Raw genomic sequence first — 251,731 nt, 5'->3', positions numbered from 1 at the left:
GCTAACTGATCAATTGAGGTTAAAACTGTTAATTAATTTTATCAATGTGACGAAGGTCTACGCACACCTACACTTTTCAATTCTCATTTTAATTTCTTAATACTACATCGACTTACCTGTATAAATCCTGTTGTAAGACAATAAATACAGTATAAGTAATCTTTTTAACACTGGATTGCAAATATTTCGGGACTCGAGCGGATCATCATTCTCAAATTAAGATTTTGATCTCTTGCTTGAAACGAGAGTCTTTAGTCTAATGCGGGAACTTGACATGTAAGAATGACAGTCCGTTGACAGATCTCTGTTTAGTATTCCTGGCTATATTCTTATACAATGTTATTATATTATATTGCTTTCTTATTTTTCCCTTTAATTTTGGTTCATATGAATAAATAAAAGAAGATGAACTTAATAAGAATCCTGAAAGTAGGAGTATGCAAAGCCTACAGATTACTTCAGAGTACATGTATCACTTAATTGTTTTACATATTTTTATCACGTTTAACACAGAATATGCCTACATAATATCTTACGTTTACACATGACTACACAATTTATTAAGTCAGAGACAAAAAGTGTGTTTTCTAAGACAATAGAGAGATGATAGCAGAAACCTGGTGATTTACAATGCGATGAAATAGAAACACAATTACATTTGTCATCAAACAAATTGATACTTACAACATTGCAGTCGAAGTTCCCCAGAAAGCAAATGACATAATGTATTTTAGAAGAAGAAGAGTGTAAAATGAATGGAAATGCCCCGAATAGCTTTTCAGTCCTTCCAAGGCTCGCCAAATGTTCAATATACTAGTAGTGGTGATTAGAAGCAAGACATCAATAACTGGATACAATCAATTCAATAATTTCGGAAAAAGCAACGATCATGTTAATGTTAATATTTCATGACATTAATAAATTTCAAAGTTTCATTTTTCTTAATTTATCTTTTTATATGTAATTAATGTACGAGTAGTTACTATTGCCAAAGTCAACGCAAGTCGTTCATTAAATTAGTCGCCAAAATGCTGAAAGGACGCCAGCTGATTATCCCCAAAACGCCATTGATTGAGACTAATTTTTCTCATTACGAGCAATAGTCGCATATCAAATATCTACATTATAAACTGTGTTGTGATGATAATACTTCTACTCAGACATTACACATCGGGGAGACGGATGAGTGTAATTCATTTACGATATTTTGAAAACCAGAATATTGTTCAGTCTTATTCAGAAGCTATAAAACACCAGTGCTGTGATAGTAATATTTCTGCTTCTCAGATATCATACAACGGGGTGACGGATAACAGTAAATCATTTCCGATACTTTCAGAACAGCCTATATTCCATTCTTGTTCAGAAGTCTAACTCGTATAAGGATAAGTGTGTCTTATATAAAGACAGCGTGCCTAATCAAATTTGCTTTCCACAACAAAATACAGAATAGTAAAGGACAGACCAGACTTAGATCGACGGTCATACATACTGTTCAGCCCGATGGTACATGTATATCGTATTGTCCATTACTGTTCAAACGACCATAGCAGTTAAAGGGACTCTCTGTAATGCAGTTATGTATGGTGTATCTTAGCTCTATACATGCATCATATTTTGCTGCTCTTATAATAGTGCTTAGTGCAATTAGTATAAATATGTTTGCTTCGTAAAATGTACAATTTTTCTCATTGATTTTTTTTCAGCAGCACAAGACCTGCTTATTGTTACAATCCTTTGTTTACGTATTTAAACTACACACTATATTAGTTCATTATTTACTACTTTATTGATTTACATGGAGAAGACTTTCAATCTATTAATTCTGACACGAGATGTGATGCTCTAAATCGTTTACAGCTCATCAGAAATGTGCGCTATACATGTTGGTATGACTACCTAAAGAGAAAAGTATGGTTTCATACATCAATGTTTGAGGACGTACTTTGTTTGAAAGTAATACCCAGACAACAAACCAAATTGTTCGTTCTTTTGGGAATATAAGAGTTCTTATTTTTTTCTATGATATGGTACCGAGCCATATTGGAAGCACCAGAAGAAAAATACTTCAACGCGCAATATTTATGGAACTAATCGTATAATGATTTAAAAGGGAGCAATATTATATACACATAGAAGGGAATTGTCTTCTGTTTTCTATCACTCGCAACAAAAATGATATGCGTTGTTTGGCAAAATCAATGTAGTGATTTCACCATGCAGCAAAATTGGTTTAGTGTTATTCGAGACGATCCCAGTCTGCTTATTAAAGGGTCAATTTAGTTCAAAAGTACAAATTAAGGTAGCTATTTATTTACCATTATTTACTTCCTTCCCAGTGAATCTGGCATGTACATTTACCTACCTTATACCTCAGCGCCCGAGTAAAATTTTGCGGTACACCAATATCATGATCGTCGGTTACGCACGTAATCCACCTACACTGTGTTGCGGTCGGAGCGTAGTGGAGCTTAGACACTATGGATATGAAAAAAATATGAATAAATTAATTAATTAATGAAAAAACAACGAATGAGTAATAAATGACTAAATGAATGAATGAGATATAATGTTATATATGTCAAATAGATTTAATAAAGTATTTGAGGTCTATTAGAATAAATTAATGTATTTCATAAAATGGTTCGCAGACATAGAATCCTCGTCCAAAGGTCTGTTTTATTCAAAATTTAAAAAAGAATTTATTTTGCGAAAGTTATTCAACAAAGTTATCGGAACAAATCAGAATTACTATTACAAAATTTCGTACCTCAAATATAAAGTTCCCTATTGAAACTGGACGATGGCTCGGTATCCCAAAAGAAAATAGAATATGTAATTTATGTCAAGTTGATATCGGAGATGAATTTCACTGTCTTTTCAAATGTCAAAAAGGGAAATTAAAGCTATTAGAGAAACATATTTTGCTAAGTACTACACCAAATATCCTACTTTTTTAAAATTAGAGCGTCAATTGAATATCTGCAGCATCCAACAAGTTTTAAACAAATTCGCAATTTTTCCAAGAAAAAAAATGAAATTACTTTAAACACTATACGATTATAACTCTATGTATTTTTATATCTTGTACATGTATATTTTGTGTCCATCTTGTCATGTAGATGTCTATGTATATCATTATGTCCTCATGTAACACATTTTCATGTGTCTGAGAGTAACAAACAAAATCTTGAAAAAAATCATAACACAAAGTGAGAGTAATTGATGGATGTTTAAATATTACATTAGACTTAAATTTGCCCTTCTTACCGTGAGAGGGCATTTTTTGTTGAAAACAATTGTGGATTTCGAGGGTGCAACATACTAACCTCAGATAAACGTTTTCACCAATCGCATACTTTCGAGAAAGCTGAACATTTGGTAATATGTTCCAACGGAAACGTGTGTAAAATCAATAGATGTCATTGTAAATGATATGTAAACAATAAAAGGTTTGTATACAAAGTATATTGTTAAACAATATCGGAAATACAATGTAAATAGCTTTGAAGCTTATATAGCCCAATCAATGAAACCAAATCAATAGTGTAAGGGGAAGTTATCCACTATAACCTGGAGCTAATTCTAAGTTTGTTCATGTTATCGAGTATTGAATGTGAATATTTAATTCAGCATTTGGTACAAGTCCTATATAAAGAGTAGGTCTTCGATTATAAGAGTTGCTTGCGACCTTGTTCTAACGCACGTCCAAAAGTTCTTTCGACCGCATGATAGCTAGTAGGGCATTTGAATTGAACAAAATTTTGAATCACAATATTGAGTAGATATAATTTTTAAGGTACTAAATATTATACGTAGGAGCAACAGTTAATAGGGCCTTGTATAATAAATGTATTAAAACCCCCTATTCCGTACTTAAAATTAATTGGACGATGCCACCCATATGATCATACAAATATACTCGTACAAAGTTTTCTACAAAAGGTACATATGTAGGTCAAGTGTGAATGGTTTCTTTCTGAAACAGTAGTGTGGCTGTGTGATTACAAATCAATTTAGCCATATCAAACCCATCTGACAATATCATATATGGCTCCAAGGTACATGTACTCAGATGCAATGATATCTATACAACCACTACCATGACCCCATTCACATATTAAACAACAATAGTTCAAACGGAAATTATATAATTTAGAAAGGAAGATTAAAACGAGTGACCACTATGCACCCGAGGGGGAAACTGAGAAACAATTCTTTAGTGTGTAACTTGTTTAGCAGACATAATGTGCATGATATGGCTTACATTGCAATATTATGTACTTGAAGTCTTGAATAACCCGTCCATTTATTGCTAGTTTGTCTTTATTTGCAACAGTGTCTGATTTGTTATATTCTATTAATAATTTAATGAAAACATATAATTTTTGCAATATCTTTGATATGAATTTGAAAACAAATAAACTATAGTCGTTCATTGTCTGTGTTGAAATCCGCGTTGAGAATAGACCAGAGGTAGTTATGTGTTCTAGACTAACATATACAGACTAATGAAGAGAATGCATTTAAAACCTTTGATGTTTGAAGCTAGCATACAATCACTGAGGTGAAACACATATAACACCGAAAACACATGTTAAGACGTTTTATTTTCTAGATTAAAAAATTTACCATGCTAATTTTAAAAGGTACAAGTAGTTCAAAGTATTATACAACGTTGGAAGTGGCGGATAACCATGCAAAGCATTGATCACCACATGTTTTAAAGTTGCAAAAAGAAGAGCGGCAAATCGAGGTCAAAGACATGTTTTAACTATATCTTATACTTGATCCAATACGGAACTGGAAATAATCTCTCCCAGGGTGCATTGCGGTCCCCACAATTTCAGTGAATGTGGGGACACAATTTCAGTGAATGTGGGGACCGCAATGAACCCTGGGAGAGATTGAACGGCAAAATATCACGAAGAAGCCACAATAATAGGTAAAAAACAGTAATAGAAACATTTTATTAGATGAATGGAAATATGCAAGACATTCACTTCAAAACCATTCTACCTCGTAGTTGCTCGTGTTGTTGTTCGAAAAGGATTTGTACATGTTGACACAATTGAATGTTTACTCTTAATCATATTCAAAGGGTAGTAATCCCCGGGAGTATTCGTTTGGTTTGGAATGTATGTACCAATAACAAATGGATTTGCTGTATCTATTCTTTGCTTCCTGGACACCTGGCTTATACGTGTTATTGGACATATGACATTGCGAACGAGTGTGAGTGTCATTTGAACCGACCATCTGTTTTTATTTTCATTATATGTACATATCAATTAGACTAAGTGTAATAATGGGGCCCACTATGGAACGCCATAGCTGTCTCGTATGGTTCAAATATACTTATATGAATTGGTATTTTCATTATATGATATGGTTGTATCATTATATGATTTGGTTGTATCATTATATGATTTGATCTTATCAATATTTGGTATCATTTTATCTATATTTGATTTGATTTGACCAATGTATCATATTACATCATGCACAAGGGGCTGTGTTCATTTTCATTTGTCATGGTATTATTTTCTGTTACCATTATATCAATCGATTTCACCATTATTTGATTTGGTGACATGTATATTTGATTTGCATCTATCATTGTTTTATTTGGTGTTATCATTGTATTATTTTCATTTATCGTTATATTATTTGATTTCATCTTTATTTTATTTGGTTTTACCATTGTATGATTCTACTTTACATTATTTACAAACATCATTATTTTATTGCATATATACTTTATATGATAATACTTTTCCATTGTATGGTTATACTTTCTCATTGTATGATTGTACTGTTTCATTGTATGTATGAGTGATGTAAGCGTCTTTGCGACTCCGATTCGGAACTTTTTACCGGGGTTATTTTCTGTCATGTGTCTGCCGCCAAATGACACGAGGCGTAGAAGCTTGATCTTTTGATGCAGATGCTGCAGGTTTGTAAATTTTCTTATGGGGGCTACCTACATTTGTGTCAATCATATAGAGACCTAGGTCAGATTTCATGTCGATCCTAACTGAACTTAATGTATACACTGTCTTCATTCCGATCACGGCAGGGTATTTTTGGATAATAAGCAATTATTGAAGTTAGTGTTATTCTAACTTAGGACAGACTTGTGGCGAATATTTTCAGCAAAATTAAAATTAAGTTCACGTGTTGGTTTGTTTACGGCAACGAGTCAAAGACCATGGATGCACTGTCAAAATGGCGGAAATTGCGTAAGAAGGGACCAGTCCTGTAACACCCCGATAAAAAATTAACCTTTGTATTTATGAAACATTTTCTACCTATTCTGATTTATTTATACAAGGATTTCTCATACACGTCCTTGATTTATACCTATATTTTTCAAAACAGGAACTTTTTTTAAAAATCCATAACCTGTCTATATTCGACAAAAAACAAAGCCAACTAGATCTATAGACTATTTTGTGGGTAATACATCGGAAATCATGGATTAACACGTGTTTTAACCATTTTTTCGCTTTATATGCCAAGAACATGTTGCAAGAGCTATTTTTCTTGAAGAAGAGTAGTTTTGCTAGCATTTTAACACTATATTAATTTATTAAAGGCCCACTACCTTTGCGAAACAAAAATTAAAAGTTTCTTAAAAAAAATAAAATATACAACTAGAAATTGTCACCAGGACAATTTCACGGGCTTTTCACCTAAAAGGTAAATTAACTCTGGTCAAGGTCATTTATATTAACAAACTTGGTAGCGCTTCATCTCAACGTCCTACTCGTCTAATTCCAGGTCTTTGCCATTTCAGAACTTCACAAGAAGTAATTTGAAGATTTTCAGATTGTTAGCCGCTGTGACCTTGAATGAAGGTCAAGGTCTTTCATATTTACTAACTTGGTAGCCATTTATTTCATGTCTATATTAGGTATCTAGGCCTTGCAGAACAGCAGGAGTCATTTGAGGATTTTTTTTCTTCCTACTGATACCGGTACATCTTTGAGACAAACCAGGCTTTTATTTGGTAGATCAAGGAGACGGACAGAGACTAAGGCACGAGATAAGAAAAAGAGTTCAGCTCGATCCTGGACAGCAAGTTTTGTTTGCTTGTCAGACAAAGATGCAAGTACTGTTCCTAATGGACGCGAGAGAGTAGTTTTGCAGAGCAGTGGGCTAGGCTTCAAAAGGATTGTATTTTCAACAGATGACGATGAAAATGAGGTGAAACAGAAGCTGTCTGAATCATTCCCTAAGTTAATTGGGATTGGTGGTTTTGAACTTTTGAAGTGCTTAGCAAACAAAAGAAAATTGGAAGTGTTAGGCTGCACCTGGAACGTTCAAAATCTGAAGGCTGTGATGAGCCCACAGTCCAGGATTTTTATCAGACCAATACAAAAAAACCTAGAAACTGTGGATGTTTTGTCTGACAATGAAGGTACTCTATCATTCAACAGCAAGATAAAAGAAGAATGTCTCAAATGTGGCCAATTAATATGTGTAACAATGCTGAGGGCCCATATAGTAACCTGCTGTGATGAGGATTCTGATATGGAATTGCCAGACATTGAAATGCATTCAGTATACCAAGACATTTGGTCATCGAACAATGATTTGGATGTAGAGCTTATAGAGTCAAATACAAAGGGACAGGGATCCGGAGCTTCCAATGGTTCGAATGTAGCAGAACTTCACACAGAGACACCAAACTTGAATGATCAGTTATCAAACAGAAATGGACGGGAAGCTTCCAATAGTTCAAATGTAGCAGAACCTCACACAGAGAGACCAAACTTGAATGATCAGTTATCAAACAGAAATGGACGGGAAGCTTCCAATGGTTCGAATGTAGCAGAACTTCACACAGAGACACCAAACTTGAATGATCAGTTATCAAACAGAAATGGACGGGAAGCTTCTAATGGTTCGAATGTAGCAGAACCTCACGAAGAGAGACCAAACTTGAATGATCAGTTATCAAACAGAAATGAAGCTTCAAAAGATCTTGATTTTCCTATACATGTATCTCCAAAATTATCAAAAGACATAGAAGATATAGTGGAAAATGTAGTGAAAGTTTGTTCACATTGGAGTAATCCCGTAGAAATACTGAAGTTTTTGCAAGCTAATACCATTGTTGGCCGAAAGCTGGAGGTTGAAGATGTTACGGAGACAATAGCTTCTGAAGGAGAAACCAACCATATTTGTGTTGATCGTGAAAACATCTTGGAAACAGCCTTTGATGAAATTCAGCAAATCAAAAATTTCAGAATAACTTTAGAGGTTGATTTTTATGGTGAGGTAAGTAAATAGTGATCAAATGCCATCTCTTTGCAATATCTTGAAGGCTAATTCTTTAAATCATAATGATATCCTTATTAAATGTGGTCAATAGGGATATGCTAGTTTTTAACCCACCATCTGATGATGGTGGGCTATTCAAATCGCTTCTTGTCCGTGGTCCGTCTGTCTGTCCTTCCGTTAACAATTCTTGTTAGAGCAGCAGCTATTTCTCGGAAAGTGCTGAAGGGATCTTTCGCAAATTACATATGTAGGTTCCCCTTGGGCCCTAGTTGTATGTGGGCATATTGCCTTTTGTGACTGATCGGGCAACTAGATGGATGACCGTTCGCCATCTTGAATTTTGATAGTTGAAGTTTGTTACAGCTATTTCTCAGACAGTACTGCAGGGATCTGTTTCAAATTCCATATGACATATGTGGGTTTCCATTGGGCCCTAGTTGTGCATGAGTATTTTGGGACCGATCGGTCAACCGTCTTGGATTTTTATAGTCGAAGTTTGAAAAGCAGAGAAAAGATCCATCTGACAATTGTCAGACATGCATAGATCAATCTGGGATCTCTTGTTAGTCCCCTGTCGGTGAAACAGAAGGGGACTTTAGTGTTTGTCTCCATCTAAGGTCTGTTTGTTTTTTTGGATGTTGGTTTCCATCAAACAATAACTTGAGAACAGATTGATGGATAATATTTTTTGAAACTTCAAACATTGGTACCTTTAATACAAGGTAATACAATCTTACCTGTTTCACTGGCAGGGGACAAAAACATCCCTATAAAATTATAACAAAATATATTGCTGAACCCAATTTTGATCCAGCAAGCTATTATGATTACCTTATCTTCCAAAATTTAATTTGAGTCCTTATTTGCATCAATTAAAATTTCATGTTATTTTCCAGAGTGTATCCGACTTGGGTGGACCAAGAAAAGAATTTTTCCGTTTGGTATTGATGGCCATCAAAGAAAAATACTTTGACCATGATCTTAGGAGTGTGCTGAGTGAGGACTACCTTACAGTCGGAAAGATTCTTGGTAAGATCTTAAAAAAGTTCCATTGTAATCTACTGGGTATCTCTACAAAGTCACTCATCTAAAATCTAGTACAAAGTAGACCTTACTAATAATGCTGAACGTATTAACTTGTTCCTTGCAGTTTCTACTTTAAAACATATAACATTGTACATATGTAATTATCAACACCAATGTGGCTCACCTAGCTCATTAAGGCCTTATTTCATAGCTTAAAGCTTAAGATGCTCCACAGCCGACAGCATAAACAATTAACACTCATCATTTGAACAATAATTGGTGTTTTATCGTGTATACATATGCTTAATTAACACAAAAAATGATATGAAATAATTTAGTTTCCTTTCGGTGCATGCACAATCTACTCCATTCCATATAGGACATGGTGCCACAATTTTTTGGGATGCAATTAATTATTTTTTTTTTAAATATTTTTATCTTGAAGTAAAATTAGAAGCTCAAACTTTTCAATAGTGTTAATCATGTTTTTAGTTAGTAACTTTTGTTACTTGTAACTGATCTTGATAGAGGAAAAATACCATTTGTTATGGGTGGAGCATCTTTAATTGCCATATTTTGTGTACTGACTCCTAAGTACAATTCAATACATATACCCCAATAAAGATGATAGAAAGACAGAATTTTTTTCTCTTAAGTCTGACTGCTAAGGTATATCAGCATTCTAGGAGCTTCAATCAGATCGATATTAAGTGCTCCAGACAATTTTTGGAGCCTAATTGCATACGCACTTTTGAAGAAATGTGTACAACTCTGTGCGACCTAAAACTTAACACAGGTATTTAGATAATAGTTATGTGGTTATTAGCGTAGCTCACCATTAGATGGTGGGATGGTGGGCTATTCAAATCGCCTTTCGTCTGTGGTCCTACGTCCTTCTGTCTTTTCGTTAACAATTCTCTTGTTACCGCTATTTCTCAGAAAGTACTTAAGAGATCTTTCTCAAATTTCATATGTAGGTTAGGACCCTAGTTCATAGTTGTGCATATTGCATTTTGAGACAGATCGGTCAACAAGATGGCAGACAGGTACACACGTAGCCATCTTGGATTTTGATTATTGAAGTTTGTTATTGCTTTATCTTGGAAAGTACTGAAGGGATCGTTTTCAATTTTCATATAGAGTATACATCTAGCTGTGTATGTAGTCAAAGATCTAAAAGCAGAGATCTAGAAAAGATCCCTTTTTTCCATTGTCGGACGTAAATCATTCTTTGGTAGGCACCAAGATCCATCTGGGATCTCCTGTTCCAAGTTATCTCTGATATTAGTACTTGAAATGTGTAATATATTGATTAAAAAAAAAGATATGGTAAAATTTTACATATTTCACTTTTTATGTATATCGTTTCACTTTGTCATCCTCTATTAATTTGCTTATATTTTTTTTAGCAAAAAACATTGTTCCTCTCGTAAATATATGTGTTTGAATATTTTAGGCCTCAGCATACTACAAAATGGTCCTCTTCCGACCTTCATTCGCCATGATGTTTTAAATGAACTTTTCTCCAATGACGAATCACAGTCCAGTTGCATCCAGAATTTGAGAATTGGGTTAGATGAGGTTGGAATTTATCAGGTAAAAAGAAAATGTGAAAATTTTAGAAGTCTTCAGCTCACCCAGTTTGGACCAGAGGAAACTTTAAGGTCACCTGAAATGAATTCTCAAGTAACATGTTCTAATCATTATCGCGTTTGTCAGTATTGTTGGTAAAGGCAGGTAGGACAATAATTGCTACCTATAGATATTTCCTGAAATATCCATGTGACATTAGGTGATATGTACAGGACTTCTGGGCCTGATGTTTGAAGCACTGAACTATACATTTTTGTTTTTGCAGATTGGTTCCCGTGTCCCATCTTTTGTCTTCCTGTTGAGGCCTTCCAATAAGAAACTAACAGTCAGAGCTCTGACTCACTATTTGAAACCTAACTTTTCAGAGACAGGTTCTAATGGTAGAGTCCAGGAGGGAGCAGTGTATGCGGCCTTCATGAGGTACATTCGTGAAGTTGCCAGTAAGTATATAATAAAATTGTTAGATTTAGAAATCAGATCATAGACATAGTGTTGATCGAGTTGAAATTCAAAAGTGTAATCTTCATAGCTATGTAAATATTGACTATGGTTGACCCTTATAGGAGATTTAAGAAAAAATGACGACGAAGTTGCACAAAGGTACATCTGGGCAGTCAATGGTACAATTTTTTATTTTTATACACATAAACATGGTGGGAACACAGCCCCTTGTGCATGATATTTCTTCAACATTAAATCTGCATAAATATACTGTATTTTATCCCTATTAAGAGTGCTTAATATAATAAGGGTGCCCTCACATTTTTTGCTGAAAAAAATAAACTATTTGTCTTTGCTGGTGCTAATAAAATACTGTTTCAAATCAGTTAGATGCTTAACATATCTATATCATCTTGTATAAGAACTAAATGTATTGCATTGGACATTTTTTCCGAGCGTTTACGCATAGAAACAGCAAGATCGCCATGTTGAAAACAAAACATGTCACTTTAATGTTCCACAAGCGTGTGTGGATGAACTCTAACTGGCAACAACACGTTAACAATGTCTATACAGGTTTTATGAATACTTACTGTATATCTACGATAAAGGTTCCTAAATAACAGGAATGTTATCATTTCTAAGCATTTTATTGTCTGCTCTTGTCAGTATTTCCCATCTGCCACAAAAAGAAAGTAGCGATCGAAAGCACCATCTGCCATTTTGTGTATATGCAGGGTAACAAACAGGCTAGCATGAAATTCCAAAATTCCATGAAATAGACACATTTTATCAGTGTTAAATACTTCTGGTGCTTACATTTCTTCATAATTATGTAATTTCAATACTTACTTGACTTAAAAACGTAAGTTGGTTAAAATAAGTTTAAGAAAAATACGAAAAAAAGCAAGATGACTATAGTCTGTTTCAGAAAAAAAAAATATCTAAAAATGGTCTCAAATAACAGCTCCCCCCTCAGCCAATTACCCATGTATTTGATACAAACTGGTTATGTTATTTGCTAGCCAACTGATGTCTTTTGTTCACGAAATAGGAACAGTAATTAAATTTAAGTCGAATCAAGCTGATTTTAGAACTCATCCCAAGATCTTTCCAATGTAAGTCTACATACAAAGTTTCATGAAGCTGAGTGCATACATATTTTACTCAATTTATCGTGTTCAGAAGGGCAATAACTCCGTTAATAACTGTCAAAACAAGCTGATTTTCGAGCTCGTCCGAGATCTTTCCAATGTTAGTCTACATACCCAGATTCATTAAGCTCGGTTCATATTTACCCTAGTTATCGTGCTAACAAGGTTCAATAATTATTATTGCAAAGGTCAATAAATCAGTAAGTTACAGTCAAATCAGGCCAGTTTTTTAACTCGTCCAATTTTAGTCTAAATACATAGTTTCATGAAGCTGAGTGCATATTTACTCAAGTTATAATGTTCACAATGTCCAATAATAATTATTTGTGCAAAGGACAATAACTCTATGTTACAGTCGAATCAAGTTGATTTTCGAACTCGTCTGAGATTTTTCAATGTTAGTCTACATACAAAGCTTCATTAATATAAGCTTCGTGCATATTTACTCAAGTTATTGTGTTCACAAGGTCCAATAGTAATTATTAGTGCAAAGGGCAATAACTCCGTAAATTACTGGTGAATTAACCTAATTTTCAAACTTGTCCCAGATCTTTTCAATGGTAGTCTACATACAAAGTTTCATTAAGCTCGGTTTATATTTACTCAAATGATTGCGTTCACAAGGAAACGTTGATGGACGTCGCTCAGGTGACCTAATAAAAATGTAAATGTCAGTAACCTGTGAAACAATAATAATCCATTTTAAAATCTGAATTTACAAGTGTAGAAGTTTATACTTTAATTGTTAAACTTGGAATTATTGATTGTGTAGAGGGCATGTACGTAACTATTATTGATTTTTTCCGTCGCCATACTGTGTTTGTACCTTTGAGATTCCGGATGTAAACTTTCTATGAGGTCACGCCATCTTTTCTGAAATCTCCTATAGGGGCTGATGGGTGGGAGCAAAAAGGTCAATGAATTGGTCAAAATTTCAATCTAAGAGCATAATATTTCCTATTTTCAATAAGAGAGTTCAAGGATTTTAATGTTTTAAACACCGTAGATCCTGTATCAAAGTGCTGAATATCAAAAGGGACAATTAAAGGCAAATGCAGAAAAATATGTAGTGTTACATCATGTGGTCATTGATCATTGTTGGATACAAAAGTATATAGATACTGTAAACCATGTACATGTAATAATCATTTTATTTCACACCAAAAACTATTGAAAAGTGTTTTGATAATTTATAGGTGGTAGAAGAGGCACATTGACATTATCAAACATCTTGGAGTTTGTCACAGCATCCAGTGAAGAGCCAGCTGTTGGCTTTACTTTAAGCCCATCAATTGAATTTGTTGTTATAAAGCACCAGTTTTATCCCAACTGCAAATACATGCAGTTGCTGTATGTACCTTCCACGACCAACATCAACATTGAAATTACCAGCAGATGACCAGCTTTTTGGTTTATATGACTTGGCTTTCCAAAAACAAATATTTTGGAATACTGTAAAGTGTGTTTTCCTTTATATGTGACATGTGACTCACTTCGATCTGTTAAAGGAAGTTGTTGTGTAGAGACTACAACACATTTTGAATTTCTATACACAGTTCATGTTATCTATGTTCACTGAAATTTTGAAGTTTTTAGGTCATCTGACCCGAAGGGTCAGGATGAACTATAGTCGTCATGTTTCGTCCGTCTTCGTGCGCCGTGATTTAACATTCACATTTTGAACTTCTCAAGTTCTACCAGTGCAATTTGGCTGAAACTTGCATGAAATGATCCTGACATGGTCCCAACAAAGTGTTGGTATTTTTCGAGTCAATCCGAAATCCAAGATCGTCGCCACAGCTGCCATCTTGAAAACACATTTTGAACTTCTTTCATTCTTTCTGGTTCGATTTGCTAAAATGCATGAAAATCGACTATGGTCCTGAACTGCATAATGTGTGTCTGACAAATGTTGTTTTTTCGGGTCGATCTGAAATCCAAGATGGCCACCACAGCCGCCATCTTGAAAACACATTTTGAACTTCTTCTCAAGTTCTACCGGTGCGATTTGGCTGAAATTTGCATGAAATAGTCCTGACAAAGTGTTGTTATTTTTCGGGTCAATCCGAAATCCAAGATGCCCAACACAGTCGCCATCTTGAAAACAGATTTTGAACTTCTTCTAAAGTTCTTCTGGTGTTATGTGACTGAAATGATCCTGATATGATATTGACGAAGTGTTGTTACATCTCTGGTTGTGCCAAATCGAAGATGGCTACCGTGACACCATATCCTATTAATTTCATATATGAATATTGTCTAGTTAGTCCGATGACCGTTAAGGCCCTTGGGCCTTTTGATATAGTAATTATAGGGCCCTGCAAGATTTGGGTACACTATTGTAATTATACATGTAATCTTTTTGACAAGTCACTTGGCATCTCCTTATGTAAATACAATTGATACAATACAATACAATGTTATTTTATTTAAGTGTCACACATCTTAAAAATAATTACAGTACCATATAAAAATATCCATCGCACACAATTATTCAAAGCCGTATTTGGCTTATGAGACACTAAAATTAATAAAATTTATATACATGTACGATTGGTGGTATCATAATTTGCATACAGATAGTACCGTCCGCCTATGATTCATCATCACATATATTACTGCAAAATGAAATTTCTAACTTGTACTATGGTTCATCTGTATGTACTAGAACAATAATTAGCAATACTAAACCATGCAGCTTGTGTATTAAATCTGAACAGATATCATTAGGAAATTAAACCACAAGGAAATGAATTTCTCCCATACTTGACAGGGTTATCCCACGGTTGCTAGGGAAAAGACAGCTCACATGCACTAGATAGTGACGTCATCAATACATATGGCAACAATTATCACTCACAGCGAAGTTCATATCAACTGAAGTTTCACCATTTTTAGGTCATCTGACCGAAGGTCAGGATGACCTATTGTCATCGTGTTTCGTCCGTCGTGCACCGTCCGCCGTGCATAAAACTATTTATACAAAAGCCTACTCCTCCTAAACCCTTGAGTGAATTACATCCATATTTGGTGTGAAACATCCTTGGGGAAGGACAATCATATTTTATATAAATGAGATAGGTCCGACCCCTAGGGGCAGAGGGGCGGGGCCCCAAAATGGGAAATTTTCTTAATTTAAGCTTTTAAATCCTACTCCTCCTTTATCCTTGAATGGATTTCATTCATATTTGGTGTGAGACATCATTGGGGAAGGACAATAATATTTTATATAAATGAGCCTGGTCCGACCCCTAGGGGCTGAGGCCCCAAATGGGGAAATTTTCTTAATTTTAGCTGTAAAATCCTACTCCTCCTTCATTCTTGGATGAATTTCATCCATATTTGGTATGAAACATCATTAGGGACGGACAATCATATATATATAAATGAGTCGTCCGACCCCTAGGGGCTGAGGGGCGGGGCCCCAAAAGGGGAAATTTTCTTAATTTAAGCTTTTAAATCCTACTCTCCTTTATCCTTGAATGGATTTCATCCATATTTGGTGTGAAACATCATTGGGGAAGGACAATATATTTTATATAAATGAGCCTGGTCCGACCCCCAGGGGCAGAGGGGCGGGGCCCAAAAAGCGGAAATTTTCTTAATTTAAGCTTTTAAATCCTTCTCCTCCTTTATCCTTGAATGGATTTCATCCATATTTGGTGTGAAACAACATTGGGGAAGGACAATCATATTTTATATAAATGATTCAACTAAGGAGTTCCTTGTATTGTTTATATTAACCGTTAACCAATACTTTATACTGTGACTGTTGTTTTGTGCCATGAGTCAGATGACCGTTAAGGCCCATGGGCCTCTTGTTCGTTAAAGTATGAGAGAAAAAGAATCAAACATGGGTTTGTCAGGTGGACAGGGATATCTCAACCTGAGTGAAAGATTTTGACCATCAACTCTCGGCAAGCCTCTGGTTGATTAGCCAAAATCTTTCGCTCAGGTTGAGATATCCCTGTCCACATGATGACAGGCCCATGTAAGATTCTATAAATCCCTTTCTATAGTTAACCTGTTATAAACTTAAAATATGTCTATCTATAATCTAACCACCTACGCTTCATCGTATTGTATAATGATTTAGCTAAATTATACTGGAGCTCATCTGTCTGTAGAATATAATAGTATTTATCTCTGGCACTAAGAGAAGAGAACTCATCCGATATTGAACTCGCTTGTGTAAATAAATTTGAACAAATGTCACTATAAGAAGCACATTCACAAAGAAAATGAATTTTCTAAACAGAACAGGGCAGAGTCTCTGTTCCTTTAGTAGGTTAGAATAACTGTAAAATAAATAATTACTTGTATGAACAATTAAACATTTTGTTATGAAGTGGAAAGAAGATTTGAAATCAAACAAGCTCATATACCAGTACCTTAATTACATTCAAGGTCATGACCTTCAAATGTGAAGGTTAACAGAGGGTCAGGACTGGGGGAACTCTGATTCCTTTCAATTACATGTAATTGGTTTATAGACAAAATTGGTAGTACTCGGTTTTAGTTTCAACTTACAAGTAAAAGGGCAAGTGAACTCTTGCACCAAGGCACATCATCTGTCATAGACCTTTAAGGCCCAGTATTATGTTAGCACCATATAAATTAGTAATTTATGATTGTGCAAGATTAAGACATTAACAAAAAGTAATTTGTTGACAACATCAGTATTAATAGTTGGATACAAAGGTGAACATTTCCTGGTTTTACATATGCACACATTGTAACTAAGAGGATAAGTAAATGTTCTACAATACAGGTAGTAAAATTTCTAACTATCAACCCCCCACTTTTTTTTAATATCATTGATTATCAATCAAATTGTTTCCTATTACCAGTATTATAATTAATATAATTATGAACATGAGCACAAAACCATGTGGATATCACTAATTTTAGTTATTGCAAATGTAATTGCCATAGGTCAATAAATGTTGATGAGTTATTTCTTGTTTGGTTTTCATTTACTGTAGAACCAGTGATAATCGTGAATGTATTATATTGTGACCAAACACACTAGAGCTACTTGCAATTTTACTGTATGAATTTGAAATTGAATGAAAAATAACAAATGACAACCAACATAATAGGGATAATGTGTCAGCTCACTTAGATTAAATAGGGGAAATAGACAGTCAGACAATTGTTTTAAATTTCTACTTCTCATTATAAGTACCAAATGGATATTCACTAAATAATAGTTAGAAATGTCCTAAGGAGATGTACAAACAGATTTTTCATTAATGATGACTCTGACCCCTGGAGCCAAAGTGGCTGTGTCAATAAGGGAAATACTGAAGAAAATTTTACATTTGTACATACATTTAGAAGACTTGAGACTTTGTCTCAGGTGATCTAAAAAAGCCCATGGCCATATAGGTTTTTATTGGATTGGGAAACATTAAAAAAAAAAAAAAAAAAACATTTTTATTTAAACGATATTTGTATACCACTTAGTTTATATTCATGAAGACCTGGGCCGTGCACCATAAAACTTTCTCAGACAGATCTTTTACTGATCAAGTCTATGTAAAATCATATACTAGAGTAAAAAATCTGTCTGAGAATAGTTTTATGGTGCCGGGCCAAGGTATTGGGTCTGTGACAAGCTGGGATGAAGGGCTACCAAGTTTGTTAAAATTAATGTGACCTTAACTTTCATTCAAGGTCACAGGGGTCAAATACACTTATATCTTTAAACGATTGTGAATAACTGAGAGGCCTAGATACCTGATATTAACCCTGGGATGAAGGGCTACCATATATGTGTGTTCAAATGAATGACCTTGAACCATGACATGGATCAAATAGGCTAAAATCTTTAAACAACTTCTTACAAATAAATCAGAGGACTAGAGATCTGATATTGGGTCTGTGACGAGCTGGGATGAAGGGCTACCAAGTTTGTTAAAATGAAAGACCTTGACTGTCATTCAAGGTCACAGGGCTAAAATCTTTAAACGACTTCTTGTGAATAACTAATTATAAGAGACCTGATATTGGGTCTGTGACATGCTGGGGCAAAGGGCTACCATGTTTATTAAAATGAATGACCTTGACCTTTATTCAGTGTCTATTAATTTATCAAAAAATAGTTCTTTGTATTGCCTTAATTGTTTGCCACTACTTTATTCTTTGAGGTGTTGCATTGTGACAATAGTCAGATGACTATTACAGTAAGACTCATTAGCCTCTTGTTGGTTATAAAGTTAATCCCACACACCAAACCGTAATTTATTTCTATAGGTATTAATTAACTGTCATTGTTTAAACGTATTACTCTCAAAGATGTTACATAATCATTGATTCCAAAATTCACATCAAAACAAGGAGAACTAACTTCAAGTGCTAACATCTGCATACACTGTTCATCAAGTTCAGCTGGAGAACCAAATATAGGCCTTTCATTATGCTCTCCTCTTAGGGCTTCTGAATTGAAACTTTCTTCGCCAATGTTATTTAAAGCTTCTTCGTCTAGATCCGCACCAGTTGTATTTTGAAACTGACCGGCAATCCAGAGAGCTTGAGGGGATGATTTCACTGTTCTGATTCTGTGAGCATCCCATGCCTGAGACCATACATGAAGTCTTCTGTTAATTTCGTTCATGTATATATAGTGAAGAGCTTGCAAATGAGTGATGTCCAAGCAGTCCAAGATTCCCTGGTCTTCCATATAATAGAACAAATTGTAAAAAAAGCTTAAAACCCTTCATAAACATCTCGCCAGAGACGTTCAATCCGTTGATTGTGCGTACTCTTCCCCGTTATAAACCCAGTTAATCCTCTCTTAGATAGCATGAAGTTTGCTACATCAATATTTTCCAGACCTTTATCAGAACGAACTTTATTTGGTGTGCCATATTCAGAAACACCCGACGAAAAACATTGAAATACTGTTTCAGATCTGTTGTTGTCACAACACTTCAAAAACATGATCTTTCTGCTAAAACCATCGATGCCACCTGCTATTACAAACCGCCACCTAACAAGTTTATGATTTGTGTCTATGTGCCACAAATGATTAGGTGCCAAGACATTATACACACGTCTGTGGAGCCGTCCCTTGCATCTCTGAGATACTCCTTTAGAGTCTATACGGTGTATAGAATCCCGGATACGCCATCTTTGAACTTTGATATGTAGTTGCTTGGATAAAATTTGCTTTATCATATTTTCACCACAAAGTGGGAAATCTCCACACATATTTTTTTTTATGTTTAGATCAAGCATATCATTGGAAATGTCACAAAATGACATTTTACTTAAATTGTAGGCACGCATTCTACGATAAACTGTGCTTTCAGAAACCTGCAGTATCTTGCATATATCAGATATTTGAAATCCATTGTCTAATAAATACTCTAGTGTACATTTTGGGAGGTCAAATACAGGTGCCCTGCCATCCAATGACACTTTGGCAGGAGGAGTGTGACCATACTTTACACATTCAGTTCTAAGTTTCATCATGTCAGAAGAGTTGACTATACCCAATGTTCCAAGTTCAACAGCAGATAGTTTTCCAACAATATCTGGCGTTATTTTCTCTCTTTCAAAATTGTTGTATGCATGGTCGAAGTCAAGCTTCTTGAGAATAACTGACATCTGATTGTCCTCCATTTTTCGCTAAAAAGCAAAAACATAAAAACAGATTAAATCTTTATCTATATATACAATCAAAAGAAGTTATGAGGCTTTTCTGTAATTCATGAATATATACAAAAAAAAAATTACATTGCTTATTCAATATTGATAAAAGCACATTTTACATTGCCTGCTAATGAACATGTTTTTCTTTCTTTCTTTTTTTTTTTTTTTTTGTTTGTTTTAAATCGAAGGTTCCAAGTCTGCTAAGACTACATTTTGGATGCCATTGGCCCATTGGTGACAATGTGACATATCACTTCATTCAGAAAATGCTCACTAATTTGTTGAACAACAACAGGCCCATGGGCCTTAATAGTCATCAGACATTAAAAGCTTTATGAATGGGTATATACGATGCCTTTTACAGGTTGGGCACAAACCTGCATATGGGTAACAGTTACCTGTCTGAGTAATCATAAATTACCCAAATGAGGAATTATGTGAAAGAAAAATCCATGAAGTTTTAAATTTTTTTTATCAAAAAAGGGCGTAATAATTTTGATATGGCACCATTACAAACATAACTTAGTACATTTTTAAATGGGACAAACTTCATTGATTTAATTTTGGTAAAAGTCACAAACTAAAACAGGTTACTATGGTGCTAACAAAAGAACACAGGTAAAACTCATTCAACCATGACATTTACATTGAACTTCCCTGATGGGCTGTGCACTGTAGTCAATGGAGAACACAGGTTTCTGAAAATTAGTTATAGATTATATAATCATGGACCAACAAGAAGAGTGCCCCAAGATCATTTTTAGACATTTTAGAGGTCTAGATAAAAAAAAAAACGATAAAAAGTCTCTCTTCTACATATACAGTGTGTATGTGTTTGAATACTAATGGTGAAATCTATATATAGATATAAAAATTTCCCCTTTATCGATGCGTCTCTAGTGCGTAGTTGACGCCAAAGATAAACTAGTGATTACTATACGATGCCTCCCAAGAAGACAGATTTTTAATCCGGCCAATGAGATTGCAGTGGAGGCCTCGCTCACGCATATTACATGTATATATCCTACAGACAGTATGAATCTTAATTAAATAATTGTCAAAAATCTACAAATGCAGAGTAATGTTTGTCATAATGGGGCTTAAATCGTCTTTGTGACGGCACTTTGTATAGATGTGTAGGATGATTTTGAAAGGAAAATTATCGCTCTTTCCAACGGTAGTAACCGTTTTTATGAAGATGTGCTAGAAATGTGTTTTTATCGCCGCTTAAGGTAGGCAGGTTAGAAACTTTGAGTCTGTGAGCTTTGGCCACCCTTCTCGTATATCGTACCATGTACTGTAATGTAAAGTATGATTTTTATCGTTTTTTTTTTATCTAAGCTTAGACCTCTAAAACGTCTAAAGATGGTCTTGGTGCACTCTGGTGGGTCCATGGTTATATAATCTGTAACTAATACTCAGATCCCTGTGTTAGGACACTCTGGTGGGTCCATGATTATATAATCTATAACTAATTCTCAGATCCCTGTGATGGAGAAAACCTAAATTGTCATCTTACAAGTTACAACAAAATGAGACAACAGAATTTGACATTTCATGCATAGAAACATAGAGTCTTACTCTTTGTTTAGTTGTAAGGCATTCTAAAAATTATGACGCCGTTTTTAATATTTTTTTTTAAAACAACATAAGGCCTACTAACCAGTATGTGTTTTATTTTCACAGAATTCCTCAATTGGGTAACTTATTGATTACTACAAACAGGTAACTACTCAAATAGGTAACTGTTACCCATATCATATGCAGGGTTGTACCCAATCTGTTTTTAGGTCATGCCATGGTCACTTATATATATGGTATTTGGTTAAATCAGTCCCGACTCAAATCGGCCCTATACATACCGGTAAGTTACAATTCAACGTAGATCTAGACTAATTCATCAACTGCTTAAAAATATACAAACTAACGTTAACGTCATTGTACCCAAATTGTTACTGTACTGGGACCCAACCAGTAATCGTGATTGTGTGCATATCCAACTGTGCGTATAGATTTTCGAATGTCTGGAGCTGCTGATAAATACTTCATGGTAGAAAATTTACAAACCTGCAGCATCTGCATCAAAAGATCAAGCTTCTACACCTCGTGTCATGGCGGTAGTGTCATGGTGGCAGACACATGACAGAAAATAACCCCGGTAAAAAGTTCCGAATCGGAGTCACAGAGACGCTTACATCACTCATACATACAATGAAACAGTACAATCATACAAAGAAAAAGTATAACCATACAATGAGAAAGTGTAACCATATAATGGAAAAGTATAATCATATAAAGTATATATGCAATAAAATAATGATGTTTGTAAATAATGTAAAGTAGAATCATACAATGGTAAAACCAAATAAAATAAAGATGAAATCAAATAATATAACGATAAATGAAAATAATACAATGATAACACCAAATAAAACAATGATAGATGCAAATCAAATATACATGTCACCAAATCAAATAATGGTGAAATCGATTGATATAATGGTAACAGAAAATAATACCATGACAAATGAAAATGAAACAATGGTTGAAGTAAATGATACATTGGTCAAATCAAATCAAATATAGATAAAATGATACCAAATATTGATAAGATCAAATCATATAATGATACAACCAAATCATATAATGATACAACCATATCATATAATGAAAATACCAATTCATATAAGTATATTTGAACCATACGAGACAGCTATGGCGTTCCATAGGGGCCCACTATAGCGAAAATAGAGGTGGCGGTAAAATAAGAGTTTTAAATTATAACAAAATTTCAGGGTCAAACAAAACCCTTGCTTAATAAGACTGCTTTTCAGAGTCCCAAATGATCAACAAATGTCATTTTTTGTCCGTTATGTGGTCTTAAAAATAGATTTGCATGTGTAATATATTGGTATTGGTCTTTTTCAGTGTAGGAATTTCCAATTGACCCCAGCTGCTATAAATTGTCATCAAGTCTGTATCTTGATTCAAATAACTTTACCATTAGCATACCATTAACTAATTCGTACACCTGCTAGACAAATATCCATATCGTTTGAGTGACCACATGAAAGTGACCACCATGTGTATATGTCTGTATGGCCTTTGTACTTACTTATATACATCTCGTTAACATATATAAGCTACATGTATCTGTGTTATGTGACAAGCCCATCTTTATACCATGATGTTTATTGCTAAATTTCACACGGTGCGACATGTGAGAAATTACTCCATTAATTAAATTATAAAGTGTGCAATGTGCCCGGGGGTATAGAAAGTTGTAGCCGAGGATTAAAGACTAGTGTTGTCGTGTAAGGACACTCTAGGGTTGGTCCCTGACTATTTTTGTCATTCCCTCGGGTCACGGATCTTCTGGACAAAACTTCACAAATCTCGGTGAAGATTGTAGACTTGAGAAGTATGCCTCATCAACATTGCTTACGGTATGTATAACATGCTTGAGGACAACTGTCTATTACGTAATGTTGATTTTAAAGGTGACACATATGTTGATGGACAGGTGTGGCCATTTCCACTACATTGTTTTCCTACATATAGATCTGAGGAGTATATACACTTTTTAGTGTTTCATTTTACTATTTTCAAATGGGATATTCAATCAGATTAAATCTGTATAGGCATGCATATAAACACATTTTATGTGCATACATATCAAATATCTAATTCCATTTGTTGTTATGCAAATGAAATATGTTTTAACTCCAAACAACTGAGGAAAATAATTGAAATTCGAAATAATTCCAATCATATATTCGAACTTTTTTTATCTCATTTCTGTTCTTTCCTTCTTTCAAAATGTCTTAAATATGCTGCTTTAACAACTCAACTTAAAAAAAAAGCTTATTTCATTATTACAGACTATTCCCGCTGAATCGCAATGTACATTAGCAATTACGTATACGGCGTCCCTTTATGCGCGATACAGTATAGTACCTGGTTAATTACTTAGATGGACTCATGATCATGACCCCTTGGACAACTGACCCATGTCCGGCTAGCTCTTCTGTGTATTGGGCTATAACTAGTAAATACTTAACTTTATTTCGACTTGACCGACACATGTATATAACTACACAGTGCTTATGCGTGAATACAACACTACTGCACACATAACCGATTTTAAGGTGAGTTCAGATCATGGTAATTGTAGATGGGTAACACACACGTGGTGTAATCATACATGTACTAATGCATGTATACACACACTTGTGTGTGTTGTTTAGTATTAAAATCAAGCTCTCTACCACTTGGTAGAGCTGTTTTTATGCCGAGAGTGACGACTGATATTATAGGCGCCACAAGATATTTAAGTTATACTGTAAATTCTAATGGACATTCGCCGCAGGTAATTATTTAATGTATACGGAAATACTTATGATAGACTCGGTGTATTGTCACCATTAAGTGAATTCCAGGCATCATTGTGATGCGTGCATTAATGACGCATGCATTAAGATGCTTGTATTTAAAGCATGAACAACAATTGTTGTTTAACATTGCGGCTGAAAACATTTAAGAGAATTGAAACTAACCATTTCAAGTCATTCATTTTTTAATCTTGAAAGAAGGTGGGGACTGGGCGTAGTCCATTAGTTAGGACCGAGAGATTCTGAAAAGAAGGGATCGAAAGGGAACTTGAATATTCTTATTAGACTTGGCAATAAGAAGGGTGGGATTTTAACATTGATAATGGGGTCAAATGTAATTTATTAAAAAGTAAATATTATATAACTTCCGTGTTTATACAAACACGACGACATATGTTACACAATAATAAAAATGTATATTGATAGTATACCTGTATATAAACGCTTTATTACACCACGTCATGCTATTCAAAGATCCATGCATACAACATTTTCTTTATAGATTTGTAAAAGGTTATGCTACCTCTGTAATACGTTCTTTATGACAATTTCCTATAGAACATTATGTCTGTGACCGTGTGCATATCCTACACGTATACACGTATAATCTCGGTAAGAGTTTATTGGGTGTACAACTACAACTGCTTAAGGCTATCTACAGTCTTTATTTTTAACAAAAACAAATGACATCACTGATAAACCCACAACTATATTAGTCCAATATTGCCGTATAATATTCCCCTGACCTTCACATTGGTATTATCCTGAAAGTATGAGTTAAGACGCCATACCCATTCTATATATATTGGTCATACATAAGAACTGTCTAGGCCTGTATACATAGGCCAATATGTGTGTACAAGCGGGGTAAAAGTGCAAAGTTGTAAATATTTTTCGGAAGGATTGATTGGTATATGTTAATAGACATCAACAATCCCTATACTTAAAATTACAACAATTATCTTTAGTTTGATAGGCCTGGACAGTGATTGCGTCAACCCCTCTGAAATCCAATAACTTTATTTTACATCACTTAACGTTTTTGACATAAAATTGAATAGGAAGTCCAAAACTTTATAATATTTCATAGGCTATTATCCTTTATCAGAGCATAGCATGCAAACATGCAATAAAAACCTCATATGACGTTTAGTTATCGATTGGTAGAAAACCGAATATTGCAGTTTCAATCTTTTGTCTGAAAGCTCAGTAATTTCTCCAACCCACTAGTCATGATGGGGATCATTTGTTTTTAAACAATACCGATTAATTTGAAGAAAAAAATCAGACAAAAAAAAACCCAGTTTCCTTCGGTCCTGACCAACAGTTTTAGACATTCAGACAAAATACATAAAATGTAAGTTACAGATTTTATCTGTCCCAATGTTCAAGTCAGAAAATACCAAGACAAGCTACAAACCCGTATAAATTCACCAGACATCAGCAAACAAGTCTATGTGTCATGTATATTGGTGTTGTATAGATTTTGTGGACATTTGATTACATAGGTCATAGGGCCAGTGAGGTCCTGCTAATTTATCAGGTCGATAATCGAGGAAGGACAGATATTGATAAGGTATAGAGTGACATTTGCTAGATGTTTATCTTGTACGTCAAGATATACTGTATCCCCCTACAGATGGTATTGATCAATCTAATTGATAACAATTTCTATTACAGAGCAAGATTTCCAGCCCTAGCATTTCCTCGCCTGGTATTACACACTACGTCGCCCAATACACACGTGTGACCTTGTCGTGTTGCTATTTTGAGATTCGGAAGTATCGATGAAAATGCTTTGACACACAGAGAGCTGTACTACACATCTGGACGTTCACCAACGCACGCACTTGTTTGTAAACAATAATATGGATTGAGGTTAACATGAACTAGCTCATCATGCCAACTTGTGAATCCGATTGTTTTATTTATTTACCAATTCCACTAGTACTAACTCCATAAAATAGGAAATGCTATTGCTAACAAATTTGGAGCGTCAAACAACAAGGTGTGTTTACCAGAGAGCTTGTGGTGTTATTGAAACCATTCTATAACAATTGCAGATAATTAATATATTATTTTAGAAAAGACACGGTGTCAATATACACATAAAGCATGTATATCGAGACCATAATTTCCAGTTTGGAACGTTCCCTTTCGGAATCCGTTTGCCAGAGGGAACATTTACAGGATATTACAGACGAATGTGTTTCGGATATACAAAGTCGAACTAGATTTCTCCACGCAATGGTCGACGAGATAGAAAAGGATTTTACAAAACGTGTGCTCGATCTACAGAACAACGAGTTGGATAGACTGGCGAATCACGAACAACAAATACAACGACTTCTGTTGGACATGAGGACGTCGCGAACAAAATGTGGGAAGCTTACTTTTACCGGTTCTGTTGATAATTCGGAACACAAGGTCGAGTTGTTGGATGACGAACTTAAAACGGTACAGAAACTTACTGATCTAGAACGGATCTGTCTAAATTTTAAACCGGCAAGTGTCTCCAAAAGTGATCTAAATCCTTTGTTTGGTTCTATAGATAACTTCCATATAACACTTCCGTCTCCCTTAACCGCAGAATCTCGGGCACCGATGCAGTCGCCGAAGTTCTCCATCAAAAGAGTGGCTAATTTCACCTGCAAAGAACTCATTCCAAATATCCACGCACTAGTACCAATTTCTGCATCCGAGGCCTGGATTTGTTGTGGTTGGGGCAGCAAAGACATCCACCTCTATAGCATCGACGGTTCTAAGAAAGCGTCCTTGACCCTAGGCATGGCAGTGGATCACATGGTCATGACGTCATGTGGGGACCTCTTGGTATCTAGCTACAACGGGACTATTATAACACGAGTTGATGAAAATCTTCATATGTCTACCTTTGCGACATTAAATTTCACCTCCCGGGGCATGACCTTGTCTGACTCTAAAGAACTATACATTTGTGGAGTTGAAAGGATCCCAGGAGAAAGTGAAAGGAACCGTTATTTGATCGTGAAGATGTCAGAGACAGGTGACGTGATCTCCGAAGTCGACGTAGCGCCATATGACCCTCACAGAATCGCGGTGGACTCAAACGGAAACATGTTCTTCTCGGACTACAACAGCAGCAGACGAGATTTCGTTGTCATGGATTCTGTTGGCAATGTCAAGGTCATTTACAACACGCCCCCTGACGATCCCCTTGACAACCCGTTTTATCCCCTTGGTGTAACACGTGACAGATACGGTCACGTGCTTGTTTCGGATTGGAATAATGACTGCATTCATTTACTGGACAAGGGAGGACGTTTTGTGCGGTACCTGCTCACTGCTGATAATGACGTGGAATGCCCGTCTGCGCTCGGAATCGATCGAGATCACAGACTCTGGATCGGAAATGGAATAGGAAGTGTTAGTGTGTACCAATATGTCATTTAGATTTTACCAGACATGGCCAGGTGTATATCATCGTGATGTATATGGTTATTATCCAAAGGTTAGACGAGGTTTCTGCTCTTTTATTGAGATTAAGTTTTAATGCACATTACTTCTCAGAGTATGATCGTATTATGTACAGAAATTATATTTATTTCATTTTCACTATGATGTTTTATTATTCCTTTTCTAATCCCGAATCACTATTTGTTAATGCTTATGGTACCCAAAGAAAATGTGTTTGTAGCAATTCATTCTAGTATTTGATTTCTGAGTCGTACCGTGTTATTAAGAAACCCATTCTAAGATTACAAAAAATACATTTTAATCTAACAATGGTCCAGTTTGTGCCAAGGCCATGTCGTGTATGAGTGTAACACCTTTCGGCTGTGTATATGGAATATAAAGGGAACACGTCGGTAGGACTGTCATACCGATAAGTCTCTTCTACCTCATCTTTTGTAAAACTTATTCTGCAGCTATTGGAAACATCTGTCGGTTCATCCGACTGAAATGTCTTTTCCTGTTCATTAGAATAAATGATCAATCTGAACTTTGATATCTTGCAATGATTGACACGATAACCTCACATTGCAAGTAAAAGAGTTTGTTCCTATGTATCAAAATGGACAACAAGTTGATTGGGCCTATAACGTCCACTTGTATGTTCATGTATGTTTACGAATAAAACATTCGCAATTGCCTACAGGATTCACGATTCGATCCGGTGCATCATTTAATAAATACAGATGAGACCATATTCGTTGTGGTAAAAGTCTATTGTTTTGAAAAGATGCTGTCAAGAGGTTTGTAAAACATTAAATTCTGTTCTTCATGATTATAGTGAATGATAAGTCACTCCAGACTGGTTGATTCTGTATGACTTCGCATGTTTGTATGACTTTTTATGTTTGTCTAATTTTGTATGACGTACAAATGAATATGACTGTGTATGCTTGACTGACGTTACAAAAGTATTTGACTTAAATTATATGCCTGACTGACTTAATCAACAATCACGTGTTGCTATGCTGAATCTCCCGTTTGCTTTGCTTACACTATCGTTTGCTTTGCTGGCGTTGTCATTTTCTTTGCTGACGTTGTCATTTTCTTTGCTGACGTTGTCATTTGCTTTGCTGACGTTGTTGTTCACTTTGCTGGCGTTGTCATTTTCTTTGCTGGCGTTGTCATTTACTTTGCTGACGTTGTCATTTGCATTGCTGGCGTTGTCATTTTCTTTGCTGACGTTGTCATTTTCTTTGCTGACGTTGTCATTTGCTTTGCTGGCGTTGTCATTTTCTTTGCTGACGTTGTCATTTGCTTTGCTGACGTTCTCATTTACTTTGCTGACGTTGTTGTTCACTTTGCTGACGTTGTCATTTGCTTTGCTGGCGTTATCGTTTGCTTTGCTGACGCTGTCGTTTGCTTTGCTGACGTTGTCGTTCACTTTGCTGGCGTTGTCATTTTCTTTGCTGACGTTGTCATTTTCTTTGCTGGCGTTGTCATTTTCTTTGCTGACGTTGTCATTTGCTTTGCTGACGTTGTCATTTACTTTGCTGACGTTGTCATTTTCTTTGCTGACGTTGTCATTTGCTTTGCTGGCGTTGTCATTTTCTTTGCTGACGTTGTCATTTGCTTTGCTGACGTTAATGTTTTCCTTGCTGACGTTAATGTTTGCTTTGCTGACGTTGTCGTTCACTTTGCTGACGTTGTCGTTCACTTTGCTGACGTTGTCGTTCACTTTGCTGACGTTGTCGTTCACTTTGCTGACGTTGTCGTTCACTTTGCTGACGTTAATGTTTGCTTTGCTGACGCTGTCGTTTGCTTTGCTGACGTTGTCGTTTGCTTTGCTGACGTTGTCGTTCACTTTGCTGACGTTGTCGTTTGCTTTGCTGACGTTGTCGTTTGCTTTGCTGACGTTGTCGTTTGCTTTGCTGACGTTGTCGTTCACTTTGCTGACGTTGTCGATCACTTTGCTGACGCTATCGTTCACTTTACTGACGTTGTCATTTTCTTTTCTGACGTTGTCATTTTCTTTGCTGACGTTGTCATTTTCTTTGCTGACGTTGTCGTTTGCTTTGCTGACGCTGTCGTTTGCTTTGCTGATGTTGTCGTTCACTTTGCTGACGTTGTTGTTCACTTTGCTGACGTTGTCGTTCACTTTGCTGACGTTGTCGTTCACTTTGCTGACGTTGTCGTTTGCTTTGCTGACGTTGTCGTTCACTTTGCTGACGTTGTCGTTCACTTTGCTGACGCTGTCGTTCACTTTGATGACGTTGTCGTTCACTTTGCTGACGTTGTCGTTCACTTTGCTGACGTTGTCGTTCACTTTGCTGACGTTGTCGTTCACTTTGCTGGCGTTGTCATTTGCTTTGCTTACACTCCATGCTTTGCTAGCTTTTAAATCTTGCTGCTGAATCTCAGGGACATTACAATGGTAAACAGATTAAGTATTGATACAAATTCTCAGTTTCACTTTAAATACAGTGCGGGATGCAGTGTAACATCGGAATTGATAGTTGAAGTCCGAAATAAACGTCACGTTGAATTTGTTGTAATACGAGTTTTATTGCCACCCCCCCCCCCCAAAAAAAAAAAAAAAAAAAAAAAAAAAAAACGTTATCCTTACAGTCTTTAGTGACTATAAGTGAACTCTTTTTCTTATATCATCTGAAAGTACTCGAAACGAAAATTGAAACGAAATGTGTCAAATAAGAGCAAATTAATTATCACTTTTATGAATCTGATAGTCACTAATTGCAAAAGGAAAACTCAATTGGGAAAAAATAGTCGGTCTTTTTATCATCTTGCAAGTGGTAGTAACTATTTGTTGATACACTCTAGAAATATCATTTTTAGCCGACAAAGTGGGATTTTTTTTCTTGGAGAGCTTACCGCCATTGTGTCCTATCATACAACATGTAGAGGATGTTTTATACCGATTTTTTAAGACCCCTGCTGATGTCTACAATGGTATATGAAGATTCAGTTGGGTGTCCAAATATGAATCAAATGTAATTATTTCTCATTTCCACGTCATGTTATCTATAACGCCGCCACGCATTTTTTATCCATCCGAAACGCACTTAGTTCATCCGCATTCACTTTACGTATACACACGTATGTTCGAATGTGAAATTGTCTCCGCGAGAGAGACGATGTCACGTCGGCGCACATTAGGGAATAGCTTTTAAGTAGAATGTAGGCCTTCTCTTGACAGATTAAAAGGACATTGGACGTATATGAACCATCCCTGACCAAGGGTTTGGTGACAAATGGGATCAAGCTCTCGCCATGATTGCTCATTATTTCCGTCGGTTCGCGTGCGATAAAGACCGGAGTGAAATGCATAGGACGAACGTGATTGTATATATATATGTCATGAGGGATTCTCCGAACAAAAGCAGTAAACGATAGGAAATGGCATACATTAATCACAAGTAGCTAGACCTAAATCCAAGTGTTGAGGTAACCAAGGACAATAAAAAGGAAAAAGCTCGGGATGTGATAGACATGTAGTAGCAAGCTTATGGATTGTGTTTGGGACCGGACGTGATTTTAATTTAAGTTCATTATGATCGTTATAAATCGCAAGTGTGGGGTTATTAGTATTGAATTGTCGACATGTGATTATTCTCCACCTCTCTTTCCCGTTCTCTTAGTTATTAATCAATTGTTAATATGCTGTACCAAATCGAACCAATCTGATTAAAATACAGATCCTCATTATTACAACGTTAGATAAGAGGATCTGAGAAAATCCCATTAGAGGTCATGTCCAGGTGACCTTTGTAAATGGTCAATCAAATTGCTGCTGGCAAAATTTTGACAGTGAATTCCAGGGGACGAAATAGTTTAAAAAGCTGTTCGAATTATTTTCGTGTACGTAGTCATCTCGTCCAAAGAGCACAATAAAGCTAATCGTATTTATATGTTGGGGCGAAATGGCGTTGTCAATTGACACAGCAACGTGCAGAAAATGCAATTGATCTGAATTACACGTGGTATAAGGTCATCCGAACATGACCCATAATTGGATTTTTTCCCTCTATTGAACGGAGTGGTTATAAGGGTCTGTATTTCAATCAGATTGCAAATCAAACATAGCTGAAATATCATTGAGCATCTTTAAAAGAATGCACTGCAAGTTATCAAATTTAAATAACGTATTGTGACGGAAAATAAAATATAAGTTCCTCATGTCATATTCGTTTATACTAATTCTAGCTTGAGTTCAAGGTCGCAATTATCAATTGAAATAGCAATGCTCCTGCAGCCGTAGAATGCAACATTGATTCACATGCACGTTACCAATGAGTTTGGTGTTTCTACGGGATTAACAAATCAGTTTGTCAATACGTTTTGATGAAATGTAATCAATTATATCCATTGGAATTCCATCCTAATGTTGAAATCAAACACTAACAAAGCCTCAAGTCTATATCAGAAAATATTTTTGAAAAATGAATAGAAAAAAATAGTGTACATTGGTAAATAGTAAATAAGAATATTTCAAGTTAATAATATAGTCTCCTGGAAGTTCATTTAGCAGTTTCTAAAATATGCACTGATGATAAACTGTTTCAAACAACTTTTATTCTATAAACATTCTGAGTACTACTTTGCATCGATGCTTCTACAACTTCATTTCATGACCTCTCTTTATTTTTGTTTCATAAGCAAATCTTGTTCTTGCCATTTTGTCATTTTTGGAAGTGGATTTCAATATGGCAATAACCTTCATGCACCTTAACGCAAACGGACAAAAGTTGTTACTCTGAAAACAATAAACTAACCAATTATTATTTAGCTGTGCTTGTGGCTAGTTGTGCGATTGTTGGTGACCTCTCATCGGAGAAACGAGAACATTATGGCTTTTTGTTTGATTGCTATAAAAACACGATCGATTGCACCTATGTTGTACAGCCTATATGTCATCACTGATTGTAAAATATGTTCTATTAGAAAGACCTGTCCATCAGTAGAAATCGGTTTGATGAATTTGTTTTGTATGGTGTATGCAGATGATACCGTTCTACAGTCTAAGTTGTCACAGTTTATGCATCAAATGATTGATATGTTTTATACATTTATGTAAATATAACAATGGTTGTAAATTGACTATAAATGTTGATAAAAATGATTTTCAGAAACGGGAAAGACTGCGGAAAATGAACACCGGATTTATAGTAATGTTAATGTTGAAGTAGTCGATGAATTCAATTATCTTCATCTTGTCAGTATTATTCAATTACAATAGTATTAAAATAAAATAAAAAAAAGTTTATTGCAAACACAAAAACTTATTTTGATTTAAGTACATCTGTATGTATCAATTGCAAAACAACTCTTTTTTATATATCTTAATATCTTATGTGTTAATACTATGTTGAGACATGTTCTCTCTTTATACAATATGTATTAATACTATGTTGAGACATGCTCTATCTTTATACAATATGTATTAATACTATGTTGAGACATGCTCTATCTTTATACAATATGTATTAATACTATGTTGAGACATGCTCTATCTTTATACAATATGTATTAATACTATGTTGAGACATGCTCTATCTTTATACAACATATATTATTACTATGTTGAGACATGCACTATCTTTATACAATATGTATTAATACTATGTTGAGACATACTCTATCTATATGCAACATGTATTAATACTATGTTGAGACATACTCTATCTTGAAACAGTGTACAACATGTATTAATACTATGTTGAGACATGCTCTATCTTTATACAATATGTATTAATACTATGTTGAGACATGCTCTATCTATATACAATATGTATTAATACTATGTTGAGACATGCTCTATCTTTATACAATATGTATTAATACTATGTTGAGACATGCTCTATCTTTATACAATATGTATTAATACTATGTTGAGACATGCTCTATATCTTTATACAACATGTATTAATACTATGTTGAGACATGCACTATCTTTATACAATATGTATTAATACTATGTTGAGACATGCTCTATCTTTATACAACATGTATTAATACTATGTTGAGACATACTCTATCTATATACAATATGTATTAATACTATGTTGAGACATGATCTATCTATATACAATATGTATTAATACCATGTTGAGACATGCTCTATCTTTATACAATATGTGTTAATACTATGTTGAGACATCATCTATCTATATACAATATGTATTAATACTATGTTGAGACATGATCTATCTATATACAATATGTATTAATACTATGTTGAGACATGCTCTATCTATATACAACATGTATTAATACTATGTTGAGACATACTCTATCTATATACAATATGTATTAATACTATGTTGAGACATGCGCTATCTATATACAACATGTATTAATACTATGTTGAGACATACTCTATCTATATGCAACATGTATTAATACTATGTTGAGACATACTCTATCTTGAAACAGTGTACAACATGTATTAATACTATGTTGAGACATACTCTATCTATATACAATATGTATTAATACTATGTTGTGACATACTCTATCTTTATACAACGTATTAATACTATGTTGAGACATGCTCTATCTATATACAATATGTATTAATACTATGTTGAGACATTCTCTATCTATATACAACATGTATTAATACTATGTTCAGACATGTTCTATCTATATACAACATGTATCAATACTATGTTGAGACATTCTCTATATATATACAACATGTATTAATACTATGTTGAGACATCATCTATCTTTATACAATATGTATTAATACTATGTTGAGACATGCTCTATCTTTATACAACATTGTATTAATACTATGTTGAGACATGCTCTATCTTTATACAATATGTATTAATACTATGTTGAGACATGCTCTATCTTTATACAATATGTATTAATACTATGTTGAGACATGTTCTATCTTTATACAATATGTATTAATACTATGTTGAGACATGCTCTATCTATATACAATATGTATTAATATTATGTTGAGACATGCTCTATCTATATACAATATGTATTAATACTATGTTGAGACATGCTCTATCTTTATACAATATGTATTAATACTATGTTGAGACATGTTCTATCTTTATACAATATGTATTAATACTATGTTGAGACATGCTCTATCTATATACAATATGTATTAATACTATGTTGAGACATGCTCTATCTTTATACAATATGTATTAATACTATGTTGAGACATGCGCTATCTATATACAATATGTATTAATACTATGTTGAGACAAGCTCTATCTATATACAACATGTATCAATACTATGTTGAGACATACTCTATCTATATACAACATGTATTAATGCTATGTTGAGACATGCTCTATCTATATACAACATGTAATAATACTATGTTGAGACATGTTCTATCTATATACAACATGTATTAATACCATGTTGAGACATGTTCTATCTATATACAACATGTATTAATACCATGTTGAGACATGATCTATCTATATACAATATGTATTAATACTATGTTGAGACATGCACTATCTTTATACAATAAATGTTAATACTATGTTGAGACATGTTCTATCTATATACAACATGTATTAATACCATGTTGAGACATGTTCTATCTATATACAATATGTATTAATACTATGTTGAGACATGCTCTATCTATATACAATATGTATTAATACTATGTTGAGACATGCTCTATCTATATACAATATGTATTAATACTATGTTGAGACATGCTCTATCTATATACAATATGTATTAATACTATGTTGAGACATGTTCTATCTTTATACAATATGTATCAATACTATGTTGAGACATGCTCTATCTATATACAATATGTATTAATACTATGTTGAGACATGCTCTATCTATATACAACATGTATTAATACTATGTTGAGACATCATCTATCTATATACAATATGTATTAATACTATGTTGAGACATGCGCTATCTATATACAACATGTATTAATACTATGTTGAGACATACTCTATCTATATACAACATGTATTAATACTATGTTGAGACATACTCTATCTTGAAACAGTGTACAACATGTAATAATACTATGTTGAGACATACTCTATCTATATACAACATCTATTAATGCTATGTTCAGACATGTTCTATCTATATACAATATGTATTAATACTATGTTGAGTCATGCTCTATCTATATACAACATGTATTAATACTATGTTGAGACATCATCTATCTATATACAACATGTATTAATACTATGTTGAGACATGCTCCATCTGTATACAATATGTATTAATACTATGTTGAGACATGCTCTATCTATATACAACATGTATTAATACTATGTTGAGACATGCTCTATCTTTATACAATATGTATTAATACTATGTTGAGACATGCTCTATCTATATACAACATGTATTAATACTATGTTGAGACATCATCTATCTATATACAATATGCATCAATACTATGTTGAGACATGCTCTATCTATATACAACATGTATTAATACTATGTTGAGACATGCTCTATCTATATAAAATATGTGTTAATAGTATGTTGAGACATGCTCTATCTTTATACAATATGTATTAATACTATGTTGAGACATACTCTATCTATATACAATATGTATAAATTCTATGTTGAGACATGCTCTATCTATATACAACATGTATTAATACTATGTTGAGACATGCTCTATCTATATACAACATGTATTAATACTATGCTGAGACATCATCTATCTATATACAATATGCATCAATACTATGTTGAGACATGCTCTATCTATATACAACATGTATTAATACTATGTTGAGACATGCTCTATCTTTATACAATATGTGTTAATAGTATGTTGAGACATGCTCTATCTTTATACAATATGTATTAATACTATGTTGAGACATACTCTATCTATATACAATATGTATAAATTCTATGTTGAGACATGCTCTATCTATATACAACATGTATTAATACTATGTTGAGACATGCTCTATCTTTATATAATATGTATTAATACTATGTTGAGACATGCACTATCTTTATATAATATGTATCAATACTATGTTTAGACATGCACTATCTTTATATAATATGTATTAATACTATGTTGAGACATGCTCTATCTTTATATATTATGTATTAATACTATGTTGAGACATGCACTATCTTTATATAATATGTATTAATACTATGTTGAGACATGCACTATCTTTATATAATATGTATTAATACTATGTTGAGACATGCTCTATCTTTATATATTATGTATTAATACTATGTTGAGACATGCTCTATCTTTATATAATATGTATTAATACTATGTTGAGACATACTCTATCTATATGCAACATGTATTAATACTATGTTGAGACATACTCTATCTTGAAACAGTGTACAACATGTAATAATACTATGTTGAGACATACTCTATCTATATACAATATGTATAAATATTATGTTGAGACATGCTCTATCTATATACAATATGTATTAATACTATGTTGAGACATGCTCTATCTATATACAATATGTTAATACTATGTTGTGACATGCTCTATCTATATACAATATGTATTAAAACTATGTTAAGACATGCTCTATATTTATACCATAAATGTTAATACTATGTTGTGACATGCTCTATCTATATACAATATGTATTAATACTATGTTAAGACATGCTCTATCTTTATACAATAAATGTTAATGCTATGTTGTGACATGCTCTATCTATATACAATATGTATTAATACTATGTTAAGACATGCTCTATCTTTATACAATATGTATTAATACTAAGTTGAGACATGCTCTATCTTTATACAACATGTATTAATACTATGTTGAGACATGCTCTATCTATATACAATATGTATTAATACTATGTTGAGACATGCTCTATCTATATACAACATGTATTAATACTATGTTGAGACATCATCTATCTATATACAATATGTATCAATACTATGTTGAGACATGCTCTATCTATATACAATATGTATTAATACTATGTTGAGACATGCTCTATCTATATACAATATGTATTAATACTATGTTGAGACATGCTCTATCTATATACAATATGTATTAATACTATGTTGAGACATGCTCTATCTATATACAATATGTATAAATTCTATGTTGAGACATGCTCTATCTATATACAACATGTATTAATACTATGTTGAGACATGCACTATCTTTATATAATATTATTAATACTATGTTGAGACATGCACTATCTTTATATAATATGTATTAATACTATGTTGAGACATGCTCTATCTTTATATAATATGTATTAATACTATGTTGAGACATGCTCTATATTTATATAATATGTATTAATACTATGTTGAGACATGCTCTATCTATATACAATATGTGTTAATAGTATGTTGAGACATGCTCTATATTTATACAATATGTATTAATACTATGTTGAGACATACTCTATCTATATACAATATGTATAAATTCTATGTTGCGACATGCTCTATCTATATACAACATGTATTAATACTATGTTGAGACATGCACTATCTTTATATAATAATACTATGTTGATTAATATATATGTTGAGACATGCTCTATCTTTATATAATATGTATTAATAATATGTTGAGACATGCTCTATCTTTATATAATATGTATTAATAATATGTTGAGACATGCTCTATCTTTATACAATATGTATTAATACTATGTTGAGACATGCTCTATCTATATACAATATGTATTAATACTATGTTGAGACATGCTCTATCTATATACAACATATGTATCAATAATACTATGTTGAGACATACTCTATCTATATACAACATGTATTAATACTATGTTGAGACATGCTCTATCTATATACAATATGTATTAATACTATGTTGAGACATGCTCTATCTATATACAATATGTATTAATACTATGTTGAGACATGTTCTATCTATATACAACATGTATTAATACCATGTTGAGACATGATCTATCTTTATACAACATGTATTATTACTATGTTGAGACATGACTCTATCTATATGCAACATGTATTAATACTATGTTGAGACATACTCTATCTTGAAACATGTACAACATGTATTAATACTATGTTGAGACATACTCTATCTATATACAACATGTATTAATACTATGTTCAGACATGCTCTATCTATATACAACATGTGATTAATACTATGTTGAGACATGTTCTATCATATACAACATGTATAATACTATGTTGAGACATGATCTATCTTTATACAACATGTATTAATACTATGTTGAGACATGCTCTATCTATATACAATATGTATTAATACTATGTTGAGACATGCTCTATCTATATACAATATGTATTAATACTATGTTGAGACATGCTCTATCTTTATACAATATGTATTAATACTATGTTGAGACATGCTCTATCTTTATACAATATGTATTAATACTATGTTGAGACATACTTTATCTATATACAATATGTATTAATACTATGTTGAGACATGATCTATCTATATACAATATGTGTTTATATTATGTTGAGACATGCTCTATCTATATACAATATGTATTAATACTATGTTGAGACATACTCTATCTATATACAATATGTATCAATACTATGTTGAGACATGCTCTATCTATATACAATATGTATCAATACTATGTTGAGACATGCTCTATCTATATACAATATGTATGTGTTAATAGTATGTTGAGACATGCTCTATCTATATACAATATGTATTAATACTATGTTGAGACATACTCTATCTATATACAATATGTATAAATTTTATGTTGAGACATGCTCTATCTATATACAACATGTATTAATACTATGTTGAGACATGCTCTATCTATATTCAATATGTGTTAATAGTATGTTGAGACATGCTCTATCTATATACAATATGTATTAATACTATGTTGAGACATACTCTATCTATATACAATATGTATAAATTCTATGTTGAGACATGCACTATCTTTATACAATAAATGTTAATACTATGTTGTGACATGCTCTATCTATATACAAATATGTATTAATACTATGTTGAGACATGCTCTATCTTTATACAATATGTATTAATACTATGTTGAGACATGCTCTATCTTTATACAATAAATGTTAATACTATGTTGTGACATACTCTATCTATAAATATATACATGTATGTATTAATACTATGTTGTGACATGCTCTATCTATATACAATATGTATTAATACTATGTTGTGACATGCTCTATCTATATACAACATGTATTAATACTATGTTGAGACATGCTCTCTTTAGACAGTACCATTTGTATTAATACTATGTTGAGACATGCTCTATCTATATACAATATGTATTAATACTATGTTGAGATATGCTCTATCTATATACAATATGTATTAATACTATGTTGAGACATACTCTATCTATATGCAACATGTATTAATACTATGTTGAGACATACTCTATCTATATGCAACATGTATTAATACTATGTTGAGACATACTCTATCTTGAAACAGTGTACAACATGTATTAATACTATGTTGAGACATACTCTATCTATATACAATATGTATTAATACTATGTTGAGACATGTTCTATCTTTATACAATATGTATTAATACTATGTTGAGACATGTTCTATCTTTATACAATATGTATTAATACTATGTTGTGACATGCTCTATCTATATACAATATGTATTAATACTATGTTGAGACATGTTCTATCTTTATACAATATGTATTAATACTATGTTGTGACATGCTCTATCTATATACAATATGTATTAATACTATGTTGAGACATGTTCTATCTTTATACAATATGTATTAATACTATGTTGTGACATGCTCTATCTATATACAATATGTATTAATACTATGTTGAGACATGCTCTATCTTTATACAATATGTATTAATACTATGTTGAGACATGCTCTATCTTTATACAACATGTATTAATACTATGTTGAGACATGCTCTATCTATATACAATATGTATTAATACTATGTTGAGACATGCTCTATCTATATACAATATGTATTAATACTATGTTGAGACATGTTCTATCTATATACAATATGTATCAATACTATGTTGAGACATGCTCTATCTATATACAATATGTATCAATACTATGTTGAGACATGCTCTATCTATATACAACATGTATTAATACTATGTTGAGACATACTCTATCTATATACAATATGTATAAATTCTATGTTGAGACATGCACTATCTTTATACAATAAATGTTAACACTATGTTGTGACATGCTCTATCTATATACAATATGTATTAATACTATGTTGAGACATGCTCTATCTTTATACAATATGTATTAATACTATGTTGAGACATGCTCTATCTTTATACAATAAATGTTAATACTATGTTGTGACATACTCTATCTATAAATATATACATGTATGTATTAATACTATGTTGTGACATGCTCTATCTATATACAATATGTATTAATACTATGTTGTGACATGCTCTATCTATATACAATATGTATTAATACTATGTTGAGACATGCTCTCTTTAGACAGTACCATTTGTATTAATACTATGTTGAGACATGCTCTATCTATATACAATATGTATTAATACTATGTTGAGACATGCTCTATCTTTATACAATATGTATTAATACTATGTTGAGACATGCTCTATCTTTATACAACATGTATTAATACTATGTTGAGACATACTCTATCTATATGCAACATGTATTAATACTATGTTGAGACATACTCTATCTTGAAACAGTGTACAACATGTATTAATACTATGTTGAGACATACTCTATCTATATACAATATGTATTAATGCTATGTTCAGACATGTTCTATCTATATACAACATGTATCAATACTATGTTGAGACATGCTCTATCTTTATACAATAAATGTTAATACTATGTTGTGACATGCTCTATCTTTATACAATATGTATTAATACTATGTTGAGACATGCTCTATCTTTATACAATATGTATTAATACTATGTTGAGACATGCTCTATCTTTATACAATAAATGTTAATACTATGTTGTGACATACTCTATCTATAAATATATACATGTATGTATTAATTCTATGTTGTGACATGCTCTATCTATATACAATATGTATTAATACTATGTTGTGACATGCTCTATCTATATACAATATGTATTAATACTATGTTGAGACATGCTCTCTTTAGACAGTACCATTTGTATTAATACTATGTTGAGACATGCTCTATCTATATACAATATGTATTAATACTATGTTGAGACATGCGCTATCTATATACAACATGTATTAATACTATGTTGAGACATACTCTATCTATATGCATCATGTATTAATACTATGTTGAGACATACTCTATCTATATGCAACATGTATTAATACTATGTTGAGACATACTCTATCTTGAAACAGTGTACAACATGTATTAATACTATGTTGAGACATACTCTATCTATATACAATATGTATTAATGCTATGTTCAGACATGTTCTATCTATATACAACATGTATCAATACTATGTTGAGACATGCTGTATCTTTATACAATAAATGTTAATACTATGTTGTGACATGCTCTATCTATATACAATATGTATTAATACTATGTTAAGACATGCTCTATCTTTATACAATAAATGTTAATACTATGTTGTGACATGCTCTATCTATATACAATATGTATTAATACTATGTTAAGACATGCTCTATCTTTATACAATAAATGTTAATACTATGTTGTGACATGCTCTATCTATATACAATATGTATTAATACTATGTTAAGACATGCTCTATCTTTATACAATATGTATTAATACTAAGTTGAGACATACTCTATCTTTATACAACATGTATTAATACTATGTTGAGACATACTCTATCTATATACAACATGTATTAATACTATGTTGAGACATACTCTATCTATATACAATATGTATAAATTCTATGTTGAGACATGCTCTATCTATATACAACATGTATTAATACTATGTTAAGACATGCTCTATCTTTATACAATATGTATTAATACTAAGTTGAGACATACTCTATCTTTATACAACATGTATTAATACTATGTTGAGACATACTCTATCTATATACAACATGTATTAATACTATGTTGAGACATGCTCTATCTATATACAACATGTATTAATACTATGTTGAGACATCATCTATCTATATACAATATGTATCAATACTATGTTGAGACATGCTCTATCTATATACAACATGTATTAATACTATGTTGAGACATGCTCTATCTATATACAACATGTATTAATACTATGTTGAGACATGCTCTATCTATATACAATATGTGTTAATAGTATGTTGAGACATGCTCTATCTTTATACAATATGTATTAATACTATGTTGAGACATACTCTATCTATATACAATATGTAATAAATTCTATGTTGAGACATGCTCTATCTATATACAACATGTATTAATACTATGTTGAGACATGCACTCTCTTTATATAATATTATTAATACTATGTTGAGACATGCACTATCTTTATATAATATGTATTAATACTATGTTGAGACATGCTCTATCTTTATATAATATGTATTAATACTATGTTGAGACATGCTCTATCTTTATATAATATGTATTAATACTATGTTGAGACATGCTCTATCTTTATATAATATGTATTTAATACTATGTTGAGACATGCGCTATCTATATACAATATGTAATAATACTATGTTGAGACAAGCTCTATCTATATACAACATGTATCAATACTATGTTGAGACATACTCTATCTATATACAACATGTATTAATGCTATGTTCAGACATGCTCTATCTATATACAACATGTGATAATACTATGTTGAGACATGTTCTATCTATATACAACATGTATTAATACCATGTTGAGACATGATCTATCTTTATACAATATGTATCAATACTATGTTGAAACATGATCTATCTATATACAATATGTATTAATACCATTTTGAGACATGCTCTATGTTTTATACAATATGTATTAATACTATGTTGAGACATGCTCTATCTTTATACAATATGTATTAATACTATGTTGAGACATACTTTATCTTTATACAATATGTATTAATACTATGTTGAGACATGATCTATCTATATACAATATGTGTTTATATTATGTTGAGACATGCTCTATCTATATACAATATGTATTAATACTATGTTGAGACATACTCTATCTATATACAATATATGTATCAATTCTATGTTGAGACATGCTCTATCTATATACAACATGTATTAATACTATGTTGAGACATGCTCTATCTATATACAATATGTGTTAATAGTATGTTGAGACATGCTCTATCTATATACAATATGTATTAATACTATGTTGAGACATACTCTATCTATATACAATATGTATAAATTCTATGTTGAGACATGCTCTATCTATATACAACATGTATTAATACTATGTTGAGACATGCTCTATCTATATTCAATATGTGTTAATAGTATGTTGAGACATGCTCTATCTATATACAATATGTATTAATACTATGTTGAGACATACTCTATCTATATACAATATGTATAAATTCTATGTTGAGACATGCACTATCTTTATACAATAAATGTTAATACTATGTTGTGACATGCTCTATCTATATACAATATGTATTAATACTATGTTGAGACATGCTCTATCTTTATACAATATGTATTAATACTATGTTGAGACATGCTCTATCTTTATACAATAAATGTTAATACTATGTTGTGACATACTCTATCTATAAATATATACATGTATGTATTAATACTATGTTGTGACATGCTCTATCTATATACAATATGTATTAATACTATGTTGTGACATGCTCTATCTATATACAATATGTATTAATACTATGTTGAGACATGCTCTCTTTAGACAGTACCATTTGTATTAATACTATGTTGAGACATCATCTATCTATATACAATATGTATTAATACTATGTTGAGACATGCTCTATCTATATACAACATGTATTAATACTATGTTGAGACATACTCTATCTATATGCAACATGTATTAATACTATGTTGAGACATACTCTATCTATATGCAACATGTATTAATACTATGTTGAGACATACTCTATCTTGAAACAGTGTACAACATGTATTAATACTATGTTGAGACATACTCTATCTATATACAATATGTATTAATGCTATGTTCAGACATGTTCTATCTATATACAACATGTATCAATACTATGTTGAGACATGCTCTATCTTTATACAATAAATGTTAATACTATGTTGTGACATGCTCTATCTATATACAATATGTATTAATACTATGTTAAGACATGCTCTATCTTTATACAATAAATGTTAATACTATGTTGTGACATGCTCTATCTATATACAATATGTATTAATACTATGTTAAGACATGCTCTATCTTTATACAATAATGTTTATACTACTATGTTTGTGACATGCTCTATATACAATATGTATTAATACAATTGTATTAAACATATATACTATGTTAAGACATACTCTATCTTTATACAATATGTATTAATACTATGTTGAGACATGCTCTATCTATATACAACATGTATTAATACTATGTTGAGACATACTCTATCTATATACAATATGTATTAATACTATGTTGAGACATGCTCTATCTATATACAACATGTATTAATACTATGTTGAGACATGCTCTTATCTATATACAATATGTATTAATACTATGTTGAGACATGCTCTATCTATATACAACATGTATTAATTCTATGTTGAGACATGCACTATCTTTATACAATATGTATTGAACACTATGTTGAGACATGCTCTCTATCTATATACAAATATGTATTAATACTATGTTGAGACATGCTCTATCTTTATACTTATGTAATTAATCATTTGAACATGCTCTATCTTTATACTAATGTTGTTGTGAGACATACTCTATCTATATACAATAATGTATGTATTAATACTATGTTGAGACATGCTCTATCATATATACAATATGTATTAATACTATGTTGTGACATGCTCTATCTATATACAATAATGTATTAATACTATGTTGTGACATGCTCTATCTATAAAGTACCATTATGTATTAATACTATGTTGTGACATGCTCTATCTATATACAATATGTATTAATACTATGTTGAGACATGCTCTATCTATATACAATATGTATTAATACTATGTTGAGACATACTCTATCTTATACAACATTGTATTAATACTATGTTGAGACATCATCTATCTATATGCAATATGTATTAATACTATGTTGAGACATGCTCTATCTTGATACAGTGTACAACATGTATTAATACTATGTTGAGACATACTCTATCTATATACAATATGTATTAATACTATGTTGAGACATGTTCTATCTATATACAACATGTATTAATACTATGTTGAGACATACTCTATCTTTATACAGTGTACAACATGTATTAATACTATGTTGTGACATGCTCTATCTATATACAATATGTATTAATACTATGTTGAGACATGCTCTATCTATTATACAATATGTATTAATACTATGTTGAGACATGCTCTATCTTTATACAATAAATGTTAAATACTATGTTGTGACATGCTCTATCTATATAAATATACATGTATGTATTAATACTATGTTGAGACATGCTCTATCTATATACAATATGTATTAATACTATGTTGAGACATGCTCTATCTTTATACAATATGTATTAATACTATGTTGAGACATGCTCTATCTATAAATACATACATGTATGTATTAATACTATGTTGAGACATGCTCTATCTATATACAATATGTATTAATACTATGTTGAGACATGCTCTATCTATATACAACATAATGTATTAATACTATGTTGAGACATCTCTATCTATATACAACCATGTATTAATACTATGTTGAGACATACATCTATCTATATACAACATGTATTAATACTATGTTGAGACATGCTCTATCTATATACAACATGTATTAATACTATGTTTGAGACATACTCTATCTATATGCAATATGTATTAATACTATGTTGAGACATGTTCTATCTATATACAATGTACATGTATTAATACTATGTTGAGACATACTCTATATAATATGTATTATGCTATGTTCAACATGTTCTATCTATATACAACATGTATTAATACTATGTTGTGACATGCTCTATCTATATACAATAATGTATTAATACATGCTCTATCTATATACAATATGTTATTAATACTATGTTAAGACTGCTCTATCTTTATACAATAAATGTTTAATACTATGTTGTGACATGCTCTATCTATATACAATATGTATTAATACTATGTTAAGACATGCTCTATTCTTTATACAATAAATGTTAATACTATGTTGTGACATGCTCTATCTATATACAATATGTATTAATACTATGTTAAGACATGCTCTATCTTTATACAATATGTATTAATACTAAGTTGAGACATACTCTATCTTTATACAACATGTATTAATTACTATGTTGAGACATACTCTATCTATATACAACATGTATTAATACTATGTTGAGACATACTCTATCTATATACAATATGTATAAATTCTATGTTGAGACATGCTCTATCTATATACAACATGTATTAATACTATGTTAAGACATGCTCTATCTTTATACAATATGTAATTAATACTATGTTGAGACATACTCTATCTTTATACAACATGTATTAATACTATGTTGAGACATACTCTATCTTTATACAACATGTATTAATACTATGTTGAGACATGCTCTATCTATATACAACATGTATTAATACTATGTTGAGACATGCATCTATCTATATACAATATGTATTAATACTATGTTGAGACATGCTCTATCTATATACAACATGTATTAATACTATGTTGAGACATGCTCTATCTATATACAACATGTATTAATACTATGTTGAGACATGCTCTATCTATATACAATATGTGTTAATACTATGTTGAGACATGCTCTATCTATATACAATATGTATTAATACTAATGTTGAGACATTGCTCTATCTATATACAATATGTATAAATACTATGTTGAGACATGCTCTATCTATATACAATATGTATTAATACTATGTTGAGACATGCACTATCTTTATATAATATGTATTAATACTATGTTGAGACATGCACTATCTTTATATAAATATGTATTAATACTATGTTGAGACATGCTCTATCTTTATATAATATGTATTAATACTATGTTGAGACATGCTCTATCTTTATATAATATGTATTATTAATACTATGTTGAGACATGCTCTATCTTTATATAATATGTATTAATACTATGTTGAGACATGCTCTATCTATATACAATATGTAATACTAATACTATGTTGAGACAAGCGCTATCTATATACAACATGTATCAATACTATGTTGAGACATACTCTATCTATATATACAACATGTATTAATACTATGTTGAGACATACTCTATCTATATACAACAAAAATATTAGATGTCTATGTTGACACTGTATTAATACATGCTTAACATATCTATATACAACATGTAAAAATACTATGTTGAGACATACTTCTATCTATATGCAAACATGTATTAATACTATGTTGAGACATGATCTATCTTTATACAGTTACAACATGTATTAATACTATGTTGAGACATACTCTATCTATATGCAACATGTATTAATACTATGTTGAGACATGCACTATCTATATATAATATAACTATGTTGAGACATGCTATCTTATATACAACATGTATTAATACTATGTTGAGACGACATATCTCTATCTATATACAACATGTATTAATTACTATGTTGAGACATGCTCTATCTTTATGTATTAATACTATGTAATTAATATGTATAATACTATGTTGAGACATGCTCTATCTATATACAATATGTATTAATACTATGTTGAGACATGCTCTATCTATATACAATATGTAATTAATACTATGTTGAAGACATGCTCTATCTTTATAACATGTATTAATACTATGTTGAGACATACTCTATCTTTATACAATATGTATTAATGTATGTTGAGACATGCTCTATCTATATACAATATGTATTAATAATACTATGTTGAGACATAACTCTATCTTTATACAATATGTATTAATACTATGTTGAGACATGCTCTATCTATATACAACATGTATTAATACTATGTTGAGACATGCTCTATCTATATACAACATGTATTAATACTATGTTGAGACATACTCTATCTTTATATACAACATGTATTAATTACTATGTTGAGACATGCTCTATCTATATACAACATGTATTAATACTATGTTGAGACATGTTCTATCTTTAATACAACAACATGTATTAATACTATGTTGAGACATGTTCTATCTATATACAACATGTATTAATACCATGTTGAGACATGATCTATCTATATACAACATGTAATTAATACTATGTTGAGACATGATCTATCTATATACAACATGTATTAATACTATGTTGAGACATGCTCTATCTTTATACAATATGTATATAATACTATGTTGAGACATGCTCTATCTATATACAACATGTATTAATACTATGTTGAGACATGCTCTATCTTTATACAATATGTATTAATACTATGTTGAGACATGATCTATCTATATACAATATGTATTAATACTCATGTTGAGACATGCTCTATCTATAAACAATATGTATACAATACTATGTTGAGACATGCTCTATCTATATACAATATGTATATAATACTATGTTGAGACATGCTCTATCTATATACAATATGTATTAATACTATGTTGAGACATGCTCTATCTATATACAATATGTATTAATATACTATGTTGAGACATGCTCTATCTATATACAATATGTATTAATACTATGTTGAGACATACTCTATCTATATACAATATGTATTGAATACTATGTTGAGACATGCTCTATCTATATACAATATTGTATTAATACTATGTTGAGACATGCACTCTATCTATATACAATACATGTATTAATACTATGTGAGACATGACTATAAATATACAATATGTATTAATACTATGTTGAGACATACTCTATCTATATACAATATGTATAATACTATGTTTGAGACATGCTCTATCTATATACAACATTATTAATACTATGTTGAGACATGCTCTATCTATATACAAATGTAATTAATACTATGTTGAGACATGCACTATCTATATACAATATGTATTAATACCTATGTTTGAGACATGCTATCTTTATACAATATGTATTAATCTATATGTTGAGACATATTATATATGTATTAATACTATGTTGATACATCTCTATCTTTATACAATAGACTATGTTGATGCTCTATCTTTATACAATATGTATTAATACTATGTTGAGACATGCTCTATCTATATACAATATGTATTAATACTATGTTGAGACATGCTCTATCTATATACAAATATGTATTAATACTATGTTGAGACATTCTCTATCTATATACAATATGTATTAATACTATGTTGAGACATGCTCTATCTATTATACAATATGTATTAATACTATGTTGAGACACATGCTCTATCTATTATACAATATGTATTAATACTATGTTGAGACATGCTCTATCTATATACAATATGTATTAATACTATGTTGTTGACATTGTTCTATCTATATACAACATGTATTAATACTATGTTGAGACATACTCTATCTATATACAACATGTATTAATACTATGTTGAGACATGCTCTATCTATATACAACATTGTATTAATACTATGTTGAGACATGCTCTATCTATATACAACATGTATTAATACTATGTTGAGACATGCTACTATCTTTATACAATATGTATCAATACTATGTTGAGACATGCTCTATCTATATACAATATGTATTAATACTATGTTGAGACATGCTCTATCTTTATACAATATGTATTAATACTATGTTGAGACATGCTCTATCTTTATACAACATGTATTAATACTATGTTGAGACATGCTCTATCTTTATACAATATGTATTAATACTATGTTGAAGTTGACATGCTCTATCTTTATATACAATATGTATTAATACTATGTTGAGACATGCTCTATCTTTATACAACATGTATTAATACTATGTTGAGACATGCTCTATCTATATACAATATGTATTAATACTATGTTGAGACATGCTCTATCTTTATATACAATATGTATTAATACTATGTTGAGACATGCTCTATCTTTATACAATAAATGTATTAATACTATGTTGAGACATGATCTATCTTATATACATGTATGTATTAATACTATGTTGAGACATGCTCTATCTTTATACAATATGTATTAATATACTATGTTGAGACATGCTCTATCTATATACAATATGTATTAATACTATGTTGAGACATGCTCTATCTTTATACAATAATGTATTAATACTATGTTGAGACATGCTCTATCTATATACAACATGTATTAATACTATGTTGAGACATGCTCTATCTATATACAACATGTATTAATACTATGTTGAGACATGCTCTATCTTTATACAACATGTATTAATACTATGTTGAGACATGCATCTATCTTTATACAAAAATGTATTAATACTATGTTGAGACATGACTCTATCTTATACACTTATGTATTAATACTATGTTGAGACATGCTCTATCTATATACAATATGTATTAATACTATGTTGAGACATGCTCTATCTATATACAACATGTATTAATACTATGTTGAGACATGCTCTATCTATATACAATATGTATTAATACTATGTTGAGACATGCTCTATCTATATACAATATGTATTAATACTATGTTGAGACATGCTCTATCTATATACAATATGTATTAATACCTATGTTGAGACATGCACTCTATCTATATACAATAATGTATTAATACTATGTTGAGACATGCTCTATCTATATACAACATGTATTAATACTATGTTGAGACATGCTCTATCTTTATACAACATGTATTAATACTATGTTGAGACATGCTTCTATCTATATACAATATGTATTAATACTATGTTGAGACATGCTCTATCTATATACAATATGTATAAATACTATGTTGAGACATGCTCTATCTTTATACAATATGTATTAATACTATGTTGAGACATGCTCTATCTTTATATAAATATGTATTAATACTATGTTGAGACATGCTCTATCTATATACAATATGTATAATACTATGTTGAGACATGCTCTATCTATATACAATATGATATTAATACTATGTTGAGACATGCTCTATCTATTATACAATATGTATTAATACTATGTTGAGACATGGCTCTATCTTTATACAACATGTATTAATACTATGTTGAGACATACTCTATCTTTATACAATATGTATTAATACTATGTTGAGACATGCTCTATCTATATACAATATGTATTAATACTATGTTGAGACATGCTCTATCTATATACAATATGTATTATACTATGTTGAGACATGCTCTATCTTTATACAACATGTATTAATAATACTATGTTGAGACATGCTCTATCTATATACAATATGTATTAATACTATGTTGAGACATGCTATAATCTATATACAATATGTATTAATACTATGTTGAGACATGCTCTATCTTTATACAATATGTATTAATACTATGTTGAGACATGCTCTATCTTTATACAATATGTATTAATACTATGTTGAGACATGCTCTATCTTTATACAACATGTATTAATACTATGTTGAGACATGCTCTATCTTTATACAACATGTATTAATACCATGTTGAGACATGCTCTATCTTTATACAATATGTATTAATACTATGTTGAGACATGCTCTATCTTATACAACATGTATTAATACCACATGCTCTATCTTATACAAATGTATTAATACTATGTTGAGACATTCAAGTGACATTTGGGAACACCATTAAGCCCCTGACGTAGGAAAGATAATATGAGTCAATACAACGACATGTAATTAATTTGTTTATTTAGAATTAACTTGCTTTAAACATGAAAACCCCAGAAGATACTTAACTAACAGATTATACCATTCATGACCTAATTCATCCCGTCACACAGTTCATGTGATCACAAGATGCAATCATCTTATGCTGATCATGACAAAATTCAAATGAAGTGTTAAACATCACTCTAAAACTTCGAAATTGTAACAAATTTAATAATTTTGATCGAGGAAGTCAGGAAATTAATATTCGAAATTTAGTGGCCTTTTACTTTCATGAAGTGGTGCAGCAGGCACAGTTTTAACATCCTACCTTCAGTGAAGGTGTTCCTTGAAATAAGCTCATAAATCAAGTTTAAATAATTTCAAAACCTGTTTTAAACATGGGAAAGCAGAGGATACTTCGTGGACAGCATTGGATATGACCTGATTTATGCACTTGACCCAGTCACTGTGGACCTAGGATGTAATAATTTTAAGCAGGTAATGTCAAGATCATTATGCAGTACAAAACAGTAAGCTAAAGCTATCACACAGTTGAAAAATCTTAGTTTTCAGCTTAATCGTTAGATTTTGATGCTAAAATAGAACAAATGATTAACGAGGTAAATGTGACCTACTTATTCATTTTTTCTTCTGAAGATTTGAAGGCAAAAACTGCAAAAAATATTACATCTATTATGATATTTACTTAATTAGGACTTGAAAATGAAAATATGAATTTTTACCGTTTGACATCTGAAATTATCATGAACCTAGTAAAAAATGGATGTTCTGAATTGAATACAAGATTTAGCTGACTGTGAGAAATCTTTATGCAAACTATTTCGCTTATCACTGGGTGGCAGTAAAACGGCCCAAAGTGATACATGTATCCCTTCTTTGCAATATCTATGGTGTTGGAAATACAATAACAAATAGGATGAATTACTGCCTGTCTCTTATGTAATGTACGTGTATATTACTTGTATGCCAACAACTTTTCGCGACACTATATATATATATCAATTCGTTTTGATAACTGCTTTACTGAAAAAAAACCCTTCCCAAATGTAATGAAGCTCTGTCATTTGTTGAATAAGATTTAAGATTTTTATCTATTACACATAATACATATGTATGATGCAGAGAGGTGTTTACCATATACAATTGAAAATGTATGTTAATTTATGTATAATGGTAGCTATATAATTTTTGTCGTGCTTATGTATTTTGATAGATGCCAGTATGTTATGAAATGGTGATGTCAATAAAATTTATTAAGATTTTTTATTTGATTATATATTGTGTATTTATCACGTATGGACCTCAACGTCTCCGGAATGGAATCAGTTATCATCATCCTTCATACTTACTTCAGCAAAATCTTTAAAGTGTTAATGCTAAAATAGTACAGATGCTTTACAAGGTCACTGTGACCTTCTTCTTCACCTGTTCTCAGAATTAAAATTCACTAACTAAAGATTTATATGCAATAGCAGTAAAATTATCATATCCTGTTTTGTATCTAATTAATTAAGACTTAAACAATAAATCCATTAATTTGTATTATTATGCCTTTAACCTCTAAAATTACCATGAGCTAATAAATATAAGGATGATCTGAATAGCGTTCAATATGTAGCTGACCCTAAGGTATTTTCAATGACATTCAAATTATTTTACTTATCACTGAGAGGCTTTAAGCGTCCCAAAGTGATAAATTGTACCACTTCTTTATTCCTAAGTCTGCATTGCATGCCTGTTTGTTCAGTTTACATTTATATTGAAGTTAGTTTATGTTTATTTTATCAATATTTTTATCAAAAATGAAGATGATAGAATTAACTTTTTTGTCACAATTTGAGATAGAAATTAAAAAAGGTAATACAATCTCAAATTACGCGTTGTTTTCAGCTTAAGAATAGGAATAATACCTATTCACAGGGAGAAATGGCAACCGAGATTCCAGGTGTCCTTAGATAAAACAGTCTTACAATATACAGATATATTCATCCTGCAACTGCCGACACACTGACGGATAGCTACTGCCAGATAAACTTACAAGTGCTTTATTCTTCAATGCGATCACGTAAATTTGTTCCACACCTGACAGAACATCTTCTAACTTGACTCCTAACATTCAGTCCCGCTATAACCTGGAGTCAAATTATTCGGAATGACGTCATTTTTACGATATCAAAAATCGTATGGTGGTGTCGTCTTTTTCTTGACTCATGGCAAAGGCATGTATTGTAAAGTGATTTTTTGATGGATAATTATTGCTTTCTGAAAATTTTCATATTGTTTCAGTGATATTATACACTGAATATAATTAATGGTATTGTTTGCGAATGAGGAAACTTATTGACAAGAAATAAATGTTATTCACATAAGTAGGTACATGTACAATGACTGCTCCCTTTGAGTGTACTAGTTATGTTAACTGGCAGGTAGTTTTTCTTCATCTAATTTACTTTCATGGTTGATGAATTTGACGTTTATCGTCAATTAGCGTGTATCATGGACGCTGGGTTAATTAAAGGTGAATCCCAGCGCTAGAACTGCTTATATTACAATGTTTAACTATAATATATATCAGACTACATAACTCATGACTACTTGGTAATATATTCGATGTAATGAACCAGTATAGAGATTGTTATCCCCTTTTCTATTACACTGACGAATATAAATTAAGATGTTTTTATAATAAAAATTAAAATGCTGACGTTTAATTAGTTTTGTTAACATTAAAATATATTGTCTAGTGGATAATTATATTGTTTTATCATATAAAAAATGAATATTTACAGAAGAGTATGACAGTGTAACATAACTTCAATAACTTAAATAAATGAGGTCATTAATTAGTTTTCTTTACATTAACCTAGATATTGATAAAGAGGACTATGGGGAAACAAATTCATTATATCTTTAATTATTTATGCATTAAAATGCTCCATTATCAGACCGAAGGAGCAGGTGATTTGTGGGTACTGCTTAGTCTCCTATGCATGTAGTCTTTAAAAGTTTACTACTTTTCCGAAACAAATGAAAGATGTAGTATACTAATTACAATTATAAAGATAGTATACAAATATTCAATGGGGTACTGTGCTCTAGTTCATAATATTTAACCCGAGGTGATGGTAATCAACAAATGTTATATTGCACGAGGCCAAAGGCCGAGTGCAATATAACATTTGTTGATTACCCTCACCGAGGGGTAAATATTATGAACAGGAGCACAGTAACCATGGAATATTTGTTTTATTGCATAATCACCAGTTTTTCAGTTGAATATGTTTTTAATAAAACGAATACGACGATCAGTTGTCTTAACACAATCATCAACACTGTACTGTACGGAAAAACCTTAATATCCTATTGAAGATTGACGTATAGCCCACGTACGTCACGTTGTAACACCGGTTTGGATGTCTTATTGTCTGTTTTCACATTATTAGACCTGCTTGCAGCCTTTTGATTTAATACGTTCATCGTGTCCGTCCTTTACTCGGTACAGTAAACGTCTACATGACGTGCTTGATTCGAGATCTATAAATCCAGCGCGAAATAGAGCGTGAACCTTTGTGACGTCATAATAACGTAACTCACTGTTACTTGCAATTCCTCGGAAGTTTTCTACAAAACTAGACAACAACAGCGAGGTGTTCCTAAAACCGTGCAATATAACATCTCGAACCGTGCAATATAACGTTTCCATGGAAGCGTGCAATATAACTTCGAACCGTGCAATATAACAAGGTTTTATTGAACGGTCGGTGTAATTGTTGAAAATATTATATTTCTTCATATATAGAATGGTGTAAACAAATTATGTAATAAAATGTTTTATTTCATTGTCTATGATGGAGTAAGAATACCAAACAATTGTAAGTGTCATTGTGTAAACAGATATTAACAATGAAGGTTCGTTTCGCTGTTTTGTGGTGCGGCGTTGTGATAGTCATGATGTTACATATACTTAAAAGTAATGTTAGCAAGACGCTAGAAAGCATAACTCGACCCGCGTTATAGGAATATAATGTAATTTATATATATATAATATTGACGATAAGCGAATTGTCAATATATGCGTTTTAATCACATCGAATTCCACGCTGAACTTGGCTTTTAAATACTATTTACTAGCTGTTAACTCTGGCCTTTGTTTAAACACATAATATTTCATTAATCGATAGGTACATGTAGTTAATAGTCCATTTGCGTAGGACTTAAATAGTTATATTGGGCACTGTTGAATCGATATGATTCGTTGCAAATTCGATTTTCTTTTGTTGAAAATACTCGAAAAGCATTCTCGTTTTCTAATACCAACCCACCGATCAACAATAGACTTTGCTAAGAGCTACGTACTCAAATCAATGAAATTGTAATGGGATTTTCTAAACGAGTGTTATGAAGTTTATATTGATATAAATTACTAATTTTTAGATTACCTCTACTCCATATACATTAAAACGTTAAGATGGGTTATTGTGTTTATATATATACATGTAAATTTACTACTGAAAACATTTTATCTGACAAACCTATTAACAAAATTCAACGAGCTAAAATCAGAAAAAAAACCTGTGAAACTTTACAAGTAAGAGCATTTTAAGCACAAATTCAAATCATTGCTGCACCCAAGAGATATCATCAATGGGTCGATGCCTTCTTGGATTCCAACATAACCACCATAGAAAATGCTTGATTATGTTCATGCTTGGTTATAAATGGCCCGTAGCACTGATATCTGATACATGTATGTAAAAAAATATTGTTTCTAGTTATTGCGGTTAAAACTGTACCGACGTTCAGTGATATAATTTATTGAATTTAATGATGAGCGAGGCGTTTATCTCGTAAAAATAACATGATTGCACACAACTCACAAACAGACTACCAGATAAAACATGAAAGGTAATTGTGACATTGATGGATTGAGTGATGTCGTATTCAAAGTCTAGATACGGCTTAAAATGCAAACACAATTTTGGTTATTTACATACACTATTTAAGAAGAAGTAAAAAAAATATATTATATATACATGTATATACTTTTAGCTATTGAAAGTTAGTTCGACAATAAATGGAATGACATTGAAAAATGAATTTTGAAGTCAAGTTCAGGCATTTAAGACTCTTAAATATTCACGTATGATAATGTTCTAAAAACTTTTTTTAAATGATTAATTTATTCATTCGCATGTATCATTTAATCTATATAATTCATGAAAAATATATGGCCTCATTAATAACACAGTGCACTTCATAGCTTTGCTATTTTGGGAAAAGACACTCTAAAAACATCAGTATTAATTAATATTTATAAGTGTTTTAGAAGAAGGTAGGAATATTTTCCCTGTGTCCATATCAACCAAATACGAAATGCAGTGAAACCTGAAAGTGTCGGAGAAGATAGGTGTCGGTTAAAGATGCTCCACCGCTGACAAATGGTATTTTTTCACTATTAAAAACAGGAGCAGACGATTTAGTATTTTTCTTCAGTTACAAAAGTTACTTACTTTACACCATTACCACCATTGAAAAGTTTGAGCTTCTAATTTTACTTCAAGTTAAAAATATGAAAAAAATAATTAATTGCATCCCGAAAAAAATCCGTACCACTATATCTTATATGAAATGAACTACTTAATGCGCATGTACCAAAGGCAACATATATTATTTTATATTATTTTTTTGTGTTATTTAGACTATTATATACACAATTAAACACCAATTATTGTTCAAATGATGAATATCATTTTTGGTCTGTCGGCGGTGGAGCATCTTTAAAGTGAACAGTCGGGCAAGGATAGCTAAAGTCGGTAAAAATGGTGTGAATGTATCCAGTATAATTTCTTATGAAATGGAAAAATAAAATCTCTCGTCAAAATCTGTCTGCGTACGAAGAAATTAATTTAAAGTATGGAAATTCTAAAACGTCCTCCCAGCTCACAATATCCGTGGTTACATTTCCACGCAGCCTCGCTTTCAATGCTTTCAACTTTTCTTTACTTTAATGGTCAGAACTGGGAAACTAAGCAGAACTTGACTGTCGTATTAATATGTGAGAACTTTTGGAAGGCCAATGAACGCATTTAGACTGGTTTTCTTTGACCGACTATTCACTTAAAGTCAGTGTCTGAAATGACAGACGAAAATAAAACAACTATGAATCTTGTATACAAGTACACATTATTTTTAATACTTATCCATTCACAAACAGTCGATTCAATAAGACAATGAACTTGTCCTTCTTTGTACACAACTGCTCAGTGTAATTAATTTGATTATTTCACGCAATGATAGAGATTAAAAATTTCTTAATTCAGTCATATGCATATTTTTTAAAACTCGAAATAGTAGCCGCGAACTTTCTCATTTTGCTCAACTTTTTGCACTGGATTATTGGAAGAATTGGTGAGAATTAAGGGGAAGACAATAACGTTACTTGATGGGTGGTCCTATGATGACAGTTTGATTTTAGATACTTCAAAACTTCAAAACTCCTGGTTTTGTGGCAAATGGGCAGACTCTTCTATTCCACACCACATATCAGTAAAAGAACTTTTCCCTTTGGTAATAGCACAGGGGCCAACTCAATGAAAATGGATGTTTTCATTATCCAAATCTTGTATTTTCTGAAAAAAATCACATGACTGTCATATATACTCATCAGTCCATCCATCAAATACAAAAAAAAATGTATGACAATATCTTTTTTTCATTGAGTTGGCCCCCTGTGAGTAATAGCTATAGAAACAAGGGGCGATAGAGTGAAAAATAAATGTATTTCATTCTTAGAATTCAGCTGTGGTAAAAGTGGTAAACCAGCAAAAAACTAAAGATAAACCTAACGTTCCTTATTCGCAGATTGTTCTTGACATGCTTAAAAACATTATTTTTAAAGCACTCCATATTCCTTGAGTCCAAAATACTGTTGCGGATATGTTATAACGTTTTCAGATCAGTGATTTCCTAAGAGAATACACGGAGGCCAACAGGGAGCCAGAATATCTTATAAACCAACTTTGTGGACACTCTCATGAGACATAAAATGTTATTGTCAAGTGCACTCGCTTAAAAGTCAAGGAAAGTGTATGATAAAGCATATCATGAGTTAGAGAATTTTGCTGTAGAAATGACTTCCAATCCGAGTGATTTCCTACTAGTGTACAGTTTTTATCATTTTTTATTTTTTACAGTTCTTACACAAGGCCTGGCATCATCAACAATTATGACGTATGTTTCAGCTATCGGTTATTTCATCAAACTGGTGGGTCACACTGACCCAGAAAATAATTTTGTAATACAAAAGATGTTAAAGGGTTATTCCATACTTAATCAAGTCTCGGACGTTCGCTTGCCTATCACTTATCCCATCTTGCCTAAGCTTATAGCTGGCTTAAAATATACCACAGGTAGCTTGTATGAACGAGCTACACTGCAAGCTATCTTCCTCTTAGCCTCCCACAGTTCATTTTGCGTATAGGGGAGATAACTCAGAAATCGAAAACTGATTTACCATCTTACATTCACTAAATCGCAAGGGATTATTTCCAATTTAAGTTTTACTTTGCAACATTTCAAAGGTCACCACTGTAACCCGGTAACGATGACAATCATTCTAAAAATTGTCAAGTTAAAGTTGTGCTAAATTACTCAAATCTTCGCGGGTATATGCCATGTGCCCTTTTTGTCCTTCTAGGACATATTCCAGTTTCAAGGGCATATTTCTCTCAATATCTCCGAACTACCCTGTTGTGAGGCTAAGCTAGACCCCTAAAAATTCAAAAGGCACTGTTTCCGCATTGGTGCGACTACACCAGCCCACATGTTAGGGATATGTGATTATCAGATATAAGTGACGGGTAGGTGGAGGTCATCTGCTTACAGAAAATACATTCGTCTTCCAACACTGCTAGGTCTCGTACAATGAAATGCATGTATAGGTTTTTTGGTTCTTTGGATGATGGGTCCAAGAACAGGTATATACTGTTCATGTCAATAGTAACAATGTACTTTCATTTTAAGGTTTTTGACAGACAGTCTCTACTACACTGCAAGCTGGATGGGTGTACATCCGGTTGAATTTACGGTGGAGGGTTGTACCCCACCTAGTGGCAAATGTACAAAAATGTATTTGTCAGTTTTTGTATAGTCAATGTTCTATAAAGTTTATCAGTAATGTAGGTTTTGTCTCACCTTCAGATTATTGGTCTAAAGGTGAACCAAAGAGAAATCCTAAACAGTAAGTTTATATGGTCAATTTTGTGTAATTGACATTATGATCATTGCATGGTTTTGTTAGATCCCAGCGCCCATGGGATCATTGGTCTTGGGACGTTCGGGAAATACTTTAGTATAAAAATTATAACATGCTAAAATAGCTAGATATTTTATATTTTCAAATTACCTACATTTAAATTTTATTGTGAATTATTTTTGGTTCACCCATGGGATTATTGGTCCTTGGTCGATGTTGACGTCAGTTATAGTGTAATAAACGACCATTTTCATTCAGTTAGTGTTTGTCATTTTGTTAAGATCCCACGAACAAGCTGCTTACGGTGATTTAACATAACTTTGTTGCTGTTGCTATCTTCAGCGGTACAGAATAGCATAATTCATTATATGTAGTAATCTCGCTAGGACATCAAAATCATACTTCTAATTTTCAGCTGTTCTGGAATACAGTCAAATGGCGGAATCAAGAAAAAAAAACATTTTAAAAAGTTTAAAATATATATTTAGTTTATCAACTGCTTTTAATGAGGTGAAAACATGATCTACAATTGGATGGAATAACAAAATATTTAAACTTTACATCTAAACAAGTTATTGCCTGCAAGGGTTAGACCTTCTTCCATTGCTCCTTATACAAACAGCAGCTTTGCTATCAAATTTACTTTAGGGTGTCTGGACTGATATTACCTGACAAAAACAACCAGAAAAAAGTATATTAGTAAGTACATGTACTACCAGTATCTTATAATACATATAAACATGAATTCATTTTGTTATGATCTGAATTCCCTATTGTTTTTGAAAGCCCCCATTCAAACATGTTTAATGCAATTAATTAATAAGAAAACACACAAATAAATAGACATGTTTCAGCCTAAAATTATTCATCATAACACAAACATATACATGCATTAGTAGGTTTGTAAAGCATTCATAGTTCTGTCACATTTACTGGGTAGCTGACACGAAACCCTCAACTTGTCTATAAAGGCAACCTGTCTATAGTGACCGTTTTTTCTGTCTCCTCTTCAATGGTCGTTATAGACAGGTTTGACTGTAAATCCCTTCATTTTTACAGATTGATGTTAAAAATTGCTTACATTTTCCCTTTCGACCCCACACAAGCCCCTGAGAAGCCAGACCAACCATTTGTACAAGATTAATTCTCATTTATCCAATAAAGATTCAAACCAAGTGAAAGAAGGAATTTAAAGAATTTGCTACATTTCCCTATTGGGCCCCACCCCTCTGGTTTCTGAGGAAAAAATATCAACCCTTGACAAAAAAGTTATTCCCTTCACCAAAGGAAGCTTCATATCAAAAGAACAAGAGGCCGAGAAGGCCTGTATCGCTCACTTGGTTTGTTATCCAAAGTAATTTTCTGAGCACAGCATCATTGTTTTTATTCTCAAGGATTTTAAAAATTCACCTCTACCGGTAATTACCCTATTGAGCCTCACTCAAACACCAGGTGGTTAGAACCAGGATTTGTACAAACTCTATTCCCTTTCCCTAGGGGGTGTTTCTGGTCACATTTGGTCACAATTAATGTAGAACTATGATTAGTAGCAATTTAAAGAGTTTAGCCCTATTTCATCCCAACCTTCCTGCCCCAGGTGGTCTATAGCCAAAATTTATACAACTCTGTTTCTCATCCTAAAAGGATGTTTCAGACCAAATTTGGTTAAAATCCATATAGAACTCAATACTAGTAGTAATTCAAAGGATTTAATTCTATTTTCTTTATTGGGACCTGTCCCTCTTGTCCAAGAGGTTAGAGGCAACATTTATACAAAGTTTGTTTCCCTTCCTTAGAGGATGTCCCAGGCCACATTTGATTGCAATCCCTGCAGAAAGCTGGACTAGTAGCCATTTATAGGATTTTCCTCAATTTTCCCTACTGGGCCCTGCCCCTCATGCCCCAGGGGGTCAGAGTCAAAATTTTTACAAACTTCGTTCCTTCCCATAAGGATCTTTCTGGCTCAATTTGATTGCACTCCATTCAGTCAATGCATAACGCTATGACTACATGAAGTAGCAAATTAAAGGCCCCAGGGGGTCTGAGCCAAAATTTATATACATTTGTATTCAAACTTTGTTGCCCTTTCTCAAAGGAGGTCTCTGGCCAAATTTGGTTACTGTCCGATTAGAACCCTAGCTAACACTAGTAGCGATTTAAAGAATTTACCTCTATTTCCCCTATTGGGCCCCACCCCTCCTGTTCCAAAGGTTTCAGAGCAAAAAGGACTTTGTATTTTAAGCCCCTTTTGGGGCCCCAAAATTCGTGAAATTTTCAAAACTGTTATTTAGTGATTATCTTGTTGTATTTTAAATATTTAGTATATCTCTGATTCAACTATGTTGATCAACTTTTTTCTAATTTTGCAGCTGTAGTTGCCATGGTAACCATCCAAAATATAAATATATTATGACAACCGGGAAAATTTGACAAGTTTTTGTCTATGAAACTATAGAGTGCATCCTTGAACAAACTTAATATTTACTGAGAATATGTATATACTTCCAGTTCATCTCTAGGAGAAACGTTTTTTGAAGGATGCGCTCTATGGTTACGAAAACAAAAACTTTGCAAAAAATGTACAAAATTGTCAAAATTTCCACAATTTCATAATTCATGCATATTTCGAGTAAACCAAACAATTGACTGGTCCCGTCAACATACAGTTCAGACAAATTACACTGTAGTTCAAAATGAGTTTTCAAGCTATGGCAGCAATCTTAGATTTCTGATCAATTAAAAAAATAACAATAATTGGTCAGGATGATGGCAGGATCATTTCAGGAAAGTATCAGCAAAATAACACTGGCAGAACCTTAGAGGAAGTTTATGATGTGGCCAACTTGGATTGAGGATCAACCCGAAAAATAACACTTGATCAGGACCAAGTCATGTTCATTTCAGATGAGTTTCATCTGAATCACACTAGTAGAACTAGAGAAGATGTTCACAATGTGAAAAGTTTAAGAATGGCACAAGATGACGGACCATGGGTGATGACTATTGGCCTTCTTGGCCTAAAAACAGTTTAATCTATTCTTCTTGGGGAGATACAACTTCACAGTAATTATTGTTATACTGGTATTCTTAATTTCTAAGATATTGGTTGCAATGAAATACTGAAAACACATACTTCAAATATTGGTAGGCACGAGACTGTACAAAACCGAGCAAGGCAAAAAGCTCCAAAATTTTGTCCCGATCGTCAGATTTAAGAAAGTCATATGGCCTAGAAATGTAAATTATTCCTCGATTAGTGTCCAGGTTTCCAGATGATTTTATCTGCTCAATGTGATCCTTTTTCATATCCAAAAGAGTAAAAATGATCTGAAACAGAACAGAAAACAGTTAATTACTTCCTACAGATCTATTATCATTTTTTATCATTTTTAATGCTTTTCTCATAACAATGAAAATTTCGGCTTATTATAGACCTAAAGGATCAGGTTGACCTGGAGTCATTATGCTTTTTCCCTCTTGTGTTGTACACTGTCCTTTGTGTGTAATATCATCTTCCTCTATTTGCTGTATCACTCACCTAGTTTGTAATGCCAAGTGATGTTCTGAATACAGGTTCATCAGGTTTTTTTCTGAATGAATCTAAATATTTACCTCTAATTTCCCTATTGGGCCCCACTCATTCTGCTTCATGGGGTCAGAGCCAAATTTATATTTGCTTCTGGCTAAATTTGTTACAATCCACGCAGAACTTTATGACTAGTAGCGGTTTAAAGAATTTACCTTTAATTCCCTTATTGGGCCCCGCCCTTCCTGCCCCCAGTGTTGTCAGAGCCAAAAGTCATACAAGCTCTATTCCCCTACCCTCAAGAATGTCTTTGGCCAAATTTGGTTGCAATAGAACTCTTTGACTAGTAGCAATTTATAGAAAATGTTGACGGACGGACGCTATTCTTAATTTCTATTGACATGGGTTGCTGAAACTGAAATTAACGAACTGATTCCAATGAAAATTTGGCATAAAATAAATCTGGTCGTGAAGGCACAAATTGTAAAAAGGAAGAATTGAAAATATTGTGATACCAAAAACCGACAACTACAAAAATGGCTGATGTAATTTTAATTTCAATTACTTTTTGTTAATTTTGTATCGCAAGATTTAAAAATGTCATTTTTAATTGGCCAGCATTTTCTCCCAAATTTGATTAAATGAATTCATTACGAATTTGTGTGCCCATGGCCTAAGCACAAGTTTCATTTGGACTCATTTATGAGCTGCTTAAAAACAGATTTAATTGGTTTTTCTGGGGGGGGGTAAAAATGGATTCTTAACAGAACAAAAAACAGTTACGATACTAAATCTATTATCATTTTTTTACATTTTATCAGGTTGACCTGGAGTCATTATGCTTTGTCCCTCTTGTGTTGTACACTGTCCTTTGTGTGTAATATCATCTTCCTCTACTTGCTGATTCAACAAGATGCCCAGAGGGCCTGTATCACTCACCTAGTTTGTAATGCCAAGTGATGTTCTGAATACAGGTTCATCAGGTTTTTTTCTGAATGAATCTAAATATTTACCCCTAATTTCCCTATTGGGCCCCACTCATTCTGCTTGATGGGGTCAGAGCCAAATTTATATTTGCTTCTGGCTAAATTTAGTTACAATCCACGCAGAACTTTATGACTAGTAGCGGTTTAAAGAATTTACCTTTAATTCCCCTATTGTGCCCCCGCCCTTCCTGCCCCCAGTGTTGTCAGAGCCAAAAGTCATACAAGCTCTATTCCCCTACACTCAAGAATGTCTTTGGCCAAATTTGGTTGCAATACAACTCTTTGACTAGTAGCAATTTATAGAAAATGTTGACAGACGGATGCTGCGCCATGACTAAGCTCACTGGCCCTTCAGGCCACTACAAGTGAGCTAAAAAGGATAAGAACTGACAGGTTAATACATATAGATATCCACAATTTCTAACAGCATACAGATATTATTTTATGTCTTTGTTATCATACAAATTTGATCACATTTACCTTTGTTTTCATGCAAATGCTTCCAAGTACTTTATTCCCAAATACTGATTGTGAGATTTCTGCTAGTAGTTGACCACCATGCTGACCTAACACTTTCGAATCCTCCACACTTGTTGGGAATGTTTTTTCACCACTACATGAAAGACCTATTTCTTTGACCTGAAAGCAGATAAAGTCAAACTAAACTGATACTATCTATTCGTACAATTAACATTTAACGATACCTTTTGTGGATGACAGATAACTGAATTCATTTAATACAAGTGGCCCAAGGGCCTTAAAGTTCATATGACAACCTTGGCAACAGTCAAATAGGAAATTCATTAGAGTATATATGGTGTCATGGTGGCCATTTTAGGTTTTGGATTGACCCAGAAAATAACAACACTTGTTCAGGACAATATCAGGATCATTTCAGGCAAATTTTAGCTAAATCACACTGGTAGAACTTGAGAAGAAGTTCAAAATGTGATGGCGATCTTGGATTTGGATTGACCTGAAAAATGACAACACATAGTCGGGACCATGTAAGCATCATTTCAGGCAAGTTTCAGCAACAAGTGCCCAATGGGCATGAATTGCTCGTCTGCTATCTGGTAATCATGGTTCCTACTTAACAAACAACTGAGGCCTAATGTATAGTTCTCTAAGCCTAATGGTTAATTAAGAAAAAGGCTTCAAAAGATTTTAGCTTATTTGATCCCTGTGACCTTGAATGATGGTCAAGGTCATTCATTTGAACAAATTTTGTAGCCCTTCATCCCAGCATGTCACAGGCCCAATATCAGGTCTCTAGGCCTTTAATTAATCACAAGAAGTTGTTCAAAGAATTAGATTTTAGCCTTCAAGTTCCTGTGACCTTGAAAGAAGGTCAAGGTCAGTCATTTGAATAAACTTGGCAGTCCGTCATCCCAACAAGGCACAGGCCCAATATCAGGTCTTTAGGCTTTTAAGCTATTTTCAAGAAGTTGTTTAAAAAATTAGCCTTTTTGACCCATGTGACCTTGAATGAAGGTCAAGGACAGTCATTTGAACAAACTTGGTACCCCTTCATCCCAGCATGGCACAATCCCAATATCAGGTCTCTTGACTTTTAAGCTATTATCAAGAAGTTGTTTCAAAATTTAGCCTATTTGACCTCTGTGACCTTGAATGAAGGTCAAAGTCATTCATTAGAACAAATTCTGTAGCCCTTTATCCAAGCAGGTCACATGCCCAATATCAGGTCTCTAAGACTTTTAGTTAAGCATAAGAAGTTGTTAAAAGATTTTAGCCTACTTGTCCCCTGTGACCTTGAATGAAGGTCATGGACAGTCATTTGAACAAACTTGTTGGCCCTCAATCCACCATCTTACATGCCTTATATCAAGTCTCTAGGTCTTTCAGTTATTTACAAGGAGACATTTAAAGGGTTTGTCTATTTGACCCATGTGAACTTGAATGAAGTTCAAGGTCATTCATTTGAGCAAACTTGGTAGCCCTTCATCCTTGCATTTTACAGGCCATATCAGGTTTCTGGGCTTCTTGGAGTGATTGACAAGTAGTGGTTTGAAGATTTTTGCCTCTTTGACCCTATGACCTTGAATGAAGGTCAAGGTCATTGATTCTAACAAACTATATAGCCCTTCATCCCAGCAATCCACAGGACAAATATTAGTACACTGGGCATTTCAGTTATTGAGAAGAAGACGTTTGAATGAAAAAATTTTGCATGGCACTCGATGACAAACAAAGCATGATCACTATAGGTCATCCTGACCCTTCGGGTCAGATGACTTAAAATTATAAGCACTCCATGTGATATGGGCTAAAATTGAGTTCTGCAGATACATGTAAAAGATGGTTTTACATTTATTTCAGCTATCATTCTATGTACACCCCAGTGTACCAAACCAAACTGTGGACCAAATTTAAGAGGTTTTAGCTAAATAAATAGATTTTACAAAATGATTAATGCATATGTTGATAATGTCAACAGCAATGTGATTGAGGTCAGTTTGTATATTGTAAGTAGTTATAGTGATTGCAATACGTCTTTGAACATTATTGATGATCTAAATATAGATTCCTATTCTCCTAGGATGGTTCTGGTCAAATTTTGTTCAAATCCATAATTTGTCCTCACAAAAGAAATGATTTCTTTATTTCCATTCACTTGCTATTAATCTCCTATTCATTTCATCATTTCTTTGATGTAATGGAATACAACATCATACCATATATAACATACTGATAACTTATAATGCATTTAATATGTTAATTGTAAGAATTTCATAATCATATATATATATATATATATATACATACACATTATATTGTTTACCTCTGATGACATCACCATCGTTGTCACTCTTGCATGAACTCCAGAAAGGAAGAAGAGAACATCTGGAATACTGGAAACATCTGTATCAAGAACCTGGACTTTTCTTTCAGCAGATAAGTCGCCTGGTCTGCATATATAAGGAAAGAAATATTCAAAGCTTTCACACCACACTCTTGGACATACATATGCATGGTTTTCATCAAATTAGAAAAAAAATCAAATAAAAAAAAAACACAAAAAAAAACAAGAGGCTCAGAGGGCCTGTATTGTATCGCCCACCTGGATTTATTTTCATCAGTTATATTACCATCAAAAACTTCTACTTAGTTTCAGAGAAGGCATTTATATATTCATACTGACACCTTTAGTGCCACCTCTCAGGCCCTCCTGGGGGTCAGCCCCACCATTTGCACAATTTCGAACGTCCACTCAATAAGGATGCTACCACTGCGATATGAGCCCTACATACATATCTAATACTTAGTTTCATAGAAGAAATTATTTAATATGGATATAGATTTTCATTGTTTAAAGATTTTAGGCTATTTTAATTTCAGATCAACCTGAAAATAATAACACTTGGTCATGAATATTTCAGGGCGGTGAGTTTTAACTAAATCGCACTGCTAGTACAAGAGAAGACTTCAAAATATGTTTATGTTACCTCTAATTTTTATCATTTTTCTTAAAAATAAAATCATACTTACTCAGGATCCATAAGAAACATTTTGGTAAACTTCATAAAAAGCTGTGTATATAGACCTTCTCTTATATCATTTAAAAGACAGTCATTTAGAAACCGTAGGAAGAACTTGTAGAAATCACGTATTTCAACACAGCAGGATTCAAACAACCTGGAAAAGAAATCAAACAACATGTGAAATCATGATCAATCAAGAAGCCCTGGGCATTAACGGTCATCTCATTATTGGCACATACAACACAGTCAAATGACACAGTATTAGCTAGAGGTGGTCCAATTAATCGAGTTCATTGAACATCGTTGGTTTGGGGTGTTTGACCAATTAATGGATTAAGAAATCTGTAATCGAGTTTTGTCGGAATTGCCCGATATCATGATAAACGAGAGTGTATAATTAGCCAGTCAGTAAAACAAGCAAGAAATGTCAGAGAAAACTTGTCGCAATCAATCACTTGTTTGTGTTGTTGCTTATCATTTTAAATACCAAGCATCTAAACGAATTGAAGAGCACATAAGCACTTTGTAGTAATGTAAACGTTAAGAGGAGAATGATTTTATTTGTGAAAGCATAAGTGACCTGGGAACATGGCAACATGTGGGCCTATAGAAGAAAGTTTGTACAATTTTCCTGGAAAACGTACGCGGTCAAATATCATCGATTTTAATCGATCATTGATTGGGTACACAAACCTGATGATCAATCATAAAACTTCTACCAATTCCCAACACTAGTATTAGCTAACAATTGAGGCAATACATGGAGCTCTTTAGTAGAAACTGTAAGTTTCCTATATATTTGACGACTTTGATCTTAAAAGTAGGTCAAGAACATTGATTTGATTAAAGTTGGAAAACCTTGATCCCAACATGCTACAGACACAATATAAGGGCACTCTTATATTTAGTTATTGTCAAGAAATCTTTGAAAGATTAATAATTCATATATAACAGGATAATGTAGTTATATAGCTATATCCTTAAGGCAGCTCTAACATTCCATACTACAGATCTGATTTTAGGTCTCTAGGCTTCTTATAATTTAGTTAGTGGCAAAAAGTTGTTAAAACATTTTCGCCAATTTTCACCCCTATGAAGGTCAAGGTCATTCATTTCAACAAACTTGCAAATGGTAGTCCTAATTCATTCCAGCATGCTACAGACCCAATATCAGCTCTTTAGGTATAGGTTTTTTATTTATTTAAAAGAATTAAGTCATTTAAATACATTAGCATATTAGACCCCTGTCACCTCCAATGAAGGTCAATGTCATTTATTTAAACAAACTTGCAATTTGGTAGCCCACAATTCCAACATGCTATAGGCCTAATGTAATGAACAGGTCTCTTGGTCTTTTAGTTATTCACAAGAAGTCATATCATTCTTATATATTACAATACAAATACACATACCAAGTACGACGTACAAGAATCCACTAGTAGCCCACATCTGTTACTTTTCATTCTTAAACTATTAGGAACTATTAGACTTATTCAAAAGGGTTATTTATTAGTTTTCCATATTTTAAGTTATCTTTTACTAAAAGCACATCATTATTTTCTAGCACCCATTATTTTTCTGTTGCTGCATTATTCTGATGTTTGAATACATGTGTTAGTCTTTTTAAATTTTGTTGCAGTAAGTGCCCGGCTTAACGTTTTTTGTGCGATGTTATTACAAATAAGTTCCTCAAAATGTGCTTTCAAGATAGTGACTGTGGTGGCCATCTTGGATTTCGGATCGACTTGAAGAAATAACAACACTTGACTGAAGGGACCATTTGATGATCATTCCAGGCAAGTTTCAGCTTAATCGTAGTTAGAACTAGAAAAGAAGTTCAAATTGTTTTTTGAAAAGATGGCGGCTGTGGCTGCCATCTTGGCTTTTAGATCGACTCGAAAAATAACAACACTTGGTCAGGATCATCAAAGGATGGTTCCAGGTAAGTTTGAATTATTTTCAGCTTAATCCCACTGGTGGAACTTGAGAAGTCCAAAATGTGCATTACTGCAGCAGACAAAGACAGACGAAACATCCTTTGGGTCAGATGACCTGATAAATATTGGTGCATGTAATGGTTAATTATATATAATCAAGTATCTGCGGCTATTACTAGGCCTCCCATGACGTAACAACATTTACCAAACCAATCGCTAGTGGAATTGGTAAACAGAGTGTTGCAAGCTTTTCTCAACACATCCACATTTCAATTAATAAGCATGTCTGATATATTATGCTTTGTAAGACTCAAAATGTGCACATATATATAGTGGTAAAACAACTATAAAACTTATTCAGAAATTCATATGTCACTGTTTAGTCAGCTTACAATGCACTTATATTATGTATGTTCCGATTAACGATTAACAGAATCTTTAATCGATTATTACATATATAGCAATTCTTATCGGCTACGAGAATTTGACTAATTGTTTCAACCTTAACCATAACGGCTAATCCTAAGTATAATTACAAGAAAAAGACAGAACAATAACAGTAGATTTTCCATCCGTAAAGGAAATCCCTACAAATCTTTTTGAATAACTCTAACAATGATCCTCTCCACCCTATCAAAATACATGCATATACTTACTCCACCAAAGATGTGTTTGCCTTATGTTCTTCACGCATTGATTCTCTCATCTCTTTAACAGACTTGTTAAATTTCTCAATATCCGAAATTACTCGCTCGTAATCTTCAATAATGTCCAATTTTACCGCAAAATCGTCCTCCGTATCGACGGAAAGTGTGAACAATTTTTTAACTAAAGATTTTATGTAATCAATTAAGTTAGTGGATAATTTAACATCACGCTGTACAATATTCAAAGTTTTTAACTGATCCTCGAAGAACGAAATGTCTGTTGTCTTGTCATCATAAAATATTGCGAGCGATTCAAGTGTCTCCCTTGTCCAAGAAGAAACAGACTTCGGAAGAGTTTTCTGTCTCTTGCTACAAGGCACATATTCCGTTGAATACGACGCCATCTTATATTAGTTGTGTGTACATGTGCACGCTTTCAGCATCTTTATAGGACAAAATTATAAAAACAAACAAACCGGAAGTTTTTAGTGAAGCTATAATTTTGTGTAAAACCGGACAAGAATATCCGGAATTGTGTCGTTATAGTCGGTTTCAGTAAACACCTGAGTTAATAATTCAATCTGAATATATCTCATTAAATAATTTGAATAAAGGCAAAGCCTTCTAAGAGCGCGGCTCATATGATTAGTGAAGAAATATTGCATATTTCATTGTACAGTACTCAAATTATCACCGTATGTAAGTATTTACATGCATTGTACATGTATATATTTGTCATGGGTTTTACACTGTTATATAATTAGTGTCTTTGATTTTCTCCGTGCTGCAGATAGCTGTTTGATCATATCTCTATCAGTATCTTTTGTGCTCAATACAGGTGCCTCTTTATTGTTTAATTTTTATTTAATTTGTATATTGTAAACAGAAAGGCTCTGGGGCCATGCATGTTTCTGGTAAAGTTTGGTGTATAAGGATTTCTTCAAACTCCATTAAATGATTTTTATGAGGAAGTATTGATCAAGTAGAAAGGTCTTTGTTCTAAAAAACCGCAATGTTTTGACAAATGTTTCCAGACTATAAGAAAAGGGTTGATGTATGTAAGCAGAAACTTGAAAGATGAAAGCTTTCTTTTTAGCTATAAATGGCATTTGTTTTCGACTTGGTGAGGGAGGAGGTTGCTCTTGAAGCGGATATTGCCAATGGATTACTTGTGTTATTGAACAAAAGTCGATAATGGGTTATCCACATTGTCAAAAAGTAAGAGATTCCTTTTTAAACATTTTTGTAATTTAATTTACGAAATGAAATGAAAATTGGGTATACATTCATTTTGAACTATTGACATTTTACAGTTGAAATTGTATATAGTGAAAATGCTATATTGTTATCGATGCTGTTTTGGCTTGGTCACAGATACCAGAGAAAGACCTAATTTAAAAGTGAAATATTACACGGTGGGGAATCAAATGGTCCTGTAGTTGGTGTGTTTCACGAATCAAATGGCGGCCGCCAGCAGTTTTGCCAGAAAAGGAGGTAAAGTCACTGAAAATACCCTTTGTATTGGCATTTTATAGTGACGAGCATATGCTATACATAATTCTAGACAAACCGATACCTTTTTGTGTGTGCACTCTCTGTTACTTTTCTCTAACTTTCTGACCAAAGTTTTGAATCGGAGCGATTTTGCTCGTATAACAGAAAAATAAATTCCCTGCGTATAAGACATGTACGATCTGTTAAACTTCATTATACTGTTATCCTTGTGATTAAATCCATTAATGTTCAGAAGCTTCTACTATCCTGTGGAATATAGGTAATTTTGTTTAAATGTTATAAATTCGTATTCATCATCTTTGTTATCTACAGAAATAAATACAGACTTTATGCTACTTATATTTTTAATCGAAATTGATTAATGAGCCACTGATATTTTCAGTTAGTACTATCGAATTCAAATATACACTATCCTGTTATGTACAATATGACAATCCATTGCTTTTATATTCAGATGGTCCCAATCGCTAGTCTTAGTAGAATAAGAGTTTTCTCTCTTTGATCAGAAATGCTATACATAGACATATACACTATCAAGCTTATACGTTCCTACGGAGCAAGTCTCCCTTTACGTATTGGTATAAATGGACAACCAATTAAGCTATACATTATGTATTTACACATGAAAATGTTTGACACTTGCTACAAAAAATAAACATTTAACTTTGCTGCTTTCGTCAGTTTAAAAAAAAAAAAACCGAAATTATCATATTTATATATTATTCTTTCCTCTCTTTTGTTACCAGACGTTACAGAGGCTATGTTTCTGTCACTCTGTTATCGTTCTAGCTTCACAGGTAAGTACGACGCTATTCGAACTTAATATTTCAATATCAAATTTTCATTTTATTAAAAGTCTGAATAAGAAAATCAATTTCTATTATTTATTAACCTGTTTTTATTATCGTGAACTAGTAGTTAGAATAAAAAAGTTTAATAATTATCCTCTTCGCCTGAGCTGGTAGGTTTTAGGTACCATTGTCCCTGTTGCATAAACTAGTACATACAGTGACATAGAGTGTGTAATAAGTGTAAGCCAGTATGTCATAGATCAGACAACTGTCTGACAGAATGACTTTGTCTCAGAACCTCGGAACGACAGAAGCTTTAAACGGCTTATCAGAAGACCACTTACACAGAAAAAGTCAAAACTACGAAGGAAACGATCGGAATAAAGACTGAACCCTTTTGATTAAGCGTTACGTACCGACTCTGGTGTTCTATAAAACCATATGGAATGAGTTAAAAGCTTTGATAATTGACCGCACACGAGTCATTTCCAGTATTGACATTGCGTATAAAACAAACAATAAGTGTTGAGTACGTGATATTCCACGTAATAGCGACTGTTAGCTATATAATGACCTTTGCTTCGTCTGTTTGCAGTCCCATTTGTTTCCGGAAAAGGATGGTTATGTATCTGTACAAGATATTCAGGCTAACAAATTGTACACACGAGCGTTATCTTTTATGCTTTGCAAAAACATTGATTCGTCTATTGATAATAAGATCCCATTTGACGTCACGTTGAAGGGCAATGACATTTCGGTACTGGTAAAAAATAGAGAAAATAGTAAAGGTATATAAATTTCACATTATAATTATCACAAGGTTAAATTAAAAAAATGATAATATATTCACATGAAAAATATTTAATTTGTATCATATATGCGCATATATATACGGATTATATTACATGTGTTCCATTGGCTAGTATAGAATGATAGTGGAAAAATCTATTATAACCATTTGATCACCTATTATTCAGGATCCGTTACCTCCTAATGTGACATTTGTTACAGCGTATACAACTTTCTGTCATTTGCTTTATTCTGTATTTGCATCTTACAGAGTTATCTGCCATTGCGGATAGGTATTGATTGTGACTTCATGTGTTTTCGAGCATAACGTCATACTTTTCGGAGAAAACGACGTGAATTGCACTCACAAAATAATGACGTAACAATCGATACCTACCCACAAGGAAGCTAAATCTTTAACATGCAAGGACAAAATAGAATTATTCACGAAACGTTTGAACTCGCGTTTCATCTTTCTAGCGAAATAACGCGACAAATTTTATCTCGAGAAAAGGAAGTAGTTTAAGACAGTAAAGGTTAAAGTCTAGTGAAAGACTCTTTTGAACCCCTGATCTAAGTGTCATTGCAATTTTCATAAAGAAGTTGTTAATTTTTGTGGCAATCGTAAGTTATAAGATAGACGTCTATTGGTTGCACTTGTTTTCCTACAAGAATTTGAATAAAAATGTCCCTTAGCGTTGAAAATGAAATGTGTACTTTTTACGTATTGCGGTAAGCCAAAATGTTACATGTCTTTATATCATTTTTAGTACGTTGACGTTTTCGTTAAATCTTATACAAAGTTCACTTAAAGATGCTCCACCGCCGGCAAGAGCATAAATGATATTCATCATTTGAATAATAAATTGTGTTTAATCGTGTGTATATATGTCTAGTTAACACACAATAAAGTATAATTTATTTTGCCTTTGGTGCATGCGCAATCAGTACTTCATTCCATATAGGATATAGTGCAACGGATTTTTTTCGGGATGCAATTAACTATTTTAGATATTTTAAACTTGAAGTAAAATTAGAAGCTCAAACTTTTCAGTGGTGGTAATGGTGTAAAGTAAGTAACTTTTGTAACTGAAGAAAAATATTAAATCGTCTGCTGCTGTTTTTGATAGTGAAAAAATACCATTTGTCAGCGGTGGAGCATCTTTAAGTGTACATCTGCTGAATTTGTTTCACTTTGAAAATGCTAAGTAATAAAAAGTGAAGTAATGCAATTTGGGCATTTTATTTTATCACGATGCATATTATATTCTCATAGACGTAATACTTAAAAGTTTAAAGTAACCAATATGATATGTTGGGCAAACATAAGTAAACAAAACCTAACCAAAAACTAATTATTTAGATGATTTTTTTTGTAATAGAGACATTTTCCAGTTATTAAGTTATCGATGGATTTTAACCACAGTTTGTCAGCTGTACACTTGATAGAAGGGTAACAGATTTTGAAATTTTGTATCAATAGCCCGTAGCAAGAGGGGCGGGACCAAATACAATATATAGAGGAACACTGCCGGGGTACTCCATTTAAATCTTTCATAGAAATTTAACCATGACTTTGTCCTAAACACATATATTTGAGTATGGAAAAAAAGTTTTTAGTGACCCTCCTTGTCCCCACTCCTTCGTGGCAAAAGAGATGTGCTCTCCTTCATTTAAGATCTCGATAGATGTGAATCAGGTCTGAAACATCATTGAGAGAACAGAGTTTCGTTTTATGAATACATGTAATGCCCCAATTCCTTGCGACAGGAGAGATCGGTCCAATCCTAAATGAATAAATAAATATGGGTAATTCATCTACTAAAACTATCTACTGGTCAACAATTTTTGCTCAAAAATATACATCGGAGCAGAAGACAAAAACGAAACGGTGTCAAGGGAGTCATTGGAAAGAAGATAGTAAGTTAAGAAGAAGTGAAAAGATTATATAAAATATCATGCAATGAGGGCAGCAGGTACTATATTAATGTTCAGTAATGATATTACTGTGCGGAATACCTTATGTAAACCCCGGTATTCACCTAAAATGAGATCTTACCCTTTCGTACATAAACCAGAGAGTGTAAATCTTTGGTCACCTAATGACGGATAATGTTCTAAGTTGTAATGACCTTCCATCCTTTGGGAATTTTGACATTTACAACAAAGATAACGTAATAATGTCACATGCCATTGATTGAAACAAATGACAGACGAATGCTATAAAGACATAATATCAAGAAAAAAAGGATAGGACAACCTTCTGATCTGACCTTTCAGTACGCTAACGTCTACATTGAAATGGTTTGATACTTTGGAAATGGTACACCACGCATTTTTCCCTATAAGGTTGACGAGCAAAGTACTGATCCTATACACATAACAAATTTTAGAACTACATTCATTCTGACCTTTCCGTCCGAAGGTAATCCCCATGTTAAATCTAATAGCTATTAATTTTGACCAAGTAGCTGGATATAGTGTTAATCACCCATCTCTGACATTCCGGAGAGGTGACATTTTCAAACGGTGACTCGATCATGTGTCAGTTTGACAGCCTAACTAATTGCAGCTAGTGTGGGGATGAAAGTTTGCAATAGTCTCTAGCCTTAATATGGCTGAAATTTTATCTTAAGAAATAAAACAAAAACATTTTTTGTAAGTGAGCGGTTTTTTATATGCGGTTGAACACGAGATTTTCTTACTTTGGCAGCAGGCCACTTTGTTAATTACACCGTAGTCAATCTGATTTCTTGAAATATTGGATCTGGAATCAATAAACTCAGAACTATTTATTATAAACTATATACGTGTATATATTTATTATTAACATGGTGGTATGTTAATGGAGGAATGTTTCACTAATTCTTGCTGATTCTAACAATTCTTATCAAGAAAATGTCCAAATTGACTGTTTTAACAATTTTGATACAAAAATTCACAAAAGTACTATCGAGTTGAATATTAGTATTAAGGTCAAATAATAGTCCAGTGCCGAAAAAAATCGTCTTTACATATATAATATTATTTATTATTATTATTTCTATTGACGATAACGGTTGACACCTGACTCTTTTAAGATATTCCAGTGACAATAGAATATAAATATTTTTTTTATTATTTTAATTCGTCTAAGCATTCAGTGCCTTTCAAAAAATCGTGTAATAAAATTATCACAGATTCTATTTCTGAGATTTTAATTGACCATTTTAATCATCTGACATTTATGCATTTCAATGTCAAAGTAATGTTTTAAATTCGGTCAGTTAAATGGTCGGGAAAGATACTATTAAACATGTGGTTATATAATGGCAACATTTTATCTTAATCTAATAGTTTTATTTCTGAGACGTACACTTTATTGCATATTTTTATCATAATCTATAAGCTTTTTAACATTACGCGGCAACAGTAACCTATGACTACATGTAACCATGATGCATACGAACTCAAGTTAGTTCTCTTCAAGTGATTTATAGGCGTTCAATATATCACTAGATTTAATGGGGACATAGCCTTTGATTTAATAGTACATGTATACCCGAACGCTGGAATGCGTAGACATGACACGTTTTAAAAATCATTCTCTCAAAAACAAAATCCCTAAAAGACTTGAATGATACTAAATGCATCAGGCTTAGAAACAAAAAAAGGAGAAGAAGCGATGCATTGTTTGTTGAAATGTTCCTTTTCTCTGATTAAACAATAATGCTGAAGTGACTTCAACGACTTCAACACGTTTTCATTAATCGTCCGAAATAGCGTGTTGACTTGAGGTAAAATCGATCGATAGCGAAGGATATGAGATACTGGAGACAATCACGTTCATAGAGGGCATCTTAACTCGATTGATCTTGATGAAATTCACCCTTGGTTCATTAAGGGCCTTTGCATTTGTTTACCAAGTGGCATGAAGTAAATAGGTTTAGCCATTAACTTTTTATCGTGTACGGGACCCTTAATGGGTTATTAGTGCATTACAGTAATTACTATTGAAATGAGAATATTTAAAGTAAGTGCTCGAAATCTTCAGAAATAGGTGTTAAGTTGAAAAAGAGATATACTGTACTTAAATGATCTTTCTACTAGTGAAAATGTATGATATCACACTATACCGAGTTCATTAAGATATCGAAGGTTTCTTCAATAGCTATCTTACATCTATATTCCATGAGTTATGAAGAATAAATATTTAGCTTGTATTTTATTGAATGAATGCATTCTTTTGTCGTTGAATTTGATATCTATATTTTATTGAGAAAAATAATATATACTTATCAATAATTCGTTTTAGTGTATTGAAGTCTAAGACTAAAGATTATCTTTTACAGAAGATACTCATCACGTGCGCAGGTACTGATGTATCACCTGTTTATCGTAAAATGTTAATAACAAGATATTAATAATACGTTGCTCAAAATCATATCAAAGAGGATAACACAAAAGCAAATTCGAGTGGATATTTATTTAGTAATTGCATGAGTTTCACTTATTGGCTGAATAAGCTAGCGTATGTCATGACTAAACTGACTAATATAATCTTACATGGGTCTGTCAAGTGGACAGGGATATCTCAACCCGAGTGGAAGATTTTGGCTTATCAACCCGAGGCTTGCCGAAGGTTGACAGCCAATATCTTTCACGAGGGTTGAGATATCCCTGTCCACTTGACAGACCCATGTTTGATTCTTTTTCTCCCATATTTGGTAGAAAAAAACGAAATTCCTGTTTGTTTCCAGCTGTTTCCTTGCACCACTATGCAGAAACGTCGTTATGCGTCAAAATTGATGACGTCATCTACAATGCATGCTGTGGTTACGCCGCATTTATTGATGACGTAACGTAACTGTCTAGCGTGTGTGATCTGTCTTACACCCCCCTGTGTAAGACAGAGATATCTTTTCCCTCGCAACCAAGGGATATCCCTGTGAAGTATGGGAGAAAAAAATCATCTCTATTGATGCAAAGAAATAAAATCACATATTATTAATTGTGCTTTAGATTTATCATTCTTGTACTTTGATAACATTACTCTCAGTATTTCAACAAGAATGCGTTTTGATTACGTCGTTTACTATGAGTAGTCTTCAAGTAATTCCAAACAGGTAATGGTTATAAAGAACGAAAGCAAATCATGATAAACATTTTTGTGTCATTTATACATATTATCTTTCTACATTTCTAAACTCTATACATTTTAAACCTAATATGTTACGCAATTTTGGTGGAGACACACCGAAGTACCATCACTGCTGTTTCATTATACAAGCGTCGGAGATGGAGATTCGGTAGAAAGGGTCGACATTGGATGATCGATTGAATGAGAAAGTAAAAACTGGCAGTGCTAAGACCTTCCGCAGTTCGCATTGATGAAATGTTTGAATTTTCATTAACCTTATGTACATAACATGTATTCAATCAGAGGAAATCCCATCAAATGATAGGGAAACAAAATAGCATTTGTGTACAAGTTGTCTACAATAAAAATGTAACTAATAATTTACCCTAATATTTCTGTCTAATCCCGACTTTGGCGAGATTAATTCTGTGATTGTATCTCCGTCTACCAACTCAATGAGTTATAGTTTGGCTAGGCGGTGAGCCACTATTCTGCCAAAGACGTTCTGACATTCTCACCACAAACACATTACAAAAAGCATGGTCAGCTTAACGTAATTTTTTCTATAATTCTTTATTATCATGATTGATTTGAAATACACATTTTCGTTCTATGCAAAGATTTTTTTCCTTTCTATTATGAAATTCTTCGATAAGAAACGCGTTTACAAATTAAGTACACAAACTAAACTAAACTTTGGCCTTTTGTTTAAGAATGGAAAGTTCTTAAGATAACAATGCTGAGAAATACAGTCTCCAGCTGTAGAGATGATGGATCATATCCAATATTTCCGGTTGGAGCTTTCCTTTCTTTATCGTTCATCGGATCGCTTGTAGCTAATGAAATGTGTTTACGGTATGACAAGTAAATTCTTAAGCTAATATAACATCTCAAAGAAATTTCTTTAAGGAATTAAAGATTGGCCGATCACTCGAGCCCCAAGAATCAAGCGACATTTGAATTGTGAGAATCTGATACATTGGTCAAACCCCGGTGACCAAGGAGTCGTGTTGTCCATCGCCATTTGAGTTGATAAATTAAACATCGTACTTCTATTGACCTCTACAGATATAATGGTTTTTGTATATTGTTTCCCTAACGCTTGTTTATCACTGCAATCAGACAAATTCTTCTCTCGGTAATGTAATTAAATCTGATGTTTGTACAAAATACATTAATAGCTACCAATCTACGGAGATAAGCCGAACATGGACGAATTGGTATCCTGCGTGTACTTAATCATTTTTAGGAATTGAGGCTGACGAAAGAGTCGAATTGGACGGAACAAAGGAACAATATTTACATTAAATGATGAAAACGTAGAGTCTGAAAGAAATATTTTATAAAAGTGAATTTTCGTGTGTGCTTTTGTTTATGTTTTCAATGTTTTACATTACTCCGTTTATAAAGTCGCGAACCTGATGAATTTTTGATATATTTGCTTAGTTCAAAGATTTATATTACCAGCATAAAATGCATTTATATCAACGTGACATATAGTTAGAACAGAAAAATAAAATAGCGAAATATTGCAATTGAAAATCGGGGTTGAACAGAAAGGCAATATCTATTTATTGTTTTTATTATTTTATGCAAACACAACATTGCTTTTGCCATTTTGTCATGATAGTTTTTTCCTGTTTGACTTCATACTACTTTCAGCATTAATGATGCGAGCTTTTATTCGTGCCACTATTTCAATTAAATAAGTTTTACATTGGCGTATGCTGATAAAATCCTTAAGTCAGCAACTTTAAGGTTCAACAAGAGAATCTTGAAATCAGCTTATTTATGTATTCATGTATGGCAGTGCGCATTATCCTCTTGTGTTAGATATTTCTTTTTCGATTCAAATTGGCGTAACTGCCCCTATGCCATTGGCGTCAACACAGCAAAAATTTAAAAGTTCTTCACGTGCAGATGCCAAAAACAGAAATCGAATCTCAGCGAGAGTTATTAACTCTGTGTAAATTATTTCTTGGAACACGTAAAATATGAGTTCGTGAAGTGTTTTAACGTTAATTTAACGATAAATACCGTAACAAAATCAATAAAATTCCGATGTTGTTTTCTTAAAGATGCTAACGTTAATTTTTTTCTGTAAATAATAATTTGAATTATATTTGCATTTTCATAACTAGAAACGGAAATCATGAGCTGAATTGCTGAATTGAATCATATTGGTATTAATTTAACTTTGCAAAATAAACGATGCTATTAAAGGCTTTAATGTTTGTCAAATATTTGACAAAATTGATTGATCGTCTTAAGTATTTGATAAAAAGACTGTTTACATTAATTTTGTCGAAATTTAAAAGGTAAAATCTATAGCACCATGAATCGGCAATGAAACTAAGTAAAGACCATTTTGACTTCCAGCCTTTCAGCAAATCGCTAATTTGCAGTATTTTAACAAATGGATGGTACAATCCCCAAATGAAATATATAAAATGTAGGTTGCATTCTAAATCGGTAATAAATCAATAGTTGATTTTGAATACCTTACTCCATAATGTTACACATAGTAAAACACAATACGGCTCAATGGTCCTGAAAAACGTTATGTTGACGGATTATGGAATTCAATTTTAGATAAATGTTGGTATAAGGCAAACGAAGACATTGTTCACGATACTAAGACATTTTATCAGCATTTAAAATTTTGCATGTTCGAACAATCTTTAAAAATCATTATTTGAAAAAAATATATATTTGAATTCATTTTTACCAAAATTGTTGATATTTGTCGCATATTTCTCAACGTATCTTAAGATATGTTTAGTATGTTATGCTCAAAGTTGTTTATTTGATAACCTCCTACCCGGTGGCCTGTGGCATTACTGAGGAGTCTTCCAAGAACAGTTGTAGTGTGAACTACAAAAGTTGAAAGAGATTCCGCCTTTCCTCTTCAGTTATTTCAAGAATTTCTCGTCAACCATTTCAGAGATATGATATCCCGCACAACCCGAGCGCGTTCTACCAAACAGTACAAAAACACCTTCTGGTCAAACATATGACGTCAGCGTGGTATTTGCAAGACAGCAGTTCAAAGAAAAAATGGTCAACCTGACTTGTAGCTTTGTAAGTGAGCCCGGCACAGTAACAATTCCTTAATTGAAGGCGTGGAAGAGATACCACAACTCTCTTGGGTGTAATAATATTTCTAAAGCCCAGCTTATCTTTAAGTCACCACACTTCAGGCCCCAGGATCACGAAACCATAGACTTAAGTTTTTGCTTAGCTAATAAAAATGTCTTTTTGTTACGTCATCTGTGATTGGCTAAATCTAAACTGCTTTAGACTTAAGACCGTTTCATAATCTTGGGACTAGGTTTGCGATAATTGATTTGCCGGCTAAAAGTCAGAGTCATGGCATTACAACAAATAGCAAATTTTAGTCCAAGTAAACATTTTACTTACTTCTCAAACTGAAAAAGATGACAAAAATATTATCTTCATATCAACAGGAAAATGATAATAAAGACTTCGGTATGAAGAAACAGTGATATAATGTGATAGAGGATGATGCTTTCTCGTGCTGTACATGTACATTAATAATGTTTTGATTCTATATATATCAAAGTGAGTGATAATGTCACTGGTTTATCATTCTTCAATCGGAGATTTTAGCCCTCTCTTGACTTCGGTGGATCATGTGTTTTGAAAACTCATTTTAAAACATTTACTGGCAATTGACCATTCTGACGTTTAGCTTTATTTGACCACATCGACTACTGTGAACACATTTTTTAAAGATACTTCACTGCTGACAAATGTCAATTTTTCGCTATCAAAAACAGGAGCAGACGATTTAGTATTTGTCTTCAGTTATAAAAGTTCTAACTTACTTTTCACCATTTCCACCATTGAAAAGTTTGAGCTTTTAATTTTATTTCAAGATAAAAATATTGAAAATAATTAATTGCATCCCGAAAAAAATTCCATGGCATTATGCCCGATATTGAATGAAGTATTGATTGCGCGTGCACCAAAAGCAAAATGAATTATGCCATATTAGTTTATGTTAATTAGACACATATAAACATGATTAAACATCAATTATTGATGAATATCGTTTAGGCTCTGTCGGCGGTGGAGCAATTTAAAGGATTAGCTTAAACAAATTTTATATGTCATGGAGATATAACAAAAAGATCTGATTGTACTCTAAATACAACTGTAAACTGCGAAGCGATTTATGATGAAAGTACACTAAGATTTTTGTGTTATATCTCCATAACATAAAAAATCTAATCAAAATAATCTTTATAATTCAATTTACTTAAGATCATCTCTTCAATATTCAAAATTCATTTTGGGACTCTTTTGTAAATGAAGTCATTACGCCGTCATCTCAGCCAATCAGAGGCGACGTTTTATGAGCTGATAAAGTAAATTTTAAGCCAATGGAAATGCTCGTACATAAACAAGGGGTCTTACTGACCATTTTGTACTGCTCATCTTGTTCGCCAATCGGTTCAAAAATGCGAAATGTGTAACTAAGGCCCTAAGGGAACCTACATATGAAATTTTAGAAAGATCCCTTTTAATTAGCACTTTTTGATAAATAGCGGTAAAAAGAATTGTTACCGGACGGACGGAAGGACGGGCGGATATAAATACATGCATGTTTTTTTACAATTATTCGCGTAACATTTGAAATCACGTTTGATCTCTTTCGGACAATTATGCGAAAATTTTGTACCACATGAAAGTAAAGTGTTTAACTTTAGATCAACCTTATCGGCATATCCCTACTGACTATACTGAAGGTCGACTTCGGCAGCTCATTTATTGTGATCCTTACGGGACCAATAACCTTGGTACTGCTCACATTGATACAACTATCGCTACTTTAGCATATCCATTTTTGACCACAACAATAACATCGACATTACGCGTGATGACTATACACAAAGTCGTGTCCGACATCGATAGATATGGTCCTATTGAATCACAGACAGACACTGTCGTTTATGTGAGGTTTCACTGTAATGATATCTTTTCATTGTTTGCATTATAAATATACAGTATATTTTTTTATCTTCGTTCCCCTGGATATCGAATTTGAATAACATATACCATATCTTTTGGTTTTATAAGTGTATCGTTTTGATCATCAAGATGATTAAACGATTGTATCATCCTTTAAGATAACTATGTAGCTAGAATGAAATCTGGCTTAATTGAATTATAGCGTTTGCTTTTTATCTGCATCATTTACTATTCATATATGTATTCAGTCAGTCTCTTCTATAAAATATTTATTCCATCATATTTATGTAATGTGAGGTTTGTCACAAAATTGATCTAATGACTGCATAATACTTCTTTTTTTAGCTCGTGGCTCCAGTAATTTATTCATTTTGTTTAAATCGAATCTGCTTTAAACACGATATTCGTATGCCCAGAAATCATTTCATAATAGCATTTTTTCGTATAAAATATGCATGTATTGAAAAATAGTTTTTAATTACATTATGTCATCAATGCTTAAATAATGAAAATAAGTGGAGATAACACGCTACCCTTCCGGGATGTCTGGTCTGTTACATCTACTTATACACTATATTTTCCACCAGGAACGTCGTTGGTAAGCCCAATGTTATTTTTTCCCCTGTAGACTGTAAACAAAATATATCTTTGTTATTATCGAGTAATAATATATGCATGTAAAATCTTATATCATTAAACCCCAATAATTCGCTGAATCGACAAAATTGATTGGTTCATCAGATAACGTGATCGATATTAACAAACGCCGTGTCTCTCGTTCTCTGAAAACGTCATACTCTCCCCCTTCCGAAACCTCTCGCGTATTACCGTGATACTTTTTGTTCTGATATAAGATAGCTAGGTACCGTCCAAAATAGCGGAATCCGGTCACTTACACATATCTATAGATGTCGAAATACTTCAAATATTGACAGGGAAATATTCCAAAGACACGAAAAAATTACAAAGTAATTTTTAGACTTTCAACAATTATAAAATTAATTTTATGTAATGTTGGGGTCTATATTGTCCACGTTTTAAGAAAGGACTTGACGATCTGTTATGCTGGTATGAATATGATAAACAGAAGATATATAAATCTCAATGTTTTGGTGTTTATGCGGTATAATAGACAGTTTACTATAGTGAGTGTAATACTTATGGCGGTCTGTTCGACATCGGGAAATATTATTTTCTTGGGCGAACAAATCGTCATATACCACTCACCAAAATGCAATAAATGTATACAGATTTATTTGTGCTATATACATCTCTGTATGAAAATCAAGACAAAACTTATACCGACTAAATATCCTAAAATGTGTACTTCACTCACTTTTCAAATAATGAATGATGTGAATTAATGGTGGAAAGTATACTATTTATCATTTTTCTACATGACCAAAACGCTTATATATCCAATAAAATATTAATGTATCCCCTAACCTTAACAGTTTTTCCTTCGGTATATTCCATTAAAAGTTTTGTTACGTTTTAAATATTTCCTTGGAGATGTGTAGTTTATATCCAGGGAGTCATTTTGTTAAAATTTGAAATGCCACAGTAATAAAAACACGATATTAGTACAGATACGTGTGTCACAAAGGTGGTATTTAGCTCTGTATAGTAATCTGAAATAGGTTTATTACCGACATAATATCAATGCAAACGAAAAAAATTTTTTTTTGTAATGACAAATCATGTTGTTAATGACCTTTTGAAGAGGACAAATATTTAAATAAGGCGAGTTATATATATATATATTGAAAGTACTCCGATATTACAATAAATCTTTCGGGGATGTAGAAACCTTTTTGAAAACAAATCAACCTTACTGTACGTGTTTCCATACCATCTTGTGCTATCATGTTAATACTAGGGTCCTATTGTAAAAAAGACAGGATGTTTATTGTGCTATACATATTAATCATCGTCAGAAATTCACGGTTGATTGTACTTCGCTACGCTGCACTGATTAAATGTTATCAACCGTTGTTCTCCGACGATTAGAAGTATATGCATTTAATATTCAAAATTATTTTGTTAAATTAAACATATTTAATACTGTAAACCAACCTTTATGGTTCGCAGACAATTAGAAATCGCGTAATTTATTCACTTTTTAAGAAGGAAGCATGCTTGTTACAAATCGATCCCATCATAATTATACGTTTGATAAGTGATGCACACAATGGTCTTAGGCAGATCACAAGTAGAAACAATAAATCAATTACTTTAATAACTGTTAACAATCTTATTTTCGAAGTTTTCTCAATTTTGCGATTTATTTTGACGAATTCTAATCGATCAGAAATTTGCGAATTTAGAATTGCAGGTTAAACGAAATTTATCTATATCTTTTATTAGTAAATGAATGACGGTGCGTACTTCCTTGTTTTTATGTGATATATAAATATTTTATATTTATCATGCGTCAGTAATTTTCTTAATTTCAGTTTTAATCTATAATTTTGATTTTGAACTAAAATATGAAGTACATTATGTAATGTTTATGTAACAAAATATGAAACGAATAATAACTGAAAACCAAAGTTAAACACAAAGAAAAAGGCAATCTGACCAGGTCTTTGGAGGAGGCAAGCGTTTGGTAGCGTAGTGCTTACGCCACTCATCTTTCAAGTAGCCGACCAGAATTCGATTCCAAGCACGGACGTGGCAAGTACAGGATACTCTGGTTTCTTCCCATTCATAGACCCATTAGTTTTTTATGATGATCTTATATATATGTGAAAGGTAAATATTAAATAATTTACAATCTTTTTATACATAGCCACTGGTTTATGTATGGTTCGCCCTAAGGGTATGCATACCACCAAATCCAAATAATTTATTGCTTTCATCTTTGTATATCTTTGAGATACGTATTTGACGGACAAAAAAATCTATGCACAAAATGTTTTTAATGCGCATTAATTTAACATCGTCCGAATTTGTAATAAAATTACAACTATTTTAGACATGGGACGTAGACAAGTAACCATATCAAACATTTATCAAAACAATTTCTTAGAAATTATCGGATTTCATTACTTTTTTTTTCATTTTTCCGTCCATTACTTGATAGACAGAATAATCGTAAACCGATAAAATATCGCGTTACAACCCGACTTCAATCATACAAAAGTAAACTGACATCCGATTGGTCCGTTAATCAGTGTCCTTTACGCGTTTGACCGTAGTTACAGAATAACCAACTTAAGTACAACCCTTTCTGAAGATGGCTGGAGACTAGACAAAGGATAGTGTCATCCCACACATTACCATCTGTATCAGTGAGGACTATTCTCTGTCTGTTATCTAGTAGACGTATGGTCTTCGTTTTGAAATTTCGTTACGGATTCATTTAACGTCCTTACCAGTCGAGGAACTGTCAATGGAACTATAGTGTATAATAACTTCAAAGAAAAATAGTCTTACATTTCTGATATATTTGTTACAGTTATACTTTTAAAAAAAATCATTTGAAACTTTGTAACAGTTTTATTGATTCTATATATTATTGTAAACCACTTATTGTTTGTGTATGCATAATAGTTTTATTGATTCTTTAAGAACTATATATCATTGTAAACCACTTATTGTTTGTGTATACATAAATTCGCAATCAAGTGGTGCTACTGATAATAGTGTATGTCCTCTTGAACATTAACAAGTAACACGTATGTATGGGTAAACAGAACAGAAACTGAAACGAGTGAAAAATGTCAAAACGAGACTGAAAATGTCATCATCTTGATTCTGAATCTTGTGTTATGAATATCGTAATGAAAAAGATAAAACAAAAAGTTTATATAATATTGATAACGAATTTTAATTCTTATCGTTTTCATTCTGAATCTGATTCTCTGAAATTCCTTTTTTTCATACAACTATCCTATAATGGCATGAAAACCCAACGTTATCGTGACGTCACAAGTAGCAGAAATTGGAAAAATAATCTTTGAATAATCGATGAAATTATACCTTAAGCCGTTTTTCATTTTAAAGATGCGCCACCGCTGACAAATGGTATTTTTTCTCTATCAAAATCAGGAGCAGACGATTAAGTATTTTCCTTCAGTTAGAAAAGTTACTTACTTTACACACCCAACAATGAAAAGTACTGATTGCGCATGTACCAAAAATAAATTATTTCATATTATTTTTGTGTTAATAAGACACGCATATACACGATAAACACCAATCAGTGTTCAAATGATGATTATTATTTATTATCTATCGGCGGTGGAGCATCTTTAACAAATAGTATATAAAATTGATATACATCCGTAGTATAAAATATTAATCATAACCATTGATGTAACTATCTTGAAAATTCCTCTGATAATGAAAAAAATGTTGTTAGTAAAATAATTAGAGAATCCATATAAACCTATTAGATTTTAGAAAAAGTGTCCTTAGTGCGTATTTAATATTGATTTTTTAGTTTAAGGACAGAGTAATTAAAAAATATCAATATGTCTTTACTAATGTTAAAACATTTTATAATGCCTGTTGTACCCATCATTTAATACTCCTAATGGTACCATATACACAAATCGCATAATGTCGTTGACATACTTTTGACTTTAACCGGTTCTTACTTGCGTGTGCCAGTTGACATACCTACTCTGTTCCCTTTAATATTACTTCCAATGTTTCTGACCTCCATTATCAGATTGAACCAAATGTCCCCCCTGAAAACCATTTCCTGCTATTTTTGAAGAATCCTGAAATAGCGGAGGAAAAGCATATATGGATATCCTAACCAAAGGAAATAATTGCCTTCTCTAAAACGCATTTAACGAGACACTGGATGAAAGTCCACAATCATTGGTCGTCTATTGGTAATGATCTATATATATGGTCAAACATCGGACTATGTTTGACCTATATCCACCATGGCATGTCCACATGATATAGCAATTTAATGTGGTGACATTACGGATGAATTTATGTTTTTTATACAATGTGATTTGACCTTGTTTGAAGGCACCCTTTTAACAACATGTATAGTCTTCCTGCGTAGCAAAAGTGGTATGAACGCGCATGTAATAATTTCATCTATAAAACTTTAAGTGAGCCTGACTTCAAAGCCCACTTAACATTTTCGTTAGTTACGGTATAAAAACCTGTGTAGTTGCAACCAGAAATATATATAAATCACACTTTTTGTCCTCAAAGTTGTGTGGAAAAAAATGAGTATGTTTGGGGATCTCTTTGCTGCTAAATGAAACTACTGTCCAAATTTATTTTAAGATAATATTAATTTAATCACAATGTAATTGAACTTCATTTTGATTACTGGTATTTACTATCACATGCAATGGGTGTAATGCTTGTTAAAATGCGTACATCAACTTGAGACAGTTATAAGGGAATGGCAGATGAGATAGTTACGTTGAGAGCTGGAACACAACAAATATCATCACTAGGACTAATCAATCCTGCTAATGCTGCTGTTTGGTCATCATTTATTATTGCATGGCTTCAATGTCGCCTTAATAAGAGGAAACGTCGTAATTATCAAAATGATAATGTCGAAAACGTCTGACTATCTGCTAATGTCAAATCTCAAGAGTCCTTTACCCTTCATCCAGTCCCTCTAACTTTAATGAATCCCTGTCAGAATATTGAACCATACCTTCACCCCGACCCCAACATTGGTCCAACCAGCGTTACAAGTAGAACAATACAGCTTATGGCATGGCCCAGTTTCATCAGCACTCCTTAATATTAAGACATTTCTTAACTTAAAATTATCTATAAGAAAGCATTACAGAAGTTAAAGAAAGTTAATTGTTTTAAGAGGTTTTTTTTCTTTGGAATTTGCAATGCTTTGGGCAATTATAAATTAAGGAAATCCTTAAAATAAACGAATGTTTGTAAAAACTGGGCCCAGGTCTTCGATCTCGTCCCTTGACAAAGAGTAGTCTGAACAAGAAGGACATTAAGACAATATAAGCCATGCTAATGATTGGTAATTGATAAGGTTATACCTTATGTTCTGTGCAAAGTTTGCAATACAAATATCTTTATGATAACGGTAAAGTGTCATTGATATTAAACATAATTGCTTTTTTTTCCAAATTAGGAAATTTGTTTCTAAAAAATCAAATTAACTAACGGCATTCATGTTTTTTTGGATTTTTTTTTTTTTTTTTTTTTTTTTTTGCTAATTTGTGTAAAATATTTCACAAATTCCGTATTGAGCGAAATTATTACATTTCAATATGTTTGCAAAAAAAAACTCTGGATGTAATTCATGAACTTTTGGTTTGTAATAAAACATCGTATTGATTGGAGACACATCCATGTTTTCTAATCAATTTTAGCAATAATTACAAAGAGATAAAAGGCACATGCTGGATAACGCTAATGCAGGCTTAGATGGTTGTCCACAGCGAGGCCCGGTGTGGAGACACCGCGATAGAGGATTTAGTATGGCCGACTGGCAGACGACCGATCTCACATAATACTTGCACTACTTTGGTGTAATGGTCCAATTTTACTTATCGGTACAATATGGAGATATATGTAGGTCTCAGAGAGATAACAACATTAAAGATAACATGCTTGAAAAGAAACCTTTCAAATGACCAGAACTAGCTAATCAGGAGATTGGATATATTGAAGAAACATAACTATTATACCGAAAAAGAATTAAAAAAGTAGGGCACTAATTTCATTAACATCTTATTTAAATAATACGTTCCAAACAACCGTTTACTAAAACTTTGAAAAGAGATTAAAGTTTAAATCATATGATTTTGTACAATGTACATATGATGTAAAACGTCAACTATAAGATTAAGATTGGGAAATTCCCTTTGCTATTTCCTATATTAGACCAAACTTGACGTCATATAGTCGGGAACATCATAATGGTAGGTATATATACAATGCGTCAGTACATCAAAAGTACAGCCGATTCAGAAATGAATCTCTTTGGGTATGTCCAATAGACCATGGTGGACATTTCATACCTTGGCGTACCACTTCGGGTATCCGACGTCCGTCAACTTTAAAACAGCTTGTTAGTTTTGACCAGTGGTTTGAAGATTTGTATTAGGTTATAAGTAATTTAGAAGTGTGAGAAAAGGGGAGTAGCATTGTTCAACTTACCGTTTACCTTTCTCTTATTACCCATTTGTCTAACAGTTAGTAGCTAGAAGGATTCAATAACTGTTAGTGCAAGGACAGTGTACCATGTGTGCACATTTCTGTGAATGAGAATATTTCTCATTTTCTTCGTTAATAACGCTGATTTCGCATTTATAAAAGGAGCATGGATTAGGAATGTAGATTTTGAGACATTTGGTGGTTCCTTTCTGCGTTGTACTCTATGAACCTTCTATCTATGCCCAATAGTAAAAGCGCATTGTTTTCCAAACCGCCCTCTGCCAGATGTCTTTAGCAATCGGTATCATTATAATACTCAGTTGAGAAATCTTGTATCCAGGAACGTATTTAAATACATCAGATCATAGCCACAAAAGTCATCACTACCGGAATGACCTGACACATAGTTCCCTTGGGATCTGTAGGTGATTTGGTGTAGATAACGATTTGTGCTTACTATCGCCATTTCTTACGACTGAACTAAGGAGACCATCAACGCCGTACTATCTAACCCTACTGTCACCTCGCCATTGCACCGTAGAATTTTGATACTATAGCGAAATCTATTGACATTTACAGTGTTTATACACAAGTCTGAAGGGCCACAAATCAGCGCTTTTATTACCATGAATCGTTTTCACAAATTGAAAATTTCTTAACAGATTCAGAATCTTGTTTTGAAACATGCCGAATTATTCTAAAACTGTTATTGTCTATTCTAATCATGCATTTCAAACACCACAAATATCAATATGTTTATATATTGGAATGTTTATTGATTAAAAATGAAATGAAAATACAAAAATATTTCGTGGGAAATCAGTCGGTTTCCCATATAAAGCTTACATATATTTCTTTAAAAAATAAGAGGCATCTTTGTAAGTGCACTTACGTCAACGGTCATTCACACGATTTTACGTTTCAAGTACATTGTGTATGGGTTTAGATAGTAATAACTACTACTTAAATAACTTTGTGTGCCCATAGGAACATAATTTCATTCACCTCATTGATTTTTGGTATTTAGAAATATAACCGTTAAGCGACATACCTCAATTAGCTGCGATTTCATTATTATAACCGCTGATGTTTAACAAAGCCATTGTTCAATACAGAAACAATAATAGTAACATTACTTTTTAAGCTTACAGAGAACTTTCGAACGTTGGTGGCCATCTTGGTCACTCTAATTTGACGCTAGGTGGCGTGATTACGTAACTCGTAAGAGAGTGACGCAACATTGCGTGAGAAGCTACTGATAATTACCTAGATATTGATGATAATTATCCATATTAGATATGAACTATTCTTTTAGTTTTAACCTATTGATCCGAGTAAAAAATTAGAGATGGACTTTCAACAGAGAGACAATGTCACGAATCTTATGTGTTTAGAATTTCTCCCTCTGTAGAAGAAATGTTAGAAAATCTGAAATATATATCTTGAATATTAGGAACAATAGTAGGTTTGCTTATTAATTATCTCATTTTCTATGATTGTTTAATGGTACTATTATCAAACTATTACAATTATATTCACTTTTGCTTTATTTGCATAGCAAACAGATATGTAAAGATATGGTAAATAAAATTGTTTACGCATTGTGGGTTTTTTTCTTCTGTTGAGTATACTTGACTTTGTACTTCAGAAGGGTAGCACTTGAAAGACGTAAATGGTAAGTAACCATTCACCGACCACGAGGAGAAATCTGTAGAAATACCACCGAAAACATTCTCACTACGCGCCTTCACCGTGCTTACATTGAAACTTTCCTGGCAACTTAAGGTGTCAAATTGATATTAGCAAAATGGTATACCTTCTTATATCGGTAATAAAAATCAATTTGCAAGCTGACTTGAATAACAGGTTTGAAAACTACATACTTCAAGTTCGACTTCTATAAAGCAAGATATTCTTGCAAGAAAAGGTAACTTTTTAGGCTGCGAATGTGGAGGTTAGCAATCAGAATATTTGGTTTTATTACAAGCTATAACTTCTGTTGGTTTGTTTTTACGACAAACATTGATTGTTTCTACGGTATCGCGATGATAGGCCGTTGTAGGTAGTGTCTGGTAGCGTTGATGTAATCACTATACTTACAACATGACCTGGTAACTTTAATTACTATCCCAAAGGAGATCCGTCCTATCCTTGTGTGTTCTAGAACATTGCCATATTATCCTTTTTCAAACATTACGATCGTGCTGACAGATAACAAAATGATATCTTATCAAATCCCGGGAGGGATTGGTCGGAATCAGATCTTATGAGATTGACATTCCGTAAAATCTCGCGAGATTTTCTCTCAAACGTCATCCATATAACATGTACTAATATCGCAACCAATCAAAATTGATTACACATGTTATCGTTGTAGATAATGTAAAATATTGGTGATTATTATGGAAATTGGGACATCGATAGAAAATAACCTGCCAATAAATTTCACATGGAATACAATGGTGTTTCCTTATCAAACACTAATTTGAAAAATTTAAATTAGAAATAACGCAGTTATCAAACAATAGTAAAATTAGTTGAATTTCAGGAACCTTACAAAATATGGATGTCTTACACTGTTTCGTGCATTGTCCTATTGATTAAGTTTTGTAAATGTATATTATCATGTATTTACTGCAGTTTAGGAAACATAATACGGGGTATACTATTGATTAGTGGCTCTGATTCTCTTTGTGACATTATTGTGTCTGCTGATCGTTATGTGTGTTGGGATGAACTGTCGTTTTAATCTTATCAAATTACAGGTTACCTAGCCATTAACTTAATACATATTTCACAAGTGGGAGTGGCCTTAACCAAGAGAAATGTATACAATTCAATTTAAATTAGCTACTTGTGGGATTTCCTGATCAATAAACACCCACTTTAAAAATACTCTTTAAAGAAATTTATTTTTAAATAAATGTCACTACACCTCTTCTTTCCGCAAATTAGAAAACATGAATAACGTTAAGATATTCCTGTGTGTACAAATCTAGTGAAACTAGGGAGGAAATACAATATATGTGTAAGGCGAGGTCAAACCGGTGCAGATCTTACATAAACAAAAAAAGAAATCAGACATATAATGTAATACGCTATCCAAATTAAAATGTTTTCCTGCATCTAATACTTCTTGCTGCAATCGCCCCCAACCGCCCACTCCCCCACCCCCCACACACGTACCCTAAAAAGCAATAAGATTGAATTAACTTAAACTATGGGATATATATAACTATAGGCAGATATACCTATTACGTCGAAGTATAGCTGTACATATGATTTTTTTTCCACAACCGTATAAATCTCCATGTAGTGAAGTAACCATCCCTACTAAAAAGACAAACTACCCAACACAATATCAGATTTGTCAAATAATAGTATAACTTTGCTCCTGATTTATGCGAAAATCTACCAACTTACTAAACCAGGATTGAATGTTAAAATGGTTAAAAGGTTGTTTTGGAAATAAAATGCTTTTCGTTGGTTGGTTTTAACGCTGCATTGAATGTATAAAGGGAACTAATTGAAACTACTACAGTGACATATAATTTAATTATTTAACACTGGTACTATGATCACAATCATCATAGGCATAATGCCTTTATGATCAAACTTGATGCTTTGTTTTTGTTTTGCATTTTGTCAAAAACGTTCTGGCTTCGTTTTAATTCCACTATTTTAGCGCTTTTCATTCACTAACAGATTTTAGTGTCGATAAAACTTGACAAATTAAAATATGATTATGTTACAACCTTAACAATAGAGGCGTTATATGTTATGATGTACGTCAACTGTGAGGAAAATTGGTTAACAGTTAAATTTACTAAGCAAAACTGAACTGCCATACGACAATTATCACGGTAATTGTCGATAATGAAAAAAGTGTCATAAAAATTACCCATTGTTGCCGACTTTGGAATTCATGAGTCGACTTGGTAACTACGTTGATTAATTGATTGACTTTAATTAATGTATAGTATCAGTAACTTAATTGTGAATTTCTGTTATAACGAATTATTTTTTCTGGTACTATGATATTCACTATAGCAAAGTTTTACTTTGTATTAAAAAATTGATTAAATCATGTTAGTGTTCAGGATTTTCATAATATTAGCTATATATTAGCCGAGTAATGAGTTTTGTTTATTTTTGTCTGATGTCTTATTAGCATATGGCTTATTGCATGGTTTCTCTACTTCCTGTGGATATTTTTTAGCTTTTGTATGATACAATATTCACAATATTTAGACACGATGGTATTGTTCAGGGTGAAACGAAGCGCAGAAAAATCATGTAAATAGGTCAATTAATCATTTTGCATTGTTCTGACTGACAAAAATATGAAAAATATATTATTTTATTTCCGGGAAAAAGACAAATTCGTGATCTAGAGGCTAATGTTCATGTCTGAATATTTTAACCACTCCGAAAGTACACTCAAATTTTTGTATTTTATCTCCATAACATAACTGATTTATCTAAATCAATACTTATAATTATAGTTATAATTCATAATCCACTCATAATTACAAATTATATTTCAGACTTTTTTCTATGAAATCATAACGACGTTGTCTCAACCAATCAGAAAAGACATTACAAGCGGCGACGCCATTTTTTTCTTATATAGGCTGGGGCCAGTTTCATGAACATTCCTTAACTTTAAGGAATTCCTTTACTTAAAATTCCCCCATAGGAAACCATTACAAAAGTTAAGTTAACAGTTTTAAGTTAAGGAGATTTCCTTAAAATCTTTAAAGCTTGACTTTTTTAAGCAACGAAAACCCTCAAGCAATATTGAATTATAATAGTATAAGGTTTTCCGTTTATGACTCTTTGTAAGAACTTTGTATTGTGCTATCTCACTGAATCTTACTGCCATTAGACACTAAACAAACACACCCATCTGGTCGCATTATACTGATCTCGTCCCACAACCAGTATACGTAATGTATGATCATAGTGATACACGATGTCCCTCATATTCATCATGTAGTTTATACCGATTATGGTACAATATTATGTGAATTCTGGAACATCGAATAATGAACATGAACTCTAGCAACATCTTAATTTGTTAACATTATTCATAAATAATGAGAAACTAGTGCATCGTAGACCTGTTTTTCTTTTTTTTTCTCTCTTTTCTTTCTTCTTTTTTAGGGGGGGGTGTAGTAAATGACTAGTAAATCAAAATTATTTGAATCTATGACCTTGGCTATGTCGGTTCAAACAGTTGATATCCGCTCAGCCTTTAAGCGGTCTTTCATACGGATGTTTTATTACCCGTAAGAATGACAAAACATCTAAAAGCAATAAAAAGGCTCGAATTGTTTATGACTCTTTTAATGTTGTTGTTGGTTATTGATATCGTTTTTCTTCTAACCTTATTGTACGTTTTGGGTTTCAGGGGTAACCACCATTGACACCGAAATCGTTAATTCATTACAATGATCGTTTTAATAAAGCATCCTGGGCGTTTGTCATATTTGCTGCTCCATTTGCTCTGGGCTTCATTTACAAAACTATCAGTTTCAGAGAAAATAATATATATGCATTATTTGTAACAATTCTTTCTTGTCAATATCATAATGGAATTTGCCTTTTGATCTTTTCATTGTTTAAAGTATGACTCTATATAATATAATTTACGAAAAAGATATACATCATGTAGTTTTGAAGCCCTTATTCATTACATGATTTGCATCCTAGAGTGTTGCTAGAGGACGTACCAATTTAAAATGCCAGAGATCAGTTCCAAACAATTGACCCACGTCTGATTTGAACTCGAAAACTTACAGGTGAAGCCAATTGAACACCGTGTAAATTTCACATACAATTCGTGCTGTGTCAAACAATAAGGTCAGTGTCAATTTCTATGAGGATCATTGTTATTTATTTATCATAGTCATCTCATTTTTTCCTTTCTGGCAACAATCGCTAATATTAATTTCTACTTTCTTCCTTTTTTTTGAAGGGGCCAGTATCACTGCCATACATGTATTAAAGCTAGATTACAAACGAGCCACGATCGTCTGCGTTTTTCTTTTTTTTTTCGTGGCAACTGTTAAGTGAACTTTTTCTTTTTCTCTTTGTAGATCTGATGATGGTATAACGAAGACATTGTTATGATAACAGTTATTCACAAACTATGATGTCATAGCCATAATACAAAACTAATGTAAAATATTTCTGGCATACTCAGTGTGAGCCTAATGATACCATTTCACCGACGTTGTATGGCCGCTTTTCAAAATGATGCGTTAAATATGATGATTCACAATAAGAAAGTGTTTTACTCAAAGTCATTTTCATATCACTTCGAAAGATGTACACGTAGTTCCATGTTACATGTATGTCAAGTCCTAGATATACAGATAACAGTATATCACGATACTGTTCATGATAACTTAATAATCAAGTTTTAAAAATATGTGCGCTTTAAAATGATTTATGTTGCAATGCGCAAGTTCATGCACATCTATAGTTCCCTGCACGAATAATCAGATATGAACGGTTAAACATTTTGTTTCGAATTTTTCACTGTTATATCATATATTCAAGATACACTATAGTCATTTATTCGAAGGTTCAATGCATCATTCCATTGACTAAAACGAAAGGAAGAAAGAAAAATTTTATGTACATGGTTGAATTCTATTTTGATTGCTTGTCTACTTTAAAATGCACTAGGAAGAACAGAAATGCCAGTAGGAAGACTTAAGAGTGCACGATGTCAGACAATGTAAAAAACGTATCTATGTTGTGTCTGTCTGCAAAGATAGAACAATGCGTCAGCGGTAAAATATTCTTTATTTGACAATAGCTTCAAGCGAATGATGTTTTATCCTTTTCTCAAACGCCAAATAACGTGTTTACTCTACCTAACGGAGCATTGTTTTTGCTATTGAATAGTTAAGATGGGTATGATATATATTATGATCCCCAGAGACAATGTAAACCTATCAAAAAGCAAAAGGTTGTCATGTAACATCAGCATTTTCCTTAAGTGGAAATAGATATATGTTTTGTAAAATCATGCTTTCTTCAACTTTAATAACATAATCTTTTTACGCAGTGACACTTTCCGCCATTATCTGATAATGGCCAAATCAATTGGCTTTTCGTCCGTGTTCCGTTGTCCATCCGTTCCGTAAACTTTCCTGTAACAGCGAATAATTCCATTTTGCTTGTTACGAGCATTTTCATTGGCTTGAAAATTTACTTTATCAGCCCATAAAGGAAAAAATGGCGTCGCCTTTTGTAACGTTGCTTCTGATTGGCTGAGATGACGGCGTAATGATTTCATAGACAAAGATGCCCAAAATGAATTTTGAATTTGAAGAGATTATCTTTAGTAAATTGAATTATAAGGATTAATTTAAATAGTATTTTTATGTTATGGATGTACTCTCATTCGCGGTTTATTTAGAGTACATTCAGATCTTTGTGTTATATCTCCATAACATAAAAAATCTATTCAAGTTAATCCTTAGTTATAAAAACACTAAGATGACTTTCTTAAGTATATGAACTATGTAGTGTAGCTTTTTGCACTAGTTGTGTCAATTAAATTTTGGGTCGGGTTCAGACATACAAAAATGTACAATTGTGGCAGAGTTTCTACCATTCATTTGTGGTTTCCAAGGTGATCGAATTTTCCATATGATAAAGTATATAATATTCTGTATTTGCACATTACAGAGTTATCTGCCCTTGCAGGTAGGTATTGATTGTGACGTCACACGTTTGCGAGCATAACGTCATACTTTTCGGAAAAAACGACATGAATGAAGTCTACAAAATAATAACGTCACGATTGTTACCTACCTTCATGGGAGCCAACTCTTTAATATACAGAGACGGAATTTAATATAGTAGGTGGTCAGAAACGTGATACAAAACGATATATTCCGGCTAATACGGGATCCATACAAACATATGTTTGTAAGACACAAATTACTTCAAATAGAAAAGATGGGTTAATGAATTAATTCTGACCGAATACTATATTTTTAAACTTAAAAGGCATTCTGATCCTTTATCAAGACACACGCAAAAACAAATTGACCACGTTAACATGATATAGAATTAACAATGAAATGTATATACACTACAAGAGGACAAAAGAGACAAATGTCTTTATAATGATGAATACTATTAGTTACACAGTTTGTTAGTGACCTAATACGGAAAAATATTGGGTCTAAAATAAACTTGTATCGGGCGAGGCGAAGACGAGCCTGATACATGTTTATTTTAGACCTCATGTTTTTTCCCGTATTAGGACACTAACAAACTGTGTAACGAATTTATCCCGTCGAAGACCCTTTCAATGAAGTAATTGCAAAATGCATTATGTACTGAATATGGAGACCAAAACGACTCAAAACTTAAAACAATTGTCACCTCATTGAAGACTCGAATGCGTTTTCATGGCCGATTTCTGTTAAATAATGTTAAATAAGTATTGCCGATTTCGGTTTGCTTTGAAAGTGGTCATCAGCGCTATCATTCAAACATTTTGTCGCATCTCGTTCAGTAACGTCGTCGCGAAGAGCGTTACTTGGCCGCCATATTGTTGGTAATGACGTTCGGGGCAAAGAACGATAAGTCTATCGTCCAAACATGATACGATTTCTACAAACCTGATACGACTATATATTGAATATCATGTGACGTCATTTAACCAATAGGAATACAAGATTCTTGTCTGAGGCGGGATAAATTGAATATATCAGTTTGCGATTGGAGTAAAAAGCGAAATGTATCTATATATAATAGACATCGTTAAAGTATATAACAGAACAAAAAGCAGAAATTTGATTACTAAGGGGGTGCGAAGGGATTGTTTTGCTCGTGATAAGCGGTCAAAGTTTGCAAAGTTAGATGACTATTTACCCTGTGCAAATGTTATCAAATGCAGTGCTGTTCTCGCCTTCTTTTGACAAACACGTTAAACAGCATTCGTTGATGGGAGGTTGACCGAAACAATAGTCAAATAGCTGCTGACTGTTGAAGTTAATAAAACATTACTTGTTGTCATGTCATGATAAAACATCTGTTAGTAGATTGGTTGATTAGGTTTATAACGTCCTATTAACTGCTAAGGTCATTTATGGACTGTTTTGGGAGGCTACGGTATATCTCTATTTTGTCTCTATTTTATATTCGGACTCTTGACCTTATTTTAGTGGTATATCACAGTTGAATGTGGATACTATATTCAATCACTGAAAAACAGAGTGAATATGCATAAAGAAATACAAATTATATTTCTAATGTAGTAAGTGACCTATGTTTCAATCATTTATAATTCGTTTCTAAGGGCGAGTTCTTTATTTTTCATTTTCACAGTTCAATAGGTAATCATTTAATGGTTTCAGTTGACCGAATTTGAACATCAGATCGACTAGTATTTTTATTATTATTACTTAACCAAAACAAAACAGCAAATTCAACACTATAATGACAATAAAACGAAGAAAAAACGCATTAGTATTTCAGAACCCTACATTCAAACTACACGTATAACTATCATTTTCTTATATAGATAACAAAAATGGTTGATCTGGACATGTTCAAATCTGTCGACGTTTTTGTTTTTCTGAATACAAATAGTCGTGAAGAATTATAAACGGGTTAGACTTAAAACGGATATAAAGTTTTAGACCAAAGTGACTTTTTGAATGAAATGAATATTAATTTTGATAATACATATTAAGCCTAAACTATAATGGTGTTAAAATGCTATTTTCGATCTGGACAAGAGCAAAATAAAACCGTGAATAACCAAAAACGTTTTACCGAGTCCGTTAAAATTCATACTTCATTTCCTTCCTTCTCCAAAAAGACTGGCTTATCAAGGTATCATTACCGCCCGTGTAAAACAATGAAATAATTCACATCTTAGTTACTAACTTGATCAAAAGCATATATACGTGATTAAATTCAGGTTTTACTGTTACTCATTACGTAATGTATAAATTTTGGCATGCTAAGCCAAAAATGTACCATTCTAAAAAAGGAATTTTTAAAATTATTTTAATTCTGTTTTAGACGTGAGGAGATAATCAAGAATACAGCCACTATCTAAAACTGTAGCAAAATGGTAAGTCTTTAAAATCAATATAAACATATTATGTGTAAGGTGATTTTTCTACAAAATCAGTTAATAAGGACCAGACTTGAAAACTACATTTAATATTGAGAGTGGCAAAGGCCCATTACCTTTCCGAAACAAAAAGTTCTTTAAAACAATACTAAGATAAGAAAATATATATTGATGGCTTCAGATGAAGTTACACTACAAAACAAATACAGATTTTCTGTCTATTATATGTTAACAGTGCAGACTTATTTCGCTACTGTCTGGTGTAATGATAGTCAACTAACGTGCGGTAATTAAAACGACGGAAAAATTAAAATTAACGTTTCATTTTTTAATCAAATCGTTTAGAAGGTAATGCTTATTGTAGTATCAACGGTATCCTAATCCACAAAAAAAAAACAATCTGGTTTTGCCTTTTGAAAATTAAAAGCCGTTTTGGAAAGGTACAGGACCTCTATGGAAAGTCATTTTGTTCAGCGGTCTCTGGATGAAGTAATCTAACAAGCCAGGTAAGGTTTGTCTGGGCTCCGTGAAATTCTTTACAACAATGGTGTCTAGGCAATAGGAATGTAATTTTGTAATGTTTGTATCATTTTTGAAAATGCTGTGTGCAAGCAGGGACTCGCCTAAAACAATATATGGTTAGTCAACCTACTGCAGAGCAATAATAAGCTGTCATGCCTTTTCATTGTTAAACAGAGCTGAGGTAAACCTTTCCTTTACATGTTATGTGATTATTTTGTTTTCCTTACCTTAAGAACAGACATTAATATCGTATTCCTCGTATTCACGAATTCCATTATTGGTATTCGAAAATTGTTAAATAGATACAAAAACGCTTTTTTTGTTGTTAAAACAAATTTATTTTCTTACCAAAACATCATGTTTCATTGATAGCAATTAAAATGATTGAAATAAGACAAACGTATTCACATAATCCAAAGCTTAATAATTGGTTATTCTTCTTCCAAGCTACATTTTGTATTTAGATATTTTAACTGAATTTACCGTTACTACACATATCACCAAATGAGATACTGAAATGAAAACAACTAGTTCACTATGTTTCTTTTAAGGACAATTAATACATGTTGACAGAAATGAAACGATACAATCATAAGAACAATAGAATGCATCAAAATGTCATTTAAAATAGGACGGATTTTGTTTTGAAATGACAAAAATGGGTTGCACAATCCCACCGCACATAAGAACAGACAAGGCTTTAGAACTTGTTGTATATCTTTATATATATTATATTGTACTTACAGTATGTTAACTAAATGGTCTACTTATGTATGTTTGCAAGTTAAATAGGGCATCCCAATACAAACAAGGTTAAGGATGTTATGAGAGGAGAGTACGCTTGCATATGCTTATATGAAGGATAGTCACTAAATTAGATGACATTATAGGTAGAGTCTCGGGTTTCACCGAATTTACAAACTCCTAGAGTGAATCCATACTAAACTTTTCTGAAAAGATCGTATTTTTCTTTCTGCAACGAGGCCATTAATATCCTTACTAACGGAAATTACAAATTTGAATAATTTGAGTAAATGGTCTTAACATTATCATTGTCAGACATGGAATCGACATGTGTAAAATATTTGTATTTGCAGAATACAGATTGGCTACATCACTCTACTTTATCTTTTTGTTTTCTTTTATCTACGAGTATATTAGTAAAGTGGTGAATGCCAATATAGTGTACCTTATTTATAACGCATATTTCTTTTTTTTCTCCTTGTAATCACTTTTACCGCCATTAAAACAGGCCAGAAGATTGTTTGTAATGTAAACCCAATATTTTTTGTCTTTTATAAATGTCATCTATTATGCCTACCATTTAATCTAACGGATAAGAAAAAGAATTACTATGAAATGCAAGCATAATGCAATAATACCTAGATTCTTTTTCATTTTGTTTTATTTCATATTTTAACTTTTTTTTTCGTTGAAAAGAATATATATATATATGGTACCGCATAATCAAACTAAAAATATATTTATGAAAATGTACGTAGAACTTAAATATGTAATAAGAAATTTTGGAATTCCTTAAGCTGTTCTTTCAAGGGAGATAATCAATATAGGAATTTTAGGAATTTTATGAGAATTTCGGTCAAAATTTAAGTGCGAAATTCAAGGAGATATTGACAACACCCCCCCCCCCCCCCCCCCCCCCCCCCCACACACACACACACACAACGCAAACACATTAAAGTTTAGCAAGATGGTACTTCTTTACCAATTTTTATCCACAGTTGTGAGAGATGACCTCTTAAAAATTAGCAATGAATGACCGGACTTGAAAACTTCGTTTAACCTGGACAGTGGGAAATCATTTGGTTCTGTGGTCTCTATATCTATATAAGAAAATGATATTGATAAAACTTATTCTATGCAATCATTTTATTTCAAAGTACATGTACTGTTATATTGCCATACCCACTTTTTAAGGAGACTTTATTTTTCACGTGTCGTCGTTGTTCATACATCAATTCCTCATATCGAATAATTCAATATAAGCGAGTAATAGTATTGGGTTTATCGTTGGTAAGACGTTTTTTTCTAATTGTTCAATTCATCGTTAATGGAATTAACGTAGCAGAATGGGTGTCAATATGACGCTTCAATTAGTATCGAAAATCTTATGGGAAATCGTCAAGTGTTCGGTATCTAATAAGCATGGGAATATATTCAGTGATACAGTATACTTTTCTGTGGCCAATCGAATAAAAAATATTAGATTGTTAAAGTAAAAAATCAGCTTGATCCAGTACTAAATTAGGTTTGTGATACTATGTAAGTACTGAGGAACTGTCCTATTGCACTATTAAATATTCCGTATTGAATTAAAATATTCGTAAGTGAATTAAATGGTAGTAATCTGATCTTTTTTCTGATACCGTCTACGTAATACATCGTATGGGTTTTTTTTCTATACAAGTCTTTAAATTGATTTTAAAATGATTACTGTTCATACTGTGATAAAAGTTAAGCAGGCAGGAAATAAAACCAGGCCAGTGACTTCTTTTGGAATAAATGGTCAATTTAATGTCTTACCATTCGCGTTCACGCGAAGATACCTGCACCTTAGGGACGATTTATGTGTATGTGACTGAGTGCGATGGTTAACTTTGATATTATAACAACAACTTAACTCACGTGTTAGTGTGTAGTATATTGATATCTGTCTGTCAGAGGGAGTATCAAAGACTGTCGGGTAATGCATTGTACCTTTGAAACAACCTGATTGGTGTAGTTTAAAGCATGTACACGTAATTGTTTAGTTATGTGAAGAACACATTTTCCCCGTTGATGACGTGATAAATAAAGAACACATCCCAGCTAATCTAAGCCTAAATAGTCTTACGGCACGCACAGTGCCATGTAGTATTAGGCCGTGTCTTTAAAATCACATGTATGTGTATGCTTAAAAAATCAATCATTTCTTTTTCATTTCATTTCGTAAAAACAACTCCTAATCCAAAATTTGGCATTTCGTTTGATTAATCTTATTTTCAATCTATATGCGATAAGATCAACTTCTCAGAACTTAAATGGAGCAACTCTTTCTTTTTACACTCTCTTGTTGATAGGTTTTATATCTTGTTTGCCTTTATGCATTCTTGCCTTGTTCATTCTAACTTAATTAAATATCATTTTGATTAACAGTTTTGATATATCTGCATTTGATTTAGTAGACAGTGGTTTGAAGTACAAGTAATGATGTATCACTGAGTATACGGCAGTATTTGATTACATTCGATAAAATGAACATTACGTCAAATTGTATGTCTCTAAGTATACAGTGTAACCTATCTAAACCGGATATAACTAGAACCAGCATTTTTGATCGGTATACGAAAGTTTTATGATTATACATGTTTTAAGTATTATCAACTAAGAAGGAAACTATCCCAAGATTTCGCCAGGACACACAGGGATCCGGACTAAACGAGGACCGGTTTTGACAAGTAACATGCATACTGTACTTTCAGCAAAGGTAATATTCCTTAGGGAACGAATGAAGATATTGAAATGTTTTGATGCGTTCTTCTTGTGATTATTGTAGACATTGACGATGCTTTTAAAATAAAAGTCTGATGATAACTTTATGAAAAGCACTATTTGAATACATGTTATACCTTTTGTTAACAAAATCATTACACTTGAGACAGTAAATGGTCATTTGCTCGATAGTTTCACATATCCTTTCACTATGTTGAATGGATCATTCATGAAGAACATCATACAACCATCAGCAGACTGTTATCATATCACACAGGCACACACGCACGGAAGTAGTCTTGTAGTATCGCACCAGTCCTATCTTGTCTTAAATATAGCCTGTTCGCACGTAATCTTCATCGATAACACGACCAAAAGGACAAGTAGTTCCCAATTGATAATTTCCCCACAATACTACTAGTCACAGCACAACTTTACTGTGTACTCTTGTAATTTTCGTGGGTGAGGCTATCCTCGCTAACGTCATATGACGTGTGGAAATTGGTTGCTTGTTGGGGAGTCGGAAGGCATTCCTGTGTCGGGGCAAACCACCGCCTGTGACCTATGGGTGCGGCTATTCTGTTGTCCCTAGCACCCCTTCATGAAGACCAAACGCTAAGGACCTGTAGCTCACTATAATAAGAAGAGATAAAAAGAGGTTACATACCGCTATATTCCTGACTTGCAAAAGATGATTACGTATTTTTTTTACTTTTTAATGATGATTAACTTGCCATTGTCTTACTCTGAATGTAACATATCAGTCTCATGTCTTTGGTATCGTATTCATAATTGTATACCTTGACTCCAATGAGCTTCTCTGAAACAAACTAAACGTATTCCGTCCTTGCATATTACAGAATTAGCTCCCTTTCAGGTAGGTACCCATTGTGACGTCATTATTTTATGCGCACAATTTAGGTCGTTTTCTCCGAAATAGTATGACGAAACGCTCGCAAACACATGACGTCTATGACGTCACAATCAATACATTCACAGTGTACTCGCAAGGGTAGATAATTCTGTATAGTGCAAATACAGAATACTTTATGTGTATTTATCATGGCACAGTCAGACTTTAGTGAAAAATAGATTTTGAACAAATTAATGCAATGAAATTATGAATTTACGCACTCACCATAATGGCTACATTAACAATTTACTGAAATACAATTACATATATATAGTATATAGGTTCCAACGCAACTCTACTTTTTATGATATTTGTTGCAATAATTGTATATAATCGTTTCATTCATTTTACTTTTCCGGAATTTTACGGTCAATGAAATCCGACAGTGATATATAATACATATTTCCAAATGCCTTATTGTATGAACTCGACAAAGGAATACCGGATTAATGTACCAAAAAATCATATTTATGCATTATCCCAAGACACGTTCATTCTATGGAATGTTACAACCTATTGGAATTATGTAAATGTCAAGAAGCCTTCTTTGTGTAAAATATGTTCCCAATAATAGTTTATACCGAGGTACCAACTGTGCTCTCATGCAATATATTCCGACCTTATTCGGTTCTCCGGTAGAAATATACATTTGGTATATGATTACAGGACGCCTAATCCCAAATTAGTCATGAATAGGAATGTACGTGCCAGCTAAAATGTGATTACCTTATCTCAGAATGTACGGACTTATATGCTAATGTGAATTTGATAGAATTAGAAACTTTTCTGTGTATTAAATCTTATATAAAATTCACACATATATATACTGCGTCTTACTCAGATAAATCTCAGAATTATATGTGTCTCGTTAGACCTATACATATATGCATATATAATATTCAGTATGATCGTGATACAACAAGAATGTTCAAGTACCGAAATATGTGTATTAACAAACGAAAAAAATCCATGGGAAACTGATCGTTATTCCAGTATATTGATGTCATTTTGTGGATTTAATGGTGTATACTTTTAGTTGAACTTATCTTATTGTTATTTCTTGAGTAAAACAAAAAAAAGATTGACATTCTGGAGAGACAGAAACAGAAAATAATAAGAAATGATAAGGGGAACACTTACGATTGCAAATGAAAGTAAACACCGTTGGTTGAACTCCTTAGGGCTCCGTTAGTTTATAATTTACTGCAACGAAAAACAAAATCACTATCTGAATACTAATAAACGTATAACCTAATGCATTTAATTGTTAAATAACTGAAAATAAACAAAGGAGACCAAGCATAACGTGATACTAATAGCAAAACTAAAACCAAAAGTATGAAATACTTAAAATCTGTAATGTCACATGTTGACATCTGTTTACAAGTCATCCGTCTTTACTTGTGTAATCAGAAGAGATCCATGCGGTCATTGCGTCATCAATACATACGTTCATTTACATACACAGTATAATCTGAATCATATAAATGTTTTAGTCTGTTTCATAATAATTCCCCACATTACAAGAAACAAAACTCATGTAATGCCGTATTTAAATACTTAATTAAATATAATCGAAAGTTAATTGATTTCGTGAACACCTGTATTGAGGATATGAACGTGTTGCATGTGAATTTGAATCCATGGAAACACATTCATAAACGTTATTGTTGATTAAGTTATTTAAATCAATACAAAACATTCTTGGTAACTAGGTAATTTGATAAAGTGAACACTTTCATTGAGGAAGTTACTTGATTAATGCTAATGTGAATCCATGGAGACAAATATAATACCTTTAATTGATAAACATGTTCTATTGCATTGTTACAGTAAAACGAGATAGATACTTTTGTTAAGTCTCTAAAGTTATTAGCCCACCGTTAATAGTGCACTGTTAAATCACTTCCTGATCTATCTTAAATAGAAAAAGTAAAAAGTAGTTCCCATAGCGACTCCTTTCTTAACGTCATCCTATCACTACACTGTCCGAAAAAAACCGGAAATGAGCATATCATTACACACGTCTTGCACTGATTGGAGGTTGAAACTTCATGTTAAGAAATGAATATAGATAGTTTGATATTGTAGCCGTTGTATAAACACATTTTATGTTTGCTGGGCAGTCGTAGCGGGCTTTAACATAGGAGGAAACCGGACTATTCATGGAAATCCTGTTTGCTTGAGTATATAATACCGTACATTTTCATTTCCAGGAAACGAAACGCCTTGATTAAAGGCGAGTGCATTGACAAAAAAGTGCCCACCACCAAATGGTATAATTTTGGACAAGGAAAAATAAGTGTATTTGATTTAAAAAAGTATAATCCAGAGGAATTTCATTAAGGAAATATGCAAATTGATTTATATGCCAATTCTTAAAACAAAAATTAAAAACATGAAACAAAATGCTTAGAAAAGAAATAAAAAAAATACTAATAATATATAATTATTTGATAAAGTTAAAAAAATGTAATAAAAATAGATAGTTTAAGAAACACTTACATATTTTGCTTACCTTGATAAAATGTCACTTTTCTTGCATGGCATTCTTCGTCCTGAAAGTGAAATAAGCTTCTTAATTGAATAAGCTTTAACAACCGGATCTATATCATAACTGTTAATACTAAAAGACCAGAACACGTATTTTATCAGGTATGTTTCGAATCCCAAATGATTCTTATTTCCTTTCCAGCATTTTAACATACAAGGTCGGTAGGACCGAGTATAGTCTTTAAGGTTAACAAAGCAATGAACAAATATATCATGGAATTTAAAAACGGGACATTTTAAGAACGTTTGATTTATCGTTTTGGAACTTGTACATTGTAGATTACTTTTTGTGTAAAAATTAAAACGGAGCCATAATTCTTATTTAAATTTGGAATTGCAGAACAAATGCATTATTGCATAGTATTTTAAGCAATTACATTGAATATTATTTTTTTATCATTTGACTGCCTTCCGTCATATCAGGAAATTTATCACTTACATACTATGGCATAGCATGGCAAAAACACCGAGTATAGGAAATAATGCATTATACATGTATATAAAAGGAAAAAAAAACTGTGAGGAAAAAAAATTAAAATATCATTATACTAACAAAACTTGACACATTTTTTTCAAAGATAAATAATAAATAATTAACAAAACCACCAACATGTACTTGTTGGCAAACAAAATTAGGTATTTTGGAAATATATTGACACTAATTATTTTAGCTTTTTTATTCTACTTGATATACTTTTTGTAAATTCGATCATCTCCAGCTGTGCTTTACAATAGCGTTTAATCGAACAATCGTTATTTCAGATAAACTATCTGTTTAAAGTACAATCAGATGAGATCCGAGCCTGTCTTAATTGGTTCCCATAGAAAACCAGGGCTTGTCAATTAAAACGGAGCAATTAAATTCTCATTTAGAATAGACACTTAGGCAGGAACAATTCCACAATATAGGGTTAACAATGGTACTAAAAGGATATTGTGCAGCATTTAAATCACACTGATGCCTTCATTTCTATTATATTAATTATAAAGTTCAATGCTATGATTTCAAATTATTCCTCTAAGGTATGATTAATTATATCTTTTGATGTCTATGACATTCATAATTCATTTATTTTTAAAGGTATTATTTCCATTGCTAGCCTTCAGATTGAAAACATTGAAGATTCTAAAAATATAAATCCACAGTTCATCAAACATTGGTCGAAAACTTTTCACGTAATCACTCAAAAAAATAAATTGACCGCTGATTCAAGAAAACTTTTTGCTTTGTCTTTAACTTAAGTTTTTGATGTTAAAACATTAACATTAAAAAACACTAAAACACTCGAAAGGAACTATAATATCATTGCGATATTGTTATTTAAATGAATGATAAATGTTTCATATCGAACTTCAAAAGTACATTATTTTGTAACCCACTTCCTGTCTGTCCGTAAGATACCGTAATGTATATATGATGAATGCGGGGTACCAACCTGTGAAGTAGATTGTATATTTGTTCTCACTAGTCTCCTATTGAGAGGTAACGGTGGTCTGAAATTATTTTCCATTAGTCCGTCCCCTTTACCGCCAGTGAATGTCAGTTCTCGTAGTAAATGAAGCTGGAGTAAAAGAAAATAATAATTATTCAATATGTTTGATTATTTCTCATACAACGAACGCTACAACGATCATACAACCTGTCCCCATAGCAAATGGAACTAAAGATAAAAAATGAACAATTATTCAATATGTTTGTTCTTTCTTCACTAAGCGAAACTAAAGTTGATAATATTTAAGAAATTATATTTTTCTTTATGCTTTCTAGACAAGACTTTTCGGTATTCGATGGCTGTTCTGAGACAAACATATTCATAATGTTGATTTAGCATTATGCTTCAGCTTTAAATATTTTAGGATACGTTTAACTTTTGACGGATAGAATAGGACATTATAAATGTGAACGTATTAAGTGTACACTATCAAATATTAAATGACATATATAAATAACAAAACACATAATGCATTCTTTTAATATATACTATCTCAAGACCAGTCCTCTAGAAATTGCAGCAAAACGGTTTTTTAACTTATGCACAATAAATCAATAATGATGGACGATTTTATAACATTTTCTTTATTAAAATCTTATCAACAACGTAAAGTTAAAGTATGGCCCAAGACCTATAAAATCAAAGAGCAAAATGACACGCCTTTGTATATATGAAAACCAACATGATTCATAGGTTGAGGTACAATTGTATACTACCGCCGTCACATGAAACCCGACAAATCCACCTATGATGAAAAATTACCAATATCATTTGAGATTTACAGACATACGGTAAACGTACACAAAATGAATCTGTACGCGATTTATAGCTCCCATTTAACAGTTATGGAGGTAAATTGCCCTCTTCATACCCAATAGCCTACCATAAATAAGAGTTACTGCGCATCTGCACTTATAAATGTGTCGGGACAGTCCGACAAACCTGTCTGGGTCAATAGGAATCTATCCGGCGTTACAGATGATTGTAGTTTATTTCAGACGTTAGCGGGGCTTTTGGTGAATATGGATAAGTCGTAACCACATTTAAATTAAGAGTCCGTGTGTCTTTACTTTCGAAATAAGCTCCGTCACCCAAGATCGAGGTATTTTATTGTGCTAATTATTGGCTGGTTTTTTTTTCATACCAAAGAAGTAAATATATATGTATAGGCATACCAGTAAAATTCCTCATGGTGCAATAGTTAAGGGTGTTATTTTGAACAGATTTGGCAGCCTTCCATCAGCATATGTTACATATCGGGTGCTTAATTCTATTGTTTGTGAAACAGTCCCTGCAGGTCAAGTTGAAGCGAAGGGGACTATAGAGTTATCTCCCTCTATCTGTCCAACCATCCGTCGGTGTCTGTCTGTCTGTCTGTCTGTCTGTCTGTCTGTCTTATTTCATGGATTACTACCAAATAAAAACTCTAAAAAACAGCATTTGTCAGTAATATAAACGCTTTATTTCATGGTGAACATTTAAAATATTCTTTTCGCTTATTCATCTGATTTTTGAGATGTACTGATACTGGTTATCCTTATGTTTGTTGACCAAATGGTGGTATCGTTTAATTTCCAAGATTTCTTATTTCGTAACGATTTTCTGCAAAGAAGTTACAACAATCCAGTGTTTTCGGAAAGACCCTGTACAATTGAATTTCTGATCCTTTAAAATAGAACTATTACAAGGAATCATAATGCCAATATTCCAAAATAGAAAGTACTTTCCATATGCAAAATATTGTTATTTAAACCTTTTCAAATAGTTCTATATTGAGACGGTAATGGATATTCTAGTCTTCTGATTACTATGCTTATTATATTATCTTATATAAATTGTCTCTAATTTCATGCCAGGTGATGGTGTTAATTTACTATCACATGTTATTGCCTTTTATCTCTTCTCTAATTATAATAAGGAAATAACATGGTGTTATATCTGTCCTGTACTTAAACTAATCCTAGAAAGACTTATAGTGTGTTTTATGCGTGAAGTTATAGACTAATCTATAGAACCAAAATAGTTTTCCGTAATTGAAGACTGACAATTTGTTCCACAATCAGCATAACGATAATTAACATTTGAGAAGTGATGAGCATATAATCTGGTACAGTCACAAATCTATAGAAAATTAGCAATGGTTTAATGATAGAAAGGTCAGAGTTGAAACTCCGCTCGAGCATAGGTGCTGTCGTTTTGTTAGAAATGTCAAGGACACATGCGATATAATAAAAAAAGACATGCGTATTTGTTAACATAGATAGGTTGCCTATTTTACGATGTGGGGAGCACGTCCTGTCTAGTAAGTAAATATTTATATGTGGAAGTAATGAAGCACATTGATGTGCTTCAAATACTCTTATTTTCCTCTGAATGTTTTGTGTTGGGTGCATGTCTGCTAGACTTTGTAACTGACATCAGACAGTTGGAAACCTTGACAGATTCACCTAAATGACTTTTCCTTCCTGAAGACCAATTTTGTGATGATTAGAACTCCCTACATCGGGTGCTAGGTCATTGCTTTATTTAACCAATGCAGACATACTTGTTTGTTGGTGTATGGCTTGTCGTGTACGAAATTACCACTTCCAAGTTACAAAGTACTCCTGACACAAGATCGCCAAAATATGAACAATACTCTCAAAAACAAAAGAGACGACTGCACAGTATTTTATTTAAAAAGGAAAGAAATAAAAAAAAAACGGTATCTGAGTCTCTAATTACATTTTGGTTGCCAAAAAGACTTAATTACATAAATCCTACATCACTGGTGATAAAGAGCTACATCCTACTGAACTAAATTCTCCCATACTTCATAGGGTCATCCCGTGGTTGTTAGCGAAAAGATAACTCTTACACAGGTGGCTGTATGACAGCTCACACGAACTAGACAATAACGTGACGTCATAAATACAGGCGGCGTGTATTGTATATGACGTCATCAATTTTGACGCATAACAATGATTTGGCAAGCCTCGGGTTGACCAGCCAAAATCTTTCATTCGGTTTTAAGGTATCCCTGTCCACTTCACAGACCCATGTAAGATTCTATTATTCCTACCTACATCATAAGTGATACCAAAGTACTGAAAATTTACTTCGAAAAGACGCCTATGAAATACAATACGAGCATGAATAAGAAATTATTGTACTCTGGTATTCTTGTAACATATCAACATTAAACCTTACGTGACCAGTAATTAACCTTTTAATGATACCTCTTTTTAAACTGTTTTAGGCCAATCATTTAGCATTGTATGCTTCAACTCCTTCTCTAAAAAAGATAGTTTGGGAAACAACCAAAATGACATTTTTTATGCTCGAACCTTTACTCGAAATGCGTCACCCATTAGTTACAACGAATTTCCCTTCAAAGATGGGGCATGCTGGTAGATCATCTGATTGTTGCCATTTCGACTATCACTCAACACTATGATACATAATGAATAAATACGACGTTTGAATCTACCAGCTACTTACAAACCTATTCTGGTAAATGGTTACCCTGAATTATTGTATTTTAAAAAAAATGAGCACAAGATTAACTTGATTTAATGGGAACCAGTATCTTTATAATTCTAAGAACTATTTTGGCAAAATAGAGAAAATCAAATAAAACAATGGAGCGAATACGAGCTATATGCCATTGGTGTGTATAGTATATATAATCGATGATCGGTTTCAGTGATATGAGGTTCGTTTTGTGCCTATGTCTATCAAGCCTCTGTTATTAATGTGCGAATAGCGTGTGTGTCACAGTACTACATGAGAAGTAGCGATTACAACGCACGTCTTTAAACAGATAGGATTACCAATTTAGTGAAATATTTATAAACTGATGCCGAAATAACACAAGATAATGCAAACAATAACACCTATTACGAACATGTGTACTTCAGCTTAATTGAACCACGCAATGCCTCCCGCCTTTGTATGGAAACACCATCCGTTTTATGCATTTTTTGGAATATTATTTACACGTGCTGAAATAAATTGATACAATATGTCGTTGTCAATAAAACATAGCATTACTAATATATCATACATGCCAGGAAATCATTAAATTAACAACGGAACACATTGCGTTGTATATTTCCCTTTCAAGCATTTATGAAACGTATCATTTTTATTTCATTTTATTTTTTCTTTCTCTTCATCATTATGTCCCCTTCTCTTTTCATGAATTTTTCAATCATTTGATGTTTTTGAATTTAGTTAACTTAGATTTTAGTCTTTTGATTTTAATGCTACACTTTCGTTTGTCTATTGATAAGTTAATGTACAACAGCAAATATGTATTTAACAATAATCACAACAAAATGATTGAAACGACAAGATGATATGGACTCCATTTTGTTTACATGTACTATAGAATTTTGCGTTGAGTATAAATTAAGGTATACTTCCAGGTGTAAATAACGTTGATTAAAATGAAACACAATGGGAACCGAACAAAATATGAAATATATTTGAATTTGTGTACTGTTGAATAGAAAACAGAGGACCAGAATGATCAAACACTATAATATATACGGATGTATTTACACATGGGTTTCAATTTACGATTACAAACACATTAATAAAATGAATCGGTTACCGTATCACGCTAAATGTTCATTTCAACGACATTAGAAACAGCTGATAAGTTTTGAATTACGTGATATCGCAGCTGATCGTATCCTAATTTCTCAATTCTCAGCTGATTAATAGAATTTTAAGCAATCTAACAATTCTAAAATATATCATCAATCAGGTACACAGAAACATTAAATCCATCAAAATGTAAAAAAAATATACTATTTAATTAAAGACAACACAATATTCGTAATGGATTACTGTTATTCCGCCTTTGCACGTTACAGAGGTATTTCCCACCCGAGAAGGTCTCGATTCAATATTATTCAAGTGATTATTTTACTGATTAAGTGATTAAATGACTCTTCAAAATTTGACGTTGGGCTCGTAAAAACATGACGTCACAATCAACAACTACCTGTAAGGGCATATAACTCTTTATAAAAAGACGAAATAATAGTCTTGATAATGTGGATACTATTGATGTTGTTCTACCTGTAACATAGTCACATAGAACTTGTAATAGGGATAAAGACCGGGGACAAACAAACAAATTGTTTTGTATATTTTTTCTCATTCTCGAACAACGTGTAGAGGACAGGTCATGATCTTATAAGATTCTCCTACAATTGCGATATTTCATATTTACATATATATACCGAGTCAGGGATTTTCAAATACTGTGCGTTAAGTTCTAATACAGTTATTTACCCTGTTGGTCTGACATTTATGTGAAACTATTATACTAGATATCCAATCTAGTTAAAAATTCATCTTCTATGTCACCTTCCGTTGACCGCCCGTTCGTAGTCAACGAGCAGACGGTCTACGGGGAGCGCCATAGAAATTTTAATTCTTAATAAGATTAACCGAATAGCTTACAAAATGATACTGGTATTTGTCATCAATTACTTTGAAAAAAAAACAAGAAGTTCGTAGAATTTGATACTTTTATTGATGTTTAGGTAATTTTTAAGTATAACATTTAAAGTTTGGTATCAAATAATTCCTTTTCGTACTTCGTCAACAGGGTAGCTATAAGATTCAACGTCCTCTTGATAGGTCCTGCTGATCATATGTTATATAAGGTGTTTATCCACACACTTTGTGTGTACAAGTTATTCTTATTCTGGAAATTAGTGACGTCAGGAAATCATTGAATGAAACAGAGTTCCAGTTCTATATGATAACACGCGAACTTTCGTGATGATATTTAGCAATTCCTATTATGGTTCGAGTAACCATTGCCAGCAACATCCGGAATCAAATACAACTGACCAATCATATGTTTTGTTTACAGGATATTGGTTTATTTATTGATATGAGATTGCAACTAAAATAATTTAAGCAAACTTACCTGGTCTTTTGATACGTGTATGGGTTTATTAAGTATAATCCATGTAACTGTTTCGTGGCAGCCTGGTTGTGTAAGTGACCCTTCATACGTAATAAAATAGTCTGATGTTGGCAACATTTCTAATACAGAAAAACCTTGTACATCTTTTTGCATTCCTGAAAACAGATTGAAAATGAAACAACTTTAGCTAAAACCCACATGATGATTAAAATGTCCTGACATGTTACCACAAGCCACCCATCTCTTGCCAAGTAAGGACCGTTAGTCGATAGTTTTTCTCTGAATATTCTGACATGCCTTCATCTGTATAAACAAAAATAATTAAACCAAACAAAACCTCAGCAAATATTTTGTTCTACTTTACACAAAAAATGTTATTAAAATAGTCTTTACATTCTTACTAATATATCATTGATCAAATTACGCCATTTTAACTTGTGCCATAAAAGAAGTTGCTTAACCTTTGGTTCGATTGGATTAAAATCCTATTAACAGCCAGAGTCATTTAAGGACTCGCCAGGTTAAGACGGAGTACCAAGTGAAAATCTACAGGCCAGCGGTCAATAACTGGCATTTGCCCACATGCGATTCGAACTCGCGATGTGGAAAGTTTGTAAAGTAAACTTAACCACTCGGCCACCGCAACCTCTGACTTGCCCAACCAACGTTGGAGAAAGTCATTGACCTTCTATTCAGAGCCAAAAAGTAATTTTTTCTTTGATATATGATTACATCAGTCATATAAAGAAGGAGATATTTTTCCAGTTTTTTCTTGCTGCTTTAAAGTCAGTGTGCTATTGATTTTATTAAACCTCAGACATTGTGAAAGAGCTAGACTAATACTATATCTCGGTTGTATCATCTTTTCTATTCTTGCTTGAATATTTTTCTCTATTATGTTTACAATAAGGAAGTAAAAATAAATTTTGAAGAGAATATTATACAGTAAATCCTAATTTACTATCAAAAGAAGTACCCATATCTGTGCATACTGCATGTCGTAAATTATCAGGAGATATGATATACGAATGTCTGTATATGAACCAAATTTGTTCTTTGCTTAGCTCAGTGTATACATATTTTGTGATTTATTTAAAAATGGAATAATACTAAGAACGGCTGCCATGACAACTTAATACGTCAGAAGGAATATGTACTAACCTCTTTGTTGAATACTTTTTGACATTTCAACAAGTTTTCCAAATTGTTCGTTTTCTGAGTCTGATACCTTTAAAACAAAAAGAGAATGTAATATTTTTAAATATCGTCATTCGAACAGATTAATAAACCAAGGCTATGTAATAGCAATATTGATGTTTTAAACGTTCGGTAATTACAAATGCACTGTTACGCCCCAGCGGCTTCAAAACATTTATAATTGCCCGATGACTTAATCAAGATAGTTACGTCGATAATTGTGTTTCGTAAGATATTTTTGAATACCTCCTGCAGACAGCCGCAGGTAATCAAATCGATACGACCAATATAAAAACTATAGGAAGATGCTACAGAATTGACGAAATCAAATATTTGTCAACTTAACGACATTAATTTGTTTGACATATAGAATAGAATGTAACGAAATGCACAAATAAAAGAAATAGAAAGACCTAATTTTGTTCAGGTTTGAGGCTTCGTCGACATAAATGTTGTAACAGATATCATCCTTGGTTATATATCGTAGATTTAAAATCAGATATTAATAAGTAAAGCTGATAAAAAAAGATCATTGAAATAATGGTGTTTTGTTTTGTAAGATACAACATGTCGTATACGTCTGTACGTGGTCAATACATCAAAAAGAAATTGACACATCTGCCTTGTTTGTCGATGTGACACAGGTAGTTAAAACAAACAGTTCGCAGAACTGTCGTCTGCTCACAGACAGATCGATACAGAGGATGACATGGAGAACATTGTTTGTTAGAACGGCTGTCAGGGAGGCATTTCTGAATCATTTAAATTGAAACGGTTTTCAATTGGTCCTGGTCCTACAACAACACAAGACACTAGCGTTTTGAGTGAGATTTCTTTGAGTCAAAAATAAAATTTAAGAAAAAAACCATATAGAGGAAATACTTCGCTGATAAGTAAGAGATTGATAACAAATGTTCTTCAAATCTTGACGCGGCATTCCGCTGTATCTGTGAAGCTAGATCGATGATAGATACATGCTTAGGACGTGTCGTGTGAATTCCAATAGCTATTTCTGAATGAAAAAATAATTGACTCGGTATTATATTTTGTGTAAAACCATAAACACTTATAAGATAATTGACTGAGTAATATGTTTTGTGTATAACCAGAAACACTTACTATTGCCATTACAGATATCGCTGCCAATCCATGAGGAGAGAGGAGTGCTTGTGATGCATTTGTGTATAAATCTCCGTTATAACCGACTATTTGTATCTGAAAATATACAATGGAACAGGGAATTTCAGTACAAAACTCTTAAACATATTCGAACTCTCTTGTCAAATAACGAGAATTTGTATTTTGCGAATATAAAATGGTTTACTATATGAATATTTTCCCTGAAGCAATATAATGTTGATCTATCTGGTCATATCACTTTGTTGGCCGTATTTGTTTATATTTATAGCTTGCGTGTGAAAAGTCAATCAATATTAAGAAGGATTGACACGTATAGCTATAAATCATTTTCCACGCAATTATATTCCTCGTAAAGCTTTGATTTTGCCATTACTTCAATCAATCTCACAGTCATAAATTTAGTAATAAACAGTTCTGTTCTTTTGAAATCATTCATTACATAATTCTCTGTCGACAAAAAGAATCGAATCACATGCTAAGTCGAAACGTTCCACCATTTGATAGCATAATAACTCATATAAAACAACCGTAGCTTGTAACTTCATTTTTGACATTCTATTACAGATGAAGATAAAATGATATCTAAATACTTTCAATTGTAACATTATATCTTAGCATTATGTTCTTCACATATTTTATTCAATAAATCTTTTTGTACAATAAAGTAAATAATGTATTATTATTAGCTAGGACTCTAGATAATGGCGCGTTAATGTAAGTAGTAGGCGTATGACAACCGTAGGTAATGCAACTTAGTTATCTATCGTCCAAAGCAACTTGTAAAGTTCTACCTTCAAAGCGACGACGCCGATAATAAACTCGATGACAGGAGAAGTTATAATTATAAGCTCAATGTTGATAAAAATATCAACACTTTTCCTGTGTAGCCGGTTATTCCAGTAGGGTATTGCGAGTAAATGTATTTGAGGATATGTTCGAAATAACGTAGACTCGAGATACCGTAAGCGCGAAAATAAAGTGATTTACAGTAAGTATGTGAGAGTCGCGTAAGGACTCGGTGGTAGGCAATAAACATCTGTTCGTAGGGTTATTAATCTCCCTATAGTATACCTAAAACGGGTATGGTAGTCAATTGTATCCTCATCAGACGGTCTCATGGGATGTTTCTGTGGACTATAGATAATGTCAAATTCGCTCCGACATAGTCAATACACCATGTTTTCAAGAATGTCACTCGGTAGGCAGCATAGAGTGACACTACAGGATGTTAGCGAGAGGAAAGGGTAGATGATGGGCGTGTTGGTAATCAATTAGTGGTATTTGATTAATAACCTTTTCTTTACCTATACATGCTATGACCTTCCGATATTTCATATAGTTCCCTCTGCGTTTAATAGTTTACCAAAAATAGACATAACAAATACTAATTGTATTTAATATGACACATGCTATTGTACTGAGTAACCAGTAACCCCTGACTTTACGAAATGAAGCGAATCCCATTGAATGAGGGGTTTTCGACGAATAGAGGTCCGTGGTATCAGGGGTTATCCAATTCGACGAATAACAGCTATTCGTGAAATATGGTGATCGGGTTACAAGAGGTATTTTTCTAAAATTTTATATCTAAACCAAAAATGAAAATACACACTTTATACAAAGACAAGTTACTGTTATATTTTAATTTTCTTTGGCAAATGACATATTAATAAGCTTATTTTCAGTTCAGCAGTAAAATTCATCTACCATTCACTTTCGAGCGTTTTCATACTTTAAGATTCTAGTCCTTACATGCATGTACGCAAAAATATGGAAATTGCAACATTTGCCTATATGGAAAGAATTTTTAACTCTGTACTGTAATCGGATTTCTATATGTTGATGAAACTTTAAAGTTTAATCCGACAAATTCCCAGGATTACAGTCAAATACCCATAAACATAGCACTATAGAAATTATTAAGTGTATAGAATGTAGGATCTTATAGCGATGTTTGATCCCAAGTGTGGATTACCAGCATACCTTTTTATCATTTCGTTTCATTTGATTCATACGGTAATCCGCTGTTCTCCATTTGCTAAATGACAATTTTGCTCTGTGGAAGGATACGTTTCGTGACGAATTGAGAATTATTTAATCCTCAAACTTAATTTCTCGTTGGTAGATCTATTAGAAATATTTAGCTTAGGTTATTAATTTGATTTAATGTCTTATTCGGAGCCATGTTCGTTTAAGAAAGTTCTTCGTTTTTAGACTGAGGCGGCAGAGGAAACCCGAAGTACCAAGAAAAAAGTACCTGGCAACTGCTTCACGTGGGATTTGAACGCACGACCAAGAGGTGGCTTGTTGTAATATGTAGGGACATTTTAAATACTCAGTCTCAATCGAAAGGAACACAAATAATGTGTATAAAGACGGCCTAATTATTAAAACTACTTCTCATAGTCCCAAATAGTAGAGTTTAACACGAGTTGACCAACGTATACAGACCACTTGGTTATAAAGACCATTTCTCTTGGTTCTTTAACTGGTATTTATAAATAAGTTTGCCTGTCGTCACATTCATACTAATAACGAATGTTCAGGTTAAGGAATCCTAACATTTTTCATAAACAAAAACAGAAATGTTGATTGCTTGCATTTTAAATTTATTTTTCAGTTCGCATTATAATACAAATGAGTACATGCATTTAAATTACATAGGATGAACAAGGAGAACATGTACTTTACCTTGCGCGGAGCGTTGTCATAGCAGAGGTCCCTTGTGGGGTATACATTTACACCCATAGCATTAATTATATCAGATTATTTACAATACATTGATGTAGAGTACTGACTCCCCGGATTACCTTACCAATGCTAGTTCGACACTGTAAGTCTGTCATAAACAATGGATTCTTGTAGACAGGGATTTCACACATTCCCATCCAATTTCGTAATCTGGAAGCTGTGAACGTATTATCAATATTTTATCTCGATACGTTTGATACATTGGGTAAGAACTGCATCAAAAAACTAATTAACAAACTGTACGAGCGGAAGCCATGTTCAGGTAACATCATTTTGCTCTTTTAACCATTTTAGTTTTAATTTGTCTTCTGTAGTCTTTTCAACTGATTGTCACGCAGGCCAATTATATGATGTCTCGCCCGATGACAACTAGGTGTACTTTGGTATAGGTTTATCGTGGTCACGGCGATGACTTCATTGAAGAGATAGGTGTTTGTGAGATAACAACTAACTATAAGGCAGTATATCAAATATAGAGTATATATATAGCTGGTTAGCAGTGTGGAAAATGGGCATGTATTTTATCAGCTAACAATTTACTTTTATAGTGATAATGGGACAACGCTTCGGATATTCTGAGAACCATTTCCTGCCTTACTCCCAGTTCAATTTGCATTAGCACGGTGCCGAGAAAAACTTTTGACATGTAGGAAATAAATTGATAGTCAACTTTAAACATGTTAAAAATCGCCTCTTAAAAGATAGAAAAACATATAATGCTTTCAATTCAATTAGATATCCAACAATAAAGTATAGTCCTATGTGTCAATCGTGAGAACACTTTAAAACAACTGGTGATACAATTTTTAGATTCATTTTTGATATCGTCCTTTAGTCAGCTTTCTTTAATTTCATTTCAATTGTACGGCTTATTCGCCTCTGATTGCAAGTAAGGTGTTTCAAACGAATGTCAAAAATAACTTTCTCAGTCTGCGATAACTCAATACGACAAAAAATAGTTTCGCCATGTACAAAATGTAATCATATTTGGCGGAAGCTTTCAGGGTAAAAAAGCTAACGGAAATAATCAACATATGTTTTCCCTTTAGCTAATATCTTCTTATGCCTACCAATTATTATTTCAAATCACATTAACATCCATATTGCAGCGATTCAATACTGAAAGATAACGAGATAGCGATATATTTCTAGCCAATCTATTGAAAATGACACATAAAGAATCTATAACTTGCTATAAATCAAAACTAAAATTAAATTTCTGCGATAAATGTTCTTAGAATAAGCTTCAGAAATAGAAAACTATCTATGTCACGCAATAACTAGATAAACACCATACGGACTGACAATCCGGAATTGGAAAACGGCCACAATTTTATTATTACATTTGAAAATGCAATTCAAGGTATTTGTATTTATTGTTTACACATTAAATCATGTCATCCTTTAAGACTCGTCGGAACACGCAATTAGACCAAGTTCTCGTTTTTGGGGGGAGGGGGTATGAGCTGATTTAAATGATTTCGTTTAACTAGTTTACTATATCTCGACATTTTCTATCGAAGAGGAAGGGCTCGTTTTGGTCGATACCGTTAACTGCTAGTTGACACGAGGGATTCATACACAAAGATTGGTTACTGTTGAAGGTTTTCTAACAAAACTATTCAACTATGATATTAGTTGTCACTTTTTTTCTGATGAAATCTCACATTTCAAATTTAGTGGCTATTTCGTCCATATTCAGCGGCAGTATCAAAACTACATTAACATTTTATTTTCGATTGCGTTTAGAATTATTAGATAACTACAGTGTTTGACGATCCAGCACAAGATGTTATATTCTGATATTTTGTTATGTATCACTTTTATTTACTCAATTTGAAATCCATTTTATTTTAATGTGTGTCAGAAGGTTTAATTTGCATTGCATTGCCGATTGTGTGGGTTTTTTTTTTCAAATTTAATTGTGTCTGTTTGAATGTCAGTCAAACCAATAACGCATCTGGCAGAAACAAATGTATATAAATTTGAAACTCTTCCATCACTAACAGCAGAGGTATCCCATGTGTACGTGCCTTGTTCATGTGTTATTCCTTTAAGAAAGTATTTTACGTTAATCACACTATGTGTGCCTATATATATATATAATTTAAACATTTGCCGATAAAGATATTTTATAAGTATGTTAATTTTACCTGTTTTCCTTTATCATTTTGATCAATCATATTTTGTATTTGCATATTACATAGTTATCTGCCCTTGCGGATAGGTATTGATTGTGACGTCATGTGTTTGCGTGCGTAACGTCATACATTTCGGTGAAAACGACGTGAATTGCGCTCACAAAATAATGACGTAACAATCGATACCTACCCGCAAGGGAGCTAACTCTGTAATATGCAAAGGCGGAATAATTTTTGACAACGCTTTTTCACGGGCTTAAAAATTCGTGATTTACTGTTAAGAACTTATTCGCGGGGGTTATTTTCGCAAATTATCTTTATAGCCTTTTAAATCGCCATCCGAGCCGTACGACAGACTACGATACGTCAAATCATGATTTTGATAATTTCATAAAGTAATGAATTTCCCAAATCAGGATGGGTCCACCAATTTATTAAAAGCCCGCGAATATTAGCAACAATACAGTAGATAACGTTCCGACGTACACACACTTACTCCTCTGCTGATTATAAAAATGGCGGAGTAGCTCTATGTATGTTTCTTGTTTTGGGGTTCGCTTCAACTATCAAAGGTTTATACAGTGAAGATATTACATAATGTTAACACAGTAAGAATAAATATGATGTATTCCTTCCTAACCGCAGTAATTACAAACAACCGATATTTATTTGTTCTATTTTCGATTATTAATTCAATAACATATATACTGTATATAATGTATATTTGTAGATAACTTAATATATCACAGAAAAGAATATTCGGGATATCCATATATAAACTAGTGAACATAATGCACAACTGCATTCCATTAATTCAATAGCTAATATTTGTTAATTGAATTTCGCTTGTTCAATGTTTTAAAAACCGTAATGAGCTATTTATATAGATGAAATTACTTTATACATTGTTTAAATAATTCTTTATCACCACCAATTTAAAAAGCAAAAACTAAATGAAGACCCTGATTCGATCCAACAAATGCATCAACCGACTTCCAACCGATATGTACTGTCAATTATGACGAACAAATTAGTTTTAATGATGAATTGTCTGCAATTCGAAACCCAAGGGGAGTAATATGCTAGTGTATTACAATATAAAATGCTAATCATCGGTGTAAAACGAGAAAGATGTATTGAAAGGTATATTATTGTGCTGGACATAATTTGATATCATCAACATCAGTGAAACGTCAAACCCTGTCCTCGGATGTTTGTTTCATTACTATGAGGCCAGAGGACAATGGCATATCGATATCACTTGGGCCTACTTAGTAATGTCAATTCAATATCGATGCCTCCCAGGACCTATGTCACTGCACGTGAGCGCGTGACATGCGCGACCAATACAACAGGAAGTGAGTGTGAGGCCGATAATGTCTAAAACAGGACCAGTCAACGTTTAATTACATTTAAAAATGCATTAATCATTTTTCCGTTTATCAAAGCGAAGCTTATTTTAATTAAATTAAATTCTCCTGCACTCGACATTTGTGGTCAATTAACTGATTGCGCCCTTGCAAAGTTTAATTTGGGGGAAATATATTGTTTGTCAATTGTGAAATACAGAAATTATAGGTTGGTGTTTCAAATTATCAATAAAAATGTACAATGACAAAGGCGTCGATTAAAAGAAAAGGATTAACCATTCGCAAAGAAAACAGGAGAAACCGAAGCCAAAATGGAACAGAGGTGATACCAAGACCCAAAAAACGCAAAAACAAGCAATGGCAGAATCAGTATATATGCCTGCTCAACTGGAGTGTACCTTTTACATAAATGTCCCCTTTCAATAGCAATTTCAAAGGGATGGTTCGGTACGTGTTGGACTTGACACTAACAAGGCCGGGCAAGCATGTATAACATTGTACTTCTGCTACATTATATGACTAAGCCTTAGGCAATGCTGTAAGATAAACCTATGTTAGTATACAAACCCAGTCTTATTTCCACACTAGAATATCATCTTATAGATGACCCGAGTTGGATACTCTACATTCCGTATTTTTACAGTAATTAATGTATGCTTTGCAGTAATTAATGTATGCTTTGCTGAAAATGCTGATTTATTGAACAAGAAAGACTTCATACAGTCATCACGGAGCTGCAAACTTAAGATAGAATCTTTGGACACCTGATACTCAATCTGAACTTAGGACAGGCTACATTAAGGAATTCAACACAAAGCTGAACGCTCAGTGTAACCTTAGGATAAGGTATGTTTGACAAATTCAACACAAAGCTGAACGCTCAGTGAAAAACTCAGGATATCGTACATTGACATATTCAGCATAAAACTGAAGCCTCAGTGCAAACATAAGATGAAGTATTTGAATAACTGCTTTGCAAACGTGAACAAACAGTGCAAATATAGAATAGAGTATATAGACACCTGCATTTAATATGGTAGTTTTCTCTGGAATCTGTGAAATATGACACCTTGGCGTCAAAGATAAGTGTTATTAATTTCAAGCATATGACACCAAATGTATTCCATGTGAGTCAAGTTTATAATTCAATTTTTTGTTCTGTTTTCGAAAATTAAAAAAAAATAATGTGTAAGTGATAATAAAGGTTATCTCCGCGTTATAATTCAGAATCAGTTTATCTTTGTGTAGGTAGGGAAAAAGCAATGAAAGAGGTTTAATTTGATATAAATTGTATTTTCACATTGCGCTTAGGGTATTCGTTTAAATTTTTGGCAATCTTGTAAGTTTTACCGCTGTCGTCAATAAAATTCTACCTATTACGGTACAAAAAGGTCAGCCACTTTGTTAGCTTGACTTTTCAAAACAAAAACTTGTAAGATTGACCTGGTACCTTACATATTGGCTCAATCACAAAGCTGACTTTTTTTAATTAAAAACAAAATACCCGAATTTTGTGTGATCAGACAAGTTCAAACGACTAACAAATTAAGATGAAAAGCCAAAATGCAAAAAATTTTAAGCATCTTGAGATGTTTTAGTCTTTTTTTTTATTTATATGTTCTTTACATTCTTAAACTACTACGCAATGTTTGTAAAATCATATATGGTTTACGGACCTCTAAATAAGCAAAAGGTGTTATCATATCGTCATTTAGGAAATTCATCTCAACATTTCATACTTTTTAATTGGGATTTTGTATTGACATGTGATGTTTGAATTGACATGTGTATATTTAAATAAAATCTAAATATCGTTTCAGCAGACATAATTGAGAAGACGATATATAAACAATTCGACTAACCGAACGGCACATCACTTGGTTATTTGCATTTTGTTCGCTTTTCTGGAGAACAAGTATATATAACAAACAATTTCTATCGTATTACTTCAAACAAGAATTTTCTCATTTCTGTTAAATATGGTTTAGAGTTTAGAGAATTCCGTCTACGTGATGAGTTGGAACAGTTACTAATTTTGCTTTTCTTTTCGTTATCAAATAAGCATGATACATATCGGTGAATTGGTGGCTTTGGTTAATCCATAACAGGATTGTTGAGAGTTTGAATGTTGTAAATCGAAGATCCTAGTTAAAGTACTGATCAAAGAAGTTGAACTTTTTCATATTATAGTACTATACAACAAATCATTCTATCTGTTCTATCAGCGTTACTTTTCTTTGTATCACTTCTTCATTACTGACGAAATGAAACAGAAGGGGGATAACTCTGAATTATCCAAATTCGAACAACACTTATTATCATATTGTTTATCGTTTTACTGCCAAATTCGCTGTGTTAATATGATTCACTTTTAGTTGATACCAATAATTTATATTTTGGACTGAAGGATATGTAACAAGGCTGATTAATCAAAAGTGAAATTGGATAACACGCTGAAAATGTTGGATCACAAAAAAATGTTTCTTGAATTTCAAGACAAAAACTAACGTTAACCTTTGGGCAGGACTTTGGTGGATGATTCATGTAGCTAACGTCCATTGGTAGGCTGTGGCTTATTGAGAAGAGCTGAGTTGCTTAGTACCTAGTCTTTACCACGTCACATAGACACGGATCACGCCACTACCACAAGTACATATTTCCAGATAGCGTGCATCTAACCATGGTTGCTTCTTGTAAAACTTACTAGTTCTAGATTAATACCTTTGCCATAGGGCATGTTTCAAAGTCTGATATGTCACTGCATATCGTATTCTAGATCACCCAACATCAGGCCGTCGATACATAGATAGTCAATACTGTATCACTGGTGCGACTCGACATTACGGCGCGACCTTCAGAACATTCTAGGATGTCTTGGATAACCATATAGCATTGCATGTAAATAATAACAGCGATATGCGGGTTGTGATTGATAGCGCAAATCCATTTGAGATAAGTTTTAAGGTAATATCTAGGTCCTAGACCATAAATAATTGAACATGTTAGAAAAATAAATGATTTAGACGTTTCAAATCTGGCCGATACTCTTGAAGTAAATGGTGTATTTGAGATAACATGAAATTGGAAGATGTTGTATATGCAGTGAGATAGCTTATTATCAACTAACATTACGTGAACGTCCAGGCCTAGAAGAATGTAACATAGAACATTTACTGAGTAAACGATATTTCGGGTCAGCACCTAAGTTCACACAGATGATCAAATAGCAAACGAAATCAGACAATGAAGGTGATCAAGAAACCACTTATCTGGGAACACTATAAAAGAACAAAGAGAATTTCATGAAAACGGTGTTCTTGTGGATCCGGGAAAAATCGATCGAAATCAGGACACTGGATTGTTGGATGGGAGTGTTAGACCCATCAATTAATAATGCCATGGATCGGCTATGTGGTTGTGGCATTCTAACACTAAGGTACTTTAAAATGTACTTAATGCCATAGAATGCTTTGGAATAATTGGCCGTTGTTGCAGATCCTATTGTTAATTTTTTGGCACTAATCCTTTCAACTTTAAAGGTTCTGAAACTGTTAAAACAGCGTTAGAAGGTTATATTACGAATTCCTTATACTGCTAATTACTTCATTTTCGTGTTTGTAATATTCAGCGTCTTGGTTTCTATAAACCTAATACATAAATACGCAACTAAGGTTTATATCATATAGTGTTTATACAGTTGATTGGTTGATTAGCTGAAAGTACTATTAACAGCCAGTGTTATTTATGGACGGCCAACCGTGTGTGTGATGTGTTGCATGTGTAGATTTCGTGCGTGTAGTGCAGAGAGTTCGTGTTATTTCTCTTTGTAATAGCGGTCTCTTGCTCGTTTTATAGTGCTATCCCACTGAATCATGCCGCGCAAGAGACACGAACAAGTACATTCCACCAGGTCATATGATACTAACAATGGGCAACCAGTCGGTCTACTTCTTGTATGCTGAACACTAAACAGTTGACTGTCTTGTGATACTTTAAGGATAATTGATCTGTGTTGTTCAATAGGACAAAGTATTGTTGAAACGTACATTTAGGAGCTTTCTATGATCAAAATGTTTGTAAGATAAAAATAAATAATTAAGCCTCCGTAGAAAATGACGTTTGGACATTGATACCACTATACGTCTCGATGTTATTGGCAATGATATCCTTCGACATTTTATCAGACAAAATTATGAAGGATGAAAAAATATTGGTTTGAAGTATTATTTGCAAATTGTCAAATTATTTCGATGTCCAGCCGTGATACCGATGGAACAAACATTTGATATGAGAAAAAAAAACTTCCTTATAATAACGTGGATCTTTAGATGTCCTCCACACTGATCAAGGTTGTAGCAATTATGTTTGTCAATTAGTACCAAATGATTGAATTTACTTCCTCTTCCTGATCATAATGATCTATACCAGTTTTGATTTAATTTCACGACTGAAGCTATTTTAATAAGTGTCGAGAGAATGAAGTTTTTATTGTTTAACCACACGATAAATGAATTTTCACAAAATAAGATTAAATATGTCCCTATAAAAGTTGTGTATTTGCTGTTGTGTTTACGTCGTTCACCGATCGTATCATTTAGCTTCCTTTTAACTGCAAGTGGTTTATGTATGCATCTCTGCGTCTCTGGATAGTTTCAGTCGGTGTTGCATCATGCAGATTTTATTTTTCCTTCAATCTGCTGCTTCAACATTTTAGGACATTCGCATTAAAACTGCCAATTCAAATAAAAACGTATTCCACATAAAAATGGTGTTGTCCATTTGTTCTATGTCATTGCACATCAGATATCGCAGCTTTAGAATCTTAAGCAGCATATATTTTACAATGTGTATCGCACTGATACATGTAGCACTATCAGTAGATGCGTCCCGGTATCTTTGGTAGGACCTGAAAAGGAATCCCGTGAATGATACATTATCATCTACTAGCCGGAATACACCAGAGTTGTAGAGGTAACTTCTAATCCTGTCTTATGTTCAGTACGAATGTTGTAGGACAACTGATTTGCCTGTTGGCAGTATAATTTAAACGGATGTGGGGTGTCACCCGGTGTCTCATGTGATATGCTTCAAAATAGCAGCATAAAATGAGCAAGAATGTTCTTTTTACAAATAGACAGGACATGGATATAATTCAATCTCCCAGAACATACAGATATGTACCCATGCAACGCACTGCACGTCGTTTGTTCATAGGACGTAAAATCCGATCAACCACACAATCAGCACTGTGATATCTCTAGCGACATGTACACTTGTGAAAGATAACACACAATCAAATTAATCTCGTAGAAGAAACCGATAAACTTCATAAAAAAAGATTTTGTAAATCCTAATGTCGATCTTCTTTTAAACAAAAAATAACATGAGTATACGTTCTAAGCTTTTAACCCATTAATGTGGAGCAGGATAAATGTATCACAATGTTGACAAAAGAGAAAGAAAACGAATAGACTTTGTGTATCTGTAGATAGCATACGTTGTAACTATATTAAAAAGTAATTTATATATAGATATAAAAAGGTTTGTGCGGTAAGGGCACCTGATTTGTTTAGTGTAATTCAGAGAAATTTGCCTTGAACTGCTTCTTGGTTAGGCGCGTAGACTAGGAGTTTCAGGTAATCCATCAATGCTACTTGAATGCGGGCATTGTATCATTTGTACCAAAAGCAGAAGCAGATTTTAATTGATTGTGTTCTTTCTTATTTGGTAAAGATTATTCAATTTCAAGAATTCGGTCTAATCAGTTTTTATCTTACAAACATATTCGTCATTTAAATAATGTTATATTTTGGCATTTCAAGTAAACGATTCCTTTGTTTTGATTTCTTAGATAATCTATTCTTAAACGGAAACTCAAAGAAACTCAAAGCAATTTATACTAAGAAATTGATTTTGTGGTTATTTTACGAATTGTGACATAATCTATTATATCAATGCAGAAAAGGACAAGTGTAATACATAAACTAGATAATGATATTGTAGTTATGCTTTATTTACTCAGAGGAGATGGCTGAATGATTAAGAATTAGTTGTTATTAGATATTTGTAGCTTATTGGCAATGATTAGATTAAATGTCGTTGATTATCAATGTAATAATGATCATTTAGAAACATATGGCAAAAATCAAATAAATAACATTCAACACTTTTTTCAAATTCCCTATGGATAAAATAAATGAAAGGTGCAGTCATAATATTTCTGTCCCATTCAACATCACAGATAGACCGAGGACCGAACGTTGGACATTTCTAACTATTCAAAATATCATTAGACTTACTTCCGGATTAAAGGAACCTGCAGTTGGACCGTTTCTTGTATTAGACGTCTGCCATCAGTTCCGCTTAAGAACAATATGCTTGATAGATGTATTGGCATCACGAGTGATCACTACATTAGACATGGATTGTAATAATCTATGCTCTATGTTGGGTACTATTAGTGACCACTGGTCATCCCGTGAAGATTAATGGAAAGAGCAATGCCACTTTATAGCTGATTAACTACAGCGTACACGCAATAGTAGAACTAACAGTGGTTTCATCGTCATCAAACATCGTCTATTTAAGGTTTTCTTGTCAAAGCAGTTTATCCCTTCTCAATTCTATTCCAACACTGCCTCCTTCTAATGTAGCCAATCTCTAGCTGCACAGTGACAGGTTAATCCAAACACATTTCCTTTGCTTATATCACAATTTGAATGAAATCATTTACATTTTCAATTTCCAAAGCAAGACCCCCTTCCAAGTTCTTTTAAGTCTCTGGCTGAAATGGTGTATGAACTGAAAGTAATCTTCACCTTTTCTTTATGGGATCATTATCATGACTTTTGTTTAAGATTGAATATATTTTAATCACACAGTACTGTGTCTTGATATATGTGAACAACTAAAGATAGGAAAGTCTCATTAATTCTTGAATTAATTAGGACGACGACTTTCTTCTCGATGCGGAAGATTATCAAATTCAGTGTTTCGATAGGTAATCGGATGGATACGGGTTACGGGTTTCATGTTTTTCATTTATGATAACGATACAAACTACAACGCAATGTAAACGGCCTAATTCGTCTTGTTGTCTTAATTCTGCTCTTGTATTTGGTGTACACAGAGATGCATTTATAACGCTTTTCCTACAATTGCTTCAATATCAGTTATTCCAATCCAACTTAGGAACAGATGCAGCGATAGATGGTTTCGCTATAGTGCATGTTACCCATTGATCTTAGGATATTGTGGCGGTGTTTTCAAACTAATGCTCTTTCCTAAGTCAATTAGAAAACTTAACAAGAAAATAACATTCTGCAAATGTAATATCCTGGCCATCCTATATCTTGTTTTAAACACATCGAGTGTATGTTTCAATTCACCATGTATCTCGCACCTAATCACTTTGTGAAAAAAAATGTTTCGGTATAGTCTATGACAATTACTATTGATTGAACTTTGTCTCTCTAGGTTTTATTTTTAGTTTTTATTTTTTTTCATAACGTCATTTACAGCGGTTGATAGTAGAAACGTTAGAATAAAATCTTTAACAGTACGGGTATGGGAGTGTAAATTACTCATAAAGCGTGTCTATATAATTTTAGCAAAAGACATAACAGAATATTATAAGAACAAAAATATTAAGAAATGTTTCCGTATGACCACTTAGAAAACTATATCCGTTGCATTTATATTGTTGACATTATCGTGAATATTATATATAGTATCTTAAATAAGTGCTCATATCATATGAGACTTTATGAAACGAGTTATAGAAGTATTATATTTGCTAGTCTTGACGAGCAAAAAATACAATTTCGAGAGTACATTTCAACGCAAAAATGTGCTGCAAAAATCCCGCCGACCTGGAAATCCCGAGGTCAGGTATTTTTTTCTTGTGCTTTATTGTGTCATGACGTCAGAATGAATTTCATTCCTATTTTATCCAATGAAAATCGCTACAGGTTATATTACACTAGTGACATATACAAAACTATTAGGCACTGCATGAGAAAAATTACTGGATATCGGACGGATTATGAGATTATAAATATATATATATGCCTCATCAGGGATATTTGACATTTGAATACTCGAGACTGGTAAGTAACTTGAAACCCTGTAGCTTAAAAACAAGGTCGAATGTCGACATTAATAACTTTATGAAATAAAATTCAAATATTTTTCAGCTAAAGTTGAATGCCCTATATCTGGTTCATACACGCATAGTACCTTTGGGTGTAACATCGCAATCAAACTGTCTGAAAATCTAACGAAATAAACTATATATAAAAAAGCTAAATATATTTAAGTGAAATTTGGCACAGAAGGGAATGCGGACAGAAGGTGAAGCACCAATATGGTCGTTGATCTCTTATCAATAAAAGAAATACACTTCATGTCATAATTAAAATGTGTCTACCAATCATATATTTTTCAATCAGCTGTTGAGGTAATACATACAAAACCTACCATCGGGGTGTCGTATTATATATTTCGGACTGTTCCGAGGAGATACACACTCAAGCTTATAGAGTCTTTTTGATGAATCAATTTTAAATGTATTACCTTTATAACTTAGATGCTCTACTAGAATGATATCCAACTCCCCCCACCCTATAATGAATAAAAATGAACCCCGCCTATTCCGCAATTGTCTTTGAAAAGATGTCGATATCGATATCATTATGACGGAAAAAGGAAAAAAACTTTGAGCTTGTTTTTCAATGTAACGTAATTTATTGAAATAAGAAATAAAATATTGTTCTTATTGTTATGTGGCCCAATATAAGATTGATTATATAGTAAATAGATGTATTATTCCCCTACGGATGGCTTAACCCCACTTAAAATATATACTGTCAACCGCGTTATTTTCGCGACATAAAATGGGTCGCCCAATACCGTAAGAAACTTTTAACACGAATATAAATAATTCGCTAATAATTGTGTAAAACATACTAATATGGGAAAGCATGAATGTCAGTAAGGGTCGTTTGTCGCGAATTTCCTTTTCACGAATTTGTTGAAAATAACGAAGACACATATTACTATATTCGCGAAAATGAATAGTTCACAGTATAAAACTGATTACAACATACCTCCATAGGGAAGGCATTGCCGTCTACCGTGTGTTCTGAGCCGACCCGGTCCGAGTTCCCAAGATGTATTTTAATTTCATAAACAATGTAATCATAAGACAAAGGGCCTCCTGTGAAGGTGAAGTCAAGGTCATCTACTATCAAGGTCAGATCGTGACCCGTATTTATTAATTTTCCGTCTATCTGAAAAAGAAAAGTACACACACATTAAAAACACCAGCTTCCAGACGGTATATAATTAAAGCCCTATTGAGCGTAGTTATCGCTGCTAACAGTTTTAATGATGTTCTCGATAATTATTTTGAAGAGGTTTAAAGGAAGAAAATGTTCGCAAAGTAAAAGGCAGCATTCCTTTAACAAACTCCAAAGAAAGTGATATTCAATAATTGAATATGTCTTTATAAAAATGAAAACGAGATATCAATAGCTCAAAAGTGCAAATATGGGAAACGTTTAGCTATTTCATAATTTGACATTACATAGATACAGTTTGATAGTTCTAATTATTATTTGGATGATTTTGTATAACGTTTTTTCCTATCTTTTTTCATGAAGAGTATATTTCAAAACTAAAAATGATTGTCTGCCATTTTTTATATTTCTAGCAGTACAGATTCCCTGTTTTAAATTACAGAACAGCATGAATACTACCGATAACAATAATTAAAAATATTCCATATGTTATACTTCAAAACAGAGTTAATTTCCCTTACCTTATCTTGTCCTATTTCTAACTCCCGTAGATTTTGGTCGTATATAAGATTGTGTGGATCAATATCTATAGGAGATTGTAATTTTCCTTTCCGACATAAAATCCATTCTGGATTATGGTATCCCCAGAACTTAGGCCCTGAAACATCAGAAAACATATTCATAAAAATCATGAATACTTCATGCAAATATGAAATTGTTTGGTTCGTTTAAAATCACGCACCTGGATATACTTTTATCATAGTTATCAGATAGTGATCCCTGGAGTGTTAATTACAGAGATGTCCTTCAGAAGGCCTATATAGATACCGGCTTTCATTATTCATATAAAGTTCTACTTAAGAAAACATGTCATTGATTGATTTTATTGAGTACCTAGTTTTATACCTCATAAACACGTCATTGGGTCAGAAACGAATCATCGACTGTCTAGTACATTCAAAATCAGTTTCCTTGACGTTATTTTTTATATTTTGTAAGTATCAATTCCATAATGTAAATTCCTTTATTTTAAAGGTTGGCTCCGTTAGGTCATAGTTGAACCTTACAGCACACATTACATACGGCTTCTTCTGTATGTAACATTATTCTGATGTAATTCTTTTGACAACGTTTTAGGTGATGATCACAGATCGTTGTACAACTTACACTAGAATGTTTGGAATGTCTTAAAACAACTCAAAAATCATCAGTTATATTCCATCAAAAATTGAATCAAGTTCAATTTCCCTTACATCAGATTTTGAAACGGAAGTCGACCTTTATACCTTACATATTTTTCCATCGTTATATCTCTCTGCAGTGATACAACTCATGCTATTTTACAGTGTTATCTCACTGAAACGCACCACCAAAGACAACGAACAACACACCTCACTCAGTCACATTATGCTAACAAATTGTTCTGCTCACTTTATGTTAAATGCTTTAATAGACCAATGATAAGACGAAGGATGTTTTGGAAGAGTAAATCCATTAAGTAAGTGAGCGAAAACGTAGTATTCCGAATAACGTGTAGATTTTAAACTGCTGACCGATAAAGTTAATTCTAAAATTGATATATTCCTTATCTTACTGAAATCCCCTGTCATGGATTAAAGTATATTAAAGTGTAAATAAAATAAGCCCAATGCCCTATAGGCAACAATTTCTTTTAGGAATTGTACATTATCTTTGCAGAAACAAAGAGATGAAATATTAATATTGTACGATTGAGTATTTGAAATATCATCGTCGCTTAAGGTTGATGGTATTTCGATTTAGGACCAGAATTTCAACGGATCGTCAGATTCTACCGTAGGCGACCAAACATGAAATCATAGTCTTGTTGACATTCAGAAACCAGAACCTATGAGTTTGTATGCAACCTACACTCAACATATACTTGCGATGATTAGAAGAGGACACCATGTTATTTACGTCTTTAGTACAGATTCGTTAACGCAATGAAATTTCACAAACAAATTGACAATGACATAACATAGGGTGAATTGAAACAAAAATTGTCAGATGCAAAATATGAAGAATAGACGTAATAATTTGATTATTTCAATAACTTATCAGACAAGTATCTTAAGAGATATCGGCGATGTGCTTGGGAGCAATTTTACCCCTTTGTCACCATCGCCACCAGACTTGCCATCCATATGTTGGTGAAGTTGAGACATACGAGATTTCGTCTCCCCTTCCCATGGGAGTCTATCTAGACGGTTTCATCACCTGGTGGTAGGAGATACATCATAAGGTGTATGACATCGTCAGTTTATAGTCAGTGGCAGCTGTCTGTTCCCATGTGGACGTTAGTGTATTCAAATTGGATTATCCGTAGGCCGTATCATTTTATCTACTAGAGCTCACAACTGGTATGATCGGTATTTATCATCCGCAGGATACAAAACGTGTTTGAAAACGACATGAGGCAATCTGTATAAATGGTATGTTGTTCATTTTACTTTAACCCAACCAAGCAGAAGCTGCTTAAACATTAACGCACTGGCAACACAAATGCACATGTTGTTTGCGACAGATTCAAAATACCAAAGACAAACAAGCTTGTGAGTCATTTGTTTGTCAGTTCGAAAACCAGTTTTTGCGTTTCATCCTTCAGTATCCAATTTTGTCAGGATATCACATTTTATCTTTGCATTATTTGTTTAACTTTGAGAAACAGAAACCACGCAAGTATTTACTTTCCCAATATATTTGAAGAGCAACGAATCCATGTACTTCATTTAGCCGGTCTTAATCATTTAATAATTAATTAAATAGTAAATATGACTCCGCAAGGAGCGGTTGTTGACAGTTATGGTACGCTTCAATTTACAAATGTAGGTTACTACTATCTAAATACTGCGTTTTCATTTGTCACCTAAACCTAGCCGCATCCAATCAGAATTTGAAAGATAGAACTTCAGTTTTGACACGACATCCGCAGAGGGTTGCAGGTAGAGTATCGGACTGAATAGCCTTGGCTAGCGAAGTTGACATATTCTATGCTTTTGTATTACATTTTCGCGTCTTTTTATCAGTTTAGTGTTATGTATAATGTTTAAAGGGTTCTCTCCGCCTAGTTTAAGGTGTTATGATGTTATTTGAGTAAGGGATTATTTAAGTTTCGTTGGAAAATTATCCTTAACCTGAGATTAGCCTAATCATCTCTTGAACAAACGAGTCGTGCTCTAAACGAGGTACGTATTGATAATGTTATAAGATGAATACGAGATCGAGTTGTCCCATTTGTCAATCCCAAAAACAAAAGGGCTTGCGCTTTTCATAAAGGAAGACCTTACCACATGTGACCAACATGCATAAATCAGGTCAACTATACTTCTCTGCTATATCAAATTACGTTAGGACAGTTAAGGCTGTTTTACAACAGCTAATTCACAAACATTAACAAAACGAAATGGTGGAAGTAAATTATATTTTTCAAACATCAAAACACGGGCTACAGGGAGATCTTGGGGAAACCTGAGATCGCTACCTTTAGGTTTTTATCGAGTATGAACGAACACGTGGAAAGGTCATAGAATGCCAGGGACCTCTGGAGGCTCATTCTGCTGTCCGTGGAACATGCCAGTTGACAGCTTCCCTGCAAATTATTTCCGAATGCCGAGTCGACCTGTCTTACGTCTGATACTAAAACTCTAACTCCAGCTGTCAAGGTGGAACATGTCATTAGTTAGAGTGTGTATGACAGTCATCTGAAGTAACGCACAACACAGAAAAACAAAAACAGAAAAAAATATACAATATATGATTTAATTAAGTATTTAATATGCATGATATGTATTCATTTTCTAGATTCTAGTCAATATTTCAAAAGTATTAAGGATGTTCTCTTTTCTAACTAAAACTTAACACTACACACGAATACTAAATCAGTATTGCCAACCTCTGATGAGGTCAAATCGGGTGATCACCTTTAAAAAAACGGGTGAAAGGGTCAAAACAAGGGTCATATGCGAAGAAACATTTTAGTGTAATTTTTAACACTTTTTAAAAGCCTTAAATATGCATATATTTATTATTTTCATATATATTCAATAATATTTATGATAATTTTTTTTAGTAACATAAATAATAATTGATAAAATCCGGATTTTTTTATTCTACACGTGTCCGGTTTCATTATTATGTTTGACTCAAACAAAATGGCGGCCATTATGATTGGCTTGCCTGCCTACTGTAACAGGATACTGTTCATGTTGACTACATTTTATTCATGTGAGTAAATCTTTGTCTGAAATCACAAGTGTTTGTGCTTTTGAAGAATTTTGAAGAGATTATTTCTGATTTTGAACAGTATTAATTGGCCCAGTCTAATTTTCCTAGCTGGCTCAGGCTAAAAACGATCATAGACATCGTGATACATGACTGAATAGATTAATTGCTACAATTTCACACCTTTATTAAAGTTTGTAAAAACACAAACATAGCTACCTGCATTATACAAGGGCCTGATATGAGTCTTAAGCCCTGAGATGTAATTAAAATTTTGCTAAAAGCTATATCTGACGTAATTTTTGTGAGCTTTTTGACACTTTGGTCCCAGTGCTGAAAATCGGGTTATTTGATGACCCGCCGGGTCAATCGGGTTAGGCATTCTAAAATGTCTAAATAACGGGTCAACCCGGGGAAATCGGGTGAGTTGGCAATAGTAATTTAATATGCGGTTGTATGCAACATTCCATAATTAAAAATTAAGTTCATGAACACATAAAAACAGTTAAAACAAAACCACTAGCCATAAGTTACTTTAAACAAAGATATCAATCGTAGCGAAAATGAGTTAGTTTGCATAAAATACATAAGACAACTTTAGAAAAACATTGATTAAATTACATATTGACTTAATAGTATTTTTTTCATTTTATGCTTAAAGATGCTCCACCGCTGACAAATGGTATTTTTTCACTATCAAAAACAGGAGCAGACGATTTAGTATTTTCTTTAGTTACAAAAGTTACTTACTTTACACCATTACCACCACTGAAAAGTTTGAGCTTCTTATTTCGCTTCAAGATAAAAAAAAAATAACAAAAATAATTAATTGCATCCCTAAAAAAATCCGTGGCACTATGTTTTATATGGAATAAATTTCTTGTTGCACATGCACCAAAAGCAAAAAAAAAACTTTATATTATTTTTTGTGTTAATTTGACAAATGCATACACGATTAAACACAAATTCTTTTTATCGGCGGTGAAGCATCTTTAATGAAACTTTTGTCCCGTATCATTGCCTTTGCCTCTTAGACTCGATTATCATCGGAATCAGGACGATAAGCACATGAAATTATTAATCATGAAATTATTAAGTGGTATATATTGCTTTCAACGAAATTACCTTGCCATATACCATCCGTACGACAATAGTCGCGAATGGGGAGAGCTAGTACAAAAAGATAGTCGAGATGTTGTTAAGGGAAGCTTTCTAAATATACATTAATCGCTGCTAAGGGAGTTCTATACCAGTCTTAGACACGCTATAGTTTCATTTGGTGCACCAACCAGCAAAAATAGTCAGACGGTCGGATATAGTTTACAGAATTCCCATGCTGGTTCAGATATATATAGACCATTGTTTGCACACTTGTGTTTTGTATATTGATGCACATAATCGGGCAAGCCGATTAAACGCCTTAAAATTCTAAGGATCCACTGGCAATTTGGAAATAAAATATCTGAACCAAATGTTTTTAAACGACTTCACATGATTATATGAGGTTAGTAGAATCTCGTATATGGTTTGGACGACATAATTATCAATTCGCCTCGCCCGATACAAGAGTCTTTTAGACCAAATATTTTCCGTATTAGTTCACTTACAAACTGTGTAACCAATAACACTTTACCTTCCGTCAAGAAGTTACTGAAACAATATCTCAATCTCGCCCAGGGTACATTGCTGTCCACACATTTGGATGTTGGGACAGCAATGAACCCTGGAAGAGATGGGCATATCATGAATGTTAATCATTTCTAATCGGGACGAACTTTATTAATTTCTGACTGACAATGATGTAACTTATGGTGTCATATCAAATAAAACTCTAGTTTTGCTACTTTGCATTTAGTGGTGGATGAAGCACAACACGTTTTGTACGTATTGCATAAATTCACTTATTCAAGGGATTGCAAATATAGCGTGAAAACGAAAATTATTGCCCCAAAACATAAGTTCTTTATTATAGTGATCAATATGAAAATATCCAACAAAACGTAATTCCATGTGAAGTGTCGTTCAAATCACAGATTAAAGGGGCGCGTTCTGTTACATGTATGCATAAAAAATTTTTATAATCAAGGAGATCATCTGATGTCAACCATACCAAAACTATCAATTTCAAAGCCGATCTATGCGTTCCATTAATTTTGTATTTATTTCAATTAAATCAATTATCTATTTCAAGCCCATTAATTGTTAGTTTTTTCTGTCCTGATTTGGACTCTGATTTGAATCTGTTCCATTGCTGCCATCTGGTTGACTTCCGGTTAAATCAAGCGATTGGTATTTATTTCGAAAACAGACATAAATAACCTCTCAAAGCCTTTGATGTCGGCGTACATTGAATTTCGTAGTTCATCCGGCGGTATTCAAACACATAGTTTTTGTTTTGGTAGAGTGCAAGTTGCTGCCTGGAGACACATTACTTTCTATGTCACCGACAAAAACTTTTCTCCGGGGGTTTATTGCCTCAGAAACCAAACGCAACGAAATAGACATAAAACAAGGAAGCATTCTTTTGGCAATATAAATAATGTTCTGTATACGTTTGCAAGTGATTGAATTAAAGAATGACTTACTCTGTTTGTTTTATTGTTTCTTGTTTAATTAAGAACTAAAGTCCTTTCAGAGTGGCCTTTCCCGTCCCCAAAACGATTGCAGTTTAGTTCATCTGTCTTGCATCTGTCTCACTTGGAAAGAATAACCATGATACGGATTTTTATAATTACTGAAGGTTACCACCGAGGTTACCATTATATGGCAAAATAATCTTACGACACACGAATCACGATTATTGGGATCCGTTCTGATCATTCAGAGTTGTGTCCCTTCGTTTCACTCTGCAATGGCGGAATAAAACGAAAGGAAGTAACTCTGGTGGATTAGAATGCTTCGTTCCTGTATGGTATATGTTGCATATAGTGTATGTGTATGTTGCGAGGCTATGGTACAAATATATGTTGATGTTGAGTCTTCTTGTGATAATGATGCTCTTGTTAATTTTCTAGTACAAATCACACGAACAACACACCAATTACATTGTAAGTATAATGATTAAATCAGGAACCAACCCTAGACATAACTTTTCCAAATCTTCCTTACTTCTCACGCATGTCTTGTTTTGGAAATGACATTGCCGACAATTCGATTCATCAAATAGTAATACATGTATTTACTAAGCCTATTTTAGAGCAGGTTCCACTTGTTCAAATAGTAACAGTGTAACGACAATTTCCAAATCTAGTAATAATGTCTTGTTAAAATAACTTTGAGAAAATATGTATTCCAATTTTTGCCTTCTTGTCCCTTTTTGAGAAGATACATATGTACAATCACAAGTTTTGCAACAAAAGTGAAATGATAATTTCCTCCGCACACCATTATTGACAACCGAGCCCAGATCGTTTATGAAGTATAATGTAAACACAACAAATAAAAGCTGAAGTAAAGCTTTAAGCTTTGAGTGTTCATGACTAGCGCTGTTGCTTCCATAATTAGAATTTATGAGCTACTGTCAAAAGGTGATTAAAAATACTTCGTTACATTTCTCGTCTCGCGAAAAGATTTCTCTTCAGGACTGATACTAGTGTTCCGGCATTCAGCCCACAGGCGGATTTAACGTCTCAGATCAATAACATGAAAAATTTAGGGTCTAAAAGTAGAAGATATTGCTATCTACGCGGCCGGGTCATATCGATAATCGAACGAAGGAAGGTCGAGGTGTCATCAAAAACTGTAAAACGACAATTAAAACTGGTGAAACTAATTGACCTGACAGAATAAAAGAGAAGTGATGACAGTAATTAATACGTGTGAGGTTGACACAATGGAAACACAGAAAACCATTTATATCCAACATATTGCAAAGGATGGCGACGGAATTCATTTACATATTTCTGTTGGATTCCAAGGAACCCGCTGCAGAATATTTCTAAATAAACCCCAGACATTTTCTATCACGTGATTATTTTATTAAGTTGTTCCGTTATTATATCGATAATGCAAACCGTTTTATTTCCGCTATACATTAAAGAGCATTTTTGTTATTTCCAACTTCTTCGCGATTACATTAATAGCGATCAAGCGCTCTTAATGATAAACGTCAATTCATATTCGTGTTCGAGCTCTTTCGTGCAATTACATGAAAATATCACTTACATTAGCCACACTTTACAAAACGAGGCTTCTCGGTTGGGCTTAAAGTATTAACATTCTAGGTCTTACTTCTCATTCAGTTGAGGCAAAATGCTATTGTTTTGCGGATATCTAATTGTGGACCACCTGCGCTTCCAAAGTAACTTTGTTATCGGGTCAACTGTGTTATTTAGGTATATGCTAAATTAGCGGAGGGGTGGGGTTGTGTGTGGGGTTCGCCCTAGGTTTTGTACTTATTTACGCATTTAGAATGTGATCTTGATGGTTAGTTAACAATGCAGTGTAGTATTAAGTATATGTCTAGGAGAATGATAATAGTCAATTGAATCTGCATAAAGCTTGGGTCTTTCAGGAATTTGTTTTACACCAATATAGCGACAGAATTTACAGATATCATGTCTGTCCAAGTGACGATCTGCTAATTTATCAAGACCCATTTTAAACAAACAATATACAATTGAAGATGCATTAGGACCGCAAAACGACGTTGCTGAACAGTATATGTGGCTCAAAAATAAATAAACTTCAGGTAAAGAGGAGGTACAATTGCATTAGGGTTCCGACACACTAGCTAATTACATGGTTAAAGAAAACTCCTGGTGTGCATGAAAGCTAGTTATTTCTGTACCGTATCTTACCAGGTAAATAAACAATGAGTTCGGTACTATTGTCAGATAGCATGGTTCTTTTTCGTTTCAGATCCGTTTTTACACGTAATGATTTTGGGACGGAGACAGCCACTTGAAATAGACGTCCCACTAGGCTTAAAATACATTTTTGTTAATCCGAGTCGGGAAGACTTCAACTTCGGAGAAAGTGCGACCGTATGTACTAATGGTTTAATATGTGTTAAAAAAGACACAAACTGGAAACATAAACATGCTATACATGGCTAAAGTACACCTTAGTGTTGCTTTTATCGACAAGCTACCAAATATCAAGTACACGGTTACCACTAATTAAAGAATTTTATCAGTTATCATATTTTAAGCGACAATTTTGGAATATTTCATTCCGGCTTTTATTACATCATAATCAGATTTGCTGCATCATCGACAAAGTGCTTTAAGACATATACAAATGTCTAAACGAAATTTAACAATAGTCTGTAACTGAACAGCGTTTTTAAGGAAATCGAATGCTACAAACTTAGTAGGCCGTCGTTAAATGGCGATAGTTTCTGATAACAAAACTTGAAAACAATAATGTTCAGCGTTTATTCAAACTAATTAGACAGGCTTAATTGTCCACGTGTCATGTCCTCTATCAGACTGGCATTTACACAAATATGATACACAAATAATTGATATGTCAATATTTTTCTGTAATACTTTATTGATGCCATCATAATTAAATTCTGACCTAAATTATTTGAACATATCACCATTGGTGTTGACTAATGTCTTATATTGTGTCAGTAAAGTAAATGTGACGGTGGATTGTAGGGAATAAAAATCATAAAAAGATAATAATGAACGCTCTTTAATGTCCTAAAATCCCGCTCTGTGTTTCTCTAGGAGAAACATTTGAGGAGCAGTGACGTATATGTTATTTAAAGAACCGCTACTGGTCGATACCAATGTTATAAATACGTTTATCAGTGAGAAAACCTAACAACTTGAAAGTTACTACATTTATAAGGGGTCGTTTTAACCGCCAGCTAACATTAAAGAACCATACAGCTGACAATATTAGGCATTTGCGATATTGCGTATTATTATTATTAGATTAAAAATAACAAATCTTTCATATATTTGTTTCCATTGACACCATAAAACATTCAGCGATAGCTCGAAACGGATAGCAGATTAATTAATAAAATGTTAACAATATTTCGAATATAAAGTCCACTGAAAGCGCAAACAAGGAAACACAAAAGGATAAAAAAAAGTATTCAATACGGATATTTTCTGCAAAAAAACATAAAACAATAGTTTATTCATTATTTAAAGCAATAAGTGTTTTACGGTATCGTATCATTCAACTGGCGTCTAGAAAGTGACAACACCGCACCTAATAAATTCTATATAAGGCGTGTGACGTCAATCATTGTTGGTTTTGAATTACGTCAGCAAAAACTCTAATAAATAACAGAAATACTTGACATTATGAATCATAACCTTTTTTGGTATCAACAAAGTCGCGTAGAAACAAGATCAGGATATCGTTTATTGCATTGTATATTACTCTTCTAATTGCGCAAAAATACGGAGTTTTATATAGTATATCACGTGATATATCGTTTCTGCTGCATCATAGTACCAACACTTCTTTCATAAGATTGAGATACATTCTGTTTATTAAAAGTGTTCTTATTGGAAGTAGTGGATCAACTAGTTAAACCGTATTTATAAATTACAACAGAATGTTTACCTTATTTTATGGGTAGATAAGTTACTGTCAAGGATGTGTTATGATCAAGGTTCAGTTGACATGTTTTATTTTTTGCAGTTCTTTTTATTGATGAAGGTTTCCAATTTTCAACGGAAATATAACTGCTGTATAGAAGAGGTCAATACATTTACAATGGCAGCATTGTTTATTATCAAATCTAGACACATACGTAAATGTCATTCTGTCCGAGGACCACCCTATCTTTGTCGTTTGTCCTTGTTCTTGGTAATTATTTTAGAACGTCTCCACAATCTCTACGGATATCTCTCGAAAGACTCGGATTGCATCTATAAATCTTCTGGCTGACTGTCATTGCGTAACAACCTATGCGGTTTGGGAGACTAGGAGTTTTTAATCTACCGCTTAATAAGTCCGGACACGCTCTTGGAACCAGGGGGTTTAATCCTAGATAAATGTAGGAGGTAGCATTGGGAAGTCCGGTGTGATTGCAACCTGGTAACCTGTTAGCGTTTGATTCAATTTGGTGCTGCCCTTGTGGGTTTGTAGCGTTCCTGCAGACAGCAATTTGGACTGATTCAGAGACAAGCTTGACAAATGAAGGATCTCTACAACAGGCGGCTTACAGGAAGTAATGGCAGTGTTTGGAGACAAACGCACTGATGATTGATGAAGATTTTAGTCATTGGCCGAGGAAACTAGTGATTATATACGGGACTTTTCTTCATTTGTCAAACATTTCAATAAATAAATGCGGGTAATTACACCAGCTTTCCACGCTGCCATACGGCTTTGTGTTCAACGTAAGACAAGTTTGTCTTTCTTACAAAGTAAAAAATCCAATCTTTTTCTATGCGACAGTCGTCTGGGAATAGAGGTAGCCAAATGAGGAAGGGGTTACAATAAAATCTCAATAACATGACACGGTGTCTTCTCATAAGTACTCGTAATTCAAACACGTGAGGAAGCCTATTTACAGCTTCCATGGGTTCCTTATTGGGGTTAGAAAGGACTACGAATGTGATTGGCACATGGAACCTCGGCTTCATTTGCCGCATTGTTAGCCAAAGTAAAATCGTTGTGAAGAGAAATACTTAGACAGCGTTAATGAAATAAAGGATATGTTATATCGGCGACAATGGCTGTGAAATAACTAGCCACTGAGCGGCTAATTTAAAACCTGTATGTTCTTAAGAGATTTAGAGTAGATAGTTTAAATGTCTCAGACGCTATTGATCGATAGGTTGATGTTACTGAAGAGTCTCCCTTCGTATTTTAAATACAATTTGTGATTACATTACGAACCTTTGTGAGATGTGGCCTTGCGATGACGTCAAGTTGACAATCATGGTTTAGATCTAGATTTAGTGATGTTTTAATTAGTAAATGAACAATATTTTAACAACTATATCACCTTTTTGCAGCACTTCCTAAACTGATCAAATCCATATGTGCAGTTGCTACTTTTTCACTGTTAGTCGGTGGATTTTCTCCCACTACTCCGGCTTCCCTCCATCATCTTAATCTGGTTATTAAATGACACTGGCAGTTGATGGGACGTCAAACTAATCATGGAAGTGTCTGTGCTCGGTTCTGTATATAACTAATGGAAGAAAAGAAACTGTGCACATGCACATATAAAACTTATAAGGCTGACAATTTGTCGGAGTAACCTGTATGAAGTGTTGTACAGGTACTTTTTTCTTTATTTTTGTCTTTTTTTAAAGTATAAAGCAAAGATTATCTGTAATAAGGATGTATTGTATAACTCGTTGGGATGAAAAAAAAATGTAACGCAAAAGTTCATTTCAGGGTTAACACAGACCCCTTTCCCCTAAGAGTTTGGGTATAAAGTCATTACCTAATCTTGTCTGCTACCTCCAGTTATTATTGGTTTTCTGGTGCCATGGCAGCCACATTCCTGTATATTAAAATGTCATTTCTCCTCACGAAAAAAAAACAATTCCAAGGTTTCTACTAAAATAACTTTCTTCTCTGTCCTTTTTCTTGTACTCCGTATACAAATTGTGGGTGGGGATACGGCCCGTAAAAACCAATGCAAATGGACTTAACTTTCTTAGTTTTTTTTTTTTTTTTAGTAGGACACCAACTCATTTGAAATAGTTTTTTGTACAGAAGATCAATGATACGTGAATAAGCTAGAGGGTAATGTGACATACGAAACAGCAATAAAACTCATATTAAATTCGAATGTAATACCGTCAAAAAAGACCCCATACAACTCCTACCACAGCTTTCGGTTAAAAAAATTCAATAAAAGTTCAATATAAAATAGCAAATCTGTCAGAAAGTAGATATTGATTATGTAAAAACAAGTTTCATATTGGACATTTCTTGAAAATGTCAGACACAAATGCAGATTTTGTATAAAAGTTTTTTCTTGGGGTTAAAACTCCCAATTACTTAGAATATGACGTCTATGCAGACCTATGTATGACATAACGTGTTTCAAAGCACGAAAGGCAGAGGAAATTCGTGACTGGTTTTACTCAGATCGAGACAGATTATCGTGTCTTTTGTGGTGAAAAAGGCTTCAAACAGTCTGTATTACATACATAACGTACCGTATGATGTTCTTTTCACCAAAATGTAAGAATGTACATATTCTTTGTCCTATTGAGAACTATGGTCACTAAAAGACGTCACATAATCTCTAGATACCAAAGTCCTCTGCGAGAAGCCACTGGCCTACAGTCAGTGTCTATCAACCATCCTTCGTGGATTTTGATCTTGAAATCAAGTATTGGATTGCTAGTGATAGTTTGTCGGAACACCTATTTGGGCACACAGGTCCATAACATTAAAATAAAAATAGGATTTCTTTCTGTGTAGGATTTTTTTCATCAATACGTTCATGCGTACATTGATTTCTATAAAACTAGTGTAAATTTGGATAAAAAATATACATGGTTCCATTTCTATTTCCCGGTTGAGATCGTGGCGGTTTAATAGCATTAAAATAAACCGTTATTTGTACAGCAAATGTCATTGATGAAGCAAATACGGTAGTAATTGAAATTTCCATTTCATAATTTTACTTCCACGAAAAAATACTTTATCAAAATAATCATTTCCGTTCCTGATGTGTTACACTTTTAGTACAAGCACACTCATATTGTACAATTGAATCAACCACTTCATTACGTCAATTGGTAACTTCGTGATACGTAACGAAATATCACGTGATACGTAACGAAATATCACGTGATACGTAACGAAATATCACGTGATACGTAACGAAATATCACGTGATACGTAACGAAATATCACGTGTTAACCATGTTTCTTAACCCTCTTTCAAATGTCTCTGTCTGTGTCTCCTGCTAAATAAAAATATGTAATTAAAAGTAATGGTTGTCGTGACACGCAGCGTAGTTCTCTCGTTTCCATAGTGATTTATCATTGGCTTTGGCAGCTGGAAATTGACCAGCGGTCACTCAGTGAAAACAGTCGTCAATCATTTATTGTTTAGCTGATTTTTACTGCAGATAAGACACTATATATTTCTTTATGATGTATGAATGGTTGACTGACCCTTTCAGATATTTGGAATCCGTCTTATTTATGAATCCAAGAAAACAAGAAACAAAATACGTTATTGAAATATCATTGAGAACTATTTCAAAATGAGTTTTCTTTTGCCGTCTGTGAAATGATATAGCATTGCAATCTACAAAATTGAGAATACTGGTTTTACAATCGTGATCAATGAATGGCGGATATATATTTTTATGGTGAAAAAAGCGGGACATATTTAGTAGGAATCTCTAATGATAGAAGATTAAAGACTTTTACATGACATATTATATAACGTAATGCTAGTATTTCTATGTTATTTACACTTTAACCAATTATAGAAGGGAGATATAGCTACATTGTACTACAATATCGTTTCGCGCTTTTGACATCGTTTTAGTTAGCCATTAACTTGAGTATATGTAGTATTTTAGAAGCGCTCCTAACCAAGCAAAGCTTTTGAATACCGCACAGCTGGAAAACGAAAATTGTCAGCAGTTAAAAAATTTGCGAAGGTATAAATAATACAATCATATCTCAACATTTTGCGGGCCACATTTAGGCTATCATAGCAATGTCCCGCAATATCGTGAAAATATCATCAACACAAAAATACCCGGTTATACGGTATCTGCTACGGTACAAAATTGTCATCCCCACACGTTATTTAATCTGTACCACTACCAATGAAAACCGCACTGGGAGATCTTCTTGGCCTTTTCCGGATTCCGTACGATGGGAAAGTGGTCTCCGAAGACTGAGCTGCCTCGACTCGTCTTTTCTGTGTTACGTTTTAAGGAAACAGCTGTTATTGCTTGTGGTAGTCTTTCAGACTGACACGCTGGTCAATGTTCCGCTATAGACGTTTTAACCCGACAGATACAGTCTGTTGGGTATACATTCTATATGTGATTGAAGTTCAAATAGTGTGACTTTTCGCAAACGGTAGGCCGTGCCATAGACTGGTCTTTTATCCGATCCGACACTTTACTGTACTTGTCGTTTCGACAAATGAGTCGTCTGAACGCATCTGCAAGAATTCATTTAAGTTCGTTTGCACGCAATTTTGACCTCATGCAGAGACTCTGTTCAGAATTCCTTATTCATATTATAGGCTGTTTTTATTGATATTATGGCAAATATGAGTATTTCTTTTAAAGCCATATATTTACATATGCCCCTATACAGTCAAAGGGAGGGGAGTTGCTTTCAAATTAGCGTAATCGCAATGACGTATGAATACAAACGCAGTGCAGGTTCGGACTACTTCTAGTTCACGCTTCGATAAGATTTTGCGTCGTAAGTTGACGGATTTCAAATTAACAATAAAGAGTTTTTATTAGATCCAATTAAATATGTATTTGACATCAAAACAAAAGATGTGTTCAAGCATTGTAACGGTAATAAACAACACCTCCATCTTTGCATTCAAAATAGGCCACACGTACATGCAAACACTTGTCTATCCTCCGTACTATAAAATAAAAAGCTGACTATGAAGAATTTAGTCTATATCGCGTTCGTTGACCGATACATACATGACAAACATTCAGCAGCTCAACGGTCATACCATCAATAGGCTATAGTACAGTAACTTTCCTTGGTTGAAAATCAAATATGGCGGCTCGCTCCACTTCGGACCGCATCACTACCCTGACAACGATACATACCGGTAGTCGTTCCGCCTCGGTTATCTCTATTTATATTAGAAATGGACATTATTGATATATGATAAATTGAAAATAAAAACATAGTTTAAAAATAATAGAAAGCTGTCATTGTTATATTTCTTTTACATCTTTTTAAATTTGATCACGAACATGTAAAAATAGACTTATTTATGTAAATATTTAGATTGAACAGTGTTTTGATTGCATTAAAGGTGGTATGAACGCAATGGGATACAGACATATTCTACATGTAGCGTTAACGCGCTACATTGAATATGTCTGTATCCCATTGCGTTCATACCACCTTTAACGCAATCAAAACACTGTTCAATCTCTATTTAAAGCCGCTTGATCACATTGTATGATAAACTGCATAACACCATTTCATATTAAACACACATATGAAGAATGTCAATGGCATTATTTATTAAGGCTTATAAGAGAGATGGGTTGGCATAGGTGAAAGTATTTACTTTCACCTAGCAGACCTAAGACCTATGTTGGAATCTGGAGATCGGGGATATGACAAAAGTGAGGACAACGTACGTTGCTGAATGATAACATTATGTACAGATTTATATCATAAATATAGACTCTGATTTAATCCAGCCTATGACAAGTTTGGTTTCGATATTCCTATTGGTTTTCAAATAATTCACTGGTTAATAAGAACATTTGAGGGCCATTTTTCAAATTTTATAAATCTAAAAAGTTGACAGTTGGAAGCCGTCCTCCTGTTTTCTAGTACAGCTAACTACCAGACAAAATCTCGTCGATTTGTCACCCAAAGGTAAATTATCGGGACAATAAACTTAATGAATGGCTGCTAGGCGACGATCAAGCTAAGCTCGCCTCAGGGGAGATAATCTATGGACATGAACGTCTATCTATCTCGAGTCACAACCGTGTTGGTTTCGGCGAGTAAACATAGACGTGCTTTGTCTATCTCATCGACAATAGTGCATCCCTGGGTACAGAACGAACCTATGATATAAATCACTAGTGCAGAGATTATTGTAAATCGAATTATAATATTTTCTGTCCCAATATAATTTTATGAATTGTAAATTTATACCTGTCAGTGTTCAAATGAAAAGAATAAAAAAATTCAAAAGGACAGACGTTAGAAGACGAAGTGTGTCTATGGTGATATATTTTTGCAATGGTGCTATTTCAGGACGAGTTATGTTAGCGTAGCTTTGCCGAGATGATCTTGTCGACAAGTCGAGTTATGACTTATTGAGATGTCGAGACATCAAGGGAGGTCGGTTTTTTCCTGGAATGTCGACTTACCTTAAAACTATGACATTATGTTAGCCAATTGCGATAATAAAACACGATTTTCCAAAATGATGATTTCTAGAAATTGTGTTATATCTCGTCTTACTGACATTGATATCTCAAAAGGTCATATTATAACTCCACTGGTCGACACAATTATCTCACAAGTCAATTTACCGTAACTTGACCTAAAGTAATATGAAGATAAAAATACGCCATCATATAGTTCCTTGTTACATAAAGAATGACTTCGGTTCAAGACCTGTAACCTTTGGGGCTTTAATATAATGTCATTTTTTTTCTTTGTCTTCTTGAGATTATCTGTTGAGTTTTAGTTTTAACATGAGACGTCATAAGTACATGTATCTACTTAACAAGGAGGAAGTAACAATGATGCTGACCTTTTGTTAAATGTTAATACCTTTCAAGGGTAATCGGATAATGCATGTAAAAGTATATGTAACCAAATAGGTATCCTGGGAGAGTAAAATAGTGGGTTGAAACGAGAAGTATCGCACCCTGAATAGGATATTCCACATGTAGATTTATTGTTCAGGAAATATAACATTTTGCCCTGTTGTGCGTAGTTATTTTTCATCATTAAACATTTCTACATGTACATTTACTATACACATGAATCAGCAATATTGAGATTATTACTGAATTTTGCTATCATTAATAGTGTATAACGGCGATAATGACCAATGCTTGTATTTTTCCGCCCCTAAGTAACATATTTCACTCCAGGTAGAGGATAGTATATGTCCACCAATAATGATCGTTGTGTTCATACTTTTAATACCCATACTCTTATGACTATAATGAGCGATGAAATGTTGATCCACAAATACTGCAGATCAGGAAGTAACAACTATACTTACATTTTGTAAATGTTAATAACTTTCAAAGGTAATCGGGCAATCTACGTATATAAAATTATCGTTAAGCTAATTTAATTAATACCGGGGAGTGTAAGATAGTGGATTGAAACGAAACGCTTCACAACCAAAAAAGTATACCTCACTCGAGGCAGAAAATATATGGCGACCAATCAAAGTTGAATTGACGTAGTCTGGTATTGTTTTTGTAACCATTATTTGTTTGATCAACAACTACCCAGCAATCAGGAAGTGATGTCCCTGTTGGCATTATGTGAAAGTTAATATGTTCTAAGGGTAAAAGAACATAGTATATAAAACTATGATTTTATTTGATTTGTTACGCTCGTTTCTATTGGTTCGAAGTGTGAGGTTGTGTTTCATAGTTTGAACGAAATGTACATCGAGTACTAAAAAGTCATATGAGGGAAATTGTAGGATTTTTTTTACTTAGATATTTTTTTTTTTTTTTTTTTTTTTTTTTTTAAGGTTTCAAAATCGATTTTATTCCCCAGCAAATTTGAGGGATGCCAGGGTTGGGACCCTGGGTTCATCCCTCTTACAACATATAGCCTCTCACAGGAGGTCTCTTTCACTCCTTTTACTCGATCGCTTTCATTCATCACATTTGATTTGCTCCATTCATTCTCCAAACTCATTCATACAAATACAAATATACAGTAGATATATAACTTTAAATTAAGTGAAAGGGTTTCTCTTGTATTCATACATGTAATCATTTATATTATTTATGTTATGTCACCTATTTGTTAATTATGACATCATATTTTTTAAAATTCTTGTGGCATAAAGTTGAGCACAAATATATATCTACAAATTTAAAATAAGTGAGAGATTTCTCTGTTATTCATACAGGTAATCATTTATATATATGCTATGTCACATATTCCTTGATTTTGATATCACAATTGTTAAAATTTTAGTGACATAGAACTGAGCACTGAAAAAGAATCAGACAAGTTTGTAACATTTGTAGATAGGATCAATTGATACAACTGCTTACATGTATGTGTACAAGAGACGCTAGGTACAGTATCAATCATCAATTGGGAACCTCAAAAAATACATATATGTATGGCACACTTACATTATGAACTACATGACTTTAGACATTACGAAAAACAAACAAAAAGCAAACAAAAACAAACACTACATATATATCCATAGCACTCGACATATGTGCAACTAAAACAATTGTTCCATTTCTCATTTTCCTATACCAGCACACATATATTACATGTATTTATACATATACTTGTTCGCACTGTTGTGCCCTAATACAGACTTAACACATACATGTATAAATTTTTCACAATAGCAGTAACTCATTATTTATCTTCAGCAGCAACATGACCCATAAAAGTCCATTGTGTTTCCACAAGGGTCAGTTGAAACTGGTTAATAAAAATTAAGAAGTAAAACAATTCTGCATATGCAATCTTGGGAAATTAAATTAACTCATATACATATATTCACACATACCATATATACATACATGCATTGTATATGTGTAATTTTAATAAAAGCCAATGAATTAATCCTTATAAGATTTCATACATAAGAAGGTTCATATATATCATAAGCACATTTTCTTTAGATATTAGATATTTAGATATTTATATTTATATTTATTTAGATATTTTTTTACAATTTGTTGGCTAGGGTAGTATGAGATATTGACCTTCTTGAAGAGCTAATTTTGTTGTAATCATAATTGGTACATAGATAGTTCCACATATGTCACATGTATAGGAGACAACAAAACAACAACAAAATAACACAAACATAAACAACACCTTTTTTAGCACAAGAAAAATATCTAGTTGCCCATAATATAAAAAAAAAACAAATGTTTGTTTTTCAGATATTTTTTATTTAAAAAAAAATTTAAAAAATAATAATAAAGTAGTTAAATAGTTAAGGGGAACCATTTTTGGGTTAAATTCATTAACAGTGTTATTTTCAGTGGCCACTATTTTTTCAATTTGTTTTATTTTACAAAACTGTTTCTTACAGCTCTCAAAATTTGGTTGGGTCTTCCTGAAGCGACAGTTATAAATATGGTATTTGATTATTAATATCAAATGATTAATAACAGGTGGTCCGTTTTCACAAATAAATAGTATATCTCTTATTCCCAAATCTTCACCTACCGTATGAATGTTGTTTTGGCTTATATTATTTAACCAACTTTTGAATTCTTTCCATATTTTGTCTACTTTGCCACAATAAAACAGTAAGTGTTCAATAGTCTCTGGAGAGTTCTTACAGAAGGTACATAAATCATTATCAATTACATTAATTTGGTGTAAAAAAGTATTTGTAGTTAGAATTCTATGGAGAATTTTATATTGTAGATTTTGAATTCTTGTATCCATAGTCATATTAAAACTAAGTGTATAAATTTTCCTCCAGTCTAATTCCTCATTTGGGTCTATATGAAGTTTTCCAATCCATTTGTGTTGCTTTTCAATAGGGAAGTGTTTATAACTTCTCAGAAGAGATTTATATACATATTTCAAATCTGTTAATTTCAAAATATTCTGAAATAAGTTTATAATTACATTGTTACCTGTTGCATTTTCTCTTCTCACCTTATCTAATTTATCTTTAGGTATCTTACCCACTAATGAGAAATACTGCAAAAAATTTAGCTGATTACATTTTATTTTAATATCATTAAAAGATAGGAATTCTAAGTTGTTATTTAAAATATCTTTCACTGTTGTAATCCCTTCTCTTTCATATAAAATAAATTGTCTAAAGAGTGGCACAGGAACATAGTTAAGAAGATCAGTTTCAAGAATAGGGGATAAATCATTACCTTTGTATTCTGCCCATGCTAGTGTAACATCTTTCCAAAACTTATTTGTAATATTCTTTGCTATTTCTTCAAGTTTCTCTTTCCCTAAGTTCCACATCCTTTCACCTCCAAACTTATTAAAAGTTCTCTTGGCTAGAGATTGCCAATCCCCATCTTCATTATAAATTCTTTTAATCCACTTAATTTTTAAATATTTCATAAAACTTTCAATGTGAATCATCCTTAATCCACCCTCCTCATAATCCAGAATCAGAGTGTTACGTTTTATTTTATCAGGTTTATATCCCCATATGAATCTATAGAACACTGCGTTGATTTCATTTAACCATTTTCTATCCGGATTCGGCAGAGTATAGAGAAGATGGGTTATAAGAGGTAGTGCAAATGTTTTGATTATGGTGATTTTCCCCAACAGAGTAAGGTTTCTTTTAGACCACATTCCAAGAAGTCTTTTGATTTTGGAAAGCTTTTCTTTATAGTTAATTTCAATGATATCTGACAGATTGAGTGAAAACTGGACCCCTAACACTTTAAAATTTTCAGAAGACCAATTAAACTGATGCTCAGGACACAGGATCTCATCAGAGTATCTTTTATTTCCTATCCATATGAGCTGACATTTATGTATATTTAAATTTAGACCTGAGGCTAGATAAAAGTTATTAAACTCTGTTATTGTACTCGATAATGATCTAGGAGAACCATCTAGGAATAAAAAGGCATCATCTGCATATTGACCAATTAGATGTTCTTGCTCATTTATTTTAACACCTTTGATATTAATATTTTGTTTTAATTGTATAGACAGAATTTCCATACCGATCAGAAACAAGTACGGTGATAGGGGATCCCCCTGTCGACAGCCGCGTTGTACTTCAAAAAAGGATGAAAAATGTCCATTATTGACTATTCTGCTTTTTGCATTATGATATAGAATATGTATCCATTTCATTAAAGACTCACCAAAATTGAAGGATTTTAAGGATCTTTGAATAAAACTCCATTCAATTGAATCAAATGCTTTCTCAAAGTCTGCTAATAGCAAAAGACCAGACATATTTCTTTCTTCTAATTCATGCATAACATCATATATTAATTTGATATTTTCACCTATAAACCTGCCTTTCATAAAACCCTTCTGTGTATTACTTATTATTGATGGTAAAACATTTTTAATGCGATTAGCTATTGCTGTCGAGGCTATTTTATAATCTGTGTTTAATAAAGTAATGGGTCTCCAGTTTTTTATTAATCTTCTATCTTTTGACTCTTTAGGTATACAAGTTATAACCCCTTGATTTTGAAAATCTGATAAAGTTCCAGTATTATATGCATAATTTATAGCTCTACACACAAACAATTTCAAATCCTTCCAAAAAAATTTATAAAATTCACTACTGAAACCATCCGATCCTGGACTTCTTCCATTTTTCATATTTTTTAGAGCTTTACTACATTCATCAATCTTAATTTGACCTTCACAGCTTTCTTTATCGGATTCGTGTATTTTTTTTCCATGCTCAAATAGAGGAGATTCATTATTGCCAACGTTTCTAGTGGAGTAAAGTTGTTCAAAAAAATATTTCTCCTCTTCTAATATTTCTGTGTCATCTGTTATAGTTTCTCCACTTGGTTTTATCAATTCCTTTATGGTTTTATTTGTATAATTTTGTTTTTCAAGATTGCAAAAAAAATCAGATCCCTTTTCTCCTTTCTCATGCCATGCAACTTTCGATCTCATAATTATACCTTCAATTTTATCTTTTCTCAATTCTGATAATGCATTATTTTCTCTTTCTAAATCTTCATATAGTTTGGGAGAAGGATGGTGATTTATGGAATTTTCCAATTTCTGAATTCTATCTGCAATAATTTTTTCCTTCTTTTTCTTTTCCCTTGCTGATTTAATGGAATAATCTATTGTAAGACTTCTAATTTTCATTTTAATTATTTCAAACATCATCTGATCATTCACACTTAATTCTATTTGATCTAATATTTCACAATCACCTATTTTAAATTCATTTATTGTATCTTTAAAGCCGCATAATCCGTATCTTTCAGGGTCCGTAAATCAACAAAAGAAAATTAGGGTACATATATTATAAAAAGTTATCAACTTTCCCCTAATTACACACCCAAAAAGTCCCGAGTTCAAAAGAAATTAATGATTAAAAATTCGATATCCAGAGTGTTTGAATATGCATTTTCAATCGTAGACGATCACGTGACTCTCCAGACCAAACGAAATGGCGTGCCCAGTCAAAAGTGTGTCGTTCATGTTAGCAGGAACTTCTACGGAAGAACTTGTTACTTATCATGAACAAGTGAATGTTTTGTTATGTGATGAAGTTAAAGAGTCCCCCAGAACAATATATATACATTATCGTCGTGTAAACAATACTTCCATTCGGTCATTTTGAGTGTTTACAATACGGCGATCGGTTGACTATGCTTTGCCTAATTTCCGGGGGCCACCGGAGGGATTTTTGTGGGAACGGTATTTAAACTTCGTATAAAATACGTGTTGCGATACCATACATCGTACTAGACAAGATAATAAATTGTACAAAAATGTACCAGATATATAAATAATGGTATTGATAAATAATGAAATAGACAAGACACATCGTACTATATAGAGATGAAAATGGTTATCTACATGAAAATCTCTGGTGATATTTTTAAAAATAAATATCTCAGACGATATTTGACTTGCCTTGGATAACCATATAACTTGTTTTATAAAGGTCCAAATGAAATATAATAATAAATCAAGTAAAATAAGCACGGAGAGCAAACTTGACATAATATGCATTTTCGTTCAGTGTCATATGTACTGTGTATACTGTACATGTATTAGTTAAAAAATCACCATGTACCGCCATAAACGAGTATAAAACTTAATACATGTTATTGTATGTATATTTCTGATATTTATGTTGGAAAAGCTCCATGTTCGTTAAAAACATGATGATAAATTTCTGGTGAAACTATAAACATTTGGTTGATTACAGAAAATTAAAAAAAAAATAAAAGAAAGAATGGGGTTGAGGTTGCAATAAGGCGGTTTAATGTGTGTTAAAAGTTCTGAATGTCTGACAAGCAATTATGTATATGCTTTCTGTGTAGATAATGAAGACAGTTCCCTTGGTTAAATTTGTGATGTACATGTACATTATAGCTTGCCAATGAACCATATAGCTACCATATAATATGATGTCCAGCCGTGAATTTGCCTCTGAATCAAATGAATCAGAAACATGTATAATGAAAGACCTATGTGTTTCTTATACAATCATATTCATGCACAAATAGCACATTCATATACATTGTATAGTGTACATGTACACATATTGTGCATTGAATTTTAAGTCAATAAAAAAAATGACTGGAGTTCAAAATAGCATCCAGTAGTAAATAAGCTGACCATAGCATGTGATTCTCATGTCATCAGAGTAATTGCAGTAAAAGTCATTTTTAGTATGTATATAGTCTAACCTGGTGGAAAATCTAACTTTTTTAGTTGTATTTTGTTAGTTTATTTTTATATATTTAAGCAATTCTAATTCCTTTAGTGTGATCTTGCTCCAAACACTAAGTGAAGTTGCTAAGAGCTTGTACATGTAGACCTTGATTGACCTGGACTAATTAGAAGTTATTGTCAGTCTATTCCTTTCTAATTCAATCAAAACTTTGCAACTTAAAATAGTCAATAATGAATAATGCAATTTAACAACATGCATCACAGGCTATTATCTCTACAGATATATGGATATTCTTATATATATGTGCAATCTTTGTATTACACAACAAGATTTTTTTATTACACATAGGGATATATGTATATCTATAGAGCCAAAATCCTGAGATTTGACACTGACTTTTGACCCAAATAACCTTTGATCTAGCTCCAGTCTTGTTTGCTATTTATTTTCTGTATTTGAACATTTCTAAAATGAACACTACATAATTAAACAACTCAGACAAATGACATATATTATTTAAATTGGTTTATTGTTCATAAATTGGAATTACATCCTTGTCCCATATAAATTATTAAAAAGTTATACATACTAGGTATGTAAACATGCAATAATCATTACTATTCCTTTTTTCATTTGTGTGAAGAAGAAATAAATAATTTGAAAATATCTTGGTGATAATAGTAAAGAATTATGCTAGGTTTGTTCTGTCCTTCCTTCTTGAAAATAATTTCTTTCTGGTTCATAATGGGTACATTACAAACAGACTTTATTTTTTACTGTCAGTTTTGATCTCAGAGATACATGTAGTTGTTTTTCCCTTTTATTTTTGGGCGAGCTGCCATCACATCTTGCACTTCTGTCATCTGGTTGAAGGTCCCATACATTCTATAAAGAAAATATGGAGTAAATGTCAGTTATGTACATAGATAAATACTGTATACATGTATGCATGTACATAATCTTTCAGTGTAAGCCTACATGTAAAACAAACTAGTTCCAATTGTTTTCTGTCAAACAAAAAATTATAACAATTACACATTTTTTGAACACGTTTATCAAAATCAAACCTCACTAGATACTAAGTTAGTCATTTCAGTAAATTAATTCTTGAATTACAGGGGTCTAGGCATTTTCATGTGAAGAATAATGGTACTAATTAGTGCCAGAATTTATGTAGCCTAAATGTATTGGACATAATATATAATACATATTTTAAAAAGTCAATTACTATTCTTTACTTACACCACTTATGATGTATTGGTGTGAATTTTATATCATTAAGACCAGCAGATAGGATAACGAGTACGTGACTAAGTGACTGTAAGTCTAAAAAAATACAATCTTACATATACGAGCACTGATGAAGTAAGTTTGAAAGTGGCTTCTTTAATACAGTAATATCAATAGCATACAGTAAAAGGATATATATCACTGATATACATAAATACACAAATAGATATCGGAAAAGATAACACTCCTGACGCTGTAAGCCTGTAACAGTAGCTACATGTATACATCGTACATGTATAACACTGAAGAATGCGATCATCTTTTAAATTAAGTAAACGCGTATAATACGACTCTATTAATGCTTCTGTTGTAATCCAAGATTAAATCTGTTATATGTTCCCCAATTTATCAACACTTTTCCTGATTTCTAATCTCTATTTTACTATGCATGGTACCAATTCCAAAAAGCGACCAAACACTTATAGAATATAACTGTTACCCCTTCGGGGCCCCACTCACCTTATAGAGACGAAGAGAAGTCAGTTTATGTGGTTTTGGTAGATCATTCACAAATCACAGTTGTTGTCATAGCTCGAATTCGTTTCCATGTAATATTCGCAGCAATTCACAACATTTCTTAGTTTAGATAATTTCGTTATTCACTTCAAATCAGCAGTTGATTCTAAGCCGGCGAGCTTTCACTGCAAAGCTCGCTCCATTGCGGTAAACAACTTTTATTTCCGGACATGCGCAAAGTAGCATTTCTAAGCTTTGGAGGCGTTAACTTTTGACTTTCTGTCGGACCGCGCATAAGTCTGAAATAAAATTTTGTATATTTATATCTTTGGACCTCTTAACTTTCTAGACTTGTAATTTGGGGAAAGTTCATAACTTTTTAGGGCTATTACACCATATCTTGTCATTGTTTGTTTTACGGACCCTGAAAGATACGGATCATGCGGCTTTAATGCATTGGTTTGCAAGATCAACCCATTCTTTGTCTCTTAGAAGATTACAGTTAAATTTCCAGTATCCCCTTCCCCTTGTGTTATTTTCTTTTCTGCAAGTCAAAAATATACAACTATGATCCGTTCTATAGCCTGGTGAAATATCAGAGTCTGTAACAATATCAAAGATATCATGTGAGATTAAAAAATAGTCTAGGCGACTTTGTTTTACTGGGTTTTTTCTGCGCCAAGTAAAGATTCTTTTGTCTGGATTTTGTATTCGCCAAACATCACACATATTTAAATCTTCCATATTTTCTCTTATAGAGTCCCTACTATGTTTATGACTATCCTGTATGATGTTGTATGTATCCATATCCATATCATTTACCACATTCCAATCTCCTCCCATAATCATTTTAGTATTTGAATATTGCCTTGTTAGTCGGAATATCATATTGTAAAAACATGGCATATCATTATTTGGTCCATACAAATTTGTTAGAGTAAGTCTAGTTCCATTTATTGAGATATCTAAAATGATGTATCTACCATTGGGGTCAATATCTTTGTCATGGATATCTATATCTATATTTTCCCCAAAAAAAACTGCAACGCCTGCACTCGAAGTATTGCCATGACTAAAAATGCATTTCCTACCCCACTCATCCTCCCATAATGTTTCAATTTCTTTGCAGCTGTGAGTTTCTTGTAAAAAAATACTTAGATATTAGTGCGACTAAACTGAGTTCGATTTCATGTAATAATGAGAAAAAAAGCACAAATATTGATATCTACTTAGAACATCAGTGAGTTATTTGATTTAAATATCAGCATTATTCTCAATATCTTTTGGGTTTATGAACTTATAGGCAAAAAAAAAAAAAAAAAAAAAAACAGAAGGAAAATCTTTGAAGCTTCTATGAAGAAATATACCTGAATGATAATGTAATTCCATTGAAATATAAAACTTAAATGTGACTAAAGTTTGATTTTATATTTAATATTTCCATTATTACAGCAACCCTCTACAGATCTACAACAGAATTTGATGTTGCTATCTATATCGTAGCTATGATGATTCAAGTGAAACTTTTGAAGTGAAAAGGTATGCGACTTTCTACAAACTAAAAGCATGAAATGACATATGTTCAAAATGATCGTCATATGAGAATTTCTCAAACTTCTACAAATCATTGAAGTTTTTCACAATGTTACACATTTTCAAACTTAGCCACTTGTTAAAAAGGATATTTGGGGATTCTCTAAAATGTCATTTTTTATTTAGGTACTGGAGATAATCTCTTGAATTTAAGTTTCATCATGAGATGTTATAGATTGTAACTAACGATCAACCAGGGAGTACAATTGTGGCATTGAGGTTGACAGTTTGGTAAATGTTAATACTCTCCAAGAGGAATCGGGTAATGTATATAAAAGTATATGTAACCAAATTTAATACAAAGAGAGAGAGTAAAATAGTGGTTTAAAACGAAAGATATCGCACTATAAGTAACATATGTCACCCGAGGTAGATACATTGTTCAGGAAGTAGAATATTTTACTCTGACATGCACTCTGACTTTTTTTTTCATCATTAAACATTTCTACTTTAACTATACAAATGAAATCAGCAATATTGACTTCGATCCTAAATGCTAGGACAGTGATAGTAGTTTGAAACGAGAGGAATAATATTCTATGTCGTATAATTCCACTCGAAGTAAAGATCATTGCCTTCAGAAAGTATGATATTTTGCTCTCATATGCGTTGTTAGTTCTTAACATCAAACATTTCTGTTTTTACTATACACATGAAATCAGCAATATTGTGTTTATTTCTTATTTATGTCTTCATTAAAAGTGTATAACAGAGATAATAAAAAATAATTGTGTTTCTTTTCGTTCTAACACAAGCATTAGAGTAAATGAATTTCCTTTAACGTTCTTTACTCTTACTCATAATCTCCATTTGTTGACCAGTTGTGGGGTTATGAAGATATATTGATCTGTAGACATGGCATTAACCTGGGGAAATGTAACATCCGAAGACAAATAAACCTTCATATCACCCTTTTAACGACTTCAAAAATATTTTTTTTATTTTGTGATTTGAAGAAATTAAATGTCGTTAGTATGTTAGTGTCCTATCAATAAGGATATAATGTAGGTTTGTTAAGGACGTACATAGTTTATAAGGTGGAGGAAAGCCGGAGTAACGGAAAAAAAACTCTGACATTGGCAATTGGTCAGTACTGATATTTTGATCGGCGGTACTTTGACTTCCTCTATTTCATCTGCAATTAACTGATACGTGCAAATATTAATATGTAATTTCATAAGAAACGGATCAGGCTCAGACTTCACAAGGCACTTTTTTCAGAAGGGTAATTGACAACTGGGCCCGGCACCATAAAACTATTCTCAGACATGTTTTTTACTCAAGTATATGATTTAACATAGACTTGAGTAAAAAATCTGTCTGAGAAAGTTTTATGGTGCCGGGCCCTGGAACTCGCTACCAAATAATGTAGTAGTTACCTACCCTTTACAACCATTTGCGCAATTTATCGTTCAAATTTTATCCTAGTTTTTATGACGCTGCGCATCCACACATTGCAAATGTAAATTAGCGACTAGCTAACAATGGCGTCAAGACAAAGGTACAAAGATAACAAAGGTGACAATATTTCATATACAAAAATGTATTTCAATTTTCGATATATTAAAAAAGACATTATTTACAATGTGAAAAGAAATCGTCAGTGTAAATTAATACATTTTGTTTTACTTATATTTTTACTTAACACAAAATGGTATGTCCGTTATTGTTTTTAGTTTCGGTGGTCGATTTCTTTTAACACTCAGCCCTAGATAGTCGATACACAGGAACGTTTAACCTTTGTTTTGAACAAAAAATATTTGATTATTTTCCTGCTCGCAGATGCGAGATACCAACAAATTTTGCAATTATCACGGACCAAACTGTCAACGTCGTGGTTGTATTGATTCCGCTGTCGATAGTAACCGACAGCCATACCGCTAGCACTGTCTTATGAAGTTGTTACAGAAATGTCGCATATTCTAGTATAGGACGTTGGAAGGTCGTCATTGAAATAGGATTACAAGGACATGTTTAACTGTAGATTCCACACAATACATATTAATTACGTTTTTGTTTTTATTTTTATGTTTTATGATGAACAGAACAACAATGAGCCATCCTAGACATTCAAGGAGCCAACGACTGTTATATATACTCAATCAAATATAATACCAATGAAACGTACAAAATTGTATATTTAAAGGGGCATATTTAATCAGATATGGATAAAAGACCATGTTCTCCACAAGAACAAGCGTCTGTCACTTATGTCATCGTCAACAGGAATGTAGGTCGCATTGTTCTTATTACAAATCAGTATAGGATTAGTTCAAAATTATATATTATATGTGGTTGGTGGGGCGTGGTGGTTAAGGATTTTCCAACTTTCCACGCTTACAAATATAGATCATTGGGGTTGTAAGTAATTTCATACTTTCCGTAAAGCCCATACTTTTAATATTGTATACGTTGTATCACATTGCCCGATTTATGGTGGCTGATTACGGCCATCTAGTACTGTCGTCTCTTCGCCTTGTTACGGTCAACCGAGATCTAATAGATAAAATGCCGTCTTGTCACGTTTTCAAAACACAACGAAATGACAATATTTTGTTATTTTTCTGAAAAGATGTCCTGTTTTTCGGACATTACACTTACCCTAGATATCGGTAAAACGGGACTACATTTGGAACCTTTTTGCCCATTCCTCTGAATTGTTTTACTCGCTTACCTTTTCCTTACACTTTACATCTAACTTGATAACGCCTTACTTTTGACTTTGAGTCAGAAGTTTCGATGTTGTCAACTGATAAGGACAGGGCATACTCTACAAAAGTGAAAGTTTCAGCCCCAGCCATCTTAACGATCTCAAACGGAGTGGAACAACTAGGCGGTATAATGGGATTGTGTTGGGTGTGCTTTTCGGTATCTTTGACAACATCACGGGCAAACACTAGAATTACAAAATTGTGAATATTTGTTTCTATTACAAGGCGGAAACACGAACATTCCGCAGTCTCTCAAATCATTCACATGACCCCCCCCCCCCCCCAAAAAAAAAATGACTCCAGCTGTTAAAAGGACATTTAGCAAAATGTAAACTGCTATATTTTCGCAAGATACTAAATTTCCGTAATTTCATGAGAAAGAGCCAACGCGAATATAAATATTTCGAGAATTACTATATAAACCGTACATAGGATTGCCAGTAAGAGCTCTTCGTCGCTAATTCATGTATAACAAAAACGCGAAACGCGAATATTGTATACACGAAAATAAAACGATTTAACCTTTAAAATATGAAATCAAAGTATTACTTTCCGTCATTTCCATTGAGAGTGCGAACGCGAGTACAAATATTTTGCGAATAACATAATAATAACTGTATAAAACGTATATGAAAGCACGATTGCCAGTAAGACCCTTTCATCGCTAATTTATGTATAACAAAAACGGGAGATAGTGTATTCACGAAAATTAATTGGTCAACAGTAATAAACCAAGCACTCATTGATGGTGCCACAATCAATAGCTAGCCATGGGAACTGATGACTCTGTGATATACTGTTACAGACTTCCCAATGTGCCTTTTGAACAACCATTTACGTCAGACTAAAGAATACGATGTATTATATATATCCGTTACTTATTTTGGAAACAATAATTTTACCTTAAGCTATGAATTGTGGCCTTCCTGCTATTCTTAGACAGAACAGGAAGTAATTACGAGAGTTGTTGACCGGTAGTCGATTGTTGTTAGCCGGAGAGCACGTAAACACGGATTACGATTCTGGGCATGTGACCGTGAGTTGGTCAATAAATTTGGTGGCCTCGTGCTAAATACTGACAAAAGCGAGCGTCGGGTCACGTGTAATTATATTACAACCAACTGAAACATCATACATTGTCTGTCAGTATCGACGAAATCCCTTATACGGATTAGGAAACTAAGGTCTGTGTTTGTTTTCATTTATTTATGTATTTTTGCTACTTGTTGAAATCTAATTATAAGTCAGCCTGAGAAAAAAACATTGTGTATTATAATTACGGTCATGGTCGGTCGGATCAAAAGCTTCGCCAGACAGCTCGAAATCCTGTAAGTGATACATATTTTAGATCCAGTGGTTTAACATGTCTCAAACAATATATTATGATATACGAAAAACATGTAAGACGTTTTTCGCTATTGGCAATTGGGAGGCATATTATGCTAATTCAAACAGATTTGATTAAAGAAACCCTCAGATGGTTACTTAAAGTGAATAGTCGGGCAAAGAAAACCAGTTTAAATGCGTTCATTGGCCTTCCAAAAGTTCTCACACATTAATACGACGGTCAAGTTCTGCTTAGTTTCCCAGTTCTGACCATTAAAGTAAAGAAAATTTGAAAACATTGAAAGCGAGGCTGCGTGGAAATGTAACCACGGACATAGTGAGCCGGGAGGACGTTTTAGAATTTCCATACTTTAAATTAATTTCTTCGTACGCAGACAGATTTTGACGAGAGATTTTATTTTTTCATTGCATAAGAAATTACACTGGATACATTCACACCATTTTTACCGACTTTAGCCATCCTTGCCCGACTGTTCACTTTAACTCCTCTTATCTGTCATTGCTCATTTTATAAATATTTCCTTTTTTAACACCTGAATCATGTTTTATACTGGCGTTGTATTTACTAAAGAGTCATAGTGGATAATATCTAAAACCTTGTCCAAAGTGTTGATGCTAGCTTAGTGTAAGACAGTAAGACAATGCCAGGTAGATTATGTAAAAAAATGCATCAGGAGAGCAGACAATATAGAGGTCGGGCCGGGACCGAACAAAGGACCCTCCGAACACCAGCAAGATACACTGCCGATTGAGTTACCTGGTCACCGCTACATTCTTCCCTACATTAACTTAGTCTTCGCCCTGAAGACACAGCAACTCACAAATGTATCCCCTACCAAGCGTACTCCAAATGCTTGTAATAGGGTTTATGTAACAAGAAGGTGTGCAACTGGAGAGGAGAAGATGTGGTGTTTCGAACCAAGAACCCTCCAAATGTTAACTAATTGAGCTACTAGGTAGTCGATGATCAACTCAGTCCAATTTCAGTACAAAATCACCTACCTGATATACCCTGGTACGTCCACCATTCCGACCAAAGCTCGCCAGGAACTGTAAGATAAAAACAAAGATTATAGATAGAGTGCCAACATAAGACAACGCTAAAACCAAACCACACATCCGATAGTGGGATATTTCATGTTCAAAAAGTAGTCCATGAGGATAGTCATATATATTTATACATATGTATAAGCAGATGCCTTTTCTGTAAGTAGTGCGTCTAAAACTGACAACAATTCATTTAATCATGATTGTGCTTAATTCAGACACGCCCTATACTGTTTTCTAGTCGATACCTCAGCGAGGCCACTTCTTTTCACTGCAAATGTGTGTGATTTGTAATAAATATGATAATGGCTATGAGTTATCTGTAAAATGTATAGAATGAATTATCGCAATTAGATAAATCAATGATTGATTAATAAATCAAATAAATTACCTCCATAACAATTGCACGTTAATGACGTCACTATAATTATCAACCCAGGTCATAGAAGAAGTATGAGCACCCGCAGTACGTGTATGACATCACAAAGATTTAAATATCAATTGCAGCTTTGTCTCAAAAATTAAAAACATAAACGATGCCATTATCAAAACAGCGATAGAAAATAACCATTTCCAAATCAATAAATTCTATCATTATACAATAATTTTGGTGTCAAACGAGTGGAAACACTAGAGCAGAGATGATATTAATCCTAAAAGAAGAAATACAATCCGACCCGTGGGATTTATTAGATGTTTTTTTATTGGCAACGTAACAATCACAATTCTGTCAGTGGCGCTTAACTTTTTCGGAGTTCTATAAATTAGAATTTCAGTTCAGAAATGCTTGGCCTTTTTTTTACTCTCTCTTGGTAATTGAAATAATTCATTCTAAATTAACAATTTCCTTGTAGTTCCCTTGCTGTTGTCCTTGTAATAACCTTAAAGTGTAATTTTAAATGACTTTCAATTGGATTTCATTCTTATTGCATAATTTCTAGATATCAACATTTGAATTATATAGGTGTGATTTGTATCATTAGTAAAGTAACCACAGAAGATCAAAATTGGCTGATTTAATCATTTCTACCTATAGATACAATGTATCTATCAGCTTCAACTATGGCTAACAAATGTAAGGACTTGCCTGCCACTGTGTATTTATTCACTTGTCTGTGATGTTCTGCCTTATGAAAGCATATGAATTTCTCTATTTGAATGGGGAAAACATACACGGAATCAGTTATTTTGTCCTAACTTAATCACTTTTTGTTGCTATGTGATGTTCCATCCATATATTTCATGATGCTGTCAGTTGCTATACAATATACATTGATCATTTAATTGCCCTTGGATTCGTTGGGATCACTTTACTTTACCGACTTCTTACGTCTTTAAAAAACTGATAGGAAATGATCTTCAATTTTTAAATCCATGAATGATAAATTTGTTTTGAAATGAAAATCGCGAAATTTAGTAACTGCGAAAGATATTTGTTTTACAGTGTTTCTAAATACAGTTGTTTCAACAATGGTCAGTATTACAGTGTATAAAAATATATTCCTTGATCTAGAAAGACATTTTCGGAAAATTATCCAACTTCGTTACATTTCTTATACTTTATAGATTTTATTAAAGTGAGAACTAGATGAATTAGTATACCACCACCAGTTATAAACACGATTTCATGCTTTTATATGAATAATCCCAAATGAAAAATATAATAAACAAAACAAATATAGCAAAAAAAAACTCATTTTGAACAAGCTAAAATTGAACAGTGAAGTTATACTCGGTACTAGAAAAAAAAACACCGAAAAGTTTCACGAAATAACTGTGCACTAAAAGGTCAAACGTTATGTTACCATAAACATAAAAAATAAAAGCACATAGGGCAGAATACGAAATTTTCGGTTTCAATAAAACAGAGAAATGTATTCTGAATTTCCCTAGATGACAATAATTCTACCTTTAAAACAGTATACGAAACAACAAGCATATAACCAGAGCTGTATCATAAAGCTTTTGAAATATATGTAAAGGTGTTAAAGTATCTATCCATTATGTTACGTACACCTTCTAATTACTTTCTTATTTAAACTTTCCTGAATAATAAGTGTCCTTACGTCAAAGGTTCCGATTTAATACACAATAGTTTGTCTTTTCACAAAATGCATTTATTGTCGTTTTATTTGTAACGCTGATAAGGTTGTTGGACGACTAGAGAGAAACACTTTTATTATACATGTACATACATTTATTGAATTATGTACAATTTTAGTACGTAAGTATGACTCTATATTGTACTTTTAGGAAATTAACGTCTGTTTCTCTGGAACAAACATTCGCAATGTATGATTCTCTAATGGCGCTGGATAAACTGGACAGACAGGACGAGATATCCGTCTGTCAGGTGGGGTTTTTTTCAGAGTCTAGCACCAAAATTTTAGGTCCATACAATCTAAAGTGGTAGGGATATTTTTTCTGATGGCACTTAAATACAAGGTTTTTTATATTTCAGACTACAATGCAATGAGTAAATGAAAAAATAATTCAATCGGCACTATGTCAGTAATTTACATCCACAAGATTATATAGCATTGCGACAAATGAATTGATAATGGCATTGCTATGATTTCTGTGAACAAACTAAGGCTCCATCATATAGTTACTGGTGCATATATTACGTTTTCAGATAATTTTTATCGGACGTGTCACACATTTATAATGTTTTACAAAATTACGAGTTAGACTGTTGTTCATGAGGAAGATAGAAAAAATACAAATATTTCAAACAAAAATATTTTACCATTTAGGGAAACGTCGGTGTATACACGTGAAGACGTGATATGATAGAATCAATTTTTGCAAATTTTATCTATTTTCTTGCAACATACTTGAGTCTGCCAAATCCGCTTCCTGTTTAGCCGTGCATATGTAAAACAGCGTTATAATAAAAGGCTGGTATATGTCGATATAAATAGGTTACTGGTAATGCTTCAGTCTCATATATTAGAATTAAGGGTTGGAACACACAGAACGAGTTTGACAGCACGACATCGGAGAAGAAGTTATGGCTCAATCTAATCCACTTCTACATCAAATATGCCAGATTTGGCTCTGATACAACAGGCATTGTTTTAAAAGGCGATACTTGATAGCAGGTAACAACGTTATGCGGAATGTTTTCTGAAAACAAGAACATCACAGCAAGGCATTCATCTCAAGTAAAAATATTGTTTTGTGTTCATGAATAATTTTGTAATAGACGAAATTAACGATACATACTGTGAACTACTTAATTTTCACGTAAACCATATTTTGCGTCATAGTTAAATTTACACTTTATGATAACGTTTTGTAGGATTATTCTGTATTTGGTTAACGCGAAAATCTGTACCACATAAGGTAGTATACCATACAAGGTGAATGATGTCGATCAAAACTGGATTAGTCCAATCGACAAAGACTTTACACTGAATGCGTTTTTCTTTGACTCATCTTTACAATATGCAATAAAATAGTAAGATAGAAATTACAATAGCAACGTCCTGATTATCAAATGTTAATAATATACACGTGTCTCACATTTTTTTGATCATTTATCATTTTTTACGTTAAATATATGTTTCTTTTTAATACAATGAACCTAAATTACGGAGATTGTTTCAAATTATTGATTTGACACGAAACAATTTTCTGTTTGAGAGCAAGTTATACAGAAAAAAGTTCTGGAAAAAATATGAAAGTAAATGTCATAACAAAAAAATGAAAAATACGATATTACTAGGTTAGATAGATTAAAATTGAAGGAATTCCGATGACAGTCACACTATTTTCCAATTATGTAGTTGCACTAAAGAGTGAAAACATATCTCTGAAAATATGTTTTAATATTTATCAGTGAATTGTAAATAGGGCGTAAAACTAAGCAAACCATTATTAATTAACAAGGATGAGACTCATTAATAACAATTACAATCTGGTTTCCAAGTAGCTATGTAAATGTTTTGTTAAATAAAAGAAAATCTTTATATACATGGCTTAATGCTATAGCGTTTTGTCATTTACATATACATGTAGATTGCACGCGAATAATTATCATTTACCGCTACTGATTCAAACATAATAAATCAAATAAATCGTAATCTTTGTGACCTTGAGCCATGCATTTCGATTCATTACTAATCAGATACCATATATATGATAATATAAATAGGAAAGAACGTGACCGAAAATTACAAGTAGAGTAACCCATGTTACATAAAAGGAGGGCTATATCGCTATCGTGACCCAATGACATCGATACATTTGAACTTCTGAAAATCAAAATTATGGAGCATGCGCATAAACAATAAAATTAACTTCTTGGGACCAATAAAATGAGACTACTCAACAAGCTATCAAATTATCCAATGATAGCGGAGGTGCTAGTCAGAAGCATGACCGGGGCACCAATAAACCAGCGACCACTCCGGCCCACATCAAAGTACTGAGGAGCAGATAAGTATGAGGTGGACGCCTCTCCCGAGATATGGAGATAGAAGTGACAAAATCCTGTCTTGTCTACGAGGTCCTTAAATGCATTGGACCTTCTAAAAGCACAAAACAACGGCACCCACCTTTCGCCAGGTTTCCGGACTGAGACTTCCATATACCGAGTAGGGGATAAAAATGACATAAAATCTAGCAGACTCTATAGTTATTTAGATAAATCTGTAGAAGGATGGCATCCCCCTGATCCCTGACAACAGGCAAGTTCAGACAATATACATTTATTTTCTAGATCGCGATATACACCGGGCCGTCGAGTCGTAATTCAGTGTGGAATCACGTGACGTAACAGAAACAGATAATTGTAAGGAACAGAGAACCTGCTTAAGCGTTTATCTGATTCAGACGTCATAAACTTTGGCAAATGGAAAATGGATCTGCGTAGCTCTGACGCTTATCATGGTAAACCATATGTATCTTGATTTTCTTGTTACTCCTCTCGCGGCGCTAACACTGCCACCATATCTGGTACATCAACGGAAAACATGGTTAACACAGATTCATCTGTGATTTACAATCCCTAAGATAGATATAAAACCACTGTAACAGATGTATATTAAATAGAGTTCTCTGATACCATCGCTAACGTACACAAATACACTACTTTTAATAGTCTTTGACAAATATAAAGCTGTTACCACAAATGTGGATTAAAATAGTTGCAGTCCTCTGTCGATACTTTGGAATTCTTGTGTTCACGACTAACAGTGCTCAACACTCACATCAACGTGCCTAAACAAACTATGGCTTTATTCTTTCACACGAATGGATTGAACGTTAATTAAATATCAGTTGTCATGTGTCAATGCATTTAAACTCGTGTGGCTATCGACGACATTTTAATTAAAAACAGATAAATCACACTTGCCGACTGGTTCCTAAGGAAAGTACTTGACTATGACAGTGTGGTAGCTGTCCCTAGACAAAAGATTGCCTCGGTACATTTGTACTGCTTTGTGGTGCTCACATGGTGTTAAGTTAAATGACTTTTCTGTGTAATTCACTTTGACGTATCTCTTTGTTCTTTTAAGTCCACTGAACATTGAGTAATCTATGTCTAGTCGACCTTTTCCCGAAGACCTGCTGCTGTTCTAGCGATTCCATGGTACGACTGAAATGCTGCCTTCAGCTTGCACAGAGTGTCATTTAATTACCCATAAGCTCAAAAAATTTCTCGAAACATCTGTTAAATTTGGAACAGCATTACAAATTACCTCTGCAAATATGATTCTTTCGGCATAGACGCAGTGTGGACGAATTTCTCAATATTCTTTGCAAAATCTTAAATTTCATACAACTACAGATTTGATTCCTTATACCTAACGCTGGTCATTAATCGATAAAGAAGATCCGATGTAAAGATTTATTCGAAGTACACTGGCGCCCGGTATAAGAGTCTCAGTAGAATTAATAGTACTTTTAACAAACTGCATATACGATCTAAGCCACACGATCTTTAAACCTAGGTTCAAATAAAAGAACTTGTTTTGTCCGTAGCAAATTAATTATTTACTTATTCCCCAAGACAATGTAACCTAATATAGAAAACCACTGTTTCTGTTCTGGTACGTACAGTTACAGTAAATACAGTAAACCGAACCGGCGACAGTATTTAATGGCGACTGTATTTCATGGCGACAGTATTTCATGGCAACTGTATTTCATGGCGACTGTATTTCACGGCGACTGTATTTCACGGCGACAGTATTTCACGGCGACTGTATTTCATGGCGACTGTATTTCACGGCGACAGTATTTCATCGCGACTGTGTATTTCATGGCGACTAAGTTTTTCACGGCGATTGTGATTTTCACGGCGACTGTGTTTTTTACGGCGACTGTATTTCGCGTTTTCGAAACAAACAACTTTTTCGCGGCGTTTTCACTTCGCGTTTCCGAGTCAAACAACATATCTCGACGATTTAATTTGGCGGTTTAAACTCATTTCGTTCTTCTATTCATAAGAACATTTTTCACAGTGATGCATTTCTACAATTTGTATATGTCCTCGAAATTCGCGAAAATACATCGCTTGCGAAAATGATTGGTCGTAAAAGGCGACTAAATTTAGGATCTTGTCTTTTCTCCCTAACTGACTTTATCTTTCCTAATGCCTTCCTTGGCACCGCCTCACTTTTGGCCTTGCGTTGAGCGTTCGCCCCTGTGAGGAAGGCTCTGGGTTCTGTCCCCTGGCCGGGACACACCAAAGTCTATAAAAGTGGTAGTTTCTGCTCCTGCTTAGCGCTCAGCAAACGGGGAGTGGGACGACTGGTTCGCCCGTTGTCAGTATAATGTGACCGGGTGGGGTGTGTTGCTTGGTGTCTTCGGCGGCATGCTTCAGTGATATAGCACTATAAAAAGGGCAATAGTTCCACTATACAAGAAGACATAACATGAATTTACCGCAGTCTCCCAAAACACGCACCTCGCACAACATACACGCAACACACCGCATACATGGGAGGCCGTCCTTACATGACCATAGCTGTTAATAGGACGTTAATTAATCAAACAAACAAACAAACAAAAAGATTATACTAACTGTTAATATCAACATCAATTATTATAGGAACGCAGATATCTTAAAAAGAAATGTGAAATGCATGTACGTGTACTTTAGAGTAAATAATGTTTTAGAATTATTATTACACCTTCAAATATTGATTCACACATTAAAACTTATTTCAAATGTTTGAGTAAGATTATAAATCTATTAATACCAAAAACGGTGAATTGATGAAATTATTTTGCTATACTTTAAAAACTTTAGCGTTAAAATTTCCTGGTGAATGTTAAACCTAAAGGCTAACAATTTCAATGAACTACTAACACGAGTTCTTAAGGGCCAGTCTCAAGATGAAAAAGTCTTAATTCTATAATAGTCTTACGTAAACCAATCACAGATGACGTTTTAAAATTGAGTTACTTTATTTTGGCAATAAAAAAAAACGTTTGTTACATGATCACGCAACCTGGAATAGCCATGCAAGGTATTTCTACCTTTTACAAATCATTAAAGTTGCACTCATACAACACATTAAACCCATGGAGGAACATTAAAAGATCGCTTCTGCATGTCACTAATATGGGCATTCCATTTTTACAAATTTCATTTCCTATGCGCGTAGGAGATGTGACGTTTTCATTACATTTTTTAATAAATCTCATATAAATAAATTATGAATTGTGGAAGCTATGTCAACAATGACAAGATCGTACTCTAAATCCAGAACAACGCTATTATTGACATGACAGAAGGAGGAAATGGGTCACGTTCATTGCTCGGTTTTGAGGCGACAGGTTATGCGTTGCCACATGATTAATACGGATATACTTTTATTTTCTGTTTAACTTCTTTTGTTATCAGGATGCATTTTAATGCAATTTAATGTTTGGTATGCTGTGTTATTCTTCTGACATCACAATTTTAGTTCCTGGGAATGACGTATGCAAACCTAAGAAAGATACGAATTTGGCAGTTTTAGTACTTCCGTGTGATCAATCGTGTTCATTTAAATACTGAAGAGCAATTTTGGTGCTGATATTTGTTTTCTGTCTTTTGTTAACCATTAGAGGTCATTGCTCATACAACATGAGGCTTTGATTATTGCTTTTATGGGCCCATATGACATTTACATAACTATATTGTTATTGGAATGTAATTATTGACCTTTAGGTTACTAGTCATGGTATTTATTTGTATATGTACATTTAGATTTTTTTCGAAGCAAATATATCAGAAGAGGAATCTTCTAATTCATTTATTAAAATGTGAGAAAAAAAGATAATGATGTAATTACAGTTACAATGTTTCTCGTACGTTTCGTTTTAATTCTAAAATTTTGAGAAGAATAATGGTTTTGATAATGAGAGATTATGTCGCACAAAATATATTCCGTGTACACAATTTTTGTTAACATCGTCACATCTACTATGTAAAACTTTGTATAACAATTGTTAGATAGTTGAATTGAAAGAAGCGTGTACGGTATAGAAACTATTATATAAATTACATGTGCTAAATATGCTTGTAAGGAGAATATAGGATCCATGGGATTTTGTCATGTATTTCAAAATTCTGTAAAAGAATGCAAGAACAATTGTTATTAATTTTAATATTTCTGAGATAGTTGTACTTTAAGGTTTCAAATTCTGCTTCAGCAGCAGGATACTATTTGCAATGAGTTCATTATTTACAAAGAACATCTGCTCTGTGTTGTTGAATACTGAAAGCTCTAGACTAAAATTTAAAGGGGTTATACAACAGCAATCTATTGTTACATTTTGTTATTTTTACCCATGTAACATAATATGCATGTTCGTATATAGAACACACCAATAGCTTGTTCTGCATTATGCAAGAATGGTATTTCTACTTATTTCATTAATTTTAATAGCTGGTATTTTCGTGTTGTGACATTTAACAAACTAGAATTTATCTCTAGTTTCATTCATCACTGCAGAGACTTTTCACAATAATTGCTACAATTCTAGCAATTCTTTCCTTGTATGAACAAATTGTTATTTTTTAAGTATTTGGATCTTATTTTTTTCTCTTTTCGAACTAACTTTCTTCTCCATAACGTTTCCCTTTACACTGCCTTAAGATAGGTCCTGTAAAGATGTACATTCGCATTCGTCCCCCATTGAAGAAAGGCGATTGGGTCTTTCCCTTGCCAAGACATACCATGGTTTATAAAATTGGCAGGATCCAGCTTAATACTCGGCGCAATGGTGATAGGACCAATGGTTAGTCCTATGAATAGCGTACTTTAACGGGTTGAGATGGTGTTTTTCTATTATTCATATATTTGTTTAATAAATCTTTGTAAAAAGAGTCCCACTATCTTAAAGAGACACCGCCTGAATATACCGCAGCCTCACAAACATACCGACTTTCACACATGCATATAGAGTAGTCGTGTCAAAAGAGACGGAAAGAAAAAGGGAAATAAGCAACATCGATAGAGACTCTCAGAATAAACGTTACATCCAAACCATATACTTATTGTTAAGACAAATTTAATTTTGCCATATGTACATTGCATATCACCGATTGCTTTTAAATTCAACACTTTTCCACAGTTGTGAAAGGTTTGATATATGTGTGTTCAGTAAGTGGTGGAAGTTCACGGACACTTTATTAACTTATATCATGACCTCTACTCTGAAACTCCCGGATTATTATATGTAATACTTATCCATTTGAAATTAATTTTTCGTCTCGATTTATTTATCAATCATCAGTTAGCAGGAATGTAGGCCAATACAGCGTGGCACAGTTAATATGAAGACACATTAGTTCTATTAAATACATTTATAGAAATACAATTATAAGATCGCCTACGGGGACGACTTTGTTTGCGTTAACCCTAATCGAATACAGTCGTAAAACAGTGTGTACACAACCCGTACCCTAGTTCCATTATACCTTCTCTATAGCATCGATTTTAGAAACACTTCTTTTAATTCGCATGTCTTTAACGCGTCACAACATGAAGTCAAACAGACAGGATTTTTTAATGTTAGTCTCTATCTAATGTCTTTGCACCAGGAAACATCGATATAGCTTTTGACAAAAACTCATTTTCATTATTATTGTATATAAATGTCGTCTCTGAAATGTCAAATTCACTTGAATGATACATTATGTGACAACGACGAAAATACAATACGGCCTTTAATTGTCATTCACTTTGATCACCAGGCTGTGAAATGGTTTAAATGTAAAAATGACGAAAACAAACGCCAATATTGATAGTTGCCCTTGCTTAGCGCCTTATATAATGTAAAATTAGTTGAGACGACGACTAGTTTGTCCTTTATCGTGACTAAGTGGAGTGTGTTGGTCGATGTCTTATGCGGCATTCTTCAAACAATACAAATTTTATAAAAATTCGTCATAACACTAACGTATCGTAGCCTCCCAAAACATATAGACATTCATGCACAAAACACATCATCCACAAGGAAGCCGATCGAATATGGCATTACATGTTAATCAGCCGTTAAGTCTAACACATAGACATTGATTTGTACCTCGAATGTAACATTTATTGAGATTTTTCCTTGTGTCATATATGGTATTTGCTGCATGCCAACAGACATGTTGCCCGTCAGCAAACGTTAGGCTGTAACACATCATGAATGAATTGCACGTCTGTTTTATGTAGTATCCGACAGCTGTGTTCTGAGATTGCCGAGGGAGGCTTTTGTTATTGTCTCAGTCTTTTAAGTGGAACAGACGGTGCTTGTCTGGGAAAAACAAAATTACATCCATAGCTTCAGGCATGAGCTCTTTCTTGTGTCACAAATTTTCGTCAATCTCAAAATGACGAAAACTATATTAACAATTGAGTTAAGACATACAACATACAATGCATTGCAACGCTTAAATGAAACAACGCGATTTTATCTGATGATGTTTATTTTAGCAGGAAAATGGACCTAGCGAAGCGACAATGTCACATATTATGTTATAATCCTATCGTACTTTAGTTTGGTGTAAGAACGACATAGCATATCAAGCAAACCCTTGTCATACTATTTCATGACTCGTTCTACTTGAATATGCACATGAAAATAACATTTAGAAAACATTTAGAAGTATTAAAATTAAATGTGTTCTACTAACCAGATAACAGACATGATAAGTAAAATAATATTTATCCTTTTATAATTTTAGGAATTGCTAAAAGTTAAAAAATCAATTTTAAAAAGAGAGAAAACGGCCAAAACAACTTGTCTTTAGAATGTTTTTCTTCATTTCTGAATACACAGCTGCTTCTAAATCACCATTAACGAAACTCTATAGAACTGTCCATCAGTGAATTTCGTATAGTTAGATTTATCACGTTCCATTCTGTCTGAATTGTTGATTTCTCTGAAAACGAAGACACAGATCTGTTCGAAACCAGGAATTCCATTTGTTTTCGTTTTAAGTAATTTTGTTTTAAAACTATAACATGCAATTTTGAAACCGCCACTTCGAATGCCTTTGTCTGAGTATTCATCTGTATACCTATTACTTCTATAGAAAATAGCCATCAATTGTTTGGGATTCCTTGAGTTATTACCAGCTTCGAGACGTGTTCTGGTCTTGACCTTGCACGTAATAACACTAATGTACAAGCTTGTATTATTTTAGATACCACAAGCAAACACAGCCAATTATAGGCAGTGATTAAAGTCAATATCACTTGTATTAGAGCTTATACAGACTATACTGTATAATTGTGATAGAGAAAACGGGTCTGTTGAGCAATCCATATGATAACAAATTAGTCTTGATAAAGATTTATATTAAAGATCACATTTGAGGAAAATATTTAAATATGTTTGTCGGTTGATTGAAACAAGAAATGTAATGCAATATCCATGGTACGAAATTGTGCTATAGTGTATTAATTGATTTGAGAGAGCAAATATTCCGTGATAAGAATCACGATTAAACATTCTGTGTAATATTTCAATATTTGTAACTTGATAATACAACCAAGCTATCTAATGAATATCCTGGTACTCAATTGATATATCAATATTGTCCATTTACCATCGCATACAAATTAATTTGTTTTCATATGTATCCTCACCTGGCGTATTTACTCCAAACATGAAAATTATGCATTTAATAATTCGATCGAAAAAGCAAATACGCGTTGATAAGAATCTAGATTCATATGTGCGTTTTTTTAAATAAATATAACTAGATTTAAACAAACAATCTATTGTATATCCTGGTAATAAATAGATGTATTGATATAACAAGTTTACAATCACATAGCTTGTTCCACGTGTATCTTCACCTGAAATATTTGTTACAAAACACGATGTTTGAAGAGGACAGCGAGATAATGTTTTGAGCTTGACTAGGTACGCGTCTCGCGGGACACAGCGTCGCGTGTTACATGGAGGTGATGTTTGCTGAAGCTTGCTGTAAATCAATGGCGATTAAAAACACACGTCAACACTATCACCGTAAATAATGCAAGGAGTAGCTGCTTGAAATGTGGCCTGCAATATTAACATTGATAAAGTCAGATTTTTAAACTAAAATTTAATGGTATAAGTGATTATAAAGTCAATTTAAATTCTGTCAACATCAACGTAAACTATTCACTGTAACAGGAAATCGATATATTCCACCATATTTATAGGAAAAGTGACGCAAGGTTCTTACTTTTCTAATGTTAAATTCTGTTCACATACATTTAAAGGGACGTAAAATTTTGATTTAGCGAATGAATATTTAATCCATGGATATTATAAACGTACTTTTACAACCGGATGTATACATGTTCCTGCTTATTTTAGAATTTGCTGATGTGGTGAATGCTACTGCTATATCTTAAGTTACACTTAAATGCTTAATATAACTGGTGGGGTGTGCTGTTTCTTGTCTGTTTTTGCACCCCGCAGTCAGATACTAGTATAAAAAGTGCAAGAGTCATCTATCGCAAAAAGGTACTACATGAATATAATGCAGCCTCCCTAAATACATCGACATACACATACACAACATATTGCATACACAGGAGATCGTCCTTTTTGTAACCTTAGCTGAAATATAGCTCACCAATTTGTACTGTACTCAAATTAAAATGATTTGACTCGGATCTGTCATTTTATTCGAATGAAACTTATAAACAATTATAATTGTACTTTTACAAGTTAATGTGTTTGGTATTGCGTTTATATAAAGATATCAAAATCAATCAGAAATAAAATTCAGACGACAACCTTACAGCAACCATTAAATGAAGTGAGACACCGGTAGCAACGTCTACATGAATGCCTGTTTTAGCGACCACCGCTCAATCAACAATGCCTGCTTAATACGACCGCTGTTTAGGGTCCAAAATGACAATATCAAAACATTTTGGACCTTTGGCCCTTTTTAGGTCTTTAAAGACATGTATGTCTGTAGTAAATTATGTTTTTACGTATTTGACTTTAAACAAACGAAACATTCTTTTAGGATTAAAATAAAACTAAAGTTAGGTTTGATTCCCAGAACAAATGGAGACGTGCATACATTGTACCCAATAAGTAAAAAGTAACTAAACGCAATACAAAATATATTCTGCCCCACCTACACCTGTTTTACATAGATAGACAATATGATTAGACACGCGATACACCATCACCAGCTGCCCCATCCTACCCAGCGGGGCTGAATGGAAAACAAGTACCACTAACCCAACCATAGTGTGCCATCATTTATGTATGATTCTCCAATTCAATCAGATTGATTTTGCGTTTTTTTTTTTTTTTTGTTATCAGGGCCAAACTCGTTCACTGTGTTCATCTCAAGTGCAGGACATACATACATGGCATAGTTATGGCTTATCCAATAATTGGAATCTTTGATTGCTCCTCTGATTCAGTACCTTTAATTTTGATAAAAACATACATTGTAATTGATTGATTATTGTTCATTATATACTAACATGTAACGAAGGTACAAAGATTGTAGAAGACGATAAAGGGACAAACAAGTACAGGTGATCTCTGCATCTAATTATCATGCATTACTCTAGCTTTCCAGCCTATGAACAAAGTAAGCGAATTGAAGACTTTTTTTTTCTTTAATCTGTTGGTTATCTATGATACAGCATAGTTCATAAGGAATACCTATCACAATATTAAAGGCTACTATTTGCCAAATTCTTGATACTAAGGGGTTACTATCACTCGTGATATCCATCCTGCAATATGGCATAGCAAAACAGAGGGCAGTTAAGGAGAGAGAGCAAAAACAGACAATTTCAAAGAATTCTTTTGAATATTAACAGAGAGCGCCCAGCTTCAAATCCTAACAATGTACCGCTGTTCGATTCCTTTGATGTATACTAAAGGACTAAACTAGCCATTTCATTTGCTGTCGCACACAGAATATCCAGTCGTGTAATGCCATATTCCAGGGGTTGATATTACGTGAGCTCTAGCAACCCCTAGAATATTGAGGACAATACATATATTGTCTAGCGTATTCTACGATGGCCCGTTTGAGCCTGTCAAATTACAACTACGTTACTGAATAAGTTGTACATTTATAAATTGACAAAGTGTACATGACCATTTACTCTTAAGTAGTTGTACATTTATAAATTGACAAAGTGTACGGTGGGCAGGGCAAGGTATCGGCGTGAGTTATTGGGAGACTGGTGAATGGGGAATGTTAGATTCCAGTCTTGACCTTTGGTTCAGCTTTGATAAATATTGCAGCGATAACATGAAAACAATAAATCGCAGACCACGTCCCCTCGTTGTTTTCTGTATTCTCTGTCAATATATAAAGGTACATTTCATTTAATCATGTAGTTGTAATTTGACAGGCTCAAACGGGCCATCGTAGTATTCCTATTGCCAAACACGTCTTTCCCTTTTTATAACAAACGAACAAATTGTAATATCTCGAACCACGAATTCCTTTCACTCACGCCAAAACACATCGTATATACAGAAAGCCGTCCGTAAATGACCCTGTCTCTTAAAAGTTGATTTAATCAACTAATCCGCCAAATCTTTCAACCTTTGAAACGACCGTTGAGTCTGTATCTAAGCTGCTGTGTACGTCGACCCAAAATTTGATTTTAAAAATCCATGTACCTTTACAGTTTGGCCTTTCATTTTATGACGCAGTCTAAGTCATTAATTGCGCGTTTAATGCGTTTTGTTCAATGACAATGATTTAACCTTTATTTCAGAAGACATATAAGGTAGGTGTTAGAATACTTATAACCACAAAACGTCACTTCAATTACCATCGGGATATATTTACACTTGCTAGGCTTTGTCACTATACGCTAATACTAGCCGATTTTGTTTACCATAACTGCATGGTAACATTGAACTTTGAACTTGCGTAAGGAAATACTCTGTGCAACGTAAAAGGACTACTTTTTAAAAAAAAGAAACACATGGCTTTGTTTACATTTTGACGCAACATTACGTGTATATTGTTGTTTTTCATAGAATTTTGAAAAAATGTAAACAATATATACATGTTTTAAATTTATATATAATTCAAACAATTTTTAAATTAACAATTGTATAAAGAAACGGAAAAATATCCCGACCGGGGCGACGTGCTTTCATTTTTGTTTCGAGGATTCGCTGTGTGACCAATCTCTTATAAATGTCATTATGATGACTTCGTAGCATACTGAAGAAAGTAAAGGGGCATTGACATTTAGAATATGGCAGAAATTAGATCTTCGCTACATGGAGTACTAAAAACATATACATATCTTATAATATTCAATATACTTAAGCATTATTCTCTATATCTTTTGGGGTTATGAAGTCATAGACAAAAATCAGAAGGACATTCTTCCTAGACGCTTTTAATTCAGATAACTCACTCAGGTACTAATTAGGCATAAATCTACGTGATTGTACTTACTTTTACAATAAATAAACTTGAGTTGTGTCGCAATGATATCTTATCCAATAATTCAGATTGGCCAATGACTGTGCCGCTTTAAAAATTCCCCGCGAAACCGTTTTGTATATATGACGTCATTATACTTGACATATATACAAAACGGTCTATGGAAAATAACCTGAAAGATCTAACCAATAGAAATGAGTGTTACTGATGAAATTAAATTATTGTAAATTATCTTTATTTTGTGTACGATTTACTTTCGCGAAGTTCGCGATCAACGTAACTTCATTAATTTATCAACACTTCAAGTATTTTGCATTTAAATTCAATCAACATGTTCGACAGTTAATCTCAGCGAGCCTAATTTAAAACGAATATTGCTAAATATTAAAGCGGCGAAGAAGTTCACAGGTTTACTGTAGATTTATATGTAAACGGTATTAAATGTATTCATGTTAAAGGATTTGTTATAAATAACACTTAGATATGTTATTGCGATGTACATTTAAAAGTATATTCAATATCATTTACATGTGTATCTTTGTGATATAAATGTTTTGTCAAAAACTGATATTAAAAATCATATTCTGGAATAATCTCTCAAAAAGCATAGAAAGGAACCCTATTAAAATGAATTTTCATATCGTGATGCTGAATAAAGGTTTTTAAAAGTAAGCCATAAATAAAACCGGAATACATGATATCCTCATCCTACACAATTCTGGAATTTTTAATGTTATTTGAAAATTCACTGCCAAGTACATCACCTGCTCTTCTCATCAGCGTATGCAATATCTTGACATATGATACATCGATGGTATGTTTTATTAGGATCCCTAGACACTGATCAAATTAGTCCCAGAGAGCACATGGCGACATTTTGCATAATAATGATACTAATGCTGTTAATAGCTTATGTCGCCGGCGTGCTCGGCATGGAGTTTTAGACAGAATTTGATTAGGATATCTATAAATTCAAATCGGTGCTTTGTTACATAGCTTCAAGGATAGCTTCTACACCTTACACGGAAAACTACCCCAACTCGGTTAATGCATTATTATATAATGCTTCCATAAGCAAAATGTGGATTTGTTTTATCGGTTGCTGCATTTCAGTTTTAAAACATTTAAAACGGAAATTAGTTAATGTCCTATTGCACTTAATTAAATTAGAGGTAAAACTGACAAACGCAATTTAAAAAGGCTGTCTCTGTTCTCGTTAATCACTAATTAATTTCCACAAACGATAAACAGACATAAACTTCCTAAATATACAGCGTAATTTTAGGATGATATATGGTAAGACAAATTAAAAATTATATTTCTGCGTGGTATTATACCCATTAATTAATGGTACTGATATGGCAAGGTTTTTGTTCAAGACCAGGCTGTTCAAAAGTTTCAAAACATGATTAGTATTTTTTTTTTTTTTTTTTTTTCATTTCTCATTTTCTGCAAAACCAGAAAAGAGCTCTATATAAATTTTGGAAAGTTGAAAATCATCATTTAAAACCTGTCGTTATACTGTGACCAGCATAATTGAACAATTTGTGCCTGATCAGTCATAGACATTCATTCATGCATCAGAAGTTATTACCAAACTTTACTAACGAATTTATCAACCTATGTTTTAAGTGTTCCTAATTCTACCATAATCTTCCATTACACCCATCTGTTACATTTACCACCAAGTCATATATATTTCACGATTATTACTAAATCAGATTATCAAGTGACTTGTCTATGGGAAAAAACCTACGGGAAAACACCTCCACTGCTTTCTACAAATGCTATAACAGGATGAAGTCTTAGAAATCATTTGGTTTTGAGTAGACAACACTACTGTTGAAGTTTGCTCTTCGACACACCACTCGACAGAGGTAGCCTAATTGTTTGGAAGCAGCCAGGGTAGGATCAATGCTTTCCAATCTCGAGAGAAAGACTCTTCCTCTGATATAATTTCATTAAATGAAGCCATGCTAGGTTGTGTTTTACATACTTATACACTGAAACAGATTACATCATTGGTGTATACATTCTGTATCCACGAAAACTTGTTTTCCTAATCTGTTTAATAAATTATTCAACTATTAACATGAATGGAATTGTAAGAAATGCGCTATCAAACAAAGTTCGCTGTAACAAGTGATTGGAAATACCGTTGCATGATATGCTTAGATCACTTGTATAGAGCAAAACCTAGGTACAATGCCTGTTAATCCATATCAGCCAAAATAAACAATTACACCTAGTTTCAGGACAGGTTTTACGATAACGAATTCATCTTGACCAAAATATATCTCATAAACGGTCACAATGATTTATGCTGTAAATCACACATTATTCGCGAGCTAGTTTTTGCGGTTTATTCACACAAAAAAAGAGATGAGAATATCAGAATAGTATTTAAGAATTATTACATTGTGTTTGCTAAATTATGCATCAATGTAATATGATAGCTTTACGAAAAGAAAACAATGATCAGTAATTTGTTAAATAATTGAGTATTTTGCTTTTTTCTACATTTTGCATTGCTGGATATTTTATGCTATATAATTCAGCTGATCCTATTGATTATCTGTGACGTCGTGTATTTACTGAACTAGCATGGGAACCGGTCAACTGATGGCAACAGACTGATCACCGAAGCAGATTTCTGGAGTGTTTCCTTGGCTATATTTAGCAAAAAAAGATAAAAGCAAAGTTTTATAAAACAGATGACGTCATGTTTTGTTTTTTGATGTCATCAGACATTTTTTTCTTGGTCATATTATGGCGTTTCCCATGCTTAACAGGAGAAAATAAAATATATCTTTATGACCATCTTTTTACATTCTTGCGTGATGTTATACATATTGCAATAACCTATCTTATAAACTATTTCGCTTTCTTCTATTGTTTGACACTACGAACGACAGTGAAAAGGATTGATTTGGTGACTTGCACCGTGTTTTAAATCCTTTTCTCTAAACTTTTTTCCGTGTATTTTGAGAAGACACAAACAAATTGCCTTAACTACGCATCAAGCTAAAGTGTACTCCGATTCCAGCGACACTGTCCCCAGGAAATGGAGGCACCGCACGGACGTGAATGCACGCACCCTTGGCGCACACGGACCACCTACTAACAGTTTAAATGCTTCCTTACGACCAAAGAGTTGTGTTTCCAAGTCAAACACTTCAAAACGCAGCGGCCTTTTACTTCTTCCGGTGCTGTGATTGAGCCTCCGGAAAACGCTACATGCCCTGGGTAGTTAAAAATATCTGTCATCACCTTAGGCCTGATGCTATCTTCGACATTTTAGCACCAATTTATTTGACGTCAGCGTTTGCATGTCCTATCCCAAGGGTAGAATTCACGACAAGGGCACATGAGGGTCAGAGTCCGTGACAAGCCACGTTGAAGCCATGACCCCTAATATGCACTAAATGCATGATCCGACAGACCTGCTGGAATTGTTACAGACAGCTCTGAGAGACTGGGTCCGACCTGGTGGACTAGTTTTACCTTTGAAGTCTATTGTGTTTTTTCAGTTTGCGTTTCACTCAATTGAAGTATATTTAAGATGAACCTACACACCAATCTCCCAGGGAGAGTTAAATCTTATTGATAAATAAATCATAAGAAGATATTCGGGAAAGGGATGAACATAATAGTTTTATTGTAGCACAAACGTTTACCTGGTAATTACCTATGTGAGGTAGTCAAACAAACTGATCATCGCGTTAATAAAATTGCCTGGGATGTCGTCAGTTATACACGCTGAAAATCAAAAATCGTTATAACGTAGTGTATAATGCTATTACTTTATATTTGTATAATGCTATTACTTTATATTTGTAACTGTATTTCAATGATATACAAGGTCACTTTAGCACAAACTGCTACTTGCTAATGAAATTATTGTTTAATAGTTCAGGAATACCAAACTTTTTATTACCTACAGAAAACCTTTAATGGATTTATCATAACTTTATGTCAATTATATCTCATGTGCACAGTGTATGAGAAAATGATGGTGAAATGCAGTCCGTTTTAGTAATACATGGCTAGACGCCTTTACTAAGAATATTCGAATACTGAAACTATAAATAAAAATACTTGAGGATGTGCAAATCTCAAGCTTTTTTTCTTATTCAAAAATAATTATATTGTAAATCTATCATAATATAAGATTATCTATCGATCATTCTTCCGAATCTCGATTTCTCGAAACAAAAGTGCAGACTTAAGTCAAAACTTAAGTTTTTCTCCTTATGTAACTTATATGAAAACTTAAGACTTAAGTCAGTTTTGGACTTAAGTTCTTTCGAGAAATCAGGCCTGAGCAGACAGGATGGTTAGGACTAAATATAGGTTAATTTCTCGGTACGAAATGAGAATATATCGGCTGATAAGTGCTAAATAAGCACTTCGTTAAAACGGGAAACTATTTCTTTTTGGTTTATTTTTATAGTTTTGCTATTTCGACTGCGTCATCAAACTTGTTTACGGTATCATAATTTGTTGGTGTTGTTGTTTGTTAGAAAATCCATTTCTCTTCATAGATAAATAACAACTTAGTACCACGGAGCGCGCCACCTTCCGATAGCCTAGAGTGTCTATACAAAGTCTAGTGTGTACATCACTAGCTTGATCTCTGATGTATAACGGTGCTCTGATACCAGCGCAATGGCTGCTGGAGTCAATATGTCAGCAATCCGCTCTCTCAGCTCTCTCAATTAGTCTAAAGCTATTCTCACGGGAGGGTATTATTTCCGTAACATCTCAAACCGTGACTTCAAACATGGTTTTTTTCTCTGGGAAATGAAATGCATTCCCTTTGTGCATAGATAAACCAGTGCACGTGTCTAGTGTTGAAACAACAGAAACGAATATGGTTTTCACCATACCTGTATTATATTTGACCATGTTTCAGCATGTCAAAAACCAAATAACTGTTATGTGGTTTAATTGAAAACGTTCAGCTAGAGAAGCATATTGCCAACGTGATATTTCACCGAATGGTAGAGGTTTTTTTTAACGAGACATATTATCTTCCTCTCGTTTCTCAACGCATAACAGCTGAGTCTTGCAATGTTAAGTTCACTTTCGGATCATGTATAATTCAAACTTCGCTCTATCTAATATACATTCCATATATCTCAAATGCTCAGATAAAATAGAAGCTTTTTTAATTCCATCGAATTGGAGATTCACAATCTTTCGTCTTTAATGCTGCAACGCATTCTTTGAATAAATGTTTGACATGCTGCTAGAAGAAGGGTAATTGTGTTATCTGGTTTATGTAGAAAGTTCCGAATTATTGGAGAATTTTATGTCATCCATTGGTACAAATCTTTGAAACCTGCAAGAACAGCTACATTTTTTGACACACCATCGAACGAGAGAGGGAGATCCATTAACAAAATTAATTCCATGTTTATGAGACAATTATTTCCATCCCTTGGATACGTTTCAGCGTTTATGGGCCTCCAGAAATAGTACTGTCGGAACTCCGTGTTTCAGAACAAGCCCCGAATTTCCTTGGATATCACTAAAACCGCCCGGGAGAACGCTCAGCCGTACAGATAAGACCTTGCTAACACCCCCGGAACAAACTCAGGGATATAAGTCATGAAACAAACAACACCTTTTATAGAAAAATATATTTATTGTTGATCAAAACAAGTAAGTTTCTTCACTCTCTTTCGATTTTGATTTTCATAACTATGTTTGTGTGGCTATAAAAGTTCGGCTGTTAGCAAATTGCAAAATGTTCGATTTTGATACAATCTTATATTGCTTTGTTTATGTTTGCCACTTCTTAAATTAATTCAATCGTGTCTATCATAACTCTAGTTAAAATGCATGTCAACTTGTGTTAAAGGTTGAATGGAATCTAGATTTAAACGGTATTTTCTAATTCCAAATTACATTCAAATGTTACTGCAATTTTAAGCATTGATCTCGTTCTGTTTTGTTTCACAATTGTGTTTGTTTATTATCCCAGTTGTTATATCATTGTTATTCCCCAATGTATACGCATAGACTTAATTTGTAGCAATTACTTCAACTCAAAGGTATCTAAATCCATCACCGTTCAAAGTCAACATCAAACGTTTCTGAGATTCCGAAACATTGCTACTTTAATAGTGAGCGAAATGTAAATACCAATGTTTAAACAAGCGTTGACATCTAATATGATCTACTTGACGTATGATTTATGGGGCAATCGCAATGAACAATACACCGGAAATAGCTACCATCACATGTGCTAGCAATACGCCGTCGATAAGACCAATTTGCTATTAACGCATTTTGACCTTCTATAAGTTGGTCTATAAACTTAATTTTCTTCCGCATGTAATGATTTTTTCTAACAATGTGATTTAACAAATCAGTAATAGTAGCACTTTACTACATGTATCTGCATATTTGTCAGCATACTGCTGAAGTGATAAATACTCTACATTATCAGGTGGAAACATAAAACGTGGCAAAACTGACCACAGAAGTATTCATAAGATTTGACATATCTTATTAATTTTCGATAAAACATGAAATTTTCAATACTACAATCCACAAAATATTCTTAAACACGCATCATTTTATCTGAGAATATGTAACGTAACGTAAACTGATGACGTAATAGAGAACAACACAGCCATCTACTTTTTGCAAGCAACACAAAACTTCACATATATTTCTTGGCAACAATCCATGAAAATTAATCATCGCAGAAATATTTTACTATAAGTACAAAAGAACTTTTACGTGTTAATCTTTAAATTAAATCGACAGAAAAACTTTGTTGGATATAAAAGCGCGAAAATCAGTTTACAGTAAAATATATATTAAAACTAACTAGTCGTCCCTTTATCATCTAGATTAACGTTTTGCTAAACACCATGTGAATAATTTGTTCTAACATATTCCAACACCTAGACAGGCGAAAAAAATTCAGCGAGTTAAAGGATGACATTCTATAGCTGTGTAGATTGGTGTATTTCCCCCGACACCTATCGAGTGTGGAAAAATAGCTCCCTTCAGGTTCGGAGTTCTGCTCAGTCTCTTTTGCTATATACATCATTAAAACATTGGAAAGATGGGGTTTCTGTCCCCACAAAACAATTGGTACCCCTTTGAGAATTTAATTGTTCTTTATTCTCTGTGTTAGGATCTGCCTGCCCGGTCTCTTGGGTATTCCGTTCTCTTTGACACTGTCTGCACTGCTAAGGTTTGGACCTAAGCAACCTAATTAGGACCACCTTTTTAGAAGGATAAATTGTTTATAGTACAACAGATTGGTTTTATATGCCTGATTATAACGAGGATGTATTTTTCTTATTATGGCAAAACTTTTTTTAAAGGAGTCATGTTTGAGCTATCAGTTCTTCATTGATCAAATGGGCAGGAAGGAAATTGAGCTATCTTCAAAAACATTAATTACCGAATATGTCCAAACCAAACAAGATTTTCAGCTTCAAATAAAAGTAATTATGAAAGTAGGCATCCATACAGTTTAAGATTGTATACACGGTATAATGTGAAATATTTTCAAGTGGGATTTTAAGGGTTTATGGTTTCTTGTTTGGTCTAACAATAATCATTTATTTTCCACGAAAATAATCATACCAATTTATAACTTAATGACCTATTATAACGTTAATATATCAGAGACATGAAATAAAAAGCAACCGTTCAATAATATCCCATCATATTTGGAGTGGTTTTTTTACCATTATTTATGGGGATTGTTATGGGGGACATATCCAAGTACTGGGATAAAAGTTACACTGGTTACAGTTTAAAATGTTGGGTTCACGTACTTAACAACGAAGCTGTAAATGTTTTATAAATACCAGAGAAGTGAAATAAACCGAAAGAAAAGATTTGCCATTAAAGTCGGGTTCATGTACTTAACTTGACTCGTTTGTACTTTTAATTGTTTATGAAAAAAAAGAAACTGGAAAAAATACAAAGGATTTTGTTTTCAACAATCAGGTACAAGGTTCTTCATCAAGAACATTTTTTTCAAAAACTAGAGCAATGAAACTAAAGATATTTTTGAACGATTACAAAACGTGTTATTAAGGTGATAGTACTTGTCACCCTCTCTGAGAGTTGTTATTTACTGATTTACTGCAGTGACTCATCATATTTAGCGTGCGAGACAAAGGTAAACCATATTTCAGAAGTCCCTAATCACCGTTTGTAGTGTGTAAATAGCTCCAACACACAAGTAATGGCATTTTTTTCAAAGATCTTAGGAGCCCAAATATCTGTTAGTGGTAAAAACTATAAAGAATTGATTAAGTATCACGTTGGAGTCGTAAATTGTCGGCATTAATATTAAAGTGAAAATTAATAGAAAGCAGTTTAACTAACTTATTACACTACTTGTTGGTAATTTAACGCGCCGTTAATTAAAGACGTTAAGACCTGATTTTCTGTATCGATCGGAGACTATTACAGCCTATTCGATGTCGGTGATGAGCTGGGAGGCGGTGGTTTTATCGGTACCAAAATAACTAAATACGGCCATATTGAAGTAAAAGGATGCCGTACTTTTTATTTAATTCTATAAAACTTGCCAAAACTGTTGCAACTTTTCGTCGACATAGCCTTTTACGAGAAAACCATCTGAAGCTTGCTCTTCGAGTCACCATTTTTGGGTCAAATTTTAGTAGTTTAAAAAATTACATTGACCGAATGATCAATATTAGTCATGAGATAATGAATCAACTTTTAAGATGCAAAAAGTCTCATAAATAATCAGAATAATCACATTTAAAAAAGAAACACACTTACTCCGATCAAATGATATCTGGTAAAAAACATTTCTTTAATTTTATCATTTTGCAATCTGGCGATCCCTATTTGTCTACAGAAAATCAAAATGAACGGATGAATGTTCTTCTATTACACAGACGTCTACAAGATAAAATCATGCTTTCTAACCAGCTGTGAACAAGAAGTTCTCAAAACAACCTAATTTATAACTTCTTGTTCTTTGATTAATTTACCAACCTTTAGATGCTATTTAACTTGAAATGTTAATATTTTGAATTTTAGTATAATTAGTATAAATTACACACCAAGCAAAGCTGTATGGTCGTGAACATGAGCAATCAGTAACGCAAACTAGTAAATTAATGTCCTGAAACTTGTGTCTCCATGGTCAAATCGTTTTAGTTAAGATGAATGATGCTTAGATCTCCCAAAAAGAGGGAAAAAATAGCCCATCCGCAATTAAAACCTTCATTCCTTTTCTAATTCAAAATTTATATTACCTCCGAGATTCAAGGTGGTATTGACATTTCAATTTGTCTTGTAATACCAGCTTGAGGACTGCCTTTCAAAATAGCAACGGGTTTCAATTTCGAAGGTTGCAAAATGTTATTGCATTCGAAATGCTTTATATCAATACTTCTCTAGGCATTATCCAAATATCGAAGGTGTATGTGTGAGGTTTTTAGTAAAGAGAAAGGTTAGTGATGTGGCGATAACGCAAAATTCAAAAAAGCATAATTCGTGTCAATTTACCTTTTTGCAAAACATATTACTTACATGAATAAACATTCGCTAAGTAAACAAGTTGCTACTAATCGTCAAGGGATAATGCTCCATCGGTTCAGAAGGCATCGGAATATGAAACTATCTTTTCTTTCCTTTTTACATTTGCACATTTGTCACTGACATAAACGCTGAAGAGAGACATTTTATTCATAAACAAAAAAGGTTATGATGATAAATCAACCGATTATTTGCGTTCAGTTCCTTTTCCGCTTTAATGTGTCTAAAAGCAAGGTCTACGTTATATCAGCGTATTGTTTATTCCTGCTATAAAGCATGCTTTCTGTGCCAATTGGTTCAATATACACAAGATTCTCCATCTTCATATCCGTAAAAGCGGAGACATGTTGTATCGTTAGTGTTTTGAAAACTAATGAGAAACATCAACATCATTCGCCTACGACTACCTGCACTTAGCAATAGTTTCCTGTCATACAGACAAAAGGATTTGTCATACACTGCATTCCTATAGTAATTTGTCAGCTCCAGTTTATCAAGGGTGAATTCCTTCTCAGACGCTAGCCCGCGTACACAGCCATGACATTTGACATGATGTCGGCTTTTCAACTTGTTGTCGAATACTTGTTTTGTTTGTTGATTAGTCGTTGTTGTTTATTACCACTCTGTCACCTTGGCCTCACAATCAAACACGTTGACCGACATATTGTTAGAAAACAACACTATTTTGCATTTGAATATTACAGAGTTACAGATTGTAGTTGTCCTTGTTGACATGTATTGATTGCAACGTCATGTTTTTATGAGTGTAACGTCATACTTTTCGGAGAAAGCGACGTTATGTTTGCTTACAAAAAATGACGTCATAATCGAAACCTACAAGACAGGATGATAACTATGTAATGTACAAAGATGGAATAGGGAGAATGATATAACGCACAACATCAAAAAAATACAAAGTAAACATCAAGACAAATTGGTGAAGAAAAATTGGATGATGCACCTCCACATACAATACACAAAATTGTTTATGAAGATTCAATATCAAAATATTTTTCACCACTTCAAATGGACGAAAATATTTGAGTGGAAAATAAGGGGAAAAGATCAAGGCGGAGAGGGTGAAAAGCGATAAAAGGTACGCCATTCCAGGGATTAATTACAATGAATTGATATTCCTGTCATGGAAAGCGTTAAAAGTCAATTTCAAGCTAATGTAGCAGTATTGTGGTAAAATCCAAAATAGTGACAGTGCCCACAACACGGAGTTTTACCATCAATAATTATTCCATTCGTTCGTTCTGCTTTAGAATAGATCAAGTGCCCTGATTTGTAACAAAAATATTTTTCGATGTTTCCATTCAGATTTTCCCCAAGGTCAATTCCCGACATTTAATCGAAAATAGCGAAGCATTTGACAGTTAAATTTACATCAACAACAGTATAAGCATGGAGTCAGAGGGAACCATCAGTCAAAGGAATGTCTTCAAGGACAATTCTATCTGTATGATAGCACCATTATTGTTGTCACGAAATTCCTCCAATCAAGAGAACCATACGAAACCGGTATACAAGACGTGGCTCTCATCTTGTGTTGTTTTACTTTAAGGATTAATCGACTTCTCAACACTAGTGTCATATGAGGACAGATGTCATAGAAACGCAAATAACCAAAGTCACATAAAATGGAGAACAAATAGACACCAAGGGTCGCGGTCAAATATCATCGAATATGAGGAGACATGAACAGCCAATGAGGGGACACCAACAGTCAGGATCATACGTGACCGGATGTCAATAAGACACCAACAGTCAGGATCATACGTGTGACCGGATGTCAAGGGTACACCAACAGTCAGGATCATACGTGTGACCGGATGTCAAGCAGACACTAACAGTCAGGATCATACGTGTGACCGGATGTCAAGGGTACACCAACAGTCAGGATCATACGTGTGACCGGATGTCAAGCAGACACCAACAGTCAGGATCATACGTGTGACCGGATGTCAAGGGTACACCAACAGTCAGGATCATAAGTGTGACCGGATGTCAAGCAGACACTAACAGTCAGGATCATACGTGTGACCGGATGTCAAGCAGACACTAACAGTCAGGATCATACGTGTGACCGGATGTCAAGCAGACACTAACAGTCAGGATCATACGTGTGACCGGATGTCAAGCAGACACCAACAGTCAGGATCATACGTGTGACCGGATGTCAAGCAGACACTAACAGTCAGGATCATACAACGGTGCGAGTCAAGGAGACACCTACAGTCAAGATTAAATGAGGCCGAATGCCAAGGAGACGCTAATAGTCACGTTACATGGCGACGGGTACAATGTAGACACTAACAGCCAGGGTCTAGTGAGGATGTCAAATGGACACTAATAATTAGAGTTGCAATCACTACTAACCTAGTATAGTATAATGCTATTTAAGGGATATCATTCAAATCAGACGTCGATTCATTATTTCTATCATAACGTCACAATGGATTTCCTACAACGCAAGGAGCCGCAGTGGCCTCTGGGTCGTGAGTTTGAATCCCATTTGGGCCAGTTGCCAGGTACAAATCGCTGGTCGGTGATTTTTCTCCGGATAATCCGGTTTTCCTCTACCAATAAACCTGATACGTCCTTGCATGACTCTGGTTGCTTAAAGGACGTTAAACTAATAAAACTCAAACCCAATCATAAAAAGCATAACCATATTCCGTCACAATGTATCATTAGCTTATGCAAAATATACATCGTATGCAGAAATCACTCACGGAGCACTTACTCCTCATGTACATACGGACCTTATCTCCCGTGTTTAACAAATGCCTCTTTTTAAAATATATTTACTTTTATTGACAAGATTTCAGATTTAGATTAGGATTTGTGGCTGCAACTTCAAACTCTAATTTGCATGGTCTTTTATATATATTGTATAGTTTGGATTTATTTGATTTGTTTGATGCCCCATTTTCAGGTTTGGTTGTGGAGAAAAGCCGTGTTACCTATAGAAAAAAAACATCCAGAGGTCTATACCTGGCAACTGCCTCGCGTGAGATTAGAACTCGTGAACTAGAGGTGGATGGATTGTGGTGTCAGGACATCTTGAACACTTGGCCGCTTCGGTCTCAACCTTGTACAGGCTTAATTAACATTTTTGCTCTTAATAAAACAGTAAACATATCATCTTTGAAATTACCCTGCACTTTTCATCTTTTAATGGAACAATACCAGGAGGGGAAGAGATTCGAAAAATATCAGACGAAATGTCATATTCTATGATAAATGAAAGTCACAAAAAAGACCAATTATTCATTTAGTTGGAAAATTGTGTCAAAATTTTATAGATGCAAATGATTCACGAACAAAATGTCACAATTTATGCAGATAAAGGAAAATTGTTTTACGTGAAAAGCTGAATTCTTATTGCGAATTTCATTCATTTTCCCACTAATACAGCAGATCTGCTGTCGTTTCAATCGAAACACATTGAACAGTCCATGTTCCTCACTAATTGTGAAGCGAAAACGGCGTATGATCTGCTATAATTACATTTGCTTATATCGCAGATTCCGTAAATAACAAAGAAATGTATTGATTCGCGATCGCAAGTCCGTCCGATGTTTTATTTACATAGGATATTAAAGTCAATCGAATGTAAAATTTCTCTTCAAAGCAGAGCAATTCATTATAGTGGGTAGGATCCGGAGAAGCGATGCAATATCAGGTAACATTAATGCGTTAAACATCAAAGAAAAGAACATTTGTTAAATAATGGTAGCGTCACATTAAAAAGATTCTTCATCAAAAATGAGGATGGCAAATCAAATCAAACGGAAGATCTGCTCTAGCACAAAACTCGCTGACACATAACATTGTGGAAATACACGGAACAAGGCCTTATACTTCTGAGGCAACTCGATATTGGCTGCCAGTGTCAATTAACTTCAAATTGTGATGAACTACAATTCACCTCATTCGAACGTTTCAATTTGCTAACACCATGGAGGAACAATGGTTATAAATGACAAACCATAGACTAAAACTACTTTGTGATTTGTTGTTAAGTCGGTCGGTGCGTAACCAGATATCTAAGATACAAAATAAGGCTTTTTTTTGCTACTTTGACATATTTTTTGATTTACATTTTTAAGTTTAATCCAATCACGTGTTGGTTTCAGTTTGACTTATGATTCAAACAGTAAAAAAATATATATCTGACATGAAATGCAGACATTTATATAAAAAAAATCGTAGAGATTGTTTGAATGTAATGATTTTAATGTTATTACAGAGAGCGGATTGACAGTCGATGTAAAACCAGTATCTCCCAGACTGATTGACGAATGATTCATATCAGTACATCCGTCCTTTGGATTAACAATTACTGCTAGGACTAATCATTGTATAAAATATTCAGGGGATGCACTTTAACGCTGAAAGACATCTCCCCACGGTGCTGTAAAGATTCAGATGAATGACGTTTAGCAATATTTCTTCAATTTAAAGGAGATAGAAAATAATCCTCTCAACAGTAACTGAGGTGTCACCAGTACAATCTGACATTGTTATGGAATACTGTAAGGTACATTGTTAAAATGCGAGTTGTTTATTTTTTGTTCCATTCAAGCAATATTTTTTGAAGATGTAGTTCTTTATATAAACATCACCAGGTACATCTTTAAGCTATGTTCGTACTATATTTTGATAGTCTTTATCACTTCCGGTGATTCAAGACGTAATATACAATCAATACAATTTCAAATTTTGTTGTGTTTCAAAATTCGGAGTAGAATTAATATCGCAATAATAAAATCTTCCTCATGATCTCTATGTTAATCAATACTGTCAGTTGACAGGTTTAGTTTTTCGATACTGATATGTGCTAGAAAACAACATATTGTGAATACGCTAACACATTATCCATTGGACAAAATGTTCCTGTTTGACATACATTATGTTTTCATTTTATGATGTTATTGTTTTTTTATTGTGCCATATATATACCTATACATGCAATATATATATATATATATATATATATAGTTATGCAGAGTTATGCAATCTTCAAAATATTGGTTCATTATATAATATCCATCATAGTTATTATTTCCATGAGACACACATAAATTGTAATTTCATCCCAAAATCTTTTGTAGAGCAAAATCAGGATCAGTTGATTTGTCGGCTTTTGTATTTACTGAATAACATTCCGCCTTTGCGAATTAAAGTTATCTGCCCTTGCAGTAAGATATTGGCTGTGACGTCATGTGTTTGTAAGCGTAACGTCATATTTTTTTTAGAAAACAACAACTTGAATTTCGCTCACGAAACAATCACGTCATAATCTATAACTTCCCACAAGGGTGATAACTCTGTCATATACGGGAAAAATCTATGAATGCTATACAAAATATCATGCCAATGTTTAAGTATAAAGATATCAACTATGACACCTCTTGATACATATGCATAGATAATACCATAAGAAACAACAAGGTCCTTTTTGGAGTCACTGATGTACTTTCTAAAGTCTTTATATATCTGTACAATTGCACTGCCCTTATCAACCTAATACTCTATAATAAATAGTAAAAAGTGAATTCCGAAATTTGATCATCATTGAGTTCTAGGACATACTTATGTGAGAAGTATATGTCGTAGGTCATGATAAATGTGTTACCAAGGCTGTACTCAGATACTTCATGTGATTTTCTCAGACAATAAACACTATCAATATAATGCAAATATGGGTCAACCTCTCCCATGGGCGTACTAAGATGTGGTAGCCTCTATGGAAATGAATGGCTAGTTCTGATATATTTAACATTAGCCTAGTAGATATTTGGTGGCAAGGGTAATCATTTAGTAGTTCTGTCGAATAAAGCAAGGTTGGTGACAATGTATAATTATTTCAGACTAATTTCATATTGCCTAACTGATTGACCGATGCCACTCACATTAGGTTATTCTGTATTTGCATATTACAGAGTTATCTGCCCTTGTGGGTAGGTATTGATTGTGACGTCGTGTCTTTGCGAGCCGAACGTCATATTTTTCGGAGAAAACGACGTGAATTGCGCCCACAAAATAATGACGTCACAATAGATACCTACCTGCAAGGGAGCTTAATCTGTAATATGCAAGGACGGAATTACAAAATCCGATTTCTTTTTAATGTTCATACATAGAAATATGTATTCTCACGTGAGGTTGTTGTGGAATAAACAACTGATACCATTAAAAACTGCAAGGTTTTGGGGCTGAATAAACCCGGTCTACTGTCAGGGTACACATAACAAATCACTGATCCAAGAATGGAGGCCGTTATCACCCTTCAGCGATTTAACACAAACCCCTGATATATACACATATAATATGTTATGCCATTTGATGTGAAAGATTCTTAACTGAACCATTAATTTTTTATTTATTTTTCCTGGTCTTGTGCTAGAGCAAACCCGATGATATCAACATTATAATGTTATTGCACTGAATGACATATTACGGAAGACTTATTGATTTAAATACTCTTGTTTTTTCTCACACAGTACTTACAAATAAAATCGGCTGTCATTCAGATAACTGTCAGATTCGAGCTAAATTTCATTAAAAAATTAAGGAAATCGGCAGATAAATCATAAACGCTTAATTATAAAATTAGGTTATCCTTGACGATTGCATGTTTAACAACTCAAGGTTTTATTCGTTCACCTGAGACTTTCAACGCTTTCGAAAATAATCATAGCTCATCATCGAAAACATGGGTTTATAGGTATGAAATAGATAACATTACTTTTATATCATACATTAAATCAATTTTGAATAGGATGACAAGTATAAAAGCAATAGGCCTTTTGCCTTTATCTTGAAGGAGTGATATGTGGGAGTGTTTGTAGATTCTCTATGTGCATTCACCCGTGGTGTACCCGATCGCTAACAGGTATACTGAAATATTGATAATTAGGCGGGCTAATAAGCAAGAGTTCCGATCGATCGCACTTCCATCCCCTGAGAGACGTTCCTAGTGTTTCCTTGATAACTAGTCCCCATTGCCACCGTGGTAGGTAGCATGTTACAACTCTCGTTAAGGGGGATAATTTATACATCCCAATGAGGGGGCATGTGGGTTATTTATATTTGGTTGTTTTGGGGTTATTTGATGGTGTTTTATCTACATTATTATAACAAAAACACATACCTTACTAAAAGTACTAATGATATAATGATTTTTTGTTTGAAACCTTTTTACTCTACATATTTGATAATTGTCATTAATACTATTCCTGTTTGTGTATGCACTGAAAGTAGGAAATGACAACAACCATTCACAAATAAAAATAAATATTATTTTACAGATAAAGAGGGCTAGGTGAAAGGCGGTATGCTTTACCTCTACACAACCCGAACACCCTATGATGAAGTCATACTTACCTTCATACAATAAAGAAAAAAAGTACACAAATATTACATATATGTGTGAAGTTTGTGGCATCAGGATTAAAAAAGAGCTACGGTTACCTAAATTACAGATGCTGAATTTCAAAACTGTTTTGTTGCGATCTTAACTGAGTTTTGTATTCACTTTGTTTATCGGTTCGTGGTAGGCATCATACTATGAAGAAACCTAAAGGCCAAATGACTGTTCAACATATTTCCCGACATTACCAAACACCGAATGTTACAGAAGACTCGAGGCATTTATTTGCTGACATATGCTGATAGTTTGTATCGATATCGTCATTAGGAAAAAGACGTTCATTAGTATTTAAAACTATTAGTTACGTTTTAGAATTTATGAATAATAAATTATTTCAATAATGAAAAATTCTACGAAATATTTTTATATACTGAACATCTTTTTGAACGCGGATCTCTACAGGCATAAGAGCTATAAACTTTTCATCGTCGTACTATGTGTAGACATGATAACAGCAGAGGGTTATTTGCATCCCGTCAAATAATTACCAATCCAATGCAACAAAGTTCAGGCCAAGTCTATGTGCGTGAAATCTTTCAAAATCACCGGAAGGCCGTTCGTCCTACGACAACATATATAACACTGGTCAAAAATCATTATGAGTAATATATAGAAATTGTATGCTACATATGGAAAAATGTGTAGGATTCCGACATCGTCACGCATCCAGTTTCAACAGCCTTTTACGTATAACAATAATGACGTCATTCGATTGTTGATGACGTCAACAATTTGTGACTTGACAATGAGAAAAAAAAGTTGTTCGCATCAACGTTTAAGATATTCGACTAATATGCCCAAACAAAACGCTCTAAATTCATATTCCACAAGTGGAATAACAATATATTTTTCAAACACTCAACATATTAAACAGTAACTCGTAAAGTATTAGTACAATGGTCTAAGAGTAGACTGGCCACCAGACCCTAAGTTGCTGATAAGAATTTCTCAGCAGAGTTCTTTACTAGATTATCTCCCCCTAGTTTAAAACTTAAAACTATAATCAGGCATGTAGTAGAGACAAACATAATCAAGCTAATTTTTTGTGATTTGTTTAATATTCTAGAGACTGGTAGCCAGTCTAGCCTAAGAGTAGAATAACGCAACGTATTGTGGTAGAAACTCCACATATAAGTAGTTGTCAATATGTGTTGTTTCTATGTTAATATCTCATTATTAGTTCTTAAGGGAAACCATACCGCAATCTTAAACCTATCACTGAAATTTTATCACATTATTCATTGATACTTTAATGAAGTAACGATTAGTATTATTACACAAAGGTATTAAAGTTGACAAGATCAGAGGATGCAGCGTGTAGTATGTATATCCGAGATTGTTCATTAAGTGTCATTATGGCTTTAACTATGCATAACATATATGATATTGACAAAGGCATCAGTCATGGCATCCCATCATATTAACAGGTCGAGGAATAAACCATTAAGGCTACATCCCGTAGTGGTCCTGGCGGTTCTATGTTCACCGTTACGGGCCTCACCCGCTCGATCTGGGGATATACACCACGCTTGATTGGTATTTATTTATATAAGCAAACGATAGCGTTAACGTATGGTTAGCTTATCACGATATAAAAAAAACTCTAGTCGTTCGGTATAAAAGCATGATTGTTTTTTATAAACAAAGCTATGTAAATAATTGTTTTTAAAAATAATTTGTGTTTGATTTCAGCTTTTTGTCAATTATTAAATCTTGTTCATATATATTTGCAAATATTTGATTAAGTTGATGAAACTTTTAATGATTTGAATGAAGTGTATCGGTAGACAGAACCGCTGTGACCATTAGCAAATTAACTATTCGTCATGGCTGTGGTCTGAACAGCAGTACAATGTAACAAAAACACAGGCCTGTATGTAGCCATGTAATCGGAGCCGCGGTAACTAACAGTATTGATAGATTTAAGATAACACAAGCTTATATCAAAACTATACTAATACAACAAATAATGGATCTCAAAATCTCCGTCAAATCATTCGGGTATTTCCAAATGAGAATTCCACTGTTTACTAACAACTGTTAACCCGCTAGCTTATTGCAATGCATCAAACCAGATATCAAGTCATCACAAATCAGTTGGAATTTTCTTTGGATATTATTAGCTGAAGAGGTTAGGAGTTCTGACGTTCTATATTAAATACAATAAAAAGACATTCGACAGAGATCGATTGCAGTTTTAGAAAATAAAGTTTAGAGTTGAAAGATGTCAACGCTAGCTGGATTTCAATTCTCTAATTGAAGTTTGTTTGTTTATGTTATTGGAGATAGGGTACTTAACACAAACCATATGTCAGCCCATCCTCCTGAACATTCTGGTATCCTATAAATGATATTGAATGATATTGCTACTGGGCACCGATATCCCATCATATTAAGGATAATTCAATACAATGCTGAATTTATTTAATATGTCAAACCGTACAGATCGCAAAACAAATAAAAATGTCACATGATTGTTACAAATAACATAGAGAATACTTCAGAAGATCAGTGTCGAAATAGAAAAAAAGTAACATACGTAATCAAAGCATGCATGTCGGTGCATTTTATTAGAGATATTCCTAACGCGATTATTCACTCACGCGATTTACAATTAAGATTGAAAGTAATTAGTGTTACTTTTGAAAAGGACCAGGATGTCAATGATCAATGCAGTTGTAACACGAGACCTTTTGAAATATGACTTCAATCAAAATCAAATCAAATCAGTATTTTTTTCTTTTTTTTCCGTTACTGACTGTCAGGAATCTCATCTGAATTGACATGTTATATTTTTTCACCTTCTATGAAATCCTTCATATCCTTTTGACGGCTCTAGTACATGAAATGTTAGTTATCTATTTACCCTATTCCTGTGGCCATCAATAGTTCCCACTGGAACCATGTATTGTTAAATATTCATTTGGTGAAAAGGGTTGTTCATCACTATACAGTGTGTCAATATCGATTTGATCATTGTGATGTCACAAATCACCTTTAAACATTCCAGAATAAGTCAAAATTTAGTTCTGACAAGCAGGTGCCACTTAAACTGTCGACGTGAAGTTCCATTTCGAGATAAAGGTATGTATATGATAGTATAAGGTATGAAAGGAGATATTAAAGAAAAAGGAAAAGTCGAAAATGAAGGTTTCATCCTTGGTCGACCCAAGCGCTATGACCTTTTTATTAGGCTCTTTCCGGTGAAAGTTCTGTTAGCTTTTCACAAGTATCATTTATATTCATTGTAAAGAAAGCATAAAATCATTATAAGTTATCAGAATGTGTACTTAATATAACCTGCAGTGAAATTGAGTTCAATATCAACATCCACCACAGAAACAAAACATAAAGGTGATTATTAATGCAATATAAATGAAAAATTGTTTAAACTCGGACAAGCCTAGATTTCTTAAAAGAAACCTGTTTGGTTTCTCTTCTTTCTTTTTTTTTTCTTTTTTCTTCAAATATTGAAAATCTCATTTCATTCGAATGTAATAGTCGCATTTTATAAAACAATTTGTCAGATTGCAACATCCTCAGACAAATTATATATAACGTTGACAAAATTGCAAGAAAAACAACTGTATATTTCCACAAGCATTATTGACCATTCGTCTTCATTGTCAAGTAAACCTATTAATTCTATGGAAGATATGTTTTTCAATACGATTTCTAAATATCAGATATTTAATATCTTCATGGCTTTTCACATATTTATTACTATATGAAAACTGCATTTGTGTTTTACTACATTTACTCAATTCTTTACAAAACTACATAAGCTGGCTTGTAGTTAAAATGACAATTCTTCATCTCAAAAAGGTCTTACTATTTTATTTTAAATTACAAAATACAATTATTGAAATATCTGTGCATTAAATCTGCCTTGTTGATTTTCCAATGACAATGAAAGTCCCTAACAACAATGAATAAATCATTTTCCAAAAAAAAAAAACTTTCATCATCAAAAATGATGATAATTAAAAAAAAATTATTCATTTTACGAATTATCAAAACACTGTCTGAATTGCTGTGATATACAACCCCCTGGGTACATCTGTTCAGGTTGATCCTGTAGTCTTGTTACAGGCTCACGTCGGTGATTACCACAACTCCGTATCCAAATGATATTGATGGCTAGGCATCTTCGTGATGAGCTAAGTAGAGAGCATGGCATCAAAGTTAGCTAGAAATAAAATCCGTATGTTGGAAACATGCAATCAAATGCCTACAGCATCACCCCAGCAATTAAACTCGATCCCATTACCTTAATTGCCCGTTTTGGGATATCCCTCAAAATAAATACATACTATGATAAATATCTCTGTGCTGGCCTTAGCTATCATGCGATTGACAATACCATTTTAGGCATTGTTTGCTTAGATTTTTCATTAGGGTTATAAAAAAAATTATTCATCTCGAATATGTACATGGAATTTAGTGTGAGTATGCAAAAAATGTTTTGTTTGCAACTCTCTGATGTATTGAATTATCTGGATAAAATTTCAATCAGGGAGTTCACTTACTACCCATCGCCAAAGCTCGTCATGCTTTTAAAACAAAGTTGTTCTTTACTGTGGAGTCTCCTGTGTACCATTGCTGTTTTATACCAGGCGATGAAACATTGATGACAGGCGACATGGCCCTTGATGACAGACGCAGTGTAGTGATTTTTCTAATCCTGCATGTTATTTCCACACAGAAGCACTTTTTTGCGTCTATGTTATTACAGCCTTCTGTTTTTCAGTATACACTGATGTTACAAGGCGAACATTTAGAGGAAGAAAGCGATCGTTTTACAGGCACTTCCATACGCTTAATGAAAGCTATTGTCAGTTCAATTCCAGGGCTGGATAAGCATGTGATTTTCCTGTAATATCATCCGTTTCCTTAGTTAATGGATGTATTGTGAATACCACTGGGATTTTCCCTGTGTCTCCAACCTGCTTATCTCTAGTTCATTAATCTAGCGCTATAATGGGATCCTCAGATATAAAAGGGCAATAGATAGTTAAGTACTCGTGTTGAAGACAGTCCATGTTCTTCGTTAACGTCAGAAAGACATTTCTGTAATTAAGCATTAGTCAAATTATATTCCGGAATCATATTTCTGGCAATTATTTAAGACGCCATTGTATAAAAGCAAAACCGACTGTCATTTATTTCGAGTGAGTAAATGCGCATGATCAATTCCAAGAATGACAACAACTTTTGTCTTAAACCAATCTTTTAGAAATTTTTCCTTTCGTATTATATGTAATTTATTCAAATGTCTATAAATAATAGCAATTGTCTGTGTAAGCTTATTGTCTTTCATTATAACTATATGATTCCTACTGTCTCTAAAACGTATAACCTCGAAACCAAAAAACAAGCATCATATGTTTTGAATTTTGACTTCATTCAATGTGTGAACCTTATAAAATTGAACATAAAATTTGACCTCGCGGCTATGATAAATGATAACAAGAACGATATCAATCAAATATGATATAACATGGTATATATTATGTATCATTATCTAATTATATATCGATAAGATATCAATAAAATATAATTTTGAAAAAAAAGGTTCCGACAAAATAATCTCCGTATGTTCCTGAAGAGCAAGCGTTTATAACTTATGAAATCCATCATGATAAGCTTGAGAAATGTTCGACCTCTCATAAAAAAGGTTTGAATTGTAAACATGTAGTCAAAAACTATTTACAAAGAGGAAGCTTACCTACAATCCCACACCTAAAACTATAGTCTAGATCTAAAAATTATATTGTAAATGCTTGCTGATGAGATTTTATGAATCATTTTACTCTTGAAATGTAATTAACTTTTTGGTGATTAAATTATTTCAAATATGTATGTAGGATTTGGTATGAACACCATGAACTGCATCATTGTATTAAGCATTTCTTAATTTACATCTTCAAATACAATGTAATGCGTGTATGGGCGTACCTATACAATGTCAATACCTGTCTCTACGAAACTACATTTGCAAAACCATTGATGGGATCTCGCCTATAAAATATGTCTGCTTTTCATTCTATTCGGTTCATTGTTGCTTCAAAATCATGTGATATGGAATCACAACTCCGCCAATCTTTCCCAGGTTTCATTGCGATTCCCACATGCAAGGAACCGCAATGCATTATGGGAGAGATTGAATATTCACGAGCACTAAAATACCCTGAGTTAAATTAAAAAAACTATTGTTAATTAAAATCAAAGAACAAATTTCAAAATATCATACATTAGTGTGATTCAAAGGATCTGATATAGAAAAGAATAATTTATTCATTGGATTGTGGGGTTCATGTACCGATCAAATCTACAGAAGTGAAATGTGTTGATTTATACTTGTCACAAGTCATTATGTAAATGTCAACTTCTATTAATTAACTGCATCATACATCAAATGTCAAGTAATGAACCGCGACCTGATCAATGATGTTAAACGTCTGTTTCTGTCGTGTTCAACACAAATGGCTTTGTATAATCGTCTAAATTTAATGAGATAATTACCATGAAACATTTACGTAATTGTTGATTAGATTGAGGACCAGATTTTACATAGACATTTTAACAATGATGTCAGAGAATTCGTTGGCCAGAGCATGTAAATTGTTTAACTGTCAATGTTTCCTTTTTCTCATTCATTGCTGTAAATTGAAATTTAAGAGAGTTTCAATGAATGTTCACTTGTATGGATTACCATGTAGGTCACGTATGTTTCTGAAAAGCTAGTGCACTTAACAACTTTCGAGTAAATTATTTCCTTTCAGAATTGAACCCGATCAGATATACTGTATAATTGACTTCTTCGTGTAAACAACTTGGCTTTTAATTTGATGGAAGAAAATGTTGGGTAATTAGTTCTATGAACATTGAAATAAGTTTCTTGCTAAACATATCCGGAGTAGACTGGTTTTCAATCATTGTGTCAACAGTAAGATATAAAACGTTACAATTACTGTAATTTTGAAGTTAAGAAAGGCGCCTAATTATGCGGGACCTTCGGTTAAGCATTTCTTACAGTGTAAATTGTATAATTCAGACTGTTGCAAATGTGTCTTGACTTTTATATCTTAAAAATGTATATTTGGGCTAGAAAGATGTGTAATAGTATTATGTATTTTGATATCGTAAGGTATAAAAGTGTGGCATGTTGCTTCAGATCAACTAATTTCTATAGTGATAATTAGATTTAATAATACATTTTGAAGAAACCAAAATACAGAACATTAATACAATCATATTCATCGCTCTCATACGGTGTTAAGCATTTCATTACTGTATTATGTACGTTTAAAGAGTCAAATAAGAACCGTGAGTTAATGTTTTACTATTACACCAGCTTCATTCTTCTAGGTAACTTGGAAGTTCCAAATCATGATACGCATGAACAAAAAAGAAAGGGCATGATAACAGAAAACTTATGCTAACTATAAAAAGTAACGCACAGTGTAAGCTTTGCAGGTATTCAGCACCACATAGACTTTCCTCAAATACCACTTCACCTTGCTTGCGTATGTCGGCAAGTGTTTCTAAAAATATAACTCATTCGAGTGACATAGATTCTGTATCTAGCATCCACTCTTCATGAAGCCCTCTATATATTGTAGTAATTTAACACTATCATTCACACATATTGATAAGAGAACGTGAAATCCTATCATTTCATTAGTAATTTGTCATTATGACATATCAGAGAATTACATATATACTGTATAAATCTGTGTGTCCTTGAGGTTTATCTATAAAGCTTCTTTAGATATTTATAGATTGTCAATGTAGGTCATTTGTCAGTATCCACGAAATACATCACAGTCAACACAAATGCTGTCAATATCAATGTAGCAAATAGTATTATCCTTAAGACATAATCTAATATATTTCAAGCTTCTATAAATAGCGTATCAAAACAGTAATTATATACATGTATGTAACGCACTAACGTCATATTTTGTAACTGTACATTTTAGCAATAGTCACTGAAAAAAAGCAGATAAAAGCAATGCAGTTCGGTTAGGAAGGGAAAAATAACTCAGTATTTTCATCACTAATTGCAGATCAACGCTGAACTAAACAGCAAGGATTTAACTCGCGATTGCCAAAGTTGTTTGATTTCTGCTTGGAAGAAATTTCCATTGCTGTTTCTACTCCCCTATCACGTGACCGTAATTTACGATCTAACTTGTTGTAAGGTCGTAAAACAATAAAACCAACGAACAGTCTACTAATGGTTATTAGTGGCGAAACCTCTATGGATTCCGTGTAAATGGCTATTGTGTAGTCAGATGTCCTGTTTCTTTATTCTCGTCAACGTTACATTCCATAAATCAAAACATTCAATGGACTTCAATTGCATATCAGGATTTGTCTGGGCAAATGGAGAAATGTTTTATAGACTCGGTAATACGCTAGAAAAAATGACAAAACATTCAGAGGTATTCAGAGTATTAGAATAAAGGGATCAATATCACGATATTAAACTGGAAAGGTTGACCACAGTTGTGTCATACTTGATTTACATTGTATAGTATACCTACAATTTTTTGGTAATTACTGTTCATTCGTAAGCCAAAACTAGCTATGATGAAAAACATTAGAAAAATGTAATTTTTATGGAACCTGAATAATAAATATTAATAGAATAAATTATTTTATATTATTTTTTTGTGTGAATTAGGCATATGTATACATGATAAGACACCAATTTTTGTTCAAATGATGAGTATCATTTATGTTCTGTCGGCGACGGAGCATCTTTATCAAGTTCTCCGATTCCAAATGATATTGTTGTCATTTTAAAAGGTGAAACAGAAAGTCAATGGTAGTTGTTGCATGCATGTGCAGAAATGTTGCTACAAGTTAAAAGTTTCTTCGAAACACATAACTAAACACTGTCTTTCCAATAGTTGAATAAACTGATATTCTTTATTAAAATCATTTTGGGGGAATAAAACAGAAAAGGCTGCACTATATGGTTTCAATGAAATGTGGTTGCTCAAATGTATGAACTATTAGTCTATATGGTAAAAATCAACAAGAACACTTTTCAGAAATACGTCGAATGTCATAGATAAGTCTAATGAAATGAAATCTGCATTATGTAAGGAAAGGTTTGGAAGATGCAATATAAATATAATTATATTGCGTTTGAGACAGCTAATAGAGTTGTTGACTTTTGCAATAGAAAGCACTGGAGAAAAAATATTTACTGTGAAAGTTTAGACTAATCTCGTATCCATTTATCATTTCTATTAGTTTACGGTATAACTTTCACTCGCCTAGCCCTAATTTAGATACTTCTACGATCAAATTTGAGGTTCCTGTTTTAAAAGCCCACTACCTTTCTGAAACGGCTTTTATTTTTTCGAATGGGAATGTGAAACGAAATTGATATTTTGTGGAGTCGCAAAAGTTATTAACTTATTAACTTACCGTTAATACTACATTAATTATCACTATGTGAACAATTAAATTGAAATAATTTTCATAACGCGGGTCGTCTTATGTTTCCCTCCATTGTCCTAATCAGTGTGCGTTAGTTGACTATCACTGCGCCAAACGGCAAAATATATAGCGAAATGAATATATACTGTTAACATAGATTACGCAGGAAATCTTGCATTTTTTTTATTTTTTTTTTTTTGTATCGTAATCTCATTTTAGGCCTTGATATAAAATTTCGTATGTCATTATTATTTTCAAGAAACTTTTTTTTTGAAAAAGTAATGGGCGTGTAAGACGTAATGCGGTATATACAGATACTGGGATATTTTCGGTTTTCTTTAAGTTGACTAAATATATATATGATGACGCGTTCCTTGTGTAGTAATTTGAAGCCATAGCGTCTAGACCATCTATATTTCATTGAGAACAAAAACAAACCTTTGATATGAAACTGCGGAATCAACTTTTTCTGAACATTTGCTGATGTTACTCAAACGCACCCTGGTCATAAACATCTCAGGCCGTCCAATTCTTCACAGCTAGCGCTGGAAACATGGAGTATTTTCTGATGTAGAATTCTGGATGATTTGCTTTATAGCCCTAACAGGAAAGGTTCATGTCATTAAGTTGTATTCTAGCTTTTAAACGTATGCAGCATTTGGCTGTATGAAGCCATACACGACTCTGGGAAATGATTTTGGGATTGTTTCGCTTGTGTTTTAAATCCTAAACGCAATAAAGATTTTCTAAGTTCGGAAAATAGAAAATGATCCCTAAAGTAAGACCACTGGCCGACGGGCAGTACTCGACAAATAACAAAATGAGATCTAGAATGTGAACATTATATACAGTGTGATAGTCCGATGGACACGAGCCTGTCAATTTAACTGTAGCTTTAATTGTTATTTTAAAAATAAATAGAATATTAAGCAAGGTAACATCCATTCTATTCACGTAAGCGTTTCTTAATAGATTCACTAATGAGTTGATGGCATTATTTTTGCAATTTTTTATTCAAATGTTAATAACACAGAATAGGATAACTTTGCATGGATTAAATAGTTATAATGATTTAATATCAAATGCATATTTATGATTTTAATTAATCATGATAAAAATGTGGTATATTCTTCTCGACACTGTTACATCCAAGTTGACACTTGAAAATGAAAACAAAGGTTCCGTCAGTTTGAATTATCGGATAAACTAATACAATATACCATTCTTGCCGTGTAAACATGACTATGATCGAAATCATTATCTTACAACAGAGAACTTCCTGTACCGCGTCACTCAAATCATTAAAGCAAGGTCGTTGTCAAGGCTAGGTCTAACATCTTCAAATATACTGTGTACATAACCGAATGTAACAATATCACGATTAGTGCGTACATAACTTCAGTTAAATTTGTAAATAATTAAGAGGGTTGAAAAAACAAAACAAACAAATAGGACTGTTTTCACATTTCTGCTAAGCTATTGATATTTTGGTGGGGGTTTTTTTTGGAGGGGGGGGGGGTTGGGGTTGGGGGGGGGGTTAGGGGGGTTACCGATTTTCATGATGACAGCATTAATCAAGTAAAGATTATACTATGTTTTAGTTTTCGAAAGGTTCGTCATATCTCTACAATTCTCTGCTGGATTGTAATTGATACAAGAGTACAATATATTTGCAATGAAAGTGAATGTTCTCTGCATTATCTTGTCGCTTTATTATTGATAAAGTCCTATTACCATGTCTTGGTATGGAAAATACCTCTGTTAGGCTAGTACATGCATCATGTATGTAGGTATGGTACGTATTGGTTATACCTTATATTACCTTATATGCTTATATTACCCGCACCGATTCGAGTCTTTGTCTTCAGATAATTTTGCAAACAGTATTGTTGGCTATTGTTGGAAAAACGTACTATTTTGCAATAGCTTAACACTCATCCATCATGTTCTATTCATTTATTAATGTAATAAATCTAAGTGCTTCAACAATGATCATTTGTAGGGGCATGAAAACGATGAATTATGGTTTAATACAGAACTGTACACGTGAAGAATGTTCACACAAAACAAAAAAGTGTTACTTGAATGTAATCGATATTTTCTAATTTACAGCGGTCATGAACATGACGCATTTTACACACCTAAATGTGCAATAAAACACTAAATTTCTAAAAATAGCACTTTGGAATGTATGTATGTGTTAAATAATATGATCCTTTGAGACGTGTTGAAGGTCGCGTGGCTCTGTCACATGTCACCTGGAAGCCAATGTAAGGTAAACATTTCAGACACAGGAGGACGTTAGAGTGAACGACACACTGTCTTTATAAGCCCGAGATACTCTGGCCGGTCCTGACATCAAACTTATACATTATGACAGATGGATGTCTGGTATAGGGCAAGAGCGCACTGCTTTATGAAAACGTTGTTTTTTCAACAAATGAATAATTCATCTTTATAGTTTGGGATCTAACACATGTATTCTGTCACATGAAATTCGATATTTATGAACAGGAAATCAATGGGAAAATCAACAAAATAAGATACCATGATTCCGGAAGCGGACTGATATAGGCATTGCCTGTTCCCTGATTACCTTTGTACCAACATCTTACAATAAATATTCTGAAATTATATGAAATATCATAACTTTCGCAGAATCCCGCTATAAGTTATTGCTTTGGTAACATTATGCTAGGTATAGTATATTTACGTATGTTTGAGTATCATGTTGCATTTTATTTCTTTTGCTATAATCACCAACAATACAGCATGGTTCATTTTTTTATTTTCAAAACCATCCAATTACAATACGCTATCATTTGTGCAGTTGGACAAAAATTGGTTATAAAAGAATAAGTCAAAGATATGTTTTCATCTCTTTAAATAGAGCCAAATAATGATAATATAGATCCCTTAATTGGTTTGATATTTGAGCGGCATTACAATTGCTTCCTTTGGATATAGCCAAACTTTCTATAAGACCACATAAGGAATAAAGAAAGCTTGGTTTGTAACCAAGTCGTCTTGGTACACCGGTCAAAATTGATACTCCAAATTATCATTGTCTGTGACATAATTGCTATATAACTATTTCATGGTCGCTTAACAATGACCTTCAGCGCCAGACAAATAAATGTGTAATATATTACCTAGCGGCATACATATAAGTAATTAAAGTGTTGTCAGGGAGACACATTACGAAGCGGAACATTTGTAATTAATCCTGATGTAACAGATTAGATAATTGACTTAAGTAACAACCTTTATGTAGTCTACTAATATCCCTGTCAATGAATGAATACGTAGTGCAGTGTATTGCTGTATGTTTGATATTCATTTGATATTTTATATGTAATCATCCAATTAGGTAGCTACCTATATGTCAGAGGTATCGATTTCACGAAGCGTCGCGGTCAACGCGTGGAGTTAAGAGTACTCGCCGCTTGTCCACCACATCTATATTATTCGTGATTATCGGATTCTGATTGATGTTTTACTATCACAGAAATCCGGCTTCGTACCACCAGCCTCTCGTTTCTAGGAAATACATTAAGCATGGCCTGGTAGTTTGACTAATTAAGGAAGCTTATATGAACAGTAATACTACTATTACTAAGGTGACAAGTTTTTGGTCTTTGTCATTTAAAATTGTAAGTAAGGATATAATGGCGACGGTTCAAAATCTGTGGAAATTTTGAAGAATAAATCCAATCTGATTCTAACACATCACAACGCCATATGCTAGGACAGTTTCTTTCCAATATTATTATATCATTATGATACATTGTTTTAGTCTTGTTCAAGTTTTATCGCCAACCATACACCAAGTTTCGATACCATACATGCTTTAACACTGTAACATAACAATAGCCAAAGTCCTTATTAGTAATGCTACTCTTCTTCAACTATCATGTCATTCATTAATATGCGCAGTTATACCCTGTATTGAATATATTTGTTCTAGAAGAAGATGACGTGTTTATTGGCTTTACCTGCTGTTTACTATTAACTAACATCAGAAATAAAACATTCTGAAAGTAAATACGATAAACAAAGTTCTGATATCGTTTCGTCAGGAAACTACACTTTAAATATCAATCCCTTTAAAAAAAAAATCAAATTATTTTCAAATTTTCAATTCTTTTTTCAAATAATTTTCAAACTTTTTTCAAATTTCAATTTAATCCTATTGTGTGCTGCTGTATGTGACTATGTGGTATAGATCTAAGAAGATTATTTTAATCGGGAGTGAAAGGGCAATTGAGTTCTAACCAGTATGTGATAGACAGTGCGGCGTGTTCGATACAATTTCTCTGGTATGATATTCAACAATGCAATTAATTCATAGTATAACTGAGTTCATGCCAACTCATTACAATGTAGAACTTGTAAGAAGCCGCTAAATGTTTTAAGTGGGCGCAACGACCTTTCCGTTTACCACAAAATAGAATTTCATAATGTTCTATGAATTCTGTAATATAGAATATTAAGTAGAAATCCAGAGACTAATCGCCCACATGAAGTGTCTCTTTGGTTTAGATGAGAGGACCTGTATGTATGTCTATATAGTACGTAGGTACAGCAATATAAGGACTGCATTGCTTTATTGATGTCCTTTCACTGCTTTGAAGGTAAGAAAGCCGAGGAGATTTCACGGAAATGGTGCTTAACGTTCAAATCTAACACTGTGGCTGTCAAATTTGCGTGCAGAAATGGGACCCGAGGGTGCACTGATGGAAGGACTGTTGTGGTACCGCTATCAATTTGTGTGTGTGTGGAGGTAGGCTTCAACTCCTTCCTGTGGTATTTACAGTATACCTATCTACAATTGGACTGTAAAACCATTCTAATGAGCAAAAATTATATACGTTGTGGCATTAACGAATATCACAAAGAACAGCACTAAAATATTCGTAATCCGGACGGTTTAGACTGGAATTGAAGATGTCCGGATTATTGAATATTCACTGTATTTCTTAGTAGACTGCTCTACTGTCTTTAAAATCAACATAGGAGGACGTTTCTAATTGCTCACTAAAAACGTATGAGATAATACAATTTTTACATTTGAACTAACAAAATCTTTAAAAAAAACTTTTTAACACAAATATCTATCAATTACAAGATTAAGTAATTCTAATGTGTTATTTCCACATATTTCAGCTATGCATGCCAAACAAGATCCGCTAGATATTTCAAAGGTGCAAAATGAGAACTTCGTTTTCTCCTATCTACAACTTGTTTACTTGACCTTTTGCCACAACATTATATCAGTACAAATTGATATGTATGAACCATCTCAACCTTATGTCCAATTATAGTGCATACAGAATTTTGTGAATGTTCAGAAGTCAACCATGACTGCGAACTCGTTTATATTTTGTTATCATGATTGCAGCGACTATTCTAGAAAACGAGATGGCCTTCCAATTGCTGCATTACAAGCACGCTATCTCAAAAATGCATTAATATTTTAATATTTTGAAAATAAATGTCGTTACCGTCCTTAATCTAAGATAATAGGCAATCGCAAAATAACCGAATATTTGCTGTAAAATGAAGTCTTCCAGTATTTGCATCATCCTTTAAATCACGTTATTGTTATCCTACATCTATCTAATGCATTTTATTACCCAATCGACTCGAATATGCATAACAGAATGGTTTTATATTCATAAAATTGAATTTCTTATTTAAATACGTTGAAAGCATATGGGAGAAATATGCATTTTTAGACATTTTATTGTTTCCTGTTAACTGAATCACGCAATGCGGTTGTAAAAGAAGTATTCAACATCTCTATCTGAATTGGCTTTATAAACATTTTTTGTTCATGAATGCATAGTAAGAAAACCTAACCTATTAACTATCTGGTGATTATTAATGTTCTTGGAGCTTTGGTCCAATTTCAATCATCAAAGCATTACTTCTTCATTAATAAGATTTAGCAAAGTATAAGATAAAATAGGATTTTGATACCCCAAGAAATAACAAATCCAGAGTAAATAAAAAAGTAACCCGAGTGGGTGGTCGATTTAACGTGAGATGAGCCAATGGATTCACAAATGACTAGATATACAAATTTCCTTATCGCCTGTTGGTTTCGTTTTACATACTTGTTTCCTGTCCCGAACGACAGTTTATGTATTTAAAAATGACGAATAAGTTGCCTTTATATTTTTTGTCGTGTCCCTTTCATGACTTCGTATTTAAATTGGCTATTTTACTTACATCAACGACAGTTGATTCATGTCTTGGGCGGATCTTTGAGCAACGCCATGATAAAGACACAAGCCTCTTCGATGTTCGAGGTATTCCGTTTCATTTGGTACGTTCTATTTGCACCGTTAGGTAAATTGACATCGAATGATGCAGCGGCTATTTTGATTTATCTTATGTCATTTCCAACTGCATTTTTTCAAATCACTTGCTCTGGTGTTATTAGACCGAAAAAGTCATTTCGACTTTGTTTCAGCTTTTTCTAATAATAGCTTTAATTAGCGTTCATTCATATTAAACTTTCAATGCGATTTTAATGCACGGAAATTAGAAAACTCTTTCCCACACAAATACTCATTAGTTTTATCGCAAATATGCCAAAAGCAGTGTGAACAAGAAAGGATAAAACTTGCTACGATTATATTTGGTGAGTGCATCTTGATTTAAAGTTTAATTCATATCCATTATCAACAATGAGTCCGTGAGTGAAAAATCAAATGATAGAACAAGTTACAATGATGGTGTCAAACACAATCAATATTAATTGATAAAAAAGTGAAAGAAAAACTTTGACATGCTTTCGACACCAATATTAATACATTAATAGTACTTTATAGCATTTCAAGACCATGTATCTTGTACTTGCAGCACTGAAGGAACCTGTTTAGATTGAGCATACATCAAATTGCAATATTAGAGTAAACACATCAATATACAGTACATCATTATTCATGGTCTCCTCTCAAATACACTATATTATAAAACATACCATATGCGTGTATAAGACAGTCACTGCTCTTTTCGGTTGTTAATAGAAATGTATTGCATATTTCATGGCATTTTAAAGTACTGTGAAAGAGAGTTTGAGTTGAGGATTAAGGGTCAGCATTTAGTGTCCAGCCATAATTCAATTCATTGGACAAAGATTTTGACTCCATATTTTCTACATCGTCATAATAAAGTATCCGTTATTTTTTGGTGAAAAAAGTAATTCCTTTATATGCAGCTGATACAATAAAGCAAACAAGATTTTTAACTGTTCTTGAGACAAAACTCCATTATCATTTGCTTGTTTGTTTTAGTTCCATGGATTATTGACAGCTCAGGTCATTAAGGCCCAATATATAATTTACAATACTGTATAACATGATATTTTCGATGTTTTACTGCTTGCTGTTGAGCCACGAATATGAAAACAACGAATTTAACGTAATATTGATACCATGTTTGTATCAACGAACCCCGAATATTTACACTCACGAAGATATGAAAGCTCGAAACCACAATAAATTACCCACGAAAAAAATACCCTCGAAAAAGTACTCTAAAGAAAATACCCACGAACAAAGTACCAAAGAATAAAGTACCCACGAACAAAGTACCCAAGAACAAAATACCCACAAACAAAGTACCCACGACCCACGAACAAAGTACCCACGAACAAAGTACCCTAGAACAAAGTACCCACGAACGAAGTACCCACGAACAAAGTACCCATGAACAAAGTACCCACGAACAAAGTACCCAAGAACAAAATACCTACAAACAAAGTGCCCACGACCCACGAACAAAGTGCCCACGAACAAAGTACCCACGAACAAAGTACCCATGAACAAAGTACCCATGAACAAAGTACCCACGAACAAAGTACCCACGAACAAAGTACCCATGAACAAAGTACCTATGAACAAAGTACCCACGAAAAAAGTACCAATGAACAAAGTACCCACGAACGAAGTACCCACGAACAAAGTACCCATGAACAAAGTACCCACGAACAATGTACCTACGAACAAAGTACACACAGTAAGTACGTTTCGTGTTTTACAGTATACGGATCGAAAGCGTGGGAACAACAGAGCCGCCTTGTATAGTTATAGTCTTACTGGTTTCTATACCGCCTAGAACCATTATCAGACTTTCAAGCAGAATGAAATTTTTTTAACATATTATTTGTATGTAATGTTAAATATTTACTGGTCCTTAGACGCTATATAAACTTGGTATAGTGTCAATATGACCTTGTATGAGAGTATATGATATCGTATCCAGATATTGTCAGGATTTCGAATGGATCTTTGGGGTGGAGATTTTATACCGTAATTATAAGAATCAGATACTTAAATCCTAGCATTTGAAAATAAAAATGAAGTCATGAAAATACATGCATAGTGCAAAAAGGGGAAAGAATTACTCTAGTTTGCAACGAAATAAATTAATAAAAAAGGCCTGTCAGCAAAATCGGAAAAAGTGGTGGCCACAAAAATATTATTTTTTGTCATTTGTATCGACCATTTTTACCAGATTTCGAAATAAAACGTGAACCATTTGAACTTGCTTCAAATATAAAATGGAACAGCAAGTTTGGAATATCAGAAAGTAAAGTATTAATATCTTTTGTTGCCACGAAAAAAAATCAGTTTCACGTTGAAACGTTGACGTCACTATTGTTTTTATTTCATAGGATATTCAAATGTTTGTTTGCAAACTGTGTGAATTCGAGTAACAAAAAGTTAGCAAATAAAATGTATTTCATAACCCGATGAAATAAAAAAAAAACATATATACAAATAGATAAAAAGTGACATCAATGCTGATGATGAACATTAGACTTATAAATAAAATACGTTTTTAATATGTGATTCCATAATTTTTCAAGGGATGACTTTTCCAAAACACTACACAACGTCAATATCTTTATTGTGACATCATGATAACGTAGAGTTTTCGTGTCATTCTCGGATTTTTTTTAATAATTTTTGCATAGAGGTATGAAGAAAAAAGAATCGGCCAATAAGATAGTCAAATTTAGAAATATATATACATAATTTAGCCATTTGTTTTTGATGTTATATTGTATTATTGTATCCATAAATTAAATACGTTATTGGTTCAATGAGCTGTTGTTTTATCTTAAAGTGTTTATCTTTTGTCATTATTGGACAAAGAAGGAATCCTATGCATGCAGACTAATATAATCTAACATGTGTCTGTCAAGTGGACAGGGATATTTCAACCCAAGTGTAATATTATGGCTTGTCAACCCGAGGCTAGCTATGGGTTGACGACCGAATTCTTTTACGGGGATTGATATATTCCTATCCACCTGTCTACTTCTTCGACCCATAACATGTTTTCATTCTCGTATTTTATGGAGTACCTTTTCTGGGTGGTCTTCTGCTTCATTAAATACAATAGTATCATTGAACTTAAAATGGTACCAACTATCCACTATGTAAGTATATATAGTCAACCATTCATTATATGCTATATAGGCAAATATTTCAGGATTCGTGGGTAAATGTTTATCTTTTACTCAAACTGGATCCCATGTACGCTATGTCACGTTATTTTGAAAATCTTTCTGCTATGAATAAGATCAATTTGTAATACTGTACATTGTCCAAAGCCATAGACTGCAATCACGATAGATACATCAAACAGACATAAATACCTTTGATTCCGAAAGAATAAATGAATGACCGTTTTGTATCACGAACACGGAGAATGGAGAGCTATACTAAACATACATTGTAAACAGTCTGGTGATAAATTGTGTTGTGCTTTCTGTGATTTTTCTACATTTGCATTCACTATGACACCATACTAACGTTATACATTTTGTATTTTTATCTCATAAATAAGTGTTTAACTATAATGAGTTAAATAAACACGATAGCTTAAGTACCAGTTATATCTTATTTGAACCTTTCAGAAATATTGAAGTCCAGATTTTCCTCACAATATAATCTTCAACAAATGTGTTTACATATTTGCAATCAATATCAAAGTTATTGCTTAACTTAATTCCTGAACATTCATAATGAACTGTTCCAGTCTTTGAATCACAAGAATTCAAAAGTGTCTTGAGGGGTAAACGATTTTAAAGTTTGGCAAAGCTGTTCAAGTTGCAGCTTGTGTTATACATTTTTAACAAACAATTTTAAAATCTTTCCACTATCCATCCCAACGTTAATTATGCGAATGCATTAAACAGTTTGAAATGGGAACAAGTAAATTTCGGTCCAAGACACGTGTAAATCTCGGGAGATTTATAAAAACGTGATCATGTCGACAACATACCTGTTGATTTATAATAGTAGAATTGGAGTTTAACACGTATTGATTTGGATTTTACAACTGTTTTGCTCAAAATTGTAGCAACCTTCTTTGTAATTTGTGAGGCTTTCATTTGTCATTAAATGAAATGTACTTCAATCGCCATTTTTGTCCATATCTCGCTTAGAGCGCGATGTTTACGAGACTGAATAACAGTTGACTGGTCCTGAGAACTAAACTAAACTCCATTACGTTGAGTTATATCTGGAGAGGAAAAGAGCTTTGATCTTCACAAAGATAATGCGAATCAATCCCGTACGCAGACGTGAAGTTCCTGAACTCCATATGTACATGCAAGCCCACACATAAAGGTTAGGCCATCCAAAGCAATGGCTGCAGTTTAACCGGAATCAGAAACATGATTCAAACGCAACCGTCTCGTTAATTCACACGGCCCTTTTAGAAGACGCATGAGTTTATTCCATGATACGAGAGTATATAAATACAATTCCACGACTTATATGTTAAATAATTCATTTTCTTTCTAAAGTGCTTGCTCAACTTGAGGCAGAAGGCCAGAGCCGGATGCATATAGGTCAAAGCAATCGAAGTGCAATATGAAATAAACATCAGACAGATTATGGAACTTTTTAACGGGTCCTGTCTAGGTAGCCGTAGCTCGCTCGACAAAACACAGTAACCCGTTCCTTGAGCGACATCTCAACGACAATACAAACATAAGTAACGCACCATAGAATGCCTATTTAAACATTTAAGTAGTGGTTTATCTGTGTAAGGCGATGATGGACAAGAGCATATGCAGACTATATTCGAGAAACAATTAAATGACAACAGCACACAGGAGTCGCCGTAAAAGTAGGTCAAACCATGAACAGAGACGGTAGAACTCCATCAAAAAAGATGAGAAGCAGTCTGAAGCCATAAAGGTGGCGAGATGAGCATACTGTTGAGTCAAAATGTTGTGATTCTGGCTTTCGCCAGTGGTTTATCGTAAGGTACATGGCTTTAGACCCAGTCTGGTGGTGTTTGTCTGCCGATCCCGTACGACATCTGTACAGCCTCTTGTCAGTCGTGACCCAGATTATGTGGTTGTACATCTATATATGTGTGTGTGGAACTTGTTATGTTGTCTGAGGTGGCAAAAACACCATCTATTTCTGTGAATAAAGTAGTAATATATAGACTTGGAATAAACCAGAGAAAGATATATATTGCCTACAACACTACGCTGCGATTGATGTTAAGAAGTCATTGAATTTACTTCAATCATAAGAATTCAAGGATGAACCAATATTTGGTAAATACATTAAACCACCAGACATTTCCTTATCAACTTTAAGATTAGTCTCTTTTCAATTCTAAGCTTTTAATGCTAAAACAACGTGTCCTTGATCCAATGTAGGAGATTGGTATGTTTGCTGTAGCCGTCTCAATTTGCAACCATTGTCTGACATTGTCCAAATTGTTTTTCACGTAGCAATTAGAGTGCAACGTTTATTCAAAACAATATGCATGCCTTAGTAGTCAGTGGCAAACACATATTTTCACATAATCATCGATTTGAAAGTTATTAAAAAAGATTTTTTAAATGAATCATTCTATAAAATATCAAAACTTTTTTTTAATATGTAATATTATATAATAATATATATACATGTAAATAACAAAGGTTATCGGCATTATATGAAAAGAATAAACTTCTAAAACAAAAGACATTTAACGAAGGGTAAATTCATTTCGAACAAGCGCAAGGAAAATCCGGTCAGCTGATTTGGAAGGAAAAGCGTCATCAGCTTTCCCTGAAAGGTAAAACCATCAAGGGATATCAACATCACCAATCCAACCATACAAATCTTAAAAATTCAAAACAAATGATCAGGTATGTGACAACAGAACTGATTATTTGCGGAAGAAACAGAAACAGGGGGCGTAAAACAAAATGAAAACATGTTCTAGTAATTCATCAATGATTAAATCAGGGAAGATTGTGTCTTTCAGCTGTTCGTAATTGTTTCCATTCCTCTCATTATTTCTCTGGATGCGCTTGAAGCTCAGCGTAACAGGTAAACATCCCAGATTTAAATTCATTTCGCAGAACAAATGTTTTTCTGCTTTTCTATTTTCACAATTCGCTTTAAACTACTTAACTATTCTACGAAATCAATGGAAACACTTTAAACGCGTTTTTAAAAAACAAACTTTTGAAAAATTGATTTAGCTTCACACGTGGCGAGCCTTTTTATAGACACCGCATGTACGTGTTTTAGCACGAGTCTGCGACGTAATAGGGTTACAGAGGTCGTAACGATATCTGTATATCGATTGTCTAACCTGGTCGGTGCACAGGTTGATATGGCTTGCATATAATCCTCATGAAGAGTGTTTTAGCTACCTATATATGGTGTAAGGGTAAGTGTGCGCATTCTTACCTAGACAATACAAATCACGTCAGACCGGAATTGCTTATGACACTTCAGTGTTTGCACGGCCTTGAGATTCTATCGCTGCTGTGTAACCATGTGGGTTTTTTATGCTTACTTAGGTTGTATTGTTTTGTACGTGAATCATGTTACCACAAGATACTGCCTTAGTAATTGTGGCATCAAATTCATCAAACACTCATGAACTTAAGGAAATCCCTTAGGTTAAATTTTCCTTTAAAAAAACAATACAGAAATTAGAAAAAGCTTCCTCAAATTCTGTATTGGTTTCCTATCGTTTGTTTTGTAAGTAAAGGAATTTCCTTAAGTTAAGAAGCCTTGATAAAACTTTGGCTTGGTGCTTGTTAACTGATGCTAGTATATATACTTTCTATGGCTTGTTCCACTATCAAAAAATGAGGTACTTTGTATCTGCCATGCTAAAAACACTAACTGATGCCAAAGCATTACATGTCAAGCAATGTTGTTAAGTTTTATGTTTTTCTTCTATTTTTTCTTAGTTTGTGTTTTTTTTATTTTTCAGCTTGCAAAGCGAAACCGGAAAGCCTGTCCATGGTCTTGGTATTACCGTTGTAATGATTTTATTAGATTTTTTCTATATAAAAAACCCGATAAGTAACTAGTTGTAGATAATGAATGATGTTATTGATAATGAATGATGTTATTGATATTGAATGATAAAAAGTGCTGAATCATTTTTATGATTACATAAGTATAAGCCAACTTCATTTCACGAGCGATTTAATTTCCCTCTTTGCATATTACAGAGTTAGCTCCCTTACGGGTAGGCATCGATTGTAACGTCATTATTTTGTGAGCGTAATTCACGTCTTTTTTCTCCGGAAATTATGACATGACGCTCACAAACACGTGACGTAACGTTCACTACCTACCCACAAGGGCAGATAACTCTGCAAAATGCAAATACAGAATACCGCAGTCGACAAGAAATTGTGAAAATAAATCGATGAAAAAATATGTAAAGTGCATGTAAAGTAGAATCAAATAAGTTTCGATCGCGAAATGATTTTTTGTCGTAAAAGGTCGTTAGTCGCATCTCTAAAATTGTTACAAGCTCTTATTTTTTTATCTTATTGTCTTTTGTGTGATACTCTACATGCGCATCATATGATAAGATTTTTTTTCTCTGACTCAGGCTGAGACAGCCAATTAACATCACGTTTATTGCACGTTCCATTCAATACCACAGGGAAAGTTATAAAACACACTATGCAATTTTAATTCACACTTAAATGTACATAGTTAGATTAGCTTAAATTGTGATAGTTTTCAATAAATATGGCTGCATTCAACTCTTGAATGTATTGTTATTTTTCCCATAATACAATACCCTTCCAAAAGCGTTACGCGTGAAACCTTAAATGCTTCAAAAGGAAGCTCTATGAATGCATGCCTATTTGGCACGAACAGCCAAAAGGGGAATCCAAACAGGGATTATTTAGTTTCATATGTTGGTATCTGAATTATTTTCTCTCAATTTTATTTAATCAATGGACCATGTGCTTCTCTCTCAAACTGTTTCCCGAGGAAGTTTCCCCCTGTCACACAGTAATTCGTTTCCTTTAGCTCCCAATAACCTAGTATCTCTCGCTTCAACACCCACCTTTCCGTATTTTGAATTCGTTTTTTTATGACATGTAATGACAGAGCGAATTGTGTTGATGATTTCGTTATTATAAGTGATCTCAATGCAAGCATCGATTGAATTTTGTTGTTTTAGGAGCGAAGTAACGTCAACTTAAAAATGCAAGAAGTGGATTTTTGCTGTCTCAAAATATTTGTATTGGATAATATTCTGTGGTGAATTAAGTCAATGAAGATTTGGAGTTTGCTAATTAATATTTATGATTTAAATTTCTTATATTCATATATGTTAAACAAATATTCAGTAAAACGGTATTTTTCGAAAAAGTCTTCAAGATGAATATGCTGAGTTAATGTTTGCTTTCACTTAACTTTTCGCTGGAAGAAGACATTACATGAAAAGACACACTCCCGAGATACTGCTTCGGCAATCGGTTATAAGACTAAGACCCGTTCAAGAAACCGATGTTTTAAACAATTGAAAAGCCAGTTTGAAGAACGACAGTGTAGAAAGAGCACGACCATTTAAGTAAACATAACGATCAACAGGGGAGGTATAACATTCAAACCATCAACGCGACTTACCACACAAAAACTTGTTTACAAATAAAGTGTGCTATCCCTGATACCCTATCCGAAACATGGGAATGTACTGGTGACAGTTGTCATTTGAAACTTGGTGAACAATGACCAAGAGTAATATATATGTTTGTAGCTCATATAGAGATTGAACAGTGTTTTGATTGCGTTAAAGGTGGTATGAGCGCAATGGGATACAGACATATTCAATGAAGCTCGTTAATACATTGTTTTCTCATTCTTGAAATGATAAGCATTTTGTTGCTACAAATGAAAACGAAATGCCAATCCATTGTATAATATATATCAAGAACATTGCCTACGTCTTTTGGGACTGTCTTGACACCAAATAAGTCACAAACGTTCTTCCCGATCTTGAAAACAAAAAGGATTCGGCTTTTATCAGTTTAACGTCCAATTAACAGTCAGGGTAATGTAGAGGTTTAATGTCAGGTTTGAAGGAAAGCCGGAGTACCCGGAGAAAAGCCACCGACCGACGGTCAGTACCTAGCAACTGAAAAGAAATGTCCTCCAATATCTTATCACTGAATAGTAACAGATCACGGGAATGTGTTGATGATGGTTGTCATGTAAGATTGAGTATTTAATACAGGATTAAAATACTAAATACGCCTTATTCTTTATGGTCTGAGCTCTAACACATATTAAAGTGTGGGTTTGTAGACGCTGTAAAGTGGAGAAGTTTGTTTAATTTTGCTATCCCAATACCAAAGATAACAAGCAGGACACTCCGCCCATCACATTGCACAGACAACTGTCCTTATCCGGACCATAAGAGGCTACTCAAACATAGAGATACTTGTAAATGGCTAGCATATAATCGACCACCGCCTGACATGCTACAATACCCATGTTTGCAAACTAATCACTAACGTTTTCAAACTAATCACCAACATTTTAAAACTAATCACCAACGTAAAATGCATCTATTTGTATTTTACGTGTATATAGTACAAGACGAATCAGTGTAGATTTTTGAAGCCAGGAGAGAGGAATTAAAGGAGACAGTGACGTCATAAAAATAGAGTATTTTAGTGATGCTTGATCTGCAATAGACGTATGTGCTTATATGTACAAGAAAGACTTACAGTTTTCGCCTGTTTATTGATTTCGTTTGATAGAGATTATATATTTATACATATACAAAGCCTTTAGTCTTTTTCAAAACTTTCTGACAGCAGGTTATTTCTTAATACCTTGCCCAATACCTATTGATTTAACAGCAGCGAACGATTATCTAAACCATCATATAGATTTAGCTATGTCGTGCAGTTGGTTCGTTCATCTTAGACTAGCCGTTATTGCTTTCGGTCAAAAATCCTGGCAATTTTAGGTGTCTTTTTCAACGACTTCATTTAAAATTCTAAAACTTGTTTCTGGATTTATGCTCGTGATACAATTGTTAATATCTATCAATCTACACCTAAATAGTTATACAGATAACATAAATCCATGATAGCGTTTCAGTATCATGGTCATTCATTTGATGTCATTTCTGTAAGCATCATTGTATCTCGCTATATTGACCTCGCTTTAACAGAATCTATTAAGTTTGTTTGTTGCTCTTGTCAATGACAATTTAATGTTTTATGTGAAAAGATTAAAATTTTGTGATTAATTGAAATTAAGACCCAATATCATCACTTCAGGACGCGTCAGTTGTCACGGTGATTTATAGGTAAATTCCTGTTCAGGGTGAAATACCACTCTATTAGATAAAACCTGGATAATACAACGTAGGCTGTTAGCTTATGCTCTAGGGTTGTATGGTTTGAGGCCTAGCTTTGAAGTCCCCTTCACTCTGTTACTTTCACTTTTTTTATTCTAGTATTTAGTATTAAATACAAGATTAAATACATAGAATGAACTGTCAATATCAGCCATCACCTCTCTGTCTTTAAACTATTTTGATAATATAAAGTATGACATTTAATATTTTATAAAAGTGTTGGTTTTTCTATAATAAACAGTAAAATAATGGTTGGGCATTTTGACACCAAGCCCGTATTTTATCTGCGACACCGATCAAAATTGTGCATCCAATCAAGTTCTATTGGATTGATGTAATATGTGCCATAACCTTCTTCATTAATATATTGAAAATCATCCGTTTGGATGAATTAAGCTGTGAAAATCATTCACAAGCACGTACGATGCATTATAAGCATTTGTAACATAACAGAAATTATGCAACATATTAGTTTTTTGTTTTTTTCTGCTTGATGCATTTTTAATGAAAACGTCTCTGAAGAAGTTACTTTAGACATTAGTCTCAAGTAAGCCCTAGCATTCACTTTCAGTGGCTAGCAAAAATATAAAAACGACCAAATTCTAAGTAATAAGGAAAATATCACATGTCACAGCAAGATATGTGATAAGTTTCTCGTACCGCAGTGTAAAGTATTCCGTCTTTGCATATTAAAGAGTTATCTTTTGCGGATAGGTATCTATGTGACGTCATTATTTTGGAGATAAACTCGCGTCGTTTTTTCTGAAAACTATGACGATGTTACCCACGCAAATATATGACGTCACAATTAATACATACGCGCAAGGGTAGATAACTGTGTAATGTTCAAAAATACAGAATATCATCCCGTAGCGTAAAGTATCTCATTCCATGGTAGTGTAAAGTGTCTGTTTTGTAGGGTAAAGATTCTCGCCAGTACTTTAACGTATCTCGGCCCGTAGTTAAAGTAACCCGTCCCTTAGTTGAAGTATCTCGTCACGTAAAATATAAAATATCGTCTCCAGTTGAAGAGTTAATCTAGTTCTATGTGACGCTACATGTAACATATATCTATAGTAACGTAAAAGCCCCTGCATTATACATAGATAGTGAAACAACTTACCTGGAACAAAACAGGCATGTAGAGCCAGTAGAACGAGCAGCTCCACACACACAGAGTACGATTCCATAGCTAATACACACAGAATACCAGAGACAGTGCTCAAACCACAAGGACAATGAATGATGAAAGAGAAATACAGGTTAACCACCCCTCCAAGGGGACAGCACGTGACTTTGATGTCACTCTTAAGCACGTGTTTCAGTTGAAACTCCCAGTTAAGATCAAATGATAAAAATTGCTTTTTTACGTGAAAAATAACAATATATGTGTAAATAATCCTCTTTTCGCTATTGTTAATAGATAGTTTTTGCCACACTGGTATTTACTCCTGTAGGGTTAATATATGATGCGCTACCTGCCGATAGCTAGTCTCTACTGGCCCAGTACATCTAACAGCATGATCGAAACTTCAATTATAATGTGTTAGGGGACTCATCTGTATAGAACGCCTCCTCGAGACAGACTGGAGCACGTGCGTCTCTGCCTAATACGGACATAGTACTGTGTTGGAGGTATGGGGCTTCCTGGTATGACAGACAGTTAATCAATTTAACGTTCGGCGTCTGATCTATACTATAGATCTTATGTGATTTTTGGCTGTTCGATATAGCGGTTACTTGCGATCTCGATGGAATGATGAATGGGCGTGGCCAATGTATAATAATAAATTGATTGACGTAGAGAGCAACCACACCAAAGCCGTCCTTTCTTGTGTACGGACAAACTGAGGCAATATACACGTGTACCAACACCAATTACAACATAACTACACAGATGCTATATTTCACCCGTGAAAATTTCTGCGGGACCCCAACTTTTCTTTAACCAAAAACTTGTGAGTTGACCATACTAAACATGAACGAATGTGTTTTTATTTACCAAATCTAATCCTCAAAACGACACTAATCAATTATGATAAGCTGTCCAGTACATGGTTACGTGTAACTCGTATCGCTGTTGCTTAAGCAAAGGAGAGCTATTTGATAATGACATAATCTACAGAGCGAAGGTGACGCCAAGACTGGTCAAAACAGCATGACAAAATCTATAGTATGATATATATATATAACATGTTCACCATGAAGGATGATTGTATTTATGTCATATACTTTGAACTTGTAATGTTCGGGTCGTTCATTAACGAGTTCAATTAAAATATGTGTATAACGTTTTATTGTAATTGTAATGTGGAATAATCAAACTTTATGTCAAATTCACGATCCTAATTGTTACTTGTAATTGTAAATCACTTTATTGTCGCGGATAAATAATTTCGCGATTAATGACTCTTACTGACAGTCGTACATCTTTGTAAAAAGAATTATCATTTTTTCGCGAAATATTTAAATTTGGATTCCGAAATTGTGTATCTCGTAAAAATTATATGGTTTTCAGCAACTTTTTTATATTTACAATTCTATATTTGCATATTACAGTGATATCTGCCCTTGTGGGTAGATATTGATTGTGACGTCATGTGTTTGCGAGCATAACGTCATACTTTTCGGAGAAAACGACGTGAATTGCGATCACAAAACAATGACGTTACAATCGATTCCTTCTCCCAATGGAGTTAACTCTGTAATATGCAAAGACGGAATATAATACTGAGGCTCTTTCATTACTTACATCTATTTCTTTTCTTTTTAGCATGTAAAGAAAAATACCCATAGTTTTTATATAGATTGATCATGCGTTGATGTGTAGAAACTTGGAGGTATAAATACGGCATTGCGATTACGAATCTATGCTGTTCCGAAAAAAGTCTTTCGTGATCATAGCTTTAACCATTAATTTAGTGCAATCTTAAACACGAATTGGTAAAATTACAAAAAGAACAGCGTTTAGGCATCATAAATGAAGAATCATATGTCCACATTATCTCATGAAATCCTTTATCAATCCCCATTTATCTCTGGAGATAGCTGAAGAATAAAATGTAAACGCTTTTGAATACAAAAGGAATTAGTGGTCATAATATCTCCTGATACGATAAACATTATTTTGCCCAAGGTACTATTTGTCGTATTTTGTTGAAAAGTTATAAGTAGATCGGTACATTTTATATTTCCGAAGTAAGTAAAAGGCTTTAGATTTTACTGTCCCGATTTTACGAAATGCTATTAAAACTAGCTTCTTACCTGACCTGAAAAAATATAGGTGGAAAGTCATTGTATTGTTATGAGTCGCAGATGAGACCCAGGTTAGTTGATTGGAAGAGTTAATATTACCAAAGTAAATAAAAGGCTGCAGATTTTACTGATCTGATTCTAAGAAATGTTAAAACAATAGGAACACGTACTTAACTGAACTAAAATGTTATGTGGATAGTCATTTGATTGTTATGAGTCGTAGATGAGACCCAGGTTAGTTGATCGGGAGAGTTTATATTAGCAAAGTTAATAAAAGCCTACAGATTTTCATGCTCTGATTCTACGAAATGCTATAAAATAGGTTTTTAACTGACCTAAATAATGTTTGTATGTGGCGACCCATTCCATTATTACATATGTACGACCTAGCAGATGAGACCCAGCAGATAGCAGGTAGGATATAATCTGTCTACCCAATGTTATACAGACTTAAAATATGACACTTTCGTTCTAATTTTCGTCATATAGCCCTTTAAGAAGTCATTTCAGCAGGTTGGTATCATCATCTCCCTGTCTCTATGGCATTCGTATTATGTAATTTTGCAAAATATTGCTGGTTTTCTTTGAGTGTGATTGCGAGGCAATTTGATCAAGAAAACTGTACCAATGAGTAACATATTACATATATTATGTAATATACATATATATGTTTATTGTACTCGTCAGGTCGCATTAACTCCATGAGATACTGCGAAATTAAACCTTGAAACTAGACACAATCGAGTATTAACAAATTGTGACAACATATATTAAGTTTTACATATGGTTTCAAACAATAAATGCACCTACACGACAATAAAGTAGGTTCTGGAATTTCACTGATTCAATGTGATGATGTAACCATATGCAGTCATATGTTGTGTAGAATGTATATCTTACAGCAAAAATTTCATACAGACAAAGAAATATTTATTAGCCTATGCTAGTGTCACCCTAGAGGCATCCATCTTAGATTAAGCATGCAGCAGAATGAAGATTGAAGACATAAAACGAAATGTCTTGATTCAGAAAAAAAAACTTAACATTTAATACGATAATTGTTATCCTGCTCATTAATCTTCTTAAATCATTTGATGTTTCAAAATAAAAATGTGTACATGTTTTTGTCTACGAATGATTAAGAGTGTATGCATAGAATGCATATCTCTTGATATCGACGGCCTTTTTAATTTCATTATCTATAGTTATGCAATACTTGGCAATAGTTGACTTATTTATTATTTTGATTTTTCTGAAACCTACCTATCAGCAAGAGGGAAAAACGAAAATAAAAGAAAATAAGCACGATGCTATCTTGAATTAAAGATGTTCTGTTTAAACCTAAACAAATACCATTACTAGGACACAAAATAAAAATAAAAACAAATACGACAGCAGAGGTAATTTTAATGCACATACAGTAATACTTTGTTCCGCTAAGGAGGGCTACAACCATGTTAGATCTCTCGTCCTGTTCGTTTTTTAGTCTGAATATTGTTATAACTTCAGTTTAGATGCATTACCTAGCTGCGCTATTAGAGACTAACTTAAAACCATCGCTGCTTGGTTCATATAGTTGTTTGAATATAAGAGTTCAATTATCATCATCATCATCATCACCATTTGTGTATATGTGTATATGTAAGTTTGTAAAAACGAAATGACAGCACTAAGCACATTATAAACGTGCATACTTCAGAGAGCGTAGATTCTTCTCAATAAGCACGTGAACACATGAATGGAAAATACTAACCGCGAATAATTCCATTTTAACAGTATATACCAACTTTGATCCATCTACTTGGCTACAGCTACCCTTATAGACACTAACTATACCATAAAATCCACAAAACACAGCTGCAGTAAAAAAAATGATGCTTTACTGGTACCAAATGGAATATCCCCTTCAAAAACCTGAATTTAAAAATGACGTCCCTCTTTTACGGATGGCTTTGTAGCCAGCACTTGTGTTATATTTAGCCAGAAACGTGAATCTATCGATACATCACTAGACTTTACGTACTAATTAGAGACAATTTCGATCTATAAACGTTTTGTAGAAGTGAAAATGGATATTTTTTCTGTAAGGTCGACACTTTATTCTTAAATATCAATACCAGAAGCAAGATTTTTCTCCCACTGTTATTGAATAATAAGGTTACCGGCTTAAAGTGTTTTCCAGAATCGCATTCAAGGATGACGTAATCATAGAAAATTACGTTTGACAAATCTCTTATTGAAATAGATATGTGTAATGCGAGGAACGTGTAACGGAAATACGGCTTCTATAGTAAGATTAGAGCCGGATGATTTTAGATCCGGCGTGAGTGTGATTATTTTACATCACACGTCTATGCTACATTTCCCTGCTGAATTTCACCACATAAAAGATAAATCAGCCGGGTGTTTCTGTAATAATCAATGCACAAAGAAAAACTCGTTCAGGGATTTTAAACGAATTGAGGCAATGTAAAAAAAAACTTTAGATCATGTTATTGATGCTACTAAGTATCATATAAGCCAAGCATATATCGAGCTTTATGGATTAGTGTCACTTTTGAAATATATCGATGTGGTAGGAAAATTCTTCAAACTGGGACGATTCCTGGGCACAGTGCCATAAATAATTCATAACCTTCAAGATGTTCCTTCTTGTATCGGAATGGTATAATATAAAAGTTAGGTTGTCATCGGAAAATAATATGGTGATGACATTTTAAGTGTTGCATGTAGCCTCTCAAATACAATATAGATGATCGCAGTCATATTATAGTAGGGTGTTTGACAGAAAATAAAATTGCTGCCAATATTCTTGGAATAGTATCGAGAGAATTGAATTTTTTATAAGAGACCTCATAATATCTAATCAATATTGGTTTATGTTCGTATTAATTCAGTTAACCGTTTAATTTTAACATGACGATATAATTTAAAACAGTTTTGATATTAGAAAAATATTCCAATATCGAGATGTTCTTTTTGAAATAGCTCCCTATTTGATTTGTAATATATTATACTGGCTTTTTATTACACTTCCTTAAACCATACAAAAACTTTGCTTAAAAACTGTTAATACGGGTCCTGCTTGCTTGATGAAATCAAAGATGCTATCAACCCCAATGATTAATTAAGATGGGATTATTTTGTAGTCATTTGGCATTTCCATGTAAAATATTCTTCCGCAAATGACGAAAAAAAACCCACATGTAATCCCAGAGAGAGCCGGTTTGGCCATTCGTACGATCTTGTGACATTTTAATGAGTAATTATTGCTGATATTGACATTACCTTCATTCCCAGTCCTAAATTTGCTGTCGACAGCCGAAATGTTAAATGTACGCGCATGTTTTATTTCAGCGATGGATGATGGAGATACATTCGACGACAGACAGTATTCGTTAAGTCAGTGTTGACAAAACGTCTCCTGGGAGACTTACAACTGCAATGCTTACTCAGTAATGTACAAGACAAAATCACTAATCTGTTTGATTCCTCGCTTTAATGGGCTTGTTATCTCACGATTATGCATTAACCCAATATGGCAATGTTCGTCTTGCCGTTATTCCTGTAAATTATAACTCTTAAACCTACGGATCCATCCGCGGGATTTATTTTCATATTTATAGCTGTTAGTCATCTAAATTACTTTGGAGTTAACATTGAGAGCGAACTTACTATATAGAATATACCGTTGGTAGGTTATCAAAAACATAAAGTGAAAAAACAGCATTTTATTATAAACTTTCTGAGCTCTGATATTACATCAAATAGTGTCTGGTATAGCATAGTGAAGCGGTCGAAGAGCTTGTAGATATTGGTGCAGACATGTTTCGGGAATTGTTTACACAAACGTTTTGCATGTTAACTTTTTTTAGATTTTATATGTGCTAGATTTAATTTATCTTTGAATTGAATGTTATATTGATATCTTATGACATTATCATGGATCTATCATTACAAGATGATCTTTACAAAGCTGACCGATAAAGCAATGCCATGGTGCTACATTAGTTTTGAATATGTGGTGAATATATAAATCATGTAATTTGTAATAGTTTTCATATACTAGTTTATACTTAGATATAAGGGGAGTAAATCACTAAATGATTAATACATGTGTTACTTATGATATTTTAGTTGTGCATGCCTTGGTCCGTGCAAAATAAACAAAAATACACATTAATTGAGATTGTATATATATATAATGTATATAAGGTCAATCTATGGTCGAGATGATGAGCTAGATAATTTGGACTGTCACTGTAATATCTGCCTACACTGGCCAAGCCTATAAATCTAACACTTGCATCAAAGGATATTTAATGCGCAAGGCCTAATTTAAGACATGATCATGGTTTTATATAGTCTAGCCTAGTCCAATACATGATCATGATTTTAGATAACCATTAGCCTAAGTTAATACACGATCATGACGTAAACACACTCTAGCTAATTCAATATATGACGATTTTAGAAACCATTAGCCTAAGTTAATACACGATCATGATATTAAACACACTCTAGCCTAATTCAATACATGATCCTGATTTTAGATATTAAACCATTAGCCTAAGTTAATACACGATCATGATATTAAACACACTCTAGCCTAATTCAATACATGATCCTGATTTTAGATATTAAACCATTAGCCTAAGTTAATACACGATCATGATATTAAACACACTCTAGCCTAATTCAATACATGATCCTGATTTTAGATATTAAACCATTAGACTAAGTTAATACACGATCATGATATTAAACACACTCTAGCTAATTCAATACATGATCCTGATTTTAGATATTAAATAACTAAGTTAATACACGATCATGAGCCTAATTCAATACATGATCCTGATTTTAGATATTAAACCACTAGCCTAAGTTAATACACGATCATGATATTAAACACACTCTAGCCTATTAATTCAATACATGATCCTGATTTTAGATATTAAACACTAGCTAAGTTAATACACGATCATGATATTAAACACACTCTAGCCTAATTCAATACATGATCGATTTAGATTAACATAGATATAATACCATTGAATAACCTTATTTTCATCCTTCATATGATCGATTTTAGATATTAAACCATTAGCTAAGTTAATACACGATCATGATATTAAACACACTCTAGCCTAATTCACTATATGATCCTGATTTTAGATATTAAACCATTAGCCTAAGTTAATACACGATCATGATATTAAACACACTCTAGCCTAATTCACTATATGATCCTGATTTTAGATATTAAACCATTAACCTAAGTTAATACACGATCATGATATTAAACACACTCTAGCCTAATTCACTATATGATCCTAATTTTATATTACCACTAGCCTAATTCAATACATATCCTGATTTTAGTCCTGACCTTCCACTAGTGATGGATGATGGGACCTACGGATCAGGTAGCGTCCACTGAAGGGCACATCCGGTTCACTACTGATCGCCTCCATCTGAACTGTCGCCGACATTAACTCGAGACGGACTGTGACATTTTAAAGCATTCTTGAGAATGGATGCCATAACTAAGACGAATATACGGAACAATACTCTGATGAATCGCCAGAGCAGCATTAGTGGCAATAGAAACTCGATCAGGGGTATCCTAGCACGTTGTGTAGCAGACGGTGTATAATCTTACTGGGCTCTGTGTTGCTCTTTTTTCATAATTCTGATATCACATAATAGTGTTATCGAGGAAATCACATACCGCTGTGTATTGTCCTGTACAAAATTGCAGTATGTAATTATTTCTATTGAATTATGTCCCTTTCATTTTTTTATTTTTTTATTTTATTTTTTTTTTTTTTTTCATCTTTTTTTTCATTTTTTTATATGTATCAAATGATCCACATCGATTTGTAACGAATATTCGTTTTCAGCTAAAACAATCAAATTACAAAAATAATAAACACAAATAAATAAAATTGCAAAAACACCTGGTTGCTTAAATAAGGAACACTTACTATAGGGCTGTTACTTCTCTCTTACTAAAGGTATTTTTAAATAATCAGTAATTCGTTTGAATTTCAATATTTAAAACCGAATTATTACTCTCTGATAACATTTTATTTTCTCAACCACTTTTAATTTTTAGCTGAAATGACTATGGTTATGTTTTTGTGCAATCGTGATAATTCAATGTTTTCGCCACATCTCGCAACTGTAACAGAGGGGTTCAACTATGTTTGTCCCATGAATAATTTGAATTGCCTGTCTTGGCGACAGTTAGATAAAGTTTCAACGCTCTTAAAGCCACATTCTCTGTCGGTGTATCGATTCAAAACTTAAAACACATTCTCAACTATTTTACTACACGGACAGTTTATAGATTTTTCTTCCTTTTGAATGTTTTAATTTTCTCTCGGAGTTTTGTTTACATATCTCCTAGGAAAGATGAACGATTTCTACTTAGCGTTGTATTGTTTAGTGACGAATTAATGAACTGGGGTATTTTTTATGATAAATTCCTCTTGAACAATTGAGTTCTGTAATTAGTAGTGAATTTCCGAGTCAGACGATCCTATCCAAATACAGAAAAGAATAGCACGACTAAACGGGGACATCCCCACCATTATTCCGGAATAATAAAAGACGGAAGACTCGATAATGCTTTTAGAAATATTATCGGACGGTCGTTGAAGTGCTTGTAAGGTATGTATTGATCATTGATCTATTAAAGCATCACAATGAATCTGGTGTTTATTTACAAGCGTCGATGGTACACCGAACATTGTCACGTGTGTCTCTTTATAGAAACAAGCTCCATACTCGATTATTTTTTCTATAATTACCTTCACATTAGCTTTGACAAATCGTTACGTCGCGGCCGATCGTGGTGTTTGGTCTCGTGAGCACGTGTTTATCGACCATTAGATGTGACTCTCGTTACCTGGCACACTGGACCGTGAACTAAGACAAATCCTCTGTGAGATTCCCATGAGAAGGTGACTCACACTTCGCGAATTTAAGTTATTGACTTATTAACGATATGAACTCATTTACCATCCACCCTATGTACACGATAGATGTGTTGCCATAGTATATATGATATATATTTCACAGATTCAGGATCTTGGGACATTTCGAATTATGCTGCCGTTCGATCGTCGTTTTATATAGGACTTGGGCCTTATCGTCTCAATCGTCGGTACCCATCCAATTAGCCTACACGGGTTGCGGTATAAAGGGAGCGTAGCGACGTTTTGACAATTTGGCTTTAGTTTTAAACAACGTTTAATTCAAAATGGATACAGTACAATAAACATGTTATGAAAGGTTGGATTCCGAAACAAGTACAATGCGCTTCATATATATAACACATAAGCAATTGGGCGGTACTAATTATTTCTACTATGAGTTATTAGTGCTAAGGTGATTTGGTAGGGAAAAAGAAGGAGTACAGTCTACGGACTTGATTAAGGAAACTGGTGTTTTGAACAGTCAAAAGTAAAGATTTGTTGAGAAGACGATGTCGGTTATAGTTTGATCATCTAAGTAAACCTAACACAGGTCTGAAAAATGCGGCTTTCATGGGTAAATTGGTTCAATGCCTATATAAAAACAATAGAATAATTTGTATTAATTAGCGGCAAGGAGGCATTCCCAAAGTCTTTTGTAAAAGGACTAGATCCCTTGCATAACCATGCACGTTTTCTGTTTGTATTTTTGTTCTTTACTTCCCACTAATTCCCACCATATGTGCCTATATTCCTATCATAAGATTGTGGGTGGTTTGATTCTTTATAAAATGATCGATTTTTGTTTAATGTAGAGTTTGCATTGATCATGTCAGTACAAACACCGGTAAGGGCGGTACCGACACATTAACACAAATCAAGAATTGATTAACAATGGTTTTAAATATGTAATCGTTTTGTGCCTTCGGATCAAATTCTGCAATAAAAAGTTACATGTCAATGTCCAATGTCCAGGCGTACACAATAATGTATGGATACCCTTTAATCACTCAATGCATTTTGGCGCCTTTTGAGGTTTTAAAACCTTGCGTTCCATTTGCAGATTCGTAGCAGTTGTACTGATCGATACGGCACCGTCTAATGGAATGTCCCAGTAGTGTAGCACCCACATGGAAGATACGCTTCGAACATTTTCTATTTATATAGCATTACTTATATAAAACAATTCCTAAAAGTTTCAAAATGTATTCGAACTCATAATAAATCAATTAACTTATAATATAATTCCATTATGTCTTTCATCAAAAAGAAAATGTCGATGACAAATGTCATATCGGGTCGCCATCTTGGATCCAAGTGGTACCGGTTCGGTTCTGCTGGTATGTCAGCGCGTTCCATTACTGTTACATCAGATCTGTACCGTACAGCTGGTACCAACCCGCAAATGGAACGCATTAATGCATAAATGTATTCTATTCTCATTTTACACTGTGACAACATCAGGATATTACATTGATTAACATGACACATAAGGACGCTTCTTCTTATGAAATGCCTGCTCGTCTTCTTTCAGACTTATTGTACTACTATCCTTACATCTACTTAAGCCAAGTTTTAGTTTTGATAATACTCTCTTTAGTATGTCTTTACTATATATGGATTACTTGCTGTTACTTTTACTCATATAAAGAATAATCCCCAGAGGTAATTTTACCAATAATTTTGTAAGAATGTTCAAATTTATATCATATATCACATGTTATACGTACCACTTATGGTTTTGTACCTAATAACATCAATGTAAGTAATAAAGGAATTGACATTCCGTGCAACTCTTACCGTTACCGTCTTTGGAGATATATCCTTAAAACTAGATATTATTGATTTTTGTTCACATGTGTTCCATGATGTACATAGCGTTGGAAATAGTAGGTAAGATTTTATATCATACAGAGGCATCCCTATACCATATTTAAACACCATAATCTGCCATAAAGATAAATGCGTTAAGATTACCAACACGAACGTGTGCTTACTCTTTGTCATCCGACTCAGTATGCCTTCGATGTATTCACCGTTATGGGTATCCATCATTCTCTCAGATTTCATCAAACACAGTCTAGGTATCATTTGCTTGACATTTAAGATATATTTACAAACCTGTTGTCGAGTAAAATTGCTTTCGGTTGATGAAGAAAAATGTTTTCTATGTGGTTCTATTGTTTAAAATTGCTGTATTTACTTTCATCTTTTGTTTTCTTTATTTTTAATTAACCTACAATTACCGCTATGATTTCATTCTAGAGAGAGGAAAAATTCAAATTTTCAAGGACATTAATTAATTTAGCAATTAAGTTGATTTTAAATTTTTGAAAACACTGTTTAAAGCACTAGTAAATAGATACATTCCGATTATATATTAAATCTGACATGGAAATATAACATTTAAATCGAAAATACATAATAGATAAATCTTAGTTGACGTATAACTGCCTAATATGCGTAACCAACTGTCTGTTAAGCATTCCATATTGGATTATCCCCGATATGCAACATGATGCTTTCTAATAGTGGGCCTTCTACAGCTATCGTTGAATTTTCCAAAGAAAAAAGATTATGGCTACGCACTTTCTTGGATACGACTTATCAGGGGTGGCTTAGAAACGATTTTTGAATCATGATACTAAACTTTATTTATTTTTCAATTTTTAAATGCATGCTTTTTAGTTAGTGCATATTGTCATCAAAGTGTCTTCTTAAATACAATAAGTCCGAATGTCAAATACATTATTCCAATAAAAGAACATTTTTAACAATATGTTTCCCTTTTTACAGAAGGGTTCTCACACCATTTTCTAAATCTATATTTAGACAAACTTACACCACGCTTTGCTTATTACTCATTCATCCACATCGGTCAAAATAAATAAACAAAATAAAAAATGACATAGTTTAAGAAGGACATTTTATAATCACCCAGTGAGTTTTCATCTCAACAACTAATTAAAAGCTTTAATAATCTGTATATTATAATTATTTTTATAAACTCTAATGGTAAAATGTTATCTTTATATATCAATATAGTATATGAATTGTTTAAAGGTATCTTCAGGGTTGTCTGCCATAGTACAGCAAAATATTTCTGGGTTACCTTTAATCGTTCGTGGACAAAAACGCTACGATAGCTGCAACATGTCCTTTTTATTCTTTCAGTAAAGTTTCATAGGTTGCCATATTGTTAGCATGAAAATTAAACATAGCTTAGACCTTTGTAGTTCTCAAAAGAAGACGGTACCTGTAAAGATTTTTATATTTATATTATTAATTAGAAAAATAACTAATTTCTATCCCTATTTTATTTTCATATCTAAAGTTCACTCTAATTTCTAGTATAAATTCGTAGGCACAGAATCTAATTTTCGAGTTTTGCTTTTCAAATTCCTTGTATATTTTCTAATTTTGTCTAATTTTTGGGTGGGTTGACGAGGATCGTCCTGGGAAAAGATTTCAAATTGGATTCAAATTTTCTTCAAAGAAGACACTGGAAAACTAAAACGTATCAAGATAGAGCTGTAAATAAAACGGTTTAGAAATTGTTACATATGTATGCCAGAAATTCCATTTTACTTGGATGTACTTCCTGTTGTAACCATCGATTGTAAATGGCGAATACAAGTAGAATCGCTTCTGTCATCGAGATGGAGTATATGGTTGTACTTCTAGCAATATATACAGTCCAATAAGATGAACTTTGAGCTCGACCTACTCCGTTATATCAAAACCGTTACAGTGCCTTATAGATATGTTTCAATTTGTTGTGCGCTTAGAGCCAACCCTTGATATTCCCTTTGTTTTGTCGTGTGCTCGAGGTGATATTTTGTGAATGCGTAATATAATGGCAAAAACATTTTTTATAAAACCTCACAAAGGCTTTGTTATTGTCATGAATATCTTAACTTATATTATGCCTTCAAAGCTTTACAGTAATGTAAATCCCATACTGTTCTATTGGTTTGTGTTTTAAAGTCCCAATATCCATATCTGTCTGATTACTTTCTTCGTAAAAAAAATGAAAAAAAAATCCGTTGTAAATCATGCAGAGATAGGACTAATTCGAAGTCAAGATGAACAGTAACAATTCGGAAAATTTTGAAGAAAAACATAATAAATATTGAATATGGATTAGAGGGTCCCACTATTCAAACAACCCCAAGTTAGTTGTAACGTTGTTGCAGAGAACGTCATATGACTACCGTAACTACGTAACGTATTTCTGAATTCCTCCGAGAACAGGTCATGAAATTTCCGGCATCCGTTCAGCAACGATCGTAACTTCTATGTTTACAAGCTTCGACCTTCAAAAATATTGTAACAAAGTTATTGAAAAATCATTTTCAATATTATTTGATATAACAATTTTTTGCTGCTAGTGTAAGTGTAGTGTGACTTTAAGTATACTCGTCGTAGAACTGTAGCTGATTGATGCTCGGGTTACGACAACAAATAATAAAAACCGACACACTAGAATACAAATTTAAACTTGGAAGATTTATGTTTGAATATTAGGATTATGAGGATTTTATTTTGGTTAATGTTTCCTGATAAGATACGTGTATACGTAAGATGAAGAACATGACGTAATAGAAAGATATTTCTATATCAAAAATTATTACTATCACAACGTAATTTTGTCTCAACATTCGGTTATCTCTCTATGATCTTTTAACAATTTTGCTGATACTACACAATGTTTTCATCATAAAATGAATAATGGCATGACGTCAGGAATGGAAGATAAAAAATGACTGATTTTTTATTGATTTAATTAACACGTGTTTTAGTTGTGACTGGTATGTATGATTAATGAGATTGGGCACAAATTTCCATGAAGCCGCTTCCCTACTAAATATTCAGAAACTTGAGAAAAAAATACTAATGTGGGTTTCTCTAGTGAAGTGATAAAATGTACTTCATGCTCGGTTTTAGATATTGTTATGAAAATTGACTAAAATATCTTGTTTGAACAAATTTCCTATTTAATAAATACTGAATAATTTACTTCATTTACTGTCGCAACAAATCGGTTGTACATACATTTGATTTCGTTACCATAGCCCTTGCTACCTGATTTGATTGTAAAAAATGGATTGCTAACGAAAACACTAAAAGAAAATACAAATGTTTAAATTATGTTACAGTGTAATTTCTTTATCATACAAAGAGTAATACGATAATTCATTACAATGCTTTAACTAGTACTCAGAATCATATTTGGTACAGAGGTAGACTGAGGTCTTTCCTTTGATTAATCTACCCCAGTGTTATACATGTATTAGTAATTTTAAAACAGAAACAACAACAATATGTTTTTAATTCCAAAGCATTATTTGTCAGAAAATTGAATTATTGAATAATTCAATAATTGTTTTTTCATGAATTGTTATATTCTAGTCTTGATAACAAAATGACTTTTTTATTTTATTGCTCCCAGATCCTTATGAGGGTACCATACAGAATGTATGAGGACTATTTTTTTATGATATCTTCATTTTTTTAATATATATGTCCCTTATGCAGTGGTAGATGCCCAAAAAGTATATTTCCCACTTCGTTTCCGAAGCATAACATCAGAAAAAAAAACATTAATAACATCAGAAAATATATATCGATGGCCTAAAATGAGGTTTTAACACGAAACATATCCAAATTTTCCTGCGTAATATATGATAACAATGGCGAGTCATTTCACTGCTATGCCGTCTGCCACGTCTATACTTCCATGCGGTATTTAGGACGACTGCGGGAAACATAGGCGACCTGCTTTATGAAAATAAACATTTCATTTATTTTAGAAGGTGATGATACGTGTAGTATGAACTGTAAGTTAATAACTTCTGCGACTCTGCAAAATTATCAATCTGGTTTTACATTCCCATTTTAAAAATTAAAAGCCATTTTGGAAAGGTAGTGGGCCTTTAAAAGTAATTTTGTATTGTTTTTATATGAAAAAAATGAATACATAATCTTAAAATAAATCATTATATTATTGGTCATATTTTCTATTTCATGTAGTATTATGTGTGCTGCTGAAAGTATTTCAAAATATAATTACCTGTACAGTTTTCTCATGTAGTCGATAGTTGTGTTTCTATTCATGTTATAAGTTTAAATATGAATTGCTCTTTCTCTTTAAATCATTATATTATTCATAACGTATATGTAGGAATGTTATTTCAAATATTTCCTTTTTGAAGTTAATATAACTCTTAAGTATTTATTAAATTAATGCGTTCACATACACACGTTATAGAAACATGAATAAGTTCCATATTTTGTGATATCTTTAAAGGCCCACTACCTTTCCGGAGCAAACTTTAAAGGGTTCTAAAAATCATAGAAACATAAGAAAATATATGTCGATGGCCTAAGATGAGGTTACAACATGAAGCTTATGCAAGATATCCTGCGTAATATATGGTAACAGTTGGGTTTCATTTCACTGTTTTGCCTTCTGGCGCAGTGATAATCAACTACAGCGCGTCATTTAGGACGATGGCGGGAAACATAAGACGACCCGCGTTATGAAAATTAACATTTTATTTATTTAAATTAAATTGTTCAGAAGGTGATGATAAGTGTAGAATTACCGGTAAGTTGATAACTTTTGCGACTCTACAAAATTATCAATCTCGTTTTACATTTCCATTTTAAAAATTAAAAGCCGTTTCGGAAAGGTAGTGGGCCTTTAAATGCAATTAATACATTGCAGTTACATGTATATATTTACAAGGATTAGGGAGAAATCATTATATCGCTTTGATATTTTCTTTGGTTCCATACGACTTGCTAACTAGCTTTTCCGATTATTACAAAAGAGACATAATTAGATGTTATTATATGTCATATCAAAACCTTTTTACCAAACATTTTGAAAAACAAATAATAATTCTAACAATTTAAAACTAATGTTTAAACGTATCACATGAGCGAAATGTTCATTACCAAAGACAAACGTGTGATAACAAACGTTATTTAATCATTGCAATTAGATATATAATATTAATTGCGGAAAAGATAGCGCTGAAAATGAAATATATGGGGCAATGGGTATTCGATAAAAAAAACCGTTTGATTCAAAAATAGAATAAAAAGGAATAATTTAGTAATATTCAAACACAAATGTAAAAACATCTGTATATTGCATTCAGGTTATATTGCGATACCGCGCGAATATGCAATAAATATTCTATGTTAAATATATATTCCACAAGGACACATATGCATGTATTATTATAGAATTAAAATCATATGCAGTTTGTTGGTAAACTTTTGTTTAATGTTAAAAAACATAAATGTCGGATAACTACAAGAACACTCAAAATTAAAAAAAAAAAATGAAGCAACCTCTTAATTTTGCAAAACCTTTATTTCTGAATTTATTTTATAAAGATAATTATCGAGATATAAATAATGTACTCACGATTTATCCCAATGTCTGACAACTCAACTTTGTCATATCAACATATCCATGCACTTATTAGTTGGCTACAATCACTATGTTGGTCACCTATCTCATTAATATCTCATCAGTCCAACATCAAAAGAAAGCCTGAATGACTTGTTTAGATGTAGTAGTGTTTACACCATTGTATAAAACGTTTTTTACACGTGAGAATGTTGATATAGGACTACACCTACAATGAACTTGTTTGGTAACATAATACGCTTGAAAATGATTTGACAATGTGTATGATACGAAAGGGATTTTATTATCATATTTTAGCCCGACAATTTCCGTTTCATTAATTTGTGTGTATCACAAGAGTCACTGATAAGGGACTCTCACGCGCGCGTTTTCGGTCCATCTGAGAGCACCATGGGGAAAATAAAACGTCCCCGTAGTTTCGTATTCGGATGTTTTATTTACATTTACGGTCTGCTAAATAGATTCGTCGTATTTGTTTATCAGTGTCTATAAAGATGTCAGTAAAGAGAACCTGTTTGACATAGTCATTCCTATAGGGCGGTAGTATCTGCGTTTCAAAAATCCAACTAACGCCAGTTTGTTCATAAATGTGTCAAAATTGTGACCGGTTTTCGGTACAGCCAACTCCACATTGCGTCGTATAAGAGTGAATGTAAAAGCTAGGCAGATTTTATCTGAGCTGTGAGCTGGAGTCTTACTCGTGAAACTTTGGAGGATGTTTCTGATAGAACACGACTCGTTGTATTGGACAATTATATTGCAACAATAAATCAGTACAACAATCAAAATTTGGCACTTTGGATTGGATGCCGGCCTCAGCCGTGTCACCCTATGATTTCATTACAAGAGCCGTCTCTCTCTCACTCCCTTGGTCTCTCAGACGCTTGATTCATTTGCTATGATTGATACTCTGCTATTATTAAAACCTCCTAGTCTCTGATTGTCAACAGGTTGCTTTATTGTTATTATTCCACTACGATCAGAGCAGTTTTGTCTAAACCAGTCAATAGGATTTGGACTATGGAAAGAAAGAAAAAACTTAATACTCAAAACGTGTTTTGAATAAGATGTATCATATTTGATATTGGAGGGACAGCTAAGACTTATAATAAATAACAGAAAATGGCCTATATAGACGGCTACTGTCTCATGTGGAGGGATATGTGTACATAAACTATTCATCATTTATTCAGTCTGGAAAGTTCAGCTTGTGAAGAGTTATCAATAATCTACTTCCTCTTACGACAGTTTTCATCGAAAAAATTGTATGCGGAAAAAAAAATCGGAAGAAGATTAAATGTTTCAGTATGACAGACACTGGGACGATGGTATACCTTCTTACAACTGACATCCGGATAAAATTGAAATATATGATATGATAGACACTCGTAGAAACTCCATCCTCGATACCGAAGGGTTTACTATCACTGACGTTATATCCATCCCTGGACTATCTCATAGTAAAACTGAAGGCAGTTCAAGAGAAAAATATGATAAATCACACTCCTGCAAAAAGTTTTTTGAAGACTACAGAGAGAGCGACGCCCAACTTCAAAGCCACACAGTCAACCAAAGTAAATCTGTTTAACGTTTCTTTTTATGAACATGAAAGGACAAATTAACCTATTGTGTTGCCTCCAGTTTTTTTATGAAGATAGTCTAGGGTGGATATAATAGTAACCTCTGGAGTATCGAGGATGGGAAGAACTCATCGAAACGAAACGACATTCGGACAAATGACCACTTCTCGGTTCGAGTAATTTGGAATGGCAGATATAGTAGTGATTTAGTGCAATGACTTCGATCTTCATGTCATTATATCATAATTTAATTTCCATTTGGCATGAAAAGATGTTTGTTCAATACAAAAAAAAATGAAAAGATAAAGTAAAATTCAAGCTCTCATCTTCGATTGGAACTGAACGAATTTCGAAATGACCGCCGAAAATGCATCATTTTTTCAATGTCTTAAATCTTTTACTGCTACATGCGTCATTAAAATGTGCCGATTCAAGGAGTCGGTTGGTTTCATATTCAGAACAATTTTTTAAAGAATTACATCTTATGCAATTTCATCAAAATACAAACACCTTACTGCATGTGATATTAAACGTTTCTGTAATATTTCAAAAATAATTGTCTCTATTTGTAACGAGTTGTCACGTCAAAATGGCAATATGGACTTCTATTGTTCGTAGAGTTGTTTTTTCTTTCCACCGGTCTATTTTGATGTTGTTGTTTTTTAATGCACGCTACCTATACTCAATATTCAAAGAGTCAGTCAGGAAGCTGACAGAAAAATGTCGATCCGGTTTTTTCGAGAAGATGTGTTAACTACTGGAACTCAACAAGAAAGAGTTCTACGACAACGGTATGTTTTATCCAGGGCCGTTTTCGATTATACGGTTGAACTGTTTTGACCTAGTTGTTCGTTTAATAATTAAAGACGGCTCTGGTGTATTGTTTTCAGTCGAACATTGGCAAAGCCCTCACAGGCCTGTATCGAAAAACGCTGGTCCGTCAGGATTTACACTTGAAATAATGACTTTAACAACGGTCGAACCGGTTCATCCGAATAAACAAATTAAAAAACGGACCAGAAAATAGTCCCCTGGCAGTTCTGACTATTTGTATAGTGTCACATAATAACAAATATCAGGTTGCCATCAAAAGATTTGTGTGTGATGAAAACCTAAAGAAATGAAAATACGAAGTGTGAAAGAAATAATTACTATTATTACTGGTATATGAGCTGCATTCAGCATGACGCACTGAGGCGTGTCATTTAAAATATGTGTCGCAAAATGCCGTTCATGCACCAATGAACAACAACAAAAGTCTTTCAAAATTTTCCAAAATTGAATACATGTACATTTAGTTTTATCACACACATTTTTTTCAACTCAGGAAAATTGGATAAATTTGGCTGAAATGTGTAAAGCAATATCTTATGATGTGCTGAATTAGTTCCTCTTGATGCCTATGTGAAATAATGAGAAACCACGCAGTGGTACATGTACATCTTACGGGATAAGAGAGATAACTCTCAATAACGTTTAATTATTCTGCAATGCAAAAACGGACGACTCGAAGAATTTCTTATAATGCATTTATATATAGAACTACAAAAACGGGGCTACATTGAAATATACATTTGTAGCAGGAAAAGTGACACTAAAAATGTAAGACAGTGTTTAACTAATACCACCGCCACCCTACCCCTCGTTTTGCGACCATGGTGGCCAAATATATAGCATATGCGATTATGTTCGATTTGACGTTTCATTTGGAAATAAAGGATCTTACGTGAGAAGCTATGTGATATGACATTTATCATATTATTTAACGAGTTTGATAAATGTCATATCACATAATCACGAGTGTAAAATTACTTTTATCACACAACTTTTATTTATAGAAATACACGTGTATAAGCAAATATTTAAAATTGTGTCTCAGATGAAATTGGCTTGAATGTGATAATTTCCGTCTACTGAGACAATCATGCGAGGTCATATATTGATAATGTCGTCAAAAGTACATTACATGACGTTTTAATAGTGTTGTTACATATGTGTATTAGGATATTTATGACTGGCCTATGACAGGGATGGACGGGCCAGTTATGTGATAAACCATTGCAACCAAGTTGCATATGATATCTTGAAAACCGTTATCATTATATAAGATATAAGGTTGTAAATTAGCAATAAAAATGGGCATACGAAAATAACATCGTTTTGCGGTAAAAATAAAAAATACATCGTTTCTGTAGGAGTTGTTACGCGTTTGTAGCTCGGATTTTTTTTTTTTTTTTTTTTTTTTTTTTTTAACGTTTGCCACATGAGTTATTCACACTATTCGGGTATGTCCTACACATGGTATGGCACGTGCTTAATAACACCATCACTATGTGGCGTCGCATGATTACCTCTGTTGACGTAAATGTCACACACAAGTCAGATTGCACCTGTTTTGTAAGAATCAAAATGGAAAATTTTGCCGACGGATATTTTCATAAATACTAATTAAGCATAAAAATGTTAAAATCAATAGATATTAATAACTATTACACATGACGTGGTAGTAGCAGGAACATCAAAACTTCATTCAAATTGGAATAAATTGAAATAGGAATTCTCGCAAAATACTATTGTAACATAATGTAAAATGATAAAGGAAATGGATAGCAAGTAGAAAAAACATTTAATGTTAAAAGGTGACTCTTTTATACCTAATTAAATTACCAGTGATTAAACCAGATGTAAACATTCCCATAAAAATGCAAGATTTAAAAGGAAAACACAAAAATCAAAAAGTCACAATAAGGCATTTCTGCGGAAGCGTAAAATATGTACATTACATATGTAGGTGATTACATGATAATGTGAATTATATCTGATCGCCAACATTTTGAAATTAAAGAATAACTAATTAAGAATGTGAACATAGTAAACATATAATGATGCCTACTTTAACGCTCACTTCTTTCTTTCCGTAGATAGGTACCATTCTAACATACTCACCTATATGTCGTCGAAAAGCTTTCCAATGTCCTATTCTGATCTGGGGCTGCGATTTCAAAGAGAAAACAAGATTTCAAGATTTTATTTATTCACTCAGACACACAAAATAGTGTATAACAAGAAGTCAAACTTTTTTCTCCTTTAATATCCGCCGGCGCAGCCTTTGATGTAGTTCGCGGGTGCGAGGGTTATACCGTCTTACTTTCTGCAGCGTGCTGTCATTTCATGAGCTGTCGTATTTTTTAACGAAAATTCAAGCCATTTCTTCTAAATCTTCCGTCCTAAAAGCAAATACTAAACGTTGTGAAATTTAATTAACTTTACATTGGTGTTTCGTTTGACTCGATAAGACAAGTATTTGTTGAGAAAAATTGTTTTTATTCACGGTTCATATGTGTCTAGCGTGGTGTTTAGTAGTGTAAAGAGACAGTGACGAATCCTTCTCACTTAAAAATCCTTGTTTATAATCAAATGGAATAACAAGTATTGCAGACTTATTTCCATTTATATTTTTATCGTTCGATAAAACATTACATTTTTTTATACATTTTGATTTTTGTTTTCTAATTTAACTGGTTAAAAATTAAAATAGATTATGCAGCGTGCTGTTTTTGAAAGTTTTTGAAAAAAGGCAAACCCGACCATTTGTGTTGATTTCACGAGCCAGAGGTTGTTGCGCGGAGGAAAATATTACGAGTGTACACAAAAAACTCAGGCGGTCCTAGTTTGATTCGCGAATCAAACTCGGCCGATCCGACAGTAAGACCGACTTGTCAGATCAGCAGTACACATATGGGTGACTTATATATTGCTTACTATGAGATATTTCCCATACTAATTACGGATATTCCACTGAATTAACTGTAACTTAAATGGTAACGTTAACTACTCAACTCTATTACTAAGCTATTGTAGAGGACTAAAGTCTATTACTGTATATCTGTACACCACCATTATACTGAAACAAATATTTTAGCAAGTTATTGGACATCAAAGTCAGTCAAATGGCTAACGGAGATACCAAAATAGAGCGTATTAGACTACTAACTTTAGTTTGTATTAATATTTTTTCTGAAAATCATTTGATATAAATTTGTATTCGGAGTTATTTTTATTGTCTTACACAACACTTTTCTCTATAGATAACCCAGTTACAGCTAATATTGAGTTATAGGTAATGGAAAAGGATCCATACATGGTCAAACCAGTGGCTCATACCATACACTGGGTGTCTCGAGCTCCTATACCGGGCGTCCCCTAATCAGATGGACCCTACTTCATCAGACGTTTCGGTGCTGTCCATGACGTCCTCCAGAGGTGTGCTGGGGTGATCAGACCCAACCATCAGGGACTGATTACTGCAAAGAAATTGAAACTATTAGAGTATCTAGGATAATAATAACTGTTGACATCCTCCTCTGCACATGAATAATAAAGTTATTAATACATTGTACATATCATCACACAATCATATTTTGGTGTGTTCTGTTGGGGCTGGAAATTACAGCATAAAAAACTTTGTTTAAAATTAAATAATAATGTATTTAAAAAAATCATTTGAATAGACAAACCTTTCAAACTATATATAACTTTTTTCCTTTATAAGACTATAATTCTTGAGTAAGGCGATATCGTATCATATGGGGGAATACCTAAAGGGTCAGAGAAAAAGCTCGAAAATCTTAACATAGAAACCGCTCGCATATTGTCTGGAGTGACTAAATCAACAAACATGGAGGACATATTTCACCAGTTTTTTTTATCAAAAACAAAGTAGAAAAATCGTCCGCTTTCAGAAAATGTTTGACCAGTATACACCTACTTACTCAAGGGTTTAACATATAAGTACTTATATGTAAAACCCTTGTTCTTACCTCAGATATCAAATGAATCTAGAAACTTTGGTAAAAAATGTGTGAAAGCATCATAGTATTTCTTGAAAAAAACCTTTTGTTCCATAGTACATTTTTCTTTCATACCTACTCGTGTAATACTGACTGGTCTCGGGTAATACACTCATGTCACCTGAGGCTGTATTGCTCGGCTAACTTATTCGCTATCGGTAATACAATTTTGACATTTTTTCAACAGCTATTATTGTTAAATTTGTGTTTGTGTCTGAGAATGGTAACTAGAGGAAAATTATCAAAAAGATAATTATATTTTTATTCTATTTTCAGAAGACTGTGCTAGACAGTTTAATTTTCTACTTACATGTACCACCCTTCCCACTTCGCAATTTTGTCACAGCAATTATTTTTACATTCTTGGTTTTCTTTGAAATCTTCTGAAAACCTGGTTTCTGTTCTCCGTCATATATACTCCGCGGGACTTAGTATATTATTGTACGCGTTATATAGAGCGTCAAATCAATATTTTAAACTTTCTTGATTCAAATGTTGTAAGGCGTTGTTGAATACACAATTAATATCGATAAAAATTAGAAACA

At 33.2% G+C, this 251,731-nt stretch overlaps 6 protein-coding genes and 1 long non-coding RNA gene across 8 annotated transcripts; 2 read left to right on the top strand and 5 right to left on the bottom strand.

Annotated features, from left to right (window-relative positions):
* The first annotated feature begins 6,228 nt into the window (after window positions 1-6,228).
* Window positions 6,229-14,050, top strand: LOC138327142 (putative leucine-rich repeat-containing protein DDB_G0290503). Its single transcript, XM_069273126.1, has 6 exons — window positions 6,229-6,242; window positions 6,942-8,286; window positions 9,186-9,318; window positions 10,772-10,911; window positions 11,174-11,348; window positions 13,700-14,050. Exons 1-6 carry the CDS (start codon window positions 6,229-6,231, stop codon window positions 13,900-13,902), a joined length of 2,010 nt encoding a protein of 669 aa, XP_069129227.1. The 3' UTR covers window positions 13,903-14,050.
* Window positions 14,051-17,166: 3,116 nt separating this feature from the next.
* LOC138328146 (uncharacterized) lies at window positions 17,167-22,884 on the bottom strand. The gene is made up of 2 exons (XM_069274798.1): window positions 22,230-22,884; window positions 17,167-20,138 (listed from the first exon to the last, which is right to left on the bottom strand). Exons 1-2 carry the CDS (start codon window positions 22,242-22,244, stop codon window positions 19,215-19,217), a joined length of 939 nt encoding a protein of 312 aa, XP_069130899.1. The 5' UTR covers window positions 22,245-22,884; the 3' UTR covers window positions 17,167-19,214.
* Window positions 22,885-24,176: 1,292 nt separating this feature from the next.
* LOC138328145 (uncharacterized) lies at window positions 24,177-30,530 on the top strand. 2 transcript variants are annotated; one of them, XM_069274797.1, is made up of 2 exons: window positions 24,177-24,310; window positions 26,234-30,530. In XM_069274797.1, exon 2 carries the CDS (start codon window positions 26,669-26,671, stop codon window positions 27,983-27,985), a length of 1,317 nt encoding a protein of 438 aa, XP_069130898.1. In that variant the 5' UTR covers window positions 24,177-24,310; window positions 26,234-26,668; the 3' UTR covers window positions 27,986-30,530. The 2 variants fall into 2 exon arrangements, with proteins under 2 accessions (XP_069130898.1, XP_069130897.1); XM_069274796.1 differs by lacking the exon at window positions 24,177-24,310 and adding an exon at window positions 24,401-24,531.
* On the bottom strand, window positions 28,992-30,883 carry LOC138327141 (autotransporter adhesin BpaC-like). The gene is made up of 2 exons (XM_069273124.1): window positions 30,878-30,883; window positions 28,992-30,395 (listed from the first exon to the last, which is right to left on the bottom strand). The coding sequence occupies exons 1-2, from the start codon at window positions 30,881-30,883 to the stop codon at window positions 28,992-28,994; spliced, it is 1,410 nt and encodes a 469-aa protein (XP_069129225.1).
* Window positions 30,884-59,228: 28,345 nt separating this feature from the next.
* On the bottom strand, window positions 59,229-72,381 carry LOC138328144 (uncharacterized). The gene is made up of 6 exons (XM_069274795.1): window positions 71,908-72,381; window positions 69,322-69,468; window positions 68,615-68,741; window positions 66,292-66,450; window positions 64,433-64,626; window positions 59,229-61,967 (listed from the first exon to the last, which is right to left on the bottom strand). Exons 1-6 carry the CDS (start codon window positions 72,300-72,302, stop codon window positions 61,964-61,966), a joined length of 1,026 nt encoding a protein of 341 aa, XP_069130896.1. The 5' UTR covers window positions 72,303-72,381; the 3' UTR covers window positions 59,229-61,963.
* Window positions 72,382-104,539: 32,158 nt separating this feature from the next.
* LOC138328143 (carbonic anhydrase-related protein 10-like) lies at window positions 104,540-228,665 on the bottom strand. Its single transcript, XM_069274793.1, has 11 exons — window positions 228,195-228,665; window positions 168,003-168,050; window positions 135,671-135,807; window positions 134,958-135,140; window positions 119,568-119,663; window positions 118,413-118,479; window positions 117,252-117,406; window positions 111,263-111,388; window positions 109,792-109,831; window positions 108,414-108,476; window positions 104,540-106,993 (listed from the first exon to the last, which is right to left on the bottom strand). Exons 1-10 carry the CDS (start codon window positions 228,259-228,261, stop codon window positions 108,451-108,453), a joined length of 945 nt encoding a protein of 314 aa, XP_069130894.1. The 5' UTR covers window positions 228,262-228,665; the 3' UTR covers window positions 104,540-106,993; window positions 108,414-108,450.
* Window positions 160,116-161,799, bottom strand: LOC138328142 (uncharacterized). Its single transcript, XR_011209172.1, has 2 exons — window positions 161,353-161,799; window positions 160,116-160,488 (listed from the first exon to the last, which is right to left on the bottom strand). It is a non-coding gene; the product is annotated as an uncharacterized lncRNA (long non-coding RNA).
* Window positions 228,666-251,731: the final 23,066 nt, after the last annotated feature.

The sequence above is a fragment of the Argopecten irradians genome, chromosome 7 (assembly GCF_041381155.1).
Source record: "Argopecten irradians isolate NY chromosome 7, Ai_NY, whole genome shotgun sequence".
NCBI lineage: Eukaryota > Metazoa > Mollusca > Bivalvia > Pectinida > Pectinidae > Argopecten > Argopecten irradians.
Note: the sequence above shows the minus strand (reverse complement) of the source record. Positions and strands in the feature narration are given on the sequence as shown.

Excerpts from the sequence above, each read along its gene's own strand:
- LOC138328145 (XM_069274797.1), top strand. The coding sequence starts at position 26,669 with ATGTATATCGAGACCATAATTTCCAGTTTGGAACGTTCCCTTTCGGAA.
- LOC138328143 (XM_069274793.1), bottom strand. The coding sequence starts at position 228,261 with ATGGAATCGTACTCTGTGTGTGTGGAGCTGCTCGTTCTACTGGCTCTA. Across the intron at positions 135,808-168,002 it reads GACGTACCAGGGTATATCAG|GGCCTAAGTTCTGGGGATAC; the intron begins GTAGGTGATTTT and ends CTGATGTTTCAG. Across the intron at positions 109,832-111,262 it reads ATATACAATCTACTTCACAG|GACGAAGAATGCCATGCAAG; the intron begins GTTGGTACCCCG and ends TTTCACTTTCAG.
- LOC138327142 (XM_069273126.1), top strand. Across the intron at positions 9,319-10,771 it reads TACAGTCGGAAAGATTCTTG|GCCTCAGCATACTACAAAAT; the intron begins GTAAGATCTTAA and ends TGAATATTTTAG. Across the intron at positions 10,912-11,173 it reads ATGAGGTTGGAATTTATCAG|ATTGGTTCCCGTGTCCCATC; the intron begins GTAAAAAGAAAA and ends TTGTTTTTGCAG.
- LOC138328144 (XM_069274795.1), bottom strand. The coding sequence starts at position 72,302 with ATGGCGTCGTATTCAACGGAATATGTGCCTTGTAGCAAGAGACAGAAA. Across the intron at positions 68,742-69,321 it reads ATGTTTCTTATGGATCCTGA|ACCAGGCGACTTATCTGCTG; the intron begins GTAAGTATGATT and ends TTATATATGCAG. Across the intron at positions 64,627-66,291 it reads GCATTTGCATGAAAACAAAG|ATCATTTTTACTCTTTTGGA; the intron begins GTAAATGTGATC and ends GTTCTGTTTCAG.